General features: G+C 46.4%; 1 protein-coding gene across 1 annotated transcript; it reads right to left on the reverse strand.

Annotated features, from left to right (window-relative positions):
• Window positions 1-42956: 42956 nt before the first annotated feature.
• SCIN (scinderin) lies at window positions 42957-218880 on the reverse strand. Its single transcript, XM_040352263.1, has 16 exons — window positions 218577-218880; window positions 177889-178043; window positions 164833-164994; window positions 140362-140511; window positions 116479-116571; window positions 102496-102628; window positions 97777-97865; window positions 91411-91626; window positions 85597-85718; window positions 83006-83096; window positions 75370-75540; window positions 73459-73636; window positions 67921-68042; window positions 65200-65277; window positions 48891-48951; window positions 42957-43205 (listed from the first exon to the last, which is right to left on the reverse strand). Exons 1-16 carry the CDS (start codon window positions 218767-218769, stop codon window positions 43075-43077), a joined length of 2145 nt encoding a protein of 714 aa, XP_040208197.1. The 5' UTR covers window positions 218770-218880; the 3' UTR covers window positions 42957-43074.
• Between the last annotated feature and the right edge of the window lie 35828 nt (window positions 218881-254708).

The following is a 254708-nucleotide window of genomic DNA, read 5'->3' on the forward strand; positions in this document are numbered from 1 at the left end:
GCTGCATGTAGACATTCCTGCCTACTGATTGCAGGTGATAGGAAGGAAACAAGTGGTGTGGATGTGATTCACAGCTCATTATGTAATGATTTGGGGGAGGGGCAGAACAGAGGAGTTGTTAATTACACTGAAAGTCAACACATTTTCCATGTGAAAGGGCAGAGCAATGTGTAATGTGAAGGGAAAGGCTGGAAGCTCCATGTAACCGGTACAGTATGTCACTGCTGATGTACAGCCAGTCCACATTCCACGCTTCTAGAAGGTGTTGCATTGCACATTTCCGCCAATTATGGGAAAAACTATTTCCTTATTGTAAAAGAAAAACATAAACATATGATGCAACATGGTATCATTTCAAATAACATGAACTATAGCTTCTACTTACTACTATTAGCAATAGGAAGAAAGAAATGTAAATGAAGTACGGCTTGGAGAGATTAAAAAAGAATTAAGAAAAAATTAGGGAATAATTCTTCTTCCAATACTTAATAATAATAATAATAATAGTAATGGCCCAGATTCTCGTAGATGGGTGTAAAACTGCGGCGGCGTAACGTATGCCATTTACGTTACGTCGCCGCAAGTTTTGCAGGTAAGTGCTTTATTCACAAAGAACTTGCCTGTAAAGTAGCGACGGCGTAGCGTAAATCCCTTGGCGCAAGCCCGCCTAATTCAAATGAGCCGGGTAGGGGGCGTAGAGCATTTAAATTAGGCGCGTTCCCGCGCCGAACGTACTGTGCATGCGCCGTCCCTAAAATTTCCGACGTGCATTGCGCTAAATGACGTCGCAAGGACGTCATTGGTTTCGACGTGAACGTAAATGGCGTCCAGCCCCATTCACGGACGACTTACGCAAACGACGTATATTTTTAAATTCCGACGTGGGATGACGGCCATACTTAACATTGGTTGCCCCTCATATAGCAGGGGCAAATTTACACGTCGCAAATCTAACGTAAACGTCGTAACTTCACTGCGTCGACCGCGCGTACGTTCGGGAATTCGCGTATTTTGCTCATTTGCATACTCGACGGGGAAAACGACGGAGGCCACACCTAGCGGCAAAAAAAAAAGAAAATTGCATTTAAGATCCGACAGCGTAAGAGCCTTATGCCTGTCAGATCTAATGGATATCTATGCGTAACTGATTCTAATGCCGCGTACACACGGTCGTTTTATGTGATGAAAAAAAATGACGTTTTTAAAAACGTCACTTTAATTGACTGTGTGTGGGGGAAAACGTTGTTTTATGTCTTCTAAAAAACGACCCAAAAAAATTGAAGCATGCTTCAATTTTATGTGTCGTTTTTCAAAAGTGCACTTTTTACTTCACAGAAATTGACCGTGTGTAGCAAAAACGTCGTTTAAAACGACGTTTTTTCATCCGCGCATGCCCAGAAGCTACTTATGAAGCGAGCTTCAATGGAAAAAACGTGGTGAACGTAACCTCGCTTTGCTAGAACATTGTGAAAAAACGATGGTGTGTAGGCAACTTCGTCTTTGAAAATTGAAGTTTCAAAAACGTCGTTTTTTACTTCACAGAAAATGTCGTTTTTTTTTCATCACATAAAGTGATGGTGTGTATGCGGCATAAGAATCAGTCACATAGATACGACGGCCCAGATTAGGACTTACGACGGCGTACATTGCGTTTCACCGTTGTAAGCCCTTTGAGAATCTGGGCCAATATTTTTATAGGTGAGTGAACCCATTTGCACAAATCAAGATCCTACATATTTTTTTTTTTAGGGGGGGGGGGGGGGTCAAAATGATCTCTACAGCAAAATATAGCATGGAAACGCAGATGGATGGGAGAGTTGACTTTGAATAGTAAAAAATAGTAAAAAATGCAATTTAGCTCCCTTTTATGTTTTTCAGAATACACTGACCAACAGTCCCATTCAACAGAAGTCAACTGTTAGATCAACTTCTGCTGAATATCCATACATGGATGGAAATGTGGCCGATTCAGCAGGGACTGACCACATTTTTGGATCTATCTATGGCCAGCTTTAGGAAGCGTGAGTGTTAGGCCTCGTACACACGGTACGAATGTTAGCCAACCGAGTGTCTGATTTTTGTCAAAAGGGCGTGTGCCAGGATCTTGTCTTGCATACTAACGGTACACAATTGCCGTGCCACAAACAGAATTTCAGCTCTTGAGGGCCACCCTTTGGGCCCCTTCTGCTAATCTTGGGCCAGATTCACATAGAATTACGCCGGCGTATCAGCAGATACTCCGACGTAAGTCAGAATCTAAGGCCGTCGTATGTTTAAGTGTATTCTCAAACTGAGATACACTTAAACATGCCTAAGATACGACGGCCAGCGCCGTCGTATCTTAGGGTGCAATATCTACGCTGGCCGCTAGGTGGCGCTTCCATTGCGGCGTAGAATATGCAAATGACTAGTTACGCTGATTCACGAACGTACGATTGCCCGTCGTAGTGATTTTACGTCGTTTCCGTAAGAGATACGCGGCGTAAAGATAAACATGCCCCCTAGGTGGCGTACTCAATGTTAAGTATGGCCGTTCTTCCCGCATTGCAATTTGAAAATGTTACGTTGTTTGCGTAAGTCGTCCGTGAATGGCGTTGGACGCCATTTACGTTAACGTCAAAACCAATGACGTACTTGCGACGTAATTTCGCGCAATGCACGGCGGGAAAATTAGAAACGGAGCATGGGCAGTACGATCGGCGCGGGAACGCGCCTAATTTAAATGATCCACGCCCCCTACCTGGATCATTTGAATTAGGCGGGCTTGCACCGGTGGACTTTACGCTACGCCGCCGCAAGTTTACAGGCAAGTGCTTTGTGAATCAAGCATTAGCCCGTAAAACTTGCGGCGGTGTAACGTAAAGGAGATACGTTACGCCGCCGCCGTTCTACGAGAATCTGGCCCCTTGTGTTTGATGAGCAATGATTCTGAGCATGCGTGTTAGCAGTAGTGTATTTAGGTTTTGCGCTGCCCTAGGCCTGACTAAACTCGTGCACCCCCTAATTTAAGTATGACCCACCCTTTTCTGTCAAGGTGACACCCCTTGCTGTTTAAGACCCGCCCTGAAATATTCGAGTGAGGACACTAGTTCTGAGGGCCTGGGGGCATTGGATTCCCTTAATTTGCATAGATTTCCTCTCACTTCCTGTTTGGCTATGGGGCAGGAAGTGAAGGGAAATCTCTGCAATAGGACAGGGATGGTAAAAAAAATAAACTGACAGGGGCTATAAACCCTCCCTAACTCTATCCCAAATGGAGAAAAAAAATGTGTTGCCAATAGTTCTATTTTAAGCACAAATTTCTGATAATTTTAAAAATAAATAATCACGCCAATGGTGCAGCAGAAAACATATGGCACAGTGAGGAAGGTTTGTGGTCCAGGATGATAGGACAGTCTAGATTAGAAGCAACCCCCCCCCCCCCCCCCCACAATTGCGGAATGCCGGCCGCCCGAATACCGTAAGCAGTGTGGCTGCTTAATGGGGGCACTAGACTAATTTGCCTCTTAGCCCAGTCCGCCCCATAAGACTGGCGGTACACTAATGCCGCGTACACACGATCGGTTAAACTGATGAGAATGGTCTCATGGACCGTTTTCATCGGTCAAAACCGATCGTGTGTGGGCGCCATCGGTTAAAAAAGCCAACTTGTTTTAAATTTAACCTATGGATTCCTAACCGATAGAACACGCATGCTCAGAATCAAGTCGACGCTTTCTTGGAAGCATTGAACTTCATTTTTTTCAGTATGCCGTTGTGTTTTACGTCACTGCGTTCTTAAACGATCGTTTTTTTAACCGATGGTGTGTAGGAGCGACGGACCATCAGTCAGCTTCATCGGTTAACCGATGAAAACGGTCCATCGGTCCATTCTCATCGGATGGACTGATCGTGTGTACGCGGCATTACAGTGTAGTGCAAGCCAGCGGGGACTCTTTCCGTGCTGCCCTAGGCATGGGTCTTGTTGGCCCAGGCCAGGATACAGCGTTGCGTGTTAGTACTTTCGACTTTTGTGTGATGGATTTGTGTACTGACCATCAGAAAATCTGACGCCAAACCGTTGTTCCGCCGAAAACAGTTGTCAAAAGAAGCGTACTAACGGTAAGATTTTAGGACAACAGTCTGTCAACAGTCAATCCCCTTCCAACCATCGAACCGTGTGTGTACGAGACTTTATTGTTTGAAAAACTGTGTGCGGGGTGTAGACCAGACCAGTTTGATATGTTCCAAAGCGCTAACAAAAAAAGAAAATGACTTCAATTGGTCTTCGCTACCCCCTCCCAAATGCCCGAAGCATGCCAATTATCTATGCAAGCCTGAAGCCACGTTGAGCTCGTATTCCGCCCCTACTATGTTGATTCTAGAAGTAATACCCATCAGTAGGCAGACGGTATTCAACAAGAATACGCAAAAAGTGGGTCTCCTCAGGGCACCGGACTGAGACAATAGCATTTTTATCTTTGATTTTACCAGAGCAGGAAGCACAAGAATGGAGGGGATTCTATGCAACCGATCTGCCACCTGGGGGGGTGTGAGGAGTTTCTGCCCCCCTTGTATACGCAATAACACAATTCAGTATTTAAATAAAAAGGGAAGATTAACATGAGCCCACCACCTACACACAGCCTTACTATTGTATTAAAGTGGTTACTTCCATTTTCTTTTAATGTGTCTCAAACTGCTAACCCCTGTTGTTTAACCACTTCAGGACCAGGCCTATTTTTACACTTAGGGGCAGATCCACAAAGAAATTACGCCGGCGTATCTACACGGTTCTTTTGAAAAGAAGTGTCTGTACACTCGGGCGTTAAGAGATTCTTGCCAAGAATCTCATCAGGAAAAACAACGTTTTTTTTCCTGACGAGATTCTGGCCCGTGTGTATGAGGCTTTAGAAGCGCCTCTCTTCTCTTTTATACTCTGGAGCTCCTGCTGGATTTTGCTTCTAATCCCCTTGTAGAGGCTTCCATCTGTGATTGGACATTTTATGGTTACACAACCTATCACCAGGGGCGTTGCTAGGTGGCAAAAAGACCAGGGGCTTCAGCCGGAACCGGCTGGGCGGTGGGGTTGTGTGACTTACCAGTGCCCATCAATGCTGACCAGTGCCCATCAATGCTGACCTACCTGCACTCACCTACCTGCACTGACCTACCTACATTGACCTACCTGCACTGACCTATCTGACCTACATACACTGACCAGTGACCTGCATGACCTAACACACACTGACCTACTAACAATGGCATAGATACACACACACACTGACTTACCTGAGCTCAGCCGTGGTGTCAGTCACTCGTCACTGTCAGAGAGGAGAGGAGCTGCCATGCCGAGGAGCAGAGGAAGGAGCAGGTATATTGTTCGGTGGCTGCATTTTGAAATTCCCGCCTTCTGGAGACTCTGCAGGCTATGATGGATGCACCACGTCACACGGTCCTCCTGGATTGACGCTGCAGGCTCCAGAAGGCGGGACATATGGCACTCGGCCGAACTCGGCCCAAGCCGCACTCGGCCAAACTCGGCCGCACTCGGCCAAACTCGGCCGAACTCAGCCGCACTCGGCCAAACTCGGCCCCAGCCGCACTCGGCCAAACTCGGCCCCAGCCGCACTCGGCCGAACTCGGCCCCAGCCGTACTCGGCCAAACTCGGCCCCAGCCGTACTCGGCCAAACTCGGCCCCAGCCGCACTCGCCCGCACTCCGCCCCAGCCGCACTCGGCCGCACTCGGCCCCAGCCGCACTCGGCCATCAGATCGGTCCCGGGCCCCTGCCGCTCGGGGCCAACAATACAAATCATCAGTAAATAGATTCAGGGGCTTTTCGAGGGCCCATTCGGGGCTCCGGCCCCCCCAAGCCCGGGCCTAACTATGCCCCTGCCTATCACATTGCTATAATCTTTTTATATGGACTATAAACTGAAGGATTTATGAATAAATGGCTGTGGAACGAATCAGTTGAGTTTCCATTATTTCTTATGGGGAAATTCGCTTTGATATACAAGTGCTTTGGATTACAAGCATGTTTCCGGAACTAATTATGCTCGCAATCCAAGGTTTTCCTGTATATCGTATCTTTGTTTCCCTTCGGGTGTTTTTACGGCTTGTCAATAATACACAGATTGTGGAAGCGCAGACCAGACGTGGTTTTCGGATATATCCGCCTCTATAATCGGACAATTCTCACCTTTCTGTGTGCATTGGAAGCATTTACTGGATACTATTTAGTTGGGTTTCGTCTCAGGAAAATGCTCATTATCTTGGGATTTACAGGTTTAGTCGTAATTAAATATTTAAATGTGTGAGAACTTTGAAATTGCCTTTCTTTTCAGATCCCACAGTCATGTGATAATTGAGGTCCTTGTCACCACTATCTGGTGTAAATCACTGTCAACAAGAGACCTGGATAATCTATACCCCTGAGCTGGGAGGATTGTCATTCAATTATATCCGTCATTGTGTGTTTACCTTGATGGTGTTTATTTGGCATTTACTGCTATCCCCGGGGTTGTGTGGAGGTTCTCATAGACAGATGTCCATTGTCCTTCGCAATCTATAGACATGACACAGCCTGAAGAAATGGGAGACTTTAGAGCAAGGTTGCCAACCTCCCACAGCATATTTTACTGACAAAACATGGAAAATTTACTGACACAGCAAATTCTTTACTGACAAAACATGAGAACTTTACTGGCGGACCACGTTTTTTTGCTGGCAAAACATGGGAAATTTACTGACGGAGAAACCTGACAAATTAGAGAACTTGCAAGGGTTGTGTGGATGTTCTCATAGACAGATTTACTGGTAAAACATGGAGGGGCAGATCCACAAAGAAATTACGCCGGCGTATCTATTGATACGCCGCGTAATTTCAAAGTTCCCGCGTCGTAGCTTTGTTTTGTATCCACAAAACAAAGATACGACGGAATGAGGGATCGATCCGACAGGCGTACGTCTTAGTACGCCGTCGGATCGTAGGTGTATATTTACGCTGGCCGCTAGGTGGCGTTTCCGTTGAATTCTGCGTCGAGTATGCAAATTAGCTAGATACGGCGATTCCACGAACGTACGTCCGGCTGGCGCATTTTTTTTACGTCGTTTGCGTTCGGCTTTTTCTGTCGTATAGTTATAGCTGCTATATGGTGGCGTACTCAATGTTAAGTATGGCCGTCGTTCCCGCGTCGAAATTTTAATTTTTTACATTGTTTGCGTAAGTCGTTCGTGAATAGGGATTTGCGTAGAATGACGTCACCGTCTTAAGCATTGGCTTGTTCCGGTTTAATTTCGAGCACGCGCACTGGGATACCCCCACGGACGGCGCATGCGCCATTAAAAAAAAACGTTCTTTACGTCGGGTCACAACGTATTTACATAAAACACGCCCCCATCACATCCATTTGAATTGCGCGCCCTTACGCAGCCAAAGATACACTACGCCGCCGTAACTTACGGCGCGCATTCTTTGAGGATTCGAAAATAAAAAAGTAAGTTACGGCGGCGTAGTGTATCTGAGGCCTTGTACACACGACCGGATCTGTCCGCTGATATTTGTCCGCGGACCAGTTTCAGCAGACAAGTTTGGTCGTGTGTACAGCCTATCGGACCGTTTTCCGGCGGACACTTGTCCAGCCGACCGTTTTCCAACAGACAAAAATTTCTTAGCATGCTAAGAAACCTGTCCGCTGGAAACCTGTCCGTCTGACATGTTTGGTCGTCTGTACAGACTCACCGGACATGTCCGATCGACCACCATCCCTTGCATGCGTCGAAGTGATTCGACGCATGCGTGGAAGTATTTACCTTCCAGGGCCGTGCACGTCGCCGCGTAATCGTCGCGGCGACAGCGCGGCCACGTCACCACATATCCTGTCTGCGGGGATTTTGGTTTGATGGTGTGTACAACCATCAGACCAAAATCCGGCAGCGGACATGTCCGATGAAAACGGTCCGACCCTGCAGAATTTCTAGCATGCACTGCCCCCTTTGCAAAGCTGAGACCTGCCAGTGTCATGGATTGTTCTCAATCATCGTCTGGGAAGACCAGGTGATGTCAATCTCAAAGGTTTTAAATGCCCAGACTCATCTGACCTTGCCCCAACAATCAGCACCATGGGTTCTTCTAAGCAGTTGTCTAGAAAACTGAAAGTGAAAATAGTTGACGCTCACAAAGCTGGAGAAGGCAATAAGAAGATAGCAAAGCGTTTTCAGATGTCAATATCCTCTGTTCGGAATGTAATTAAGAAATGGCAGTCATCAGGAACAGTGGAAGTTAAAGCAAGATCTGGAAGACCAAGAAAAATATCAGACAGAACAGCTCACTGGATTGTGAGAAAAGCAATTCAAAACCCACGTTTGACTGCACAATCCCTCCAGACAGATCTGGCAGACACTGGAGTTGTGGTACACTATTCCACTATAAAGAGATACTTGTACAAATATGGTCTTCATGGAAGAGTCTTTAGAAGAAAACCTCTTCTACGTCCTCACCACAAAAATCAGCGTTTGAACTTTGAAAATGAACATATAGACAAGCCTGATGCATTTTGGAAACAAGTTCAGTGGACCGATGAGATTAAAATATAACTTTTTGGCCGGAATGAGCAAAGGTACGTTTGGAGAAGAAAGGGCACAGAATTTAATGAAAAGAACCTCTGTCCAACTGTGAAGCATGGGGGTGGATCAATCATGCTTTGGAGTTGTATTGCAGCCAGTGGCAGAGGGAACATTTCACGAGTAGAAGGAAAATGGATTCAATACAATTTCAGCAAATTTTGGATGGTAACTTGATGCCATCTGTGAAAAATCTGAAGTTAAAGAGAGGATGGCTTCTACAAATGGATAATGATCCTAAACACACCTCAAAATCCACGGGGATTACATCAAGGGGCGTAAACTGGAGGTTTTGCCATGGCCTTCACAATCTACTGACCTCAACATAATTGAAAATCTATGGATAGACCTTAAAAGAGCAGTGCGTGACAGACAGCCCAGAAATCTCAAAGAACTGGAAGACTTTTGTAAGGAAGAATGGGCAAAGATACCTCAAACAAGAATTGAAAGACTCTTGGCTGGCTACAAAAAGCGTTTACAAGCTGTGATACTTGCCAAAGGGGGCAGTACAAGATATTAACTCTGCAGGGTGCCCAAACTTTTGCAGACACCATTTTTTTGTTTTCTGTCATTTTGAAAGTGTAAATGATGGAAATAAAATCAAACTTTTTTTTGACATATTATAAGAATGTCTAATCTGTAATTTGATGCCTTTTGGAGATCTTTCCATCTTTCCTTGGCTTCGTTATGCACATTAATACAAATTTTTACCTGGGGTGCACAAACATTCGATCCCCATTGTATGAACAGTATACACATGATATGGAAACACTGACAATACCTCTTAAAAGGTAATCTGCTTGATTTACACTTAAAAAGTCAACAGCGTGAAATTATCAGCCTCTGATATTTACTGGCAGTTGTAAAAAAATTCACAGATTTTTACAAACTGTCAGTAAATTTACTGGCAGTTGGCAACACTACTTTAGGCTGCATTCACACCTCCGCGACAAGATACGTCGCGTACGCGGCGTATTTTGCCGCGAGTGTGTAACTTTTTTTTTTTTTTTTTCACAAAGCCTTCCCATTGCTTTGTATGGCCGAACGCCAATGCCGCCTGAAAAAAAGGGTCCGGGACTTTTTTTCAGGCGACAGGCGTACGGCGTCTCTGAGATGTAAACCATCTCCATAGACAGCAATGGGAATTCTCCCCTCTAGCGGCACAAGCGTCCGGCGTCGGGCGTTTTGTCGCCTAGATGTGAATGGGCTCTTGAGTTAAAAGTGTACATCCAGCCTTTGGATAATGTGGGGAAGGATTAGAACCCCTGCCAAGTTCTTATTTCTATTTGGAGCTCCGTGGAGCTCTGTGTTAGACAATGGTTTCACCCAAATCTGCCAATAGGGGGGGTTACAGCAAGCTCTACGTCGTTTGCGTACGCCGATTCTCAAACCCGCTCGTCGCAAGTTACGCTCACGCCGAAACCACTGACGTCCTAGCGACGTCATTGGGAGCAATGCACGCCGGGAAAATTCGCGGACGGCGCATGCGCATTTAAATCGGCGCGGGGACGCGCCTGATTTAAATAGCACACTCCCCCTAGCCGCGGAATTTGAATTCCGCTGGGAGATTTACGATCCGCCGCCGCAAGTTTGGAGGTAAGTGGTTTGTGAATTAACCACTTGCCTCTGAAACTTGCGGCAGCGGATCTTAAATCACGTAGATCGAGCGGATCTAAAGATCCGCTGATCTACGTGAATCTGGCCCATTGTGTTTTTTTCAAAATTGTCACTCTTCTTTTGTTTATAGCCCAAAAAATAAAAACCGCAGAGGTGATTAAATACCACCAAAAAGCTCAATTTGTAGGAAAAAAAGGACGCCAATTTTGTTTGGGTACAACGTCGCACGACCGCGTCAATTAAAAGCGACGCAGTGCCGAATGGCAAAAAATGGCCCGGTCATTGAGCAGCCAAATCTTCCGGGGCTGAAGTGGTTAAATGGGTGGAACTCCGCTTTAAGGTGAATAAAGGAATCCTCCCAGCTGTGCCAATGTATTCTGACAGTGGGAACTCCTTTGCTGTATAAATACAATGCACGGATTGGCTGCATCCAGGGATCGAATGAAAGTTTTCCAACAGCCCCATTACATTAGAGCCTCGTACAATTGCCTTCTGTTTGGCGGGAACAGCGGCTTAAGTGGCTTATATTGGACAACCTTGAGATGGGACAATAGGATGGAAACAATTAGTGGTGTTAGAATGCAATTATACGCATTGCCACCCACTGACTGGAGACTTCCCAAAAGCTCCTCACTAGATCCTTTCCAATACATTACAGGTGGGAAGCCCCCCCCCCCCCCCCCAGTGCTCACTATTGGATTTGGACTTTGATGTCCAGTCCTGGATTTATCATTCACACAGTGGTGCGGTTTCATGTTTGCTGAACACAGGTACATGATACTCGGTGAATGATTGAGAAGAGACGTCTAATGTGAAAGTATCCCGTGCAATCTATTAGTTCTACACCTAGCTTTGAGGCATGGAGGACTGCATGGAGGACTGCAGACAACAATGGCTTGTGATTGTTGGGACAGTTACAACATTTAGTTGGAACATCCTATGTGGAATAACAATTGTTTTCACATGGTCTGCAATTGTGAATATATTACCCAACCACAGCACTACCTGCCTGGAATTTGCATGTACAGTGGAACCTTGGATTACGAGCATAATCCGTTCCAGGAGAATGCTCGTAATCCAAAGCATTCACATATCAAAGCGAGTTTCCCCATTGAAATCAATAGAAACGAAAATAATTTGTTCCGCATTGACTTCAATGGCATGCAATACTACATGCGGCCAGAGATTGGGGAGGGGGGGGGGTGGCGTTGAGCTTCGTTAAACGGCCATAAAGACCAGAGGTGCTTAGGCGCCCCAAACTGTCACATAGTGGTGGGGAGAGAGCCCTTAGCCATGGTTTCCCTTACTGGAAACGTATCATATTAAAGTAAGAGCATTCTTATTTCCATGCGTTGGTTGGTAACTGTATGCGGCCACTGTTGAGATATTGGCCACAGGGTTTTCTTTAACCACTTAAGCTTCGGACCAATATGCTGCTAAATGCCCAAAGGCGTTTCTACAATTCGGCACTGCGTCGCTTTAACAGACAATTGCATGGTCGTACAACGTGGCTCCCAAACAAAATTGGTGTCCTTTTTTCCCCACAATAAGAGCTTTCTTTTGGTGGTATTTGATCACCTCTGCGGTTTTTATTTTTTGCGCTATAAACAAAAATAGAGCGACAATTTTGAAAAAAATTCAATATTTTTTACTTGTTGCTATAATAAATATCCCCAAAAACATATATAAAACATTTTTTTTCCTCAGTTTAGGCCGATACGTATTCTTCTACCTATTTTTGGTAAAAAAAATCGCAATAAGCGTTTATCGATTGGTTTGCGCACAATTTATAGCGTTTACAAAATAGGGGGTAGTTTTATTGCATTTTTATTAATTTTTTTTTTTTTACTACTAATGGCGGCGATCAGCGATTTTTTTCGTGACTGCGACATTATGGCGGACACTTCGGACAATTTTGACACATTTTTGGGACCCCTGTCATTTTCACAGCAAAAAATGCATTTAAATTGCATTGTTTATTGTGAAAATGACAGTTGCAGTTTGGGAGTTAACCACGGGGGGCGCTGAAGGAGTTTCGTTTCACTTAGTGTGTGTTTACAACTGTAGGGGGGTGTGGCTGTAGGTCTAACGTCATCGATCGTGTCTCCCTATAAAAGGGATCACACGATCGATGCAGCCGCCACAGTGAAGAACGGGGAAACCGTGTTTACACACGGCTCTCCCCGTTCTTCAGCTCCAGGGACCGATCGCCGCACTCCAGCGGCGATCGGGTCCGCGGGACCCGCGGTCCCGTTGACGGAGCTTCGGACCGGGTCACGGCTGGGTACTAGTACAGGACGTACCTGTACGTGTATGTGCCCAGCCGTGCCATTCTGCCGACGTATATGTGCAGGAGGCGGTCCGGAAGTGGTTAACGCCCCGCCAGTGCAACGCCTCAGTGTGAAAAGGTAAGGCGTTTTTACAGCGCTTTCAATTCATTTCAATGGAGAGGGGCGTTTTTGGAGCGTTTTTTTCAGCGCTCAAAAGCTGCTCCAAAGATGCTGCTTGCAGGACTCAGTGTGAAAGGGTCCATTGAGATGCATGGAGAGCATTTTAAGAGCGCTATTTTTAACGCTAAAACGCTGTAAAAAACGCTTCTATGTGAAAGAGGTCTAAGAACAATCATAGCAGCTCTTCAGCTGCTTGATTGTTTTTACAGGTGGCAGGAGGGGACTTGGAGCCAGGGCCTTAAGTAGGCTCTACCTGACCCAAGATGGCTGCGCAAGTCACATGGGGCATCAACATCCAACCGGATGCTTCCCCAGTGAACCATAGAGGAGCTGTGTTCCCCTTGACTTCCTCTCCAGCTGCAGTGCCGCTGTGGAAGGGTGCCACCTACAGTGCAAAAAGTAGACTGCATCCACCTACACACCCATGACTTGAGTTTTTAGAGGATCCAACAGGAATCAGTCAAAATAGAAAAGCTGCTGACTTACTGGAACTACTCAAATGTCAGTTATATAAGGCTTTCAAATACCATATAGATAGCCATTGTCTCAGCACTGGCTTTTCCGCACCCCTCCATGCTTCCTGATTATGGGCATGACAAAGAAGTTGCACAATGACCACTAATAGCATCTAACTAGAACAATTCTTTCCCATACATATGTAAGCAAACCAAGTCGAAAAGGACCTCTCTTAGCCAATAGTTGACCTATATTTGTGCCATATGAATAGCCATATATCCAAAAATAAAACTTTGAAAAAAGGACATAATATTGCTGTAAATACTGTTGCCCGCTACCATTCCTTGGTGGTCATTTGGTCATTGTCCATTGTTTCTTTGTCTTTCTGTTTCATTGGATTGGTTTGGTTCTTTATCTCTCTCTATCCTTGTCTTGGTCTCCACAAAGACAATGAATAGAGCTGTATACAGCTGTGTGATTGTTTTAGGGCTTTATGGTTGGAGGAATGTACTCCTCTCAAACTTTTCAATGCCCATGACCAGTCTAAGCCAGACTTCTTTGACATCCTGCTCCATTATGTGGCCTTCCGGGTCATAATCGGATGTTCCTGTCATGGATAATTCCAAATTATGGTCTTTGTCCTTTTATAATGTCTGTACACCTCATCAGTTCTATTCAGTGACCTAACATGACCTGACAGGTCAAGGCTCCTGTGTTGTTTCAAAAGGTCGTTGATATAAAGCAAACCTGTCACTGGGATAAGGTTATCATCAATGGTGCCTACAGACCTTGGGAAACATTTGTGTCTCTACTCTTCATGACCTTCCATGCTTCTCTCTGGCTGAGTCTGCTCAGTGTAAAGTTCATCAGCTGGGCTGAATGTTTCCAGGCATTCACTATCCTTTCCTCAGGGACAGTCAAAGCCGCCACAGCGCCCTTCACCATCCAATGGAAGCCTTCATGTTGGTAGAAACAACTTTCCTCTCTAAGAAAGTGCAAGATGTATGGACATCTGGACCCTATCTACTGCCTTTAGGTAGCTTAAAGGGGAGGTTCAGCGCGTCACGACTTCCCGAATGAAGCTTGGGTTTATTCGGCGCCTGCGCACTGGCACCGAATGGAGCCGAGCCGACCCGAGCTTCTTTCGGGAAGTTGTGACGCACTGTGTGCGCCGTCGTTTAGCATGTCAATCAATTGGCATGTCAATAGGAACGCCCACTCCCGCGGGATTCCCTACCCGGAAGCCACGGTGAATTCTAAGGCTAAACGCTATCTACGGAAAAAAAAAAAAGGTCAGTGTAATTTTATTTGCAGAACTGGCCTGGATGTAGTGTTAGAAATTTTTTATAGGATGAACCTCCACTTTAAAGTGAACCTGTGCCTTGACTGTGCCATGCAAAGTAACAAGTTTACTTTAACTTAAAGGGGTTGTAAAGGTAAAAAAAAATCCCCCTAAATATCTTCCTTTACCTTAGTGCAGTCCTCCTTCACTTACCTCATCCTTCCATTTTGCTTTTAAATGTCCTTATTTCTTCTGAGAAATCCTCACTTCCTGTTCTTCTGTCTGTAACTCCACACAGTAATGCAAGGCTTTCTCCCTGGTGTGGAGTGTTGTGCTCGCCCCCTCCCTTGGACTACCGGAGAGTCAGGACGCTCTCTACGTTGCAGATAGAGAAAGGTGCTGTGTGTTTAGTGGGCGTCCTGACTCTCCTGTAGTCCAAGGGAGGGGACGACGTTTTTTTCAACCCGATCATTAAAACGGCCTTGTCTTCACACGATCGTGAAAAAAAAATTCTCTAGCAAAGCGTGGTGACGTACAACACGTACGACAAAATATTTAAGCACACCATGATCTTCCAGGGATACCTTATACATGTGACAGTCCCCCCCCCCTGTAGGTCCCTGCACCGTGCTCTAGTACTCATACCGTCCTCTTGCTCCTCTTGCCCCTCCAGAAATACTCCTTCCAAGCTTCTCCTGTTGTCAGGATCTTCCCACGAGAGCACCTGAGCCCTAGGCCGAGGCAGAGCTCCCCCACCCCAAACTAGAGGGTTTGTCTTAAGGGCCACGACAGTCTCCTCAGCACTGCTTCTCCATCTTCCATCTGACTCCCCTGCTGGTATGGTTCATCCATATTTAAGAGCTTACTTAGTCCCCTGCCAGGCCCATAGCCTGGGGATTGGGTAAGGTTCCCTAAATATGCAGGGGTGAACTGTGTGATTTGGGGGCTCTTTGATAGGTGAACTGTGTGATTGAGGGGCTCTATGATGGGGGACTGTGCGATTGCAGAGGGCTCTGTGATGGAGGATTGTGTGATTGGGGGGGGGGGGTTTCTATGATGAGGGAACTGCGTGATTGGGGGGCTCTTTGATGTGTGAACTGTGTGACTGGAGAGGGCTCTGTGATGGGGGAACTGTGTGATTGGGGTGTTCTGTGATGGGGGAACTGTTTGATTGTGGGACTATTATAGGGGAACTATGTGATAGGGGGCTCTATGATGAGGGACTGTGAGATTGGGGGGCTCTGTAATGGGGGACTGTATGACAGGAGGACTTATTGATGGAGGGGGGCTTGTGTGATTGGGGGGCCTCTGTGTTGGGTGGACTGTGTGATTTTGTAGCTCAGTGTTGGGGGGACTGTGTGATTAGGGGGCTCTGTTTTTGGGGGACTGTGTGATTGGGGGACTCTGTGATGGGGGAACGGTGAGATTGGGGGGCTCTTTGATGGGGAATTGTGAGATTGTGGGTCTTTTTGATGGGGGAACTGTTTGATTGGGGGACTCTGTAATAGGGGGACGATTTGGGGACTCTGTAATAGGGGGACTGTATGATTGGGGGCTCTGTAATGGGGGACTGTATGATAGGAGGGCTTTTTGATGGGGGAACTGTTTGATTGTGTTACTCTGTGATGAGGGAATTGTGTGATTGAGGGGGGGCTCTATGATGGGGGCTCGGTAATGGGGGATTGTATTATAGGAGTTTTTTTTAAGGGGGGCCTGTGTGATTGGGGGGGGGCTCTATGATGGAGAAACTGTGTGATTTGGGGGGCTATGTGATAGGTGATTGTGTGATTTAGGGGCCCTGATATGGGGGACTGTATTATAGGAGGGCTTTATGATGGGGGGGCAGTTTTATTGGGGGACCTCTGATATGATAAAAGAACTCTAGCATGGGGGGACCCTGTCATGGGGGGGAAATCTGCTGTGATTGGGGAGTCTTCTGACATGATGGGGGGGGGGGGTTCCCATTGATCAGGAACATTTTTTTTTTATATTTTAGACTGGGGTGCCCCGGGATACTTTGTAGCAACTTCTCTAGATAAAGTCCAAAAATAAAACCAGTAACCGAAAAACAGGAACCCGGAGTACGGAAACAGCATTGACAGATGGGGATCCCAGTAATTGCAATTACTATTTTCAAACAAATGTTTTAAACTTCAACAAAATAGCAGAAGAGCCGAGAACTGTCACTTCTTCAATTCTACAAGTTCTGACGTCAGGAGAAAACCAGAAGCCAGCAAAAGTACTTTGCTCAGGGGAAAAATAACCGCAAACCCTCCGCCGTCCTCTGATTGCATTATACTAGGAAATATCTAATCAGCTTCCTTTGCAGCTATTTTCGGGTCTAATAAGAGAATAAACAGACTTGCGACAAGGTGACCTTTCAATTACTGCTGTCAGGATAAAATAATATTTTGCTTTCTGATCAGATGTCTCGGAAATAAGATTAGTTCTCCTTTTCTATTTGTTTGTTTTAGAAATAAGTGGCGTTGCCCAGCAATTCCACAAACGCTTTAAGATGGTAACAAAAAATAAATAAACAATGTCGTCGCAATGAAGAGGAGGGTTCATTGAATTAAATAAAGAACCAAAGTCATAATATATATATATATACATACATACACAGGGCTAGATTCACGTAGAACCGCGTAACTTTGTGCGGGCGTAACGTATCCTATTTATGTTACTTTTACAGGCAAGTGCCGTGGCGTAGCGTAAATAGGCCGGCGTTAGCCCGCCTAATTCAAATTGTGAAGAGGTGGGCGTGTGTTATGTAAAACAGGCTTGACCCGACGTGATTGACGTTTTTCCCAAACGGCGCATTCGCTGTCCGTGGAATTTCCCAGTGTGCATTGCTCCAAAGTATGCCGCAAGGACGTCATTGGTTTCGACGTGAACGTAAATGACGTCCAGCCCCATTCACAGACGACTTACGCAAACGACGTAAAATTTTTAAATTTCGACGCGGGAACGACGGCCATACTTAACATTGGTACGCCGCACTTACGCCACCATATAGCAGGGGTAACTATGTGCCGGGAAAAGTAAACGGCGTAACTGTACTGCGTACGTTCGTGAATTCGCGTATCTAGCTAATTTACATATTTTGATGCGTAAATCAGCGTACACGCCCCTAGCGGCCAGCGTAAATATGCAGTTACGATCCGACGGCGTAAGAGACTTACGCCTGTCGGATCTAATAGATATCTATGCGTAACTGATTCTAAGAATCAGGCGCATAGATACGACCGGCCGGACGCAGAGATACGACGGCGTATCTGGAGATACGCCGTCATATCTCCTCTAAGAATCTGGCCCACAGTGTATATATATTTTATATATATATAAATATGTATGTATATGTATATATATATATATATATATATATATATATATATATATATATATATATATATATATATATATATATATAGTTCTGCTCATAAGTTTACATACCCTGGCAGAATTTATGATTTCTTGGCCATTTTTCAGAGAATATGAATGATCACACAAAAACTTTTCTGTCACTCATGGTTAGTGTTTGGCTGAAGCCATTTATTATCAATCAACGTTGTTTACTCTTTTTAAATCATAATGACAACAGAAACTACCCAAATGACCCTGATCAAAAGTTTACATACCCTGGTGATTTTGACCTGATAACATGCACACAAGTTGACACAAAGGGGTTTGAATGGCTATTAAAGGTAACCATCCTCACCTGTGATCGGTTTGCTTGTAATTAGTGTGTGTGTATAAAAGGTCAATGAGTTTCTGAACTCCTGACAGACCCTTGCATCTTTCATCCAGTGCTGCACTGAGGTTTCTGGATTCTGAGTCATGGGGAAAGCAAAAGAATTGTCAAAGGATCTGCGGGAAAAGGTAGTTGAACTGTATAAAACAGGAAAGGGATATAAAAAGATATCCAAGGAATTGTGAATGTCAATCAGCAGTGTTCAAACTCTAATCAAGAAGTGGAAAATGAGGGCTTCTGTATAAACCAAACCACGGTCAGGTAGACCAACTAAATTTTCAACCACAACTGCCAGGAAAATTGTTTGGGATGCAAAGAAAACCCCACAAATAACTTCAGGTGAAATACAGGACTCTCTGAAAACATGTGGTGTGGCTGTACAAGATGCACAATAAGGAGGCACTTGAAGAAAGATGGGCTGCATGGTGGAGTCTCCAGAAGAAAGTCATTACTACGCAAATTCCACAAAGTATCCCGCTTACAATACGCCAAACAGCACAGAGACAAGACTCAGACCTTCTGGCACAAAGTCATTTGGAGAGATGAGACCAAAATTGAGCTTTTTGGCACTACATTTGGAGAGGAGACAACAAGGCCTATGATGAAAGGTACACCATCCTTACTGTGAAACACGGTGGTGGATCGCTGATGTTTTGGAGATGTGTGAGCTACAAAGGCACAGGAAATTTGGTCACAATTGATGGCAAGATGAATGCAGAATGTTATCAAGAAATACTGGAGGAACATTTGCATTCATTAGCCAGGATGGCTTGGACATTCCAACATGACAATGATCCAAAACACAAGGCCAAGTCCACCTGTCATTGGCTACAGCAGAATAAAGTGAAGGTTCTGGAGTGGCCATCTCAGTCTCCTGATCTCAATATCAGACATTGAGCCACTCTGGAGAGATCTCAAACGTGCCGTTCATCCAAGACAGCCCAAGAATTTACAGGAACTGGAGGATTTTTGCCAAAAGGAATGGGCAGCTTTACCATCTGAGAAGATAAAGAGCCTCGTCCACAAATACCACAAAAGACTTTAAGCCGTAATTGATGTTAAAGGGGGCAATACACAGTATTAAGAACTGGGGTGTGTAAACTTTTGATCAGGGTAATTTGGGTAGTTTGTGTTGTCATTCAGCCAAACTAACCATGAGTGAAAGAAAAGTTTTTGTGTTATCATTCACATTCTCTGAAAATGCCCAAGTACCGTAATCATAGATTCTGCCAGGGTATGTAAACTTATGAGGTATATGTATATATATATATATATATATATATATATATATATATATATATATATATATATATATATATATATATATATATTTATATAATACACATATTATTCCCTGTACTAAATATACAGTATATACACTGTATTGTATAAGTATTGCCTTTACACGCACATGAACTTTAATGGCATCCCAGTCTGATGCCGCGTACACACGACCGTTTTTCGGGTTATAAAAAATGGTCGTGTGTGGGCTTTAACGACGTGAAAAATCCGCGCATGCTCAGAAGCAAGTTATGAGACGGAGCGCTCGTTCTTGTAAAACTACCGTTCGTAATGGAGTAAGCACATTCATCACGCTGTAGCAGCCAGAAAAGCGCAAATTGTCTTTTACTAACACAAAATCAGCAAAAGCAGCCCAATGGGTGGCGTCATCCGAATGGAACTTCCCCTTTATAGTGCCGTCGTACGTGTTGTACGTCACAGCGCTTTGCTAGAGCATTTTTTTTTTCATGATCGTGTGTAGGCAAGACCGTTTTAATGATCGGGTTGAAAAAAACGTTGTTTTTCTAGAGCCTGAAAAACGTCATGTTTTACAACCCACGGTTGTGTGTACGCGGCATTAGTCTGTAGGGTTCAATATTGAGTTGGCCCCGCCCTTTGCAGCTATAACAGCTCCAACTCTTCTGGGAAGGCCGTCCACAAGGTTTAGGAGTGTCTATGGGAAGGTTTGACCATTCTTCCAGAAGCGCATTTGTGAGGTCCAGCAGGGGTGGCCCAACCATTAGGAACGCCACCCCCCATACCTGCATCCAGCCCCCTATTCTACATGCAGGGCGTCGGAGGCATGGATTCAAATGCGGTAGGGGGGGGGGGGTTTGAAGGGCGCATACTGCAGCTACTGACTTTTAAAATAAGGACACTTACCTGTCCTGGGCATCTGCAATGTTGGGTCCCGAAGCCGATCTGTCCCTCGGCTCTCGGATGCTGCCACCGCCATCTTTGGTAAGGGAATCAGGAAGTAGAGCCTTGCGGCTTCACTTCCTGGTTCCCTAATGCGCATGCGAGAGTCGCGCTGCACGATCCCACTGGTCCCTGCTGTCTTCTGGGACCTGCGTGTCTCCCAGAACACAGCGGGGGGGGGGGGGGGGTAGAGTTGGCGCCGGACGTGGTGTAGGTCACCGCGGTGATGTATGCCTGGAAGTGGGAGCAAATACCTGTATAAAAAAGGTATATGCTCCCCCTTCAAAGGTGCCAAATGTGACACCGGAGGGGGGGAGAATTCCAGAAAGTGGAAGTTCCATTTTAGGTTTGGAACTCTGCTTTAACATGCAAAGTAACGCACATTACCACACTGCAATGGATCCTTAAAGTGTGAATCAGTCCTAAAGTTGGCCATGCACCTGTAGAATTTAGTAAATTTTTTGGGGGACATTTTTGGCTTGAGAGGCCATTGACTTGAATGGGCTGCTTGTCGTGCAAAAAACGCGCCAAAGAAGCTCAAATAGAGGATGCAATAACAAATACCACACCAGAAGTAATGCTTCCCTCCACCCCTGAATGGGAGAAGGTGGCAGGGGAGATCTTCAAAATAGAAGTTGTACACAGTGGGGTGGATTCAGGTACGAATTGCGCCCTCTTACGGAGGCGCAGCGTACCGTTTTAACACTGCGCCTCCGTAAATTACCTGCGCTACGCTTCATTCATGAAGCAGTAGCTACGTAATTTGCGCAGGCGCTCGTTAAATCTGCCCGGCGTAAGGGCGCGTAATTTAAATGATCCCGTAGGGGGCGTGGATCATTTAAATTAGGCGCGTTCCCGCGCCGAGCGTAGTGCGCATGCTCCGTCAGGAAACTTTTCCGACGTGCATTGCGGTAAATGACGTCGCATGGACGTCATTTGCTTCAAAGTGAACGTGAATGGCGTCCAGCGCCATTCACGATTCACTTACGCAAGCGACGTATTTTTCAAATTTCGCGACGCGGGAACGACGGGTATACTTAGGTTGGCTGCGCCTGCTAATAGCAGGAGCAGCCTTACGCGGAACCCGACGAACGCAAACGACGTAAAATGCGTACGTAGGGCGCGCGTACGGTTGTGAATTGGCGTTAGTATGCAATTTGCATACTCTACGCTGACCACTACGGGAACGCCACCTAGCGGCCATCGTAAGAATGCAGCCTAAGATACTACGGCATAAGAGCCTTATGCCAGTCATATCTTAGGCTGCAGTCGGCGTAACGAGCTTTCTGAATACAGAAAAGTCGTTACGCCGGCGCAACTAAGCAATTGCGATGCGTAACTATGGTTACGCAGATGCAATTGCTTACTGAATCTACCCCAGTGGGGTCTCTTTTTGGGAAATACACTTCAATAGCATTAGCCATTTATTGTGCGAGTTCTGGATGTGCCTTGAAAAATTATTCATACCCCTTGATATTTTTCACATTTTGTCAAAGTAAATGTATTTTATTGGGATTTTATGTGAGACACACAAAGTGGCACATAATTGTCAAGTGGAAGGACAATTATAAATGTTTTTCAAAATTGTTTACAAATAAATATGTGAAAAGTGTGGGGGGTACTACATTAGTATGGCGCCCCCCGGAGTCAATACTTTGTAGAACCTCCTTCCTCTGCAATTACAGCTACAAGTCTTTTTGGGGATGTCTCTACCAGCTTTGTACATCTAGAGAGGGACAACATGATGCTGCCACCACCATGTTTCACAGTGGGGATGGTGTGTTCAGGGTGATGTGCAGTGTTAGTTTTCCGCCACACATATAGCCCGATTCACGTAGAGGCGCGTATCTTTATGCCGGCGTAGCGCATCCCATTCAAAATAGGCAGGTAGGGGGCGTGTTGTATGGTAATGAATCGTGACCCCATGTAAATGAAGCGTACGGCGCATGCGCGCGCATGCTCAGAATCACATCGCAAATACTCATGGCTTTCGGCGTGAACGTAACCTACGCCCAGCCCCATTCCCGTACGCTTACGCAAACGACGTAAAATACGACGGCTGTTCCGACGTCCATACCTTGCATGGGCTGCGCCATCTTTTTGGTGGTTTATCTTTACGCTGGAAAAACGCCTTACGTAAACAGCGTATCGGGCGCAAGTACGTTCGTGAATAGGCGTATCTTGCTCATTTACATATTCTAGGCGTAAATCAACGTACACGCCCCTAGCGGCCAGCGTAAATATGCACATAAGATACGACGGCGTAGGAGACTTACGCCGGTTGTATCTTAGCCAAATTTATGCGTATCTGATTTCCAGAATACGCTTAAATATATACGACGGCGCGCATTCGGACTTACGACGGCGTATCTACTGATACGCCGCTGTAAGTCTTTTTGAATCCGGCTAATAGAGTTTTGCTTTTACGCCAAAAAGTTACATTTGACCAGAGCACCTTCTTCCACATGTTTGCTGTGTCCCCTCCCCCACATGGCTTCTCACAAACTGCAAAGGGACTTCTTATGGCTTTCTTTCAACAATGACTTTCTTCTTGCCACTCTTCCATAAAGACCAGATTTGTGGAGAGCACGACTAATAGTTGTCCTGTAGACCAGTGGTCATCAACCCTGTCCTCAGGGTCCACTAACAGGCCAGGTTTTATGTATTACCTTGGGTGATGCAGACTAGAATAGTGCAATCAATGAGCAGAAAATGATATCTCTTGTGATGTATTTCAGTTATCTTGCAGATCTGGCCTGTTAGTGGGCCCCGAGGAACAGCTGTGTATAATCATAGTGGAAGCGGCCACACCGGCGGCCAGTGTCAGATCACGTACTAGCTATGTGATCTGGCACAGCAGTGCCACCTTGTCACCGTATACGTAAGTTATACGGTCGGCAAGTGGTGAAGGCCCCATTCACTCTTCGCGTAGTGGGAACTTGCGTTCCCGCTTGCAACTTTGTGTGGGCAACTATTCCACGTGCCAGTTCACTTCAATCGGCTGCCCTCTGCACTTTTGTCGCCCATAAAGACCACTTCTGGCTAGATGGTTGTACCTGGGTGCTGGACATCTTCTGATGTGGAAGGGAAGTAAGTATGATGTGTCTTTCATCTGCAGCATTAAGTTTCCTTGGCCAACCGCTTCATCTCACGGTCCTCAGCGTTGCCTGTTTCTTTGTGCTTCTTAAGAAGAGCTTTGGAATCTTTGCCTGGGAAAGCCATTTCTGATGCAGTATAACTATCTTATTGCTGTGCTCAGTCTTGCCATGATGTATGGCCTGTGACATGAAACTGTCTTCCACAACCTCACCATAGTAGCAGAGTTTGGCTGTTCCTCACCCAGTTTTAAGGCTCCTACACAGCTTTTTGTATTTCAGTTGATGACTGTGCTTCAACCTACATATGAAATTGATGATCATTAGCACCTGCTTGGCATAATTGGTTAATCATACACCTGAATTTAATCCTACAAAATCGCTGACTTTGTTCAAGTGTAAGAATTAATACTGGTTTAAAGCCAAATGCCACGTACACACGATCGGTTCATCTGATGAAAACGGACTGATGGATTTTTTCATCAGATATCCGATGAAGCTGACTTTCATCAGTCTTGCCTACACACCATTGGTTAAAAATCCGCTCGTGTCAGAACGCGGTGACGTAAAACACAACGACGTGCAGAGAAAAATTAAGTTCAATGCTTCCGAGTATGCGTCGACTTTTTGACCGATCAATTTCCCCACAGACGATCGTTTTTTCTATCGTTTTTTTAACCATCAGAAAATTTTAAAACAGGTTCTATTTTTTTTCACCGATGGGAAAAAAAACGATGGTGCCCACGCACGATTGATTCATCCGATGAAAACGGTCCATCGGATGTGTACAGGGCAAAAGAGTAGTCTCTCCGAATATTTATTTGATTTAGGTTTTTCTTCTGTTTGCTCACTTTGCATTTTGTAAATTGATAAAAAGAAACAATTACAATTTTTTATATTTGAAAGCATTCTTACTTCACAGCATTACTTACTGTACTTTTATTTTATAAAGCTTTTTGAAGTGTATTTTAAAGCGGAGCTCCACCCTAAAGTGGAACTCACGCTGATCGGAACCCCCTCCGGTGTCACATTTGACACCTTTCAGGGGGGTGCAGATACCTGTCTAAAGATACCTGTGCAGATACCTGTCTAAAGACAGGTATTTGCACCCACTTCCGGCCACACAGTCTCAGGCAGACTGCGGGCATGACGCCACCTCCCGTCCTCCCCCGTTGTGCTCTGGGAACACTCGGCCCCAATCAGCGGCGCAGCGCAACTCGCGCATGCGCCGTAGGGAACTGGGTAGTGAAGCCGGAGCGCTTCACTTCCTGGTTCCCTCACCGAGGATGGCGGGGGGGGGGGGGAGCAGCAGAGTGACGAGTGACTGCTGCGGACGGCGCTGGACTCCAGGACAGGTAAGTGTCCTAATATTAAAAGTCAGCAGCTGCAGTATTTGTAGCTGCTGGCTTTTAAGGCGCACGAGAAGCAAATGCAAACACATGTAAACTCAAGTTTTCAAAGGCAAAAACCGGCGTTTAAAACACCAGTTTTTCCCGCGTTTAGCAGCGTTTTACCACGTTTGCGGCTATCAGCGTTCATAACAAAGACATTGTAGACCCTCCCAAAGCTTTGAAATGCAAAAACGTTTGCGTCTGAACCCAAAATTTTGCGTCTGAAAAAACGAGCCTAAACCCAACTGCTTTAAAACGCAAAAAAACGTGAATGTGTGCATGGACACATAGGATAACAGTAAATGTGTTCATGGGCAGTTGAAAAAAATGCCCAAATGCCTCTGAACTCGAGTTTACCAGCATCTCGTGTGCATGGGGCCTTATATTTTTTTTTTCATGGTACATCCGCTTTAATATGATCTCTTACTATTGTTATTATTCTCATCAAACAACTTACAGAAAAGTGTTCAAAACTTTTTCACGCCAGATCTTGTCTGTGATTCAGCAGTTTTCGAACATTCCATAAATCAAGTTTTGTGGTTAAACTGTCCAGTAAAAGAAAAACACATTTTTATGAATCTGTCAACTGTAGGACATTTTTTCATTTTGCCTCGAGGAGTCTGACGGTGTGTAGAAGTTAACAACAACAAAGGTAGACAGTTTGTTATTTTAAAGTGGTCTTTCAGGAAAACTGTATGACTCAAGTTTGTTTTGTTCCCGGTGGAGCGTGCTGTTTGGTGTTAAATAATGAAGCGTTGGGGGTAGAAAGGATCGGGCCGGGTTCACATTCAGGATAAGATGATTTTGAATCAGACTACCAAGAACAGACATTTCACTAGTAAATAGATGGTACAGGCTGTAGCTTCTTCTGTTTCTTGGGAACCCTGGTGATGAAAGGTTTTCATTTGAGTTTCTGTGGGTGGTACTCAGACTGCCTCACACATGGCCACCGCAAGCAGCTGGGCTACCTCCCAAATGCACAGGTTCTCCTCCCAACCTGTACTGTCCCGTGCATGTATGGTGGCCAAAGGCCTTTTCTTGCCATCATCCTGACTGTGCATGAATAACCACCTCTGACACAGTCAGGGGTCAGGCTCAAGAAACCAGTAGGTATTGCAGTAGAGAGACTCTCACTGATGAGCAGGATAGGTGTAGCGCCCCCTTACTTTCAGTATGGGCGCTACGCTAAAATTAGTGTGGAACGGGAGGATTAGTTTACTCCTATTCAGAATTTGTCCTGTAGGTCAGTCTGCGCTCCAGGGGTGCGTTATCACCCCCGGGCGGCGGGTGGAGCTAGAGGGGTTCTGACAGACCCACCTTCTCCAGCAGCCAATCAGAGGAGTTCTGCCCTCATTGGGCATGCTGGGGGGGATATATCTGTGGCAACCGCCATTGGTTTCTGAGCTGTGCAGGGCCCGAGTTCCAGGTGCGGTATCCACCTTCAGGGTACGCGCATGCATTGGCCCCGCCACCGTGGCCTGCTTCACTGAGGTTATGCACCATGCGGAGCCTCATCCTAACATTGAGAGGGGCCCCAGCGACTTGCTAGGTCCCAACCTTCTTCTGAGGAGATCCTAAGCTGAGAGCTGTGCGATGGGGGATTGGCTCGGAGAGAACCTAGAACTAGAGGTTGTCCAGGAGGCCTAGACGAACCATTGGGGATCCAGTCACCACACTGCATGACAGGTATGCTTAAGCTGTCAGTTGGTGACACTATCTGAATTGACTGGGAGGATTCACTCAATCCGATCTCATATATCTCAAATTGACAAGTCTGTGGCAGAGGCCCTGAGTCAGGCCTGTGACAGAGGTCTGTTCCTCCCAGTGATCTTTGAGTGGCGCCCCGGCTGCCAGGCGAGTGATAGCGCCTGTCCGGGGGCACTTTACCCACCCTGATTGGGGTGGCGACGAACTGAGTTACACTATTGCTGAGAGCAGGCTTGCTCTTTTCATATCCAAGGCCTGATACTAAAAGTTTCTCTACGCTCATCAACCTTTCTCTATTGTGTGCTATGTTGATGTTGGCCATGTTGGGCCTTGGAATAAAGCATTGAAAACTCATTTGGTGTCTGAACACTTGCTCTTTGTCTACACTCACGGATGTCACCCCTAGACCAAGCCAAGAAGGTAACTCAATAGGCCAATCCCAAACTAATCAGCGGCTCCTTCGGGGGTAGCGCTACATAGGTATACAAGCAGGTCACCCTGGCAGATGATGTGGGCTCACTGGAGGTGCAGTGTCTAAGTACTAACTGGTATTCACCAGAATTCCTGATGGTGGAGATGCGTGTTAGTACCAGGTCGCGTCCCTTAGGATCACCCCAACAGGAGTTGAGCAAGCCAGGGTCCAGTAGCAGTTATAGCAGGTTGGGATCAAGCAGAAGCGTAGTCAGTAAATAGGCCTAAGGTTGGTAATAAGTGATTGCTGGTTGGAAACAAGTCAAGGGTTGGTAACGAGTGGTAGCGAAAATACAGAAGGTGGTAGGAGTGACAAGAGCAAGATATTGGCTGGAGAGAGAACAATAATCTGGCAAACAGGAAGTGTAGAGAAATGGCTTAAATAGGAAGTTCATGGGAGGAGCAAAGAGTTTAAGATTCACGAGGAAGCAAGATTATCCAAGGGGTTTCCAGGGAGCTGTCCAGCATCCCAGGTGACTCAGCAAGAAGAGACATCACCAGACATAGCAGAGGTCGCAGGTTCAGACTCAAGTCCTGAAAACCTCACTATTAGGAGTACTTACCCATATGTCCAAGCACAAGCTTTCAGGACTCTGCAGACAGGTCCACACCAACAATCACTTCTCTAATTTCCCCATCCAGGCATTGGCTTCACTCTCTTAAATATTCACAAGAAGGTCAGATATTGAAGTACTTTCTTTTATTTGATGACTCCAGCCATAAGAACATACAGTCCACGTGAAGGCACATACACATAGTCCAGAAAAGTGCAGAAACAGTTATGCCCTGTACACACGATCGGTTTGTCTGATGAAAACGAACCGATGGATTTTTTCATCAGATATCCGATGAAGCTGAGGCCCCATACACACGAGAGAATTTATCCGCGGATACGGTCCAGTGGACCGTTTCCACGGATAAATCCTCTCAAAGATTTCCGCAGATTTCGATGCGATGGAGTGTACACACCATCGCATTGAAATCCGCGCGGAAATCCTCTGGCGATGACGTGTTGCGCCGTCGCCGCGATTATGACGCGGCGACGGGCGCGACGCTGTCATATAAGGAATTCCACGCATGCGTCAAATCATTACGACGCGTGCAGGGAATCCCTTTGGACGAATGGATCCGGTAAGTCTGTACAGACGAGCGGATCCATCCGTTGGAATGGATTCCAGCAGATGGATTTGTTGTGCATCACAGCAAATATCCGATCTGCTGGAATCCATCCCAGAGGAGATTTCTCCGCGGAAACAGATCCGCTGGCGTGTACACACCATAGGATCTATCCGCAGAAACCCATTTGCTGGGATTTATCTGCGGATGGATTCTATTGTGTGTACGGGGCCTGACTTTCATCAGTCTTGCCTACACACCATCGGTTAAAAATCTGATTGTGTCCAACGTGGTGACGTAAAACCCAACATCTTGCAGAGAAAAATTAAGTTCAATGCTTCCGAGCATGCGTCAACTTGATTCTGAGCATGCGTGGATTTTTAAACTGATGGATTTCCCCACAGACGATCGTTTTTTTCTATCGGTTTTTTAACCATATGAAAATTTTAAAACAGATTCAATTTTTTTTCACCGATGGGAAAAAAACTGATGGGGCCCACACATCAGACAAACCGATCATGTGTACAGGGCATAACAGTTTCAAATAAGGGATTAGATAAATTGAATACGTTCAGCCGAGGAAAGCATTGGTGTAAGGTAGGTTACGTCTCCTTGTCTGCCACTAGCATGTCCTTAGCCTATAGATACTTTTCCTTGGAGGGAAGGACAAATAGAAACACCAACCTCAGGTTAAGCTCTTAAGAGAATCCTATTCCTTCTGCCATGCAGGCCCACTCTTTATCCAGACCTTGGATATGGGGTCCCCTCTGCAGCCTCTCCTCTGAAAGGGGGGGGGAGCAAGAAGCACCTCCAGCAGAACCTCCTTGTTTTAGGAATCTCTGGTCAGCAAGACCTGGAGCCTTAGCCCCACACACTATATAAAGGAATCCCAGAAGGCCTCCTCAAAAGGAGGAGCCAAGCTTTAGGGAGCCTGAACTAAGCTCTACTTGCCAATTCTCAGCTCCACCCACCTGTCTCAGCCATTAGATGATACAACAAGAACTATTGCTGGTTGTGACAATTTTGGTAAAATTTGCTGGGTTTGAGACTTTCGGTGGCTTCTTTTATTTTAACCGGCCTTTGTATGGTTCTTTAATAAACATAATATTTAAATGATATATTGTATACTCTCTGGGGTCCACCTGCTCATTCTTTGTTTAAAAAAAAAAAAACAAGTGTCCTGCACAGAGCCCTGACCTCAACTCTACTGAACACTTACTGAGTTGGAATGCTGATTATGAGTCATATTTTCTCAACCAACATCAGTACCTGACCTCACAAATAATCTTTTAGCTGAATGCACACAAGTTCCCACAGGCCTATTGCACGGTCTCTTGGAAAGCCTTTCCAGAAGAGTCGAGGCTGTTATAGCCACAAGGGTAAAATCCAACTCTGTTTTAATGCCCATAGTTTTGGAATGGGATGTCCAACATGCTAATGTAGCTGTGACGGTCCGGTATCCACAAATGTTTGACCATATAGAGTACAAGAAATAGGGGTGAGCCAAACACCCCCCGGTTTGGTTCGCACCAGAACATGCAAACAAGCAAAAAATTTGTGCAAACATGCAAACACCGTTAAAGTCTATGGGACACCAACATGAAAAATCAAAAGTGCTATATTTAAAGGCTTATATGCAAGTTATTGCCATAAAAAGTGTATGGGGACCTGGATCCTACCCTAGGGATCAATACGAAAAAAAGTTTGAAAAACAATTGTTTATTTAGGACCCTTGTCAGAATCTGGAAGCCCCCTTTAATAAGGGGGCCCCCAGATCCTGTCTTCCCCCCCATGTGAATGAATTGTACATTGTACCCCTACACATTCACCCAAAAAAGTTTCAAAAAGTAAAATACACAAAAGACAGTTTTTGACAATTCCTTTATTGAAAAAAAAGTGTCCCGCGATGTCCATCCTTCTTCAATCTGCCTCAACGGGAGGCGTCTCGTGTGACAGCTGTTATATAGGCAAGGGCGGCCTACCTGGTGGTGTAACCGAGTGAATCGGTCCCTTCTGACTTCATGTGCCATCAAAAGGGGCATGACACTTTTTTATGGTGAATGGGTAGGGGTACAATGTACCCCATACCCATTCACATAGGGGGGCTGGGATCTGGGGCTTCCAGAGTGAAAAGCCCTCCGCCCGCAGATCCCAACAACCACCGGGTAAGGGTTGTGGGGACAAGGTGCTTTGGGGGGGACTTGTCCCCCCTATCCTGGCCTGCCAGGCTGCTTTCTCAGATAAGGGCCTAGTATGGATTTTGGGGGGACCCCACGCCAATTTTTTTTAAAGATTTTGACGTGGAGTTCCCCTTAAAATCTATGCCAGGTTCCCTTTAACCACTTCAATACACTGTAATATATACTGTACACTGACTGCACTGTAGATATATATATATATATATATATATATATATATATATATATAAAATGTTTGGGGGTTTTAAGTAATTTTCTTGTAAAAAAAAAAGTTTTAGAATAGGCCTGGTCTTCAAGTGGATACATTTTTTTATTGAAAACTGCCTGACCCAATTATGGCCACTTTGTAAGGCCATCATTGTGTTATTCTGCACCATTTCAAGGCAGCAATGCAAACAACAATATATCTCTTTCAATGTGATGCTGAATCTACATTCTAGACTTAAAATCAGCTGTAAAACCTAAATCCCTTCACCTTTAATAACTGTTACAAGGTAGCTTGTCAATCAAGGATATCGGAATTCGCGCATCCACAGGGAGGAGTTAAAAGGTCAACCGCTTCAAGGTGAGGACTGATCGTTCATAATTACATTGTATTTATGAAAGACTCAAATATCAATTGTAAATGTTAACATTTTGCTTCAAATGTTGTTTCGGTTGAGAAGGAATTAGCAAGCTTCAGTTACTCCTGAAAGCTAAACAATCTTTGCTTTTCTTTTCTTTCATTTAACAGATTTTAAAGAGAAAAGAGATTAACTTAAATTTTACATTCATTATATTTTATGATTTACAAAAAAAAACATTTAATACAGAAGTGCAGACACTGGATTCACAGAGCATTACGGGCTATCTAAATAGAGAGCACAGCAGAAGCTGTTTCCTTTTTGACTATTTCTCTCTAATTGAAAGTTCTTACAGCTACTTTTGAAGAGAGAGAAGTGTCACTACTTTGACTTCTTTAGTGGTGTGTAGAGATTTCCTCTTGAGCTGTTAAGTATTGTACACATGCCTTATTTCAGCAAGGCATCTAAAAATAGACAGGTAAACCCATGACAAGGAAAACAGAACTCCACCTGATCATTGAAAATTTACATAGAAAGTATTAATTTGCAATATTGTATTTTACTCTTAAATACAAATCCACTATCTATTCCCTCCTTGTATTGAATTGTATTGTTGCTGTATTGTCTCCCTTTATATTGCAAAGCGCTGCACAAACTAATGGCACTATTTCTTCCTCTGACACCAACCATGAGGCACTGTTCCTTCCTCTGACGCCAACCATGGGGCACTATTCCTCCCACTGACACAAATGATGGGGCACGATTCCTCCCACTGACACCAATGATGAGGCGTGATTTTGCCTCCTACTGACCCCATGTGCTATGTAATCTTTTCACTCCCAATAATACTGGGGCATTTTCTTCTCTCACTGGCCACAGCCCAGCCCCATAAGTTTGAAGTACTTGCCCTTTATTTAGAAAGTTTGGTGACTCCCTACTCTGGGGCCAGGACACATGGCGTCATTCAGTGTTATGGTGTTGATCTCCAGAATGCTCTAGGGCGGTGGGCTGCCCCCAGCATTCAGGAGGGAACATAAGTCTGTCTCCTCTGGACCTGCTCCACCTCCTGCCCTATGCCATGCTGCTGCAGACAAATAGTAGAGCTCTGATGTGAGGAGGGAACTGTGTAATGGGGGGACTGTGTGATGGGGGGACTGTGTGATGAGGGGACTGTGTGATGAGGGGACTGTGTGATGAGGGGACTGTGTGATGGGGGGACTGTGTGATGGGGGGGCTGTGTGATGGGGGCCTCTGATTTGATGTGTAGACTCTAGGATGGGGGGATTCTGATGTGATGGGGGCTTTCGTGTATTAGGGAATTGTCTGATTGGGGGGCTCTTTAATGGTGTGACTATGTGATTGATGGGCTTTGTGACTGCTGGGGCTCTTTGGTGGGGTGAATATGTGATTGGGTGACTATGTGATTGGGGGGTATGTGAGGGGGTGACTCTGTGCTGGGGGGCTCTTTGATGGAGTGACTCTGATTGGTGGACTCTGTGACTGTGGCGGCTCTTTGGTAGGGTGACTATGTGATTGGGGGGCTTTTTGATAGCAGTGACTGTGTAATTGGGGAGGGGTGGGTTGTGATGGGTAACTCTGTGCTTGGGGGCTCTTGATAGGGTTACTATGTGATTGGTGGGCTCTGTGGCTGAAAGTGCTCTTTGGTGGGGTGATTATGTAATTGGAGGGGACTGTGTGATTGGGGGTGGGTTTGTGATGGGTGACTCTGTACTTAGGGTCTCTTTGATGGAGTGACTGTGATTGGTGGACTCTGTGACTGCGGCAGCTCTTTGGTGGGGTGACTATGTGATTGGGGGGCTTTGCGATAGCAGGGACTGTGTAATTGGGGGGGGGTCGTGATGGGGTGACTGTTCTTGGGAGCTCCTTGATAGGGTGACTATGTGATTGGTGGGCTCTGTGACTGCGGGGGCTCTTTGGTGGGGTGACTATGTGATTGGGTGGTTTCTTTCATCCAGTGCTGCACTGACGTTTCTAGATTCTGAGTCATGGGGAAAGCAAAAGAATTGTCAAAGGATCTGCGGGAAAATGTAGTTGAACTGTATAAAACAGGAAAGGGATATAAAAAGATATCCAAGGGATTGAGAATGCCAATCGGCAGTGTTCAAACTCTAATCAAGAAGTGGAAAATGAGGGGTTCTGGTGATACCAAACCACGGCCAGGTAGACCAACTAAAATTTCAGCCACAACTGCCAGGAAAATGTTTAGGATGCAAAGAAAAACACACAAATTACTTCAGGTGAAATACAGGACTCTCTGAAAACATGTGGTGTGGCTGTACAAGATGCACAATAAGGAGGCACTTGAAGAAAAACGGGCTGCATGGTCGAGTCTCCAGAAGAAAGCCATTACTACGCAAATTCCACAAAGTATCCCGCTTGCAATACGCCAAACAGCACAGAGACAAGCCTCAAACCTTCTGCCACAAAGTCATTTGGACAGATGAGATGAAAATTTAGTTTTTTGGTCACAACTAGAGTTGAGCGAACCTGAACCCGAACCCGGTACGGACTTTGGGTTTTTCCCGAACCCGGACCCGAACCCGAATAATTGGAAAAAGTTTGGGTCCGGGTTCGGAGTTCGGGAAAAAAAAATGCGCGGAGGTCCCCGCAAATTCAATAACCAGACCCTTTAGGTTTGGTATGGATATTAAGGGGAACCCCGTCATCAATTAAAAAAAAAAAATGACGTGCGGTTCCCCCTAAATATCCATAACCAGATCCTTCAGGTCTGGTATGGATATTAAGAGGAACTCCGCCGTCAATTTAAAAAAAAAAATGACGTGCGGTTCCCCCTAAATATCCATAACCAGACCCGTTATCCGAGCACGTTGACCTGGCCTGCCGCAGAAAAGAGGGGGGGGGACAGAGTGCGGCCCCCCCTCTCCTGAACCGCACCAGGCCACATGCCCTCAACATTGGGAGGGTGCTTTGGGGTGCCCCCCAAAGCACCTTGTCCCCATGGTGATGGGGACAAGGGTCTCATCCCCACAACCCTTGCCCGGTGGTTGTGGGGGTATGCGGGCGGGAGGTTTATCAGAATCTGGAAGACCCCCCCCCCTGTGTGAAATGGTAATGGGGTACACTGTACCCCTACCATTTCACGAAGGAAGTGTAAATTCTTGTAAAAAATAAAAACACACACCGTAGAATAAAGTCCTTTATTAATAAAAAATAAAATAAAAAAACTCCAGCTGTGATAATCCACTTGTTCCCGGCTTCCTGCTCCAACGTTGTCCTGATCCAGCGACGGGTGCGGTAGATCTCCAGCGATGAGAAGATCCATCCATCCAGAGCGCAGCATCGCCGACCTCCTCTCACCGCTGGACACAGCCCAGCGAATGACGCGCTGAAGCTGTGACATTACTTATATAGGGGAGGCAGGGCCACCCGTCACATGACCCCGCACCCTCTGACGCACCCTCTGCTACGTCACTGGGGAAGCCCAGGAAGAGGGAAGACTGGGCTTACCCAGTGACGTAGCAGAGGGTGCGTCAGAGGGTGCGCTCTGGATGGATGGATCTTCTCATCGCTGGAGATCACCCGCACCCGTAGCTGGATTACCCGCACCCGTCGCTGGATCTTCTCATCGCTGGAGAACACCCGCACCCGTCGCTGGATCTTCTCATCGCTGGAGATCACCCGCACCCGTCACAGGATCAGGACAACGTTGGAGCAGGAAGCCGGGAACGAGTGGATTATCACCGCTGGAGTTTTTTTTCTTTTTTTTTTTATTAATAAAGGACTTTATTCTACGGTGTGTGTTTTTTTTCTACAAGAATTTACACTTCCTTCGTGAAATGGTAGGGGTACAGTGTACCCCATTACCATTTTACACAGGGGGGGTCAGGATCTGGGGGTCCCCTTTGTTAAAGGAGTCTTCCAGATTCTGATAAGCCTCCCGCCCCCATACCCCCACAACCACCGGGCAAGGGTTGTGGGGATGAGACCCTTGTCCCCATAAACATGGGGACAAGGTGCTTTGGGGGGCACCCCAAAGCACCCTCCCAATGTTGAGGGCATGTGGCCTGGTGCGGTTCAGGAGGGGGGGGGCCGCACTCTGTCCCCCCCTCTTTTCTGTGGCCGGCCAGGTCAACGTGCTCGGATAACGGGTCTGGTTATGGATATTTAGGGGGAACCGCACGTCATTTTTTTTTTTTTTAATTGACAGCGGGGTTCCCCTTAATATCCATACCAGACCTAAAGGGTCTGGTTATTGAATTTGCGGGGACCTCCGCGCATTTTTTTTTCTAAAATTCCACGTCCCATTGACTACAATGGGGTTCGGAGTTCGGGTTTTATTCGTACTTTTTCCGTTAAAGTTCGGGTTCGGACCCGAACCCGAACATCCAGGTGTCCGCTCAACTCTAGTCACAACCATAAACACTACATTTGGAGAGGAGTCAACAAGGCCTATGATGAAAGGTACACCATTCCTACTGTGAAACACGGAGGTGGATCACTGATGTTTTGGGGATGTGTGAGCTACAAAGGCACAGGAAATTTGGTCAAAATTGATGGCAAGATTAATGCAGTATGTTAACAAGAAATACTGGAGGAACATTTGCATTCATCAGCCAGGATGGCTTGGACATTCCAACATGACAATGATCCAAAACACAAGGCCAAGTCCACCTGTCATTGGCTACAGCAGAATAAATTTAAGGCTCTGGAGTGGCCATCTCAATCTCCTGACCTCAATATCATTGAACAACTCTGGGGAGTAGGGATGAGCTGAACACCCCCCCATTCGGTTCGCACCAGAACCTTCAAACGGACCGACCGTTTGTGCGAACATTTAGAACCCCATTGACGTCTATGGGACTCGAACGTTCGAATTCAAAAGTGCTCATTTTAAAGCCTAGTATGCAAGTTATTGTCGTAAAACGTCTTTGAGAACCCGGTTCTTGCACCAGGGAACGGTCGTTTTTTCTGGAGCAGTGATTTTAATGATGCTTAAATTAAAAAGAAAAAGAAAAATTCCTTTAAATATTGTACCTGCTGGGTGTCTATAGTACAGTATGCCTGTTAAAACGTCTTTGAGAACCCTGGTCTTGCCCCAGGGAACATGTATCAATGGAAAAAAAAAGTTTTAAAAACGGTCATTTTTTCTGGAGCAGCGATTTTAATGATGCTTAAATAAACAAAATAAAAAAAATAAAAATTCCTTTAAATATGGTACCTGCTGGGTGTCTATAGTATGCCTGTGAAGTGGCACGTGTTTAGAACTGTCCCTGCACAAAATGAGATTACTATAAGAAAAAAGTAATTTAAAACTGCTTGCGGCTTTAATGTAATGTCTGGTCCCTGCAATATGGATGAAAATCATTGAGAAAAATAGCACAGACACAGACAGTACATACACCACGTAGCTTTAGGTGCAAACTACAGAGGACACGGGCAGTACACACCACGTAGCTTTAGGTGCAAACTACAGAGGACAAAGGCAGTACACACCACATAGCTTTAGGTGCAAACTGCAGAGGACACAGGCAATACACCACGTGAGAATACTGCAGCTAGCACAATCACCTGCCTTCCAGTAAATTTGGAAGAGCTGATCTAGCTAAACTATACAGTGTATAAATATCAATACAACACCTGGGATGCATACATATCCTCTACACACTGTTGGCTAGATTCACGTAGAGGCGCGTATCTTTATGCCGGCATAGCGCATCCCATTTGCACTACGTAACATAGTGAGGCAAGTACTGTATTCACAAAGCACTTGCCTCCTAAGTTACGTTGGCATAGCGTAAATGGCCCGGCGTAACCCAGCCTAATTCAAATTAGGCAGGTAGTGGGCGTGCTACATGTAAAGTAGCCGTGACCCCATGTAAATGAGGGCCGTTTTGTACGGCGCATGCGTGCGCATGCTCAGAATCACGTCGGAAATACTCAATGCTTTCAACGTGAACGTCACCTACGCCCAGCCCTATTCACGTACGCTTACGCAAACGACGTAAAATACGACGGCTGTTCCGTCGTCCATACCTTGCATGGGCTGCGCCATCTTTTTCGTGGTGTATCTTTACGCTGGAAAAACGCCTTACGTAAACAGCGTATCAGGCGCAAGTACGTTCGTGAATCGGCGCATTTTGCTAATTTACATATTCTAGGCGTAAATCCACGTACACGCCCCTAGCGGCCAGCGTAAATATGCAGCTAAGATACGACGGCGTAGGAGACTTACGCCGGTCGTATCTTAGCAACAGAGAAGCGTATATCAGTTTGAGAATACGCTTATAGATACGACAGCGCCACATTCGGACTTACGAAGGCGTATCTACTGATACGCCGTCGTAAGTGTTTATGAATCTGGCTATGTAACTTTAACTGACTAGCCTGCCTGCCTGCTCTATCTACCTACTAAAAATGACACTCTATCTCTCTCTCTGTCTTCTCTCTTTTAACTACCACAACACACTACACAAGGCCGACCTGCAGGCGGCCTTTTATAGTGTGGGGCGTGTACTAAACCCCCTGAGCCATAATTGGCCAAAGTCACCCTGGCTTTGGCCAATTATGGCTCTCCGTTTATTGCAAGCTGTGATTGGCCAAGCATGCGGGACATAGTGCATGCTTGGTCAATCATCAGCCAGCGATGCCACAGTGAATTATGGGCTGTGAAACGTAACTCGAATTTGACGCGAACGGCCCAAAACGTTCGTAATTCGACGAACGATCTAACATACAATGTTCGAGTCGAACATGAGTTCGACTCGAATACAAAGCTCATCCCTACTGGGGAGATATCAAACGTGCCGTTCATGAATGTCAGAATACATATTGACCTAAATTGAAGAAGAATTTAGAGTTTTCCATTTTTTAATGGATGTGTTTTATAGCAGAAAGTAAAAAATATTGGGCCAGATTCACAAAAGGGATACGACGGCGTTTCTCCTGATACGCCGTCGTATCCCTGTTTCTATCTATGCGGCTGATTCATAGAATCAGTTACGCATAGATATCCCTAAGATCCGACAGGTGTAATAGTTTTACACTGTCGGATCTTAGGATGCAGTACCGCGGCCGCCGCTGGGGGGAGTTTGCGTCGTAAACCAGCGTCGGGTATGCAAATTAGGAGTTACAGCCGATCCACAACGGTTTTTCGCGTTCGCTACGTCGTCCGTAGTCAAGTTTCCCGTCGCAAAGTTAGTCGTTTTTTTTGGTGCCCTAAATTTAGTCAGCAAGTGTATTGCTGTCTAAAGTATGGCCGTTGTTCCCACGTCGAAATTCTAAATTTAACGTCGTTTTTGTATTTGTTTTTGTATTTTTTTGTTTATAGCTGGAAAAAAACACAGAGGTGATCAGATACCACCAAAAGAAAGCTCTATTTGTTATAAAAATTGCATAAATTATTTGGGCACAGTGTTGCATGACTGCGGAACTGTCAGTTAACCACTTAACGACCGCCGTATGTACATCCACAGAATGGCCTGTACAGGCAGATGGGCGTACCCATACGTCCCTGCCTAGACGTGGGTCGGGATTCCAATCGGGACCCCCCCCCCCCTGGTACATGCGGCGGTCGGAAATCAACTGGGAGCGATCCGGGATGAGGGGGCGGCTATTGGTTTCCAGCCACCCCCTCGCGATCGCTATGTAAACACGGCTTCCCCGTGCTTCACTGTGGCGGCTGCATCGATCGTGTCATCCCTTTTATAGGGAGACACAATCTATGACGTCAGACCTACAGCCACACCCCCCTACAGTTGTAAACACACAATAGGTGAAACATAACCCCTTCAGCGCCCCCTGTGGTTAACTCCCAAACTGCAATTGCCATTTTCACAATAAACAATGCAATTTAAATGCATTTTTTGCTGTGAAAAGGACAATGGTCCCAAAAATGTGTCAAAATTGTCCGAAGTGTCCGCCATAATGTCGCAGTCACGAAAAAAATTGCTGATCGCCGCCGCCATTAGTAGTAGTAAAAAAATTTTTTTTTTATAAAAATGCAATAAAACTATCCCCTATTTTGTAAACGCTATAAATTTTGTGCAAACCAACCGATAAACGCTTATTGTGAGTTTTTTTTACCAAAAATATGTAGAAGAATACGTATCGGCCTAAACTGAGGGAAAAAAAAATGTTATATATTTTTGGGGGATATTTATCATAGAAAAAAGTAAAAAATATAGCATTTTTTTTAAAACTGTCGCTCTATTTTTGTTTATAGCGCAAAAAATAAAAACCGCAGAGGTGATCAAATACCACCAAAAGAAAGCTCTATTTGTGGGAAAAAAAGGACGTCAATTTTGTTTGGGAGCCACGTCGCACGACCGCGCAATTGTCTGTTAAAACGACGCAGTGCCGAATCGCAAAACCTGGCCTGGGCCTTTAGCTGCCTAAAGGTCCGGGGCTTAAGTGGTTAAAGAAACGCAGTGCAAAAAAAAAGCAAAAAAATGGCCTGGTCATGAAGGGGGGTAAACCTCATGGAGGGCAAGTGATTAAAGGCGATGCGACTAGCAAACCAAATATCGTCCATTTAAAGATTAGATCTACTTTATCCACCCCCCTGAAATGTACCCGGTACTGAGCACAGTCCCCCGACTGGCACCTCTGATGTCCTCCTGAAAATGCGATGTTCCTGGTGGTTTCAATAGACATCATCCAATGACAGAGCGGCCATAGAGAACACACACACGCCACTTGTTTCTCATATTACTTTCTGAGAATTTTATTTTTTTGTACAATGCAAACATCAGCAAAAGTCTGTACTCCCCCCAGACAACCCAAAACCTAAAAAAGATACAAAAGACAAAGATGTGTAAAAATGAAATGTCTTCAATGCCGCTACAAGTTGTGCAATTTTCAGTGCCGCATCAAAGAGCACCAGATTTGGCAGAACTTGGAAATCAAAAATAGGACGTATGAAAAAATAAAAAAAAGAACACTGGTGAACCTTGGCACCTTGGAACTACATTTCCCATGATGCTCAACTACACTGCAGAGTGCCTGAGCATCATGGGAAATGTAGTTCCAAAACATCTGGGGTGCCAAGGTTCTCCATTACTACCATATATAGATACACAAGCCGATTTGTGTTCATAAAATGACTTTTCCATTTCAATCTACAGCCAGCAACTCAAAGCTACACAGGGTTATAAATGTTCCCTACCCTAAGCTACCCTAAAACCAAAAATAAAAATAAAAACATAGGGCCAGATCCACAGACGAAGTACGCCGGCGTATCTACTGATACGCCGGCGTACTTTTAAATTTCCCGCGTCGTATCGTTGTTTTGAATCCTCAAAACAACATACGACGGCTTCTGGGTTAGATCCGACAGGTGTACGTCTTCGTACGCCTTCGGATCTAAGATGCAATACTTCGGCGTCCGCTGGGTGGCGTTCACGTCGTTTTCCGCGCCGGGTATGCAAATTAGCGATTTACGACGACCCACGAACGTACGCGCGCCCGTTGCATTTTCTAACGTCGTCTGTAGTCGGCTTTTTCCGGCGTATAGTTAAAGCTGGTATTTTGCGGCGTATAGATAGACTTGCCATGTTAAGTATGGCTGTCGTTCCCGCGTCGAATTTAAATTTTTTTTTTTTTTTTGCGTAAGTCGTCCGTGAATAGGGATGGACATTTAAATGAAACCCAACCCGCCCAATTTCAAATCCGCCACTAGAAATACACTACGCCGCCGTAACTTACGGCGCAAACTCGCTGAGGATTCGAATATACGCTGCGCCGATCCAAATGTATGTGGATCTGGCCCACAGAGTTTTTTTTTTTTTTCGGGTAATTTATTATGATCGCAATTCGTAAAATTTGTAAATTTTAAAAAATGCAAAAATAAGAAAGAAAATCCGAAAATTCGAAAGAATAACTAACTAATAATAACTAACTAATAAATTATAGGTATTGGAATTTCCTTTCAAATTTGACTGTTGTTGAACGTAACGAATACGAATTTATCTGAAGTTACAAATTATCCAAAATAACGAATGCCGCATCTAAACAAATGGAATGGAACGAATGAATAATTAATAATAATAATAATAACAAGTTTTTATTAATGTTATTGTTATTTATTATTATTAATTTGTTACCTTCCATTTGTTTATATATGTGGCATTCGTTATTTCGGATAATTCTTAACTTTTTCGATAAATTCGTATCCGTTGCATTCACTAACAGCCAAATTTAAAAGGAAATTCCAATACCTATAATTTAATAGTTAGTAATAATTAAGTTATTATTAGTTAGTTAATATTTCAGATTTTCGAATTTTCAGGTTTTTCGATTTTCGAAGTTCCGAATTTATAAATTTTCGAATTTATGATTTTTCGGATTTACGAAGTTTTCGAATTTATGAATATTCAGAAAGAATGCGTTAAACAAGTTTTCATCCATTCGGATAATTCCGAATGAATGAATTTGTCAAAATTCGTTAAAAAACTGATTTGGAACTAAACGAATTGCACATGTGAAACTGTATTTACATCTGTTCTGTGTGAATGGGGCAAATCGAATGTCTATTTTCTCTGTAGGTTGAAGATTTTTTTTTATCCATACAGAATAGAGTGACTCGGGAAAATACCGGCCACTAGATGGCGATGATAAAGTAAAAGCTTATTTACTATGATCATCAGCTCCATCTAGTGGCCGTGATGTAGTATTATCTCAAACCTCTATTTTCTTTTTTTTTTTATGAATGTATAACTTTGAATCTGGAGAGAAACTAGCCCAAAAACATTCAATATTGCCCCTATTTGCACGGTAGGAATGTGAATGCAGATTAACAAGAGAAATGGCTTTGCACATTTATTAAATAAATATGGGCCGGATTCACAAAAGGGATACGACGACGTTTCACCTGATACGCCGTCGTATCTCTGTTTCTATCTATGCGACTGATTCATAGAATCAGTTATGCATAGATATCCCTAAGATCCGACCGGTGTAATTGTTTTACACTGTCGGATCTTAAGATGCAGTACCGCGGCCGCCGCTGGGGGGAGTTTGCGTCGTAAACCAGCGTCGGGTATGCAAATTAGGAGTTACGGCCGATCCACGACGTTTTTTTTGCGTTCGCTACGTCGCCGCTAGTATAGTTTCCCATCGCTAAGTTACACTTTTTTGTTTGGTGCCTTAACTTTAGTCATTGCTGTCTAAAGTATGGCCGTCTTTCCCGCGTCGAAATTTAAAAATCAACGTCGTTTGTGTAAGCCGTCCGGGAATACGGAAGTACGCTACGCCCGTCGCCGTTCAAAGCACGGCGGGAGTTAGGAAACGGAGCATGCGCAGCAGGTCCGGCGCGGGAGCGCGCCTAATTTAAATGGCACACGCCCATTTGAATTGGCCCGCCTTGCGCCGGAGGCCGCGGGCGTAGGTTTTCATCGCAAGTGCTTGGTGAATCAGGCACTTGCGATGAAAAATTGCGGCGGTGTAACTTATCTAGGATAAGTTACGCCGCCGCGATTCTACGTGAATCTGGCCCTATATCCCTGTCTCCTTACTGATTTTCCCACTTTTCACCCAAGCTTGTGCGCCCTTCACATATCCGGTTGGGTTCAGATGCAATTATTTTTCATTAAATTCTTGTAAACCAGATCAGGTAATTACAAGGCATAGAGAGTAATAAGACAGTTTTGTTTTTTCTTCTAAAAAAAGGAAACATAAAAGGCAATATACCAAGTATACATGTTTAACTATTTCAATATTCTGGAAAAGTCCTAAACACTGAACCTCAGACAAACCCTTTAATACTATGAGTTGAAGCAGCCTCAGCTAAGCCTCGTCCAAGCCATGCCCCCTCCAACGCGTTTCACCCTATCCATGGCTAAGCCAAGTGGGTGGGGTGAAATTGCGTCAGAGAGCGTCTTTAATGGGGTTTGGACAGGGCTTGGCTGAGGCCGCTTCAACTTGTAGCACTACTGGGTTTGTCTGGAATGCATCGCAAGCCAGCACCTGCAGTGGTGTCTGCCGGACTTGGATACAAGAGTGTTAATCTTTCTATTTCTATAGTCTGCCATAAAAAAAAATGTAGGAGGATTTTAATTATACTTTAGATGTAACCCCTCATATTCCACTTGAAATGTCTTTATTTGAATTGCGTTAGTGCTTAAAAGCAAACATTTTAAAAAAAAGTATAAAAAAGAAGGCTCCCCATGCTTGCAGAGTTCCGAGCAAGTCCTCATTACTGCCACTTGTTGGAGTCCCAGGCCAGGAACCAGCCGGTGAAGGTCGGGGGTTCGTGTCCTTGTTTCACTGTGATTATCGGGATTCCCTTGTCTCTTCCGGATGGATCCGTCTCAATATACTGCTTGGCTGAAAGTAGACAATAAAAATACTTTTAAAACTTTTTTGGTCCAGTTTGTGATATGATAGGTGACACTGCTCTACTGACACCGTCCACTGTCCTACTGACACCGTCCACTGTCCTACTGACACCGTCCACTGCCCTACTGACACCGTCCACTGCTCTACTGACACCATCCACTGCTCTACTGACACCATCCACTGTTCTACTGACACCATCCACTGCTCTACTGTTCTACTGACACCATCCACTGCTCTACTGGAACCATCCACTGCTCTACTGACAACATCCACTGCTCTACTGATACTGTCCACTGTCCTACCGATACTGTCCACTGCTCTACTGACACCGTCCACTGCTCTACTGACACCGTCCACTGTCCTACTGATACTGTCCACTGTCCTACTAATACTGTCCACTGTCCTACTGATACTGTCCACTGTCCTACTGACACCGTCCACTGCTCTACTGACACCGTCCACTGTCCTACTGACACCGTCCTCTGTCCTACTGACACCGTCCACTGCTCTACTGACACCGTCCACTGCTCTACTGACACCATCCACTGCTCTACTGACACCATCCACTGTTCTACTGACACCATCCACTGCTCTACTGGAACCATCCACTGCTCTACTGACAACATCCACTGCTCTACTGATACTGTCCACTGTCCTACCGATACTGTCCACTGCTCTACTGACACCGTCCACTGCTCTACTGACACCGTCCACTGTCCTACTAATACTGTCCACTGTCCTACTGATACTGGTCACTTTCCTACTGACACCATCCACTGCTCTACTGACACCGTCCACTGCTCTGATACTGTCCACTGTCCTACCGATACTGTCCACTGTCCTACTGACACCGTCCACTGTCCTACTGACACCGTCCACTGTCCTACTGACACCATCCACTGCTTTACTGACACCATCCACTGCTCTACTGATACTGTCCACTGTCCTACCGATACTGTCAACTGCTCTACTGACACTGTCCTACTGATACTGTCCACTGCCCTACTGAAACCATCCACTGCTCTACTGACACCATCCACTGCTCTACTGACACCATCCACTGCTCTACTGACACTGTCCACTGCTCTACTGACACTGTCCACTGCTCTACTGACACTGTCCACTGCCCGACTGACACTGTCCACTGTCCTACGTATGTGTTTCAGTTTTGGGGTGCACACCCTAATGTAATGGGCTGTGCACACCTATGGAAGAAACTGCAAATTGCTATAACAATCAACAGCCAATCAGAATGATTTATTCCAAAATCTGACTTCAGTAAACTGATCGGATTGCTTGCTATGGGTTACTGTGTGCAGAACATCATTGCATCCTTATAATAGCAAATAGAAACATTTTCCCTCCAAAGCGATGTGCTCTCCAGTAAGCGATTGCAACAGTAACAGTGTCACCTACAGGCCAAACTGAGGTAGTGCTGATCATCAAAATATTTTAGCAAAGTGATTTAAATTAATAAAAAAAAACAAAAAAACTGCACAATAACTGTCTGTATTAAAGACTTCCAAGGGGAGGAATACATGTTATACCATATATATATATATATATATATATATATATATATATATATAATGTATTCCTAAAAAAAAATTAGAACAACACTTTCTGGCACCTGGAAAAAAAAACACCCGCCTGTGCACTTTATAAGCCACCTGACATGGCAACCATGCTGTAGTCAGTGGGAAAGGGAACCAGTAGAGGGGCAGCCAGTGGGAAAATACGCTGTTTACCCCTTTTCAATGTCAGTCAGCAGAGGAGTGTCAATAAAGAAAAGAGATGCAATGACAGTAAGGCCCCTTTCAGACTGAGGCAGGAGCTGCGGTGGCGGTATAACGCCGCTAAAAATAGCGGCGCTATACCGCCGGGATTGCCGTGGGATTCGGCCGCTAGCGGTGCGGTATTAACCCCCGCTAGCGGCCGATAAAGGGTTAATACCGCCCGCAATGCGCCTCTATAGAGGCGCATTGCGGGCGGTATTGCCGCGGTTTCCCATTGTTTTCAATGGGAAGGAGCGGTGAAGGAGCGGTATACATGCCGCTCCTCTCACCGCTCGAAAGATGCTGCTGACAGGAGATTTTTTTGTCTCCCGCCAGCGCATCGCCTCAGTGTGAAAGCCCTCGGGCTTTCACATTGAGTCTGCAGTGAAGGAGTTTTTCAGGCGGGATAGCAGCGCTATTTTTAGCGCTGTACCGCCTGAAAAACTCCTCAATGTGAAAGGGGCCTTAGTGGAGGAGTGCATGGGCATGGTGGCAGTCAGTGGAGGAATTCACTGATGCAGTGGAAGTCAGTAGAGGAGTGCGCAAGTACAGTGGTGGTCAATGGGGCATGTGCAGGTGCAGTAATAGTCAGTGGAGAGGAGTGCACAGATGCAGTGGCAGTCAGTAGGGGACTTCCCAGGTGCAGTGGCAGTCAGTAGGGGACTTCCCAGGTGCAGTGGCAGTCAGTAGGGGACTTCCCAGGTACAGTGGCAGTCAGTAGGGGACTTCCCAGGTGCAGTGGCAGTCAGTAGGGGACTTCCCAGGTGCAGTGGCAGTCAGTAGGGGACTTCCCAGGTGCAGTGGCAGTCAGTAGGGGACTTCTCAGGTACAGTGGCAGTCAGTGGAGGACTTCCCAGGTGCAGTGGCAGTCAGTGGAGGACTTCCCAGGTACAGTGGCAGTCAGTGGGGGACTTCCTAGGTACAGTGGCAGTCAGTGGAGGACTTCTCAGGTACAGTGGCAGTCAGTGGGGGACTTCCCAGGTACAGTGGCAGTCAGTGGGGGACTTCCCAGGTACAGTGGCAGTCAGGATGCCTGAGGGGATTGTGGACATCGCTGGAAAGACATGGGGCTCAGGTAGGTAATTAGGGGGTTGCAGGGGAGGCTGCTACAAATAAAAGTTTTTTTATCTTAATGCATAGAATGCATTAAGATATAAACACTTTCTGCCTTTACAACTCCTTTAATTCAAAATATTTACTGTATGGTTACTTATGTAAAATTATGTCTAAATGACAAAAAAGATAATTGTAATGACATTTTATATAATACAACTATTGTAAATATTCATAAGTGTTTGTCTTTTTCACATATAGCATCATCTTTATGCAGCACTCTTAATTCTCCTGAGGAAGCTCTTCTGGGCAAAACATGTAGAGTAGAAAAGGCTGCATTGTTGTATGAATTGCATGTCAATGTAATCATTTTTAAGATTTTTTTTTTAGACACGATACTGAATAAAATATGAATATTTTTGACTCTATGTGATAAAGTTGTAAACTTATTTTGGCAATTTTAAAGTCCCGATCTTTGTGTCCCTATATTTATTGGAAAATTGTGTTGTTGCAGTGGCGGTCATTGGACACAATTGTGTCCTTGGCAAAATGAATGACAATAAAAGTCAACCACACATGATGTCCTGCTGGATACTTGGGGACTCTTGACTGCTGAACCAGAACAATTGTGCATATCAGGAGCTCTGACATCACTTGGACCTTCTAATAGCATTGCTTATTCTGGGCCGGGGACTCGGGGTATGTTGTGATTAGGCATGGGCTTAAGGCAAAGTTCCACCCAGAAATGGAACTTCCGCTGTCCGGATTCCTCCTCCCCCCCCCCCCGGTGTCACATTCGGCACCTTTGGGGGAGGGAGTTACCTGTTTAATCAAGGTATTTGCTCCCACTCCCGGTGAAAGATCGCCGCAGTATCCACGGCGATCTATGCCATGTCCGGCCCCTCCTCTGTCCCCCCTGCTGTCTTCTGGGAGGCACACAGGTCCCAGAAGAACGCAGGGACCACTCAGGATGCGCAGCGCGACTCGTACATGGGCAGTAGGGAAACAGGCTGTGAAGCCGCAAGGCTTCACTTCCTGATCCCCTTAAGAGGCCGACACGCCTCCACCTGGAGCCAAGGGACAGGTCGGCTTTGGGTGGGGACATTGCCCTGGACAGGTAAGTGTCCTTATATTATAAGTCAGCAGCTGCAGTATTTGTAGCTGCTGACTTTCAATTATTATTATTTTTTTCAGGTGGGACTCCGATTTAAGGTTTGGTTTGGGAATACTGCACAGCAATTGTAAAGACAAGGGGCTAGATTCAGAGAGAGTTACGCCGGCGTATCTCTGAATCTACGCTGTTGTAAATTTAAGCGTATTCTGGAAACCAGATACGCTTAAATTAGGCTAAAATACGAGCGGCGTAAGTCTCCTACGCCGTCGTATCTTAGGGTGCATATTTACGCTGGCCGCTAGGTGGCTCTTCCGTTGATTTCGGCGTAGAATATGCAAATGAGCTAGATACGCCGATTCAGAAACGTACGTGCGCCCTGCGGATTTTTTTACGTTGTTTACGTAAGGCTTTTTCCGGCGTAAGGTTACTCCTGCTATATGAGGAGTAACCAATGTTAAGTATGGACGTCGGGACAGCGTCCAATTTTACGTCGTTTGCGTAAGTCGTTCGCGAACAGGGCTTTGCGTAAATTACGTTCACGTCGAAAGCATTGACTATTTGCGACGTGATTAGGAGCATGCGCACTGGGATACGTTCACGGACGGCGCATGCCATTTACGTGGGGTCATGTTTTTTTTACATAAAACACGCCCACCTCTTCTCAATTTGAATTTGGCGCGCTTACGCCGGCAGATTTACTCTACGCCGCCGTTACTTAGGGCGCAGGTTCTTTGTGAATCCAGCCCCAGCCTCACTAAGTTACGGCGGCGTAGCGTATCTGAGATACGCTACGCCCGCACAAACTTACGGCGGGCTATCTGAATCTAGCCCAAGGATTAGAATGATTGCCAGACAAACAGCGTAAACTTCTGGAATTCTCATCCTGTATAGACTACTATACTGGCAATCTGCGATTATTCCAATCCTTTTATACAATCATTGTCCAGTATACCCCAATCATTGCCAGCACTCAAGCACTGATGAAGGGGGAGTTGTGAGCCCTCAAAAAGCGTTGGATTTATCTTCTGACCTAATGTCAAGATCATTTAACTTTTACTAGATTTGGGGGTCTAGTTATAAAACATTTGTTGGACAAATCTCACAATTCTTCACCAAGCCTGGCACAAAATTTCTCTAGTACGCGTATTTCCTATGATCGTTAGCTCCATCTAGTGGCCAAAATGCGGTATTTGTTTTCTGAAATAGCTCAATCAGAAAAAAATACCCCATGTTGTCCACTAGATGGAACTGAAGATCAAAGGAAATAATTATATTAGCGAAAACTATGGGAAAATGTATGCAGGCTTGGCAAATGCTTGTGACATTCGTCCAATCAATGTCTAATAATAGACCACCTAATTATAAACTTGTGGCACTTACATCCTTTATCTATTGTTTTGGCAAATTTCTGCAGACAGGCTATAAAAATGTGTGGAAATCTTTCCCAGAAGTGAAGGAGGTTATATCTAAATTTAGATAGTTGTTGGAAAATCAAAAAGAAGGTTGTAAAGAGAGTGAGAAGGATAGGTAAGCAGTGAGATCCACTAGAAATGTCACTTCCCACTACTAGAAGTATTTTATATGTAAAAACTCAGTGCCGGTGCCCCCTGTTCATTGTTCCTTTGTGATCTTTCTTCTCATTGTTCCTCATTTAGCCCAAATCCAAGCAGATGTATTGTTCAGTGGTGACAGCAGCAGGACACCCGCCGCAGTACAGCAGAAAATCCTTACCTGATTTCAGGGACTCTTTCCTCTCCACTTCATTAGCATCTTTTCCGATCCACAGAAATAGCTGAATAGAGAAAAAAATAAAATAAATGCCATTGAACATCTCTGGGATTTCACATCAGCAGAGACTGACCTTGGAGAAGACTGTTATCAAGGCCGTGCCTTACAATCCATTCTCCTCCTGCGATAATTTCTACTTTCAGGAATGAAAAGGCAGCTGAAAAGCAATGTACAGCCTGGTATCCGCACGTTGCAGAAAGTGGCCCGGATTCAGGTAGACTTGCCCCTTAGTTACGGAGGCGCAGGGCAGAGTTTTTGCCCTGCGCCCCCGCAAATTTCCTGCGCTACCCGCGATTTACGGAGCAGTAGCTCCGTAAATTGCGTGTGCGCTGTGTAAACTTGCCCTGCGTAAGGGCGCCTAATGTAAATGATCCCGTAGGGGGCGGGAATCATTTATATTAGGCGCGCTCCCGCGCCGAGCGTAGAGCGCATGCTCTGTCGGGAAATTTTCCCGACGTGCATTGCGGCAAATGACGTCAAAGTGAACGTGAATGGCGTCCAGCGCCATTCACGAATCACTTACGCAAATTACGTAAAATTCGAAACGTTGCGCGTACTTTAGCATTGGCTGCCCCTGCTATTAGAAGGGGCAGCCTTACGCTAAACACGCCGTACGGAAACTACGTAAATTGCGTACGCAGGGCTCGCGCAACATTGTGAATCGGTGTTAGTATGCAATTTGCATACTATACACTGGCCCGGATTCAAGAAGCAATTGCGCCTGTGTAACCATAGGTTACACAGCGCAATTGCTTACTTGCCCCGGCGTTACGAATGCTCCTGATTCAGGAACATCGTAACGCCGACTGCAGCCTAAAATCTGCGTGGCATAAGGCTCTTATGCCACGCATATCTTAGGCTGCATTCTTGCGATGCCCGCTAGGGGGCGCTCCCATTGTGCTCAGTGTATAGTATGCAAATTGCATACTAACACCGATTCACAATGTTGCGCGAGCCCTGCGTATGCAATTTACGTAGTTTCCGTACGGCGTGTTTAGCGTAAGGCTGCCCCTTCTAATAGCAGTTATACCCGTCGTTCCCGCGTCGCGACGTTTGAATTTTACGTAATTTGCGTAAGTGATTCGTGAATGGCGCTGGACGCCATTCACGTTCACTTTGAAGCAAATGACGTCCTTGCGACGTCATTTGCCGCAATGCACGTCGGGAAAGTTTCCCGACGGAGCATGCGCTCTACGCTCGGCGCGGGAGCGTGCCTAATTTAAATGATTCCCGCCCCCTACGGGATCATTAACATTAGGCGCCCTTACGCAGGGCAAGTTTACACAGCGCACACGCAATTTACGGAGCTACTGCTCCATGAATCGCGGGTAGCGCAGTAAATTTGCGGGGGCGCAGGGCAAAAACGCTGCCCTGCGCCTCCGTAACTAAGGGGCAAATCTACCTGAATCCGGGCCACTGAGCACAATGGGAGCGCCCCCTAGCGGCCATCGCAAGAATGCAGCCTAAGATCTGCGTGGCATAAGAGCCTTATGCCACGCAGATTTTAGGCTGCAGTCGGCGTTACGATGTTCCTGAATCAGGAGCATTCGTAACGCCGGGGCAAGTAAGCAATTGCGCTGTGTAACCTATGGTTACACAGGCGCCAGGCCCGGACTGGCCATCGGGGAAACTGGGCATACGCCCGGTGGGCCGCGGCCACCGAGAGGCCGCCAGGCTGCAAGCCGCGAGGCACAAGCCGCGCCGCTCATCTAGCCTCTCCGCGGCCGCCCGGGTGGAAGTAAACACCGAGGGGGAGGAGCTAGATGAGAAGCCTTCGGCCTCTCCACGGCCGGGGGGTGTGACTGCGAGGGGGAGGAGCCAGAGCCGACACCTGCTGGCTGCTGCTACAACACCGGACCGGATTCAAGAAAACGTGAGTGCAGCCCCCCCCCCCCGCTCCTGTAACCTGGATAGGAGGAGCAGTGGGGGCGGCTGCATATAAAAAATATTTTTCTCAATCTCCCTTCTTCTGTATTGGAATGCCTGAGGCTGCGAGAGGTACAGTAAAAGCAGCAGGCATTCCAATACTGCAGAAGGGAGACGATAGAGAAAAAGATTTTTATATGCAGCCGCCCCCACTGCTCCTCCTCCACCTTCCATACACTTTGCCTCCTCGTGATCTCCACCTCCCCCCAGTGCTCTCTGCCACCCCCCCCCAGGGCTCTCCAAGACCCCCCCAGGGCTCTCCACCTCCCCCCAGGACTCTCTGCCACCCCCAGTGCTCTCACCCTCCCCCCAGGGCTCTCTGCCACCCCCAGTGCTCTCTGCCACCCCCAGGGCTCTCACCCTCCCCCCAGGGCTCTCTGCCACCCCCAGTGCTCTCTGCCACCCCCCAGGGCTCTCTGCCACCCCCCAGGGTTCTCCACCACCCCCAGTGCTCTCTACCACCCTCCCCCAGGGCTCTCCACCTCCCCCCAGGACTCTCTGCCACCCCCCAGTGCTCTCACCCTCCCCCCAGGGCTCTCTGCCACCCCCAGTGCTCTCTGCCACCCCCCAGTGCTCTCCACCTCCCTCCATGCTCTCTGCCACCCAAAGTGCTCTCCACCACCCCCCCAGAGCTCTCTGCCACCCTCCAGGGCTCTCTGCCACCCCCCCAGTGCTCTACACCTCCCTCCATGCTCTCTGCTATCACCCCAGTGCTCTCCACCACCCCCCAGTGCTCTCTGCCACCCTCCGCAGTGCTCTCTGCCACCCCCCGCAGTGCTCTCTGCCACCCCCCACAGTGCTCTCTGCCACCCCCCATTGCTCTCTGCTACCACCCAGTGCTCTCCGCCACCCCCCAGTGCTCTCCGCCACCCCCCAGTGCTCTCTGCTACCCCCTGCAGTGCTCTCTGCCACCCTCCAGTGCTCTCAACCTCCCCTCCAGTGCTCTCAACTCCCCCCTCCAGTGCTCTCAACTCCCCCCTCCAGTGCTCTCAACTCCCCCCCCAGTGCTCTCTGCTACCCCCCAGTGCTCTCTGCTACCCCCAGTTCTCTTTGCCACCCCCAGTGCTCTCTGCCACCCCCAGTGCTCTCTGCCACCCCCAGGGCTCTCAACCTCCCCCAGGGCTCTTTTACGCCACCCCCAGTGCTCTCTGCCACCCCCCCAGTGCTCTCTGCCACCCCCAGTGCTCTCTGCCACCCCCAGTGCTCTCAACCTCCCCCCAGGGCTCTTTGCCACCCCCTAGGGCTCTTTTCCGCCACCCCCAGTGCTCTCTGCCACCCCCTAGTGCTCTTTGCCACCCCCTCCAGTGTCATCCACCACCCCCATGCCACCCCCCCAGTGCTCTCCAACTCCCTCCATGCTCTCTGCCACCCCCAAGTGCTCTCCACCTCCCCCCAGTGCTCTCTGCCACCCCCCCAGTGCTCTCTGCCACCCCCCAGTGCTCTACACCTCCCTCCATGCTCTCCGCTACCACCCCAGTGCTCTCCGCCACCCCCCCAGTGCTCTCTGCCACCCCCCCAGTGCTCTCTGCCACCCCCCAGGGCTCTCTGCCACCCCCCAGTGCTCTACACCTCCCTCCATGCTCTCCGCTACCACCCCAGTGCTCTCCGCCACCCCCCAGTGCTCTCTGCCACCCCCCTCAGTGCTCTCTGCCACCCCCAGGGCTCTCTGCCATCCTCCAGTGCGCTCAACCTCCCCTCCAGTGCTCTCAACTCCCCCCCCCAGTGCTCTCTGCTACCCTCCAGTTCTCTTTGCCACCCCCCAGTGCTCTCTTCCACCCCCCAGGGCTCTCAACCTCCCCCAGGGCTCTCCGCCACCCCCTAGGGCTCTCCGCCACCCCCCAGGGCTCTCCGCCACTCCCCATTGCTCTCTGCCACCCCCCCAGTGTTCTCAACCTCCCCCCCCAGGGCTCTTTGCCACCCCCTAGGGCTCTTTCCCGCCACCCCCCAGTGCTCTCTGCCACCCCCCAGTGCTCTCTGCCACCCCCTAGTGCTCTTTGCCACCCCCTCCAGTGTTATCCACCACCCCCATGCCACCCCCAGTGCTCTCTAACTCCCTCCATGCTATCTGCCACCCCCCAGTGCTCTCTGCCACCCCCAGTGCTCTCTGCCACCCCCCCAGTGCTCTCTGCCACCCCCCCAGTGCTCTACACCTCCCTCCATGCTCTCCGCTACCACCCCAGTGCTCTCCGCCACCCCCCAGTGCTCTCTGCCACCCCCCGCAGTGCTCTCAACTTCCCCCCCAGTGCTCTCTTCTACCCCCCCAGTGCTCTCTTCTACCCCCCACAGTGCTCTCTGCTACCCTCCAGTTCTCTTTGCCACCCCCCAGTGCTCTCTTCCACCCCCCAGGGCTCTCAACCTCCCCCCAGGGCTCTCCGCCACCCCCCATTGCTCTCTGCCACCCCCCCAGGGCTCTCTGCCACCCCCCAGGGCTCTCAACCTCCCCCCAGGGCTCTCCGCCACCCCTAGGGCTCTTTTCCACCACCCCCAGTGCTCTCTGTCACCCCCCCAGTGCTCTCTGCCACCCCCAGTGCTCTCCGCCTCCCCCAGTGCTCTTTGCCACCCCCCTCCAGTGCTCTCAACCTCCCCTCCAGTGCTCTCAACCTTCCCCCCAGTGATCTCCGCCTCCCCCAGTGCTCTCTGCCACGCCACCCCCCAGTGCTCTCTGCCACCCCCAGGGCTCTCTGCCACACCCCCAGTGCTTTCAACCTCCCCACCAGTGCTCTCTGCCACCCCCCCCCAGTGCTCTCTGCCACCCCCCAGGGCTCTGTCACCCCTAGTGCTCTCCACCTCCCCCATGCTCTCTGCCACCCCCCTAGTGCTCTTTGCCACCCCCCTCCAGTGTTCTCCACCACCCCCATGCTCTCTGCCACCCCCCCCCAGTGCTCTCCAACTCCCTCCATGCTCTCTGCCACCCCCCAGTGCTCTCAACCACCCACCAGTGCTCTCCACCTCCCCGCATGTTCTCAGCTGGAGGTGCCGGTTAGCATGTCATGGGCTGCTCAATCAAAAATGCCCGGGCCTATTTTTTGTCCCAGTCCGGGCCTGACAGGCGCAATTGCTTCTTGAATCCGGGCCAGTGTTATCATATCTTTTATGGAATCACGGTAAGGAGCTGCCTGATAGCGTTCAATAATACATCTTAGGATGGAGTGGAGAACAGTCGCTATGGCCAAAGGGGAACTTATACTGTATTCAGATTTTTCAAGGAGAGCCGCACTTTAAATGCAGAGAAAAATGAAATATAGGGCCAGATCCTCAAAGAAGTTATGCTGACGTATCTATTGATACGCCGCGTAACTTCTAGTTTGCTCTGGCGTATCTTTGTTTTGTATCCACAAAACAAGATACGCCTGAAGCTGGGCTAGATCCGACTGGCGTACGTCTTAGTACGCCGTCGGATCTAAGGTGCATATTTACGCTGGCCGCTAGGTGACGTTTCCGTCGATTTCCGTGTCGAGTATGCAAATTAGCTACCTACGGCGATCCACGAACGTACGTCCGAGGCATTTTTTTACGTAGTTTCCGTAAGGCTTTTTTCGGTGTATAGTTACCTCTGCTATGAGGCGTACTCAATGTTAAGTATGGCCGTCGTTCCAGCATCGAATTTTGAATTTTTTACGACATTTGCGTAATTCGTTCACGAATAGGGCTTTGCGTAGAATGACGTTCACGTCGTAAGCATTGGCTTGTTGCGGGTTAATTTCGAGCATGCGCACTGGGATACCCCCACGGACGGCGCATGCGGCGTTAAAAAAAAAAAACGTCATTTACGTCGGGTCAAGACGTATTAACATAAAACACGCCCCCATCACATCCATTTGAATTGCGCGCCCTTACGCCGCCAAAGTTACACTACGCCGCCAAATTCTTTACGGATAAGGAAAATACGCTGTAAGTTACGGCGGCGTAGTGTATCAGAGATACGCTACGCCGGCCGCAACAGTGCGCCACGCTACGTGGATCTGCCCCATAGTGTTTTTTTTTTCATATTTATTCTTTTATTTTCCTTTTTTCTTTTATAACAAGGTCACAGGAGATTATCATACAATTGATTACAGCCATACATTACATTATTCTAAACATAGTGTCTCTTCAGAAAACAAACAAACCCAAACCCAAAGGCATAATTATAGCCAATTCATTTTCCTCCCTATTCTTAAATACATTCATTGTCAATTTACCCTACTTTGTCTGCTCCCCTAGTTCAAAATGTATGTACGTCAAGCTCCTCCTCCCATCTGTTTCCTTGTTATCGGTATCACCTTACTTGTCTAACCCCTTATGTGGGGATCCCCCAAAATACACAACTCCAACACAACCCCGAACACAAAAACATAAGCAACGACACAAAGAAGAAAATAAAAAAAAAAAAAAATAAAAAAAAAAAAAAATAAATAAAATAATAAAAAAATACAGGACCCAGATTCCAGATTCCTCTCTCTTTCCCCACCACCCACCGCACATATCCTCACCAGCATCCAATCTTCCTTACCCTCAACTAACTTCTAATCACTTGGGCTCCCTCGCCTCTCATCCCTCTTCTAATAGTCTCTTCCCCTCTTCTGTATGCATAAACTTATTCCAACTTGCCCATGTTTCTACGTACTGTTCCCTTCTATTCCTAGATGAAAGCATTAAGTCCTCCATAGCTCCAATTTCCCTGACCCTATTGAGCCATCTCGCTACGGAGGGAGGTCTACTGTCTCTCCACTGGAGACTTATTCCCATTTTTGCTGTATTTATCAGGTGTCGTAACACCGACTTTTGGTATTCCCCTACTGGAATCTGTGAGCTATGGAGGAGAAAGAAGGCTGGGTCATCTGGAATCTGAAATTTCGTAAATTTTTGTCCTATTCTACGCACCTCCTTCCAGTAATCCTTCACCTTTACGCAGTCCCAAAATAGATGACGCAAAGTCCCCTGTTCCAGCCCACATCTCCAGCAATTCTCTGAGTTCTCATTAGAAAGTTTATGCAACTTTACTGGAGTGTAGTACCACTGCGACAGTAATTTATAGTTACATTCCTGTATCCGTGTTGATACAGATGAATATAAAGCCAGAGATACTATTTGTTTCCGTTGGGGCTGTGAGAAGGTTATCCCCAGGTCTCTTTCCCATTTAGTGATTCCTGGAAGGACAAAATCTTCCCGGGGAGCATTTAATATTTTATACATTTTAGATCCCACTCGCTGTATTGGTTCTTCCTCATCGCAATATTTTTCAAATTTTGTCAGTTGCCGCTGGAAATTAGAAGGGTGTCCCAAAGTGCTTAGGAAATGTCTAGTTTGGAGCGCTTGCCAGAAACTTAACTCATACTCTCCCCCTACCCTCATCAGATCGGCGATTGATGGCCACCTATCTGTTTTCAAGAAATGTGATACCTGAATTTTACCCCTCCCTTTCAAGTTATTGTATATTGCCCCGGTCATCCCCGGTGTAAATCTTGGGTTCCCCAGTACCGGGTATAGGGGTGAGTATTTAGATGAAACTTTAGAGTTTTTGCATATTTTAGCAGTGACGGACAGGGTCGCTCCTATTAAGGGGTGTTTCTTTAACTTACTTGGTAGTGATTTATAACACCAGGGTGCCCTACCTAGTGCCACTGGGGAGTTCTGTTGTTCTACCTCAACCCACCTTTTATATTGTCTATTTCTACACCAATCTATCAACCTCGTCAGGTGGGCTGCTTGATAATATTTGGCTATATCCGGTATTGCCATCCCTCCCCAGCTCTTTGGAAGTTTCAACACCTCTTTTTTTATCCTTGGCCTTTTCCCGTTCCAGACAAAACTCATTAAAGTCGTGTCCAGTTGCCGGAGAAAGGTCAAGGGTATTTTAATCGGTAGAGTCTGAAACAAATACGTTATTTTTGGTAGTATACTCATTTTCACTATATTGTTTCTGCCAAACCATGAGAATATTCCATACTTCCATTTCTCCATAAGCTTTCTAACTGAGTTAAGGAGGGGTGGGAAATTTATTTTAAACGTTTCTTTTATGTTTGCTGGAATTAGAGTACCTAAAAATTTTAGCGCCGTTTTCCATTTGAATCTGAAGTTTTGTTGTATTGTATTCCGCATCTGTGTTGGTACTGCTACAGTTAATGCTTCAGATTTAGTCTGATTTACTTTTAAATTAGATAGTTCTCCGAATCTTACAATCTCTCTAACCAAAATGGGTAGAGAAACATGTGGATTTGCAATGGAAAACAGCAGGTCATCCGCAAACGCTATTACCTTATGACTCCCCTCCCCTATCTGAATGCCCTGAATGTCTGGATTTTGCCGGATTCTGTTTAAGAGAGGTTCCAAGGACAGGACAAAGAGTAATGGTGACAGGGGGCATCCCTGCCGTGTTCCATTCGAAGTTGTAAATATTTTAGAGTATATCCCATTTACTCTCACCGAAGCACGTGGGTCAGTGTACTCACTTCTAATCCATCCCAACATATTTTCTCCTAGGCCCACGTGGCGCAGCACCGAGAACAGAAACCTCCAACTAACTCTGTCAAAAGCCTTCTCGGCATCAGTATTTAGGAACACGGCAGGGATGCCCCCCTCAGATGCCCCCTGAACCAGATTCAGAGCCCTTATTGTACCATCTCTTGCCTCTCTCGTAGGGATAAATCCTACCTGGTCCCTATCTATCAACTCCGGAAGCCACACTTTCAACCTACTAGCTAATATCTTTGTGAACAATTTCAGGTCAGAGTTTAATAACGAGATCGGCCTGTAACTGCCGCACTCCGCCGGGTCCTTCCCCTCCTTAGGGATCACTGTAATATGGGCTAATAAAGCCTCCGGCGGAAATGCGGCAGAATGGCCCATATCATTGAAAACTCTTGTCATTTGCTTACTCAGATATGGTAAAAACTCCTTGTAATATCTAATCGTATACCCATCCGGCCCCGGAGCTTTCCCATCTTTCATAGTTTTTAGTGTTGACTCTAGTTCCTCTACTGAGATGGGGATATCTAGGCTGGCCTGGGCGATAGGGGGCAGTCTAACTAAATCCGCTGTTAAAAGATACTCGTCTATCTCTGTTTGGGACACCGATGTCTGAGCCAGATTGTACAAGTTGGAATAGTATCTACCAAATTCCTCTGCTATCTCCTTAGGTTTCCGCTTTAATTGCCCCTCCTGTCCCTTAATTTGTGGGATATACGTTGCTTGGCTCTTTTCTTTCAACTTCCCCGCTAACAGTTTGCTACACTTGTCCCCGAATTCATAGTTTGTTTTTTTGCCCCTTTGTATAATTGCCTTTGCCTTGTATCGTAGTAATTCTGTGATCTGCCTCTGCAAATGGCTCAATTCTCTACCTATTTCAGGGGTCATTGTCTTTTTATGTTGGAGTTCTAGTGTTTGAATTTCTGCTAATAAATTCTTTACCTGTTGGTCACGTTTCTTTTTTATTTTTGCTCCAAGTCTCATCAGTGTCCCTCTGATTACTGCCTTGTGGGCTTGCCAGACCATCCCAGGGTTGCTCCCAGGGATATCATTCAGTTGGAAGTAATCTGTAATATCCCGGGCAACTTCCTCTCTCACTTCTTCATTCTGTAGGAGGCTCTCGTTGAGACGCCACCTTCTTTCCTGGGCCAACTCCGTCCCTGCCAACGAGATACATAAACTCACCGGTGCGTGGTCGGACCACGTTATATTTCCTATGGCGACCTCTGTTACAGATGGAATCAGATACTGGGGTACCATGAACAGGTCAATCCTAGAGTACAACTGATGTGGGTTGGAGTAAAAAGTGTAATCCTTCTCCTCTCCATGTAACGTTCTCCATACATCTACTAGTTGAGCCTCATAGAATCCACCCAGCACACCCCGTCTGATTCCATCTGCAACAGATGAAGTCCCCCGGGAGCAATCGATCTTTGGATTTAGTGGGATATTAAAATCGCCCCCCAGTATTAATTTACCTTCCGAGACTGCCATCAGGGCCCTCAGGGTTTTCCTCAGGAATACATCCTGTTGTACGTTTGGTAGATACACTGTAGCTAAAGTCACCTTAATCCCTCTTATTGACCCCTTTAGAAAAAGATATCTCCCTTTTGGATCTTGATATTTTTTTTCTAGTATCCATGGGATCCTATTTGATATCAGGATGGATACCCCTTTAGATTTTGCTTCTTGGTTTTCCGCATGATACACATATGGGTAATACTTATTTTGTAGCATAGGGAGCCCACCTGCTCTAAAGTGCGTCTCCTGTATATAACCGATGTCTGTTCCTATAGACCTCATGTCCCGCACTAACATCCTACGTTTCTCAGGGGTGTTAAGTCCCCTGACATTTAAAGATGTAATTTTTATTCCCTCCATCTGGGTACCCAGTGGACAAAAAAATTCAATGCGCTAGTGGCGCGGGGTAGGTAAAGGTCAGAGAGAGAAATGGTCACAAAGAAAAAAAAAAAAAAAAAAAAAAAAAAAAAAAAAAAACCTTGTATTCTAGGCTGGATCCCACACCTACTCACCCCCCTCTACTTCCCCCTTCCCCTTCCCTCCCACCTCCCCCCCTTATGTCTCACCTAGAGAAAGCACCCACTTATGACCCCCAACCCCAATTGGTCAGTGGATATTTCCTATTCCGGGGATTGGACCAATTAGGCAGAGTACTGTATCTATTTATCTAATTGTTCCCACTTAACAGTAGTGTAGATATAAAAAGAAAAAAAAAGAGATCAAATCCCAAAAATAATATATACAGACGTGTGAAACTTTATACTCCCAGCTACTCCGTCCCCGCCCCTCCATTTTACTGATACCCTATAGAAACGTCCCGATTTCCTTCCTGCCCCATTACCCTCCCTCCTTTCCCGGGCCCCCAGAGCCCCCAGAGCCCCCATCCTAAACCTTCCCGTCCCCCCCGCCCCCCCTCCCCTCCCCAGGTCGACTCTCCTCTCCTCCTTGAGCTCCCAATATTCCGCTTCTCGCCACCTCTTCCCCCCCCCCCCCCCCCCCCCCCCCCCCCCCCCCAGATCCACCGGGGGAGAAGGGGGTATGGGGAAGGGGGGGGGTACACCCCCCTCGGTAGCGGTGAGGACCTCCCACATCTTGCCCACTTACCCACCCCCCTCTCATCTACAGATCATTGTTCAGAGCACTATACTGTGTTCCCAAACTATTTCAGGAGGTTCCCGTCCCTCCTCTCCTCCTTCTCAGTGTTTACACACCCACTTCGTGATTAACTTAAATATTACTTATGTTATACGTGTTTGACCTCTAGGGTCTACTGTGTTGTATTCTCGTCTCCTCGTTCGAGGGGACCAGAATAATTATAGTGCAAATATAATACAATTATAATAAATAAAACAAAAAAAAAGAAAACAGAGTATCACATAAACTCTGGTAGTAACACACTTGTGATATTCCTTCCATATCACTCTTAATATTGTATATCCTCTAGGGACATCATCACCTTATTTAAACAAAAACCACCCATCTTTAAGGTCTCCCTAAGAAAAAATACCTTGGGGGAGACTTATTAATAAATGAAGACTCAGCTCCTAGTATGGCCTGAGCTCCCCAATAAGCACATCTAAAATAAAGAAAAAAAAAAAAAAGTGAAGCCTTATAACATAGCGTTAATCCGCCAAAGCTAATAAAAAAAAAAAAAAAAAAAAAAAAAAAAAAAAAAAAAAAAAAAAAAAAAAAAAAAAAACAGTGTTTCCTATGTGATAGTGTCACTAATTCCCCCTCCGAGGGAGGCACGGGGGGGGGGGGGAGCTACCCGCTGTGGCCTAGAGCCAGCCCCGGAGCCCATCGGTCTCACCCATGGGCCCCTTCAAGCTGTCCCCGTCCACAGACGTCCACAGACCAGTGGAACTACTGGGGGCCATGTGGGGGGGCCCCGCAGAGGCCCAAACCCCCACAAACCCCCAAGAAGGAGGCTAACCTACGGGAAAACAAAAAACACCTAAAAAAGAAAAAAAAAGAAAGAAAAAAGGGAGGGGGGAACACGCGGGGGGCCAGTGGTCCAATGGGAGTGGAAAAAAAAAAAACCCACCCCTCCCTCTATGGCTCTATGGCTCAGGTGCCACCAGGATACCGTGAGGAAGACCTTGAACTTATGACCTATCAGCTTAGACAAAAAAAAAGGGTTAAACCCCAAAAGGCAAAGGGATAACATGACAAAGTTTTAGCCCATCATTCCTCTGACTTTAGTCCATCAAAATAAAACCGTAATAGTCCATCTTTCCTCTAGTGGTCACAAGTCCATCGCATTATATAGTGTAGGGACTTTATGTCCTATGAATATCCTATGTAAGCACGGCTCTTCCCTGGTCCCTTTCCATTCTCTCTGAACTCTTAGGCCCAGTGAAGTTTGTTTTATTATAGGCTCGGTTTGGCAGATGTTGTAGCCAATTTGGGACCTCCATCTCCTCCATCTCCATAAACCTAAACAACTCAGGTAACTCCATAGGCTGTTGTAAATGAAATGATTGTGCGTTCTTCTTAATAATGACTGCTATGGGGTACCCCCAACGATAAGTTCCACCTGCTTGTTTAACCTTATCTAAAACCAAACGCAGCATGGCTCTCCTTTGTAAAGTAGCACGGGAGAGGTCTGGCAGTATTTGTATCCTAGTCCCTTCATACACCACCCCTCCTGCGTCCCAAGCTTTCCGGCTCACAAGTTCTTTATGTGAAAAGTTCAAGAAGCAACCAATCACGTCTCTTGGCTTATTGGGGTTCAGTGAGGGGGGGCCCAGTGCTCTATGTAGCCGTTCAAATTCCAGGGGTTGAGAGAGGCCCTGGCCCACCAATTGTTGACATATTGCTACTATGCACTGCTGCAACGACTCAGACCCCACTGTCTCGGGGACCCCCCTGAACCTCAAATTTTTGCGTCTGCTTCTGTCCTCCATCTCTTCTATCTTTAACTGGAGTAGATCGACTTGAAGGGAATGTGTATTCTGTATTTGTTCTAATTTAGCTACTCGCTTTTCCAACATTCCCCCCTCAGTAACAACATGTGTTAACTTATCTGTCAGATGTTGTATCTCCCCGTGGACCGTCTCCATCTCTCTCCGGTGGGACTCCTCCATTCGTGTTACCAACGCTTCCATCTCTGCGCGTGTGGGGAGCGCTAGTATATCAGCTCGCGTTGGTAAGGTCTGTAGCACCTCTTTCAGAGACCTCAGTTCTCCCTCTTGCAGACCCTGCTGTGCCTCCATCTCAGGCTGTCTCCTCTCTCCCAAACACACGCCTCTGGAGTCTCTCCCTTTTGCTCTTTCTGCTCCGTTGTCCGTAACACCACCGGCCGGGGGGGACTCACTTTGGTCTGCTGTCTCTCTGCGGGTGGGCGAGGACGCTGGCGGCGCGCACGCTTCCTTACTCCCACGTGACTCAGCTGAACGAATCCGATTCACCGCCGCCCGTGTCTGGGGGAAGAACTGCTGGATGTCAGCCTGCACGCGCACTCTGGAGGGTCTGGAGGATCTCTCCTCCTGCTTCATCCCCGGTCCACCTCTTAGGCTAAGACCCCTGGAGCCACCACGCCACTACACCCTCCAACCAAGCGGGTAAGGTACACCTTTTCCGGCCATAGGGAATCACTCAAATGTTCACTGAAATCCGGAGGTAAGCGGGGACTTAGAGGAGCTCTGGAGTCAACTTGCTTCTACTCCGCCATCTCCGCCATCATTAGGCCACTCCCCCCCCCATAGTGTTTTTTTTTAACGTAATCTCTCCATCATATACATCAGTGTTTCCCAAACTTTCAGTAATGGCATCCTTTATATGAGAGCCCTCATCACATCATAGTACCCCCATGACAGAGGCCACCCATCCTAGAGTCCCCTCATCACAATTGAGCCCCCCAAATCACACAGTACCTCCATCATAGAGTCCCCAATCACACAGTCCCCCCATCATAGAGTCCCCAATCACACAGTCCCCCATCATAGAGGCCCCAATCACACAGTCCCTCCATCATAGAGTCCCCAATCACACAGTCCCCCCATCATAGAGTCCCCAATCACACAGTCCCCCATCATAGAGGCCCCAATCACACAGTCCCCCTATCATAGAGTCCCCAATCACACAGTCCCCCATCATAGAGGCCCCAATCACACAGTCCCCCTATCATAGAGTCCCCAATCACACAGTCCCCCATCATAGAGGCCCCAATCACACAGTCCCCCTATCATAGAGTCCCCAATCACACAGTCCCCCATCATAGAGGCCCCAATCACACAGTCCCCCTATCATAGAGTCCCCAATCACACAGTCCCCCCATCATAGAGTCCCCAATCACACAGTCGCCCATCAAAGAGCCATCCAATCACACAGTTTCACCATCACAAAGCCCACCAATCACATAGTCAGCCCATCAAATAGGCCTCCAATCACACAGTTCCCATCACAAAGCCCACCAATCACATAGTCAGCCCATCAAATAGGCCTCCAATCACACAGTTCCCCATCACAAAGCCCACCAATCGCATAGTCAGCCCATCAAACAGCCATCAAATCACAGTTTCCCCATCACAAAGCCCACCAATCACATAGTCAACCCATCAAAGAGCCATCCAATCACACAGTTTCCCCATCACAAAGCCCACCAATCACATAGTCAGCCCATCAAAGAGCCATCCAATCACACAGTTTCACCATCACAAAGCCCACCAATCACATAGTCAACCCATCAAAGAGGCCTCCAATCACACAGTTCCCCATCACAAAGCCCACCAATCACATAGTCAGCCCATCAAAGAGGCCTCCAATCACACAGTTCCCACCATCACAGACCCCCCCCCCCCCAATCACATAGTCCCCCCATTGCAGAGCCAACAAATCATACTGCCTCCTCATTACACTTGGACCCTATCTTTTGGCAGAGGGCAAGAGGTGGAACAGGTCTAGAGATGGTGGACTTCTGTCCTCTCCTGAATGCTGGGGGCAGGCCTGCATACCTCTTGCCCTGGATCAGCGTAATGCATTGCCATGTTGCAGGCAGCCAGCTGCCAAAACACTTGCAATGAATGGTGTTGGCCATTGGTCATTGGCTGTTATGGTGCTGGAGGCCAACCTGCCCACACCATGGCAACTCAAGACACTAATCCAAGACAAAAAGGGTCCTGCGTACATAGTGCCCCTGGCGAAGCCCAAAAAATAAATAAACAGGGTGCTGCCACCAACCCCCGTCCCTCCCCCTAGGATGCTGATCCCCACTGAATTGAAAAACACTGACCTACATGATTCACAATATTTAACAATGGAAACCCTGATAAAGCGGACACTTCCAGTCACCGAAACATGTTGGCTACCTTTGCGGGTTTCTCTTGTAAATAAACATCTTTAGACTTTTATCCTCGAGTGTAGTGTGACCTCCTTCTGAAAATGCTAGTAATTGATCGTCTTTGGCCCTAGCTCTGCTTGCCATGGGTGGACATACTGTGTCGGGGATTCTTGTATTTGTAAATCTGACCACCGCTCCCTTCTATCTAGGGACATGGGCAATAGGACTATTACGGTACAGGTAAGTAATTAGAATCACACGTGAAAACACATATATAAAGAAAATTAAACAAAGCTTTTATTAATACAAAACCAATAAACAGGGGCGGACTGACAGCTCATGGGGCCCTCATTCAGCACAGACCCCCCCATTCCGCACAGACCCCTCCATTCAGCACAGACCCCCTTCAGCACAGATGGACCCCCTTTAAGCACAGACCCCCCCTTCAGCACAGATGAACCTCCCCTTCAGGACATACTCCCCCTTCAGTACAGACCCCCCTTCAGCACAGATGGACTCCCCATTCAGCACAGACGGACCTCCCCTCCCCATCCCATTCAGTACCTCAGATCAGCCATCAGCGCTGCACAGGCACAGCAGGTTCCCTCTGCTCGCTGTGCCTGTGTGACATCCGGCCTGGGACCGCTCAGACAGCCCGCGGCCGCAAAACTCTTCAACACCTTCTCGATTTTCCAGGGGGGGGTCAATTTCCCCCCCTTGCCCTATGGAGCGGACGCCCATGCCTGGGGGCCCCATAATCTTCTATTGCCCGGGGCCCCCCATAATATCCTATTGCCCGTGGGCCCCATGAGTTGTCAGTCCGCCCCTGGTCGTATAGGAGCCTGACATTGTCCACCAATGCTGGTTTGGTGGGTCAAGTGGTTGGCATTTTACAGGTTGGTCCATAGTTGGTCATCTACAGGAGCTCGTCTTCTGCAGTTTTAGCAGCTTGGTGGGATATTCTTACAGCTCCAGATTATTAAACTCCCTTACTGTAATCAAAGGGCTTATGTATGCCAATGACTGCATGTAAAATGCAAATCTGTTTTTGTTCACAAATGTACTTTGTTTTCCTACCTGTTCCCATGAGTCCAGCAACATCACATCATCTTCTGCTAAATCCTCCTGCGTGAATTCTCCAGGTACTTCCTCAATCTAGGAATGGAACGGCACAACTTAGACGAGGACATTCATTTTCACAGTTTTTGTCTTTAATTTCTAAGCTTAGAACAAGAGCACAGCTTGTGAGCATAGATAGCTAGATTCAGAAAGACCGCCTTAACTTTGCGGTGGCGTAGTGTATCGTGTTTACACTACGCCGCCGTAAGTTAGCGAGGCAAGTACATGATTCACAAAGTACTTGCCTGCTAAGTTACGGCGGCGTAGCGTAAATCGGGCCGGCATAAGCGCACCTAATTCAAATTCGGATGAGGGGGCGTGTTTTATGTTAATGTGGGTGACCTGACGTGATTGACGTATTTTATGAACGGCGCATGCGCCGTCCGTGTACATATCCCAGTGTGCATGGCGGCAAAGTACGCCGCACGGTCCTATTGGTTTCGACGTGAACGTAAATTACGTCCAGCCCTATTCACGGACGACTTACGCAAACGACGTAAAATTTTCAAATTTCGACGCGGGAACGAAGGCCATACCTAACATTACTATTCCAGCTATTTGATGGAATAACTTTAGGCCTGAAAATGCGTTACGTAAACGGCGTATCTTTACTGCGTCGGACAAGCGTACGTTTGTGAATGCGCCGGCCGGACGTACGTTTGTGGATCGCCGTAACTAGCTAATTTGCATACTCGACGCGGGCTTCGACGGAAACGCCATCTAGCGGCCGGCGGAAAAAATGCACCTAAGATCCGACGGCGTACTAAGACGTACGCCTGTCGGATCGACCCGAGATTCCGTCGTATCTTGTTTTGTGGATACAAAACAAAGATACGACGTGGGAATTTTAAAATTACGTAATCCTTTTGTGGATCTGCCCCAAGGTTTTCACACCGTCGAGCATGTGATTCTTTCTTTTGGGTATTTACTAGACATGTGCACTGCCGAAAAATTGTGTTTGTTTGTTTGTTTGATTTTTTTTTTCAAAGATTCGTAAATTCGAAAATTCGGAATTTGGAAATTCGTAAATTTTTAAATTTGGAAATTCAAAAATTCAGAAATTCGAAAATTTGGAATGCGGAAATCCAAAAAATTAGATAGTCCAAAAATAAGAAAGGAAAATCTGAAAATTAGAAAAATCCAAAAATTTGAAATAATAACTAACTATTAAATTATAGGTATTGGAATTTCCTTTCAAATTTGTTAATGAACATAACGAATACAAATTTATCTGATGTTACCCAATTATCCAAAATTAAGAATGCTGCATCTAAACAAATGGAACGGAACAAAATAATAAGTAATAATAATACGTTTTTATTATTGTTGTTATTTATTATCATTAATTTGTTACGTTGAATTTGTTTAGATACGGCATTTGTTATTTCAAATTATTTGTAACTTTGGATAAATTCGTATTCGATACATTCACTAACAGCCAAATTTGAAAGGAAATTCCAATATAATTTATATAATTTAATAGTTAGTAATAGTTAAGTTATTATTAGTTAGTTATTATTTCAGAATTTAGAATTTTGGGGTTTTTGAATTTTCGGATTTCCGTTCCAATTTTTGGATTTCAGAATTTCTGATTTCAGAATTTTGATTTTCAGAAACTTTGAATTTCGGAAATTTTCGAATTTCCGAATATTTAGAAATATTCGGAAATTAGGATATTTCCAACATTTATCTTGCTTGTTGCTCTTAACAATTCTGTCTTTTGTTCCACAAGCCCGGTGACCGCTTTTTGTTTTTTGAGTGTTATATTTTTTGATATAGGACATTTTCAATGTCTTTTTTGGAATTCGAAATATGCTTAAAGCGGTGGTTCCCCCTTAAAAACAACTTTTTTTTATTCCACTGCCCCCCCACATTCCATCACGATTAAGGCTCTTATTATTTTTTTCCTGCTGTACATACCTTAGTACAGCATATTCACCCGTGCATCCGGGTTGCGAGTCCCGCGGGAGTGGGCGTTCCTCACATGCTGTTGATTGACGTTTTGCCCAAAAACGAGCTCTCCCCCCGTCGCGTAAGCCGCGTCACGATTGGCGAAAGGAGCCGAACGGCGATGCGAATGCGCAGTATAGCGCCGACTCGCCGTTCGGCTCCTTTCGCCAACCGTGACGGCAATTTATGTGGCTGAGTTTGATGGCACAGTGGCAGCAATTTATGGGTACAGTGGCTGAGTTTGATGGCACAGTGGCAGCAATTTATGGGTACAGTGGCTGAGTTTGATGGCACAGTGGCAGCAATTTATGGGTACAGTGGCTGAGTTTGATGGCACAGTGGCAGCAATTTATGGGTACAGTGGCTGAGTTTGATGGCACAGTGGCAGCAATTTATAGGTACAGTGGCTGCGTTTGATGGCACAGTGGCGGCAATTTATGGGTACAGTGGCTGCGTTTGATGGCACAGTGGCGGCAATTTATGGGTACAGTGGCTGAGTTTGATGGGCACAGTGGCTGCAATTGATGTTTGTTTGCGCCCACCCAAAAATTTTGAACACCAGCCGCCACTGGCTCCCCCCATTTCTTGTACGGGTTTCTCAAGTAATGCAACATCTCCTCAATGTATACATTTTAACTCTTTCCCATTGGTTCAAAAAAAAACAAAAAACATAAAGAATTCATTAATGTGAGCTATTAGCAAATATTTATTTTAAGACTCTGAACTTACCACAAATCTGCCAGTCTTATTGGAGCAGCCAAACAACCGAGGTGGGTGATCTTCCAGCTGGGAGACCAACAGAGGTGATGTCTGGTATTGCTTTTTACCTCCCAAGGCACTCCAGAACTCATCTGCCAAAAGCAAAGTAGAAAGATACTCTTAGCTGGATTCAGGTAGGCGGGCACATCGTTGCGGCGGCGTAGCGTATCGTATTTACACTACGCCGCCGTAAGTTAGCAAGGCAAGTACTGTATTCACGAAGTACTTGCCTGCTAAGTTACCGCGGCATAGCGTAAATGGGGCCGGCGTAAGCACGCCTAATTCAAATGAGGATGTGGGGGGCGTGTTTTATGTAAATTAACTGTCACCTGACGTGATTGACGTTTTTGACGATCGGCGCATGCGCCGTCCGTGTATATATCCCAGTGTGCATTGCGGCAAAGTATCTGGTTACCAGAATACGCTTAAATTTGCGTCGGAGCAGATTCAGACTTTAAGTCTTTCTGAATCCACCTAAATATGTTGTGTTCTACCTTAAAGCGAACCTTCAGTCATTTTTTTCACCTTTTCATCTAGTAAATCTTCTGCCCTTGTTGTTGTTTTAACTTTGGATAGTAAAACAGTAAATCCCTTATACAGCCCACTTCCTGTTTCTTGTCTGGTCATTAGCCTAGGCTTATGATATCATGCACAGCTCTCTCTCTCACTCTCGTGAGAGTTTGCCAGGAAGGGAGGTGGGGGGTCAATCATAAGAGGGCCAATGAGAGCTGCAGAGCTGGAGGTGTGCCTCTGTGTGTCTTTGTAAATCCAGGAAGTAAACAGGCAGCAACTTCAGCTGCCCACAGTTAAAATGGATGCAGCCAGACTCCGTGTAAGGAGATTTCTGCAGCATATTTGGCAAGTACAGAATCACAGTATATATAAAATAATATGCAAAGTGGTTGGAGGGAAGCTTCAGAATGGCAAAGATGTTTTTATTACAAATTATGTGAGAAGACTGCAGTTCCTCTTTAACCACTTAACCCCCGGACCATATTGCTGTTCAAAGACCAGAGCACTTTTTGCGATTCGGCACTGCGTCAGTTTAACTGACAATTGCGCGGTCGTGCGACGTGGCTCCCAAACAAAATTGGTGTCCTTTTTCCCCACAAATAGAGCTTTCTTTTGGTGGTATTTTATCACCTCTGCGGTTTTTAGTTTTTGCGCTATAAACAAAAATAGAGCGACAATTTTAAAAACAAATTATATTTTGTACTTTTTGCTATAATAAATATCTCCAAAGAATATATAAAAAAACATTTTTTTTCCTCAGTTTAGGCCGATACGTATTCTTCTACATATTTTTCGTTAAAAAAAATCGCAATAAGCGTTTATTGATTGGTTTGCGCAAAAGTTATAGCGTTTATAAAATAGGGGGTATTTTTATGGCATTTTTATTAATATTTTTTTTTACTAGTAATGGCGGTGATCAGCGATTTTTTTTCAGTACTGCGACATTATGGCGGACACTTCGGACACATTTTTGGGACCATTGCCATTTTTATAGCGATCAGTGCTATAAAAATGCATTGGATTACTATAAAAATGCCACTGGCAGTGAAGGGGTTAACACTAGGGGGCGGGGAAGGGGTTAAGTATGTCCCTGGGTGTGTTCTAACTGTAGGGGGGGTGGCCTCACTAGGGGAAATGACTGATCGCTGTTCATACATTGTATGAACTGATGATTAGCATTTCTCTCCCTGACAGGACTGGGAGCTGTGTGTTTACACACACAGCTCCCGGTCTCCGCTCTGTAACGAGCGATCGCGTGTGCCCGGCGGCGATCGTGCCCGCCGGGCACACGCACGGGAGTCGGGGGCGAGCGGGGGGGCCAGCGCGAGAGCCGACGTAGAGCTACGGGCTCTCGCGCAGGGGAGCCAACCTGCTGCTGTAAAACGACGGCGGCAGGTCGGCAAGTAGTTAAAGTAGAACTCGAGATGAAATTTTTGGATAGCGAGAAATGGTTAGAATTGTTAATGCTGTCTGTTCCTCTGTTGTGAAGACTTCCCCTTACTTTTTGTGTGTCACCAGTTCAGAAAGGAAAGGGCAATTCCAAAAAAATTCAATATATGCCCGCAGGAAGTACGATACTTCATTAACTGTTGACCTTGTATGGATGTGTTCCCTAGAAGTTTAAATCTATACTTGTTTTGCAACCTTCTATTTAACTGTGCAGTAGAGTTTTCCCTTGTATACTATCAGCCAGCCAGAATGTAACATGTGCTGACTTGGGTTGGGTCAGATTGCAGTGTAAAAGCCCATCTTTGGGCAAACTAAACCCCCCTTCCACCCATACAACCCCTTTTACGCACTTAAGTCATGTGTCCCTAGTAGTTGCCTCTCCCCGGTATAGAGACCATTGATCTATTGCTTCAGTCTGTGTCCCTGCTGTCCCCTCATTGTAATGCCATCATGTTTCTGCATTTTTGGAGCCCAAGAGGCCCCCCCCCACTCTTGGAAAACCAATGGCAAATGTCTATGTCACTCAGACAATGATGTAAACACCTAAAGAAAGACCCTCCCACCAGTGGCGTCGCTAGGGGGTGGCTATTGGGGCTATAGCCCTAAATCTAGGGCCCATAGCCCAGAGTCTCTTGCCGCAGTCTCCCTGCCTAACCAGCGGGCCACGAGAGTGGTGGGCAGGCGTGCTACATGAGAGAGGCGGATGAGAGGAGAGAAACGAGCAGGCGGACGGGCAGAGATGACATAATCTCTCTCCAAGCATCATGGTGCCATGATGATTGAAGTGCCAACACCAGCCATTGCCCATTGCTTACCACGGCGTGCTCCTCCCTGGGCCTGCAAAAAAGGTTGGGCGTTCCTATTCTTCCGTTGGATGATTGATGGCTTGTGAAACAGGTGACCTGTCGCACAACATGCGTCACCAGATGTCGGGAAATAGCCGAGCTGCAAGTCGGCACTATACAGCGCCTGCATAGTCAGCTCTACACGGCGGGCGCAGGCGGCGTATAGTGCCGACTCGCAGCTCGGCTATTTCCGGAAATCTGGTGAAGCGCGTTGTGCGACAGGTTACCTGTTTCACAAGCCGTCAATCATCGAACCGAAGGATAGGAACGCCCAGTCCCTCAGTCATCGGAACCCTGAGGCAGGGATAGGAACGCCCAGTCCCGGAGTCATCAGAAGGTGGAAGCCCTGGACCAAATCAGAATATAAAGGTAAGTACAGAGAAAAAAAAAAACTGCCAAAAGTAAATGCCCTTACTATGCTGGCTCTAATGTTAAAAAATCGTTTTTAGGGTGAACCTCCACTTTAACATGGATTTAGGTGAGTATTTTGGGCTTTGGGCTGGAGGGAGGGGGACTCCTCCAGCAGCCCCCCTGCTGATAAGACTGTTTACTGATGAGAAGTTTGAACACACCAGACCTGTTTGTCTATTGTCATTGGACAGTTAAACCCGCCCTGAATCCAAGGGTGGTGGGAAGTGTCTTGGAGTGGAATATCTGTTGTAACGTGTGCTGGGATAGAGGCAGTTGTGTGGTTTGCCATCCCGGCTCCTGCTTTCTTCATTGCCAGTCCTGCAGCCTCCATCCTGTGAGTGGATTATCCCTGGCTGTGTGCCATCCTGTGAGTGGATTATCCCTGGCTGTGTGCCATCCTGGGAGTGGATTATCCCTGGCTGTGTGTGCCATCCTGGGAGTGGATTATCCCTGGCTGTGTGCCATCCTGGGAGTGGATTATCCCTGGCTGTGTGTCATCCTGGGAGTGGATTAACCCTGTGATCGCAAGCGCTGTGAGTAGAGCGAACTCTGTTCTTGTGTGTCCAAAACTGGGCACAGACTACCCCTATCTGCAAGAACTCCGCTATTTATCTTGTTTGGCCTGGCGCGGATTACCCTTTACCAGCACAGACTCTGCTACCCCGCTGTGCATTTATACTGTGTTACTGAGTCTTGTTTTGCCCGGCTGTGATAACTGCTACCTGGCTTTGTGTTAACCCCCTCTACCATTAAATAAAAAGCTTTGCGGGTGCTCCTACTCTCCGTGTGTGTGTCTGTTTCACCTACATCTCAGTCACAACTACCAATATAGCCTTTAAAAGACTACCAAGGACTGCACTACCTTTGCCAAGGATCTGAGTGGATGAATAAGGGTATGCCAATTGGGGGTTATACTTACTAATACTGTACAAGGCCCAACTGAGTGGAGCCACTGCCAGAGAATTTATAAAGTTTAATTTTCCTACCCTAATGGTGACTCAGGGCCAGATCCACAAACGAATTACGCCGGCGTATCTATGGATACGCCGCGTAATTTTTAAAATGCCCCGTCATATCTTTGTTTTGTATCCACAAAACAAGATACGACTGAATCTGGGCTCGATCCGACTGGCGTACGTCTTAGTACGCCGTCGGATCGTAGGTGCATATTTACGCTGGCCGCTAGGTGGCGTTTCCGTCGAATTCCGAGTTGAGTATGCAAATTAGCTAGATATGGTGATCCATGAACGTACGTCCGGCCGGCGCATTTTTTTTAAGTCGTTTCCGTAAGGCTTTATAGTTACCCCTGCTATATGAGGCGTATCCTATGTTAACTATGGCCGTCGTTTCCGCGTCAAATCTTGAAAATGTTACGTCCTTTGCATAAATCGTTCACGAATAGGGCTTTGCGTAAAATGATGTCAACGTCGTAAGCATTGGCTTGTTGCGGGTTAATTTTGAGCATGCGCACTGGGATACCCCCACGGACGGTGCATGCGCCGTTAAAAAAAACGTCATTTACGCCGGGTCAAGACGTATTAACATAAAACACGCCCCCATCACATACATTTGAATTGCGCGCCCTTACGCCGGGAAATTTACGCTACGCCGCCGTAACTTACGGCGCAAATTCTTTCAGGATACCAAAGATACACTGTAAGTTACGGCGGCGTAGTGTATCAGAGATACGCTACGCCGGACGGAAGAATGCACCGCGCTACGTGGATCTGGCACTCAGTCTTCTAATTTACACAGATGCAAAGAGTATATTATGTAGCCTTAAAGAGAGAATGTTAAGTGAAGAAAAGATCTACACCCTAATAAAATAGTTCAGTTCCCCTTTATTGGGCATATTGCATCACAGAGAGTTGGGTTCTCTATACGATGGTCAACTACAACTTCACAATGTAACTCACGATCACACGATCTTGCATAGTAGAGGTCAGTTGGTTATGGAGGAAGAGTGGAGCAGTAAGGGTTCCATAGCTGGTCCACAGAGCAATGTAAGTCCCCAAAAAATGTGGTGCTCTTACAAAGCAAAGGTTGGTGGGTTATAGAAGGAGAGTGGCCATTAAGGGTTCCCAAAGACCCATCTATAGTCCACAAAGCACATTTTTGGTGAATGGACTGTGCTGATTATAGATTGTAATTTACATCGGCTGTCTTGGTTCATTGAGAATCCAGGTTCGGGCAGAGTACTATGCTCATCCCTACACAGTGATATGAAGAGTGGATATGTTCCCTTTATATAGGAGGAAGCTGTTACAAATATATGCAGAGACATACAAACCTGGTTCCTGTCTTTCCGTAATTTTTGTAGTTTTGCATTTCAAGACTCCGGCTATGTAGTCTGCCCCTTTCTCTTCTTCTCCGCTGGCTCCCTTTCCCACCCACTGATACCCGGAATTGTTCTTCAGTTTTAAAACAAACACATCATTGGAATTCAGCAAAGATGCATCTGGTTCCACCTACAAACAGAATGTCACAGGAACATATTCAGAGTCGTGTCTGAAAACCGGAGCACAGAGATCCTTCCAGGAGGATATGTGAGCACAAGATAAATACATACAATAGATAGATAGATAGATAGATAGATAGATAGATAGATAGATAGATAGATAGATAGATAGATAGATAGATAGATAGATAGATAGATAGATAGATAGATAGATTTCTCACTTGCTTGATTGATTGATCAGATATACAGTAGATAGATAGATGGATAGATAGATAGACCGATTGATTGATAGATTGATTTCTTGCTTACTTGATTGATTGACTGATTATATATAAATAGATATAGGTTAGATATAGATAAATAGATTGCCTGATTGTTTAGATATACAGTAGATAGATAGACAGATAGATAGATGTCTTCCCTGCTTGATTAATTGATTAGATATAGATAGATATAGATTAGATATGGATACATGGATTGCCTGATTGATTGATTAGCTATACAGTAGATAGATAAATAGACCGACAGACAGATAAGATAGATTTCTCGCTTGCTTAATTGATTAGATACAGATTAGATATGTATACATAGATTGCCTGATTTATTGATTGATTGATTGGCTATACAGTAGATAAATAGCTAGGCAGACCGTTTGATAGACCAATAGATAGAAAGCCAGATTAATATCTTGCTTACTTGATTGATTAGATATAAATAGATATTGATTAGATATGGATACATAGATTGCCCGATTGATTAGATATACAGTAGATAGATAGATAGATAGATAGATAGATAGATAGATAGATAGATAGATAGATAGATAGATAGATACAGTAGATGTCCTGCCTGCTTGATTAATTGATTAGATATAAATAGATATAGATTAGGAATGGAAACATAGATTGCCTGATTTATTGATTAGATCTACAGTAGATTGACAGATAGATAGATAGATAGATAGATAGATAGATAGATAGATAGATAGATAGATAGATAGATAGGAAGACAGGCAGACAGATAGACAGATAAACAGACAGATAGATAGATATCCTGCCTGCTTGATTAATTGATTAGATATAAATAGATATAGATTTGGAATAGATACATAGATTGCCTGATTTATTAGATATACAGTACAGACAGATAGTATATATATATATATATATATATATATATATATATATATATATATATATATATAGATAGATAGATAGATAGATAGATAGATAGATAGATAGATAGATAATGGCATAGAAAAGGAGGTATAGATAGAACAATAGATCAGTAAATAGACAGATAGATAGCAGACAGGGGCAGATAATGGAATAGATCCAAGGAAAGATGACAGAGAAATAATGGCAGATATTGATAATAAATTGATTTTAATAACAATACTACGTTTATAATTGGCAATCACTCATGTCTCATTATATGCAATTGTCATAACAGATGAATCCACCCAAAGCGGTAAAGTCATAGAATAGTTTTGTACATCTCTGGTGACATCTCTTTGAATCCCCACATCTGCTGACTTCTGCATGCTGTCCCAATGGGGTCCTACCCATCAGAAGGCAGAGAAGGGGTCATCAGTGGAAAGATCTCACAGCTGAAGTCCTCAAGAGATATAAGAGTTGATCAGGAGAGAGAGAACCTACCACACCCCTTCCATGAATGGAATGCTACCCTTGGCTGGTCATACTCTCCAGCACTGACTTTATATATCACGTAGTGCCCGGTTACCTCCACAATCCGAGTGATGAAGGACAAATTCCTGCGGATCTGGAAGAGTCGTACGGCGTTGGGAGGTGCCTGTCCGCCCTTGCGGGAGGTGCCTTCTTTGTATATAATAAGCGGTTTGTCTTTAAACAAGCTGAGCAAATGTGCCGGCTCCTTCCCCTGAGTCACTCTGACCTGTAAGAGGAAACATGGAGACCGTCATCCTTCTCCAAGTCTGATAACAGGACACTATAGGCCTGGGATATTATTATATAAACATACATTCCTTATTAATCAATGTTGAACATGCGTCAATACATTAACAATCTGAGAATTCCCAACAAAGCTATGCCAATGGCCTCCAAAATTCAAAGGGGCGGATTTAGCGCTATTAGTCCTGTGAGACGGCATGTACTGAGGCAACATCGAATGTTATGCTATTTTCTCTCCAGGTTAGATCTTCTTCATTCATATAGAATACAGTGAATCAGGAGAATACCACATTATGACCACTAGATGGAGCTGACGATTAATGCTGGTTCCTCCTGGCCCTTTAAGGGGTTTCTAATGCCGGGATACGGGGGCCGGGTTTACCATCATGTGACCACCGTGATTGGTTGTCACAGCAGTCACATGATCGAAAGGCTCCTGATCGCTACAAGCTTTCCGTAGCCCGTTAGGTGCAAGGAACGTGATCTTGGCACAGGTTTGTTTATATTTTGGCATGCAAATATGCTGCTTATCAGCGTCAAGGTGCCCACCGGCCGGGAGGCCGCATATTTGCATACCGATGGCGTGAAGAGGTTAAAGCAGCACTAAACTGTATCAGAATACCACAAACTGAAAAGACTGTTTAATTCATTTTTATTATTCAAAGCAAACTCCCCCATCCATCTATCCACGTCTCCATGCTTTATTTTGTTGAAAAATCACTTCAAAATCCATCCCCCCCAACAAGCATTTCTAGCAGTCGCCATCTTGAGTAAGGGCAGATGATTCATGTAGCATATACTTTCTGAAATCCATCTGCCCTCAGCCTAGACATGCATGCAGGAGGGTGTTCTTAGCTTAGAAAGCCCCTCCTCCCCTCCCGAAGACTCCTGGCTGGGATATATGACATCATTTGGGCCTCGGCCAGAAACCAGGAATCAACTGAAGAAATGAAAAGGTAAAAAACATGCAAATATTATATATTGTATATACTCGAGTATAAGCCGAGGCACCTAATTTTACCACAAAAAATGGGAAAACGTATTGACTCGAGTATAAGCCTAGGATGTCCATCTGCATGCCTCACTGTGTCCATGCCTCACTGTGCCCATGCCTCACTGTGCCCATGCCTCACTGTGCCCACGACTCACTGTGCCCATGCCTCACTGTGTCTATGACTAGACTGACGTTTAACATTGGAGTCTATGGAAGGGGTGCCCGGCTTTGAAAAATCAGAGTTCCCCAGCCGTAGGTCCCCCAGACAACAAACTTTGCACACTTGTAGAAATGGGGCTACATGTGTGCCAAGTTCCGGGTCAAAAGGGACATACTACCGGCCGGTACCGGGTCCCCAAAATCACTGGAGAAATGACCGTTTAACATGGGAATCTATGGAAGGGGTGCCCAGCTTTGAAAAATCAGTGCTCCCCAGCCGTAGGTCCCCCGGACAACAACCATTGCACACTTGTAGAGGGAGACTGGGGCTACATGTGTGGCAAGTTTCGGGTCCAGGGAACCTACGACCGACCGGTACCGGGTCCCCAAAATCACTGGAGAAATTACTGTTTAACATTGGAGTCTATGGAAGGGGTGCCCAGCTTTGAAAAATCGGTGCTCCCCGGCCGTAGGTCCCCCGGACAACAACCATTGCACACTTGTAGAGGGAGACTGGGGCTACATGTGTGGCAAGTTTCGGGTCCAGGGAACCTACGACCGACCGGTACCGGGTCCCCAAAATCACTGGAGAAATTACTGTTTAACATTGGAGTCTATGGAAGGGGTGCCCAGCTTTGAAAAATCGGTGCTCCCCGGCCGTAGGTCCCCCGGACAACAACCATTGCACACTTGTAGAGGGAGACTGGGGCTACATGTGTGGCAAGTTTCGGGTCCAGGGAACCTACGACCGACCGGTACCGGGTCCCCAAAATCACTGGAGAAATTACTGTTTAACATTGGAGTCTATGGAAGGGGTGCCCAGCTTTGAAAAATCAGTGCTCCCCGGCCGTAGGTCCCCCGGACAACAAACTTTGCACACGTGTAGAGTAGAAGTTTGGGGTCCAGGAGACATACGGCCGGCCGATACCGGGTCCCCAAAAATCCAGGAGATCAGGTGCAAAAAGGTGACTCGAGTATAAGCCGAGGGGGGCATTTTCAGAACAAAAATAAATGTGCTGAAAAACTCGGCATATACTCGAGTATATACGTTACCTTCCTATCTATTTAACCACTTCAGACCTGCGCTATTGACAAAAGACGTCAACAGCGTGGCTCTCAAGTGGCGGGTGGACGTCTTTGGACGTCTTTTTAAAAGCATTACCCACGCGCGCCACTGGGTGGCGCGCAGCGGGTAAACACTGTCCCGGCGCATCGCTGAAGAGCCTATGCGTGTACCTGGCGGCCGCGATGTCCACCGGGTACACGCGATCGGCGGTGACACGGCAGGGACGTGGAGCTCCACGTGCTGTCAGAGGAGAGGAGACCGATCTGTGTCCCTTGTACATAGGGACACAGCATCGGTCACCTCCCCCAGTCAGCCCCCTCCCCCCACACAGTTAGAACACACCCAGGGAATACATTTAACCCCTTCCTCACCCCCTAGTGTTAACCCCTTCCCTGCCAGTCACATTTATACAGTAATTAGTGCATTTTTATAGCACTGATTGCTGTATAAATGTGAATGGTCCCAAATTTGTGTCAAAAGTGTCCGATACGTCCGCCGCAATATCGCAGTCCCAATAAAAATCGCAGATCGCCGCCATTACTAGTAAAAAAAAAATAATAAAAAAAAAACATAATTCTGTCCCCTATTTTGTAGGTGCTATAACTTTTGCGCAAACCATTTTTTTTTTACAAAAATACGTAGAAAAATACGTATCGGCCTTAACTGAAAAAAAAATATAAGAAAAAAAAAAAATGGGATATTTATTATAGCAACAAGTAAAAAAATATATATGTATTTTTTAAACTGTCGCTCTTTTTTTGTTTATATCGCAAAAAATAAAAACCGCAGAGGTGATCAAATACCACCAAAAGAAAGCTCTATTTGTGGGGAAAAAAGGACGCCAATTTTGTTTGGGAGCCACGTCGCACGACCGCGCAAATTTCAGTTAAAGCGCTGCAGTGCCGGAAGCTGAAATTTCGCCTGGGCACGAAGGGGGTTTATGTGCCCAGTAAGCAAGTGGTTAATAAGGCTAGCAGCATAAGGATTAAAAATAGTTCAGAGCGTTTAGTTGTGCATTAAATAAGTAGTTATTTCCTATAATCATCAGCTCCATCTAGTGGCCATAACGCAGTATTTTCTGATTCACTCTATTCTGTATAAATGATAAACTTTTGGCCTGGAGAGAAAATAGCCTGGTAACATTAGATTTCACCCACCATTAGCACAGAACAAATGGGGAAAATAATGATTTGATCCCCTGTAGATGTAGACCCTTCATTTCTTTGTAAGTGGGAAAACTTACAAAATCTGCAGGGGATCAAATAATTATTTTCTCCACTGCAGACGCCGTTTCAAAGGGTAAATTGCTCTGTGAATTTTCTATAAATACTCCCCTTTATTTAGAAAAAAAAATAATAATTTGTGGACACTCCACATCACAAATCCACGTATTACTTGAAATGATAAATCCGGCTTTACACTGGAGAAAGAGACTTGGGGCCAGATCCACGAAACGCGGCGCTTCTCTCCGTCCGGCGTAGCGTATCTCAGATACACTACGCCGCCGTAACTTACTTTTTTTTTGTATCCTCAAAGATTTCCCACCGTAAGTTAACTTACGGCGGCGTAGTGTAACTTAGGCGGCGTAAGGGCGCGCAATTCAAATGTATGTGATGGGGGCGTGTTTTATGATAATACGTCGTGACCCGACGTAAATGACGTCCGTGGGGGTATCCCAGTGCGCATGCTCGAAAAATAAACCGGAACAAGCCAATGCTTACGACGGTGACGTCATTCTACGCAAAACCCTATTCGCGAACGACTTACGCAAACGACGTAACATTTTCAAAATTCGAAGCGGGAACGACGTCCATACTCAACATAGGATACGCCTCATATAGCAGGGGTAACTATACGCCGGAAAAAGCCGAACGCAAACGACGTAAAAAAAATGCGCCGGCCGGACGTACGTTCGTGGATCGCCGCATCTAGCTAATTTGCATACTCGACGTGGAATTCGACAGAAGCGCAACCTAGCGGCCAGCGTAAATATGCACCTACGATCCGACGGCGTACTTAGGCTGCATTCACACCTGAGCGTCGGTCGTTCGGTCGTTTTTTTCCGGCGTTTTGTCGCGCGTATTCATGCTTATTTGCGCGTTTGCATACAGCGTTGTCCGACGTTTTTGTACTTCGACGTTTTTTATTTTAGCCAATAGGAAAAATGATCATCTTTTCATCACTTGTTGCTATGTTGGTAGATTTTTTTAATCTTCTGCATGGGCGACAAGTTCTATTGATTAAAGCGACGAAACGCCCGTAGCAAACGCCCGTTGTCGCGCAAGTCGCTTGAATCGAGCGTTTCCATTACTTTCTATGGGAAATGGAAACGCTCAAATACGCCCAAACCGCCCGATACGCGCGACAAAAAAGGGTCCGGGACTTGTTTGAGCTTCAGGCGATCGTCGTTTCAGCGTTCGGCGTTGAGATGTGAACAGTCTCCATAGAGACTAATGTAATTTCGACCCTCCGGCGTATTGTAGCGTCGCGCTTCAGGCGTTAAAACGCCTAGGTGTGAATGGAGCCTAAGACGTACGCCAGTCGGATCGAGCCCAGATACAGTCGTATCTTGTTTTGTGGATACAAAACAGAGCTACGACGGGGGAACTTTGAAATTACGCGGCGTATCAATAGATACGCCGGCGTAATTCGTTTGAGGATCTGGCCCAACATTTCCTGAGTCTTTGGCTCACTGTTAGTGTAGTCGTGGCCCCGCCTACTGAACTCAGGTTTTTCCGCCTAATATGAAATTTCATCTGGTGTGGAAAGGATATGTGATATTAAAGTAAAGGTGGAAATTATAGTTTAAAGAAAAGACTTGTCAATGTAGTGAATAGATTTACGCACATTTTTTTTCCCCCTGGAAATCTCATTGGATTGCTGAAAAAGTATATAAATATATTGGAGCGCTGGGACCGCCGCGTCCCGCAGCTTCCCCTCCCCCCTGCTCCCGGGAACCGTGGAAAAATACAATGTAACCTCCCAGCTGTTATCTGACCTTGGCGCTTTTCAGAACAATTTTCTGCTACAGCGAGGAAACAGGAGGAAGGTAACCTGTAATTGTATAACTATTCTGTATCTTCAACACTGAATACTGATCGGGGGAGGGTCAGAGGGCTGATAATCCCGCACATTGGAAAGAGAGATACACCCGTGACTGCACTTCGCAGATTAAATCCTCAACAGCTTCCTCCTCCAACCCCGACAGCTTCCTCCTCCATCCCCGACAGCTTCCTCCTCCAACCCCGACAGCTTCTTCCTCCAACCCCGACAGCTTCCTTCTCCAACCCCGACAGCTTCATCCTCCAACCCCGACAGCTTCCTCCAACCCCGACAGCTTCCTCCTCCAACCCCGACAGCTTCCTCCAACCCCGACAGCTTCCTCCTCCATCCCCGACATCTTCCTCCTCCATCCCCAACAGCTTCCTCCTCCAACCCCGACAGATTTCCTCCAACCCCAACAGCTTCCTCCAACCCCAACAGCTTCCTCCTCCAACCCCGACAGCTTCCTCCTCCAACCCCGACAGCTTCCTCCTCCAACCCGACAGCTTCCTCCTCCAACCCGACAGCTTCCTCCTCCAACCCCGGCAGCTTCATCCTCCAACCCCAACAACTTCCACCTCCAACCCCGACAGCTTCCTCCTCCAACCCCGACAGCTTCCTCCTCCATCCCCGACAGCTTCCTCCTCCATCCCCGACATCTTCCTCCTCCAACCCCGACAGCTTCATCCTCCAACCCCGACAGCTTCCTCCTCCAACCCCGACAGCTTCCTCCTCCATCCCCGACAGCTTCCTCCTCCAACCCCGACAGCTTCCTCCTCCAACCCCGACAGCTTCCTCCTCCATCCCCGACAGCTTCCTCCTCCATCCCCGACAGCTTCCTCCTCCATCCCCGACAGCTTCCTCCTCCAACCCCGACAGCTTCCTCCTCCATCCCCGACATCTTCCTCCTCCAACCCCAACAGCTTCCTCCTCCAACTCCGACAGCTTCCTCCTCCAACCCGACAGCTTCCTCCTCCAACCCCGACAGCTTTCTCCTCCAACCCCGACAGCTTCCTCCTCCAACCCCGACAGCTTCCTCCTCCAACTCCGACAGCTTCCTCCTCCATCCCCGACATCTTCCTCCTCCAACCCCAACAGCTTCCTCCTCCAACTCCGACAGCTTCCTCCTCCAACCCGACAGCTTCCTCCTCCAACTCCGACAGCTTCCTCCTCCATCCCCGACATCTTCCTCCTCCAACCCCAACAGCTTCCTCCTCCAACTCTGACAGCTTCCTCCTCCAACCCCGACAGCTTCCTCCTCCAACTCCGACAGCTTCCTCCTCCAACCCCGACAGCTTCCTCCTCCATCCCCGACAGCTTGCTCCTCCAACCCTGACATGTTCCTCCTCCAATCCCGACAGCTTCCTCCTCCATCCCTGACAGCTTCCTCCTCCAACCCCGACAGCTTCCTCCTCCATCCCCGGCAGCTTCCTCCTCCGACCCCGACAGCTTCCTCCTCCAACCCCGACAGCTTCATCCTCCATCCCTGACAGCTTCCTCCTCCAACCCCGACAGCTTCCTTCTCCAACCCCGACAGCTTCCTCCTCCATCCCCGACAGCTTTCTCCTCCAACCCCGACAACTTCCTCCTCCAACCCCCGACAGCTTCCTCCTCCATCCCCGGCAGCTTCCTCCTCCATCCCCGACAGCTTCCCCCTCCATCCCCGGCAGCTTCTTCCTCCATCCCCGACAGCTTCCCCCTCCATCCACGGTAGCTTCTTCCTCCATCCCCGTCAGCTTTTTCCTCCAGTAGAGACTGCGAGCCAGGCCTTCTCATCCACATCAGAGCCTGACGTCACAAATGCACTTCTGGAAGAATGGTCAAACATTCCCATAGACACTCCTAAACCTTGTGGACAGCCTTCCCAGAAGAGTTGAAGCTGTTATAGCTGCAGAGAGTGGGCCAACTCAATATTGAACCCTACAGACTAAGACGCCATTAAAATTCATTTGTGTGTAAAGGCAGGTGTCCCAATACTTTTGGTGATATCGTTTATTTGGGATTTTGGATTTGATACCGCTTTAAAAAGAAGTGTTTGCTGACCACATGGGGAAACTGCAGGCATCTGTCAAACATTTGCATGTGAAAACAAAGCAACGTGTGCATGCGTGTGACCTCACATCACCCTCCCACATAGACCTGTACTATAGCTGCAAGCTCTGGAGTACAGCCGAGATCCAAACCCACCTGGACAGCTTGGCCCCCCAGAGAGCGATCCAGCTGCACGGTAAGAAAAGCTGATGTGGTTAATTCATCCCGAGTGGACTGAGCTCCTTGCCTGAACAAAATAAACACAAGGGCGGTTAATGCAGCGCAAACATTTGTTAAAGAAACAGATTATTGTATCCAAAGGGAATAAGCAGAAAAAAGGAACATCGGAATGTGAATACGCTACACGGGTACAGGGGGTATAGAAAGGAATCACCCCCCGTTTATCCACTTCCCATCCGGGCCAATTCTGACACTTACATGTAAAAAAAAAAATTGTGCTTTAAAAATGACTTAGAACCCCCAAACAATAAATACATATATATATATATATATATATATATATATATATATATATATATATATATATATATATATATTGTATATATTTTTAGCAGAGGCCCCATAGAATAAAATTACGGATGTTGCAGTTTTTTTATGTATTTGCGCAAAGTTTTTTCAAACGCAATTTCTTTGGGAAAAAAACACTTTTATAAAAAAAACAAAAAACATAACACTAAAGTTAGCCCAGGTTTTTTGTATAACATGAAAGATGATGTAATGCCGAGGTAATAGATACCCTACACAGGGCCGATCCTAGGGTCACAGACGCCTGGGTGCAGAACTATTTCTGGCGCCCCCCACATGGGCGTGGTCATCTTACTAACTCCTCCCCTTTACACATGTTTCTATGGCTACGACTCAAACACAGAGATGCTCCCCTAAGAAGTCTTCATTAGTGTCCCCCTATCAGAGTCCCCCCCAGCAGGTGTCCCCCCATCAGAGCCTCCCAGCAGATTTCCCCCCATGAGAGCCCCCCAGCAGTTGCCCCCATAAGAGCCCCCCACAGCAGTTGCCCCCCCACAGCAAGTGTCCCCATCAGAGCCCCCCCCCACATCAGGTGTCCCCATAGATCAGTACTTGTCCAATAGATCCCTGTAGCTCGGGCACACTGGGAGCAGAAGCACATTACAGGGGGCGGGGCATACGTGGCATCTTTGGTTACTTAGAGGGTGGCACTCGGAGAGCATTTCTGGGAGTGCATGGGATGATTGGCAGCAGCTCCGGCCAACCCAGAAGCCTCTCATCACACCGCCTATGGGAGAAGAACCGACACACGCAGAGGGGGCGGGGCAGACAGGAGACTGCTTCATGCACACCGGACAGAATTAATTAGTGGAGCCTAGTGCCCCGAATGTGTTCCGGTAATTCCGGGGACAGCGGGAGGTATGCACTCTTGTCAGTTGCCAGCGGAGAGAGCAAGCTGGATGGGGAAACGCAGCACCCGCTACATGCGCTCTGCCTCTGGACAGAGACAAGGAGGAGGAAGGGGAGTACTTTGGAGCTTCAGCGCCCACACTTCTGCGGAGCACCCAGTGCACCCTGCCTAGGATCGGCCCTGACCCTACATGTCACCCTTTAAAATTGCGTCTGCATGTGGAATGGAGGCAAACTACAGTGCTTAACCACTTCCATACCGCGCCTATTCTGGCACTTCTCTTCTTCATGTAAAAATCGTAATTTGATTGCTAGAAAATTACTCAGAACCCCGAAACATTATATATATATTTTTAGCAGACACCATAGAGAATAAAATGGCGGTCATTGCAACTTTTTATCTTTTATCTTACACGGTATTTGCTCAATAGTTTTTCAAACGCCTTTTTTTTGGGGAAAAAAAAAACAGTTTCATGAATTAAAAAATAACAAAACAGTAAAGTTAGCCCAATTTTTTTGTATAATGTGAAAGATGAAGTTACGCCGAGTAAATAGATACCTAACTTGTCACGCTTTAAAATTGTGCACACTCATGGAATGGCTCCAAATTTGGGTACTTAAAAATCTCCATAGGCAGCACTTAATTCTTTTTTTTACATGTTACAAGAGTATAAATTCTGAATTTTGAAATTCGGAAGTGCAAAATTGCAAAATTCGAAAATCTAAACTTCGAAATTATAAACTTCGAAAATCAAAAATTTTTAATCGGAAATTTGGAAAGTTGAATTTCCAATTTTCCGAATTTTTTGAATTTCCGAAATTCGAAATTCGGAAATTCAAAAATTCGGAATTCGGAAATTTGAAATTCTGAAATTAGAAAATTCAGAAATTCAGAAATTAAAAAATTTGGAATTCGGAAATTCCGAATTTTCGAATTTCCCAAAAAAAAAAAAAGAACGAATGAAACAAAAAAAAAAAAAAAAAGAATTTTTCGGCAGTGCACATGTCTAGTAAATAACCCCCATGGTCTTTGGAATAATAATTCAACAAGATAATTAAAATAATCAAATTAAAATAAATAATACAAATTTAAAAATATTGATTATTGATTCTTAGAGCCGTGCTTTTGGTGAATATAAACATCTTATCATTTCCCTTGTCATTAATAATCTGATCTGTACTACAGTGGAGTTGCGGTGTGTATATTGGGTGTATATTGGGTGTATATTGGTTGTATATTGGGTGTATATTGGTTGTATATTGGGTGTATATTGGGTGTATATTGGTTGTATATTGGGTGTATATTGGGTGTATATTGGGTGTATATTGGGTGTATCAGATATGGAACTCACCAGGTATAAATGATCTGGCCTTTTGGATATGTGTAGAGAATGATGTAACAGTCCCCTCCATAGAACTGTCCGTATGTGCTCGGGTCTACTGGGATCCGTCCATTGCTCTCCACACGCCAGACCTTAAGGAAAAGAAGACAACAAGACATAAGCAATTAGGCACCTTGTATGGAAAGGGGGGGGGGGGGGGGGGGGCAAGCACTGCAATAGGGAATGTCTGAGATCACCTCCAGTTAGTCCTATTTATTGAAACCCCTAATAAATATAAGAAGTCTGGGAACCAACTAGATCCCTACCTTTTGTTACTATGAAAAAAATAGCTGTTTGTTTGTCTGTGCCCGTGTGCATAGTGAATGTGAATGCAAGTGACTTTTTAATTATCAATCACCTGTTACACTTGCAGGACTCTAATGAGGAAAGTGGCAGGGGTTGCATCCCTTTAGATGTGATCTCCCTTTGGGAGTATCTCACTTAAAAATGCAATTTTTGCTGCAGGGGATGCCCAAAATCTGACTTGTATCTTAGTGCAAACATCTGGGAAAATCAGTGAGCCAATCACACAAGCAGGAAATTACATTTTTAGGGGGCTTTCTGTATACCATCTGTGTACAGAACGCCTCCAGGTGGCCATATTGCCTTTTACAGAAAATTACAGCGGCTGCAGATTGAAAAGGAAAAGTAATTTTTAATAACATTCAATTACAATTTGACTTGTGCCGAAAATGTGTATACTATATAAAAAACATATTTTTTTTTCTCACAAAAGTGGTGTTACACTTTAACCACTTAACCCCCGGACCATATTGCTGGTCAAAGACCAGAGCACTTTTTGCGATTCGGCTCTGCGTCGTTTTTACTGACAATTGTGCGGTCGTGCGACGTGGCTCCCAAACAAAATTGGCGTCTTTTTTTCCCCACAAATAGAGCTTTCTTTCGGTGGTATTTGATCACCTCTGCGGTTTTTAGTTTTTGCTCTATAAACAGGCCAGGTAAGGCCACAGAGGGCCCGTGCAGTCCGGGTTTTGAATCATGTGTCCAGGTTTCAGGAGGACTGAAACCCAGACACATTATTCAGACCAGGCCGTGGCTTCCAAAATAACCAAGATAGTTACACACAAATCTTTTGCCTCCCCGGAGCTGTGGGCAGGTTCGGAATCACTGGGGGGGGCAGGGCGAGGAGGTGAGCAAGAGTGATTTGGCCACATCCACTGTTCACTGCGGCACGCTATGTGCGCGGCGTTACTACTCTCCTTGGGGCACCCAAAGGTGTCCCAGATCGCTAAAGTGTTTGGATTAGGCTTGAAGAAAAGGTGGCAACCCTATGCGCCGCAGCACAGCCTCATGTGAGGCGCGATCCAGGAGGTCGTCATATGATGTCCACCCGGATCAACGAAAGGCCCATCCGGCCATAATTTTGTTACAGGCTGGACGGGAACTGGGAAAAATATCCCTTTAAGGATTACACACAATCTTATCCGTTTACCCCCTTTAGGGTATTAACCCTATGATCATTTAAGATACAAGTCAGCATCTGGGGGGGGGGGGGGCTTTACAGCCTAAAGGTTAAAATTCTGATTTGACCAGGGAGAGAATACAACTGAATACAAATATGAGCAGGGAGAGAAAACAACTGACTACAAATATGAGCAGGGAGAGAATACAACTGACTACAAATATGAGCAGGGAGAGAATACAACTGACTACAAATATGAGCAGGGAGAGAATACAACTGACTACAAATATGAGCAGGGAGAGAAAACAACTGACTACAAATATGAGCAGGGAGAGAATACAACTGACTACAAATATGTGCAGGGAGAGAAAACAACTGACTACAAATATGAGCAGGGAGAGAATACAACTGACTACAAATATGAGCAGGGAGAGAATACAACTGACTACAAATATGAGCAGGGAGAGAAAACAACTGACTACAAATATGAGCAGGGAGAGAAAACAACTGACTACAAATATGAGCAGGGAGAGAATACAACTGACTACAAATATGAGCAGGGAGAGAATACAACTGACTACAAATATGAGCAGGGAGAGAAAACAACGGACTACAAATATGAGCAGGGAGAGAAAACAACTGACTACAAATATGAGCAGGGAGAGAAAACAACTGACTACAAATATGAGCAGGGAGAGAATACAACTGACTACAAATATGAGCAGGGAGAGAAAACAACTGACTACAAATATGAGCAGGGAGAGAAAACAACGGACTACAAATATGAGCAGGGAGAGAAAACAACTGACTACAAATATGAGCAGGGAGAGAATACAACTGATTACAAATATGAGCAGGGAGAGAATACAACTGACTACAAATATGAGCAGGGAGAGAAAACAACTGACTACAAATATGAGCAGGGAGAGAATACAACTGACTACAAATATGAGCAGGGAGAGAAAACAACTGACTACAAATATGAGCAGGGAGAGAATACAACTGACTACAAATATGAGCAGGGAGAGAATACAACTGAATACAAATATGAGCAGGGAGAGAATACAACTGACTACAAATATGAGCAGGGAGAGAATACAACTGACTACAACTACAAATATGAGCAGGGAGAGAATACAACTGAATACAAATATGAGCAGGGAGAGAAAACAACTGACTACAAATATGAGCAGGGAGAGAATACAACTGACTACAAATATGAGCAGGGAGAGAAAACAACTGACTACAAATATGAGCAGGGAGAGAAAACAACTGACTACAAATATGAGCAGGGAGAGAATACAACTGACTACAAATATGAGCAGGGAGAGAAAACAACTGACTACAAATATGAGCAGGGAGAGAAAACAACTGACTACAAATATGAGCAGGGAGAGAATACAACTGACTACAAATATGAGCAGGGAGAGAAAACAACTGACTACAAATATGAGCAGGGAGAGAATACAACTGACTACAAATATGAGCAGGGAGAGAATACAACTGAATACAAATATGAGCAGGGAGAGAATACAACTGACTACAAATATGAGCAGGGAGAGAATACAACTGACTACAACTACAAATATGAGCAGGGAGAGAATACAACTGACTACAAATATGAGCAGGGAGAGAAAACAACGGACTACAAATATGAGCAGGGAGAGAATACAACTGACTACAAATATGAGCAGGGAGAGAATACAACTGAATACAAATATGAGCAGGGAGAGAAAACAACTGACTACAAATATGAGCAGGGAGAGAATACAACTGACTACAAATATGAGCAGGGAGAGAAAACAACTGACTACAAATATGAGCAGGGAGAGAATACAACTGACTACAAATATGAGCAGGGAGAGAAAACAACTGACTACAAATATGAGCAGGGAGAGAATACAACTGACTACAAATATGAGCAGAGAGAGAATACAACTGACTACAAATATGAGCAGGGAGAGAAAACAACTGACTACAAATATGAGCAGGGAGAGAAAACAACGGACTACAAATATGAGCAGGGAGAGAATACAACTGACTTCAAATATGAGCAGGGAGAGAATACAACTGACTACAAATATGAGCAGGGAGAGAAAACAACTGAATACAAATATGAGCAGGGAGAGAAAACAACTGAATACAAATATGAGCAGGGAGAGAAAACAACTGACTACAAATATGAGCAGGGAGAGAAAACAACTGACTACAAATATGAGCAGGGAGAGAAAACAACTGACTACAAATATGAGCAGGGAGAGAATACAACTGACTACAAATATGAGCAGGGAGAGAATACAACTGACTACAAATATGAGCAGGGAGAGAATACAACTGACTACAAATATGAGCAGGGAGAGAATACAACTGACTACAAATATGAGCAGGGAGAGAAAACAACTGACTACAAATATGAGCAGGGAGAGAATGAGAGAATACAACTGACTACAAATATGAGCAGGGAGAGAAAACAACGGACTACAAATATGAGCAGGGAGAGAATACACCTGAATACAAATATGAGCAGGGAGAGAAAACAACTGAATACAAATATGAGCAGGGAGAGAATACAACTGACTACAAATATGAGCAGGGAGAGAATACAACTGACTACAAATATGAGCAGGGAGAGAATACAACTGAATACAAATATGAGCAGGGAGAGAATACAACTGAATACAAATATGAGCAGGGAGAGAATACAACTGACTACAAATATGAGCAGGGAGAGAATACAACTGACTACAAATATGAGCAGGGAGAGAAAACAACGGACTACAAATATGAGCAGGGAGAGAATACAACTGACTACAAATATGAGCAGGGAGAGAATACAACTGAATACAAATATGAGCAGGGAGAGAAAACAACTGACTACAAATATGAGCAGGGAGAGAATACAACTGACTACAAATATGAGCAGGGAGAGAAAACAACTGACTACAAATATGAGCAGGGAGAGAATACAACTGACTACAAATATGAGCAGGGAGAGAAAACAACTGACTACAAATATGAGCAGGGAGAGAATACAACTGACTACAAATATGAGCAGAGAGAGAATACAACTGACTACAAATATGAGCAGGGAGAGAAAACAACTGACTACAAATATGAGCAGGGAGAGAATACAACTGACTACAAATATGAGCAGGGAGAGAATACAACTGACTACAAATATGAGCAGGGAGAGAAAACTACTGACTACAAATATGAGCAGGGAGAGAAAACAACGGACTACAAATATGAGCAGGGAGAGAATACAACTGACTTCAAATATGAGCAGGGAGAGAATACAAATGACTACAAATATGAGCAGGGAGAGAAAACAACTGAATACAAATATGAGCAGGGAGAGAAAACAACTGACTACAAATATGAGCAGGGAGAGAAAACAACTGACTACAAATATGAGCAGGGAGAGAAAACAACTGACTACAAATATGAGCAGGGAGAGAATACAACTGACTACAAATATGAGCAGGGAGAGAATACAACTGACTACAAATATGAGCAGGGAGAGAAAACAACGGACTACAAATATGAGCAGGGAGAGAATACACCTGAATACAAATATGAGCAGGGAGAGAAAAAAACTGAATACAAATATGAGCAGGGAGAGAATACAACTGACTACAAATATGAGCAGGGAGAGAATACAACTGACTACAAATATGAGCAGGGAGAGAATACAACTGACTACAAATATGAGCAGGGAGAGAATACAACTGAATACAAATATGAGCAGGGAGAGAATACAACTGACTACAAATATGAGCAGGGAGAGAATACAACTGACTACAAATATGAGCAGGGAGAGAATACAACTGACTACAAATATGACCAGGGAGAGAAAACAACTGACTACAAATATGAGCAGGGAGAGAAAACAACGGACTACAAATATGAGCAGGGAGAGAATACAACTGACTACAAATATGAGCAGGGAGAGAATACAACTGACTACAAATATGAGCAGGGAGAGAAAACAACGGACTACAAATATGAGCAGGGAGAGAATACAACTGAATACAAATATGAGCAGGGAGAGAAAACAACTGACTACAAATATGAGCAGGGAGAGAATACAACTGACTACAAATATGAGCAGGGAGAGAAAACAACTGACTACAAATATGAGCAGGGAGAGAAAACAACTGACTACAAATATGAGCAGGGAGAGAATACAACGGACTACAAATATGAGCAGGGAGAGAATACAACTGACTACAAATATGAGGAACAGGGAGAGAATACAAGTGTATAACAGCACACACAGCCAGCCCTGAAAATTCTGCATTATCCTGAATGGTTAAAACAATGTAATCTTTTTTCTGCATATCTCACTGAAATGCGTTTACCTCGACCTTCCCGGATCCGTCATCCACCATGTTGTGCTGAGCCGCCATTTCAGGAGAATCGTGCAGCTTAGACGCATCAAAATCCACTTGCTGAATACGCGCGATCCTCTCGGTGACGTAAACCTTTCCGAAGCCGTCACTTTCATCCTTGTCTCTCCAGTCTTTGAAGAACTGCTTGAAGATCGGCGTTTCCCCTCCCTCTGGAATAACTTGAATCTGGAAGAAATGTATACAATGGGGAAAGCTTGAAGTGTATTTAAAGCCCAACAGTAAACGTCTCTTATTTACTCCCTTTTCACCTGTTTTCATAGACCATTGGAAGTGTTTTGTTATATCTGCTCAATAAGTGCATAAAATACCCGCTGATCCTGCCAGAAAACTTGTGAGCTGATAACTTCCTGTGCTCTTTGCCTGTGCAGAAGGAGGGGTTATGGAGATGAGAATGAGAGGGGAGGGGGTGAGGAGGGATTATTGAGATGAGGAGGAGGAGGGGGGAGGGTATAAGGAGGAGTTATGTAGATGAAGAGTAGGGGGGATGAGGAGGGATTATTGAGATGAGGAGGAGGGGATAAGGAGGAGTTATGTAGATGAAGAGTAGGGGGGATGAGGAGGGATTATTGAGATGAGGAGGAGGAGGGGGGAGGGTATAAGGAGGAGTTATGTAGATGAAGAGTAGGGGGGATGAGGAGGGATTATTGAGATGAGGAGGAGGGGATAAGGAGGAGTTATGTAGATGAAGAGTAGGGGGGATGAGGAGGGATTATTGAGATGAGGAGGAGGGGGGAGGAGATAAGGAGGAGTTATGTAGATGAAGAGTAGGGGGGATGAGGAGAGATTATTGAGATGAGGGGGAGGGGGAGGGGATAAGGAGGAGTTATTTAGATGAAGAGTAGGGGGGATGAGGAGGGATTATTGAGATGAGGAGGAGGGGGAGGGGATAAGGAAGAGTTATGTAGATGAAGAGTAGGGGGGATGAGGAGGGATTATTGAGATGAGGAGGAGGGGGGAGGAGATAAGGAGGAGTTATTTAGATGAAGAGTAGGGGGGATGAGGAGGGATTATTGAGATGAGGAGGAGGGGGAGGGGAGGAGGAGGAGTTATGTAGATGAAGAGTAGGGGGATGAGGAGGGATTATTGAGATGAGGAGGAGGGGGGAGGGGAGGAGGAGGAGTTATGTAGATGAAGAGTAGGGGGGATGAGGAGGGATTATTGAGATGAGGAGGAGGGGGAGGGTATAAGGAGGAGTTATTTAGATGAAGAGTAGGGGGGGATGAGGAGGGAGTATTGAGATGAGGGGGGGAGGGGATAAGGAGGAGTTATGTAGATGAAGAGTAGGGGGATGAGGAGGGATTATTGAGATGAGGAGGAGGGGGAGGGGATAAGGAGGAGTTATGTAGATGAAGAGTAGGGGGGATGAGGAGAGATTATTGAGATGAGGGGGAGGGGGAGGGGATAAGGAGGAGTTATGTAGATGAAGAGTAGGGGGGATGAGGAGGGATTATTGAGATGAGGAGGAGGGGGAGGGGATAAGGAGGAGTTATGTAGATGAAGAGTAGGGGGGATGAGGAGGGATTATTGAGATGAGGAGGAGGGGGGAGGGGAGGAGGAGGAGTTATGTAGATGAAGAGTAGGGGGATGAGGAGGGATTATTGAGATGAGGAGGAGGGGGAGGGGATAAGGAGAAGTTATTTAGATGAAGAGTAGGGGGATGAGGAGGGATTATTAAAATGAGGGGGAGGGGGGAGGGGATAAGGAGGAGTTATGTAGATGAAGAGTAGGGGGGATGAGGAGGGATTATTGAGATGAGGAGGAGGGGGGAGTCTTTCTAGATCCATTTGGTATATTTACAGCAAAGTTTTTCAACAGGAGTGTCACGGCAACAGCCCAGTCTGAGCACAATCCTTGTGTAAACTCCTGTGCGCAGAGAGGAGAGAAAGCACAGCCCGCACCTCCTCCATGCTTTCTCCTCCTCCCTGCTCTCTCCCCCTCCCTGCTGCTATCTGTATTATTGTCTGCATAACGGAAAGCTGCGAGGGCCGTCCGACATGCCCTTAGCAACCAAAGCTCTTTCTTCTCTTTGTGAACAGGAGGTAACACAGGATTGGCCTGTGATCAGACTGTACAGAGGTTGCTTCCCCCCCCTCACTATCTTCTCCCCACACCGCTCCTGTCCAGGCAGCAGAAATTGAGGGTGGGGGGGGCCGTAATCAAACCTTGTACAGCCGGATCTCCAAGCAATCCAGTGTTAACTCCTGTATACAGACAGGAGGGAGAAGAGGGGGGCAGCCTACACCTCCTCCCAACTCTCTCTTCCTGTCATAACTCCTGTAGTGATGAGAATTTGTGCTTGGGGGAAGTTGTGTTAGAAAGGGGGGGGGGGGGTTGTGCTAGGAGGAGGGGTTTGGGGTTGTTTATGCTGGGAGGGGGGATTTGGGGGGGTTGAGTTAGAAGGGGGGGTGCTAGGACGGGGGAATGGGGGAAAGTTGTGTTAGAAAGGGGAGGTTGTGCTAGGAGGGGTGGTTTGGAGGGTGTTTGGGGGGGGGGGGGTGTGTTAGAATGGGGGGGTGTTAGGACGGGGGGATTTGGGGGAAGTTGTGTTAGAAAGGGGGGGGGGGGGTGTGCTAAGAGGGGGGGGTTGGGCTAAGAGGGGGGGTTTAGAGGGTGTTTATGGTGGGAGGGGGGATTTGTGTTAGAAGGGGGGTGCTAGGATGGGAGGAATTGTGTTAGAAGGGGGGTTGTGCTAGGACGGGGGGAGTTGTGTTAGAAAGGGGGGGTTGTGCTAGGAAGGGGGGAGTTGTGTTAGAACGGGGGGTTGTGCTAAGAGGGGGGGTTTGGAGGGTGTTCATGTCAGGAGGGGAGATTTGGGGGGGGGGGGGGTGTGTTAGAAGGGGGGGTTGTGCTAGGATGGGGGGAGTTGTGTTAGAAGGGGGGTTGTGCTAGGATGGGGGGAGTTGTGTTAGAAGGGGGGGGTTGTGCTAGGACGGGGGGAGTTGCGTTAGAAGGGGGGGTTGTGCTAGGATGGTGGGAGTTGTGTTAGAAGGTGGGGTTGTGCTAGGAGGGGGGATTTGTGTTAGAAGGGGGGGTTGTGCTAGGATGGGGGGAGTTGTGTTAGAAAAGGGGGGTTGTGCTAGGAGGGGGGATTTGTGTTAGAAAGGGGGGGTTGTGCTAGGATGGGGGGGAGTTGTGTTAGAAGGGGGGGGTTGTGCTAGGACGGGGGGATTTGTGTTAGAAGGGGGGGTTGTGCTAAGAGGGGGGGTTTGGAGGGTGTTCATGTCGGGAGGGGAGATTTGGGGGGGGGGGTTGTGTTAGAAGGGGGGGTTGTGCTAGGATGGGGGAGTTGTGTTAGAAGGGGGGGTTGTGCTAGGATGGGGGAGTTGTGTTAGAAGGGGGGGTTGTGCTAGGATGGGGGGAGTTGTGTTAGAAAGGGGGGGTTGTGCTAGGAGGGGGGATTTGTGTTAGAAGGGGGGGTTGTGCTAGGATGGGGGGAGTTGTGTTAGAAAAGGGGGGTTGTGCTAGGAGGGGGGATTTGTGTTAGAAAGGGGGGGTTGTGCTAGGATGGGGGGGAGTTGTGTTAGAAGGGGGGGGGTTGTGCTAGGACGGGGGGATTTGTGTTAGAAGGGGGGGTTGTGCTAAGAGGGGGGGTTTGGAGGGTGTTCATGTCGGGAGGGGAGATTTGGGGGGGGGGGTTGTGTTAGAAGGGGGGGTTGTGCTAGGATGGGGGGAGTTGTGTTAGAAGGGGGGTTGTGCTAGGAGGGGGGAGTTGTGTTAGAAGGGGAGGTTGTGCTAAGAGGGGGGGTTTGGAGGGTGTTCATGTCGGGAGGGGAGATTTGGGGGGGGGGGTTGTGTTAGAAGGGGGGGTTGTGCTAGGATGGGGGGGAGTTGTGTTAGAAGGGGGGGGGGTGTGCTAGGACGGGGGGATTTGTGTTAGAAGGGGGGGTTGTGCTAAGAGGGGGGGTTTGGAGGGTGTTCATGTCGGGAGGGGAGATTTGGGGGGGGGGGGTGTGTTAGAAGGGGGGGTTGTGCTAGGATGGGGGAGTTGTGTTAGAAGGGGGGGTTGTGCTAGGATGGGGGGAGTTGTGCTAGGAGAGGGGATTTGGGGGGAGTTGTGTTAGAGGGGGGGGTGCTAGGAGGGGGGATTTGGGGGGAGTTGTGTTAGAAGGGGGGGTGCTAGGAGGGGGGATTTGGGGGTGAGTTGTGTTAGAATGGGGGGGGGGGGGGTGCTAGAAAGGGGGAATTTGGGGGGGAGAAGATTTACAACCTATCAGATCACTGAACTCTGCCTCAGACTACATTTTCTGGCTTGTTCACATGAGGTTCAGCGCAGACACACGTGCAAAACTGCGCATATTTCTGTAACGCAAAAATATGTGCTGCCTTTTGCAGACACGCGTGAGTGACATTAATTCCTAATGACTGCCCCCACTCATCTAGGAAATGCATGCGCGCTCGTGTTTGCTAAAACTGATTTTAAAATCATGCTGGCACCTTTTTGCGGGGTTCAAACTCATAGAGCAGCCATTAAAAAATGTGACCGGCGGGAACGTGCAAAAAAGCGCGCAAGCTTGGACGCACCTCCTGGTGTTAACGAGCCCTCAATCTGGCGTGTCCTGGGATTGTGCACAAATCTAAAGGCTGCCTTGACTGAAAAAAAGGTTGAAAAACACTGCTTTACAGTAGGAACTCAGTAAGAGCTGTTAGGGTTCCTCACCACTAGGTGGCACTGCAGACAAGCAGATATTTTGACAGGATCTATTTTCTGATTTATTTTTTATTTAAATTATTTATTTATTTTTATTTTTTGAAAAGAAAGCTGTATAGCTAAATATAAACTAATTAGCAAATGCAATTTTTTTTTCGATTTTATTACAATTAAAAAAATACGAAACACTTTTGTTTTGATAGATTACATGAGAATAGCCATAGTATGTAGAGAAATCCTGCTGACTCCATTTTTATTCCCTTGTCACCTCTCCTGCTGCCCCCTTTCTTTGATGTTCCCTTCCTCATGCCCGGGGCACTCTCCAACTCTTTGACCCGGATTCAGATAGCAGTTACGACGGCGTATTTCCAGATACACCATCGTTAGTCTGAGTCGCGGGGTCGTATCTATGCGCCTGATTCATAGAATCAGTTACGCATAGATTTCCCTAAGATCCGTCCGGCGTAAGTGTCTTACACCGTCGGATCTTAGGCTGCATATTTACGCTGGCCGCTAGGTGGCGCTTCCATATTTTTACGCCAGGAATATGCAAATGATGTAGATACGGCAATTCACAAACGTACGTACGCCCAGCGCATTTTTTTTTACAACGTTTACGTTAGGCTTTTTCCAGCGTAAAGTTACCACTGCTATATGAGGGGTATCCTATGTTAAGTATAGACGTCGTTCCCGTGTCGAATTTTGAAAATTTTACGCTGTTTGCGTAAGTCGTCTAAAGCATTGATGATTTGCGGCGGAATTGAGAGCATGCGCACTGGGATTCTTTCACGAACGGTGCATGCGCCGTTCGTAAAAAACGTCAAATACGTGGGGTCACCATTAATTTAACCTCTCTCACAGATATACCCTCTCCCAGCATGCCCTGCGAGTGAAAACATCCTCTAATTGGCTGCTGGGAGAAGATCTGTTCTGCCAGAACCCCTCTAGCGCCAGCTGCCGGCCAGGGGTGGCACTGCACTCCCTGACCACAGTCTGACCCGGTGGAACTTCCAGAATGTCAGAGATCATCAAATTTAGACAAACATTGAATGGGAGCAAGGTAACTCTCCCGTTCCCCTCTAAATGTAAGCGTAGTGCCCATGCTGAAAGCAAGGGGGCGCTACACATACATTTACTAAGTTCTACCAGGTAGATGTGAAGGGTATGAGGATGCCGCCTTCGGGCGTATTGTGCTGCAGGCAGCAGTATAGATCCTCTGGCCCGATGGAGGTCTTATTTCTAATCTGTGTCTCCCTCCCCTCAATTTTAGCATTGCTATGGGACATCCCATTAAGTAATTAAGGCTCTGTGTCCCGTGATGTATGATCAAGAAAATAGGATTTTTTAATACAGCTTACCTGTAAAACCCTTTCCTTGGGAATACATCACGGGACACAGAGCTGCCACCCCTCTTCGGAGTTAACGTGGAACACTTATTGCTTTGCTACACAACTGAGGCAACTTGGGAGGGGTTATATAGGGTAGGAACTCAATTCTAATTGGGTTAACCAGTGTCCAATCACCTGTGGTGACTACATAACCCATTAAGTAATTAAGGCTCTGTGTCCCGTGATGTATTCCCAAGAAAAGGGTTTTACAGGTAAGCTGTATTAAAAAATCCTATTATTACATCACTATGTGACATTCCTTTTTCCATGACCCAGTACCTGTGTGTTTTTAGGGTAATTCATTTGCTGGATAAAATCTTCCGCTGTTTTCATTGCAGCTTTCCTCTCACTTCCATTTGCATTTTTACCTGCAAAAAAAAAAACACAATTATTATCACCCATTTACATTTTAGGCTATAAAGTTGATATTTCTGTAAAAAAAAAAATCTAAATATGATCTGAAGATGGTGTCATTTCAAACAACTTCTAATCTGGCCAGGACTGTCTAGTCCAGCAAATTCAGCCCAAGAAGTTACTATTTGATGCTAAAAGAAGTTTCCAAGAACCACATGTGGTTGGGGGTCAACATGCATATAGCTACAAAAAGAGATCGCACCATTTCAACTTTTGAGGGGAAAAGGGTATTTTCTGTCCAAAAAGAACATTAGAGCAAGTTTGCCATTGATCATATAGGCAAAGATCAGACCTTCATAAACAATGTACTAAAGACGTGTCTTAAAAAAATATAGCTGTTGGTCACAGTAACAGTAGACACTGTGACAGGAAGTCAGGTAAATCTGTGGGTGTTGTCACAGATGGGACATACATTTCTGCCTTGTTTAGACAATACACCAATTGTTATTAGGCGTCGGCTGCAAATGTAGCCAGAAAAGGTCTAAGGGCGTTGGAAAACGTCAGCTGTTCAGAATGAGGCAATTAAGGCCTCTATAAGTAATCCAGAGGATTACCACTGATTTCCTGCATCCTGAGGCTTTGTGAGGAAGGAGAGCAGTGTACTGAAAGTCTTCTGAGGAGGTGAGGAGGAGATTGATTTTTCTGTGTGATAAAAATCAAAAGACTATTGTTTTTCTGCTGTATGACCAGCAGTGTCTGCCCAGCACTAGGCTGTGCCAGACTCCATAGATAGGTTCCTGTGTGGTGAAGACAGACGCCCCAAGTGGCCAGGGTTTATTTTAGGTTTGATTTTGTTTATGCTGTTTGGATGCTTGCACTTGTTTCCAGCAAGATGGAAGAATAAACCAAAATCTTTGTTTTCAACCGTCTTCGACTGCCTGTCTGTATAAATTCAGTGTGTGGTGAACCCATCCAAGGGGGTCACACACCCCGCTACCGAGCTAACCCCTTACAACACGTTTGCTGTAAACTGCAGACAGTATTTTAGAAGAAGTGCCACATACCCACTGTGAAGCATGGTGGTGGAAATGTTATGGTTTGGAGTTACTTTGACGTTTCAGGAACCAGGCAGCTCACAGTCATCGAGTCAAGTATACATTCTGCATCAAATCAACGTGTCCATGATGTGAGGCCATGTGTTCAAAAGTTGTAGCCGAACCACAAAAAAGTCTTCCAACCTGATAATGGTCTGAAGCAAATCCACCAAGGAATCGCCCAAAAAACAAACTGAGGCCAATGATATGGCACAGCCAAAGCTCTAATTGATTCCCATTGAGTTTTTTTAGAGAAATTTTGAAAAGAACAGTTCATTCAAGGAAACCCATTGAGAAATAGTCAAACATTCATCGATTCAATGATAGAACCTGGTGGTTATACAAATCGTCTACAAGTCATTTATTTTAAAAGGGACAATACCAGCTTCTGAGGCCAAGGGGAGTTCTTAAGTTTTCCACAATACACCATTATATCGAAATATATATACTGAATATATATACACATACACAGGGCTTTTTTCAGTGGTAAAGTGGGGCACTTTATATATGTAATGCCTGGGGGTGTGCTGGAGGGTCTATTAATGATGGCTGCTGGGGAATCTATTGTTTTCGAAGGGATCTATTGTTTCAGGGATTTCAGTTCTTGATGGGAGAGATCTACAGTTGAGGGAGAGGTCTATTGATGCTGGCTGCTGGGAGATCTATTGTTGCTGGGGGGGGGGGGTGTTCTGTCATGGAGGGATTTTTGTTAATCAGGGAACTATTGTTGCTGGGGGGGGCTGTTGTTGCTGGGGGGGTCTATTGTTGCTGGAAGGGATCTATTGTTGCTGGGAGGGGGAGTCAATAGTTGGTGAAAAAGTCTACTATTGCTAAGGGGTTCTGCTGTTGCTGGGTGGAATCAATTGTTGCTAATGTCTCTTTTGTTGTTGGCTGCAGGGGACCTATTGTACTGCTTTTTACTAGTAAATTCCATGTAGATTATTACTTGGCACCCACAAGTTATACTTGGTTCTGTATTCTCTAAAAGGGGCAGGTAGGGGGCGGAACCAAGGGACATTGCTCGACTTGGAAGGGAAGACTACCTGCACCTACCGTCAGGTGCATAAATATTGGCACATCGACACAATTCTAATCTTTTTGGCTCTATACACCACCACAATGGATTTGAAATGAAACGAACAAGATGTACTTTAACTGCAGACTTTCAGCTTTAATTTGAGGGAATTTACATCCAAATCAGGTGAACGGTTTAGGAATTACAACAGTTTGTATATGTGCCTCCCTCTTTTTAAGGGACCAAAAGTAATGGGACAATTGGCTGCTCTGCTGTTCCATGGCCAGGTGTGTGTTATTCCCTCATTATCCCATTTACAAGGAGCAGATACAAGGTCCAGGGTTACTTTCAAGTGTGCTATTTGCATTTGGAATCTGTTGCTGTTAACTCTCAACGTGAGATCCAAAGAGCTGTCACTATCAGTGAAGCAAGCCATCAATTAGGCTGAAAAAAAAACCCATCAGAGAGATAGCAAAAACATTAGGTGTGGCCAAATCAACTGTTTGGAACATCCTTAAAAAGAAAGAAAGCACCGGTGAGCTCAGCAACACCAAAAGACCCAGAAGACCACGGAAAACAACTGCGGTGGATGACCGAATGATTATTTCCCTGGTGAAGAAAACACCCTTCACAACAGTTGGCCAGATGAAGAACACTGTCCAGGAGGTAGGTGTATGTGTGTCAAAGTCAACAATCAAGAGAAGACTTCACTAGAGTGAATACAGAGGGTTCACCACAAGATGTAAACCATTGGTGAGCCTCAAAAACAGGAAGGCCAGATTAGAGTTTGCCAAACAACATCTAAAAAAGCCTTCACAGTTCTGGAACAACATCCTATGGACAGATGAGACCGAGATCAACTTGTACCAGAGTGATGGGAAGAGAAGAGTATGGAGAAGGAAAGGAACTGCTCATGATCCAAAGCATACCACCTCATCAGTGAAGCATGGTGGTGGTAGTGTCATGGCGTGGGCATGTATGGCTGCCAATGGAACTGGTTCTCTTGTATTTATTGATGATGTGACTGCCGACAAAAGCAGCGGGATGAATTCTGAAGTGTTTCGGGCAATATTATTATCGGCTCATATATTCAGCCAAATGCTTCAGAACTCATTGGACGGCGCTTCACAGTGCAGATGGACAATGACCCCGCAGCATACTGCGAAAGCAACCAAAGAGTTTAAGGGAACGAAGTGGAATGTTATGTTATGGCCAAGTCAATCACCTGACCTGAATCCGATTGAGCATGCATTTCACTTGCTGAAGACAAAACTGAAGGGAAAATGCCCCAAGAACAATCAGGAACTGAAGACAGTGGCAGTAGAGGCCTGGCAGAGCAGAGTTTTCTTTATTTTCATGACTATGAAAATTGTAGATTCACACTGAAGGCATCAAAACTATGAATGTGTGAAACAACTGAAAATATATTTCATATTCTAGGTTCTTCAAAGTAGCCACCTTTTGCTTTGATTACTGCTTGGAACACTCTTGGCATTCTCTTGATGAGCTTCAAGAGGTAGTCACCTGGCACAGCACCCCATCACTCTCCTTCTTGGTCAAATAGCCCTTACACAGCCTGGAGGTGTGTTTGGGGTCATTGTCCTGTTGAAAAATAAATGATGGTCCAACTAAACGCAAACCGGATGGAATAGCATGCCGCTGCAAGATGCTGTGGTAGCCATGCTGGTTCGGTATGCCTTCAATTTTGAATAAATCCCCAACAGTGTCACCAGCAAAGCACCCCCACACCATCACACCTCCTCCTCCATGCTTCACAGTGGGAACCAGGCATGTAGAGTCCATCCGTTCACCTTTTCTGCGTCGCACAAAGACACGGGGGTTGGAACCAAAGATCTCAAGTTTGGACTCATCAGACCAAAGCACAGATTTCCACTGGTCTAATGTCCATCCCTTGTGTTCTTTATCCCAAACAAGTCTCTTCTGCTTGTTGCCTTTCTTTAGCAGTGGTTTCCTAGCAGATATTCTACCATGAAGGCCTGATTCACACAGTCTCCTCTTACCAGTTCTAGAGATGTGTCTGCTGCAAAAGGTGGAAGAACCTAGAATATGAAATATATTTTCAGTTGTTTCACACTTTTTTGTTATGTATAATTCCACATGTGTTACTTCATAGTTTTGATGCCTTCAGTGTGAATCTACAATTTTCATAGTCATGAAAATAAAGAAAACTCTTTGATTGAGAAGGTGTGTCCAAACTTTTGGTCTGTACTGGTATATTCTACGGCTTTACTATCAAAAACAGAAATATCAGTTGGACTGAACCTTTAAACAAAAGTTAATGTAGCATCACTGAATAGTATAAAAATCATTTTGGGATTAGTATGACCGGCACAACTTGGAATATTCTTGGTGACGTCACAATAGTATAAATTGTCTTGTGGAATATTTTCTTCTCTCTGGATCGGTGTTGGCGCTCAGCGCTCAGCGCTGAGCTCAGTGTAACAATACAATGGAAAACTTGATGATTTGATTGTCACGTATGACGCTGGATATTAATTAAACAGGAAACCTGACCTTTCCATACAAAGATCTTTTTGTCGGCGGAGTGATCCAAGATGAAGCATTCTTCAGAAATCAGCATGGCTTTGGAGAACGGGTTTTCTTCTGCCACAACAGACACTTTCATGGCACCGCTGGCATCCGACACCTACAAAGACACGAAACGTTAATCAGTGATGAAACAGTCCTGGGTAAGGTGGAGGGGCAGGGAAAAGCGATACACATTTTGCCCTTTCAATGATGAGATTTTAGTGTATTTTTGAGGTAGAGGGGAAACCTAATATACAGTGGAACCTCCGATTACGAGCATACTCGGTTCCAGGAGAATGCTCGTAATCAGAGGCGGCTCTGGGCATGGTGAGGCCTTAGGAAAAATTTGGACATGAGGCCCCACTCATGCCTATAATGGGAAAAAGTATTACATTTTTAGTGCAGAGTGCTTGCATTAGGAGATTGGTACCCGCACATCCGCAGACAGTGCCATCATTCTTCCTGATGCTTCTAATGCATATGTATGCAGTGAAATCAGAGTAAGCTATTTCAGTCCAGGAGAGGAGCCGGTGTTCTGTCGAGAAGTGCCCCCCCCCCCCCCCCTCGAATAGTGCCCAGAACGAACGGCGCATGCACCGTACGTCATAGCACAACTGCTGATTTACGTAACCATGGCACATGCGCACGTCGTAGGAGGTATTCCTCTATGGGAGGTACCATTTCACAGCCACAATTTAAACCTGGACAAACAGCAGGGAAACCGGACCATCAGCACACTGTAAAGCCGCCCGCAACAGCGAGACACAATGTGAGAACTATGGTCCCCCCCCCCCGCTGTTTGTATGTATAGGTTTCAATTGTGGCCGTGAAATGGTATCTCCCATCAAGAGATACCTCCTACGATGTGCGCTTGCGCCCTGGTCACGTCACTTCAGCTGATCGGCAACTCGGCTGGAGTGCGGCCCCATCCTGCCCATGCGCGGGCACTATTTGATGGGGGGCACTTCTCGACAGAACACCGGTACAACTGTGCAAGACTAAAGGGAAAGCCGGAGGTCAGATAAAAAAAAAAAAAATCTATGTCTACTACCCATTCTATGTTGTTTTTGTACTGGAATACTGTAACTATATACAGTAAAGCCTTGGATTGCGAGCATAATTTGTTCCAGAAACATGCTTGTAATCCAAAGGACTTGTATATCAAAGTGAATTTCCCCATAAGAAATAATGGAAACTCAAATGATTCGTTCCACAATCATTTATTCATAAGTCCTTCAGTTTATATTCCATATAAAAAGATTATAGCGATGTGATAGGTTGTGTAACCATAAAGGGCCAGATCCACGTACCCTGGCGCATTCCTCCGTCCGGCATTTTTTTTAAAACTGCGAATGCACCGTCCGTGGGGGTATCCCAGTGCGTATGCTCGAAATTAACCCGCAACAAGTGAATGCGCAAACGATACCGATACCGATACCAAGCATTTCTCCGAGTACTTGAACTCGGGGGAAATGCTCCGATGCCTCAGCCGATACCTGGGCAGGCAGGGGAGTTGCAAGTCTTCTCCCCCCGTGCTGTCTTTCCCCCGTGCTGTGCTGTCTTTCCCCCGTGTTCCGTGCTGTGCTCTTTCCCCCCTGTGTTCCGTGCTGTCCTCTCTTTCCCCCCTTTGTTCCGTGCTGTCCTCTCTTTCCCCCCTTTGTTCCGTGCTATGCTCTCTTTCCCCGTGTTCCGTGCTGTCCTCTCTTTCCCCCTGTGCTGTGCTCTCTTTCCCCCCGTGTTCCGCGCTGTCCTCTCTTTCCCCCCGTGTTCCGTGCTGTGCTCTCTTTCCCCCCGTGTTCCGCGCTGTCCTCTCTTTCCCCCCGTGTTCCGTGCTGTGCTCTCTTTCCCCCCGTGTTCCGCACTGTCCTCTCTTTCCCCCCGTGTTCCGTGCTGTCCTCTCTTTCCCCCTGTGCTGTGCTCTCTTTCCCCCCGTGTTCCGCGCTGTCCTCTCTTTCCCCCCGTGTTCCGTGCTGTCCTCTCTTTCCCCCCGTGTTCCGTGCTGTCCTCTCTCCCCCCTCAATCTGTCAGGATGGAGAGTGGAGGTAGGAGCCGCTAAATCCGGCTCCTACCTTTTCAGAATGAACAGAGTCAGTGATCACTGACTCTGTCCATTCATATAACTGAGCATCGTAACCTGTGTTTACGATGCTTCCGTTTATTAATTGATTGATTGATTTATTGTATTTGTAATGCGCCAAATACTGACCCGTCAGGGAAGCGTCTAAGCGCAGAAGACATACCTGTAAATAGATAAATCAAGTCAGGGAAAGAAAATAGAAGGAAAAGAAAAAAGGAGAGCACAAAAAAGCAAACTACCAAGGAACAACAGGGAAAACTAACGTGACTCAGCCTGCTTTTCCCTCAAAAAACCAAGTTTTTATCCTTTTACGAAAGGCCATAATGGAGGGGAGAGACCGGATAGAAACAGGGAGACTATTCCATAGGGCCGTTGCTCTCACAGAAAAGCGTCTACCCCCGAAGGTAAGCAGGCGAGCAGATGGACAAGTGACGAGACCAGCTGTAAGTGATCTAAGTCCTCGTGCAGGGGTGTATCGCGTTATCAAGGAATTCAGGTATTGTGGGCCCGTCCCATGATAAGCGCGATAGGCGAGACAGAGAGCCTTAAACTCAATGCGATCTACCACAGTGAGCCAGTGCAGTGATCGCAGGGTAGGGGTAATATGCTCCCGCCTATTTAAGCCGGAGATTAGTCTAGCGGCCTGGTTCTGGACGAGCTGGATTTTCCTCAGCCACTTTAGAGGCATACCCAAATACACAATATTGTTGAAGTCAATCCGGGAGTTGACGAGAGATTGAACCAAGACTTTCCGGTGGTACTGAGAAAACAAATTTTTGACCTTTCTCAAACACCTGATGTAATACAGAGAGGAGCTTCTCTCCATTCATTTCAGCTGAGCCTGCAGAGAAAGGGACTGGGGAATCTGTGTCCTTAGTCCCTTTCTCTGTCTTAAAGGGGAGATGTCAGAGGTCTGTTAAGACCCCTGATATCTCTCCAAAGACCCCCAACAGGGCTGATTAAAAAAAAAATTGCAATAAATATTTTTTTAAAAAAATAAATAAAAATAAAATGTAAATAAAAAAACACACCCCCTAAAAAACACACACAAAAAAAAAAATCACTTTAAAAAAAAATGTAAAAGAAAAATTGTAAAAAAAATAAAAAATAAAATACTGTCACATGACATAAAAAAAAAAGTATCGGTAATTGGTATAGGCGAGTACTTGAAAAAAAATGTATCGGTACTTGTACTCCGTCTCAAAAAAGTGGTATCGGGACAACCCTAATTCTAACCATTGGGAAGAATCATCCTGGAAACTGCATTCATCTCCACTATCCCTCTACCTCCTATGGTAGCGATAATCACTTATGCTCGGCGATTAAGGGATGGAAAGAAGGCCGCAGTACCATAACCACTGCAGGTCTTAACAGTATATATATGGCTACACTTAGATGCACTTCTCTTCACTTTTATACTCAGTTGTGACATGACGCTACTTGTATATCAAGTCAAAATCAATTTTGCTTGTCTTGCAAAACGCTCTCAAACCAAGTTACTCTCAAATCAAAGTTTTACTGTAGTTGTAATTCTACAAGCAATGCAGCCATTGCAGGAAGGTCTACAAGTGTTCCTGGATTTGGCTCCGGAATCAGGAGACCAGAATACATCGGAGAATTCAATATTTGCATTCACATACTGAAACATGCAAAAGATTTCCTATAGGACGGAGTACAACAAATAGACATTAGAAGAAAAACTGGATCCAATCCCAAACACATCACCGGTCAGTTGGGAAATCACATTATATTCTGACCTCAGCCCCATAGACTTCTATTTTATCTCACAGAAGTCACATCAGCATAGATAAGAAGCAAATTAATGCGACTTTGATTTTTTTTTTAACCCTCACCTCTCCTCCCTGGTCAACCTTGCTGAATAAGGCACACTGAAGCGGCCTTTGATCTTTCCTTTAATCCAGTGGTCTCCAAACTGCGGCCCGGGGGCCGGATGCGGCCCTTTGCTTGCTTTTATCCGGCCCTTGGGGCACTATTTCATTCACTGACACCAACAATGGTACACAGTTACTCATAATGATACCAACAATTGGGCCCAATGACACCAACAATGGGGCCCAATGACGGGGCATAATTCCTCCCAATGACATCATCAATGGGGCCCAATGATGGGGCACAATTCCTACCAAAGACACTAAACATAGGGATCAATTCCTCCCAATAACATCAACACTGAGGCCCAATGATGGGGCACAATTCCCACCAAAGACACCAGAGATGGGGCACACTTCCTCCCAATGACATCAACAATGGGGCCCAATGATGGGACACAATTTTTACCAAAGACTCTAAAGATGAGGCACAATTCCTCCCAATGACTTCATCAATGGGGCCCAATGATGCAGCACAATTCCTACCAAAGACTCTAAATATGGGGCACAATTCCTCCCAATGACATCATCAATGAGGCCCAATGATGGGGCACAATTCCTACCAAAGTCACCAATGATTGGGGCATAATTCCTTCCAATGACACCAACAATGGGGCCCAATTCCTACCAAAGACACCAACGATTGGGGCATAATTCCTCCCAATGACACAAGTGATGGGGCACAATTTCTCTCACCGATACCAAAGGTGGGGCATGGTTTACTCCAACTGATGGCGGGACCTTTTTCTACTCCCGATGGCCACAGTCTGGCCCCCCTAAAGCCTGATGAACAGTAAGGTGGCCCTTTGCTTAGAAAGTTTGGAGACCCCTGATTTAATCCATCGTTCGATCCTTCCTTCGGCCGATCCTTCCTTAAATTGTTCGCTTGACCCTTCATTTGATTGAGCGGTAGACCCTTCCTTCAATTTATCGTCCCTTCCTGAGATCGATCAGCTCTTTCCTCCATTGATCAATCCTTTCTTCAAATGATCAATCATCAGTTGAAGGAAAGATCAAAATGATCTAAGTAAGGATTGATCGAAGTAAGGATCAATTGAAGTAAGGAAGGGTCGATCGACCAAGAAAGGTTAGATTAAGGAAGGTTAGATTGTTCAAAGAAAAGGTGGATCAATCGAAGGAAGGGTCAATCAAATCGATGGAATGGTTGATCGACCGAAGAAGGGGTTAATCAATCAAACTAGGGGTTGATCGATCATAGGAAGCAGCTGTATCAAAATTAATAGATGAAGGATGACCAGGGAGGAAAGGTTAGGGTTAAAAAAAACACAGAGTCCATCAAAATCGCATAGGAATTCTTATCTATGCTGATGCGACTTCTGTAAGATAACATAGAGGTCTATGGGGCTAATTGCACTGAAGTCCATCAGAAACATTTTCCAACGTTGAGTTGATTAGAAGGCCACCATTGGTGCTCTCTTCTGGAGCACATATATTCGTGACGCATTCCATATAAAAAAAATAAAGAAGGGCACCATTGACTATGTAACGGAATGGCCCGTAATACCCAGAGACTTTTGAAGGATCTGGGGTACTCCTGTGTCAGCTTCACCAATGACTCTTATGTCTAGGGTCATCCTATGTCCAATAGGGGCATAGGATGACTGAGAAATGATATCTCGGATTACATGAGATGGGACAGTAATGATAATTCATGTATTGCAGGATATCTTGAAATATTACAGGTGGTTTATTCTGAACCCAACAGGTCAATAGGAAAGTATTCATTCGTTTGGAACCAGAGAACAGAGCTTGTGTCTCATTATTCTGGGGAATGGAATTGGTCCTGTCTGCTGGATTATGGAGTGTCGGATAAGCTGCCGTGGGTTGGTGGAATGGAATATCGTAAACGGTGTTAACCCCTGACCGTTACAGACTATGATGTGAATTCCCTTGTCATGCGATTCTGTGAACCTGGGCTTGAGAACTTCCCACAGGTGCGTTGCATTTTTCATGCGTTTTCCAAGAGGAGGAATGCATTTTTGGTGCGTTTTTTTTTTACTGGACTTAACCTGCACCAAAAATGTGGCAAGCAGGATTTTTTTAACCGCAACTGAAGCTCAAGACACCAGTGTGAAAAGCTACATAGGATTTAAGGGGATACAGTTTTCTTTTCCGTTTTTTTTAACTGCTTACCGACTCCCGACGCCGATATACGTTGGCAGAATGGCACGGCTGCGCAGAGGGACATACCTGTATGTCCCTTTTAAATCGCAGCATAGTGGGCGTGCAAGCACCACGGGCTCTGTGACCGTGCCCACGGGTGCCGCAGACTCGATGTCCGCTGGGTGCCCGCGATCGTGTCACGGAGCGATAGAACGGGGAGATGCCTTTATAAACAAGGCATTTCCCTGTTCTGCCTAGTGACATGACAGAGATCTACTGCTCCTTGTCATCGGGAGCAGTGATCTCTGTCATGTTGCAGTGAGCCCATCCCCCACAGTTAGAATCACTCCCTAGGACACACTTAACCCCTTGATCTCCCCCTAGTGTTTAACCCCTTCCCTGCCAGTGTAATTTACACAGTAATCAGTGCATTTTTATAGCACTGATCGCTGTATAAATGTGAATGGTCCCAAAATAGTGTCAAAAGTGTCTGATGTGTCCGCCGCAATGTCGCAGTCACGATAAAAATCGCCGCCATTACTAGTAAAAAAAAAAAATTATAAAAATGCCATAACTCGATCACCTATTTTGTAGATGCTTTGGGCCAGATTCAGATAGGTCAGCGGATCTTTAGATCCGCGTAACCTATCTGATTTACGTTATGGCGCCGCAAGTTTTTGAGGCAAGTGCTTTATTCAGAAAGCACTTGCCTCTAAAGTTGCGGTGTCGTATCGTAAATCCCCCAGCGGAGTTCAAATTCCGCAGCTAGGGGGCGTCCCAGCACCGATCGAACAGCGCATGCGCCGTCCGCAAATTTTCCCAGCGTGCATTGCTCCAAATGACGTCGCAAGGACGTCATTGGTTTCGACGTTAACGTAATTACGTCCAGCCGTATTCGCGAACGACTTACGCAAACAACGTAAAAAATTCAAAACTCGGCGCGGGAACGACGGCCATACTTAACATAGGATACGCCACACTTACCCCTCCTATAGCAGGGGTAACTTTCCGCCGGAAAAAGCCGAACGCAAACGACGTAAAAAAAAGCGCCAGGCGGTCGTTCGTCTCTGAATCGGCGTAAATGCTCATTTGCATATTCGACGCGTAAAAGATACGGAAAAGCCACCTAGCGGCCGGCCTGGAATTGCAGCCTAAGATCCGACGATCTGACGATCCGATCTTAGGCATATCTATGCGTAACCTGATTCTATGAATCAGGCGCATAGATACGACGGCCGGACTCAGAGATACAACGGCGTATCAGGAGATACGCCGTCATATCTTCTTTCTGAATCCGGGCCTTTAACTTTTGTGCAAACCAATCGATAAACGCTTATTGCGATTTTTTTTTTCCAACCAAAAATAGGTAGAAGAATACGTATCGGCCTAAACTGAGGAAAAAACTAAAAATTGTATACTCACCTTTCCGTAATTTTCCTTTCCTGATGCATCTTCATGGCAGCACACACTGGGTTGTGACTCCGCCCCAGTGTGTGCTGCCATGAATGCGTCAGGAAAAATTACTTTTTTTATATATTTTTTGGGGATATTTATTATAGCAAAAAGTAAACAATTTAGCTTTTTTTTTTCAAAATTTTCGCTCTTTTTTTGTAACGCAAAAAATAAAAACCACAGAGGTGAACAAATACCACCAAAAGAAAGCTCTATTTGTGGGTAAAAAAGGACGTCAGTTTTGTTTGAGTGCAACATCGCACGACGGCGTAATTGTCAGTTAAATCGACGCAGTGCCGAAATGCAAAAAATGCTCTGGTCAGGAAGGGGGTAAATTCTTCCAGGGCTGGTTAATTGAACAAAATCGGGTCAGTGAGTGAATGGGCTATCCTATGCGGGACGCGCTTTTCCAAATCGCACTATAAAAATTGTGAGCGGGGGTGCGAGTTCCTGCTGTGCATAGTGTGAATGGGGACTTATTAAGAAAAGCAAAAAAAAAAAGTATTAATTCTTGACCTTGTCATTCTTTATAAAGTTTATTGTTAGAATTTTTGTTTCCTGCTCGTCACTTCTTCTACAGAGAAAGAACGTTCTATATAAGTCTTGTGTTTACACATCTCCTTCCTTCACAATCACACACATAGCAGAACTAAAGTCTAAAATGGAAAAAAAAACGTGAGCAGGCGTGTTCTTGCACTCTTCTGCAATAAAGATTGCAATAGAATGTACACCGAGCTGCGCATGCGTTGGGGAACTCAGTGTACGAGTGTAACATTAGGTAATGAGGACTGGAAGGGGAGAATTGTACAACTAAGATATGACAACAGAATCTTTTAATATATTTAACCGCTTCACAACCAGCCGCCATCATTATACTATGGCAGGTTGGCACGGCTGCGTGAATCGCCGTAGGTGCGTGCCCGCGGTGCGACGCCAGAGCCGAGGCGCGTAGCCAGTGGCCGCCATGTCCATCACTGTGTCCTAATTTTTTATATTTTTTTTATGAAAACATTCAATTGATGGTGTTCTCATACTAATACCACAGGCAGTGACTGATCAGCAAGTATTCTCACTTGGTGTACTGTGTCCTCTGCACAGTGTGCACCTAAAGCTACATGAATACATTTGCTGTTGTTGTCATTTTAATACCACAGGCAGTGGCTGTTCAGCAAGTATTTTCACGGTTGGCACGGCTGCGTGAATCGCCGTAGGTGTACATTGGCCACGTTAAGAGCAATAGCAGGCGCGTGCCCGCCGTGCGACGCCAGAGCCGATGCGCGTAGCCAGTGGCCGCCATGTCCATCACCGCGTCCTAATTTTTTATATTTTTTTTAATGAAAACATTCAATTGCTGGTGTTCTCATACTAATACCACAGGCAGGGATCTGCAAGTATTGTCAGTTAGTGTACTGTGTCCTCTGCACAGTGTGCACCTAAAGATACATGAATACATTTGCTGGTGTTCTCATACTAATACCACAGGCAGGGATCTGCAAGTATTGTCAGTTAGTGTACTGTGTCTTCTGCACAGTGTGCACCTAAAGCTACATGAATACATTTGCTGGTGTTCTCATATTAATACCACAGGCAGTGATTCATCGGCAAGTATTCTTACTTTGTGTACTGTGTCCTCTGCACAGTGTGCACCTAAAGCCACGTGAATACAATTGCTGTTGTTGTCATATTAATACCAAAGGCAGTGGCTGCTCAGCAAGTATTTTCACAGTTGGCACAGCTGCGTGATTTGCCGTAGGTGTACATTAGCCACTTTAAGAGCAATAGCAGGCGCGTTCCCGCGGTGCGACGCCAGAGCCAATGCGTGTAGCCAGTGGCCGCCATGTCCATCACTGTTTCCTAATTTTTTATATTTTTTTAATGAAAACATTCAATTGCTGGTATTCTCATACTAATACCACAGGCAGGGATCTGCAAGTATTGTCAGTTAGTGTACTGTGTCCTCTGTACAGTGTGCACCTAAAGTCACGTGAATACATTTGCTGGTGTTCTCATATTAATACCACAGGCAGTGATTGATCAGCAAGTATTCTCACTTGGTGTACTGTGTCCTCTGCACAGTGTGCACCTAAAGTCACATGAATACATTTGCAGTTGTTCTCATAATAATACCACAGGCAGTGACTGATCAGCAAGTATTCTCACTTGGTGTACTGTGTCCTCTGCACAGTGTGCACCTAAAGCTATGTGAATACATTTGCTGTTGTTCTCATATTAATACCACAGGCAGTGGTATTTTCACGGTTGGCACGGCTGCGTGAATCGCCGTAGGTGTACATTGGCCACTTTAAGAGCAATAGCAGGCGCGTTCCCGCGGTGCGACGCCAGAGCCAATGCGTGTAGCCAGTGGCCGCCATGTCCATCACTGTTTCCTAATTTTTTATATTTTTTTAATGAAAACATTCAATTGCTGGTATTCTCATACTAATACCACAGGCAGGGATCTGCAAGTATTGTCAGTTAGTGTACTGTGTCCTCTGCACAGTGTTCACCTAAAGCTACATGAATACATTTGCTGGTGTTCTCATATTAATACCACAGGCAGTGACTGATCAGCAAGTATTCTCACTTGGTGTACTGTGTCCTCTGCACAGTGTGCACCTAAAGCTACATGAATACATTTGCTGGTGTTCTCATATTAATACCACAGGCAGTGACTGATCAGCAAGTATTTTCACTTGGTGTACTGTGTCCTCGTCACAGTGTGCACCTAAAGCTACATAAATACATTTGCTGGTGTTCTCATATTAATACCACAGGCAGTGACTGATCAGCAAGTATTTTCACTTGGTGTACTGTGTCCTCTGCACAGTGTGCACCTAAAGCTACATGAATACATTTGCTGGTGTTCTCATATTAATACCACAGGCAGTGACTGATCAGCAAGTATTTTCACTTGGTGTACTGTGTCCTCTGCACAGTGTGCACCTAAAGCTACCTGAATACAATCGATGGTGTTCTCATACTAATACCACAGGCAGTGATCTGTAAGTATTTTCACTTGGTGTACTGTATCCTCTGCACACAATCGCCCAGTAACATTGTTATTTTGCCCCCATTTGCACAGGAAAAATGCACATACAGTTTCAGAGGACGAATAACTCCGCAATGTTTTTTTTTATAAATACACCCCAGTGCTTTTTTTTTTATATTCTAGGGAGAAAAAAATAGAAGTTTCCTCTCTGATCTCAAAAGGTTTTCTCGCAGGTTTTCTGCTTTATAAAACAATAACACATGTTGTGAGTCACGGCAGACGATGAGGCTCTCTGTCCTGTTCCAGGTTTGTGCTCTGGAGGAATCACGTGTTCTGAAATAAACACAGAACTCCGGCCAACACGTGGATTTGTTTAGTTATGTCGGGTTACAATTGGCTTTTTCCAGCCTTAAAACCATTTCTGCTTTTAAAAATAATTAAGGCAGCCCGTGATCCGGTTACACGCCGTTCTTTCAGTGCCTCTTAAAGCTTTTACAGACTTAACCCCTTGTCTACTGGGGCAATTTTTTTAATTTTTGGGGATTTTTAAAAAAAATTCTATACATGCTTAACCACTTCAATACCAGGCACTTTCACCCCCTTCCTGCCCAGACCAATTTTTAGCTTTCAGCGATGTCGCATTTTGAATGACAATTGCGCGGTTATGCAACACTGTACCCAAACTAAATTTTTATAATTTTCTTCCCACAAATAGAGCTTTCTTTTGGTGGTATTTGATCACCTCTGGGGTTTTTATTTTTTGCTAAACAAACTAAAAAAGACCAACATTTTTGAAAAAAATAATTATTTGTTTCTGTTATAAAATGTTGTTTTATCCTTCACTGACGGGCACTAATGAGGCGGCACTGACGGGCACTAATGAGGCAGCACTGATCGGCACTAATGAGGCGGCACTGATAAGGCGGCACTGATATGCAGCACTGATGGGCACTGATAGGCGTCACAGGTGAGCACCAATAGGCGTCACTGATTGGCAGTGACAGGTGGCATTGATGGACACTAATAGATGGCACTGTTGGGCAGCACTGATGATGAGGTACTGACAGGTTTTATTGATGGGCAATGATTGTCACTTTGATAGGCACTGTGGTGGGCACTGATTGGCACTGTTGCGGGCACTGACAGGCGTTTCTGATGGGGCACCGACTGGCAGTTGATGGGCACTGATTGGCATTGTTTATGGCACATCTGATGGGGCTATGCTGATAATCAATGTACCGATTATCAGCACAGACCCCCCCCCCCTCTGACAGGAAGAGCTTGCCGATCGTCTCTCCCCGGCAGTGTAAACCGAGGATTGCCGTTTACCGGGACTTCCTGGTTCACGCTGCGATCAGCTGTGATTGGTCACAGCTGATCACGTGGTAAGGAGCCTCCGTCAAGGTCTCCTTACGCATCAGAGGCGGCACTGATGAGTTGGCACTGATAAGGTGGAATTCATGGGCAGTGTTGAGGAGGCACTGGTATGTAGAATTGATGGGCACTGACAGGTGGCACTGATATGCAGCATAGAATTGATTGGCACTGACAGGTGGCACTGATGGACACGTGGTAAGGAGCCTCAGTCAGAGTCTCCATACTACGACTGGAGATGCAGCAACACCTCCGATCGCCGCGCTGCTCACCCCCAGGGGCGCGTGTCGGCATGTTATCCTGATGGATGTCATGTGATGCCCAGTCAGGATAACAGACTCAAAAAATATATATTTTCTGAAAGCAGAGAACCTGGAGAATAAAATGGCAGTAGTTGCATTTTTTATTTGCGCAGTTATTTATCAAATGCATATTTTCAGGGGGAAAAAAAAACACACTATCAAATTTTTGTTGAGTAAATAGATACCAAACATGTCAAGCCTTAAAATTGCTTATGCCACTGATTTTGGAAAAAACGACGGTACCCAAAATTCTCTATAGGTGAGGATTTAAAAGCATTTACAGGTTATCATTTCAGAATTAACAATGAATTATGTCTCTTTCTCCAACGATTGTGACAATACCCGTGTGGCGCAATTTATGATTAGATAAATAAGATCACCCTTCACCACTGGTTCTCAACCCCAGTTCTCAAGTACCCCCAACAGGCCATGTTTGCAGCTTTTCCTTTATCTTGCACATGTGCTTTAAATCAGAGTCAATTGGCCAGATTCAGGTACGGCGGCGCATCTTTCCGGCGGCATAGCGTATCGTATTTACGATACGCCGCCGTAAGTAAGTGAGGCAAGTGCTGTATTCACAAAGCACTTGCCTCCTAACTTACGGCGGTGTATCGTAAATGGGGCCGGCGTAAGCGTGCCTAATTCAAATGAGGATGAGGGGGGCGTGTTTTATGTAAATGAGTGGTGACCCGACGTGATTGACGTTTTTTACGAACGGCACATGCGCCGTCCGTGTACATATCCCAGTGTACATTGCTCCAAAGTACGCCGCAAGGACGTATTGGTTTCGAAGTGAACGTAAATTACATCCAGCCCCATTCACGGACGACTTACGCAAACGACGTAAAAATTTTCAATTTTGACACAGGAACGACGCCCATACTTAACATTGACTAGGCCACCTAGGGGGCAGCTTTATCTTTACGCCGGCGTACCTCTTACGGAAACGGTGTATCTTTACTGCGACGGGCACACGTACGTTCGTAAATCGGCGTATCTAGTCATTTACATATTCTACGCCGAACTCAACAGAAGCGACACCTAGCGGCCAGCGGAAAAATTGCACCCTAAGATACGGCGGCGTAGGAGACTTACGCTGCTCGTATCTTAGCCTAATTTAAGCGTATCTGGTTTACAGAATACACTTAAATTTATGACGGCGTAGATTCAGAGTTACGACGGCGTATCTACTGATTATTGACTATTTTACCCAAGAGAAATTCCCAAAGCATGGCCTGTTGGGGGTACTTGAGGACTGAGGTTGAGAACCACTGCCCTCCACCATACGTTTGAATTGGGGTGTGTATGGGGTTGCTTTAAATATACACGCATTGGCCACTTTATTAGGTACACCTGTTCAATGGCTTGGTAACACAATTTGCTAATCAGCCAAACACATGGCAGCAACTCAATGCATTTAGGCATCTAGACGTGGTGAAGGCGACTTGCTGACGCGTTTCGCACACAGTTAGTGCTTAGTCATGGCTCATGACTAAGCACTAACGGTGTGCGAAACGCGTCGTTGTCCCCTTATGTGACTGTATCTTTGGATGTACATGTCTTACTTTTATCAATAAAGACAACTTTCTCAAGTTTATCCGGAGTGCGGCTGTCCATCGATTTCCATGTTTTCCAGCAGTGCGCCCTAGGCGGCTGCCTAGTTTGCCTAGTGGTAGCACCGGCCCTGTCTCTGCTCCTGGTCAGCGCTCATATCGGAGTGATTTGTAAACCTGAACGTTCGGGACATTGCCACATTCTTACCATGTAGAGTTTTGCCATCTTCCTGTTTGACAGATCTGCTACTACATCATCGCTATCGTCTCCTTCACGAAGCTTCGGTTTGTTCCCCAATACCTAGAAAAATAGAACATAAACATGTAAAAAAGTTAAATAATACAACAACAGCATCATTAAAAAGTAAAAGCAATGGTATCCCATCCACCATTATTATATATATATAATTTTTATTAAAGGTATAACTATCCTTTACTCTAACTCTTTACATACAGTGGGCTAGATTCAGCATTGATTTACGCCGGCGTATCTTCTTTCTGTATTCAGAAAGCAAGATACGCCGAAATTAGCCTAAGATCCGACTGGCGTAAGTCTCTTACGCCGTCGTATCTTAAGGTGCATATTTACGCTGGCCGCTAGGTGGCGCTTCTGTCGTTTTCGGCGTAGAATATGCAAATGACCTAGATACGCCGATTCACAAAACGTACGTGCGCCCGGCGGAATTTTTTACGTCGTTTGCGTAAGGCTTTTCCGGCGTAACGTTGCTCCTGCTTCTATGAGGCGTACGCAATGTTAAGTATGGACGTCGTTCCCACGTCAAATTTTGAATTTTTAACGTCGTTTGCGTAAGTCGTTCGCGAATAGGGCTGGACGTAATTTACGTTCACGTCGAAAGCAATGACGATTTGCGGCGGAATTTTGAGCATGCGCACTGGGATTCTTTCACGAACGGCGCATGCGCCGTTTGTAAAATGCGCGGGATCAACAATAATTTAAAAAAAACACGCCCACATCATCCCCATTTAAATTAGGCGGGCTTACGCCGGCCCAGATACGTTACGCCGCCGTAACTTAGGGCGCAAGTTCTTTCAGAATACGGAACTTGTGCCCTAATTTACGGCGGCGTAACGTATCGGAGATACGTCACGCCCGCACAAAAGTACGCTGGGCTACCTGAATCTAGCCCAGTAGCTCCAGTAAAAAAATAAAATAAAAAGGATACCTTTTTTTTTATACCCTTTTTTTTTTTTACCTGCCTTGCAGGGAGAAGAAACAAAGATATCATTCATTATTATATCATTATAATGAAGCTTAGCTGTAAGTACAAGGAATATCTCCTAAATGTGCACCATTCATGAGAGTCACTATTACTCCAGCCGGTGATGGCACACGTGCTCTGAATGGACAGCATACTCGGTGCCATGATCGTGGCTCCCATGCGCATGCGCGGGAGTGATGTCATCATGGCTTAGTCCATTCAAATGACCCCTGCGTACTCGGAAGGAAGACCAGGTGAAGATGGATGGCTTTGTTTATGGGTAAGTCTCTCATAATGTGCTAGTTTTATTGCATTTTTATATATTTTTTTTTTTTTTACTACTATTGGCGGCGATCAGCGATTTTTTTTCTTGACTGCGACATTATGGCGGACACTTAAGACAATTTTGACACATTTTTGGGACCATTGTCATTTTCACAGCAAAAAATGTATTTAAATTGCATTGTTTATTGTGAAAATGACAGTTGCAGTTTGGGAGTTAACCACAGGGGGCGCTGTAGGAGTTAAAGTTCACCTAGTGTGTGCTTACAACTGTAGGGGGGTGTGGCTGTAGGACTGACGTCATCGATCGAGTCTCCCTTATAAAAAGGATCACTCGATCGATGCAGCCGCCACAGTGAAGCACGGGGAAGCCGTGTTTACATACGGCTCTCCCCGTTCTTCAGCTCCGGGGAGCGATCGCGACGGAGCGGCTATAAACGAATAGCCACGCCGTCATCCCGGATTGCTCCCTGAGGGAATCCGCCCCTCGCACGCAGCGGAGGGGGCCCCGATCGGACCCCCCACCCGCTAGAAGGCAAGGACGTATAAATACGCCCTTCTGCATGTACGTGCCATTCTGTGGATGTATATAGTCGTGCGGCGGGCGTTAAGGGGATAAAGGGCCCAGAGGTCCCGGATGGCAACCCCCCTTTTTTGTAATTTATTTTTATATATATATATATATATATATATACATGTATATGATTATTATTATTATTATTTTTAAAGGGCCCAGAGGTCCCCAGGGCCCCAGATGGCAACCCCCCTTCAAAAAAGAAAAATAAACATATATTTTTTTTATATATTTTTTATTTCTTTTTATTAAAGGGCCCAGAGGTCCCCAGGGCCCCGGATGGCTACCCCCCTTTTTAAATATACATTTTTCTTTATTTCTTTTTTTTGTAAAGGGCCCCCCGCTTCTCAATTCGTGGCAGCCCCCCCCCCCACTTCTCAATTTCAGGCGGCAGGGGGGCCATGTCTGAAGCTGTGTAAGGGGCCCCATAATTCCTGATGGCGGCCCTGGGCACGGTACTGGAGGATCAAGAAGGCTGGGGAGTCAGGGGGACACAGTGCTGGGAGTCAGAAGAGCATGGTGCTGGGGGTCAGGAGGGCACAGTACTGGAGGGTCAGGAGGGCACCGTCATGGAGGGTCAGGAGGGCTGGGGTGTCAGAAGGACATGATGCTGGGTGCCATGAGAGTAGGGTTTGCCACCTGTCCAGGATTCACCCGGACAGTTCGGGTTTGGGATCTTGTGTCCGGCTTTCAGTCTGCCTGAAACCCGGACACATTATTTAGACTGGGCTGTGGCTCCCCAAGTAACTGAGGTAGTCACACAAAAATCTGTTGCCATTCGGGAGATGCGGGCCGCTGTCTGGGGGCAGGTTTGGCATCACTGAGGGGGAGCCACGATGTCAGCAAGAGCAGTTTGGCCACACCCACTGTTTGCCGCAGCGCGCTGCAATACCACTGTCCTTGAGGCACCCAAAGGTGCCCCAGGTCTTTAATTATCCGATTGTGTATACTACGGGAAAAAACGTGCCCTGTGCCACTAAAGTGTTGGGGTTTGGCTTGAAGAAAAGGTGGCAAACCTACATGAGAGCATGGTGCTGGGTGTCAGAAGGACATGATGCTGGGTGCCATGAGAGCATGGTGCTGGGTGTCAGGAGGGAATGATGCTGGGGGTCTGCAGTAATTGCTGTGCATCCCCTCCCTCCTTCTCCTAGGCATCCAATAGGATCACCTGTCTTTTCAGCCAATCACGTGACGGGTCTCAGGACCCGTTTCCTGATTGGACGGGAGGAGGATCAGTGCGAGAATAGCGAATATTCATTCACTATTGTCACACAACAAACCCCCCACGATCGGAATCCATGCTGTCCGGCGCCCTGCATGTAGATTAGGGGGCCCAACGCATTGATGGGGGGGCTCTCCTGTGGGCCAGCCACTGGCAAGCTTAAAAAAACAGCAAACATTGTAATAGCTGATGTCCACTGCAGTGTGTGTTTTTGTACTTGGAGGGTTTATTAACATTTAAAGACGTGGCTGCCTCAATGCTTCCCAGTAATTTCGAAGATTAAAATCAATGTTTGCGCACTGCAGTTATTTCCATCATTGCTTATCCTTCATAAGGTTTAAGAACCAGTAAAGTAATCATTTGCAGGGCGGACTCTGAGCAATATGAACACTCCTAGTAGGCAAATACTTCATTTATTTGAGTAGATCCGTAAGGCTGGAGCCACAACGAGGAAAGGACATCTGGGAGCCATCAGAGACTTCCATATAATGTCTCCAAACTGGGGGAAAAAATAATTTTATATATATATTTTTGGGGGATATTTATTATAGCAAAAAGTAAAAAATATTGCTTTTTTTTTTTAGTTGGGGAAAATGGGGGAACATGGAACATCCAGACCTCCGGTGTATTTCCTCGAGAAAAAGCCTTGAGAATGACATTGTTCAGCGCTGCCGCAACATTGTAGAATCTCAGCTCCTCCGTCCCATACAATGTAACGTTCTTGAACGGATTAGATCAGGTCTGCGGAGAATTGTGGTTTTGCAATTGAATTCCTCAGCAGTGAGGTGTGATTGGATTTCTGTGTCCTCGGGTACTCTATGGTTCCCGTAGAAAAACAGTATTACTGTAAAAAGAGTAAACACAGTTGATTTTCTTTTATGTGAATTGCTATTTGTATTGCATGCCATGAAGCAGCAGATTTAGTGTAAGTCATGTGACTACCTATTTACTTTGATACAATGTAACAATGAATTATGTACTGTAATATTTTATGTTTCTGTTCATATCTGACATAGCGGTTGCCTCATTTAAAGTCCCACAGCTCTCCTTTTCTACAGTTGATTTTTTTAACCACTTCCAGACCTGCGCACGACGATGTACGTCCATTTTTTAAAGATTGATATCTCGGTAACGGCAGCAGCTGCTGCCACAACCGAGGTATCAATCTTTAGTGTGCGCGGTCTGGTAAACGATAACGGCGGTCTCCGCGGCGGATTCGCCGCGAGATTGCCGTTATCGGTGGCGGGAGAGGGGCCCCCCTCCCGCCGCTCTCCCGCGCCCTCCGCCGCTTACCGGAGCCGTCGGTAGCGGCGGAGGCGATCGGGACCATTCGGCAGCTGAGTGGGGACGAGACTGAAGGAAAAATCTCCTTCGCCCGTCCCCATAGCTCTGCTGGGCGGAAGTGACGTCAAAACGTCAGTCCCGCCCAGCCTCTTAAAGAGACAATTTTTTATTTTTTGTCATTTGAAAAAATGACAGTTTCAAATTTTTTTTTTTTTGCATTTAAGCCCAAATATGAGATCTGAGGTCTTTTTGACCCCAGATCTCATATTTAAGAGGACCTGTCATGCTTTTTTCAGTATAAAAAGTAATAAAATAAATAAAAATAAATAAGAAAACAAAAACATTTTTTTTTTTAAGCGCCCCGTCCCGACGAGCTCACGCGCAGAAGCGAACGCATACGCGAGTAGCGCCCGCATATGAAAACGGTGTTTAAATCACACAAGTGAGGTATCGCCGCGATCGTTAGAGCGAGAGCAATAATTCTAGCCCTAGAGCTACTCTGTAGCTCAAAAAATGCAACCTCTAGAATTTTTTAAACATCGCCTATCAAGATTTTTAAGGGTAAAAGTTTGACGCCATGCCACGAGCGGGCGCAATTTTTAAGCGTGACATGTTGGGTATCATTTTACTCGGCGTAACATTATCTTTCACAATATATAAAAAAATTGGGCCAAATTTATTTTTGTCTTATTTTTGAATTAAAAAAAGTGAATTTTTTCCAAAAAAAGTGCGCTTGTAAGACCGCTGCGCAAATACGGTGTGACAAAAAGTATTGCAATGACCACTATTTTATTCTCTAGGGTGTTAGAAAAAATATATATATATATATAATGTTTGGGGGTTTTAAGTAATTTTCTAGCAGAAAAAACTGTTTTAGTCTTGCAAACACCAAATCTGAAAAACACCTAAGGTCTGGAAGTGGTTAATAAATGGCTTCAGCCAAACACTAAGACCCCTTTCACACTGAGGAGTAAAAATAGCGCTGCTATAGCGCCTGAAAAACTCCTTCACTGCCTACTCAATGAGGCGATGCGCTGGCGGGAGAGAAAAAAAATCTCCTGTCAGCAGCATCTTTGGAGCGGTGAGAGTAGCGGCGTGTATACCGCTCCTTCACCGCTCCTTCCCATTTAAAACAATGGGATTCCGCGCCAATACCGCCCGCAATGCGCCTCTGCATAGGCGCATTGCGGGCGGTATTAACCCTTTATCGGCCGCTAGCGGGGGTTAATACCGCACCGCTAGCGGCCGATTCCCGCGGCAATCCCGAGCGGTATAGCGCTGCTATTTTTAGCGCCGCTATACCGCCAACCGCAGCTCCCGCTCCAATGTGAAAGGGGCCTAACCATGAGTGAAAGAAACGTTTTTGTGTTACCATTCATATTCTCTGAAAAATGGCCAAGAAATCATAAATTCTGCCAGGGTATGTAAACTTATGAATAAATATATATATATATATATATATATATATAATGTTAAATTCAGAGACTCCCATGTGGAAGCTTGTTCCCATTGATGTTCTATGGTTCACGCACCTCATCATTCCCTCTTCTGTACATCCATTCTTTACATTGCAGACCATTCATTCTGCACTGACATAAGATGGGTGTTATCAGGCAAGGCACAAAGTCTGTGTTGGGTCTTGGTGTGGCGGAGATAAGGGATCACTCATTACCAAACCTGGTTTATTTGCCATAATGACAGGTGGTATCCTCTCGTTATAGTACAACTTTATGACTTTATAAGCCAACAAAGAAGTATACATAACACCCAAGTCCTTCACACCGGGGTTATGGATTTATAGCTGGAGTGATTACACTGACAACTATAAAAAAGAAAAAAGAAATTCCAGCTAACAGTCTAATGCGATCTATAACCAGGTGCCAATGTGCAAAAGATCTGAACCACCGTAATCGCTGCTTTCTTACAATGCAAGTCTACTTTGGGACTAGGGTTGCCACCTTTTCTTTAAGCCGAACCCCGAACACTTTAGCGGCACAGGGCACTTTCTTTTCGTAGTTTACACTATAGCAGCCCTCAAAATTTCCACTCGCCTACTAGCATTTGGCGAGTGGATTTAAGCTGGGGGCGAGTGATGACAGTGCTGCATGACCAATCTCCCTCCAATCTGTGCCTACAGTCCCGATGAGATTGGTGGCCGAAGAGGAAAGGTGCGTGCCCAGGAAAAGTAGTCTGGTGAGCCACGCACAGGCAGAGCAGTACACAGGTGCTCTACTTACAATTCTCATTAAGCCATGGGACCCAACATTATGACCTCTCTGAGCCTGCCCCCCCGACCAATGTAGCTGGAGAGCAGAAAGTAATGAGTGAGGTGGAGGATTGCGAAAATTACCACTCCGGTGCAGCGCTCACTGAAAGTTGCCCTGACATGAGAGCGGCAGCCTTCTAGTTTGTGCAGTTTTCTTCTCCTTTTGCTCTATGTAAGTGTCCAACAGTTTAGCCTGAGCACTGTGAACAGACTGGTCTCAATGTGCGCTGTGCGCTGTCAGTGTGCGCTGTGCTATGGTGTCAATGGCTGTGCAGTTGTGTGGATCTCGGCGCTGGATTGTACTCCCTCCCGCTGTGCTGCAGCTCCTCTCCTCTCTGCCAGCCTGAATAAAAGGGGGAAGTGGGGACATGCAAGTGTGGAGCCGCACACACAGGCTCCTGATGAATGGGAGAGAGAGAGAGGATGGATGGGAGTTGCAGAGGAGACAGCAAGAGAATGGGGAAGAGACCCAGTTCTAGTGCCCTGTCCCTCTGGTCTGCCCCCAGTGCCCTGTCCCTCTGGTCTTCCCCCAGTGCCCTGTCCCTCTGGTCTTCCCCCAGTGCCCTGTCCCTCTGGTCTGCCCCAGTGCCCTGTCCCTCTGGTCTGCTCCCAGTGCCCTGTCCCTCTGGTCTGTCCCCAGTGCCCTGTCCCTCTGATCTGCCCCCAGTGCCCTGTCCCTCTGGTCTGCTCCCAGTGCCCTGTCCCTCTGGTCTGTCCCCAGTGCCCTGTCCCTCTGATCTGCCCCCAGTGCCCTGTCCCATTTTGTTAAAGTTGTTGTTGGTAATATTTAATTTTGTAACTTGATTCTGCATAAAACATTGTCATTCTATGAGATAATCTACGAAGGCGTGTTTACGGGCGCAGGGCAGTGTATGAATTAGGTGGGGCAACTAGTGGCGAGTAACTCTTGAGGCCTGGCTAGTAGCTCAGGACTTGAAATTTTGAGCCCTGCACTATAGGATTATACACTTTGGATGCCCCAAGGAGAGTAGTAATGGGGCGCAAAGTGGCCATAATGAGTGTGGCTGACATCATTGCCCCGCCCCCTCCCTGAGGAAACCGAACCTGCCCCTAGACAGCCCACTGGCAGTTCCCAGACGGCAACAGATTTGTGTGTGACTATCTCGATTACTTGGGGAGTCACAGCCTTGTCTGAATAATGTGTCCAGGTTTCAGGCAGACTGAACTCCGGACACGTGATTCGAAACCCAGACTGTCCGGGTAAATCCTGGACAGGTGGCAACCCTATTTGGGACCCCAATCAGTTCAGAAATCAAAGGCACCAACAGGATTGTTCTTAAAGCGAAGGTCCACCGTTTTTTTTTTTTTATTTACAAATACAGCAGCTGCTGACTTTTTTAAAAGAAGGACGCTTACCTGTCCAGCGCGCCCGCGATGTCGGCACCCAAAGCCGATCTGTCGCTCGGCTCTCGGGTGCTGCCACCCCCATCTTCGGTAAGGAAATCAGTAAGCCTTGCCCTAATGCGCTACACTCGTGCTGTGTGTTCCCACTAGTCCCTGCTGTCTTCTGGGACCCGTGTGTCTTCCAGAAGACAGCGGGGGGGGGGGGGGGGGGAAGGCACCAGAAGGGGCATAATACCTGCGGGTGGCTCAGGTATCTGGTCCTGGAAGTGGGAGCAGAATACCTGTATTAGACAGGTATCTGCTCCCCCCCCCCCCCCCGAGAGGTGCCAAATGTGACATCGGAGGGGGGGGGGGGGGGGGAGCCGGAAAAGTGGAAGTTCCATTTCTGGGTGGAACGCCGCTTTAATATATACGGATGGTGCGGCTCAGAGCCTGTTTGTTTAGAACTTCAAAAATAAATAAATAAACAAACAAACACAAAAATAAATAAATAATATAAAAATAAATGAAACAAAATATAAAAAAAAAGATATAAAATAATATTAAATTAAATTAAAATATTAAAATAACATAAAATAAAATGTAACCTATTAAAAAAAAACAGCTTGTTCTATAATATTTAAACAGAAACGTAAATCCTCTCTTGAGTGGCTCCACCCCCCTCATCCAGTGCTGCCATTATGGCACGTGTGCAAATGTGCCAAAGGGACATTAAGGCCTGACGCCTGAAACGCGTTGGCTCTTCTTGGCTATTTTTCACCAGTATTTAATTTAATTTATAAATGAATTTAACATTCTAACATATTCTTAGCCTATTTTTGTTACACTCGCCTTTTCAAAATCAAAATCGAAATCTGCTGCCAAAATGAACACTGCTGGTAAGCAAGTAGAAGCGGGGGCGTGGTCTAATAAAATAAATGTTATTCATTTATGCAGAAATAAACAATAAAGTTGCCCCAGGCCCCCCTGTTTAGCTGATGAGGTTTGGGCCCACTACAACAGGACCAGTTGTAGTGCCTTATCAGTGGCTCTGGGCAATAGCACCACTTTGTGGCCACTAAATGAAACTTAAAAGCATAAGAAATATCTATGTTTTTGCTACAGAAGATAATGTAACCATTGCATTGTATTCCCGTGCAATTCATATGCAATTTAGTGCGCTGGGATTTTGAGCAGTGGCGGCTCAATATTGTGCGTATGTGTGTGGGGATGGGAGAGGAGGGTGGCACTCGCATTACCCCCCCCCCCCGGCTCTCGATCCACTCGCTCCACCACTAATGTCACGTACGCAAGATCGGAAATTCCGCCAAGAAAACCGTGGATACACGCGGTCACACAACATTCCGACCGTCAAGAACGCGGTGACGTACAACACTACGACGAGCCGAGAAAAATCAAGTTCAATGCTTTCGAGCATGCGTCGACCTGATTGCGAGCATGCTAGCTTTTTTGTGCGTCGGAATTGCATACAGACGATCAGAACTTTTTCTTGTCTGAAAAATTAAGAAACCAGCTCTCTAATTTTTCTTGTCGGAAATTCCGACAGGAAAAATCCGATGGAGCCTACACACGGTCGGAATTTCCGACCAAAAGCTCACATCAAACTTTTCTTGTCGGAAATTCAGACCATGTGTACGTGGCATAAGACTCCCTGACCAATCGCTTCCTGATTGGCCAGGAGGAGAAGCGGGAAGACAATATCGAATATTAATTTTCTAATTTTCTAATGTTTCTAAGTAGATGATTAGAGCCTGAAGCTCTAATTGGCTTAAAAAAAGGTGGGCTCGGGGCGCAGAGCACTGCGCCCCGAGCCCACCCTTTTTTAAGCCAATTAGAGCCTCAGGCTCTAATCATCTGCTTAAAAAAAAATAAAACTCCATTAAAATCCATGCGTCTGGTGTCCTACATGGAGTTTAGGGGGGCAGCACCCCTGCATCCCTAATGAGCGGGCCACCACTGGATTTGTGCCAATTCATTTTTGAAGTAATTGGGTAGATTTCTGGAAAGGCAGATCAATACAGTTTTGCTGCGTACACACGATCATTTTTCGGGTTGTAAAAAACGAAGTTTTTCAGGCTCTAGAAAAAACTACGTTTTTTTCAACTTGATTATTAAAACGGCCTTGCCTACACACGATCGTGGAAAAAAAAATGCTCTAGCAAAGCGCGGTGACGTACAACACGTACGACGGCACTATAAAGGGGAAGTTCCATGCGGATGGCGCCACCCTTGGGGCTGCTTTCGCTGATTCCGTGTTAGTAAAAGACGATTTGCGCTTTTCTGTCTGTTACAGCGTGATGATGAATGTGCTTACTCCATTATGAACGGTAGTTTTACCAGAACGAGCGTTCCCGTCTCATAACTTGCTTCTGAGCATGCGCGGATTTTTCACGTCGTTAAAGCCCACACACGATCATTTTTTACAACCCGAAAAACGACAACGTTAAAAACGTCGTTAAAAATTAGAGCATGTTCGAAAAAAAAAAAAATGCCGTTTTTCAGAACCCGAAAAATGCTCTGAAGCCCACACACAATGGTTTTTAATGACATTAACCACTTCCATACCAGGCACTTACGCAGCTTCCCGCCCAAGCCAATTTTCAGCTTTCAGCACTGTCGCACTTTGAATGGCAATTGCGCGGTCATGCTACACTGTACCCAAACAAACGTGGCGTCCTTTTTTCCCCACAAATAGAGCTTTCTTTTGGTGGTATTTGATCACCTCTGTGATTTTTTTTTGCGCAACAACTAAAAAAAGGCTGAAAATTTTGAAAAAAATTACGTTTTTATTTTTTTCTGTTAATTTTTTTGTAAATACGTTTTCTCTTTCAATTACGGGCACTGATATGGCGGCACTAATGGGCACCGATGAGATGGCACTGATGGACATCGATGAGGTAGTACTGACGGGCACAGATGAGGTGGCACTGATTGGCGGCGCTGGTATGCGACACTGATGGGCACACATAGGCGGCACTGATGGGCACACATAGGCGGCACTGATGGGCACACATAGGCGGCACTGATGGGCACACATAGGCGGCACTGATGGGCGGCACTGGGCACTCATAGGCGGCACAGATGGGCACTCATGGGCAGCACTGATGGATACTTATGGGTGGCACAGATGGGCACTGATAGGTGGGCACTGGGCATGGATGGGCACTGTGGGGTGGCACTGATGGACACTGGGGTGGCACTGATGGACACTGGGGTGGCGCTGATGGACACTGGGGTGGCGCTGATGGACACTGGGGTGGCAGCACTGATTTTTGCCAGGTTGCCAGTCAGTGCCCATTTGTGGGCACTGACTGGCATCTTTTTTCTTTTTTTTAATGCTTTTTTTTTTATTTATTTTTTAGACTTTTTTTTTTTTTTTTTTGCGGGCTTTTTTTTTTTTTTGCCCACCCTGGTGCTCCAGGGTGGGCATCCCTGGTGGTCCAGTGTGGCGATCCGAGGGGGGGCTGCGCTGATAAACAATCAGCGCGAACCCCCCCTGTCAGGAGAGCCGCCGATCGGCTCTCCTCTACTTGCGTCTGTCAGACGCGAGTGAGGAAGAGCCATCAACGGCTCTTCCTGTTTACATCGTGATCAGCCGTGATTGGACACGGCTGATCACGTGGTAAAGAGTCTCCACCGGAGGCTCTTTACCGAGATCGGAGATGCAGGGTGTCAGACTGACACCCCGCATCACCGATCGCCGCGATGCGCGCCCCCACGGGCCCGCGCGGCATGAAATCCTGCAGGACATTCTAGAACAGTGGTCTCAAAGTACCGGCCCGCGGGCCATTTGCGGCCCGCGGACCAGTTATAAATGGCCCGCAGGCAGGGTGGAAGTGGGGGGAGCAAAGAGTAAAAAAAAAAAAAAAAAAAAAAAACATTTTTTTTTTTTTTTTTTGTGAGCTGGTGCTATCTGGTGGTGAGCCGTTGGTATTACAAGTTATTACCACCAGATGTGAGCTGGCGCCATCTGGTGGTGGCCGTTGGTATTACAAGTTAAGCATTACAAGTTAAACAGCAATTCTAATGTCATTTTACACTATTTTCACTGCCATCTTCTTCCCTCTAATTAGAACCCCCAAACATTATATATATTTTTTATCCTAACACCCTAGAGAATAAAATGGCAATCGTTGCAATACTTTCTGTTACGCCGTATTTGCGCAGCGGTCTTACAAGCGCACTTTTTTGGGAAAAAATTACACTTTTTTTTTATTAAAAAATAAGACAACAGTAAAGTTATCCCCATTTTTTTTAATATTATGAAAGATAATGTTACGCCAAGTAAATTCATACCCAACATGTCACGCTTCAAAATTGCGTCCGCTTGTGGAATGCCGACAAACTTTTTTACCCTTTAAAATCTCCATAGGTGACGTTTAAAAAAATCTACATGTTGCATGTTTTAAGTTACAGAGGAGGTCTAGTGCTAGAATTATTACTCTTGCTTTACCAATCGCAGCGATACCTCACATGTGTGGTTTGAACACTGTTTACATATGCGGGCGCTGCTCACGTATGTGTTCGCTTCTGCGTGCAAGCCCGTCGGGACGGGGTGCGTTTGCTGGCTCCTAGATTCCAAGCAAATTTGTCAAACCCTGCCTTACACCAGTGCTGGTGGTAATAATGCGCTCGCTGACACCAGTGCTGGTGGTAATAATGCGCTCGCTGACACCAGTGCTGGTGGTAATAATGCGCTCGCTGACACCAGTACTGTTGTTTTTGAAGTTTGAAAGTTTGCATGCGGCCCCCCATGGCATATGAAAACTTGTCTTGTGGCCCTCAGGTAATTTGAGTTTGAGACCCCTGTTCTAGAACGTCCTGTCAGGATTTCATAACCACTTCCCGGACGTAAATCGGCTATAGGCCGGGCGGGAAGTGGTTAAAAAAAAACCGCCATTTTTTACAACACGAAAAATAATGGTGTGTACGCGGCATTTGACTCTCTATAAACGCTGACAGATCCAGGAATTGGCTGTAAAGATACGGAGGAAGTCAGTCACTGAATGGGATTGTCCCAGAACTCTCAGTGGTCAGAGATCACATGCTGAGTCTTATGTATCTTCCTCGGTTTGCTCAGCCGGGGCTCCTCCATTAAATGGCAATCAATATTTATTGTGGGAGAACTCCGTACAATGAAGAAGATTACTGGCCAGCTGTAGAACAAACACTGCAACAAAAGCACTTCGACATCCACCTTGAAGGCAAACAGAGCTTTATGTAGGAGCAGTTCCCATGAATGAGGAGCAGGCAGATGCTAAATGAACCGCGTCTACAGCTACAGCCAGGGCTTATGACCGCTAAATGCCAGGATTGCCCAACATCATGCTAAGAGATAGGCAGAGTGTTCCCTGTGCAAAGTGCATGTTCTCTTCTGCTGCTTCCTTATTATTTCACATCTAGAAATTCAGCTACACTTGGCATTGAGCAAAATATATATTCAGCATACAGGGCCGCCATCAGGAATTATGGGGCCCCTTAAACAGCTTCAGACATGGCCCCCCTGCCACGAATTGAGAAATTCCCAGCACTGTGTCCCCCTGACTCCCCAGCCTTCTTGATCCTCCAGTACCGTGCCCAGGGCCGCCATCAGGAATTATGGGGCCCCTTACACAGCTTCAGACATGGCCCCCCTGCCGCCTGAAATTGAGAAGCGGGGGGGGGGGGGGCTGCCACGAATTGAGAAGCGGGGGGCCCCTTTACAAAAAAAAAAGAAATAAAGAAAAATGTATATTAAAAAAGGGGGTGGGCCCTTTAATAAAAATAAAAAAAAATTCAAAATATATTAAAAAAAATATATGTTTATTTTTCTTTTTTCAAGGGGGGGTTACCATCTGGGGCCCTGGGGACCTCTGGGCCCTTTAATAATAATAATAATGTACATATATATATATATATATATATATATATATATATATATATATATATATATATATATATATAAATAAATTACAAAAAAGGGGGGTTGCCATCCGGGACCTTAATAAAAATAAAAATAAAAAAATAAACATTCATAAAAAAAAGGGGGGGGGTTGCCATCCAGGGCCCTGGGGACCTCTGGGCCCTTTAATAAAAAATATATATAAACAAAAATAAACATTTATAAAAAAAATAAAAAATAAATGGGGCCCTGGGAAAATATATATATATATATATATATATATATATATATATATATATATATATATATAAATAATATAATTTTTTTTCTAAAAAAAGGGGGGTTGCTATCCAGGGCCCTGGGGACCTCTGGGCCCTTTATTAATAATAATAATAATAATAATAATAATATTATATATATATATATATATATATATATATATATATATATATATATATATATATATATAAATAAAATAAATAAAAAAATATATACATTTTTTTTTTTTATAAAAAAAGGGGGGGTTGTCGTCCGGGGGCCATGGGGATCTCTGGGCCCCAGGGGACCTCTGGACCCCTAAAAAAAAAATTGTCCCTTTAGTAAAAAAATAAAATGAAAATATATCAAGAAATATATATATATTTTTTATAAAAAATAAAATAAAAAAGGGGGGTTACCACCCGGGGCCCTGGGGGCCTCCGAGCCCCTGGGGACCTCCAGACCTCTAAAAAAAAATTGGTCCTTTAATAAAAAATAAAATAAAGATATATTATAAAAATATATTTTTTTTATAAAAAATAAATAAAAGGGGGGGTTTCCATCTGGGGCCTTAGGGGCCTCCGGGCCACTGGGGACCTCCGGACACCTAAAAAAAAAAAGCGGGTTGCCATCCGGGCCCCTGGGGACCAACGGGCCCCTTACAGGTGTACTGCCTGTACCTCCATGTACCACCCCTGACAGTGCCCTTCTGACCCTCCATGACCGTGCCCTCCTGACCCTCCAGTACCGTGCTCTCCTGACCCTCCAGTACGAGGCTTTTTTACGGTAAAAAAAATTGGATATTTATTATAGCAAAAAGTAAAAAATATTGGGGTAGATTCATAAAGAAGTTACGCTGGCGTATCTATTGATACGCCGCGTAAATTCAAAGCTGCGCCGGCGTATCTTCTTTCTGTATTCAGAAAACAAGATACGCCGAAATTAGGCTAAGATCCGACTGGCGTAAGTCTCTTACGCCGTCGTATCGTAGTTGCATATTTACGCTGGCCGCTAGGTGGCGCTTCTGTCAATTTACGCGAGGAATATGCAAATTAGGTAGATACGCCGATTCAGAAACGTACGTCCACCCGGCGCATTTTTTTTTACATCGTTTACATTAGGCTTTTTCCGGTGTAAAGTTACCCCTGCTATATGAGGCGTATCCTATGTTAAGTATGGACGTCGTTCCCGCGTTGAATTTTGAAAATTTTACGTCGTTTGCGTAAGTCGTCCGTGAATGGGGCTGTGCGTAATTTACGTTCACGTCAAAAGCATTGTTTTTTTGCGGGTTAATTTGGAGCATGCGCACTGTGTTACTTTCACGGACGGCGCATGCGCCGTTAGTCAAAAACGTCATTTACGTGGGGTCATGTTTTATTTGCATAAAACACGCCCACCTCTTCACAATTTGAATTAGGCGCGCTTACGCCGGCAGATTTACGCTACGCCGCCGTAACTTAGGGCGCAGGTTCTTGGTGAATACAGAACCTGCCTCACTAAGTTACGGCGGCGTAGCGTATCTGAGATACGATACGCCCGCAGAAATTTACACCATTCTACCTGAATCTACCCCATTGTGTTTTTTTTCAAAATTGACGCTCTTTTTTTGTTTATAGCACAAAAAATAGGCGATCAAATACCACCAAAAGAAAGCTCTATTTGTGGGAAAAAAAGGACGTCAATTTTGTTTTGGGAGCTACGTCGCACGACCGCGCAATTGTCAGTTAAAGGGACGCAGTGCCGGAAGCTGAAATTTCGCCTGGGCAGGAAGGGGGTATATGTGCCCAGTAAGCAAGTGGTTAAAGTCGCAGTGACTGGAATAGGTTCCATTACTACTTTGATGGGACTTTGATGCGACTTTGAGTGGCAGAGAGTGTAAAAGTCACACTCGAAATTGCGTGACTTTGGAGTGTGAATGGAGATTTATTCCCCAGCTCCAAGCAGTTCATGACACAGCACAGTCCAATACTTCCCCGCGGCACAAACGTTTTTTCTTATCACAAGCATTTTAGGAAATATAGCGTAATAATAGTTGTCGTGCTCAGAGTTGTCACACGATGTGAGTTGATATTTAACAAGTTATTGGAGGGATTCCTTAGCAATGTCACAATAGCTCCATGCAATATTCAGCTATAAATACCTTTTTATTGGAGAGTCCCGATTTATGGTCATAGTTATATAGTTATAAAGTTATATATATATAGTTATATATCTTGTACACATGCAACCCATCTAGAAATATGTTACAGAATGTGGGTGGATTGTAAAAATTGCCATAGATACTGTACTGTTTACAGATGAGTACCTTGCCATACTAGACTATGTATGTGTGACTCTATAGAATGCTGCAAGAGAAGGGAGCCACTCTGAAACAGAAAACCTGGGTCCTACCAGTGGCGGCTGGTGGTTTTTGTTTTTGGGGGGGGGGGGGGTTGGCAAACAACCAAACCCCCCCACCCCCGTGGCAACTCAAATCCCCCACCACCACCCCCCTGCTGTCCGCTGTCAACTGGTCGGTCCACCAGGCATCCATGCAGCGATGGCGGGGACAAGCATCCATGCGGCGGCTGCGGGGACTGGGCAACCATGCAGCGACGGCAGGGACTGGGCATCAATGCAGCGGTGGCGGGGTCCGGGCATCCAGGCAGCGGTGGCGGGGATCATGCAACCATGATCCCCGCGACTCTTCTCCTCCTCGCTTACACTGTGCGTCTCCTCCCCTCCTCCTAGGCATCCAATAGTATCGCATGTCCTTTCAGCCAATCGGTCTCGGGAGGATCAGCGTTGCAACAGCGAATATTCATTCGCTGTTGCAACACACCTGGGTGGGACTCTATAGAATGCTGCAAGAGAAAGGAGCCACTCTGAAACAGAAAACTTGGGTCCTACCAGTGGCGGCTGGTGGTTTTTGTTTGGGGGGAGGGGGGGTCGGTAAACCACCAAACCCCCCACCCCTGTGGCAACTCAAATCCACCACCCCCCTGCTGTCCGCTGTCAACTGGTCGGTCCACCAGGCATCCATGCAGCGATGGCGGGGACAAGCATCCATGCGGCGGCTGCGGGGACTGGGCAACCATGCAGCGGCGGCAGGGACTAGTTGGGGGGGGGGACTACCCAGTGTCACTATTTTCCCTGAAATGGAGGTTTTGAAATTTGAAAGAATTCTCTATTCCTGCCTAAATTCTGTTGTCATCTGGAATGACGTCTGGCCGTCTAGCCACGCCTGTCTATTTTCAGTAGCGAATCAGTGGCCACTTCCCCAGAGTCTCCGCCCATTTCAGGAAGCCCCGCTGTGCTGCACACACACCCTGGGTAGGGTGACCACGTGTCCCGCTGGGTCCCTCTCAAACTAAGGTACATGATGCATGACCTCGGCAAGGCAGGACGCGGTGGTGGGGACCATGGATGCGCATCCCCCAAAGGTGGGTACTGCACCTGAAACTCGGGCCCCGCAAGAACGAACCCGCCAAAAACGGCCGCCACAGATATATCCCCCCCCCCCCTCCCAGCATGCCCAACAAAGGAAAAACTCCTCTGATTGGCTGCTGAAAGGAGGTGGATCCCCCAGAACCCCTCTAGCGCCAACTGCCGCCCAGGAGTGACAACGCACCCCTGGGCGCGCAGACTGACCCACAGGACAGATTCTGGAATTGGCAGCAGCCTAAATTTCCATAATTCGTGAATGGGAGTGATTAAGCCTCCCATTCCCCACTAGTTTTAGTGTAGCGCCCGTACTGAAAGTAGGGGGGCGCTACATGAAGATTTGTATTGAAGTGAATAGTCTGCTGACGGTTTCGGATGACATCGATTTCCTAAATGATGGGTCTTCAAACTACAGCCCTCCAGTTGTTCAGGAACTACAATTCCCATCATGCCTAGTCATGTCTGTGAATGTCAGTGTGTTACAATGCCTTATGGGATGTGTAGTTCTACAACAGCTGGAGGGCCGTACTTTGAGGATCCCTGAACTAGAACACTTACCGGCCAACTTTTGATTTTGTTTTTTGTTCTCATTTATTGTATATCAGTTACGGACGTTTCCTGAACGCAACTGAGAAAAGAGTAAAACTCGGAGTTATCTGCTGACTGTTAGCCGCAAAAGAGAAGATCACACGCCTTTGCGCAGACAGAGGAAGTGGTCATGTGGTGATAACATTCGATGTACAAACACATCCTCATTTCAGCAACCCTCGCATGCAATCCACGAATGAAACAAGATGACTATGTACAATGCTATTATTTGTAGACCGCCGTGGCTACACCGGCCTTTTGGAAACTCCAGATGCCCGGCGCTTATATTCATCCAATGACTATCTTTCTTCTATTTCCATCTGGTGATCTGGCCAGCAAGTCTGTTGTTTTTCAAAAGCACAAGCTCTCCAGCAGAATGTATCAGTTTACAAAGATGAGACAATTCACTTAACTACTACAGATACGCGCTATCGTCAAAAGACGTCTGCAGCGCGGACCTGAAGTGCTGAGTGGACGTCTTTACATGTCCTATTGTGCCGCTGGGGGGCGCGCAGCGGGTAAACACTGTCCCGGCGCATCGCTGGGAAGCCGATGCGTGTACCTGGTGGCCGCGATGTCCGCCGGGTACACGCAATCATCTGTAACACAGCAGGGACTGTTTACACACAGAGCTCCACGTGCTCTCAGAGGAGAGGAGACCGATCTGTGTCCCTTGTACATAGGGACACAGCATCGGTCACCTCCCCCAGTCACCCCCCTCCCCTCACACAGTTAGAACACACCCAGGGAATACATTTAACCCCTTCCTCACCCCCTAGTGTTAACCCCTTCCCTGCCAGTCACATTTATACAGTAATTAGTGCATTTTTATAGCACCTATCGCTGTATAAATGTGAATGGTCCCGAAATTGGGTCAAAAGTGTCCGATATGTCCGCCACAATATCGCAGGCCTGACAAAAAAAAACGCAGATCGCCGCCATTACTAGTAAAAAATAAATCATAAATCTATCCTCTACTTTGTAGGCGCTATAACTTTTGCGCAAACCAATCAATAAACGCTTATTGCGATTTTTTTTAACAAAAATATGTAGAAGAATACGTATCGGCCTAAACCGCGGAAAAAAATATTTAAATAAAAAAAAAAATGGGATATTATTATAACAAAAAGTAAAAAATATTGTGTTTTTTTTCAAAATTTTCTGTATTTTTCTGTTTATAGCGCAAAAAATAAAAATCGCAGAGATGATCAAATACCACCAAAAGAAAGCTCTATGTGTGGGAAAAAAATGATAAAAATATAATTTGGGTACAGTGTTGTATAATCGCGCAATTGTCATTCAAAATGCGTCAGCGCTGAAAGCTGAAAATTGACACGAAGGGGCTTTAAGTGCCCAGTAATGAAGTGGTTAAAGAGGGGTTTCAGTCTTAAAAAAAAAAAGAAAAAATTAAAGGTCAGCAGCTACAAACACTGTAGCTGCTGACTTTTAATATTAGGACACTTACTGGTCCAGTGATCCTGCGATGTCGGCGACCCTAGCTGATTCGTCAATTAGCTTTGGGTGCAGGCGCTGGCATCTGTAGTAAGGGGAACAGGAAGAAAAGCCTTGTGGCTTCACAGTTTCCTACTGCGCATGCGCGAGTCGCACTACACTTTCTGAAAGGTCCCGCCATCTTCTGGGACCTGTGTGTGTCCCAGAAGGCAGCGGGGGAGGGATGAGGGGCTGGAAATTTCATGCTGCCTTTCAGTGCCACCTATCATTGCTCCTTAGTGCTGCATATCAGTTCCTCCTCGTCAGTGCCCTTCATTGGAGCCCATCAGTGCCCATCAGCGCCACCTATCAGTGCTCATCAGTGCTGCATATAAGTGCCCTTCAGTGGAGCCCATCAGTGACCTTCAGTGCCGCCTATCAGTGCTCAACAGTGCTGCATATCAGTGCCTCCCAGGGGCGGACTGACAACTCATGGGGCCCCCGGGCAATAGAAGATTATGGGGCCCCCGGGCTTACAGATGGCCACCACGCCAGGAGGCAGTGCAGAGGCGGGGCAGCTAAAATCTACATTTTTATAGTAATCAATGCATTTTTATAGCACTGATCGCTACAAAAATGCAAATGGTCCCAAAAATGTGTCAAAAGTGTCCGAAGTGTCCGCCATAATGTCGCAATACCGAAAAAAAAAATCGCTGATCGCCGCCATTACTAGTAAAAAAAAAAAATATTAATAAAAATGCCATAAAACTATCCCCTATTTTGTAGACACTATGGGCCAGATCCACAAAGAACTTACGGCGGCGTATCTATTGATACGCCGCGTAAGTTCTACGATGCGTCGTCGTATCTTTGTTTTGTATCCACAAAACAAAATACGCCTGAATGTGGGCTCGATCCGACTGATGTACGCCTTAGTACGCCGTCGGATCTTAGGTGCATATTTACGCTGGCCGCTAGGTGGCGCTTCCGTTGATTTCCGCGTAGAGTATGCAAATTAGCTAGATACGCTGATTCTCAAACGTACGTCCGCCTGGCGCATTTTTTTACGTCGTTTACGTAAGGCTTTTTTCGGCGTAACGTTACCCCTGCCTCTATGAGGCGAACGCAATGTTAGGTATGGACGTCGGGACAGCATCGAATTTTTTGTCGTTTGCGTAAATCGTTTGCGAATAGGGCTTTGCGTAAGTTACGTTCACGTCGAAAGCATCGACTATTTGCGACGTGAATTCGCGCATGCGCACTGGGATACGTCCACGGATGGCGCATGTGCCGTTCGTAAAAAGCGTCAATTACGTGGGGTCATACCAGATTACCATACAACACGCCCACTCCAAGCCTGCTTTGAATTACGCGGGCTTAAGCCGGCAGATTTACGTTACGCCGGCCCGCATATGGGAGCAAGTTCTTTGTGGATACTCTAGGGGCCACTCTGATTTACGGCGGCATAGGGCATATGAGATGTGCTACGCCCGCCTAAATATACGCCTGTTTTTGTGGAACTTTTGTGCAAACCAATCAATAAACGCTTATTGCGATTTTTTTTTTTTTTTAAGAAAAATAGGTAGAAGAATACGTATCGGCCTAAACTGAGGAAAAAAAATGTTTTTTATATATTTTTGGGGGATATTAAAGGAGTTCTCTAAGCTAAAACTTTAAACCCCGCTGTGCCCGGGCTGTAAAACTATACAAAATAAACTTTCACTTACCTGCCTACGATCCCCCGTTGTTCCGATATCGCCGTCCCGTTCTCCGGTCCCGGTCTGTTCCACTTCCTGTGGGTCGGTGACTCATAGTGCGCTCAGCCTATCAGCGGCCGCAGCAATGTCCCGTCGCGGCCGCTGATAGGCTGAGCGCACTGTGAGTCACCGACCCGCAGGAAGAGACCGGGACCGGAGAACGGGACGGCGATATCGGAACAACGGGGGATCGTAGGCAGGTAAGTGAAAGTTTATTTTGTATAGTTTTACAGCCCGGGCACAGCGGGGGTTAAAAGTTTTAGCTTAGAGAACTCCTTTAATTATAGCAAAAAGTAAAAAATATTCATTTTTTTTTCAAAATTGTCGCTCTATTTTTGTTTATAGCGCAAAAGAAAAAAACCGCAGAGACGATCGAATACCACCAAAAAAAAGCTCTATTTGTGGGGAAAAAAATGACGTCAATTTTGTTTGGGAGTCACGTCGCACGACCGCGCAATTGTCTGTTAAAGCGACGCAGTGCCGAATCGCAAAAAAGGGCCTGGTCATTGACCAGCAATATGGTCCGGGGCTGAAGTGGTTAAGCACTTCACATGCATAAAAATGTATCAGAGAACAGAACTTCCCAATACAAAAGCGGAGAGACAGAGGCGGCATGTAGACAAAACCTCAAACTGGTGACTCACCCGGCTGCTGCCTACTACATCCGATGCACACAGCACGGGGTGATCTGTGCCCCCCTTCTATCCAGAAATCACTGCCGCCCGCTCACTACGAAACTTCCCCAGTGTATGAAACTCATGAACAGAACAAGAATTTACACTCCGTCCACTTTATTAGGTACACCTGTTCAATGGCTTGGTAACACAAATTGCTAATCAGCCAATCACAGGGCAGCAACTCAATGCATTTAGGCATCTAGACGTGGTGAAGACGATTTGCTGCAGTTAAAACCGAGCATCAGAAGGGAGAAGAAAGGGGATTTAGGTGACTTTGAACGTGGCATGGTTGTTGGTGCCAGACGGGCCAGTCTGAGGATTTAAAAAACTGCTGAGGCTAGATTCAGAAAGAATTTACGCCGGCGTATCCATAGATACGCCGCGTAAATTCAAATCTGCGCCGGCGTATCTTCTTTCTGTATTCAGAAAGCAAGATACGCCGAAATTTAGCTAAGATCCGACTGGCGTAAGTCTCTTACGCCGTCGTATCTGAGTTGCATATTTACGCTGGCCGCTAGGTGGCGCTTCCGTCGATTTACGCAAGGAATATGCTAATTAGGTAGATACGCCGATTCACAAACGTACGTACGCCCGGCGCATTTTTTTTACGCCGTTTACGTTAGGCTTTTTCCGGCGTAAGGTTACTCCTGCTATATGAGGCGTACGCAATGTTAAGTATGGACGTCGTTCCCGCATCGAATTTTAAATTTTTTTACGTCGTTTGCGTAAGTCGTTCGCGAATAGGGCTCTACGTAAGTTACGTTCACGTCTAAAGCAATGGACGATTTGCGGCGTAATTTCGAGCATGCGCACTGGCATTCTTTCACGAACGACGCATGCGCCGTTCGTATAAAACGTCAAATATGCGGGGTCACAGTAAATTTAGATAAAACACGCCCACAACATCCAAATTTGAATTAGGCGGGCTTACGCCGGACCACATACGTTACGCCGCCGTAACTTAGGGCGTAAGTTCTTTCTGAATACGGAACTTGCTCCCTAATTTACGTCGGCGTACAACATTACGCAGGGCTATCTGAATCTAGCCCCTGATCTACTGGGATTTTCACACACAGCCATCTCTCGGGTTTACAGAGAATGGTCCGAAAAAGAGAAAATATCCAGTGAGCGGACGTTGTATGGAGGAAAATGCCTTGTTGAGGTCAGAGGAGAAAACGCAGACAGGTTCCAGAGGATGAAAGGCAACAGTAAGGCCCCTTGCTCAGCGGGGATCGGGTCGGATGTCAGCGCCATAGAGGAGCACGGAGCGCCCTGTTCAGGTCCGCCTAAAAAACTGTCAGGAGGACCTGTGCAGTTAGTTTTGCACAGGGTGGCCCCGATCCTCCTCTTCTGGGGTCCCACGGCACCCCTCGCGGCTTCTCCCTGCAATACATAACCCCTCTGGGAAGCTCTCTCCCAAGGGGGTTACCTCCCGTGTCATACATTTGGCGTCCATAGCCGCCGCGTTTATAACTCAGCCACGCCCCCCCCAGCAGCCGCGTCATTGGATTTGATTGACAGCAGCGGGAGCCAATGGCTGCGCTGCTATCAATCTATCTAATGAAGAGCCGAGAAGCCGTGGAGAGAGCGACGTGGGACAGCGCAAAAAATTAAAACCGCAGAGGTCATCAGATACCACCAAAAGAAATCTCTATTTGTGGGAAAAAAAAGGATGTCAATTTTGTTTGGGAGTCACGTCGCACGACCGCGCAATTGTCAGTTAAAGCGACGCAGTGCCGAATCGCAAAAAGTGGCCGGGTCATTTGGCAGCCAAATCCTCCGGGGCTGAAGTGGTTAAGCCCGGCCATCCACCTGCCAAACACATGTATTGTATATAACATTCGGCACAACAGTAGCCTTTACCTTGGTGAGGTGGCCCGGTTCGCTTCCTTCCTCCACAACGATCAGCTGGGCTCTCCCGTTTCTCTCATTATCGCGGATTCCGTTGGCCACTTGCGCGGCCTTAAAACGTTCGTATTTGTTGGCTGTTGATCCGCACCACTGGAAAATCTCCTGCAATACACAAGCAGAAAATGGAACACGTTAAAATTCAACTGCGGCGGCAAAGAAAAAAACGTTCATTGAAATATATTCCTTAGTAGCCACCAAGGATATGCTTTTGTAAAACCCAGATATCACCTTGTAAAAGAAGAGAGCAGAGCTATGGGAGGGACCCAGCAGGCCCCACCCACTATAGGCTGCCTGTAGAAAACTACAGGAGGGGGTGGAGACAAGACCAGTCACCCTGCACAAGGAGAGAGAGCAGCAGTAAGTGGTGGGAGGGACTCAGCAGGCCCCACCCACTACAGGCTGCCTGTAGAAAACTACAGGAAGGGGGTGGAGACAAGACCAGTGCCCCTGCACAAGGAGAGAGAGCAGCAGTGAGTGGTGGGAGGGACCCAGCAGGCCCCACCCACTACAGGCTGCCTGTAGAAAACTACAGGAAGGGGGTGGAGACAAGACCAGTGCCCCTGCACAAGGAGAGAGAGCAGCAGTGAGTGGTGGGAGGGACCCAGCAGGCCCCACCCACTACAGGCTGCCTATAGAAAACTACAGGAGGGGGTGGAGACAAGACCAGTCCCCCTGCAAAAGGAGAGAGAGCAGCAGTGAGTGGTGGGAGGGACCCAGCAGGCCCCACCCACTACAGGCTGCCTGTAGAAAACTACAGGAGGGGGTGGAGACAAGACCAGTCACCCTGCAAAAGGAGAGAGAGCAGCAGTGAGTGGTGGGAGGGACCCAGCAGGCCCCACCCACTACAGGCTGCCTGTAGAAAACTACAGGAAGGGGTGGAGACAAGACCAGTCCCCCTGCACAAGGAGAGAGAGCAGCAGTGAGCGGTCTTTATTGCACAGAGGGAAAGTCTCACACTGGATTACTGCACAGATCTGGAAGAAGTAAACAAAGCACACTGAGATTCAAGGAAGAATACACACGATGAATGGACCATATTTCTTTATCCTGGTTTATCTTTATTGTGTTTGATTAAATCAGTATTGTTTTGAAGGCAGCATCCCAAGTGGTAATGGGTAGACTGTGTCATGGGGGTACTCTGATGTGTTGGGGAAACTCTCATGTATAGGGGGGACTCTAATGTATAAGGGAGACTCTGATGTGAAAGGGGCCTCTGACGTGAAGGAGGGCCTCTGATGTGATGGGGGGGGGGGCTATGACATGAAGGGCTTACTCTGATAGGAGGGGGGCCTCTGACATAAAGGGCTTACTCTGATAGGACGGGGGGCCTCTGACATGAAGGAGGAACTCTGACCTAAAGAGGGGGCCTCTGACATGCCATGGGGCCTCTGATGTGATGGGGGGCTCTCACTTGATTCTCCTGATGACCTTCATATTAATGCTGTCTCTGGTAATGGTGTGTGGAAGTCATCAGGGCTTTCCTTCCTCAGAACCTCCAGCAAGGAGAACAGAGAGCAGCACAGTAGTGACATCACCAAGAACACCATAAGTAAGCTCCGGTGGGCAGAGTGAAACGCGTTGAGGGCTTGGCCTGGTCGGGGTCCAGGCTGAGCCGGTGACTTGTCCTTAAGGTTCCCCTAACGGCAAAGTTCCTTCAAGGACTGCGCAGGCGCAAATTTGCCGACGGAAATCTCCGAACCTCGCCGGGCATCCAGGCTCATTCTTTAACATCCCCGTGGATTGGAGGATGTTAAAAAAAGAGCCAGGAGGCCGAGCGAGCAGAGCGAGCGAAGCAAGGACGTGAGGCCGACTGGCCACTTTCCTCAAAATCCACGTCGCACTGGATGCCGGCCGAGGTTCAGAGATTTCCGTCGGCAAGTTTGCGCCTGCGCAGTCCTTAAAGGAATTTCTCGTTAGCCGTAACCATATCGGCAGATCAGATTGCGCCTGCGCAGGAACTTTCACGATAGCTGGAACCATATCGACAGATCACCGGCCATTCACTATTACACAGCAGGCTTTGACTTGATGTGTGGCTCCTGGGACACCTATGACTCTCTACCAGTGAAATCTCACTCCAAATCCTAAGGCTAGCAGCCACCTAGGGCGCAGCAGTGCCTTAGATCTCACACTGAAGATACATATCTATGGGGCCACAGAACAGGAGTGCCTAGGGCACTAGAGAATGTGTTTTTATTTTTAGGAGGAATTGCAGACAGAAGGGGCATTTTCTGGGTACGATAAAGCTTTTTAGGAAGCTACGGTGGGGTTCAGTATTCCTCTCCATGGACATTAAACTGAATTACATCAGAGAGAGAACATAGAACAAAACATGTTCTTTATTTTTTCTGGCTGGGCTCTCTTTCGTAAAACACAAATCTTATCTAACAATCTGCCTGTGAAATGTAACCCCATTCCCCAATCAGCACTGCTTACGTAAGTGAAAATTTCATGAACATTTTTTCTGTTGAGATTTCAATCTAAGATTTATCTCTGATGCAGCGTACACACGATAATTTTTTTTTCAGGCTCTAGAAAAAGCTAAGGGCCAGATTGAGGTAGGAGATACGACGGCGTATCTCTGAGTGTGAGGCGTCGTATCTTGGCGCCTGATTCAAAGAATCAGATACGCCAGAATTTGTCTAAGATACGACCAGCGTAAGTCTCCTACGCCGTCGTATCTTAACTGCATATTTACGCTGGCCGCTAGGGGCGTGTACGCCGATTTACGCCTAGAATATGTAAATCAGCTAGATACGCCTATTCATGAACGTACGCCCGGCCGTCGCAGTACAGATACGCCGTTTACGTAAGGCTTTTTCCTGTGTAAAGTTACCCCTGCTATAGGAGGCGCAGCCAATGTTAAGTATGGACGTCGGGCTAGCGACAAATTTTCCGTCGATTACGTTGTTTGCATAAGTCGTTTGCGAATAGGGCTGGGCGTAATTTACGTTCACGTCGAAAGCATTGGCTTTTTGCGGGTTAATTTGGAGCATGCGCACTGGGATACTTTCACGGACGGCGCATGCGCCGTTCGTAAAAAGCGTCATTTACGTGGGGTCACGATGATTTTGCATAAAACACGCCCACATCTTACAGATTTGTAAGCGTGGTGACGTACAACACGTACGACGGCACTATAAAGGGGAAGTTCCATGCGGATGGCGCCACCCTTTGGGCTGCTTTAGCTGATTTTGTGTTAGTAAAAGATGATTCGCACTTTTCTGTCTGTTACATCGTGATGAATGTGCTTACTCCATTACGAACGCTAGTTTTACCTGAACGAGCGCTCCCGTCTCATAACTTGCTTCTGAGCATGCACGGATTTTTCACGTCGTTAAAGCCCACACACGACCATTTTTTACAACCCCGAAAAAGGTCAACATTAAAAACGTTGTGAACGATACCCCGGAGTGCGATCCCGGAATTATCTGGGAAGCACATAAGGTGGTCATTAGAGGGGTTCTAATTAAACATGGGTCTAGAATAAAAAGGGAACGTACGGAAAAACTGAAAAAGTTACTGGAGGAATTGGCCATGTTGGAGAGTAGACATAAGCAGGCAGGATTTACAACAGGAGAGGAAGAGGTGGTGAGGAAAAGAAGGGAAATTACAGATCTTTTGTACTATAAAGCTCAAGCAGCAATACAGAGGTGTAAAAAGTATGCATACGAATCAGGAGATAAGTGTGGGAAGGGATTGGCTAGATTATTACGTGAACAGAAGACGAGTAACTATATCCCATGTATCAAACCATTAAAGAAACAGAAAGTTTTTAAACCAAAGGATATAGCGAAAGAGTTTCAAGAATATTATAGCTCTCTCTATAATATAAAAAGTAAACCCCCGATCAAAGGAAAGATCGACCAGTATCTTATGGAATCAGCAATACCAAAACTAATGGAAGCAGATAAAGAGAAGCTAGATGCCCCTATAGTTGAAGAAGAAATCAAAGTAGCAGTTAATTCAATGAAACAGGGGAAAGCGCCTGGGCCCGACGGGTATACGGGTCAATACTATAAAACTCTTTTCCCATCGCTATTGAAATATATGACGAAATTCTTTAACGCACTAGGGACATCAGCTAGCTTTACGAAAGAAACTTTACTGGCCTATATTTCGGTGATACCGAAAGAGGGGAAAGACTTGAGTTTGTGTGAAAGTTATAGGCCGATTTCGTTACTAAATTTAGACGTGAAAATCTTCGCTAAGATCCTGGCAAATAGAATACAACAATATATCCCAGAACTGATACATTTGGACCAGGTGGGATTTGTCCCCACACGGGAAGCACGCGACAACACGATAAAAGCCATTAACTTAGTACAGATTGTAAACAAAACACAGACACAATGTGTACTATTAAATACAGACGCAGAAAAGGCCTTTGACAGGGTGAATTGGAGCTATATGAGGGCAGTTTTACAACATGGAGGTTTTGGAGATAAAATTATAAAATGGATACTGTCTATGTACTCTGGCCTGACGGCCCAAGTTCGGGCCAACGGAATAGTATCAGAACCCTTCCAGATATGGAATGGTACAAGACAGGGGTGCCCCCTGTCCCCGCTCCTCTTCGCCCTGTCGCTAGAACCCTTCCTGTGTACCGTACGCTTAAATAAAAATATATCAGGAATACACATAGGAAAAAACCATTGCAAAATATCTGCATACGCAGATGACATGCTGTTCACACTCACGAAACCACTGATCTCTATCCCGAACCTAATGAGGGAATTCGAGAAATATGGCTCTCTCTCGAACTTAAGTATTAACTTCAGTAAATCAGAAGCAATGGGAATTAACGTCCCACAAACATTAATAAATCACTTAAAACAAAAATGTAAGTTTAAATGGACAGAAAAAGCATTAACATACCTGGGTATACAACTTTCAGGGAGAGTAGATAAGATTTTTGAATTAAATTTTCCACCATTGCTTCAGAAGGTGAAGATACTACTGGATAAGTGGAACCAGGGGTTCCACACCTGGTTAGGCCAATGTAATGTCATTAAGATGAGTATGCTTCCAAAAATCCTTTACTTATTGCAAACATTACCAATCCATATCCCAGCGCAGTTTTTCAAACAATGCCAGAGAGTCATCTTCAAGTTTATTTGGGCACACAAAAATCCCAGAATACAAAGAAAACAACTAATGTATACCAAACAACAGGGAGGTCTGGGAGTGCCAGATATACGGAAGTACTACTATGCTGCCCACTTGAACAGATTAATAGACTGGAATAGGCACGCAGACACTAAACTCTGGGTACAAATTGAACAATCCCAATCTAAAACGCCATTAGAAAGGGCACCATGGTGGTATGCTTCATTTCCAAAAGAACTTAACAAAAACCCGATACTGGGAAATACAGTGAAGATATGTGTAACAGCTTTTTCCATGATGGGCATGGACCCTAGGACCTCTCCACTATACCCAGTACTGGGAAACCCCCTTTTTCCCCCGGGAGATGAGGATGGAGTTTTCCGAGACTTAAGGGAGGGGGGGTGTAGACAGGTAGTGAGTTATATACGAAGGGGAAGATGGCTCACAATAGCTGAACTGATGGAACAAGGGGGGGGATTCCATCTAAAGTTTTGGAATGCACTCCAGATGGTTCACTTTTTGAATACATTACCAAACCCAGGGGTTTTCAAAAGACCAATTACGAGAATTGAAAAAATGTGTAGCGAGAGGGGAAGATTACAACATACACTATCATTATGTTATGATATATTGACACAGTCAGGGAATCATCCTCTGAAATGTGTCCAGGATTGGGAACAGGAACTAAAAAAGGTATTTAGCACGGAACAGCGACAATGCATATATAAACGAATACATAAAACATCAATATGCGCAAGGACACAGGAGACAAATTATAAGATATTCGCGAGGTGGTACAGGACACCGGAAAGATTAAACAAAATCTTCCCGGAGGTGTCAGATAAATGTTGGAGGTGCCTGGGGAATAAAGGGACGTTGTTACACATATTCTGGGACTGCCCTTTGATAAGGAGCTTTTGGCTGGAGATTAAAAGGATACTTCAGATATGCTCAGAATATGAGATACCGGAAGATCCAGAATTCTACCTCTTACATGTGAACTAAATACAAGAGAAAGCATATAGGGAGACAAGTCTAGGTCATCTATTAGATGCTGCAAAAATGTGCATAACAAAAAAATGGAAGTCCTCAACATCACCCACAATAGAGATGTGGATAAATAAAGTAAAAGAAATCAGTAAATTAGAAGAATTAATACAAACAGCACAACACCAAAAGGAAAGATATTTAAGAATTTGGACACCCTGGAAATCTTTTATAGACTCCAGGGCTTGAGGGGGGGGAATGGGGGTGTGGGATAATGGAGAGAGTATGGGCGAATTTTTTTTTTTTTTTCCTCCTTTTCTTTATGGTTTTGTTCTCTTTTCTGGTTTATATATCTTTTTTTCTCTTTCTTTTCTTCTCTTTGCTCCTCTAACAGATGGGTAGGAGTGTTTAGGATCACATCCATAGGTTAGAGGGGATACGCTACAGAACGCAGTGGCAAGGTCAACCTATGTGAATTGTATATATATATAATGAAGATGTGTACAACAACAGTATCTTAAAAGTAATAAGCACTGCTATAATTGTATAATGTATAATGTTTTATTAATGTGTATCTAAATAAAACAAAATAATCAGAAAAAACGTTGTGAAAAAATAGAGCATGTCTGAAAAGAAATGTGGCCGTTTTTCAGAACCTGAAAAATGCGCTGAAGCCCACGCACGATCGATCGTTCTTCACAACATTAAAAAAAAAACATAATTTTTTAGAAACCGAAAAACAGTCGTGTGTACGCGGCATGAGAAGCAGTGGCCCTCTGATTCCTCTTGTATAGAATTGTATGGTAACGGTACTGTTTGCACTATCATTGTAAAGCGTGGTGCAAATTGTTGGCCCTATATAAATCCTGTATAATAATAATAATAAATATCCTTATGCTATTTCAGTAAAGTGGGGTACCCACCAGTGGCGGCTGGTGTTTTTTGAGGGGGCAAACAACCACTAATCCCCCCGAGCAGCACAGCCCCCCCGCGCTGTTTGCCGGTGGGTCCGGCACTTACACCATCGCGGCGTGTGGCAGGCACCGTGGTGCAGCAGCTAGGCTCCGAGTCCTCTCCTGCATGGTGGCTTCCAGTTCCTCCCCTTCTCCTCCTAGGCGTCCAATAGGCTCGCCTGTCCTTTCAGCCAATCTGGTGACCGGTGTCAAAACCCGCTTCCTGGCCGGGAGGAGGATCAGTGTTACAACAGTGAAAATTGATTCGCTGTTGTAACACACCTGGGTGGGATCAGAGGGCATTCTCTGCGACCCGAGCCCACCCTATATTGAAGTTGTGGCTCTAATTGATGCTTTAAAAAAAAAAAAAAAACGTCCTTTCACATTGGAATCCATGAGCCAGTGTCCAGAAAGGGGCCAGGCGCATGGATAGGCAGAGTCGGTGCTACCACTACGCAAACTAGGCAGCCACCTAGGGTGCACTGCTGCCTAGGGCTCCCGGCCACTGGTGTTCCTACTCTGTTCTCTCTGCAGCAAGCAACTAAGTCTCAGCATCAGCAGGCAGCCGCACATAGTTTCATAGGCACAATGGCGGCGGAGGACTGTGTCTGTGTCCTGAATCCCGGATGAATGGAAGTAAGCAAACATTCATTGATGGGCACTGGTAGGATGCATTGATGGGCGCTGGTGAGGCTGCATTTGATGGGTGCTAGTAGGCTGCATTTGATGGGTGCTGGATGAGGGTGCATCTAGTGGGCACTGGTAGGCTGCATTGATGGGTGCTGGTAGGCTAGATTGATGGGCACTGGTAGGCTGCATTTGATGGGCACTGGTAAGGCTGCATTGATGGGCGGTGGTGAGGCTGCATTGATGGGCGCTGGTGAGGCTGCATTTGATGGGCGCTGGTGAGGCTGCATTTGATGGGCGCTGGTGAGGCTGCATTTGATGGGCACTTCATTAAAAAGGTGGGGTATACATGGACAGGGCAAAGATGTGGAGTCAGGGGTGGAGCCAAGGGGGGAGGCGGCAAAATTAGATTTTGCCTAGGGTGTCAAAAATCCTTGCACCAGCCCTGTGGATAGGGGAGGCGGTAATGGACAGGGGGGGGCGCCCCTGGTACCCACTAGAAAAAAATTGGGCGAACGATAGTCCGATTTTCCTCGTTGTTTCACAGCCAATCAGTACCATTGAAAGAAAATGTGTTCGAAATTTCTCGTACGACAAATGTTTTTTTTTTTGTTGTTGCTTATTGTTTCTGATCATGCACAGTCTTTCGTTTCTGATTTATCTTGTACGAAAATCGTACGAAAAACATTGGCTCCTCCCAGCAGAATAATGTCACCATGTCACAAAGCTCCAATCATCTCACCACTGGACAATGAGGTCCCTGCACTCCAATGGCCTCCACACCTCACCACATCTCATCCAATAGAGGAGCTTTGGGATGTGGCGGAAGGAGATTCGGGAGATTGGCATCATGGATGTGCAGCCGACAAATCTGCAGCAACTGCGTGATGCCATCATGTCACTATGGGGCAAAATCTCTGAGGAATGTTCCCAACACCTTGTAGAATCTATGCCATGAAGAATGAAGGCAAAATGGGGTCCAACCCGGGACTAGCAAGGGGGACCTAATAAAGTGTCCGGTATTTGTATACAGGGCCGCCATCAGGTGGGTACAGGCAGTACACCTGTAAGGGGCCCGGAGGTCCCCAGGGGCCCGGACGGCAACCCCCTTTAAAAAAAAAAAAAAAGGATGGAAACCCCCCTTTTTTTTTTTTTTTTTTTTTAGAAAAAAAAATGTATATATTTTTATTTTATTTTTTATTAAAGGCCCATTTTTTTTTTTTTTAGGGGGTTGCCGTCCGGGCACAATATATTTGTATTTTCTTTTTTATTAAAGGGACATTTTTTTTTTTTTTAGGGGTCAGGAGGTCCCCAGGGGCCCGGAGATCTCCAGGGCCCCGGATGACAACCCCCCTTTTTTTTTTATAAAAAAAAAAACTTTTTTTTATATATATTTATATATATATATATATTATTAAAGGGCCCAGGATGGAATCTCCCCTTTTTTTTTATTATAAATGTCTATTTTTTTTATATATATACTTGTTTTTATTGATTTTTTATTAAAGGGCCCAGAGGTTTATTTATTTATTTTTTTTATTAAAGGGCCCAGAGGTCCCGGATGGCATTTAATTTCTTTTTATAAAAAATAATAATAATTAGTATGTGTATATATATATATATATATATATATATATATATATATATATATATATATATATGGCTCAGAGGTCCCCAGGGCCCCATATGGCAACCCCCCTTTTTAAAATATATATATACATATATATTTATTATTTCTTTTCATTAAAGGGCCCAGATGTCCCCCTTTTTTTTATATATATTTTTCTTCTTTTTTAAATTCGTGGCACCGCCCCCCCCCCCGGTTCTCAATTTCAGAACCCCCCCCCCCCCCCGGTTCTCTGCTCCAGGGGGCCCATGCCTTAAGCTGTGTAAGGGGCCCCATCATTTCTGATTGTATATACTGTATATATATAAATAACATGACTAGAGGCCAATGTCTATGGACACACCTACAGTAATTACTGTGCTGCTTCTATTATTGGAAGAACATGTCAGACCGGCCACAGAAAATTCCTGTTTATTCTGGAGCCCCGACTTACCTAACCATCCGGGTGCCACCCTAATAACTGCTTACCCAGAAGGCAAACAATATTTAACCAGACTTCATAGATTGAATCCCAATCACTAAAATCTCATAGAATCTTTAAAGAGGAACTGCAGTCTGTTCACATAATTTGTAATAAAAACACCTTTGCCATTCTGAAGCTTCCCTCCGACCACTTTGCATATTATTTTATATATACTGGCCCAGATTCAAGAAGCAATTGCGCCTGTGTAACCATAGGTTACACGGCGCAATTGCTTACTTGCTCCGGTGTAACGAGTGCTCCTGATTCAGGAACCTCGTTACACCGACTGCAGCCTAAGATCTGCGCGGCATAAGGCTCTTATGCCACGCAGATTTTAGGCTGCATTCTTGCGTGGGCCGCTAGGGGGCGCTCCCATTGTGATCAGCGTGTAGTATGCAAATTGCATACTACCACTGATTCACAAACTTGCGCGGGCCCTGCGCAAGCCAGGTACAGAGTTTCCGTACGGCAACTTTAGCGCAAGGCTGCCCCTTCTAATAGTAGGGGCAGCCAATGCTAAAGTATAGCCGCCGCTCCCGCGACGTGAAATTTGAATTTCACGTCGTTTGCGTAAGTGATTCGTGAATGGCGCTGGACGCCATTCACGTTCACTTTGAAGCAAATGACGTCCTTGCGACGTCATTTGCCGCAATGCGCGTCGGGAAAGTTTCCCGACGGAGCATGCGATGTACGCTCGGTGCGGGAGCGCGCCTAATTTAAATGATTCCTGCCCCCGGCGGGATCATTTACATTGCGCGCGCTTACGCCGGGCAATTTTGCCGGCGCGCCCTCGCAATTTACGGAGCTACTGCTCCGTGAATTGAGGGCAGCACAAAATATTTGCGGGGGCACAGGGCAAAATCGTTGCCCTGCTCCCCCGCAAATATCGCGCAAATGTACCTGAATCTGGGCCACTGTGATTATGTACTTGCCAAACATGTTGCAGAAATCTCCCTCCACTGGGCCGGATTCAGATAGCCTTTAAGCCGGCGTATCTATTGATACGCCGCGTAAGTGCTATGAAGCGCCGGCGTATCTTCTTTCTGTATTCAGAAAGCTAGATACGCCAGAATTTCCCTGAGATCCGACCGGCGTAAGTGTCTTACACCGTCGTATCTTAGGCTGCATATTTACGCCGGCCGCTAGGTGGCACTTCCGTATATTTCCGCGAGTAATATGCAAATTAGGTAGTTACGCCGATTCAGAAACGTACGTCCGCCCAGCGCATTTTTTTACGTCGTTTACGTTAGGCTTTTTTCCGGCGTATAGTTACCCCTGCTATATGAGGCGTATCCTATGTTAAGTATGGACGTCGGGCCAGCGTCGAATTTTGAAAATTTTACGTCGTTTGCGTAAGTCGTTCGTGAATAGGGCTGTAGGTAAGTTACGTTCACGTCTAAAGCATTGACGATTTGCGGCGTAATTTCGAGCATGTGCACTGGGATTCTTTCACGTAAAAAACGTCAAATACGTGGGGTCACATGTAATTTAAATAAAACATGCCCACAACATCCACATTTGAATTAGGCGGGCTTACACCGGACCACATACGTTACGCCGCCGTAACTTAAGGCGCAAGTTCTTTCTGAATACGGAACTTGCGCCCTAATTTACAGCGGCGTAACGTATCTGAGATACGTTACGCCCGCAGAAAATTAGGCCGGGCTATCTGAATCTAGCCCCCCGTTTTTTCGGCCACCTGCCAGAAAACCACTTTTGAAAATTCCCAGCTGCCGTACTGCAGATGCCAAGCGATGACCTGTTTTCAGAGACGACTTCGCTGAGTGGATGAGGTCGTTACTGGTCTGCGCTTACTTTGTGGTTTTGGAAGAAGAAGAATAAAGATGACCTGCAGCTTCACATGTCAGCAGCACATCGCGCACAGACAACGCCTACGACGCCTACGCATCACAACACAGCGGGGATTGTTTGCTGCAATGTTTACCTGCGAGGATCTTAGAGGCATTACCATGAACAGAGAATGATTGTGTCACAACCAACCAACCAACGCACAACAGGCTGATTAAAGGAAGATGAAAGATGCGACCTCATTCATTCGTCAGAGAAGAATTCATCCTTTATTTTGGTTGGCGGTATTAACCACTTAAGCCCCAGACCAATATGCTGCTAAATGCCCAAAGGCGTTTTTACAATTCGGCACTGTGTTGCTTTAACAGACAATTGCGCGGTCGTGCGACGTGGCTCCCAAACAAAATTGACGTCCTTTTTCCCCACAAATAGAGCTTTCTTTTGGTGGTATTTGATCATCTGCGGTTTTTATTTTTTGCGCTATAAATAATTGCGACAATTTTGAAAAAAATTCAATATTTTTTACTTTTTGCTATAATAAATATCCCCCAAAAACCTATATAATTTTTTTTTTCCTCAGTTTAGGCCAATACGTATTCTTCTACCTATTTTTGGTAAAAAAATCGCAATAAGCCTTTATGGATTGGTTTGCGCAAAATTTATAGGGCCAGATTCACGTAGCTCAGCGGATCTATAGATCCGCTCGTTCTACGTGAATTAAGATCCGCTCCTGCAAGTTTAGGAGGCAAGTGGCTAATTCACAAACCACTTACCTCCAAACTTGCGACGGCGGATCCTAAATCCCCCGGTGGAATTCCAATTCCGCGGCTAGGGGAGTGTACTATTTAAATCAGGCGCGTTCCCGCGCCGATTTAAATGCGCATGCGCCGTCCGCGAAATTTCCCGGCGTGCATTGCTCCCACTGACGTCGCTAGGACGTCAGTGGTTTCGACGCTTACGTAAACGACGTCCGTCCGTATTCGAGAACGACTTACGCAAACAACGTTAAAAAATTAAAATTCGACGCGGGAACGCCGGCTATACTTAACATTGGCTGCGCCTGATAAAAGAAGGGGTAAGTATACGACGGGTACGCCGCTACGGAAACGTCGTAAGAAGACTGCGTCGGGTCCGCGTACGTTCGTGAATTTGCGTATCTCGCTGATTTACATATTATTTATCGTAAATCAGCGGGAACGCCCCCGGCGCCATTTTTAAATTGAAAAAAAGATCCGACAGTGTAACACAGTGTAACACTGTCGGATCTTAGCCCTATCTATGCGTATCTGATTCTATGAATCAGGCGCATAGATAGGACCAGTGTAAGTCAGAGATACGATGGTGTATCTGTAGATACACCGTTGTATCTCTTTGTGAATCTGGCCCATAGTGTTTACAAAATAGGGGATAGTTTTATTATTTTTTTTTTTTTACTACTAATGGCGGCGATCAGCGATTTTTTTCGTGACTGCGACATTATGGCGGACACTTCGGACAATTTTGACACATTTTTGGGACCATTGTCATTTTCACAGCAAAAAATGCATTTAAATTGCATTGTTTATTGTGAAAATGACAGTTGCAGTTTGGGAGTTAACCACAGGTGGCGCTGTAGGAGTTAGGGTTCACCTAGTGTGTGTTTACAACTGTAGGGGGGTGTGGCTGTAGGTGTGACGTCATCGATTGTGTCTCCCTATAAAAGGGATCACTCGATCGATGCAGCCGCCACAGTGAAGCACGGGGAAGCCGTGTTTACATACGGCTCTCCCCGTTCTTCAGCTCCAGGGAGCGATCGCGAGGGGGCGGCTAGAAACGAATAGCCGCGCCCTCGTCCCGGATCGCTCCCCGCGGGTTTCCGACCGCCGCATGTAGCGGGGGGGGGGGGGCCCCGATCCGCGGAAAGGCAGGGACGTACATGTACGCCCATATGCCTGTACGTGCCATTCTGTGGACGTACATATACATGCGACGGTCGGCAAGCGGTTAAAGACGAAACAAAAGCAACACTAATAATATAAGCCGAATGCACCTGTACCCCCGTCTCCCACCAAGTCTGTGCATGCTCCCCTCCCCCTTACTCAATGCAACCCCCCCCCATGTCTACTGGAAGTGCACCCCACTCCCCTTTACACCCAATGCCACTGAACCTAAACAGCCTACAGCACCCCTCCTCCCCTTTAATGTCTTTCTGGTAAGCTCGAACACATGCTGTGTCAGTAGGGCAGTCCAAACTGATGAAAACGGACTGAGGTTCAGTTTCATCAGTCCAAACCTACCGTGGGTACGGCCCATCGGACTTTTGTCCTTCAGTCCAAAGTTTTAGAACTTGCTTTAAAATCGGACTGATGGACGCCTGACCGATAGGTCAAAACCGATGGTTAGTACGCAAAAGCATCGGTTCAAAACCCGCGCATGCTCAGAATCAAGTCGACGCATGCTTGGAAGGATTGAACTTTGTTTTTTTCAGCACGTCATTGTGTTTTACGTCACCGCGTTGGACTCGATCGGATTTTGAACTGATGGTGTGTAGGCACATTAGACCATCAGACCATCAAACCATCAGACCATCAGTCCATTTTCATCAGTTTGGACTGATCGTGTGTACAGGGCCTAAGGGAAACCGTCAATGAACCCTTGTAGCTTCACAGCCGGTTTCCCTACTGTGCTTTGTGAATGGCCCGGCAACAGAGGAAAGATGAGGGGGGGCGGTGGGGGGGCTTGCCACATCTTGCCCCAGCCAGCTCTCTCCAAAGTAGGGAAGGGTACCTGTAAAACCAGGTACCCGTTCTGCCCTCCCCCCAAAAGAGGGGGGAGGAAGCAGATAAGTGGAGCTTCCACTTTTGGGTGGAGCCATAGGTTTGCGCACCCTAATGACCCTGTACTAGGCAAATCCACTTGGCTGCAGAGAAAAGGACTGGGGAATCTCTTTCCTCAGTCCCTTTCTCTATCTGAAAAGTGAGACATCAGGGGTCTGTTTCGACCCCTGATATAGCCCACCAATGGGGCACCTAAAAAAATTGTAAAAATGTATAATAAAAAAAATGTATTGAAAAATAAATATTGTAAAAAATGATAAAGTAATATAAAAAATATATAAAAAATAAACTACTGACACCAATCTCTGCCCTTCTGATATCATTCGCTGCTCTACTGACACTGTCCATTGCCCTACTGCCCTATATGTATATACACACACATGTGTGTACGCATGTGTGTTTAAGCTTTGGGGGCGCATTCCCTAATGCTATAGGCTGTGCACACCTATGGGTGGAGCTCTACTTTAAGTAGGCTACCTACCAACATGCAGGAAAACAAAAAAAAAATAGAAGAGTAACTGAGTTTACAGTTTGTGGTTTCCTAAAAACCTGCATCCTGCGCAACCTGTACCCAGGGGCTCCATCAGGGGGGTACAGGCAGTACACCTGTAAGGGGCCCGGAGATCCCCAAGGCCCCCGGATGACAACCCCCCTTTTTTTTATAAAAAAATTATATTTTTTTTATATTATTTTATTTCTTTTTTTCTTTTTCATATATATATATATATATATATATATATATATATATATATATATTTTATTATTATTAAAGGGCTCAGAGGTCCCCAGGGCCCCATGTGGCAAACCCCCTTTTTTTATTTGTTATAAATGTTTATTTTTTTATTTTTGTTTATATATATTTATTTTTTATGTTTTTATTAAAGGGCCCAGGGCCCTGGATGGCAACCCCCCCCCTTTTTTTTTTTTTATAAATGTTTTTTTTTTTTTTTTATATATATATTTTTTTAATTAAAGGGCCCAGAGGTTTCTTTTTTTATTATTATTATTATTATTATTATTATTATTATTATTATTATTAAAGGGTCCAGAGGTTCCGGATGGGAACCCTCCTTTTTTTGTATTTTTTTTTAATAAAAAAATAATAATAATTCGTATATATATATATATATATATATATATATATATATATATTTATTTTTTATTAAAGGACCCAGAGGTCCCCAGGGCCCCGGATGGCTACCCCCCTTCTTTATATATATATATATTTTTTTTCTTTATTTCTCCTATTTTTTGTAAAGGGCTCCCCCCCCCACCATCCATCTTGCAGAGATAACATCATTGAAGTCTTCTTGTCCTTATTTAAAGTAACATTAAACCTTCTTTTTCTTTTTTTTATCTAAAATAAACATGCTATACTTACCTGCTCTGTGCAGTGGTTTTGCTCCAGGCCCCTCCTCTTCAGGAAGTGCCCCCATGTAAAGCTGCTTTCCATGGGGGCACCCATGCGGGCTCGCTCCCGAGCCACCCTGTCTGTGTCTATTGTCTATCCTCCTTCCCTTGTCAAAGCACGATGGAGATAAACAAATCAGTTTTAGCGTTTGTTTTGCGCAGTGCAAAGAGTTACATTTTTAACAGGCGAGGAAACACATTAAACTTTAAATTTATCGTTCCTTCAGCAGAATTTTTTCAACCTGTTCCTTCAGTTTTTTGGCTCTGAAAAGTGAAAAAAAAATTATTAAGACCCCTTTCACACTGGGGCGCTTTGCAGGCGCTATAACGCTAAAAATAGTGCCTGCAAAGCGCCCAGAAACAGCCGCTGCTGTTTCTCCAGTGTGAAAGCCCCGGGTGGTGGTGACAGGAGGAGCTGGTGATATCAGGAGGTGGCAGAAGGAGCTGGTGGTGGTGGCAGGAGGAGCTGGTGATGGGGGCAGGAGGAGCTGGTGATGGTGGCAGGAGGAGCTGGTGGTATCAGGAGGTGGCAGGAGGAGCTGGTGGTGGTGGTGATGGCAGGAGAAGCTGGTGGTGGTAGAAGGTGATGGTGGCAATAGCTGGTGGTGACAGGAGGAGCTGGTGGTGGTGGTGGTGGCAGGAGGAGCTGGTGGTGGTGGCAGGAGGAGCTGGTGGTGGTGGCAGGAGGAGCTGGTGGTATCAGGAGGTGGCAGGAGGAGCTGGTGGTGGTGGTGGCAGGAGGTGGTGATGGCAGGAGAAGCTGGTGGTGGTAGGAGGTGATGGTGGCAATAGCTGGTGGTGACAGGAGGAGCTGGTGGTGGTGGTGGCAGGAGGAGCTGGTGGTATCAGGAGGTGGCAGAAGGAGCTGGTGGTGGTTTTTACTAATGCCATGTGGGTTAATTTTTTCTTATGCCATGTGGGTTAATTTTTACTTATGCCATGTGGGTTGATTTTTACTAATGCCATGTGGGTTCATTTTTACTTATGCCATGTGGGTTCATTTTTAATGCCATGTGGGTTAATTTTTACTTATGCCATGTGGGTTGATTTTTACTAATGCCATGTGGGTTCATATTTACTTATGCCATGTGGGTTCATTTTTAATGCCATGTGGGTTAATTTTTACTTATGCTATGTGGGTTGATTTTTACTAATGCCATGTGGGTTCATATTTACTTATGCCATGTGGGTTCATTTTTAATGCCATGTGGGTTAATTTTTACTTATGCCAGGTGGGTTGATTTTTACTAATGCCTTGTGGCCCACAAGGCATTAGTAAAAATCAACCCACATGGCATAAGTAAAAATTAACCCACATGGCATGTGGGAGTCCGAGTTTACTAAATAAGAATTTACCTGGCGAGTAAAAATGCTGTCCCCCCCAGATTTGTAAGGGTTCCTACACCCATGGTTCCATTCTTGGTAAATAAAGAAGAGAGCGCTCCTATGGCCACATTTTATATCAAATACTGTCCAATGTGCCTCTAAAGTCTCACCCATGGGCCATTTCTGCCCACTTTTCTCGTTAGTTACATTCCTGGCATTGCGGGAATGTAACTGTTTTTTGAAACCGTTAGATCGGTGAGTTTAGTTCCGCTTCAATTTCATATAATGAAGAATGTAACAGGAGGAGCTTGGATACACAACAGCGGATGGTGACACCTAAAAACTCCCAGGTGTCCAGGAATAAAACATCATAAACATGATTTACCATGGGGAGATGTTACTGTTATATCTGAGCCAAGGGCTGACTCAACCTACTGGGCTCCACCTATCACTTTTGGGTAAATTAACCCTTAACAGGCCATTCTGCCTGCAAGTCTAATTTCAACTTCCAGCGGTAACTCAAAGACAGATGTCATGTCATATAACTGGCTGATCTAAAAAGGGTCATTTTAAAATATTGTCCCAGATCTATTCAAACGATTTTTCTTAAATTCATAAAATCATACGTGTGCGCACCTCGTGCGGCGCAGATTCCTCCTGCTGCCCAGGCCCTCCCTGTGTCTTCACCACCCCCGTGCTCCGGCTCTCAATCGTCTCCTCTCCTGCCAGCTGCTGCAGGGGATGTTTCAGGTTGGGGGATTCCTGAATTAATGCAGTGAGTGATCGGTACCTGTGTCTCTTTCTTGATCTACCTGACCTTGGCTTGGTATCAAAAAAGCCCCTAATTTTCCACTTCTTAATAAGTGATTAAACAGTACTGACTGGCATATTTAAGGCTTTGGATATCTTTTTATATCCTTTTCCATCTTTGTAAAGTTTCATTACCTTGTTACGCAGGTCTTTTTTTTTTTTTTTTTTAAAGTGTATTTTGTGCGTGTGCTCGAGAGAGGAGCTGGACTGCAGGAGTTGGGAGTAGGCAGGCCTCCCCCAGAGGCAATCTGCCACCTTTCTCCATGCCCCGGGTGGCAATGGCGGGTGTGTGAGGGGGTCCTCCCACACAGCCCGCCCTACCTGCTCCGCTTTGAAGCCCAACGGGGCAGAGGGACTCCCTATAAGGGAGTGAGAGGATTAGCCCGCTCAACCAGCCCCATTAGTCCTTCGCCTCTCTTTAGAGACCGCGTGGTCAATGTGCGTGTGTTAACCCAATTTAGAGTGTGTGTGTAAGTGTGGTGGTTTTTGTGGGAGGGGGGTGGGCGTACTAAGCACAGGCTTACCTTGCATAGCACACCCACCGGGAGCCGGGCTGAGACCACCAAACTCAATTCACATGAAGCCGAGACCGGGATCCGAACCCCTAGCTGCAGAGGTGAATGGCTTGTCAGCACAGTGCCAATCGCGTTGAGCCACCGCAGCTCCCCGTTACGCAGGTCTTTTGACTGTTCTTTTCTACCTCCTCATGGCTTAGTATCTAGACTGCTTAGTGTATCCATGTGAGAGCTAACAAACTCATTGACTATTTATACATAGACACTAATTGTGATTTAGCAATAGACGAAAGACGTCCACAGCGCGGCTCTCAACTGCCGGGTGGACGTCCCTGGACGTCCTTTTATGTGCATTCCCTGCGCGCGCCGCTGGGGGCGTGCAGCGGGGAAACACTGTGCCCGGCGCATCACTGAGATGCCGATGCGCATGCCTGGCGGTCGCGATGCCCGCCAGGTACCCGCGATCGGCAGTGACAGCAGGGACATGGAGCTCTGTGTGTAAACAGCATGCAGAGTAGCGCAGGAAGCGTGTGTAATAATTCTCTCTCATGTCACGCTGTGGCTGCTCCCCTCTGGCCCCTCCTCTCTTCTCGTCCATCCCCATTTGCTTGTGACATCTGGGATGGACGAGAAGAGAGGAGGGGCCGCCGGGGGGTGGGGAGCAGCCGCAACGTGACATGAGAGAGAACTTATTACACACGCTTCCTGCGCTACTCAGCATGCTGGCTGGTTAACAAAGTGCCCTGATGTGCCATGTGCCCTGATGTGCTGTGCCCCGTACGTGTTGTGCCCCGTACCCCGATGTGCTGGGCTGCTGGGCTCCGTACCAGGGTTGCCAACCGTCAGTAAATTTACAAACAGTTTGTAAAATCCGTAATTTTTGCATCTGTCCATAAATGTCCATTACGGACATATAGACTACACGTTCATAATGGACATTTATGGACAGATGTAAAAATTACGGATTTTACAAACTGTTTGTAAATTTACTGAAAGTTGGCAACCCTGCTCCGTACCCCGATGTGCTGGGCCCTGTACCCCGATGTGCTGTGCCCTATACCCCGATGTGCTGGGCCCTGTACCATGCCCTGATGTGCCATGTGCCCCGATGTGCTGTGCCCCATACCCCGATGTGCTGGGCTCCGTACCCCGATGTGCTGGGCCCTGTACCCCAATGTGCTGGGCCTTGTACCATGCCCTGATGTGCCATGTGCCCTGATGTGCCCTGATGTGCTGTGCCCTGATGTGCTGTGCCCCGTACCCAGATGTGCTGTGCCCCATACCCTGATGTGCTGGGCTCCGTACCCCGATGTGCTGGGCCCTGTACCCCGATGTGCTGTGCCCTGATGTGTTGTGCCCTGGGCCGGTCTGGATGAAGCCCAGGGCCACATTTTTGTCCCAGCCCAGCCCTGTGTGCGTGTAAAGGTAGGTGTCTCAATACTTTTGGTAGTATAGTGTATATACAAACACATATGTGTGTTTGAGCTTTTGGGTGCACACTCTAATCCAATAGGCTGCACACAACTATGCATAGGATTCTACTCTGAGCCTCTTTAATAGCCTAAAGCCCATACAGACAGAACATCATGTAATGTGATATCCAATCATGTTGATAAAGGGATTATGAAATGTTTTTGGGATCTCATCAGTATACGGTATGTATATTACCACCACCGGAAGAAAAAAATAACTTGGATATTCTAGACTCTCCACACCTGGAACCCAAACAGTGGAAGACTACACCAATCCCATTTTATTGTTTCACAGTTTACATAGAGGCTCAGACTGCACTATTCATTTCTAGTCATTGTTTATTGTGTTTAATTCCTATTCAAATATTATATTGCAATCACATTCAAGTAGAATGTCAGGGCTATCCAAGGTCAAGCTTGTTGATACCGAGTCCGACCCAAAGAGGCCAGAAAAGCTGAATATTGAGGTGGATAGTCTACTAAGATAAGGTCTCATTTACACGGTATTGGGTCTGGAACGGCCTCCAGCACTTTCAGGACATTTGACCACATTCTGGTCAACCTTTTAATGTTCCACTAGAAGATATACAGTAGATTCATTTTCACAATAGTTCCTGCTGTGGTGCTTGACATGAATCCTAACATCTAAAGCAGCCTTTCTCTAACAGGGTCCCATGGAACACTGGGGTTCCTCCAGAAGTTGCAAGGGGTTCCTTGAGCTGTGGTTGACTAACCTCCCTTTTGATGGTCCCTTCGTGATACCAATGATCTTTTTAGTTGTCTATGAGGGGTGACATTCTGATTGCCATGTAAGGGGGGCATTCTACCCACTGACCACCATTGTAAAGGGGACAGTCTACTCACTGACCACCATTGTAAGGGGGACATTCTACCCACTGACCCCCATTGTAAGGGGGACATTCTCCCCACTGATCACCATTGTAAAGGGGACAGTCTACTCACTCACCACCATTGTAAGGGGGACAGTCTACTCACTGACCACCATTGTAAGGGGGACATTCTACCCCCTGACCACCATTGTAAAGGGGACAGTCTACTCACTGACCACCATTGTAAGGGGGACATTCTACTCACTGACCACCAATGTAAGGTATGTTTTCCCACTAACCCCCAATTAAGTGTTTTTATCAGGGGTTCCCTAAACCTGATATTTTTAGCTGTCTGTAAGGGTGGCATTCTAACCATCACTGTAGGGAGACATTATTTCCTCTAACAGCCAAAGTAAAGGGGACATTCTTCCCACTGGTCTCCAATGTAAGGGGCATTCTTCTCACTGATCACCAATGTAAGGAACATTCTTCCCACTGATCACCAATGTAAGGAACATTCTTCCCACTGATCACCAATGTAAGGGACATTCTTCTCACTGATCACCAATGTAAGGGACATTCTTCCCACTGATCACCAATGTAAGGGACATTCTTCTCACTGATCACCAATGTAAGGGACATTCTTCCCACTAATCACCAATGTAAGGAACATTCTTCTCACTGATCACCAATGTAAGGAACATTCTTCCCACTGATCACCAATGTAAGGAACATTCTTCCCACTGATCACCAATGTAAGGAACATTCTTCCCACTGATCACCAATGTAAGGAACATTCTTCTCACTGATCACCAATGTAAGGAACATTCTTCCCACTGATCACCAATGTAAGGAACATTCTTCTCACTGATCACCAATGTAAGGAACATTCTTCCCACTGATCACCAATGTAAGGAACATTCTTCCCACTGATCACCAATGTAAGGAACATTCTTCTCACTGATCACCAATGTAAGGAACATTCTTCTCACTGATCACCAATGTAAGGAACATTCTTCTCACTGATCACCAATGTAAGGAACATTCTTCCCACTGATCACCAATGTAAGGAACATTCTTCCCACTGATCACCAATGTAAGGGACATTCTTCCCACTGATCACCAATGTAAGGGACATTCTTCTCACTGATCACCAATGTAAGGAGCATTCTTCTCACTGATCACCAATGTAAGGAGCATTATTCTCACTGATCACCAATGTAAGGAACATTCTTCTCACTGATCACCAATGTAAGGGGCATTCTTCTCACTGATCACCAATGTAAGGAACATTCTTCTCACTGATCACCAATGTAAGGAACATTCTTCTCACTGATCACCAATGTAACGAACATTCTTCTCACTGATCACCAATGTAAGGGACATTCTTCTCACTGATCACCAATGTAAGGAACATTCTTCTCACTGATCACCAATGTAAGGAACATTCTTCTCACTGATCACCAATGTAAGGGACATTCTTCTCACTGATGACCAATGTAAGGAACATTCTTCTCACTGATCACCAATGTAAGGAACATTCTTCCCACTGATCACCAATGTAAGGGACATTCTTCCCACTCATCACCAATGTGAGGGACATTCTTCCCACTGATCACCAATGTGATTGGAGAAATCATAAATCCCACCTCTTGTGTCCAATGATTGTGCTGTGATTTGTTACAGCACAAGCTGATTTTTGGGAAAGGGGGAGGTGTCCCTGAATGGTAGTTTGGAAATGTGGTCACCCTACTGGGGACACCTGATGTAAGAGGCACTCCGCTGGGGACACCTGATGTAAGAGGTACTCCGCTGGGGACACTGATTTAAGAGGCACTCTGCTGGGGACACCTGATGTAAGGAGGCACTCCGCTGGGGACACCTGATGTAAGAGGCACTCTGCTGGGGACACCTGATGTAAGGAGGCACTCTGCTGGGGACACCTGATGTAAGAGGTACTCTGCTGGGGACACCTGATGTAAGAGGTACTCTGCTGGGGACACCTGATGTAAGAGGTACTCCGCTGGGGACACCTGATGTAAGAGGCACTTCGCTGGGGACAGTGACCTCTGGGGACACCTGATATAAGAGGCACTCCGCTGGGGACAGTGACCACTGGGGACACCTGATATAAGAGGCATTCCGCTGGGGATACTGATTTAAGAGGCACTCTGCTGGGGACACCTGATGTAAGGAGGCACTCTTCTGGGGACACCTGATGTAAGAGGTACTCCGCTGGGGACACCTAATGTAAGAGGTACTCCGCTGGGGACACCTGATGTAAGAGGTACTCCGCTGGGGACACCTGATGTAAGAGGTACTCCGCTGGGGACACCTGATGTAAGAGGTACTCCGCTGGAGACACTGACCGCTGGGGATACCTGATGTAAGAGGCACTTCACTGGGGACAGTGACCACTGGGGACAACTGATATAAGAGGCATTCCGCTGGGGATACTGATTTAAGAGGCACTCTGCTGTGGAAACCTGATGTAAGAGGTACTCCGCTGGGGACACCTGATGTAAGGAGGCACTCTGCTGGGGACACCTCATGTAAGGAGGCACTCTGCTGGGGACACCTGATGTAAGGAGGCACTCCGCTGGGGACACCTGATGTAAGAGGTACTCCGCTGGGGACACCTGATGTAAGGAGGCACTCTGCTGGGGACACCTGATGTAAGGAAGCACTCTGCTGGGGACACCTGATGTAAGGAGGCACTCTGCTGGGGACACCTGATGTAAGGAGGCACTCTGCTGGGGACACCTGATGTAAGGAGGCACTCTGCTGGGGACACCTGATGTAAGGAGGCACTCCGCTGGGGACACCTGATGTAAGGAGGGACTTTGCTGGGAATGCCTGATGGAGGAGGCACTCCGCTGGGGACACCTGATGTAAGGAGGCACTCCGCTGGGGACACCTGATGTAAGGAGGCACTCCGCTGGGAATGCCTGATGGAGGAGGCACTCCGCTGGGGACACCTGATGGCATCTGGTGGCAGGCGACGTGGCAAGTGACACGCTCAGGGCTTCCACTGATTCAGCATTATGGTGAGTTGAATGATGTCATTTTATATTACAATGTAATAATAGAAATAATGATGGTTAAACTTTCTGGAATACATATATTTCTATTGTGGTGTAGGATCTGGGCCTGCTGTCCCTCCATCCCTCTTCCCTTGTTTCTCCCCTCCATCCCTCGTTCATCTCTAAGGCCCCGTACACACGTCCGAGGAACTCGACGTGCCAAACACATCGAGTTTCTCGTCGAGTTCAGTGTTGACTTTCCTCATTGAACAACGAGGAAATAGAGAACATGTTCCTCGTCGGTTTCCTCGCTGAAAAGTGTACACACGACCGAGTTTCTCGGTAGAATCTGAATTCTGCCGAGAAACTCGGTCGTGTGTACGGGGCCTGACTCTAACCACACCACCTTTGAGCCATGCCCCTTTAAACCACGCCCAATATTTAGCTTAAACCATGCCACGCTTCGTGCGCCGCATTTTTTTTCTTACTATGTCACACCTCCAAATGGATGCCCCGCCCCCTAATTATAATATTTTTTTTACAATGTTGGCAACTATGATTTTCCTGTAGCCATATTTTTAGGACGAGGGTGCTACATTAGTAATAGTAAATCCCACATGGAATAGCTGTCATTATCTTGACTTACAGATCCGAGATCGATGATGAAACAGTCGCCACTGTTGAAGCTGGACCATTCGAGGGGAACCTCCGTAGCCCGGACCACCCTCCGGCCTTTGATGTGTAGAAGTCTTTTTGCAGAGAGATCGTTAGTGACCACATGCTGGAAACCAGAAGCCACACCACCAGCCTGAGAAATAAAGGATATATGTTAGGTTTCCAAGTATCTCATATACTTTTATATACTTTTTTTTACTTTTTTTTTACATGTCACGTTCGGGAGGCTTTATCAGAACACCTACCCCCTATTGGAAGATTTCCCATAACAGTGACCACTATGAAATGTTAGATTGACCTTTAGGCCCCTTTCAGACTGGGGCGGGAGCCGCGGTGGCGGTATAACGCCGCTAAAAATAGTGGCGCTATACCAATAAAAAGCAATAAAAACCTGGCAGAGGATCAAACCCTTCCCTACTCTACAACTTTAAAAGAAAAAAAATAATTAAGTTATACTTTTAAAGTATAACCAAAGACAAAAACTTTTTTTTTTTTTTTGGATAGAGTGGTGGGATTGAGGGATTATTGCCACCTATGCTGCTGTTAATGAGATCCACCCTATGGCCCAGATTCTCAAAGAAGCGCCTATCTTTAGGCGGGCGTAGCGTATCTCAGATACGCTACGCCGCCGTAACTTAGAGCGGCAGGTCCCGTATTCAGAAAGGACTTGCACTCTAAGTTACGGCGGCGTAGCGTAAATTGGCCGGCGTAAGCCTGTGTAATTCAAACTAGGCTGGTAGGGGGGCGTGTTGTATGTAAATGATTGGTGACCCCACGTAAATGACGCGCTTAAACGCTTAATAGCCAAACGGCCTAAACTGAGGAAAAAAAATGTTTTTTTATATATTTTTGGTGGATATTTATTACAGCAAAAAGTAAAAAATATTGCATTTCTTTCAAAATTGACGCTCTATTTTTGTTTAATAGCGCAAAAAATAAAAACCGCAGAGGTGATCAAATACCACCAAAAGAAATCTCTATTTGTGGGGAAAAAAAGGACGCCAATTTTGTTTGGGAGCCACGTCGCACGACCGCGCAATTGTCAGTTAAAGCGACGCAGTGCCGAATCGCAAAAAGGGGCCGGGTCCTTTAGCTGCATTTTGGTTCGGTTCTTAAGTGGTTAAATAACCTTTTTTTTGTGGTTAATTCACCTTTAAGTGGGTGTGGCAGGGAAGGGGGGCGTGTCCTATGCCTACATACATTTGCTAGTAGGTGTCCCTCATTCCCATCTCACAATGTTGGGAGTTATGGTTTACAACCACTTTAAAGGTAATAAAAATTCTGTATCTGCACTCATTAGATATTATCACTCTGAGAGGAACACAATTGTTTAGATAGATGGTCTAAAGTTCTAAACATATCTAGTCATAAATTATAATTGGTTCCTCTTTAGCAAAGCCTAATTTTCAGTTCCTTTTTCCCCCATGCTTACTTTGTTATTACAAGAAATACAGATGACAGATGGAATGAAGACAAATGTGGTGTTATGATTGGTTTTTCAAATTCATCAAAGTATTAAAATGCAAAAAAAAAAAAAAAAATTTTTTTTAAAATGCAGAGAAATTTAAATACATTTAAAAAAAAGATTTCTAAGAGTAAACAGGCAACATTTAGATACCACAAGGCACTGCACACATTTCCTGTAGAGATATGTGAAAATGTAAAGATAGGGTAACGGAAGCACGACCACAGTACAAAATTCTATTTTGGGGGGGGGCTTTGCTTTTTTACATGAGAAAAATTCTGAATCCAAATGTTTTCATTAACCACTTAACCCCCGGACCATATTGCTGGTCAAAGACCAGAGCACTTTTTGCGATTCGGCACTGCGTCGCTTTAACTGACATTTGCGCGGTCGTGCGACGTGGCTCCCAAACAAAATTGACGTCCTTTTCCCCCCACAAATAGAGCTTTCTTTTGGTGGTATTTGATCACCTCTGCGGTTTTTAGTTTTTGCGCTATAAACAAAAATAGAGAGACAATTTGGAAAAAAATTAATATTTTTTACTTTTTGCTATAATAAATATCCCCAAAAATATATAAAAAAAACAATTTCTTTCCTCAGTTTAGGCCGATACGTATTCTTCTACATATTTTTCGTTAAAAAAAAATCGCAATAAACGTTTATTGATTGGTTTGCGCAAAAGTTATAGCGTTTACAAAATAGGGGATAGTTTTATGGCATTTTTATTAATATTTTTTTTTTACTAGTAATGGCGGCGATTAGCGTTTTTTTTTCGGTACTGCGACATTATGGCGGACACTTTTGACAAATTTTTAGGACCATTGGCATTTTTATAGCAATCAGTGCTATAAAAATGCATTGGATTACTATAAAAATGCCACTGCCAGGGAAGGGGTTAACACTAGGGGGCAGGGAAGGGGTTAAGTATGTTCCCTGGGTGTGTTCTAACTGTAGGGGGGGTGGACTGACATGGGGAAATGACTGATCGCTGTTCATACATTGTATGAACAGACGATAAGGCATTTCTCCCCCTGACAGGACCGGGAGCTGTGTGTTTACACACACAGCTCCCGGTCCTCGTTCTGTAACGAGCAATCGCGGGTGTGGGTGATCGCATGCGTGTCGGAATCCGGGACGAGCGGGCGGTGCACATGCGCCCCTAGTGGCCGCTTTGCGAGGTGACGTAGAGCTACGGGCTCTCGCGCAGGGGAGCCGACCTGCTGCCGTATAACTGCGGCGGCTGGTCGGCAAGTAGTTAAAAAAAATCTCAAATAACAATACAATAAAAAAAAAAAACTAAAGCAAGAAAAGGGACAAAAATTTTAAAATGTTTTTACCTGTTTTTTTTTGCCCTGTACACACGATCGGTTCGTCTGATGAAAACAGGCCGTTTCCATTGGACAAACCGATCGTGTGTGGGCCCCATCAGTTTTTTTCCCATCGGTGAAAAAAAATAGAACCCGTTTAAAAATTTTCGTATGGTTAAAAAAACGATCGTCTGTGGGCTTTTCCATCGGTTTAAAATCCACGCATGCTCAGAATCAAGTCGACGCATGCTCGGAAGCATTGAACTTCATTTTTCTCAGCACGTCGTTGTGTTTTACGTCACCGCGTTGGACACGATCGGATTTTTATTTGATGGTGTGTATTCAAGACTGATGAAAGTCAGCTTCATCGGATATCTGATGAAAAAATCCATTGGTTCGTTTTCATCAGACAAACCGATCGTGTGTACAGGGCATTAGAGTTTTTTTTTTTTTTTTTTATACAATCTCTTAAATTGTAAGCTCGAATGAGCTGGGCCCTCTGATTCCTCTTGTACTAAATTGTAATGTAACTGTACTGTCTGCCTTCATTTTGTTAAGCGTGAGCAAACTGTTGCTGCTATATAAATCCTGTATAATAATATAATGTGTAATCTTGATAATGTATGCTACAATGAAAAAAAAATAAAAAATACACTAAACATCTGTAACAAAAATGTTTAGCAGTTTTTTTTTTCTCCTTGTGTTTTTCTCTATTTTGGTTTGAATTTTGTTGTTTTTAAAAAAAAAAAAAAAAAAATGTACACAAACAGGAAAAAAAAAAAGCAGGTATCAGCTGGAAAAGGGCAAAAGGGTCAAAATATTTTTTCATATCATGTGTCATCATGATCATGTATGCTAAAAAAGGAAAATAAATACCCTAAAAATTTGTAACAAAAATGTCCAAGAGGGTTTTTTCCTTTGTCTTTCACTTCTGTGTTGTAATTTTGTTATTTAATTATTATATATATATATATATATATATATATATATATATATATATATATATATATATATATATATATATATATATATATATATATATATATATATATATATATATATATATATATATATTATTTTATTTTTTTTTTTTTTTTAGCACAAGTGTGCTGGTAGCAACTTCAAAAATCTAAAGAGACATAAAAAAAAAATTGTGCTTTATTTTTTGTCATCTTTTATTATTATTGTCTTTCAAAACATTGGGTAAAATGCAACTTGCTTTAATTATTTCGCAGAAACCTACCAATTAACTGCTGACGCAAGCACCATAAAGTAAAAACACACCCTAAAAATGATATATAGAAAAGTGTGCCGAGCTTATCAAGTCAATTCAATATAATATAATAAACTGGTGAGCTTAAAAAGCTTTGTATCCTGTGTCAATAATAACTAAACACGACCTTAACACAACACACATTATATATATATATATGTGTATTTAAGATTGTATTGTACTGGTAGGCATGGCACATTTTTTTATATAAGTGTATGCATAAGACTTGCTGATCATAGAGCGTGTCGCCTGCGCCTTGCAGGCCGCACGCAGGATGCTCGAGCACGGGAGGACGTCTATTGATGCCCTCCTGGCACAGTAGATCCGTGCTGTAGCCGTCATTCGGCTATAGCGCGGATCTGAAGCGGTTAAATTTGGAGTAAGCGAGGGTTGTAACCCCTGTCAGATTTTTTTTTTCGCCATCTGTCTCCCATTGCAGAGATTTCACTTTACTTCCTGTCCCATAGCCAAACAGGAAGTAAGAGGAAATCCTAGAAAATTTAGGGATTTCCTTGGGGCCCACCAGGTTTCCAAAACTGGTGTCCCCATTGGAAGATTTCCAATCTATTACTTTTTTGGGGACAACACAAAATATGGGATTTTCTTTTACTTGCATATTTATCATACCTCCCAACTTTTTGAGATGGGAAATGAGGGACACCTATAAGCAAAAGTATGCAGGCATAGGACACACCCCTTGGCCACGCCCCTTAACAAAAATTTGTACAAAAAAAACACAAGATCGGTTAAACCAACAAGTGCTTTTTTTTTTTACCACTACTATTCCTTTATATTGGCTTTTGGAATTTACAAATGCAGCAATTTAGAAATTGGATGAAAGGTTTAGTGCTGGGAAACAGTTTCTGATAGATAAACAGTGCATTTTATATACATCTAGGGTTGTCCCGATACCACTTTTTTAGGACTGAGTACGAGTACCGATACTTTTTTTCAAGTACTCGCCGATACCGAATACCGATACTTTTTTTTAAATGTGTCCCCAAATGCAGCTATGTCCCCCCCATATGAAGCCATGTCCCCCCACATATATGCAGCCATGTCCCCCCACATATGCAGCCATGTCCCCCACATATGCAGCCATGCCCCCCACATATGCAGCCATGTCCCCAAACATATTGCAGCCATGTCCCCCCACATATGCAGCCATGTCCCCCCACATATGCAGCAATGTCCCCCATATATCCAGCCATGTCCCCCCACATATGCAGCAATGTCCCCCCATATATCCAGCCATGTCCCCCCTATATGCAGCCATGTCCCCCCTATATCCAGCCATGTCCCCCCTATATCCAGCCATGTCCCCCCTATATCCAGCCATGTCCCCCATAAATCCAGCCATGTCCCCCCACATATGCAGCCATGTCCCCCCTATATGCAGCCATGTCCCCCCTATATGCAGCCATGTCCCCCCTATATGCAGCCATGTCCCCCCTATATCCAGCCATGTCCCCCCATACCTAGATGCCGCCGCATGGTTAAACAGCGTGCGGGGAACATCACGCTGTTTAACCATGCGGCGGCGGCGCTGTTGCGGTATGCGACGGGGTCGGCGGCGGCGGCATTCGTTGCGGCAGCGGGGGGGCTGGGTGGGTATGTGTGGGGGTCAAGTATTCTATTTAGGCATCGGGGGTATTTGCGGGAGTACAAGTATCGGGACAACCCTATATACATCTATATGGATCAGACCAAAATGAGGTACAAATGAGGAGGACAGAGGGACATTGCTTCAAATCAGGGACAGTCCCTCCAAATCAGGGACAGTTGGGAGCCATGCTTTTATTGATAATGGTAAACAGGACAAACAACGGGGGCCACAGACAGCAATAAAAAAGGACAGGTGTTCTAATCCCTCTCCACTCCATTCAAAAATAAAAAGTTTTACTTTAGTTTTAATTTAAAATGCAGCTATCCTCCTTACTCTCACCAGTCCTCACCAGCTGTCTTGAGTTTTTTTCCAGTAGGACCAGCTTGAGCTGCCGTAGATCTCTGATCATTATTTATAGTAAAACATATGCTAATTGGAAAGCTTGTTTAGTATGCTGAGCCTTTTATGTGAGAAGAGGAAGAGCTGCTGGTATGAGTTATTACTCGACAGTTCCAAGATGCTTTAACTGCTTGCCGACCAGCCGCCACAGTTTTACGGTCGGCTCTGCTGGGCGAGATCACGCAGATCTACGTCATCTCTCCCAGCAGCCAATAGGGGCACGCGCGCCCCCCGCTCGCTCCTGACTCCCGTGCGCTTCGCGATCACCGCCGGTCACCCGCGATCGCTCGTTACAGAGCGAGAACCAGGAGCTGTGTGTGTAAACACACAGCTCCCGGTCCTGTCGGGGGAGAAATGCCTGACCGTCTATTCATACAATGTATGAACAGCGATCTGTCATTTCCCCCTAGTGAGTCCACCCCCCCTACAGTTAGAACACACCCAGGGACATACTTAACCCCTTCCCCGCCCCCTAGTGTTAACCCCTTCCCTGCCAGTGGCATTTTTATAGTAATCCAATGCATTTTTATAGCACTGATCGCTATAAAAATGCCAATGGTCCCAAAAATGTGTCAAAAGTGTCCGAAGTGTCCGCCATAATGTCGCAGTACCGAAAAAAAAAATCGCTGATCGCTGCCATTACTAGTAAAAAAAAATATAATAAAAATGCCATAAAACTACCCCCTATTTTGTAAGCGCTATAACTTTTGCGCAAACCAATCAATAAACGCTTATTGCGATTTTTTTTTTACGAAAAATATGTAGAAGAATACGTATCGGCCTAAACTGAGGAAAAAAAATGTTTTTTTTATATATTTTTGGAGAATATTTATTATGGTAAAAAGTAAAAAATGTTAATTTTTTTCAAAATTGTTGCTCTATTTTTGTTTATAGCGCAAAAACTAAAAACCGCAGAGGTGATCAAATACCACCAAAAGAAAGCTCTATTTGTGGGGAAAAAAGTACGCCAATTTTGTTTGGGAGCCACGTCGCATCGACCGCGCAATTGTCAGTAAAAGCGACGTAGTGACGAATCGCAAAAAGTGCTCTGGTCTTTGACCAGCAATATGGTCCGGGGCTTAAGTGGTTAATGACTGACAGAAAAGCTATTTGTGTGATGCAACAATAAACCCTCTTCACCTGGGGATTACCGGGCTTTAATGTTCTAGTCACTCTCACCTAGAGACCAGTATGCCTCCAGGTAAGAGAGCATAGATCCGGCTGTGCTGGAACATAAAGGCATAGGCCCAGATTCTCGTAGATGGGCGTAAAACTGCGGCGGCGTGACGTATGTCATTTACGTTACGCCACCGCAAGTTTTACAGGCAAGTGCTTTATTCACAAAGCACTTGCCTGTAAAGTTGCGGCGGCGGCGTAGCGTAAATCACCCGGCGCAAGAATCAGTCGCATAGATACGACGGCCCAGATTAGGACTTGCGACAGCGTACATTGCGTTGCGCCGTCGTAAGCCCTTTGAGAATCTGGGCCATTGTCCATAAAAAAAAGGTTTTCATTGTAGGTGGTCCCTTGTGGGCTCAGTGAGCCCCTGGCTTCTTATATGCCTTGTATACCCCAAGAGCGAGATCTCCTGCCATAGCTTCCAACTTTGTTCCTGTCCAATTGGAAGTTTTACCTTTTCCTGTTACACTTTCCAGAATATAATACAGTAAGAGCCGGTTCAAACTGGGGCGACTCGTCAGGCGACAAGTCGCGTCCCATTCTATTCAACAGAACCGTTCTAATAGGAGCGACGCAAGTCGCTCCGACTTAGAAAAAGGTTCTTGTACGACTTCGGGGGCGACTCGGGGTGACTTGCATTGACTTCTATACAGAAGTCATTTTGCCGAGTCGCCCCCGAAGTCGCGCCGCCCCAGTGTGAACCGGCTCTAAAACCTTGGTTTGAGAACGTTTTGCAAGACAAGCTACATTTTTTAATACATGATTTGACTTGATATACAAGCGATGACTTGATATAAGAGTAGCGTCATGTCACAACTGAGTATAAAAGAGAAGAGAGGCGCCTCTAAGTGTAGCAATATGGTTACATTTAATGAAGGTCCAACATTTACCAACTCACATGGTTGATGAACATACACATCTAAGTATGCAGGGATCCGGGGTAAAGATGTCCACATAGACCAGTGGTTCTCAACCTTCTAGTGCTGTGACCCCTTGATAACATTTCCCAAGTTGTGGGGACCCCTAACAGTAAAATTATTTTCGTAGCATGGGTTGTCGGCACCCAAGGTAATTTGTGCCCCTAACCCACAGACATTTAGCACTACCTGAGTCCTTTTAATGGCTACTCTAATCACAGGTAGTGTTGCTCACTGTGTCTCTGGCTTCACTGTGTCTCTGAATTTGTGGCGTATCATAGCAGTGACACCTATGCCGAAATCAGGAGATAGGGTCTCCTTCAGCCCCTCCCACTTCACATTCCTCACCTGTCAGCTGACCTTTAGTCTCTGCCCCCCAGCCATGCCGTGAACTGAATGGGTGCCTGTGAAGAGGCTGAGTGGGCGGCCACAGGCTCTAGTGATAGCCCTGCCTTGTGGCCCCAAAAAGGCTGGGAGAGTGGTGTGGGCTTCAGGAACAGCCCAGGATTCGGTGACCCCTGGCAAATCATCATTTGACCCCCGAGGGGGTCCCGACCCCTAGGTTGAGAACCACTGTCATAGACTGTCCTCCGCACTGCCATCTACGTCATCCCTTCCATGCTGCGCTCCACAAGTGCCTCAAACCTAGTTTTTTAGGGTAGTCTTCCCGGTCACGATTGCAGACTGACAGCAGTGAGAGCCGGCGGTGCGGAGGACGGTCTACGTGGACAGCTTTACCCTGGATCCCTGCATACTTAGATGTGCCTCTTTTAATCATCAACCATGTGAGTTACAAAATGTTGCACCTTCATAGTTGCCAACATTTAAAAAAAAATTCCAGGGACACTTTGCAGCACAGCTATTAATTACCACACTCACTTCCCCGAAGCTCCACCCACTCCGCATAATCTTCGCCTACTTATCAGATTATAGCAGGGGTCTCAAACTCAAATTACCTGAGGGCCAAAAGACAAGTTTTCATATGCCATGGGGGGCCACATGCAAACTTTCAAACTTCAAAAACAACAGTACTGGTGTCAGCGAACGCATTATTAACCCCCAGCACTGGTGTCAGCGAGCGCATTATTACCACCAGCACTGCTGTAAGTGGACGCATTTTTACCCCCCCACTGGTGTCAGCGAGCGCATTATTACCACCAGCACTGCTGTAAGTGGACGCATTTTTACCCCCAGCACTGGTGTCAGTGGATGCATTATTAACCCTGACCACTACACTGCACACCGACCACTGCACACTGACCATTCACCATCAGGGCACAGCACATTAGGTCACAGAGCCCAGCACATTAGGGTACAGGGCACAGCGCACATCAGGGCACAGAGCCCAGCACATCAGGGTACAGAGCCCGGCACATCAGGGTACATCAGAGCACAATCAGGGCACATTAGGGTACATGGGGCGCATCGGAGCACATGGGGCGCATCGGAGCACATCAGGGTACATGAAGCAGATTCAGGGTACAAACACGGTACATGAGGGCACGTACATGGGGCACATCGGGGCACAATCGGGGTACAATCAGGGTACATGGGGCACATTAAGGTACATGGGGAACATGAGGTCACAATCGGGGTACATGGGGAACAAACAGAGCACATGGGGCACAATCAGTGTACATGTCAGCGTTTACTTGTTTTTCTTTTTTCTTCACATGCAGAGTAGCGCAGGAAGCATCTCTGTCATATGTTCGATTCTCTGTCTCGCGCTGTGGCTGCTCCCCGCCCCCCGGCGGCCCCCCCCTCTCTTCTCGTCCATCCCAGGTGATATCACAAGCAAATAGGGATGGACGAGAAGAGAGAGGGGGGGCGCCGGGGGCGGAGAGCAGCTGCAGCGTGAGACAGAGAAGTGAACTTATGACAGAGACGCTTCCTGCGCTACTCTGCATGTGAAGGAAATCTACTCCCCCCACTTCTGCCCTGCCTGCGGGCCATTTATAAGTGGTCCGCAGGACGGTACTTTGAGACCACTGGATTATAGGGTCTACTCAATAAAGAGAGAATTACAGGAAATTGATACAACCTCTGTGATTGTGTAAGAGGGGAGAGGAAGTCCTTAGGGTAAGGGAAGGTCCAATATAAAGGACTACAGGTATCAGCACGCCTCCTGCCTTGTACACCTATGACTCACTGCCTGTGATTAGCGCAGTGCTGACTTCCTGGTGGGCTCTGCACATGGGCTGTGTGAAAACGCTGGAACTCATCCTTAGTCAGAGACTGCAGACATGGTATAGGAGATGGTCAGAGACCGCAGACATACTACAGGAGACGGTCAGAGACTGCAGACATGGTACAGGAGATGGTCAGAGACCGCAGACATACTACAGGAGACGGTCAGAGACTGCAGACATGGTACAGGAGATGGTCAGAGAGTGTGCGGACATAATTGGGCTGAAATTGCACAGAATGCACAGCGTGTTCCTGTGTTTTTCAGTGTGAACCTGGACCTGTGACCTGGAACCCACACTTTGCTAACTTGCCTGGAAAGGGGGCATTAGTATGGGCACCTGGAGCAATTTGCCACATCTCTTCTGGGATGCTAAGGGGGTGGATTTCATATTCAAGCCCCCTTGCAGCATACATCATAAAGTGCCCCCTAGAACATATCCTTTCCCCCAAAATGACTCACAGTAAACTGTAACCTGTAGGCATGACCCCCTCCCTCCCCCTCTGGAAGGCTCACTTACTTTGCATTAGGACATGTGTCATCTTGTCAGACGAGCAGCTTTTCTCGGCAGCAGCGTGGTGAGCCTCCTTCTCCTCCCCTCCTCCTCTGTGTACACAGGAAACATCACACAGCAGGAGAAGGAGGGGGGCGGGCTCAGCTCACTCCGTCTCACTCTGCAATGTGTGTGTCAGGAGTCAGGACCAGGCAGCCGGGGACTGCAGGGAGAGATATAAACATACTGCCGCACCTGCCTTCCCCACTAGCCGGGACAAGTCCCGGCAGGCTAAATTAGCCGGGACTAGGTCCTATTTCACGGGACTGTCCCTTTAAAAACGGGACAGTTGGCAAGTATGCACCTTCATTAAATGTAACGATATTGCTACACTTAGAGGTAGGGTTGCGACCTCATCCCTTTAAAACAGAACACATATGAATTACACAGGTTCTGTGGCTGATTGAGGTGGTAATTGAACTCAAGTGGAGCCTTATCTAAATTAAATTAACCTTAGAACCTGTGGAATTCATATGTGTTTTGTTTTAAAGGGATGAGGTGGCAACCCTACTTAGAGGCGCCTCTCTTCTCTTTTATACTCTGTGGCTCCTGCTGGATTTTGCTTCTAATCCCCTTGTGGATGGACATGTTATGGTTACACAACCCGTCACATTGCTATAATCTTTTTATATGGACTATAGACTGAAGGATTTATCAATAAATGGCTGTGGAACGAATCATCTGAGTTTCCATTATTTCTTATGGGGAAATTTGCTTTGATATAAGAGTGCTTTGGATTACAAGCATGTTCCTGGAACAAATTAAGCTCGCAATCCAGGGTTTTACTGTATAGTTGCACATCTTTTGGGGATGGTGCCTCTGTAGGTGTATTTGTGGTTCCATGTTTAACAAAATCTGGAATTTGCTTCTAATCCCCTTGTGGAGGCTTCCATGTGTGGATGGACATTTTATTTTTTTTAATATTCAAAAGAGCTTTATTGAAAAAAACATAAGGTACAGACAAGCATAGCAATAAAAGTCTGTGAAAAATTACAAATGTATTGTGACCCGAACATCTTGTCACAGAGAATTTACTTGCACATTAAGAATGCATCATGAAACATTGTAAAAGGCACACAGGGTCCCCAATTCAACTCATAGCATAGATGTAGCTTTCATTTGAGCCAAACCAAGTCAATCATCTATGATATCTATTATAACTCCATCAATAGGAGTGATCTCTATTTCACATAGTATATTAAAGGATGGACATTTTATGGTTACACAACCAATCACATTGATATAATATTTTTATATGGACTATGAAGGACCTATGAATAAATGGTTGTGGAAGGAATCATTTGAGTTTCCATTATTTCTTATTGGGAAATTTACTTTGATATACAAGTGCTTTGGATTACAAGCATGTTTCCGAAACGAATTATGCTCGCAGTCCAAGGTTTCCTGTAAATAAAAAAAATTCAACAGAGCAAGAGCAAGTCTCCAAACCGAAGAACTAGGAGATCTCACCAGAAAAGTAAAAAAAAACTGTCAGATGACTTCTGTAGCACTTATCCCCCAGGCCCACCCAACTTCATTCAATGTTACATTTAGGCTCCATTCACACCTAGGCGTTTTCACGCCCGACGCTATTGCAGCCTGCAACAACATAACATTGTCGGCTATGGAGATGGTTCACATGCCGTACGCCTGAAGCTCAAAACAAGTCCCGGACCTTTTTTTTCAGGCGGCGTTCGGCATAGCCGACAATGTTGATCAGCCCTCTGGTGTATGTTAGGCTTAAAAAACGCCGCGGTAACATACGCCGCGTTCAGGTGTGAATGCAGCCTAAGTTTCAATCAGAGCTAGAAATTATGTTTTTTTTTTTCTTGTGTGTTTCCCTATTGGAGAGATTTTCCCTCACTTCCTGTCAGGACAGGAAGTGGTGGGAAGTCTCTCCAAAAGACAGACAAAAAAGCTATTTTCTAGTAGAGTGGGGAAGGGTTAAACATTTTGGGCAATGTGTATCTGTGGAATCGCCCCCCCCCCCCCTCATTTCTTGCCTTGGTATCACAGGGACAGGAAATAAGAGAAAACCATAGACAAAAATGGAAACATACGTTTGGTTGGGGTTAGGTTTTAAAGTTTTGGTCGTAATTAGCAGACACAGAAGATGTTGTTTTAAAGTGATCCTGTAGTTTACCTTGTATTTCATTCCACCCTTGAAATAGCCAACAAAGGCGCCGGATTCATAGCCCTGAAGCTCTCTATACTGAATTGGCTTTCCTCCCAGATAATCGTCCATCTGTATGGTGAAAATGGCGGCGGCGGTGCTTTCATCCTGACTGCATTCCTTTCCTAGGGGGAAAACAGGAGATATGAATATACCGTATGCAATCAAATCAATTAGTTTTAAGCACCCAAGAAAATTAATTTGCGCCTCTAACCCACAGACATTTAGCGCTCCCCGAGTCCTTTTATTGGCAACTATAATCACAGGTAGTATCACTCACTGTGTCTCTGATTTTGCAGTGTCTCGTAGCAGTGACACCTATGCCGAAATCAGGAGATGGGGTCTCCTCCAGCCCCTCCCACTTCACATTCCTCACCAGTCAGCTGACCTTTAGTCTTTTCCCCCCCAACCATGGCGTGAACTGAATGGGCTCCTGCGAAGAGGCTGAGTGGGCGGCTGCGGGCTCCAGGGACAGCCCTGCTGGGTGGCCGCAAAAACACTGGGAGAGCGGTGCGGGCTTCAGGAACAGCCCAGGATTCGGTGACCCCTGGCAAATCATCATTCGACCCCCAGGTTGAGAACCACTGGTCTATGGGAATGTTTGACCATTGTTCCAGAAGAGCATTTGTGAGGTCAGGCACTGATGTGGACAAGAAGGCCTGGCTCGTAGTCTCTACGCTAATTGATCCCAAAGGTGTTCTATTGGGTTGAGGCAGCCCAGTCAAGTTTCTCCACCCACACCTTGCTCATCCATGTCTTTATGGACCCCATTTGTGCACTAGTGTGCAATCATGTTGGAACAGGAAGGGGCCATCCCCAAACTGTTCCCACAAAGTTGGAAGCCTCTGTTGGCATCATCAGGGGAGCAGCCATGCGATTGGATGCGTCTGCACTGGTTGACCTCGGCGGCCATCTTTAGTGAGGGCAGTGCTAATAAATAGTGCAGTTGTTGTGCATTTGCAAAGCGCCTAGGTCAAGGACAGGAACACGTTGGTGAGGGACATTGGGGCAGATTCAGATAGAGATACGACGGCGTATCTCCTGATACGCCGTTGTATCTCTGAGATCCGTTGGTAGGATCTATGCGGCTGATTCATAGAATCAGGTACGCATAGATCTCCCTAAGATCCGACAGGTGTAAGTGACTTACACCGTCGGATCTTAGGCTGCATTCTCCCGCTGGCACGAATATGCAAATGTGGAGATCCGCCGATTCAGAAACGAACGCCCGCCCGTCACTTTTTTTTTTACGTCGTTTGCGTTCGGCTTTTTCCGGCGGATAGTTACCCCTGCTATATGCGGCGTATCCAATGTTAAGTATGGCCGTTCCCGGGTCGAATTTTGAATTTTTTACGTCATTTGCGTAAGTCGGTCGCGAATACGGATGGACATGTCGAAACCAATGACCTCCTAGCGACGTCATTTGGAGCAATGCACGCTGGGAAATTTAGCCGGCGGCGCATGCGCAGTACGATCGGCGCGGGGACGTGCCTGATTTAAATAGTAAACTCCCCCTAGCCGCGGAATTTGAATTCCGCCGGGGGATTTACGATTCGCCGGCTCAACTTTAGAGGCAAGTGCTTTCTGAATACAGCACTTGCCTCAAAAACTTGCACTGGCGGATCGTAAATAAGATAGATTACGCGGATCTAAAGATCCGCTAACCTATCTGAATCTAGCCCATTGTGTCTAGCACAGGGAAATGTTCCGGTGGAGGAGGGACAGTGTAGGGACCTTACACCTGAAATGCTACCCTATGGACCTTGCTTTGTGCACTGGTGAGCAGTCATGTTGGAACAGGAAGTCGCCATCCCCAAACTGTTCCCACAAAGTTGGGACCATGAAATTGTCCAAAATGTCTTGGTATGCTGAAGCCCTAAGAGTTCCCTTCACTGGAACTAAGAGGACAAACCCAACCCCTGAAAAACATCCCCACACCATAATTCCCCCTCCACCACAATGATTTGGACCAGTGTACAAAGCAAGGTCCATAAAGACATGGATGAGCGAGTTTGGGGTGGGGGTACTTGGCTGGTCTGCACAGAGTCCTGACCTCAACCCGATAGAACACCTTTGGGATGAATTAGAGCTAAGACTGCGAGACAGGCCTTCTCGTCCAACATCAGTGCCTGACCTCACAAATGTGCTTCTGGAAGATTGTGGCCGGTGAGTGTATTTTAGTCGCAATGTCACTTCTGTTTCTGGAGGATTTGCTTACAGTTGCATGTATTATGAAGTATCACAGGAACATTGTGATTTAAAGTAAAAGCTATCTGCCTGTCCTCTGACTTCCATTAGTGTCATCGGATTATAAACAGACGACATATACGCTGAATGTATAAAGCTCTGGTCACATGACTCGTAAGAATTCCTGGAGACTGAGTCACTTGGCAAGCACACAGCACTGTAGTATGAATTTACAAAGCTAACACACCCAGATGATAATCTTTATTTTAGCCATGTGGTTGTATTTTTTTAAATCTCATTGGATATAAATAAAAATATCTGAAAAATAAAATACCTGGCCCGTAATAAAAAAACAAAAACAAAAAAAAACAATGATCCTTATGCTGGTGTTCTAGCTTTGTAAACTGAGCCTATTGTTATCTGTTCAGCCTTAGCCTTGTTCAATAAAGATTGCTAATTCATAGGGGTGGTAATCCACAACAACCAATCAGAATTCAGTCTACACTAAAGTCATAGGCCCGGATTCACAAAGCACTTGCGCCGACGTATCTCCAGATACGTCGCGTAAGTGCAATGATGCGCCGTCGTATCTGTGCGCCGGACCCACAAACTAAGATACGCCTAAAAACAGGCTTCATCCCAACTACGTAACTTGCCTACGCCGGCGTAGGGTGGGAACACATTTACGCTGGGCGCATATTTAGGCTCACATTGATCAGCCATTAAAATATGCAAATGAGGAAAATATGCCGATTCACGAACTTACGTGCGCCTGACGCAGTGCGTGTAAGTTATACGTCCGGCGTAAAGTTATGCCCCATAAAGGAGGTGTAACTCAGCAGCATCCATGCAAAGGGCTGCACCAGGGAACACAAGCCAGCGTAATTTACAGTGAGGGGCAAGTGAGGGGCAAGTGATGGCACAGTGAGGGGCAAGTGATGGCACAGTGGGGGCAAGTGATGGCACAGTGAGGGGCAAGTGATGGCACAGTGGGGGGCAAGTGATGGCACAGTGAGGGGCAAGTGATGGTACAGGGAGGGGCAAGTGATGGCACAGTGAGGGGCAAGTGATGGCACAGTGAGGGGCAAGTGATGGCACAGTGAGGGGCAAGTGATGGCACAGTGAGGGGCAAGTGATGGCACAGTGAGGGGCAAGTGATGGAACAGTGGGGGCAAGTGATGGCACAGTGAGGGGCAAGTGATGGCACAGTGAGGGGCAAGTGGGGGCAAGTGATGGCACAGTGGGGGTAAGTGATGGCACAGTGGGGGCATGTGATGGCACAGTGGGGGCAAGTGATGGCACAGTGGGGGCAAGTGATGGCACAGTGGGGACATGTAATGTAATGGCACAGTGAGGAATGTAATGTAATGGCACAGTGAGATTTGAAAAAGCCTGTTTCTGTCAGCGGTTCTGGCTCCCCCTCAGCTTCCAGAAAGACGGAAAATACGATAACTTTGATAAAAAAGTGCAGAAATCTTTGAAAAACCCTCGTACTTTGTGCAGAAACTTTTTGAAGAACCCTCGTACTTTGTGCAGAAAACTTTTTGAAGAACCCTCGTACTTTGTGCAGAAACTTTTTGAAGAACCCTCGTACTTTGTGCAGAAACTTTTTGAAGAACCCTCGTACTTTGTGCAGAAACTTTTTGAAGAACCCTCGTACTTTGTGCAGAAACTTTTTGAAGAACCCTCGTACTTTGTGCAGAAACTTTTTGAAGAACCCTCGTACTTTGTGCAGAAACTTTTTGAAGAACCCTCGTACTTTGTGCAGAAACTTTTTGAAGAACCCTCGTACTTTATGCAGAAACTTTTTGAAGAACCCTCGTACTTTGTGCAGAAACTTTTTGAAGAACCCTCGTACTTTGTGCAGAAACTTTTTGAAGAACCCTCATACTTTGTGCAGAAACTTTTTGAAGAACCCTCGTACTTTGTGCAGAAACTTTTTGAAGTACCCTCGTACTTTGTGCAGAAACTTTTTGAAGTACCCTCGTACTTTGAGCACCAAACTGTAAAGAATTCCACGTATGGATATTTTCTTACATTGGTCAAAGCTGGACCAATGTAACTATGTATATATGCAATGGAAAATACCGCGCTACCCTATCAAGTACATAAAAAAAAAAAAAACAGCAGCCGTTCAAAAACGTGAGATATGCGCATCTAGAAATAGCAATTAATAACAGGAAACTGTGCTAAATAAAAATAAAAACCAGTGATCGTGGTGAGTAGGAAAATATGAATAAACCACTCAACCTGTGAAATAACAAATTAACCACCTAAGCCCCGGACCATTTTGTTGCTAAAGGACCAGGCCCCTTTTTGCGATCCGGCACTGCGTCGCTTTAACTGACAATTGCGCGGTCGTGCGACGTGGCTCCCAAACAAAATCGGCGTCCTTTTTTCTCCACAAATAGAGGCTTCTTTTGGTGGTATTTGATCACCTCTGCGGTTTTTCTTTTTTGCGTATAAACAAAAATAGAGCGACAATTAAAAAAAAAAATGCCTTGCGGCTTCACTGTCCGATTCCCTACTGCGCATGCGCGAGGATCACGGCGCGGCGTGACTGGTCCCTGCTCTCTTCTGAGAACAGTGTTTCCCAGAAGACAGCGGGGGGGGGGGTGACGTCACAAGGAGGGAGTCAGAACCCGGAAGTGGTGCAAATACCTGTCTCAGACAGGTATCTGCACCCCCGTCCCCCTGAAAGGTGCCAAATTGACACCGGAGGGGGGGGGGGGGATCCAAAAAGCGGAAGTTCACTTTTTGTGTGAACCTCCGCTTTAACTCTCTTCAGGGCTTCTGTCCCCATCTCTCCCAATTTAATCATCTCTACTGGTATTGCTATACACATTTCAAAAGAAGAACAAGGGCAGATGAAGGACAAAGGAAGAAGAAGAAGAAGAAGAAGAAGGACAAATGGAGAAGAAAGGCAGAAGCACAGAAGGACAAAAAAAATAAGGACAGAAGAAGAAAAAGGAGAGGAAAAGGAGAGAAGGAGAAGAATCAGAAGAAGGATAAGGAATGAAAGTCTATCATGCAGACCTTTTTCACACTCTGGGCCAGATCCACAAAGACTTACAACGGGCGTATCAGTAGATACGCCGTCGTGAGTCCGAATCCCCGCCGTCGCAACTTTAAGCGTATGCTCAAACTGAGATACGCTTACATTTTGTTAAGATACGGCCGGCGTAAGTCTCCTACGCCGTCGTATCTTAACTGCATATTTACGCTGGCCGCTAGGGGCGTGTACGCTGATTTACGCCTAGAATATGTAAATCAGCTATTCACGAACGTACGCCCGGCCATCGCAGTAAAGATACGCCGTTTACGTAAGGGGTTTTCAGGCGCAAAGATAAACCACCAAAAACATGGCGCAGCCAATGTTAAGTATGGACGTCGGAACCGCGTTGAATTTTTCAAATTTTTCGCCGTTTGCGTAACTCGTCCGTGAATGGGGCTGGCCGTAATTTACGTTCACGTCGAAAGCATGAAGATTTGCCGACGTCATTTGGAGCATGCGCACTGGGATACCTCCACGGACGGCGCATGCGCCATTCGATCGAAACGTCATTTACGTGGGGTCACAGTTAATATACATAGAACACGCCCACATCTTTGTCATTTGAATTCCGCGCCCTTACGCCGACACATTTATGATACGCCGCCGTAACTTTAGACGCAAGTGCTTTGTGAGTACAGCACTTGCCTCTCAAAGTAGCGGCGGCATAGCGTTACTACGATACGCTACACCTGCCTAGAAATACGCCGCGCTCCGTGGATCTGGCCCTCTGTGTTACTAATTGTACATAAGTCGACCAGGGTGACCACTGATCATCAAAATTCTATCTTTCTGTCATTCAGGATACTTGAAAGCTTTCCGTTGAACATAATTTATTATACAATTGTAGCACTACCCCCGCAGGAGCTTCTGGTGTATATTTTGGGCGACGCGTTACCTCTGTTCTCGCTGAAAGGAGAGTCTGAAGAACTTCAATGTCCACACACAATGTACCTCTTTTCTCTTGGGGGTTTATTTGGGAGAACTTTAGTAGAAAAGAGGAGTGAGGGGTGGAAGGGTAGGAAGGTTCAGGTGCAAAGTAAGGAAACACTCCTGTTTCCAGCAAACAGTTCTCGTCGCCACTCTAGCCAGAGTGGGTATTGCCCACCCTGGTAGGTCCCTCTCACTGGCCTAGCAGCCGGGATGGCGCACGGAATAAAGTACAGTCTCTGCCACAGACCTTCCTTTCTCGATGAGATGTTTTGGTCCGGAATCCTCTACCACAGGATTCAGCACCCGGATCTCTTTAGCTTTTTCTCACTAGAACCTTTAGACCCGACAGGCGACACTGTCAGGCCTCTCGGTGTACGGTGCATCCTTGGATGAAGCTTCCAGGCCTTCTCCTAAGGTACCAGCCTCTTGCATGGTCCTTACCAGGATAGGTCCTCCCCTGGTCTCCTTCATCAAGTGGCTTCATCCCGCAGGACGGACAGCACAAAATTATCTCTGTAGTACGGGCCCCAGTCAGACAACTGGGCCCACCAGACGAAGCCGCAGTCCCGGGCCAACGTGGTCCCGGAGCTAGGATTCAGAACACGCACCTCCGACCAGGCGGGCCACGAGGCGTAAATGGACCCCGCACCAATGGCGTCTGTCCCTTAAGTACCCCTCCCCAGCATGCACAGCGGGGCAACCACTCCCACTAATTCGTTGCTGAGGGGGACATTCAATATACCATGACCTGACTGCTGCCACCCTTGGCCTAGGGTGGTAATAACACCCCCAGGCTATCAATGGTGGATCATTCCCAGTGCAGCCATGGCTAGAACAGAGGCTAAATTTGCCCTTAATGGGGTTGTAAAGGTAAAAGTTTTTTCACCTTAATGCATCCTATGGATTAAGGTGAAAAAACATCCAATGTTAACGCCCCCCCCGGACCCCCGTTTTACTTACCTGACCCCTCGAAAGTCCCGCGCGCGCCACGTGATCCTCTTCGGTTCCCAGCCTGGCCGTTGATTGGCTAGGCTGGACGGATTGATAGCAGCGCAGCCATTGGCTGGCACTGCTGTCAATCACAGCGGATGACGCGCCGCGCCGGGGGGCGGGGCCGAGTGTTACAGTATCACCGCTGTATCACGGGAGCGCGCTCGCAAAAGCTTTCCACCATGCAAGTTCCCTCGCATGAAGGTGGAAAGCTTTTGCGAGGAGGAGCCGAGACAGCCGCCGAGGGACCCCAGAAGACAGGGTTAGGGGACACTCTGTGCAAAACGAGCTGCACATTGGAGGTAAGTATAACATGTTTGTTATTTAAAAAAAAAAGTTTTAGGTAGATTCAAGTAGCTGTGCCTAAACTTGCGGCGACGTAGCTTAGCGTGTTTAGGCTACGCCGCCGTAAGTTAGCTAGGCAAGTACATGATTCACAATGTACTTGCCTGCTAAGTTACGGCGGTGTAGCCTAAAGCGGGCGGGCGTAAGGGCGCCGAAGTCAAATGTGTGTAAGGGGGGCGTGTTTTATGTTAATAAGGCTTGACCTTAAGTTTTTGACGCTTTTTTATTACTGCGCATGCGCCGGGCACCTACATTTCCCAGTGTGCATTGCGGCTAAGTACGCTGTTTGGGCCTATTGATTTCGACGTAAACGACGTAAATCGATATTCGTGGACGACTTACGCAAACGACGTAAACATTTCGAATCTCGAAGCGGGAACGGTGGCCATACTTTAACATTGCTATTCCATCTAATAGATGGAATAACTTTAGGCCTGATAATCACTTACGGAAACGGCGTAAATGTACTGCGGTGGCCGGGCGTACGTTCGTGAATCGGCGTATCTACTCATTTACATATTCTACGCCGGCCGCAATGGAAGCGCCACCTAGCGGCCATCCGAAATATTGCAATCTAAGATAGGACGGCGCAAACTGTCCTATCTTAGATATGTTTAAGCGTATCTCTGTTTGAGCATACGCTTAAACATAAGTCGGTTTAGATTCTGAGTTAGGCCAGCTTATCAGTAGATAAGCCGACCTAACTCTTACTGAATCTACCTATTTGCCTTTAGTGTTCCTTTAATCACTCTGGTCTGAGCCAAATAACAGCCCAGACTCCCATTAAATTTGAGGCAGCGCCTGTTCATCAGGAGCAGGGCGCTACACAATAATCAGTTTACTTTCGTCATTTTCCAGGATCTTTCAGTTGGCTGTGAGAAGTATGAAGGAAATTAGCGTTTTCTTTACTCTTGTGGTTCCAGGAATTGTTTGATGAAGCCACTGAGGACCAATTTGGGGTACTGGATTGGGTCCGAGACTAAATAAAAGTAAACAAACTTAGCAAAAAAGTCATCACCTCTGGCGGGTTGGGCAGTCATGGAAAATATTTTCTTCCAAATCACATTAGGAATAGGAAATGGTATTATACTTGCTGTTCTTGATGCTAATGGCGTCCTTAGCTTAAATCTCAGTCAAGACACTATCTGCATGGAGTTTGCCTGTTTTCACTATGTTCATTGGGGGTCCAAAGACATGCAGGTAGATTAATTGGCTCCTAACTAAACTCTCCCATGTATGTGTGTACAAAATGTTATCATGTTCTGCATTTCAGTCCAAAATCCAAGCCATTGGAGTGGGTTAAGGAAGACCTACAGACCTACTTTGGATAAAAAATATGCTGAGAAGCACCTGTGGAGAAGGATTTTAAGTATATCAGGGATATAGGTAGATTCAGGTACCTATGCCTAACTTTGCGGCGGCGTAGCTTAAGGCATTTAAGCTACGCCGCCGTAAGTTAGCGAGGCAAGTACATGATTCACAATGTACTTACCTGCTAAGTTACGGCGGCGTAGCCTAAATCGGCAGGCGTAAGGGCGCCTAATTCAAATGTGTTTGAGGGGGGCGTGTTGTATGCTAATGGGGCTTGACCTTACGTTTTTTACATTTTTTGTGAACTGCGCATGCGCCGGGTGCCTACACTTCCCAGTGTGCATTGCGGCTAAGTACGCCGCACGGGCCTATTGAGTTTGACGTGGACGTAAACGACGTAAATCCCGATTCACGGACGACTTACGCAAACGGCGTAAAAAATTTGAATTTCGACGCGGGAACAACGGCCATACTTGACATTACTATTCCAATAGGGCCTAGCTCTAACTTTACGCGGCCTATCTCTTACGTAAACGGCGTAAAAGTACTGCGTCGGCCGGGCGTACGTTCGTGAATCGGCGTATCTACTCATTTACATATTCTACGCCGACCGCAATGGAAGCGCCACCTAGCGGCCATCCAAAATATTGCAATCTAAGATAGGACAGCGCAAGCCGTCGTATCTTAGATATGTTTAAGCGTATCTCTGTTTGAGCATACGCTTAAACATAAGTCGGCGTAGATTCTGAGTTAGGTCGGCTTATCTACTGATAAGCCGGCCTAACTCTTACTGAATCTACCTATTAGTGACTAGAGAGCTGGCCCATAGAATTACTGAGAGTCAAATACAAACATACACCATAATGGAACCCATAGGAATGAGCGAGGACCAGTGGTAGGCACCCAGCAGGGAAGACATGACACGCGCATGATCTGAGGTTTCAAGGAAGTATATTGTCAAGAATGTTCCAGCCACACTCTACGGGGCTTCAAACTGGCAGAAACACTCACAGTTAATTATGCAGTACTTGCTAAGATACCGACAGCACCTGACCCAGGATGCGGCTGGTAGGCAGTATGCAAAAAAGGCACTAGCGGTGGAAGTTTCCAAACAGCACCACTATTGGACAGTCTCCATACTGTCCCTCCTCCTCCGGATACTCTCCCTTGCTCTAGTCACATTCTCCCTATCTATCAGGTTCCTGTCCCTGACCCAACCACATGTACTAACGCGCACCAACCGCAGTGAGCCAGTGCTATTTGAAAGGACTGCCCTCATCAAATATGGCAGCCGGAAGTCATCCAGGGAAGCAGCATCCAATTGGTTAGCTGTCCACGCAATGACACAAGTGATGGCCTAAGAGGAATGTGAGTTCTCCACTCTCCCTGCATGGTGGTCGCTGACGGAGGTCAACCTACACCTACCTAAGACCCTACACCAGGGGTGCACCAGGGGTGCCCAACCAGTGGCCCGGGGGCCACATGTGGCCCGCGGTGCCCTCTGATGTGGCCCGCGACCTCCTGCTCTGGGATGGAATAAAATAGAATAGAATACTCTTAATAAAGGTAAGTTTATTACTAAAATCACAGTGTATATATGGACATATATGGGCATATCTGTTCTGCAGTGGTTACTGGGCTGCTTTCAAACTGATCCACAGGTGCAGAGAAGTGCACCTGCGGGTTACCTGGACTGAACCATAGTGTTCTATTACCTGCGAGTTATGTGTGCTTTCTAAAATTACACCACACCTACCCGTGTGGCGGGTAAACAACAGTGCATCAGTGTGAAAGCAACCTTAGGCCCCTTTTACACGGTCAGTCCGACCAAATCTGACCCTCTATTCAGATATAAGGAATGGAAGATGTAAATGTACTTGTGTTCATTTACAAACGCCTACCTCCAATCCAATCCACAAAAAAAAGGAGAGAGAGTAGAGTGGTCTCTATAGAGCCGAGTGGGCTGTCATCCACCCGCTCTGCTCATTGTGGCCCGCGACTGGTTGCCAAGTCGCTTAAGTGGCCCTTGCTCTTCAAAAGGTTGGGCACAGCTGCCCTACACCAATAAAGAGCAGTGCACCCAAAAGTGATCATTTAAAAGTAGATGGGTCCTGGTGGATGATATAATCACTTGTACTGTTACATGTCTTGGATAATCAAACAACAAGATATTCTCAAATTTTATATGTTCTACTGTAGCTCTAACAAAATATAAAAGACAGACCCAGCAGGGATGGTGGAAGCTGCATATTTGGCCACATATACTATATTACCAAAAGTATTGGGATTGTCTTTGAAGGCCAGTCAAGTTCCTCCACCACAAACTTGCTCATTCATGTCTTTATGGACCTTGCTTTGTGCACTGGTCCAAATCAATTGGTGGAGGGGGAAATAATTGTTTTTTGGGGGTTGGGCTTGGCCCCTTAGTTCCAGTGAAGGGAACTCTTAAGGTTGTCAGCATACCAAGACATTTTGGACAATTTCATGCTCCCAACTTTGTGGGAACAGTTTGGGTATGGCCCCTTCCTGTTCCAACATGACACTGCACAAAGCAAGGTCCATAAAGACATAGATACGCAAGATTGGGGTGAAGGAACTTGACTGGCCTGCACCTCAACCAGATAGAACAATTTTGGGATGAATAAGGCCTCGTACACACGACCGAGTTTTTTCTGCAAAAACCAGCAAGAAACTTGCTAGGAGATATTTTTTTGTCGAGGAAACCGGTCGTGTGTACATTTTCGTCGAGGAAACTCGACGAGCCAAAAAGAGAGCAGGTTCTCTATTTCCTTGATGGGAATGGAGAAACATGGCTTGTCGAGTTTTGACGGCTTCACAAGGAACTCGACGAGCAAATTGATGTGTTTCGCCCGTCGAGTTCCTCGGTTGTGTGTACGAGGCTTTAGAGCAGAGACTGAGTAAGGCCTTTTCGGATCTCACAAATGCGCTTCTGGAAGAATGGTCAAACATTCCCTTAGACACACTCCTAAACCTTGTGGACGGCCTTCCCAGAAGAGTTGAAGCTGTTATAGCTGCAAAGGGTGGGCCAACTCAATACTAAACCCTACGGACTAAGACTGAAATGCCATTAAAGTTCATGTGCGTGTAAAGGCAGGCATCCCAATACTTTTGGTAATATAGTGTACTAATAAATTACAGTCTGTGGCTGTTTAAAAGGTGCTAAATACCGTATTTATCGGCGTATATCGCGCACTTTTTTGCCCTGAAAATCAGGGCAAAATCGTGGGTGCGCGATATACGCCGATACTCGCTTCCCGCGCCGAGTTTTGAATACTGCGCCGGCATATACCGAGCGCAGTACACTCGGGCAGGCTCGGCCAGTCTCGGCTTCTTCCGCGGTCACGTCCTGGACGTACAGGACGTGAGCGCGACAGTTCCCGAGCCTGCCCGAGTGTACTGCGCTTGGCATATGCTGGCGCAGTATTCAAAACTCAGCGCGGGAAACGAGCGGGGAGGACGCGAGGACGCCGGACCCGCCGAAGAGGACACCGGACCCGCCGAAGAGGACACCGGACCCGCCGCAGAAGGACACCCGACGCCGCAGAAGGACACCCGACGACGCAGAAGGACGCCGGACCCGCCGAAGAGGACACCCGAAGCCGCAGAAGGACGCCGGACCCGACGAGGCCGCCGATGGACGCCACGCAAGACACCAAAACTGTAAGTACAAAAATAACTTTTTTTTCACAGGTTTGGGGGTCACTTTGGGGGTGCGCGGTATACGCGGGAGCGCGTTATACCACGATAAATACGGTAAGTCTCTGGATGAAAGCAAGACTCTTCTATTATTAATGGACATGTATCTAATCATGACAATATTGTACACTCAATTCCTCCCTCATATTACATACAAACACAAGAGATTGCTGAACTCCGGAGTTTATTACTTCATACTCAGCTGTTACTAAACCATTAAGAAACCATTATGAAATCTCAGTTAAATATTACTGTTTTCAAAGAAAAGTTTTAAAGTCAAGATAAGCTATACTTTGCATATCGGAGGAAGAATGAGGAAGAAGGAGCTTTGTGTTCCCAGCAAGTTCTGTGAAATATTTTTCTGTAATGGCCAAAGTATGGGAATCAAAGTAATTACATATTCTTTACAATCAGTAAAATCTGATTGAAAATAAAACAAGCCCTCACCGACCTCTGGAGCTGCTTTCTCAAGAAATGAATTCTGGAGGAAAATCACAACAAAGACTTTAACGTTGAAACACCTGTTGTGTACTCAGTGCTGGGACAAGGTCATCCAGCGCCCAATGCAACGATGCCAAACTGAGCCCCCCGTCCCCTGAGGTTAGGGTCAGGACGCTCCAATTAAACATTGCACCCAGGTCAGCTTCCCCTCCTGCCCACCCCTTGTCATGGCCCTGTGTGTACTGTATATTAGTTATAGGTGGAGGGTGACAGGCTGATGCCGCGTACACACCATCACTTTATGTGATGAAAAAAAATGACGTTTTTAAAAACGTCACTTTAATTGACTGTGTGTGGGGGAAAACGTTGTTTTATGTCTTGTAAAAAACGACCAAAAAAAATTGAAGCATGCTTCAATTTTATGTGTCGTTTTTCAAAAGTGCACTTTTTACTTCACAGAAATTGACCGTGTGTAGCAAAAAACGTCGTTTTCTAAGACGTTTTTTCATCCACGCATGCCCAGAAGCTACTTATGAAGCAAGCTTCAATGGTAAAACGTGGTGGAACGTAACCTCGCTTTGCAAGATCATTGTGAGAAAACGATGGTGTGTAGGCAACTTCGTCTTTGAAAATTGAAGTTTCAAAAACTTCATTTTTTACTTCACAGAAAGTGTCGTTTTTTTTCATCACATAAAGTGATGGTGTGTATGCGGCATGAGTCTTCCCCTGGCTTTCTCAATGTCTTGGATACCCCAACAGCAAGATCCCATTGACAAAATTATCAACTCTGTTCCTGTCCACATGGCAGCTATGGGTGTCGCCACCTGTCATTTTTTTTCACTGTAGTGTTTTTTTAACCACTTAACCCCCCGGACCATATTGCTGGTCAAAGACCAGAGCACTTTTTGCGATTCGGCACTGCGTCGCTTTAACTGACAATTGCGCGGTCGTGCGACGTGGCTCCCAAACAAAATTGGCGTCCTTATTTCCCCACAAATAGAGCTTTCTTTTGGTGGTATTTGATCACCTCTGCGGTTTTTAGTTTTTGTGCTATAAACAAAAATAGAGCGAGAATTTTGAAAAAAATGAATATTTTTTACTTTTTTCTATAATAAATATTCCCCAAAAATATATTAAAAAAATAATTTGTTTCCTCGGTTTAGGCCGATACGTATTCTTCTACCTATTTTTCGTAAAAAAGAATCATAATAAGCGTTTATTGATTGGTTTGCGCAACAGTTATAGGGGGTATAGGGGGTATTTTTATGGCATTTTTATTAATATTTTTTTTTTACTAGTAATAGCGGCGATCAGCGATTTTTTTCGGTACTGCGACATTAAGGCGTACACTTCGCACACTTTTGAGACCATTGGCGCGATCAGTGCTATAAAAATGCATTGGATTACTATAAAAATGCCACTGGCCGTGAAGGGGTTAACACTAGGGGGCGGGGAAGGGGTTAAGTATGTTCCCTGGGTGTGTTCTAACTGTAGGGGGGATGGGACTCACTAGGGGAAATGACAGATCGCTGTTCATACATTGTATGAACAGAAGATCAGTATTTCTCTCCCTGACAGGACCGGGAGCTGTGTGTTTACACACACAGCTCCAGGTCCCCGCTCTGTAACGAGCGATCGCGTGTGCCCGGCGGCGATCGTGCCCGCCGGGCACGCGCACGGGAGTCGGGGGTGAGCGGGGGTAACGCGCCCCTAGTGGCCTGCGCAAGAGCCGACGTATAGCTACGGGCTCTCGCGCAGGGGAGCCGACCTGCCGCCGTAAAATGACGGCGGCTGGTCGGCAAGTAGTTAAGCACGCCATTTTATACACTATATTGTGAAAAGTATTGGGACGCCTGCCTTTACACACACGTGAATTTTAATGGCATCCCAGTCTTAGTCCGTAGGGTTCAATATTGAGTTGGCCCCGCCCTTTGCAGCTATAACCGCTTCAACTCTTCTGGGAAGGCCGTCCACAAGGTTTAGGAGTGTGTCTATGGGATTGTCGGGTTGAGGTCAGGACTCTGTGCATGCAGTCAAGTTCCTCCACCCCAAAACTCGCTCCTCTATGTCTTTATGGACCTTGCTTTGTGCACCGGTCCAAATCATTTGGTGGAGGGGGAAATATGGTGTGGGATGTTTTTCAGGGGTTGGGCTTGGCCCCCTAGTTCCAGTGAAGGGATCTCTTAAGGCGTCAGCATACCAAGACATTTTGGACAATTTCATCCTCCCAACTTTATGGAAACATTTTGGGGATGGCCCCAGTGAAGTGAAAGCCTTAAGAGTTCCCCTCACTGGAACTAAGGGGCCAAGCCCAACCACAGAAAAACAACCCCACACCATAATGTCTCACAGCGGGTGATTGCAGGACTCAAAGTCAAAGGGACCTGGGGGAGGGGGGGTTGTGGGGGTCCAGTGTATGTTCACCTTACACATGCTGTGCTATACAAATGTCTGTAATAAATACATTTTTGTTTGTGTTGTCAATCTTCTGAAAAAGAACCCTCGACTGAGAGTTGCATCACTGCCGGTTTTTCAGGAAGTTGAAGATGCAAGAGGTCTTACTTCTTCTGTGCAACTGCAAAGGGAAACGGTTATTTGATCATATTGCAGAACCCACAGAACCTTGTGAAAGCAGCACCACAATATGCCATTAAATAGCACTGTCTTCTCCAAAGTTCCTTCCTATTGGTGTTTGGAGAACCCCTGAACCTAGGGGGCGCATAACGTGCAAATCTTACCACATCGTCAAATGGGGCCACTCGCCGGCGCTCCACAGGCACCTCCGTGATGTTATGAGGAGCACCCAGGGTATATTGGTAATGCAATTATTTCCATTCAACTCTTTTCAGCCTTTTAACCCTTTCATTTCAGTTAAACCTTGAAGCAGATGTGTTACAGCAGCAGAAGATCACACCTGTCAGCTAAGAACATAAAACTGAGGCTTCAATTCGCACAGGATCACCAAAATTGGACAATAGAACATTGGAAACACGTTGCCTGGTCTGATGAGTCTCAATTTCAGTTGCAACATTCAGATGGTGGGGTCAGAATTTGGCGTAAACAACATGAAAGCATGGATCCATCCTGCCTTGTATCACCGGTTCAGGCTGGTGGTGGGGGTGTAATGGTGTGGGGGATATTTTGGGTCCCTTAGTACCAATTGAGTATCGTTAAAACCCCACGGCCTACCTGAGTATTGTTGCTGACCATGTGCATCCCAGGGGCGTTGCTAGGTGGCAAGAAGACCAGGGGCTTCAGCCCGAGGCTGGCACGGGGGGGGGGGGGGGGCGGCGGGGCGGTTTTGGATCCGGGATGGTCAGGTGGGGGGTAAGCTCACTTGCTGGTTGCTGCCTGGCTTACCATTGCCCATCAATTTTAAACACTAAACTCACCTACGTGACACACTGACCATTACACTGACTACCTGACATAGATACACCTACCTGACATACACACACCTACCTGACATACACACACCTACCTGACTTTGCATTTTGCATTCACATTTACTTTGCTGCCTGTTGGACCTAGTTGCCTTTTTACCTTGCTATCACCCGATCGCCCGATCGCTTCTCTGCTGGCCTGATCTCTCCCGATCTATCCGAGAGCCGCTCGCCCGAGCTCCGAGTGGGGATCATCTCAGTGATGTGGCGCGGCGGCGGTATTGTAATTCCCGCCTTCTGGAGCTTGCAGCGCCTATGATGGACATCACACGTCCCGCGGTCCCGGCAATGGATCAGTGGGACGTCCATCATAGGCGTTGCAAGCTTCAGAAGGCGGGACCTGCTATCGCACTCGGCAGGCCACAATCGGAGCAGCGGCACTCGGTCATGTGGTGACCGGGGAGGGTGAGTCCCACGGCCACACACATGCGCTTGATGGTTAGCTACTTGGTTCTTGGGGCTAGGAGCCCAGGGTCAGGTGGTATTAACCCTTAGTGAGGGCCAGATGGTATTAACCCTCTCTGTCACGTGACGCCACTGTAGTCTTGGTATACCCCGGGAAACTACAGCTCCGGGGGCCTCCGTATCCCCGCTAGTTAGGATGGTAATAACACAGTCCACAACAGGGGGTTAAAACAACAAAGGCTTTACTGGCATGAAGGCAGGTGTCAAAATCTTCACAGCTTTAAACAGAGTGTCAAAATGTTCTGCAGGCAGTCTCTGGATCACACAGCTGATAATGCTTGAGCTTAGTTGATCATATACTGTATATACTCGGCTGCAAAAGCCGGATAGTAATTCAGGGCCTATGCTTAACTAGGCTGAAAAATAGATACACTTACTGAAGTGTCTGTAGACTTGAGGCTTTTTGCCGGAATAACGGATTGATCTGATAAATGAGCTGAAGTACTGGTTCTGTAATGTTTAGGGATACTCCACTCTTTGCTGTATTTTCTCCTGGAGGCTTCGGGCCTGCACTGCCTCTCCTCTGACTGTGTTGGCTCTGCTAGGAACTGTGTGAAGCATTAGACTGGCTTAAACAGGAAGTACAATCCCTTATAAGGGCCTGTTTAGACTGAAGCCTATTGGTTGAGAGCTGTGGATCATAGAGACTGACCTGTAGTATAACACAACACAATAAGGTATTGTATAGCATTCAGTCCTCCCGACTCTAATACACTTGAACATGAGATGGTAATACACTCTGACTGAACATGAGATGGCTGGCTAAACCCCTTAAAGCTATACACACCTAATAACCGTATTATCAACCATAACAGTATAAATCACATCATAACTAGCTGAGTCCCTGCATGGGAGACCCCACAAGCCGAGGGCCTCAATCTGACAGGGCCTACAGCAAATACCTGTACTGGGACACCACAAACCCCACCACTAAACAGAAGTCGTCCTCGACAATTAAGGCACTGACGGATTGAGGAATGAGGTGACCTTGGGGCCACTAGAAGTCCTGAGGCATTTGTACACCAATGTCCGTTCAAGGTTCTTTGGGAAAAATAAACATATAAGAACAGGATCATATGATAAGTCCCGAGGCATTATACACATAAATGTCCCTTGCAGGCTTATTAGATAAAGTGAGATCATTATTTTGTGCAGGGTAAGTGGTTATCTGGGTCCCAGACAGAATACATATCTGTTAAACGTTATCACTCAGTTTTGAATAGTATATTATTGTTAGATCACACTTTTAAGACTGAGCAGGTTTTGGATTGGGCTGCCGGAGGCTTTCTACCCAATGCCTTGGCTACTGGGGCCCTTAGGCTATTAGCTCTTCTCCCCAGAACACACTTTAATATTTGCTAGACATTTTTATTCTATGCCTGAAGTACACAATTAGACATTTCTTAGAGGATACCCCTTTTCTTTTTGTAGTGCTTAAGTGAGGGATAGGAGACTTACTGGCCAGGTATGTTCCTATACACTAAATAAGGTAAGTAGGTAACTAGTGACATATTAGTTAGTAATGATGTATACTTGAGATGTATACTAACTGAGGTGTATGTAGTCTATCTACATATATTGTAGGTATAATTAATGGATTAATCCCTATATCTTGCTGGGGGATATCCGAAATTAGGTCTGGCGGATCTACGCAACACCATTTCTGAGTTTTCTGGAGCACTGTTTTCTCCTTGAACACTTGCTTCTTCTGGACTGACAGTTGCACCTTCATTTAGGACAATGGGGGCCTGTGTTGGCTCTTGACTTATGCAGCTTTCTCCCACATTAGAAGGTTCTGATGGGACTGCAGCAGGTGAGCGGATGGCTGGAGTAAACTCTGGAGCTTCTGGTGCCAAGACTGAGGTGGATGGAATGGAACTGATTGGCACATAACCAAAGAAGACGTTTTGATCAGAAGGGAAGAGAGGATCATCTTCGAACATCAGGAGTGGCCTCTCAGGCTCAACTGGCTTGGTGGGCTGCACTTGTGCTGGCTGAACTGGAGGTGGAAGACTTGGTGGTGCAGAAGGAGGCACCAACACAGGCAGGTTCCCTTTGTGACACAGCTTGATCCGGTTTCGGTGGACAACTTGAGGTTCATATCCGGCTTTTTGAACTGAGTAGACATCCGAGTCCGGATAAGGGATAGAAATCACTGTGTACGGTTCAGTTTCCCAGAGGGAGTCCAACTTATGGGTTCTAGGATGCTTCTTCAGCCAGACTTTATCACCAACTTGCAACGGCTGGGCAGAGGCATGGCGGTTGTAGTCCTGTTGCTGCCTATAGTGTGCCTCGCCCATCTTTTTGTTGACTATCTCTCTCGCTTCCTGAATCCTTTTCTGATGTTCCGAGACCCACTACGAAGAGGCTTGGGGGGAGTGGTTGAAAGGTGCTTGAAGTCCAAAGACCCTGTCTTTAGGCAGTTGACCGTGTCGGCCCATCATGAGGTAAAATGGAGTGTAACCAGTGGAACAGTGGATGGTATTGTTGTAGATTTCCAACAATTCGGGCATTAGTTGAGGCCACTCTTCAGGTCGGGATACAGAAGCCGCTCTCAGCATGTGGATAAACACCTGGTTGATCCTCTCACAGAGTCCATTCCCTTGCGGATGATAGGCAGTGGTCCTGAGTTTCTTACAAGCATGGAACTGGCACAATTCTTGAAACAGTTGGGCCTCAAAGGCCGGACCTCGGTCGGACAAGGCAGTTTCAGGACATCCAAGTATCTGTACCCAATGGGTGTAGAACATCTGGGCTGTTGTCTTGGCTGTTAAGTCTTTGACTGGCACAACCACTACCCACTTGGAATAGTGATCCACCATGGTGAGAGCATATGAATACCCGGACCGGGTAGGTGACAGCTTGACATGATCCAAGGCGACCAATTGGTTGGGCCTCTCGCTCTGAATGGAATGGAGAGGTGCTTGCGCATTCTTGCGACCATTCTTGGTGATATTGCAGACTGCACACTCACTGCACCACTTTTCAACGTCGCTCCTCATTCCAATCCAGTAGAACCGGCGTCGGATGGTGGCTTCTGTTTTATGGACCCCAAAGTGTCCTGACTGGTCGTGGTAGGCATTCAATACCATGGCGGCATCTCTCCGAGGGATCAGAATTTGGTGTAGCCTTTCACCCGACACTGGGTCCAAGAAGTTCCTGTACACCATTCCTTTGTGCACAAATAGTCTTTTCCTCTGACGCCACAATCGCTTCAATTCGTAGTCATTCTGGCCCCGTCGTAACCGGGGAGGTACCCTCCTGGTCAATAAATACTCCTGCAGATCTCCCATAGTCTGACTTTCTTCCTGTAGGGTCCTCCAGGTATACAGGTCTTCCTGGATTGCTTTAGACCCAGATTCACTCCCCTCGCGGGTGACGACCACATCCTGATTCACGAATCTTTGATAGAAGGGAGGCATCTCCACATCTTCCCACTTGTCCTCCACTGGGGGATCTTCGCCAGGAGCCATGCGTGATAGCACATCCGCATTAATATTAGACTTGCCACTTCGGTACTTGATAGAGAAGTCATAGTTGGCCAGTCTGGAGGCCCATCTTTGCTCAAGGGCACCTAGTTTAGCGGTGTTCAGGTGAGCCAGGGGGTTGTTATCGGTGTAGACCGTGAATGAGGTGGCTGACAAATAGTCCTTAAATTTTTCGGTGACTGCCCACACGAGGGCCAGGAGCTCTAACTTGAAGGAACTGTAGTTAGAATCATTCTTCTCAGCCCCTCGCAGATTCCGGCTGGCGTAAGCTATCACCCTCTCTTGTTTTCCCTGCATCTGGGACAACACTGCCCCGAGTCCTTCAAAGCTGGCATCTGTATACAGTCGGAAAGGCTGAGTATAATCCGGATAGGCCAGGATGGGAGGCTCTGTCAATAGATGTTTTAGAGCCTGGAAGGCCACCTCTTGCTCTTTGGCCCATTCCACAGGCAGCTTGCCATTATAGTTCCCCTTCGCCGTGCCTCGCAGGAGAGAGGTCAATGGCTCGGCAATTTGTGCAAAATGAGGAATAAAGCGGCGGTAATATCCTGCAAATCCTAAGAAGCTCCGAATATCCTTAACGGTGCGTGGGATAGGCAAATTCTTGACAACTTCAACTTTAGCTGGATCAGGTTGGACCCCTTCGGCGCTGACGACGTGGCCCAGGTAATGTACTTGTGGCTTGAGTAGGTGGCACTTGGAGGGTTTGACTTTCAGACCATGCTGGATCAGTACTTGGAAGACGTCGGACAGGTGAGTCAAATGTTCCTGATAGGATTTGGAATACACAATCACGTCATCCAGGTAGAGTAGGACACTCTGGAAGTTAAGGTGTCCCAGACATCTCTCCATCAGCCGTTGAAAGGTAGCTGGGGCATTGCACAGCCCAAAGGGCATACTTTTAAATTCGAAAAGACCCATGGGGGTGACAAAGGCTGTTTTCTCCCTGTCTTCGACGACCATGGGCACCTGCCAGTATCCGCTGGTCAGATCCAATGTAGAGAAGTAGGCCGCGGAACCCAGCGCGGTGAGTGACTCCTCAATCCGGGGGAGAGGGTATGCGTCTTTATGGGTGATGTCGTTCAATTTCCTGTAATCAACACAGAAACGGATGGTCCCATCCTTCTTCTTAACTAACACCACGGGTGCTGCCCAGGGACTCTGGCTCTCTTGTATTACATCTGCCTCCTTCATGTCGGTTAACAGTTTCTTGACGGTTTGGTACATGCCTGGTGCCACAGGCCGATGCCTTTCCTTGATGGGGGGTTTATCGCCGGTCAGGATTCGATGCTTAATCATGGAGGTTTTTCCAAAATCAGTTGGGTGTTTGCTGAAGGCACTCTGGCACTCCTTCACCACCTCGATGACCCCTTCGACTTGTTCTGGTGGGGTGAGAGATCCTCCTATTTGCAGTTGGCGCCACCAAGGTTCTGGAGAATTTTCGGTAGCCCCTGACACGGTTTGGGCACTCAGCTGTTGGGCCGCCTTCCGTGAAGAGAGTATGTCACTGGAGTCCAAGAAAACAAGTTGGGCCACTGGAGTGTACTTTGGTAGGGTGGTGGCTACGCCGGACAAATTAACTAGGCGGACTGGGACCCGTCCATTCACCACCGTCACTAGGCTCCTTGCAGCTCGGACCAAAGGAAAATCTTCAGATTGTATGGGCTCCAGTAAGGCCTGATAGTCCTGATTCCTTACACCAGGGCGCGCCTGACACCACAAAATTGTCTCTGTGTTCGGCTGCAGGGTCACGGGCCTCATGTCTTGGATCCGAACTTTACCGATTTCTCCTCTCCGGTTCGCGAACTTCTGTTCTGCTTTCAGAATTTTGAGATGGTGTTGCGCAGTCCTCTGACCTGAGGAAGACATGTGGGGGAGAGAGGCATGCAAGGCATCCAAAATATCACTGAAGCAATGTCTCATTATATTCATCCCCAATATAAACTCTGTGGCCCCTGGTACCGTGACATTAGTGACAATTATACCTTGACCTCTAAGTGTGTGACCTCTCAGCTGAATAGTGGGCTCCCAGTACCCATGTCTGGGAATTGGTTTCCCATCCCCTGCCAGGACACTAAAATCCATATCATCTGGTTCACACAATGAATCGACATTCCAGTACCTATAGAATAGGCCCTTAGAGATGGTAGACACCTGCGAGCCTGTATCAATCAGGGCCTGCAGTTGGACACCATCTATGGTAACATTTACATAGGGGCAGGATGCAATGTATAAGGACTGTCCTGAGTATATTGGCTCTTCTGCTGGACCTGTGATTCGTTTTCCTGAGGTCCGGTCCTCGACCTCAGGGGACGCCCGTTTAAAGCCCAGCATTGCATCTTCCAATGACCGGGTTTGTCACAGAAATCACAGTAAGGCCTACTAGAGGGTCCCGAGCGAGGCCCGCTAGAGCGGGGAGGAGGGGCAGGAGTAGGTCTCCTAGTCTCTGGAGGCTCTCTAAGTACCCGAGTGGTGTGATTAGCCAACTCCTTTACCACTTGGGTAAGCTGGGCAATATCTTGTCTAACCTCTTGAATCTTAGTAATTGTAGTGGAGGCCAGGGTGACAGCCACGGGTGCGGGGGCTGGTGGTAACAGTGGTGCAGGGCACGCCGCCGCACCCATGGGTTCCGTTTTAGGGTCAGGATGCTCCTCGGGGCTTGCCCCCTGCTCTATAACTTGAAGGGCTAGGCGCTTAAAGGCAGAAAAAGACATATTGGGGTTCTGTACAGCTAACATCTTTAATTGCGCCTTGTCCCATTTATTTTGGACCCCTTCTATGAATCTATCCATCAATAGTTTGTTACCCTGGTCAGGGGTGATATTGTCCAGTTTCTGGACTACCTCCAGGGCATTCTGCAAGGCTACTGCATATGCCCTTAGTGTTTCCCCCGGCTTTTGTCGCCTCTCGTACAGCCTGAGGCGGACCTCTGAGGGTGAGTGGGACTCAAATACCTGATGTAATCTCTCGAAGATCTAATCTACTGTGGTCTTCTCAGAAGTGGGCCAGGTACGGACTTCCTCACGTGCAGGTCCCTGCAACTGTCCCAAGAGCAACAGCACCTGTTGGTTAGGGGGGAGAGAGTAGAGAGAGAAAATGCTTTGGAAGCTCTCCTGGAAATCCTTGAGGGAAAAGGGATCCCCTCTGTAGTTAGGCAACACAGGCTTCCCCAGGTAGAATGGGGGGGCCCCACTGTCATGACGTCGTACTGGAGGTGATCCCGGAGGGGTAGCTTGTGCAGGAGCCGCAAGAGGATCTGGTACATCACCTGCATCTGGTGATCTTGGGGCTGACATGTTGTAGCCTTGTTTGAGTGCGCTGTCACTTTAAGAAACTTTGAGAGCGCGGTCTTTGAGTGCGCTGTCACTTTAAGAAACTTTGAGAGCGCTGTCTTTGAGTGCGCTGTCACTTTAAGAAACTTTGAGTGCGCTGTCTTTGAGTGCGATGTCGTTGAGTGCGCTGTCTTTGAGTGCGACGTCTTTTATTGCCGGACACGTTGCTATGGCTGCGCCCGGCAACTTCTTTTTTTTTTGGTCCGGTCAGCAATTGTTTCCTCCGTGCAACACAGAGTGGATTCTCTAGTTCCGGCTTGCACACTGAAGAGGCGTCACCGCCGGGGCTTGACTGGGCGGAGCTGCGACCGCTCCCGCGCGCGGGAAATGCTGGAAACAATTTAACCCCTTCAGGTACAGACTTTCTCCACTTAACAATGGCAGCTAACAGTCTTTCCTTCACCTCCCCCACCACTTGTATATGCGCCTCGCTGAGTAAATTACTTTCAATGACACAGTTCAGATTCTGGGGGGGGGGAGGACTTGCTTTAGTGGCTGAATGGTTAAGGCGTACACCCGTATCCTGTTCGTGACGCCAGAAAACGATGTGGTGACCGGGGAGGGTGAGTCCCACGGCCACACACATGCGCTTGATGGTTAGCTACTTGGTTCTTGGGGCTAGGAGCCCAGGGTCAGGTGGTATTAACCCTTAGTGAGGGCCAGATGGTATTAACCCTCTCTGTCACGTGACGCCACTGTAGTCTTGGTATACCCCGGGAAACTACAGCTCCGGGGGCCTCCGTATCCCCGCTAGTTAGGATGGTAATAACACAGTCCACAACAGGGGGTTAAAACAACAAAGGCTTTACTGGCATGAAGGCAGGTGTCAAAATCTTCACAGCTTTAAACAGAGTGTCAAAATGTTCTGCAGGCAGTCTCTGGATCACACAGCTGATAATGCTTGAGCTTAGTTGATCATATACTGTATATACTCGGCTGCAAAAGCCGGATAGTAATTCAGGGCCTATGCTTAACTAGGCTGAAAAATAGATACACTTACTGAAGTGTCTGTAGACTTGAGGCTTTTTGCCGGAATAACGGATTGATCTGATAAATGAGCTGAAGTACTGGTTCTGTAATGTTTAGGGATACTCCACTCTTTGCTGTATTTTCTCCTGGAGGCTTCGGGCCTGCACTGCCTCTCCTCTGAATGTGTTGGCTCTGCTAGGAACTGTGTGAAGCATTAGACTGGCTTAAACAGGAAGTACAATCCCTTATAAGGGCCTGTTTAGACTGAAGCCTATTGGTTGAGAGCTGTGGATCATAGAGACTGACCTGTAGTATAACACAACACAATAAGGTATTGTCTAGCATTCAGTCCTCCCGACTCTAATACACTTGAACATGAGATGGTAATACACTCTGACTGAACATGAGATGGCTGGCTAAACCCCTTAACCTCCCTGGCGGTCTTCCCGAGACTGACACGGGGTTAGATTTTCTTGCTACTATCGGTAACCCCGTGTCAGTCACGGGCTTGCCTCGCTAGATCCACAGGCACTTTTTACTTACCTTGTCCCTGGATCCAGCGATGCCACCGCGCTGTGTGAGCGAGCGGGACCTCGCTCGATTCACATAGTGCCTCCGTGTGACGCCGATCTCCGTTCCCTGCGACGTTACGACGCACGGGGACGGAGAACGGCGCCAAATTCAAAAACGTAAACAAACACTATACACACAGTATACTGTAATCTTATAGATTACAGTACTGTATGTAAAAAAAACACACCCCCCCTGTCCCTAGTGGTCTGCCCAGTGTCCTGCATGTCATTTTATATAATAAAAACCTTTTTTTCTCCCTGCAAACTGTAGATTGTCCATAGCAACCAAAAGTGTCCCTTTATGTCAAAAATAGTTTTAGATCAGCTAAAAAACAGCGATAATAAATTATAATCACTTGCAGAAATGTGCGATAGCGATTTGTGGGGAAATTCGTCATAAAAAAATAAAAGTAATGACAGCGACAATTCTGCAACTGAGCAAATTTCAGTGATTTTGATTTGATTACATTATTGAATAATTTTTATTATAATTATATTATTATTTGTTATAATTATTTATAATTATTTATTATATTATAATTTATAATTTTGTTTTTAAAAAAATGTAATACACGGGATGCCTATTAGAATCTTGTTTGGTCAGATTTAAGTGAGTTATTTCTAAAAATTACAGACCTACAATATAAAACGCCAAATTTCCTTGCAAATAATGGTACCGCTTTTAGCATGTTTTTTCTGAAAGAATCATACCGCCAGGGAGGTTAAAGCTATACACACCTAATAACCGTATTATCAACCATAACAGTATAAATCACATCATAACTAGCTGAGTCCCTGCAGGGGAGACCCCACAAGCCGAGGGCCTCAATCTGACAGGGCCTACAGCAAATACCTGTACTGGGACACCACAGTCACATTCGGCAGGACTCGGGACACTCGGCGTGGCGGCACTCGGGATGAGAACGGTCCCGGTGCTCGCTGCTCGAGGCTAACAATGGACAGCTAAATGCCCGTGATTCGGGGCTTTACTGGGACCCATTCGGCTAACGACGCCCCTGAGTGTCCCCATCTTCTGATGGCTCCTTCCAGCAGGATAATTTCACCATGTCACAAAGATCCAATCATCTCACCACTGGACAATGAGGTCCCTGTACTCCAATGGCCTCCACACTCACCACATCTCATCCAATAGAGAACCTTTGGGATGTGCAGCCGAAAAATCTGCAGCAACTGTGTGATGTCATCATGTCAATATGGACCAAAATCTCAGAGGAATGTTTCCAACACCTTGTTGTATCTATGCCACCAAGAATGAAGGCAAAAGGGGGTCCAACCCGGTGCTATCAATGTGTAAAGTATCCGGTGAATGTACGTATTAAGGGCCAATCATTTTTTTTTCAGAAGAAGCCTAACCCATATAACTGCGAAATGCATTGGCTTGTTTCTCTTGAATATATTATGTTGAAATAAAATATTTGGACTCTCAACCATTGGTGTGGCAATCCTTTCTACCAAATACCTTCTATTTATTTTTGCAGCCTTTTTCATAATAAAGCTGCTTGCTAGGCTTTTGATGATCACACTGGAAATAAAAAATGCATGGACCAGATCAGCTCCACTGACCAAACTGGTACAGATCTCACTAATGATGGCCATTTGCTTTGTATATCTTGGGCGAATCCTGATAAACCGGCTAAAATTCATTATGTGGATGTCCCTGTCGGCGCTTAAACCACTTGCCGACCTGCCGCCGTTGTTTTACGGCGGCAGGTCGGCTCCCCTGCGCTAGAGCACGTAATATAACGTCGGCTCTCGCGCAGGCCACTAGGGGCGCGTGCGCGTCCCCGGAGGCGCGGCACGCCCCCCGTTCGCCCCCGCCGGGCACACGCGATTGCTCGTCACAGAGTGGGGACCGGGAGCTGTGTGTGTAAACACACAGTTCCCGGTCCTGTCAGGGAGAGAAATGCTGATCTTCTGTTCATACAATGTATGAACAGAAGATCAGTCATTTCCCCTAGTGAGGCCACCCCCCCTAAAGTTAGAACACACCCAGGGAACATACTTAACCCCTTCCCCGCCCCCTAGTGTTAACCCCTTCACTGCCAGTGGCATTTTTATAGTAATCCAATGCATTTTTATAGCACTGATCGCTATAAAAATGCCAATGGTCTCAAAAATGTGTCAAAAGTGTCCGAAGTGTCCGCCATTATGTCGCAGTACCGAAAAAAAATCACTGATCGCCGCCATTACTAGTAAAAAAAAAAATATTAATAAAAATGCCATAAAAATACCCCCTATTTTGTAAACGCTATAACTTTTGCGCAAACCAATCAATAAACGCTTATTGCGATTTTCTTTTACGAAAAATATGTAGAAGACTACGTATCGGCCTAAACTGAGGAAAAAAAACGTTTTTTTTATATATTATTGGGGGATATTTATTATAGCAAAAAGTAAAAAATATAAAAAAAAAATCAAAATTGTCGCTCTATTTTTGTTTATAGCGCATAAACTAAAAACCGCAGAGGTGATCAAATACCACCAAAAGAAAGCTCTATTTGTGGGAAAAAAACTACGCCGATTTTGTTTGGGAGCCACGTCGCACGACTGCGCAATTGTCAGTTAAAGCTTGCACCCTAAGTTCCGACGGCGCAAGCCGTCGTATCTTAGATAGGTTTAAGTGTATCTCAGTTTGAGAATACACTTAAACTTAGGACGGCGCAGATTCCGAGTTAGGTCGGCGTATCTACTGATACGCCGGCCTAACTCTTTCTGAATCTAGCTATTAGTTAGCATCTCAACAGTCATTGAAGGTCTCTTATTGACCGGTTGTGGGTCAGCATGAAAATCACCTGTAATATGTCCAGATCACCTGCAATACATGAATTATCAGTTATCAGTCACCCTTGATTCAATGGGATGAAGTAGGATCAAAGTCGGACCAAAGAAGTACAGGGAGCATTTTTAAAGTCGGACCGACTTGTGTCGGACCAGTTAAGACAGCTCTCATAGGGAAACATTGATTGACACATGTCATGCGACATGAGCTCCCAATGTTGAAGCGTTTTTCGTACCAGTGTGAACCCGGCCATAGTGTCTTTAAAAAAAAAAAAAGCTTTTTTTTGTTGCATCCCCCAACGGACCATCAATCCCCCTCCATAATGGCTCATCATCTATTGATCAAGCTGTTGCACAAAGTGCTTACTATGCACGTCCCTCTAATGTAATGCCATCTGATGATAGCTGACGAGGAAGAACTGACAAATTATATTTCTTCCCAAAAAAATAATTGTCCTGGCCAAATTCCCGGGGCGGATCTCGCAACCTGCGTAATAGTTGGCAAGAACGCTTCGGCCGAGAGATATTTATAAAATCCATGCCTATAATAAAAATATTTACTATAAAAATAAGATATAATTTATACCAAAGCTCATCTGCAGTTCTCAGACAGATCGCATGCTGCCACTCGGAGGGAGGGGGATGGTTGTTTGCTGACCCCCGCCCCCCCCAACAAAAAAAAACACACCAGCCACCACTGCTTTTCAAGCTGCTGTCATCTTATGTAAGGGCAGATGCTTCATGTAGCATTTACTGCCCTTAGCTCAGGCATGCAGACAAGAGGGTGTGCTTAGCTGAGAAAGCCCCCCCCCCCACTAAAAATTAAATGAAGACTCCTGGGATGTATGACATCATTTTGGCCTAGGCCAGAAACAAGGGAGCAACTGAAGAAATGTAAAAAAAAAAAGTTTAAAACAAGTACAGTGGAACCTCGGATTGCGAGTAACGCGGTTAACGAGCGCTTCGCAATACGAGCACTGTATGTGAAAAAATCCTAACTCGGTTTGCAAGTGTTGTCTCGCAAAACAAGCAGGATTCAGGCCAAAGTGGTGTGCAGTACCGCGTTTGGCCTGAGGTGGGGGGGGGGGGCGCCGGAGCCGAATGGCGCCGTTCGGAGATGCTGGGAAAAACACGGAAATATTCAGTTTCCGAGCCTTTCCGAGCTTTTCCAGAAGTCAGCCGGTGTCCTCGGGCCTTTACGGACGTTTTTGAGGCTCTCTGGCGCCCCCCCACCTCTGGCCGCATGCTGTATTACATACCATTGAAGTCAATGCGGGAAAACATTATTTTAGTTTCCATTGACTTCTATTGGGGAAACTCACTTTGGATTACGAGAATTCTCCTGGAACGGATTATGCTCGTAATCCAACGTTTCACTGTAAATATAATATACATTCCTATCTATTTACTAATGCTAGCAGCATAAGGATTACAAATAGTAAAAGTATAACTAAAGGCAAAACCTTTTTTTTTGTATAGAGTGGAGAGGGAATAGAACACCTGTCGGTTTTTATTGCTGTCTGTGCCCCTTTTAAGGAGATTCACCCTCTCTATTTATCATTTAAAGTAAAAGCAAAGAAAATCTCAAATTTTGAGTTGTCCCCAGAAAAGTAATAGAGAGGAATTCTTCCAATGGGGACACTAGTTCTGGTGACCTAGGGTTCCTCAATGAATTTCTTTAAAGCGGAAGTAAACTCATCGATTTAACAGTTTCAAAAAGCAGTTACATTTTCGGCATGCCGGGATTGCTAACTGTCACATTGGTTGTGCTCTCAACCAAACTGTCAAACCATCCAATGGCTGGTGTCATAACTGATCACATGTGCAGCACCATGGCAGTTGAAGATTAAACATAGGCCAAGATGGCAGCTTCCTTGGATGAAAATGATAGGTGGGTTTACTTACACTTTAATTTAATTGTATTTTATTTCCTGTTTGGCTATGGGACAGGAAGTGAAGGGAAATTTCCCCAATGGAACACAGATGGCAAAAAAAATGTTTAGACAGGGGTTATAACCCTCCCTTGCTCTATCCAAAATGGGGAAAAAGTTTTGCCTATAGTTCTACTTTAATGTTGTTTAACCTCCCTGGCGGTAGGGGTGCAACGGATCAAAAAACTCACGGATCGGATCGATCCTCGGATCAGGAGTCACGGATCGGATCATTTTCGGATCAGCAAAAAAAAAAAAAAGGGTCCGTTTTTTCATTGGTCCAAAAAAAAAAATTATATATATATATATATATTTTTTTTTTTTTTTTTTTTTTTGGACCAATGAAAAAACGGAACCTTTTTTTTTTTTTTTTTTGCTGATCCGAAAAAAGAGCACAATAGCAATTCACAGGGGTGGATTAAAGAGGAAGCAGGTGAGGCTGTTTGGGACTTAAAGTACAATCTTGATGTTTTTACAGCAAAAATATATATATATATATATATATATATTTTTTTTTTTTTGCTGTAAAAACATCAAGATTGTACTTTAAGTCCCAAACAGCCTCACCTGCTTCCTCTTTAATCCACCCCTGTGAATTGCTATCGTGCTCTTCTTTCCCCTCCCCCCCCCCTCCTCTCACACCAGTGCTTCACTGCTAACATTCCCATTCAGCTTGCTAGAGCCCAGTGCACAGCGTGACACGCCTCCCCGGGGAGGCGTGTCACGCTGGGCTCTGGCAAGCAGACTGGCCGCCGCTCCGGAGCTAGGCCGAAACCGGGGACTTTCCTAGGCCTAGGCTCCGGAGCGCTCCGCGGATCGCGGGGTGTGCCGATCCGAACGGGGTGGCCCGTTCGGATCACGGATCGGTGACGATCCGTTACACCCCTACCTGGCGGTATGATTCTTTCAGAAAAAAGGTGCTGAAAGCGGTACCATTATTTGCAAGGAAATTTGGCGTTTTATATTGTAGGTCTGTAATTTTTAGAAATAACTCACTTAAATCTGACCAAACAAGATTCTAATAGGCATCCCGGGTATGACATTTTTTTAAAAACAAAATTATAAATTATAATATAATAAATAATTATAAATAATTATAACAAGTAATAATATAATTATAATAAAAATTATTCAATAATGTAATCAAATCAAAATCACTGAAATTTTCTCAGTTGCAGAATTGTTGCTGTCATTATTTATTTTTTTTATGACGAATTTCCCCACAAATCGCTATCGCACAATTCTGCAAGTGATTATAATTTATTATCGCTGTTTTTTAGCTGATCTAAAACTATTTTTGACATAAAGGGACACTTTTGGTTGCTATGGACAATCTACAGTTTGCAGGGAGAAAGAACAGTTTTTATTATATAAAAGAACATGTAGGACACTGGGCAGACCACTAGGGACAAGGGGGGGGGGTGTATTTTTTACATACAGTACTGTAATCTATAAGATTACAGTATACTGTATGTAAGGTGTTTGTTTAAGTTTTTGAATTTGGCGCCGTTCTCCGTCCCCGTGCGTCGTAACGTCGCAGGGAACGGAGATCGGCGTCACACAGAGGCACTGTGTGAATCGAGCGAGGTCCCGCTCGCTCACACAGCGCGGTGGCATCGCTGGATCCAGGGACAAGGTAAGTAAACCATGCCCATGCCTGTGGATCTAGCGAGGCGAGCCCGAGTCTGACTCAGGGTTACCGCTCGCAGCAGGAAAATCTAACCCCGAGTCAGACTCGGGAATACCGCCAGGCAGGTTAGGAGAGTTTATTTCTACTTTAACATGCATTGCGTTAAAGCTGAAATCTAAAGTTGGGCACCCGGTCCAGCATGAACCGGTCCGTGATGTCATAAGGGGGGGAGGTGCCACCAGGAGTTGTCACCAGGTGGCCCCGCCCTTACCTATATAAGAACTGTCATGAGCCGGAGGAGGCATTCGGCGGTCAGCCGTCAATGAGTCCGGAGCCCTCTTTTTTTTTTTTTTTTTTGGATTCAGGCAATGTGGCGACCGTCGTGATTGACGATGGATCTACATTGGGGGAGACTTTTTTTTTAATAAAGGAATTGTCAAAAACTGTCTCTGTGTTTTTATTACTTTTTTACATTTTTTGGGTGAATGGGTAGGGGTAATGTGTACCCCATACTCATTTACATGGGGGGGATAGGATCTGCAGGCCCCCTTGTTGAAAGGGGCTTTTTAGATTCTTATAAGCCCTCTGCCTGCAGACCCACAAAACCACAGCTGGGGTAGATACCCTTGTCCCTATCAACATGGGGACAAGGTGCTTTGCGGACGGTGCACCCCATGTTGAGGGCATGTGGCCTGGCATGGTTCAGGAGGGGTGCTCGCTCTCCCCCTTTCCTGACTTGCCAGTCTGTGTGCTTGGATAGGTGTCTGGTATGGATTTTGGGGGGGGGGCATGCCGTTTCTTTTTTTTTTTTTTTTGGCGTAGGGTTCCCATTAAAATCCATACCAGACCTGAAGGGTGCCAGGTACCGGCAATTGCAAAAATATAATTTTTGCTGCAGCAGGTTCTATACATGCTGCATATGCGCCACTTTACAGGCAGACTAAGGGGACCCCCCCAGGCACTATGTTTAAAGGAATTCTCCATTTTTATTGTTGCACTTTAATGCCCCGTACCCACGATCGGAATTTCCGACAACAAATATTCGATGGAAGCTTGTTGTTGGAAATTCCGACCCTGTGTAGGCTTCATCGGACATTCGCTGGAAGTTCCGATCGTGTGTGTACACAATTCCGACTGGCTATTGAACTTAATTTTTCTCGGCTCGTCGTACGTGTTGTACGTCGCCGCGTTCTTGACGTTCGGAAATTTCCGACAACATTTATGTGACCGTGTGTATGCAACACAAGTTTGAGCGCACATCGGTCGGAAAAAAAATCCACGGTTTTGTTGTCGGAATGTTCGATCGTGTGCATAAGTGTAATTAAAATTACTGCTCCTTTAAAAACTATTGTTTTACTTGCGTATAAGCCAGCAAAATGGGCAGAACTTTTCCCTTGTTCGGGAGTTCTGCACCAATCACATTTTACCTATGCCCTGGCTGCTGTTTACTTTAAAAATTCTCCCCTCAATGTAGCTGAATTCTACTCACATCGCTATACGGGGGCGAAGGGCAGCAGCTGCAACAATGACGGGATTGCGCCGTTTGCCCTCACTTTCCTCTCCCACTCGTGCAAAAATGATTGTCCTTCCAAAGAAAAGGAACAATCAGATGTGCTGCATTTGTACTGATGTTTCCATGTTATTGTCTGACTCAACTTTTAATTCCCCCCCTGATGGTTTTAGGAAGTCCTCCATTGTCCAACTGGCCACATTTAAGAAGTCTTGAAGTGATATTTCCCATTTCTTCTGAATTTCACAGGAACTATCAATTCTCATAGGTCTGCCTGTTCAAACACTTAACAATTGCTTGACCCATTTTAATTTTTCGATTGCCAGTGGCATACACTATATTACCAAAAGTATTGGGACGCAAATTAACTTTAATGGCATCCCAGTAGGGTTCAATATTGAGTTGGCCCTTTACAGCTATAACAGCTTCAACTCTTCTGGGAAGGCCGTCCACAAGGTTTAGGAGGGTGTCTATGGGGATGTTTGACCATTCTTCCAGAAGAGCATTTGTGAGGTCAGGCCCTGATGTGTTGGACGGGAAGGCCTGGCTTGGTGTCCTAATGTTAAAGGGGTTGTATAGGTACAAGTGTCCTGCTCGCCCCCTCTCTTGGACTACATGAGAGTCAGGACACCCACTAACACACAGCTCCTTTCTCTATCTGCAACGTAGAGAGCGTCTTGACTCTCCTGTAGTCCAAGGGATCAACCTTTCGATCAGCAGCACCCCCTTTAGAGACCCCACACCAAGTCTGCGCATTTTTGGAGGCAACGCCATTCCTGCCTAGGTGAGGATTTAGAAAGGAAAATTAAAAACCACGGACGAAGTAGTAGCAGATTTACTAAAGATAGAGGGACTGTTTGCCTTGCAAAGTAAATATTCACTTAGCTTATTGGATGAGGTTGAGCTCTGTGCACTGTAATAATGTAGTACAATACAAGCAAAAATATTGTTTTTTTCTTCTAAATTCCTATTCACATGATTAAAGGGGTTGTAAAGGTACAATTTTATTTCCCTAAATAGCTTCCTTTACCTTAGTGCAGTCCTCCTCCACTTACCTCATCCTTCCATTTTGCTTTTAAATGTCCTTATTTCTTCTGAGAAATCCTCACTTCCTGTTCTTCTGTCTGTAACTACACACAGTAATGTCTGGTGTGTAGAAAGCCTCTTGAGGGGGGAGGGGGCGAGCAGGAGGGTCAGGATGCTCTCTACTTTGCATATAGAGAAAGGAGCTGTGTGTTAGTGGGCGTCCTGACACTCCTGCTCGCCCCCTCAAGAGGCTTTCTCCACACCAGGGAGAAAGCCTTGCATTACTGTGTGGAGTTACAGACAGAAGAACAGGAAGTGAGGATTTCTCAGAAGAAATAAGGACATTTAAAAGCAAAATGGAAGGATGAGGTAAGTGAGGGAGGACTGCACTAAGGGAAAGGAAGCTATTTAGGGGGGGGAACAAATTACCTTTACAACCCCTTTAAGTATTCAAAGTGAGCACAGCCTCAACCTCTGAACAATGTCTCTTCTAGGGCCCCGTCACACTTCGGTGTTGTGGCATTGCACCTGCTCTATGTGCTGTGTGGTGCATTGCCATTCTTAGTAAATGGTATCCAAAAGCATTGAACAGTAGAACTTAATACACTTCAGAGCATTACAACATACACAATATTACCAAAAGTTTTGGGACGCCTGCCTTTACACGCACATGAAATTTAATGGCATCCCAGTCTTAGTCCGTAGGGTTCAATATTGAGTTGGCCCTCCCTTTGCAGCTATAACAGCTTCAACTCTTCTGGGAAGGCCGTCCACAAGGTTTAGGAGTGTGTCTATGGGAATGTTTGACCAATCTTCCAGAAGTGCATTTGTGAGGTCAGGCACTGATGTTGGACAAGAAGGTCTGGCTCGCAGTCTCCGTTCTAATACATCCCAAAGGTGTTCAATCGGGTTGAGGTCGGCACTCTGTGCAGGCCAATCAGGTTCCTCCACCCTAAACTCGCTCATCCATGTCTTTATGGACCTTTTTTTGTGCACTGGTCCAAATCATTTGGTGGAGGGGGGATTATGTGTGGGGTTGTTTTTCAGGGGTTGGGCTTGGCCCCTTAGGGCCAGATTCACGTAGAATCGCGGCGGCGTAACGTATCCTAGATACGTTACACCGCCGCAATTTTTCATCGCAAGTGCCTGATTCACCAAGCACTTGCGATGAAAACTACGCCGGCGGCCTCCGGCGCAAGGCGGGCCAACTTAAATGGGCGTGTGCCATTTAAATTAGGCGCGCTCCCGCGCCGGACCTACTGTGCATGCTCCGTTTCTTAACTCCCGCCGTGCTTTGCGCGCTGTGACGTCATTTTTTTGAACTGCGACGCGCGTAGCGTACTTCCGTATTCCCGGACGGCTTACGCAAACGACGTTAAATTTTGAATTTCGACGCGGGAACGACGGCCATACTTTAGACAGCACATACGCTTGCTGACTAAAGTTAGGGCACTAAAAAAAAACGACTAACTTTGCGACGGGAAACTAGACTAGCGGCGACGTAGCGAACGCGAAAATCCGTTGTGGATCCGCCGTAACTCCTAATTTGCATACCCGACGCTGGTTTACGACGCAAACTCCCCCCAGCGGCGGCCGCGGTACTGCATCCTAAGATCCGACAGTGTAAAACAATTACACCAGTCGGTTCTTAGGGCTAACTATGCGTAACTGATTCTATGAACCAGTCGCATAGATAGAAACAGAGATACGACGGCGTATCAGGAGAAACGCCGTCGTATCTCATTTGTGAATCTGGCCCTGAGTTCCAGTGAAGGGAACTCTTAAGGCGTCAGCATACCAAGACATTTTGAACAATTTCATACTCCTACCTTTGTGGAAACAGTTTGGGGATGGCCCCTTCCTGTTCCAACATGACTGTGCACCAGTACACAAAGCAAGGTCCATAGAGACATGGATGAGTGAGTTTGGGGTGGAGGAACTTGACGGACCTGCACAGAGTCCTGACCTCAACTCACGCTCCTATACTTTGTTGACAACCTTCCCAGAAGAGTTGAAGCTGTTATAGCTGCAAAGGGCGGGGCCAACTCAATATTGATACCTACAGACTAAGACTTGGATGCCATTAAAGTTCATGTGCGTGTAAAGGCAGGTGTCCCAATACTTTTGGTGATATAGTGTATATATGAAGCGTTGTGGTGTGCTGCATTGTTGAGGGTCATGCACATCTTTTCATCCATTGTGGTGCATTGGAATCTCATTCATATTTGTTGTTCAAATTGATACATCCAAGTGGCGCTGGGTCTTTCAAATCTTAGTAAAAGGTAAAAAGACACTGGAGGAGCTCACTGGAGCAACACAAGGAGAACCAGACCAAATTCATAAAGGGGCCCAAGAGAGCTTAAATGCTTTGCAAATCACAAAAGCTGTTTTGGACTCCTATATGAATTTAGTCTGGCGCTTCTGTTTATTTACACCAGCTTTTCTCAACCTCATCCCCCAAGAGGAACCCCTAAAATAGTTTTGGGCCTTGAGGAACCTTCTGCTTAACCCGATCCATCAATGTTCAGTGGGAGGAATGCTCATTACATTGGTGGTCAGTGAAAAGAATGCTCCTTACATTGGTGGTCAGTGAGAATAATTCCCCTTACATTGGGGGCAGTGAGAAGAATTCTCCTTACATTGGTGGGCAGTGAGAAGAATTCCCCCTACATTGGGGTGGGGGCAGTGAGAAGAATGCTCCTTACATTGGTGGGCAGTGAGGAGAATTCCCCTTACATTGGGGGGCAGTGAGAAGAATTCCCCTTACATTGAAGGGGGGGGGGGGGCAGTGAGAAGAATGCTCCTTACATTGGTGGGCAGTGAGAAGAATTCCCCCTACATTGGGGGGGGGGCAGTGAGAAGAATGCTCCTTACATTGGGGGGCAGTGAGAAGAATTCCCCTTACATTTTGGGGCAGTGAGAAGAATGATCCTTACATTGGGGGGCAATGAGAAGAATGCTCCTTACATTGGGGGGCAGTCAGGAGAATTCCCCTTACATTGGGGGGCAGTGAGAAGAATTCCCCTTACATTGGGGGGCAGCGAGAAAAATTCCCCTTACATTGAGGGGGGGGGCAGTGAGAAGAATTCTCCTTACATTGGGGGGCAGTGAGAAGAATTCTCCTTACATTGAGGGGGGGGGGCAGTAAGAAGAATTCCACTTACATTCGGGGGCAGTGAGAAGAATGCTCCGTACATTGGGGGGCAGTGGGAAGAATTTTACTTACATTGGGGGACAGTGAGAAGAATTCCCCTTACATTTTGGGGCAGTGAGAAGAATGCTCCTTACATTGGGGGTCAGTGGGAAAAATGTCCCTTACTTTGGGGGTCAGTGGGGAGAATGCTCCTTACATTGGGGGGCAGTGAGAAGAATGCTCCTTATTTGAGGGGGCAGTGAGAAGAATTATCTTTACATTGGGGGGCAGTGGGAAGAATTCTCCTTACACTGGGGGGCAGTGAGAAGAATTCCCATTACATTTGGGGCAGTGAGAAGAATTCCCCCTACATTGGGGGGCAGTGAGAAGAATTCCCCTTACATTGAAGGGGGCAGTGAGAAGAATTTCCCTTACATTGGGGGGCAGTGAGAAGAATTCCCCTTACATTGAGGGGGGCAGTGAGAAGAATTCTCCTTACATTGGGGGGCAGTGAGAAGAATTCCCCTTACATTGGGGGACAGTGAGAAGAATTCCCCTTACATTGAGGGGGGCAGTGAGAAGAATTCCCCTTACATTGGGGGGCAGTGAGAAGAATGCTCCTTACATTGGGGGGCAGTGAGAAGAATGCTCCTTACATTGGGGGGCAGTGAGAAGAATGCTCCTTACATTGGGGGGCAGTGAGAAGAATGCTCCTTACATTGAGGGGGACAGTGAGAAGAATTTTCCTTACATTGGGGGGCAGTGAGAAGAATTCCCCTTACATTGAGGGGGGCAGTGAGAAGAATTTTCCTTACATTGGGGGGCAGGAAGAAGAATTCCACTTACATTGGGGGGCAGTGAGAAGAATGCTCCTTACATTGAGGGGGGCAGTGAGAAGAATTCCCCCTACATTGGGGGGCAGTGAGAAGAATTCCCCTTACATTGAAGGGGGCAGTGAGAAGAATTTCCCTTACATTGGGGGGCAGTGAGAAGAATTCCCCTTACATTGAGGGGGGCAGTGAGAAGAATTCTCCTTACATTGGGGGGCAGTGAGAAGAATTCCCCTTACATTGGGGGACAGTGAGAAGAATTCCCCTTACATTGAGGGGGGCAGTGAGAAGACTTCCCCTTACATTGGGGGGCAGTGAGAAGAATGCTCCTTACATTGGGGGGCAGTGAGAAGAATGCTCCTTACATTGGGGGGCAGTGAGAAGAATGCTCCTTACATTGGGGGGCAGTGAGAAGAATGCTCCTTACATTGAGGGGGACAGTGAGAAGAATTTTCCTTACATTGGGGGGCAGTGAGAAGAATTCCCCTTACATTGAGGGGGGCAGTGAGAAGAATTTTCCTTACATTGGGGGGCAGGAAGAAGAATTCCACTTACATTGGGGGGCAGTGAGAAGAATGCTCCTTACATTGAGGGGGGCAGTGAGAAGAATTCTCCTTACATTGGGGGGCAGTGGGAAGAATTCTCCTTACATTGGGGGGCAGTGAAAAGAATTCCCCTTACATTGAGGGGGGCAGTGAGAAGAATTACCCTTACATTGAGGGGGGCAGTGAGAAGAATTCTCCTTACATTGGGGGGCAGTGAGAAGAATTCCCCTTACATTTGGGGGGTAGTGAGAAGAATTCTCCTTACATTGAGTGGGGCAGTGAGAAGAATGCTCCTTACATTGAGTGGGGCAGTGAGAAGAATGCTCCTTACATTGGGGAGCAATGAGAAAAATTCTCCCTACATTGGGGGGCAGCAGTGAGAAGAATGCTCCTTACATTGGGGGGCAGTGAGAAGAATTCTCCTTACATTGGAGGGCAGTGAGAAGAATTTTCCTTACATTGGGGGGCAGTGAGAAGAATTCCCCTTACATTGGGGGGCAGTGAGAAGAATTCCCCTTACATTGGGGGGCAGTGAGAAGAATTCTCCTTACATTGGGGGGCAGTGAGAAGAATTCCCCTTACATTGGGGGGCAGTGAGAAGAATTCCCCTTACATTGAGGGGGGCAGTGAGAAGAATTCCCCTTACATTGGGGGGCAGTGAGAAGAATTCCCCTTACATTGGGGGGCAGTGAGAAGAATTCCCCTTACATTGGGGGGCAGTGAGAAGACTGCCCTTTACAATGGTGGTCAATTGGAAGAATGCCACCCTTACAGTGTTGGTCAGAATACCACCTTTCAGACAAGGCAAAAACATAGTGTGATGTTGCTGGCTCTGCCAACTGGTGTTGGCCCTGGAACCAAGCAGACGCCATCAGATTGGAGGTCCATCCGGCCACATCTCAAGGAACCCCTAACAACCTCTGGCGGAACCCTAGTTGAGAACGTCTGGTTTAAGCTGTGAGTGGCCTTCATAATGAATGGGCTGCCACAACACAATGGCCCAGATTCAGAGAGCAATTGCGCCTGCGTAACCATAGTTACGCAGCGCAATTGCTGACTTGCTCCGGCGTTACGAATGCTCCTGATTCAGGAACATCGTAACGCCGACTACAGCCTAAAATCTGCGTGGCATAAGGCTCTTATGCCACGCAGATTTTAGGCTGCATTCTTGCGATGGCCGCTAGGGGGCGCTCCCATTGTGGTCAGTGTATAGTATGCAAATTGCATACTAACACCGATTCACAATGTTGCGCGGGCCCTGCGTACGCAAGTTACGGAGTTTCCGTACGGCGTCTTTAGCGTAAGGCTGCCCCTTCTAATAGTAGGGGCAGCCAATGCTAAAGTATACCCGCCGTTCCCGCGTCGTGAAATTTGAATTTCACGTCGTTTGCGTAAGTGATTCGTGAATGGCGCTGGACGCCATTCAAGTTCACTTGGAAGCAAATGACGTCCTTGCGACGTCATTTGCCGCAATGCACGTCGGGAAAGTTTCCAGACGGAGCATGCGCTCTACGCTCGGCGTGGGAGCGCGCCTAATTTAAATGATTCCCGCCCCCTACAGGATCATTTACATTAGGCGCCCTTACGCAGGGCAATTTTAAAGAGCGCACACGCAATTTACGGAGCTCCTGCTCCGTGAATCGCGCGCGGCGCAGTAAATTTGCGGGGGCGCAGGGCAAAAACGCTGCCCTGTGCCTCCGTACAAAAGGGGCAAATTCTACCTGAATCTGGGCCATGCTATATAAGTGCCCATTAGGGCACCACAATGTATGAATAGGTAATTACTAAACCAACCCCAAGGTTTCTGCACAGTAGTAGAACGTTTGGTCGTAATAAGTCATGTTACTCTGTATACAGCCAGTACTGACACGCCAACAAGCATATTAACACGCCACACCTCCATAGTGACAGGTGACAGGTGAAGAATGCATGGTGTGCAGTAGGGTAAAGCTTTATGACAATACACATGAAGAAAACGCTGCGAGCTAAAATGCTGCAACGCAACCTACCCAGCCAGTAGTGCAGGTCGTAGAATTTGCTGGTGTTCTTTTGGATGGTATGCAGAATAATATAAGCATCTCCCACGTAGAAGTTGCCGAAGAGATTCGCCGGTACCGGAGCCAGGTCCATTTTTTCTATCCTCCAAATCTGCAGACCGGATTTGGCGCCGGCGTGCTCAAACTCTTTGTGATAGAGAACCATGGCTCGATCCAGGAGAGCGCAGAAGAAGAAGTTTAATACGGAGCAATTGGCTTACGTCCCTTTGCGAGCGCTCAGTCAGCAAGCGTGCAGGATTAATGTACAATGCTGGAGTTATATAGTCAGGGCAGGAAAAGGGAGGGCCGGGGAGGTGTGTACAGTAATCAGTCTCAGCTTTGCTGGAGAAAGAACAGCGACAGAGACTTCATTCATGACGGCGAGGAAGAAGTTATTTTCATTTTATGTGTTTATATTACATATAGGAACGTAAAAATAGACAAAGAGGTCCGTCAAGTCAGCTCTTTGGTGGGAAGTTGTTTTTGGTCTTATATTATTTATGTTTCTTATTTTATTTTTTACATTTTTGTCTAAGAATATACTTTTTTTTTTTCTATTATTTTTTTTTTTTTTTTAGGGTTGTTTATTTGGGTGGGGGAATATGTGGGAAATGTTATGTGAGTTGGTGTGTTTTTCTTTGTTGAATATTATGAAAAAACAATAAAAAACTATTTGATAAAAAAAAAATAGACCTAAGGGCGTACGGACAAACGGTCCGTTTATTACAAGTCAGTTTACGGACTTGTAATGTATCCCTATGGGATTGCAGACGTTAGCGGATGATGCATCCGCTAACGTCCGCAACCATCCGCGTCCGCAAAGATCCGCTTTTGCGGACGGAAGAAAACACTATTTTTCTTCCGTCCGGCGGAACGGATCGGATGAATACGGACACACGGTCCGTATTCATCCGATTCCCCATAGGGGAGAGCCGAGGAGAGACAGGGCGGTCTCTGCACTGTGTGCGGGGACCGCCCTGTCCGCCGACAGCTCAGCGGGGATTAACGGAGGAATCTCCGCTGAGCCAAACGGGCTAACGGAGCGGATCAATACAGATCCGCTCCGTGTGAAAGAGCCCTAAGTCTGTTCAAAATTCACTTTGGACCAGATTCAGGTAGGGCGGCTTAATTTTGACCCTGCGTAGCGTATCGTATTTACGCTACGCCGCCGTAAGTCAGAGAGGCAAGTGCTGTATTCACAAAGCACTTGCCTCCTAAGTTACGGCGGCGTAGCGTAAATGGGCCGGCCTAAGCGCGCCTAATTCAAATAAGGAACAGGGGGGCGTGTTTTATGTAAATGATTCGTGACCTGACGTGATTGACGTTTTTAACGAACGGCGCATGCGCCGTCCGTGGACGTATCCCAGTGCGCATGCGTCGGATAGAATGCCTAAGATACGTCGAACACTGTCTAGGAAGTGAACGTAACTTACGCACAGCCCTATTCGCGTACGACTTACGCAAACAACGTAAAAAGGTAGGCTTGTTCCGACGTCCATACCTTGCATGGGCTGCGCCACCTAGGGAGCAGCTTTATCTTTACGCCGGCGTATCTCTTACGTAAACGGCGTAACTAATTGCGACGGGCGCACGTACGTTCGTGAATCGGCGTATCTTGCTCATTTGCATATTCGACGCGGAAAACAACGGAAGCGCCACCTAGCGGCCAGCGTAAATATGCACCCAAAGATACGACGGCGTAGGAGACTTACGCCGCTCGTATCTTAGCCTAATTTAAGCGTATCTGGTTTCCAGAATACGCTTAAATTTACGACGGTGTAGATTCAGAGTTACGACGGCGTATCTACTGATACGCCGGCGTAACTCTTTGTGAATCTAGCTAATTGTCTAGGTTCACATCTGTGCATGTACAGTTTTTTGTTTATGTGTTTTTCACACGTTTGCTCATTTTTATTTTTATTGTGTATCATGCTTCATGTGGGTTTTTTAGGTGTAGGAGACTGGTACAGAGACTGGTACAGTCTTCTACGCCAATAAAAATCAGCAAACACATGAAAAACACATTAAAAAAAAGGATCAACTGTACATGCACACATGTGAACCTAGACAAAGTGAATTTGAACAGACTTATGCCTCGTACACACGATCGGATTTTCCGATGAAAAAAGTCCGACTTTTTTCATCGGAAATTCCGATCGTGTGTGGGCCCCATCAGACATTTTTCCGTCGGTGTTTACAAATTGAACAACTTTTATTTTTTTCCGATGGCAAAAAAAAAACACTAGGAAATTCCTATCGTCTGTGTGCAACTCCGACGGACAAAAAACCTACACATGCTCAGAATCAAGTCGACGCACACTCCGAAGCATTGAACTTCATTTTTCTTGGCTCGTCGTAGTGTTTTACGTCAGCGCGTTTTGGACAGTCGGAATTTTGTCAGACAGTGTGTATTAGGGTTGTCCCGATACCGATACTAGTATCGGTATCGGGACCGATACCGAGCATTTGCGCGAAAATGCTGCCGATGCCTAATCCGATACCTGTAAGGGGGGAAAGAGAGGCGGCAAGTAGCAGGAAGTCTGTGGGCGGAGTCCGCCGGCAGAATCCGCGGGCAGAGCGAGCAAGCTAGCAGGTAAGCTGGCGGGGGGGGGGGGGGGGAAAGGGGCAGCCACAGCCATCATCCACTGGTGACCGGAGCCTTCACATTCGGCAACTGAAGTGACGCTCCGTGTTGCCGCTGTACAGTCAGAGTCCCGACGTCCATCTTGGTACACCCTGCACTTGGCCACATTAAGCCAGCTGCGGACATCTTGTTACACCCATCCAATATAGTGCGGGCCGGGTGTAACAAGATGTCCGCTGCTGCTTTCATGTGGCCAAGTGCAGGGTGTAGCAAGATGGGCGTCGCAGGCAGCATAGAAACAAAGTTTAAGTTCCTTTCATGTAATTTAGTTCAGTGCCTGCCCATAAGTGCCAGCCATCTGTCAGTGCCCATCCATCAGAACCAGCTATCCGCCACTATAGTGACGGCCCGGTACAATGATCTGTCTTCCGCTGTGTCCAGTGGATACAGAGGGTGACAGATCGTGCCTCCCGATAGTGGTTAGTGGCTAGTGATTAAACACAAACCCCACTAAGACTGACTAAATGTACAGTATACTGTCTGAAAGAAAAAAATGAAAGAAATGGTAGAAGGGTTCAAAAAGGGAATCGCAGGGTGGTTTGTCTAAGGGGGCAGTCCTTTATGTTGTTCTTCTGCCAGCTATCATTGGGGCCCTTTAAGAAAAGGTGGTGCATTTAAAGCAGAGTTCTGCCGTAAAAAAAAAAATATTAAAAGTCAATAGCTACAAATACTGCAGCTGCTGACTTTTAATACATGGACACTTACCTGTCCAGGGCGCTCGCGATGTCGGGTCCCGAAGCCTATTTGTCCCTCAGCTCTCAGGTGCTGCCGCCACCATCTTCCGTAAGGGAATGAGGAAGTGAAGCCTTGCGGCTTCACGTCCTGGTTCCCTACTGCGCATGCGCGAGTCACGTTGCGCAATCCCACTGGTCCCTGCTGTCTTCTGGGACCTGTGTATCTCCCAGAAGACAGCGGGGGGGACGAAGTAGGTGTCGGACGTGGTGTAGGTCACTGTGGTCACCGCAGTGATCTATGCCCGGAAGTGGGAGCAAATGCCTGTATTACACAGGTATCTGCTCCCTCCTCCCCTCCTGAAAGGTGTCAAATGTGACACAGAAGGGGGGGGGATTCCAAAAAGCGGAAGTTCCATTTTTGGGTGGAACTCCACTTTAACAAAAGTTATAGTAAACCAGCATGCAGTAAAGGTGCGGCAGTGATGCAGTTAAGGTGCGGCATAGGTGTGGTACAGGTGCAGTGTAGTCAGGGCCGGCCTTATGATGGGACCGGGTGGTACCATGGGTACCAGGCAGCACTTTTAGAGGGGCAGCATACTGATGCCCGCCAGCCCGTTCCCTGAGCTCCGCTACCCAAATAAAATTGATGTCCTTTTTTTCCCACAAATAGAGCTTTCTTTTGGTGATATTTGATCACCTCTGCGGTTTTTATTTTTTGTGCTATAAATATATATATTTTTTTTACTTTTTGCTATAATAAATATCCCCAAAATTTAGAAAAATAAACTATTTTCTTCAGTTTAGGCCAATATGTATTCTTCTACATATTTTTGGTACCAAAAAAAAACACAATTCGCGTACATTGATTAGTTTGCGCAAAAGACATTGTGGCCGCCGGCAATTCACAGATCCCTTTATACTCCTGGATACTTGTATAGAGCCATGGCAGGTCCTTTTATACGCCTATATGCATGTACAGAGCCATGACAGGCCCTCTTTATACATCTATAGAGCCATGACAGGCCCTCGTTATACTCCTTTATACATGTATAGAGCCATGACAGGTCCTCTTTATACTCCTATATACATTTATAGAGCCATGGCAGGTCCTCTTTATATCCCTTTACATGTAAAGAGTCTCGACAGGTCCTCTATATACATGTATAGAGCCATGACAGGCCCTTGTTATACTCCTATATACATGTATAGAGCCATGACAGGTCCTCTTTATACTTCTTTATACATGTATAGAGCCATGACAGGTTCTCTTTATACATCTATAGAGCCATGACAGGCCCTCGTTATACTCCTTTAGAGGGGCAGCATACTGATGCCCGCCAGCCCGTTCCCTGAGCTCCGCTACCCAAATAAAATTGATGTCCTTTTTTTCCCCACAAATAGAGCTTTCTTTTGGTGATATTTGATCACCTCTGCGGTTTTTATTCTTTGTGCTATAAATATATATACTTTTTTTACTTTTTGCTATAATAAATATCCCCAAAATTTAGAAAAATAAACTATTTTCTTCAGTTTAGGCCAATATGTATTCTTCTACATATTTTTGGTACCAAAAAAAACACAATTAGCGTACACTGATTAGTTTGTGCAAAAGACATTGTGGCCGCCGGCAATTCACAGATCCCTTTATACTCCTGGATACATGTATAGAGCCATGGCAGGTCCTTTTATACGCCTATATGCATGTATAGAGCCATGACAGGCCCTCTTTATACATCTATAGAGCCATGACAGGCCCTTGTTATACTCCTTTATACATGTATAGAGCCATGACAGGTCCTCTTTATACTCCTATATACATTTATAGAGCCATGGCAGGTCCTCTTTATATCCCTTTACATGTAAAGAGTCTCGACAGGTCCTCTATATACATGTATAGAGCCATGACAGGTCCTCGTTATACTCCTTTATACATGTATAGAGCCATGACAGGTCCTCTTTATACTTCTTTATACATGTATAGAGCCATGACAGGTTCTCTTTATACATCTATAGAGCCATGACAGGCCCTCGTTATACTCCTTTATACATGTATAGAGCCATGACAGGTACTCTTTATAGTCCTATATACATTTATAGAGCCATGACAGGTCCTCTTTATACTTCTTTATACATGTATAGAGCCATGACAGGCCCTCGTTATTCTCCTTTATACATGTATAGAGCCATGACAGGCCCACGTTATACTCTTTATACATGTATAGAGCCATGTCAAGTACTCTATACTCCTATATACATTTATAGAGCCATGACAGGTCCTCTTGATATTCCTTTACATGTAAAGAGTAATGACAGGTCCTCTATATACATGTATAGAGCCATGACAGGTCCTCTTTATACTCCTTTATACATATATAGAGTAATGACAGGTCCTCTTTATACTCCTATACATATATAGAGCCATGACAGGTCCTCTTTATACTCCTATACATGTATAGAGTAATGACAGGTCCTCTTTATACTCCTATACATGTATAGAGCAATGACAGGTCCTCTTTATACTCCTTTATACATGTATAGAGCCATGACGGGTCCCCTTTAGTTATCATGATATAAAATAATGAATGTGGGGGCCTTTTGGTTGGCGTGATTTTTTTTCTGGGGGGGGGGGGGGGGGGCAACATTTCATTCTTGGTCCCAGGCAGCACAATGTCTTGGGCCGGCACTGAGTGTAGTCATCGGTCATATACCGTGACAGTTTGGTAAACTGCAGTTTGGGGTTGGTAAGGGTGCAGTCTAAGAAATGCAGTAAAGGGCTGCTATAGATGAAGTATGGGTTGGGTGCACTTGGTGTCCTGCTCTCAGTAGCTCAGCCTCTGTTAGCAATGTCAGTAATGGGCGGATGGCCCTCTCACCAGTTCCCAGAATGCTGCTGCGGATGATCACTGTGGAAGTGGGGGCCCCCTCAGTTTCTCTGTGGCAGTGGTGCAGGTTCTGTGATGTGGGCAGTGTCGCACTGCCCCCAAGGTGTTCTCACTCCCAGTCTTGGGTTCGCATCCCTGCAGGCAGGTGAATACTCAGACAGAGATACTTTCACTCTCTCTCTCCTCTGTGCCAAGAGGAAGAATTTTCACCAGGCAGTTTAAAAAAAAATCCTCTCTCCACTTTTCCTACTGCACAGTGTCCACTGGGATCTGTAGTCCAAAGAGTCTATGGGTCTCATAAAATGACGGCCATCCCAAACTACAACTCCCAGGATTCTCAGCGCTCTGCTTAGCAATCTATAGGTTTGCTTGGCTTTAGCTCTCCCCCTGCTGGACAGAGGAGAATAGTGCAGCATAACATCAGTATCTCAGAAAGCGAAAGTAAACTAATTATATAGGAGGAAATGTCTCCTTCTCCATGTTCTTTGTAGTCCATCACCTGGCTACATATATTGGAACTTTGCTCCTGTTGGTTGAGATCATGACCTGTGTTCTTGATTCCATATTCATATTGAAAAATTCTCCCTCCTCACATTAGCCACTTGACCTCCGGAAGGTTTACCCCCCTTCATGACCAGGCCATTTTTTTGTGATGCGGTACTGTGTTACTTTAACTGACAATTGCGTGGTCACGCTGTACCCAAATAAAATGGATGCCCCCCCACAAATAGAGCTTTCTTTTGGTGGCATTTGATCATTTTACTTCATTCCGGGACACTGTATTGTCCTGGAATAAAGGCGCCCAGGACAGACCTGAAAAATGCGGGACTGTCCCTGGGCAATCCGGGACATGTGGTCACCCTATCCCTAATCTCCTACCAAGTTACTCTGCAGCAGCCCATCTATTAAGGGCGCCCGGGCGCCGCCCCCTCTCTCCAGGCCACCCCCTATATGTTTAAAGGGTCACTAAAGGAATTTTTTTTTTTTGCTGAAATGACTGTTTACAGGGCATAGAGACATAATAGTTAACTGATTCCTTTTAAAAATGATTAAAAATAGATAAAAAAACAATCATATAATGTGCCTGCAGTGTAGTTTCGTTTTTGCTGTTGTTTCCTGGTTCTCTGATGTACAGAGAGCCACTAGAGGGCAGTCAGCCAATAGAGAGCAGTGATACTTTGTCTAAAACTCCTCAGCACCAATCCAGTTTCGTTTTACACACAGTAATCACACCTCCTTGCTTAGTGACCACCGTGAGAAATCTCCCAGTACTGTGGTCATCAGGAAACAGGCAACCAGGAAGTGTCCAGAACAGAGAGGATTTACAGCAACATCAAAGCAAAAACGAACAATGAGGACATGAAACCAGGACTGCAGCAAGGTAAAGGAAGCTATTTAGCTAAAAAAAAAAATTCCTTTAGTGACCCTTTAATGGATTGATTTGTGCATAGCAGGAATCTATCCATGGCCGCCGCGGCCTCCCCCTATTCAGGCATCCGGCCCATTTCAGGACGCCGGGCGCCTGAATTCCAGTGGCAGGGGTGTTTTTTTGAAGCACCTGATTAGAGCAATAGGCTCTAATAGGCTTCAAAATAGGGTGGGCCCGGAGCGCAGAGCATTGTGTGTTAGAAAAGCAAATATGCATTTGCTTTTCTAACACTGAACCGCCTCTCTGCCAATCAGGAAGCGCGGGTCTGATACCCGTCACCTGATTGACTGAAAGGACAGGCACTCAGGGCCATCTTTTCCATTGGGCACGCTGGGCAGTTGCCCGGGGGCCCCGCTTGCCTGGGGGGCCCCACCGGCTGCCCAGCAACCCCAGTAAAAAATTATGGAGAGTGATGGGTTAGAACTGCCCATGCCCAGTTCGCGGAAATCACAGAGAAGATCCGGTCCTCCACGAGTGCGGGGGGTTGCTGATGTAAGGGGGGAGTGAATGCAAAAATGTAAGGGGTCACTGATATAAAGGTTCCCCCTCCTATATTAGTGACCCCCTTACCTTTGTGTATTTAATCTAAGGAAGGTGGTCTCTGGTCACCAGAGTACCCCCCACATCAGAGTCTGCAGGATCCCCCCTTACAATGCAAGGTGCAAGGGGGAACTCAGTCTGCGGACCCTGATGTAAGTGGGAAAGAGAAAGCAGTGGACTCTGATATAAGGTTGTCTCTGGTCACCATAGCCCCCCTCCACATCGGAGTTCCCCCCTTTGATCATGATCTGCAGCGTTCCCCTTTACATAAGAGTTCCCTTTCACTGTAAGGGGGAATCCTGCAGACTCTGATGTAAGAGGAAACTCTGTGCTGGCTGGGTTATAGTAACCTGACCTTCATGTCAATGAAGAGATTTTTTTTTTTTTTACTTTTGTTGAACTTAAACACATTGCTAATAGCACTAGCTATATGTTTATAGTTTAAATACTGACATTTGCATTGTTGGGCACTGAAAACTGTAATTGTAGGTACTTTTTTTGCAGTGGCAGTAAAAAATGTGGTTCTGCCAGTAAATGTTATGATTTTTGTCAGTAATTCTCGTGCGTAATTGTGTAGACAGGACCCCAGTGCACTGTATTGCCCGGGGGCCTATAATGCTCTTAAGATGACACTGCAGGCACTCCTAATTTGGATGTCTAGCAGGAGGAAAAGCATAGAGGAAGCATGAAGGACACAGGAGCCACTGCCTGACCCGCTGCTTGTCCCACAGCTCGCCGCCGTCATCCGCTGCCTGACCCGCCACCAAGATGGTGTAAGTGTCAGACAGTGAGCAGGCGGGGGGGGGGGGTGCTGTGGCTGCATTTGATGGCACAGTGGCTGCATTTGATGGGCACAGTGAGGCTGCAATTGATGGGCACAGTGAGGCTGCATTTGATGGGCACAGTGAGTCTGCATTTGATGGGCACAGTGAGGCTGCATTTAATGGGCACAGTGAGGCTGCATTTGATGGGCACAGTGGGGCTGCATTTGATGGGCACAGTGAGTCTGCATTTAATGGGCACGGTGAGGCTGCATTTAATGGGCACAGTGAGGCTGCAATTGATGTTTTTTTCTCTATTTATCAGAATTTTTCAGTTTGTTTTTTTGAACCTCCCCCCTTCTTCCCGCTTCTCCCGCTCTGTTTTTGAACGCCGCCGCCGACATATACCGAGTGCAGTACACTCGGCTGGGCTCGGCCACGCTCGGCTCCTCTCGCAAAACGAGCGTGGCCGAGCCCAGCCGAGTGTACCCGCGTGTACTGCACTCGGTATATGTCGGCGGCGGCGCTCAGAAAGCCCACATATACCGAGTGCAGTACACTCGGGTACACTCGGCTGGGCTCGGCCACGCTCGGCTCGTCGTTCTTAGAATCAGTTACGCATAGATTTCCCGTAGATCCGACTGGCGTAACTGTGTTACACCGTCGGATCGTAACTGCATATTTACTCTGGCCGCTAGGTGCCGCTTCCACCGAGTTCCGCGTCGAGTATGCAAATTAGCTAGATACGCAAATTCCCAAACGTACGCCCGGCCGACGCAGTAAAGTTACGCCGTTTACGTTAGGCTTTTCCCGGCGTATAGTTGCCCCTGCTATGTGGTGGCATAAGTGCGGCGTAACAATGTTAAGTATGGCCGTCTTTCCCGCGTCGAAATTTGAAAAAGATACGTCATTTGCGTAAGTCGTCCGTGAATGGGGCTGGATGTCATTTACGTTCACGTCTAAACCAATGACGTCTTTGCGGCGTACTTTGGAGCAATGCGCACTGGGAAATTCTACGGACGGTGCATGCGCCGTTCGGGAAAAACGTCAATCACGTCGGGTCACGGTATATTTACATAAAACACGCCCCCCTGATCCAAATTTGAATTAGGCGGGCTTACGCCGGCCGATTTATGCTACGCCGCCGCAAATTACGGAGCAAGTGCTTTGAGAATACAGCACTTGCCCGTCTAAGTTGCCACGGCGTAAGGTAAATCGGATACGTTACGCCGCCGCAGAGACACGCCGCGGGACGAGTATCTGGGCCTTAGACTGGCTCTCTGTCTTTCATTCAAGTTCAATTCCAGAACCCTCCAGAATGCAGAGGGAAATAATAGCAGCCTTTAAAGCCCAGATCAGGCCAAAATAATCAAACACCACTATGCTGGCTACAGGAGAGCCAAACTACATTTTCCTAGCATCCTATACCTAATCTAGGAGGGTGCTACAGAAGGGAGTGGGCGTTCCTATGCACAGGCTAATTGATTGACGTATGACATAAGCTTCCCCGCAGCGCATACGGCCACGTCACGAGTTGCCAAAGAAGCCAAATGTCGGTGCGCAGGCGCCGTATAGAGCCAACTCGCAGTCTGGCTTCTTTCGGCAACTCGTGACGCGGCCGTATGCGCCGCGGGGAAGCTTATGTCATACGTCAATCAATTAGACTGTGCATAGGAATGCCCACTCCCGCGGGATTCATACCCGGAAGCCGGGGGGGGGGGGGAAATAAAGATATAACGGTATGCACGGCAAAAAAAAAAAAGATCAGCGTACAGTCAATGTCGGAATGGAGCTTAATGTAATGTTAGAATTTTTTTTTTGGGTGAACCCCCGCTTTAAGTGTAGCAATAAGTTGCTAAATGTTGTAACTTTATTAAATGTAACCATATTATTACACTTATGCCGCGTACACACGATCGGTCCATCCGATGAGAACGGACAGATGGAAAAACCGATGAAGCTGACTGATGGTCTGATGTGCCTACACACCATCAGTTAAAAAACGATCGTGTCCGAACGCGGTGATGTAAAACACAACGACGTGCTGAAAAAACGAAGTTCAATGCTTCCAAGCATGCGTCGACTTGATTCTGAGCATGCGCGGATTTTTAACCGATGGTTGTGCCTACTAACGATCGTTTTTTTCCCATCGGTTAGGAATCCATCGGTTAAATTTAAAACAAGATTTCTTTTTTTTAACCGATGGTTAAATAACCGATGGGGCCCACACACGATCGGTTTGGTCCGATGAAAACGGTCCATCAGACTGTTCTCATCGGTTTAACCGATCGTGTGTACGCGGCATAAGAGGCTCCTCTCTTCTTTTTTATACTCAGTTGTGACATGACGCTACTCTTATATCAAGACATCGCTTGTATATCAAGACAAAATGTATTACAACATTTTGCTTGTCTTGCAAAACGCTCTCAAACCAAGTTAATTTGCTGTATATACAGTATACGGTCCGCAAGCGGTTAAGCTGATCTTTTTGACATTTATGTCCTTTAAAAAAATAAAATAAAAAATCAAGACTGCTGTTCTCCTTTATGTTTATCTCTACCTGCTTTGCTGTGCTTTGCGGGAAAACAAAGGAGCAAAGTTCAGGAAAAGGAAAATCATTAAATGCAAGAAAATATAAGAGGCGCCATCAGATTTTTTTTTTCTTTTCTTTGGAAGTTAAACATAACATTACATAATTCATTCTTAGATTCCCTTGATACTTTTCTGAAGAAGTTTCTCAAGAAGTTTTCTCAAGCAGAACTTCCTATTCTATTATTCTGTATAATAACAAACCTCCGCAATGTGTCGGCATATAGAGATTGTGCTTTAGGCAAAGGGCGGGGCTTTGTAGCTCTGTGATTGACAGTTTCTACCGACACATCATGCCTACAGAATAGTGGAGTGCAACTACTGCAGCACGCAACCCTCCCAACACTCCCTATTTAAAAATGAGATTCACCTTATCCAATTGCAGACCGGGCATTTTCTGGCACATTTTGAATACATATGAAAATAATATTTTTTTTGCTTGAAAATTACTTAGAACCCCTAAACATTATGGGCCAGATTCACAGAGATCGGCGTATCTCTGTGCCGGCGTAGCGCATCTCATACTGTATGCGCTACGCCGACGTAACAAAGAGAGGAAAGGCCAGTATTCACAAAGCACTTGCGCCGTAAGTTACGGCGGCGTTGCGGAAATGTGCCGGCGTAACCCCGCCTAATTCAAAGTTGACTGGTAGTGGGCGTGTTGTATTGAAATGAATCGTGACCCCATGTAAATGAAGGGCCGTTCGTACGGCGCATGCGCGCGCATGCTCAGAATCACGTCGCAAATACTCCCTACGATACGACGGCTCAATGCGTACGATGTGAACCTAACTTACGCCCAGCCCCATTCACGTACGACTTACGTAAACTACGTAAAATCCGACGGCACTTCCGACGTCCATACCTTTGCATGGGCTGCGCCATTTTTTTGGTGGTTTATCTTTACGCCGAAAAAACGCCTTATGTAAACGGCGTAGCTTACTGCGACGGGCGTATGTACGTTCGTGAATCGGCGTATCTTGCTCATTTACATATTCGACGCGTACGCCCTTAGCGGCCAGCGTAAATATGCACCCAAGATACGACAACGTAGGAGACTTACGTCGGTCGTATCTTGTCAAAATTCAGGCGTATCTGATTTCAAGAATACGCGTATAGATACGACGGCGCACATTTGGACTTACGATGGCGTATCTGGAGATACGTCGTCGTAAGTCCTTTCTGAATCCGGCCCTATATATATATATATCTCTCTCGTATATACTCGAGTATAAGCCGACCCAAGTATAAGCCGAGGCCCTAATTTTACCACAAAAAAATGGGAAAACTTATTGACTCAAGTATAAGCCTAGGGTGAGAATGCAGCAGTATAAGCCTAGGTTGGAAAAGAGGGTCAACAATGCCCATTTGCAGCTTCACTGTGCCCATTTGCACGCCTCACTGTGCCCATTAGCAACCTTCCTGTGCCCATTCTCACTGTGCCCATTGTAGCCTTACTGTGCCCATTGCAGCCTTTCTGTGCCCATTCTCACTGTGCCCATTGTAGCCATTGTAGCCTTACTGTGCCCATTCTCACTGTGCCCATTGTAGCCTTACTGTGCCCATTGCAGCCTTACTGTGCCTATTCTCACTGTGCCCATTGTAGCCTTACTGTGCCCATTCTCACTGTGCCCATTGTAGCCTTACTGTGCCCATTCTCACTGTGCCCATTGTAGCCTTACTGTGCCCATTGCAGCCTTACTGTGCCCATTGTAGCCTTACTGTGCCCATTGCAGCCTTACTGTGCCCATTGTAACCTTACTGTGCCCATTGCAGCCTTACTGTGCCTATTCTCACTGTGCCATTGTAGCCTTACTGTGTCCATTGCAGCCTTACTGTGCCTATTCTTACTGTGCCCATTGTAGCCTTACTGTGCCCTTTCTCACTGTGCCCATTGTATCCTTACTGTGCCCACTGTAGCCTTACTGTGCCCATTCTCACTGTGCCCATTGCAGCCTCAGTGTACCTGTATTCTTGACAGGCTGTGGGCATCCATTTTTTTAAAAGTCGTTGCTTCCTCCTGGTCCCATTCGTTCCATGATACCTGTCGGGACGCGGGCGTCCATTTTTCAAAAGTCGCGGCTTCCTCCGGGTCCGTGATAGGCGTTTGACACTGTGTTCTGCTACCGCCTATTACGGAGGTCCTCTCATCCTCGGACTCAGTTTCCCAGCAGACACTGTGTTCAGTGTTCTGCCAATCACGGACCTTCTTTCATCCTCGGACAAGAGAACGTCCATTATAGGCGGAACACTGAACACAGTGGGCCAGATTCATGAAGCACTTACACCGTTTTTTTGGTTGATGCACGGCGTAAGTGCAGATTTGCGCCAGCGGATCGCTGCGCCTTACCCAGACAACCAGATTACGCCTCCAAATAGACTTCATCACCTCGGTGTAACCTTTCCACGCCGGCGCGGCGTTGGCGCAGATTTACGCTGGTCGGATCTGGCGCGGCCATGGTTTTTGTGTTTTAAATATGCAAATGAGGTTTTTGGGCCGATTCATCAACTTAATCTTGACCGGCGCAGGCTACTCCCGGTGAGCGGAGCTGAAATTTCCGGTGCAAAGTTACACCTCATAAAAGCAGGGGTAACTTTGCACCAAACTTGCAGAGGTCAGCTGGAGAGCAGCTAAAGCAGCAGCGTTACAAACGACCTGAGCAACAACACTTGCTGGACAACACATAGAGGCGGTCCCCATGTTGGGAGAGGCCCTCAATAATTACAGCCCTCTCCTCTGGGCTGAAATTGGTCATCCGCCCACCTGAGGATTCCTCATCAGCCATAACTGCCCCACCACAATGCAAACGACCTAGCTTAGAAAAAAAAAAGCTTCAGTACATTTGCACCTGCAGGGCGGAAGTCTGGGCTGATTCATGGACTGGGCGTTGGTAGTGGGCCGGCGTAGCTCAGGGGTCACGCCAGGGCGCAGTTCTGAGCATGTGCAGATTGGGGCATTTACCCCTGGATGTCACTGAGCATGTGCGGTCTAAGATGCGCCCCGGCGTGACCCCTGCACCACGGTCGGCACTTCATTAGCATAGGGTGACTCCCAGTTGGCCTTACCCCGCCTTACGCCGTCTAAAATCCGCCCCGCTGGGGCATCGTAGACAAAAAAAGTTTCTTGAATCACCTAACTGCCTCTCCGCGCTGGACCGGTGTAGTCTAAAAATGATGCACCACGCCGGTGCAAATCTGCACCATTGTTCATGAATCTGGCCCAGTGTCTGCTGGGAAAGTCAGAGGATGAGAGGACCTCCGTGATAGGCGATAGCAGAACACAGTGTCAAACGCCTATCACGGACCAGGGGGAAGATGCGACTTTTGAAAAATGTACCCGTCCGGTACACTGACTCGAGTATAAGCCGAGGGGGCTATTTCAGCCCTAAAAAAAGGGCTGAAAATCTGGGCTTATACTTGAGTATATACGGTATATATTTTTTTTAAAACGTAGGCCCTATAGAATAAATTGGTGGGTGTTGCAATTTTTTATGTCACAATTTTTTATGTCACACAGTATTTGCGCAGCGGTTTTTAAAAGGCAATTTTTAAAATTTAATGCAAAAAAAAACCACACACAATACATAACCCAATCTTTTGTGTAACATAAAAGATGATGTCCTGCCGAGTTATTAGATACCAAACATGACACACTCTATTGTTGCGCTTGCCTACGCAATGGCGACAAACAATGTACATTTTACAATCCATAGGCTATGTTTTAAAAGCCTTTACAGGTTACCACTTTATATCTACAAAGGAGGTCTAGTGCAAGAATTACTGCCCATGAACTGACGCTCGCGGTGATATCTCACATGTGTTGGACGATCGCTGTTTGCGTGCGTGATCCGATACACGCATTGGCTTTTGCGCGCTAGCACGGGGGGGATGGGGACACTTTAAAAAAATAAGTATTATTAATTAACCACTTGCCGCCCGCCATAAGCAAAAAGGCGGTGGCAAAGTGGTTTCGATATCCTGACTGCATATCCTGACGGCAGGATTTTCTGTCTTTTTTTATTTGTCTAGCAAAAAATAAAAACCACAGAGGTGATCAAATACCACTAAAATAAATCTCTATTTGTGGGAAAAAATTATAACATTTTTGTTTGGGTACAGTGTTGTATGAACGCGCAATTTTCGTTTAAACATCGACAGCGCTGAAAGCTGAAAATTGGTCTGGACAGGAAGGTGTTTAAGTGCCCTGTATGGCAGGGATTGACAAATTTGCTTGGAATCTAGGAGCCAGCTAAAAAAGTTGTCAGAAAAGAGTCAGAAAACGCGCCCGTCCCGACGAGCTTGCACGCAGAACTGAACGCATACGTGAGCAGCGCCCGCATATGTAAACGGTGTTCAAACCACACACGTGAGGTGTCGCCGCGATCGTTAGAGTGAGAGCAATAATTCTAGCCCTAGACCTCCTCTGTAACTCAAAACATGCAACCTGTAGAATTTTTTAAATGTCACCTATGGAGATTTTAATTGTTTCTTTTTTTTATTACATTTTATTTCTTCAGCATTTGTGCGTTGTTAATTATTTTCTTTACTCGAAAACTATTTTTTAAACTGTTTGTTTAAAAACATTAATCATGGCTTCCTCCTGGTCCGTGATAGGCGTTTGACACAGATGCAATCATGCAAAAAAAATGTTTGCTGTATTCTAGTGCTGTAAACTACTGAAGTCTGTGAGCCAATACTATATAATGCAATCCAAGTATCCAGCTATTCTGTAAATGCATTGCACACCCAAAGTGTCATCCAATACAAGGAGTCTTTTTTGTGATGCCAACGTCCACCACCAGATGGCGCCAGGTCACAGAAGCAACCTTGGGCCTTCACAAGGATGCAAAGCCGCGGCCTAAATTACCGGCTGTCGCGGGCCCACGGCGGGGGCACACGGAGACACGGGATCCTGTGCCTTTGTGCGCCCCCACCTCCCCGCGGCGGCCGGGGAGGTGGGGGCGTCCTGTGGTTACTTTTCTGATCATAGCAGAATTTAGTGTAAGAAATACACAGGAGAAAATGCATGCTGACAAGAGGAGTGTAGCGGAGGGTGGGGAGTCTAATGACATCACAACTCCACCCACCGAACTCCAGACAACAGACCCACCCACAGAATCTGCAGTTTTTCTGGTCTGATAACAGACAGAGGGGAGATATTTGACAGGTAAGGAAGGACACATGCAGGACATCTATATCCTTATAGATCAGCGCTATGGCAGTAGTTTAGAAAGGATGAGAGTGGGTTTACATCCACTTTAGATTTATTGTTGCTTTAATTGCATGAATCTATCGATGGTCGCCGCTGCCACCCCCTATTTAGGTGCCCGGCCCCTTTTCGGGCGCCGGGAGACTGAATTTCAGCGACGGGGTATTTTTTGAAAGCACCTGATTAGAGTCAAGGGCTTCTAATAGGCATCCATAAAGGTGAACAGCGGGCTCAATGCTGGGCACTCGCAGTTCACTCAGCGTTGTGTTAGGAAAGCGAATGAATGAACTTTTCCCGTCGGAAATCCCACACGTGTGTACGGGGCATCTAAAATGATTGATACGTTTTGTCTTAGTTCTACTTTAACCCACCCTGTCAGTTTTAAAAAAAGATAGAAGCTTATGTAGCGCCCTGCTCCCATTGAGTGGGCGCTATGTGTTAAATTATAGCTGCCTGAGCAGTAGTTTAGCTCAGATAATTATTCTAAATTGTTGGTTCTCTACAGTTCAGCTGGGTTGCACAAGTTTCCCCCTGCCGGTGGGTGTCGCTGTGACCACAGGTCACAGTTGGAAAGGCAACAGGCTGGATGTATTGGGTATCCCTCTCTCAGAAGAGGCTCAGGGGGCGTGGTCAACCCGCTGTGCATTCTGGGGAGGGGTACTTAAGGGACAGACGCCGTTTAGCGGGTTTCGTCTTCCGATCCCGACCTGAGGGCCCTCCTGGCCTCAGGGATGTTGAGCTGTTTTGTAGCCTCAGGGCCGGCTGGCCCGAGGCCCAGCAACTGAGAGTAGGCCCAGGAGTTTCTGGGCCCTGCTAATCCAGGGATGGTCCTTCGCTACCTTATCTAGGGAAGGAAGCTGAACCAGTGGGATTCAATTGATGGACGTACCCTGGTGGATTTGCCTCACTGTGCTGCCGGTCCGGCTGAAAGATATTTGGCACCGTGAGTTGTGTACTTTATTGGAACTATACAAAGTGTGCAGTTGGTTACACGATCTTGTGGCAGAAGATCGTGGGACGGCCTGACGACACTTGTCAAGTCTGTGGCAGAGACTTTGACGAGCTTCGCACCAGCTGCTAGGCCGGTGAGAGTAGGACTATCTGGTGGTTGCTACAATCCAGTGTGGAGCTGAGTTAATCCTCTGGATCTAAGTGATACCCGTGATCCGCAAAGCAAAAGTGCCGGAGTCTTTCCCTGTCCCTCTACCCCTCTTTTGGAGAACTTTGTTAATAAAACACTTGAAAGAGACTTTGCGTTTGGTGCAGACATTCTTATGGACAACTCTTCAAGGAGAACCCCTGAAACGAGCGTATGGAACAGTAAGGTAATGGCAGGCCCAAATGTAAACCAGCAGCTCCTTCGGGGGTAGTGCTACACTTAGATATTCATATTTTTGGTGGCACATATCTCTTTCCTTCCCATCATTCCATTGCTGAAGCCTTTATAACACACTCCAGCATTCCACACTTCTGGTAGTGTTGGATGCCTGTGTCCCCCACCGCTCACCTTGGTTTTTTTCCTCTGACCCCTACAACACTGCAGGACTCAGCAGTGACTTAGGGGTCAGAGGATGGAACATGCCATGTGGCAGGGGAACATAGGCATCTGATATTCCCAAAAGTGTAGAATGCTAAAGAGTCTTATAGAGCCCACACTCATAGAATGGAGGGAAGGTAGGAGTCAGGGACCACCAGGGCAGGACTTAGGGTGGTGGGGGCCCCTGGGCTTGAGTGTTGAAGGGGCCCCCTTGAGCCGAGAATTGGGGGGGTCGAAAATGTTGAGTGAGGGGAGATCAAGCAGACATCCACACATCGCTCCGGTTCCTCCTGGGGGGGGGGGGTTTGCAGTTGTTAAGCAGGGGGGGGGGAGTGCCTCTCACCTGTGCCGTCAGCCGGGGCCACAGACTGTCATTAGCCCGGCTGTTGGCTTTCTGCCCTTCAGCAGCCACAGTCCTTCACACACCGCTCCGGTTCCTCCTGCTTCCGTGCTGCCTCCTCTTGCAGTGCGGGAAAATAAACCCTTTTGCGTGACTGCAGGAAAAAGCTGTCTGTGCGGGAAAGTCCCACAGAATCCGTGCGTGTTGGGAGGTATGCGCTGGGCTGCCATCAGGAATTTTGGGGCCCCTTACTAGGGTTGCCACCTGTCCAGGAATCACCCGGACAGTTCGGGTTTGGGATCTTTTGTCCGGGTTTCAGTCTGCCTGAAACCCGGACACATTATTTAGACTGGGCTGTGGCTCCTCAAGTAACTGAGGTAGTCACACAAAAATCTGTTGCCATTCGGGAGATGCGGGCCGCTGTCTGGGGGCAGGTTTGGCATCACTGAGGGGGAGCCATGATGTCAGCAAGAGCAGTTTGGCCACACCCACTGTTTGCCGCAGCGCACTGCATTACCACTCTCCTTGAGGCACCCAAAGGTGCCCCAGGTCTTTTATAATCCTATTGTGTATACTACGAAAAAAATGTGCCCTGTGCCGCTAAAGTGTTCGGGTTTGGCTTGAAGAAAAGGTGGCAACTCTACCCCTTACACAGCTTAAGTCTCCTCTTACCAGTTCTAGAGATGTGTCTGCTGCAAAAGGTGGCTACTTTGAAGAACCTAGAATATGAAATATATTTTCAGTTGTTTCACACTTTTTTGTTATGTATAATTCCACACGTGTTCATTCATAGTTTTGATGCCTTCAGTGTGAATCTACAATTTTCATAGTCATGAAAATAAAGAAAACTCTTTAAATGAGAAGGGGTGTCCAAACTTTTGGTCTGTACTGTATATATAAAAAAAGGGGGTAGCCATCTGGGGCCCTGGGTACCTCTGGGCCCTTTAATAAAAAGAAAAAATAAACATCTGGGCCCTTTAAAAAAAAAAAACATGTATAAAAAATACATAAAAAAAGAGAAGTTGCAATCTGGGGCCCTGGGGCCTCTGGGCCTTTTAATAAAAAATAAAAAAATATAAACAAAAATAAAAATTTATAAAAATAAATAAAAAAAGGGGGGTTGCCACATGGGGCCCTGGGGACCTCTGTAAAAAAAAATATATATTAAAAAAAAAGGGGGTTGCCATCTGGGGGCCCTGGAGACCTCTGAGCCCTTTAATAAAAAGAAAAAAGAAACCTCTGGGCCCTTTAATAAAAAATAAATAAAAAATAAATAAACATTTATAAAAAAATACATAAAAAAGGCATGTTGCCATCTGGGGCCCTGGGGCCTCTGGGCCCCTTTGGGCCTTCTAATAAAAAATAAAAAAATATAAACAAAAATAAAAAAATAAACATTTATAAAAATAAATAAAACAGGGGGGGGGGTTGCCACATGGGGCCCTGGGGACCTATGAGCCCTTTAAAGTGGAGTTTCCATCCCAAATTTTTTTTTTTTATTATTGTGCTCATTAGACCTAAAAAAACTAAAAAAAAAAAAAAAATGTTTTTACTCATCTGGAAATGCCTGTTGTTATGCGGTCCCACGAAATCTGCCTTTGAAATCACCTATGATTCTGACATCATCTCCCTCCTGGGAAATGTGTGTCATCATTTCCCAGGATGCAGTGCGCTGTCCAATTATCACTCCCCATCCAAGACTTCCAGGAAGTAAATGCTTGTAGGCTTCACAATGCCCACAAGCAAAATGACAACGGTGTGGACATAGTTTTATAAACTATCTTTTTTGAATATCTATGCGGATTGTAAAATAGTAAGTGACCGGATTTATATTATAAAAACGCAGGATGAAAGGACATACATTTAAAAAATGCTAATTGTGGTTGGAACCCCGCTTTAATAAAAAATAAATATATATATATATAAATAAAAAAAAGGGGGGTTGCCATCCGGGGGCCCTGGAGACCTCTGGGCCCTTTAATAATAATAATAATAATAAAATTATATATATATATATATATATATATATATATATATATATATATATATATATATATATATATATATAAACATTTTTTTTTAACTAAAAAATAAATAAAAAAAGGGGGGTTGCCGTCCGGGTCCCGGGGGGCCTCCGGGCCCCTGGGGACCTCCGGACCCCTAAAAAAAAAAAAATATTTTTTTTTTTTTTTTTTTTTAAAGGGGGTCCCCTATTGGGCGGGGCCCATGGGCTTGAGCCCAGTCAAGCCCAATGGTAAGTCCGGCCCTGGGGACCACTATAGAGGTAATAGTATAACCAGTCTTCTATTCTTGGGACCTTTTATGGTCAGTTCAGGAATTCTTAAAAAGGGTCAAAGCTCATTGCAGGGAACTGAAAGCACAACCGTAGAACTGTAAAGCCGCATTGCTAACCAGTGAGCACAGTGCCAAACCAAATCATGACTTGAATCCCTGCCAGCTACATTTGTCACATGTCCCTGAGATACAGCTCAAAGTTTATTATGTATGTGATGTACTGTATTTGTTTCATTTCATTATTTGTATCATTCCATTTCCTTCCCTTCCTCATATTTTCATTATCATTACCCAACATCAGGGCTATCCTCCCACACACTGCATGACAGTTGTAGGATCTCAGCTACATATTCTTCTTCTCGTGTTCTTGGATGACGTGTAGAGCCTACTGCCTGACCTTCATATTTGTTCTATGCAGTGAAAGGTTGTGTTAGATGCTGAAGCTCTATTAGGTAGATTCAGGTAGATTGGAATATCTTTAGGGCGGCGTAGCCTAGCCTGTTTAGGCTACACCGCCGTAAATTAACTAGGCTAGTAGTGATTTTCAATCTACTTACCTGCTAATCTACGGCGGCGTAGCCTCAAACGAGCGGGCATAAGGGCGCCTAATTCAAATGACTTGGAGGGGGGCGTGTATCATGGTAATGAGGCTTGACCTCACGTTTTTGACGTTTTTTTACACTGCGCATGCGCCGGGCGACTACATTTCCCAGTGCGCATTGTGGCTAAGTACGCCGTACGGGCCTATTGATTTCGACGTGGACGTAAACGACGTAAATCCCGATTCGCGGACGACTTACGCAAACAACGTAAAAATTTCTAGGTAGATTCAGGTAGATTGGATTAAATTTAGGGCGGCTTAGCCTAGTGTTTTTAGGCTACGCCGCCGTAAATTAGCTAGGCTAGTAGTGATTTTCAATCAACTTACCTGCTAATCTACGGCGGCGTAGCCTAAAACGAGCGGGCGTAAGGGCGCCTAATTCAAATGACTTGGAGGGGGGCGTGTTGTATGGAAATGAGGCTTGACCTCAAGTTTTTTGACGTTTTTGCTACTGCGCATGCGCCGGGCGACTACATTTCCCAGTGCGCATTGCGGCTAAGTACGCCGTACGGGCCTATTGATTTCGACGTGGACGTAAACTACGTAACTCCCGATTCGCGGACGACTTACGCAAACTACGTAAAAAATTCGAACCTCGCGGCAGGAACGGCGGCCATACTTTAACATTGTTATTCCACTTCATAGGTGGAATAACTTTAGGCCACCTAAGGCCTTACGGAAACTACGTAATTCGACTGCGGCGGGCTCACGTACGTTCGGGAATCGGCGTAAAAGCTCATTTACATAATCTACGCTGGCCACAATGGAAGCGCCATCTAGCGGCCAGCAGAAAAATTGCAAGCTAAAATAGAACGGCGCAAGCCGGCCTATCTTAGCTTTGTTTAAGCGTATCTCTGTTTGAGCATACGCTTAAACAAACGCCGGCGTAGATTCAGAGTTAGGTCGGCTTATCTACTGATAAGCCGGCCTAACTCTTTGTGAATCTACCTATTCGGGTAGCATTTTCCTGTATTGCTGATGGGCCACTTACCAGATTTGCAGGGCTCAGCCATGTAAGAAATAGAAAGCCATTAGGCTTCTTAGCCTTGGGGTTTTATGTGATAGACCAACACAACGTGGCACATAATTGTGAAGTGGAAGGAAAATGATAAATAGTTTTCAATTTTTTATTTTTATAAATAAATATGTGAAAAGTGTGATGTACATTTGTATTCAGCCCCCCTGAGTTAATACTTTGTAGAACCACCAGTCCCAGCGAGAAAGCCAACCTCAAGTTGGTAACCTTGGCAGCTCTGCACCCGGGTGACTCTGGTCACAGCACACAGGTTATCGTCGGCACTCCGGTTCACTGTCTCAGGCCACAGAGTTATAGTAGGCAGGTGTGCTTACAAGAACAGTGGCACACGTTCTCCGATCTCCACACAGCAAGAGGAAGTGCTCCATCTACCACCTGGGAAAACAGCTCCTTTCTACTCCTTCCTAAGGCCCCTTTCACACTGGGGCGGAAGGTGCGGTGGTAGTAAAGCGCTGCTAAAACCGTCTGAATTGCGGCGGTATTTGGCCGCTAGCGGTGCGATTCTATACCCCGCTAGCGGACAAAAAAGGGTTAAAAACCACCGCAAATAGGCCTCTGCAGAGGCGCTTTGCCGGCGTTATAACCATGCTGTCCCATTGATTTTAATGAGCAGGAGCGGTGGAGGAGTGGTAAACACACCGCTCCTTCACCGCTCCAAAGATGTGGCTAGCAGGACTTTTGGAGCGGTCCTGCTAGCGCACCGCTCCAGTGTGAAAGCCCGAGGGCTTTCACACTGGAGAAACAGAAGCTGCTGTTTCAGGTCAGTTTGCAGGCACTATTTTTAGCGCAAAAGCGCCTGCAAACCACCCCAGTGTGAAAGGGGTCTTGCAGTGTTTTCCTGGGATTTGTAGTCCATTGTCTATTGACTTTCACATCAGGATTTCTCCTCTGAACTATATCTCCCACAGTGTGGCCTACAATTAAGTCTCTTGTGCGCCTTCTGCTTGCAGTCTTCCTCCCTGCTGGCCGGAGGTGGACAGTGTTAGTTAATTCAGTATGATAGTCTGACTTATTCCAATGACTAAGATGTGGGCGTGTTTTATGTTAATTCATCTTGACCCCACGTAAATGACGTTTTTTTTTAACGGCGCATGCGCCGTCCGTGGGGGTATCCCAGTGCGCATGCTCGAAATCACGTCGCAAATAGTCAATGCTTTCGATGTGAACATAATTTACGCAAAGCCCTATTCGCAAACGTTTTACGCAAACAACGTAAACGACGGAAAATTCAACGCTGTCCCGACGTCCATACTTAACATTGCGTACGCCTCATAGAGCCAGGGGTAACTTTACGCCGGAAAAAGCCTTACGTAAACGACGTAAAAAAATGCGCCGGGCGGACGTACGTTTGAGGATCGGCGTATCTAGCTAATTTGCATACTCGACGCGGAAATCAACGGAAGCGCCACCTTGCGGCCAGCGTAAATATGCACCTAAGATCCGACGGCGTACCAAGACGTACGTCAGTTGGATCTAGCCCACATTCAGGCGTATCTTGTTTTGTGGATACGACGGCGCATCGATGGAACTTACGTGGCGTATCAATAGATACGCCGACGTAACTCTTTATGGATCTGGCCCAAAAACGTTTGCGCAAACCAATCAATATACGCCAATTGCGTTTTTTTTTTTTTACCAAAAATATGTAAAATAATACATATAAACCTAAACTGAGAAAAAAATAAATATTTTTCTTTAGGAGTGACAATTTAAAAAAATATTTTTTTTTTACTTTTTGCTATAATACATATTTATTATAGCAAAAAGTTAAAAATATTGCTTTTTTTTCTAAATTGTCGCAGAGGTGATCAAATACCACCAGAAGAAAGCGGAAAAAAAAGGACATCAAATTTGTTTGGGAGCCACGTCGCACGACCGCGCAATTGTCAGTTAGTGCAATGCAGTGCCGAATTGCAAAAAGTGCTCTGGTCTTTGGCCAGCCAAATGGCCCGGGGCTTAAGTGGTTAATAAAGATTCACCTCAATCCCAATTAGCAGACTGGGGAATTGTAACTTTAGCAACTGTAGTCCAAATTGCAGTAACATTTTGCGACTTGCGGCTCTTAATTGAACCCCCCTAATCAGATGGCCACAATAAAGCGTGATGTTTGCAGGAAAAGCAATAAAATGTTACTGTAACAAAAACAACAAACTTTATTAAGTACAAAGTCCACAAAAGATGTTGAAGCGTCCTCGTTCTGTTTCCATGGTGGGAACACTCCGACCTTGAATCCATCTAAACAACTCAAAAACCTCAGATATTCATGACCAACAATGGATATATTGAGAAAAGCTGTTATTGCACTATGGCCTTCAGTACTTTATTCAACCTGGGCTACGGAAAAAAAATATCTATTTTAACTATTTAAATCCCAATATACTTCTATTGAAGCTGCTATGAGCGGCATTGCACAGGATTAGAGTTATAATTAGATTAAGATAATCGCAAAACATCAGTAACATAAAAAACAAATATAACAGGAAATGCAGAAAATGAACTAAATGGCTAATATTGTGGGCACCTGGGCCAAAACAAGGTATGGGGGGGCGGGCGGTGTCCCGTGCTCCGCATAGAGAGGGGCGCCACCACTGACAGAAGCAATGACGGCAGCATCACTACTTAAAGCGGGGGTTCACCCTTAGAGGGCACTTTTCCCCCTTAGATTCCTGCTCGTTATTACTAGGGGAATCGGCTATTTATTTTAAAATATGTGCAGTACTTACCCGTTTACGAGACGCATCCTCTCCGTCGCTTCCGGGTATGGGCTTCGGGAATGGGCGTTCCTTCTTGATTGACAGGTTTCCGAGAGGCTTCCGACGGTCGCATCCATCGCGTCACGATTTTCCGAAAGAAGCCGAACGTCGGTGCGCAGGCGCAGTATAGAGCCGCACCGACGTTCGGCTTCTTTCGGCTACGAGTGACGCGACGGATGCGACCGTCGGAAGCCTCTCGGAAGGCTGTCACTCAAGAAGGAACGCCCGCTCCTGAAGACCATACCCGGAAGCGACGGAAGAAGATGCAGCTCGAAAACGGGTAAGTACGGCTCATATTTTAATATAAATAGCCGATTCCCCTAGACCGAACGAGCAGGAAGCTAAGGGGAGATTTTTATTTTTTTTTTTAAATGGGTGAACTCCCGCTTTAAGGTGACCAGATTTTTCAAATGAAATCCGGGGACATATTATTATTCTTTTACTAGTAATGGCAACAATCAGCGACTCTCTGCATGTTGCCGCCGCCGCCCACCTCACAGCCTGTTCAAGTCTTACTCTCCGGACCCTGGCTACTACTGGGTGAGGAGCGGAGGAAGATCACTCCGCCAGGGAAGGCAAGAAGACAAGCAGGCAGGCGACTGGTCGGGACTTGAGCCAAGGCAGAAGAACATGCGAGCGAAGCTCAATGGGCATGCACCCGAAGCTGAAGAAATATTCCCTCCGATCCGACCAGCACATGATCATCAGAAAGGGGCACAGATAATGGGAAAAAAATATATATATCTTTTTTTTTAATTCTGCACTGACTGACTGTCTTTGAAAATGCCCCAGCCCCTGTTCAAATCCAATCCGGGGACAAAACCGGGTACAGACTTGGTCCGTGGACAGTGTCCTCAATCCAGGGACTGTCCCCGAAACCGGGGATGTCTGGTTACCCTATCACTACTCCTGTCAGCCCAGCATCAGGAGCAAGGTGGAGAGAGACGGGGGGAAATTGCTGTGCATAGCAGTCAACAGTCCCACTTGTTAGCTGTCTATCCTTGGATGTTTTCATCCCGAGCTCCATCCTGGGAACAGAGCGATCCTTTCAATGTGCAACTCTATTCTCCTTCCCCCCTCTGTGTGACCATCACACCTACATACATGGACTTAGACATCCCGTTACAAAACCATGAACATTAAAGACTAGCTTTAAATAAGCTTTTTAAATAAGCACCATGGAATTTGTTTACAATCAATGAAAAATGGCCCTTCTGCTGCTGGCTGAGGCTTAGTTAAAATCTTCCACCTACCCCTGCAGTCTCTGGGCCAGATTCACGTCCGATCGCGTATCTTTGCGCGGGCGTAGCGTATCTGATTCACGTTACGCCTCTGCAATTTAGCAGGGCAAGTGCTGTATTCTCAAAGCACTTGCTCCGTAAGTTGCGGCGGCGTAGCGTAAATCGGCTGGCGTAAGCCCGCCCAATTAAAATTTGGAACAGGGGGGCGTGTTTTATGTAAATGTTGTGTGACCCGACGTGATTGAAGTTTTTCCCGAACGGCGCATGCGCCGTCTGTGGAATTTCCCAGTGTGCATTGCTCCAAAGTACGCCGCAAGGACGTCATTGGTTTCGACGTGAACGTAAATGACGTCCAGCCCCATTCACGGACGACTTACGCAAATCTGGAGATACGCCGTCATATCTTATTTGAGAATCTGGGCCATAATCTTCTGCTGCCATGGGGGTTAATATGAGCCTCAGGACCTGCCATATGTACTCATCAAGAGTGCTGACCATGCCGTCCTTTGCACCCAACTCCTCCATCCATAGAATTGGGGAGGTGGACCTTCCATTCATCCACCCATCCTCCATTCATAGTACAACTTCTATGAATGGAAAACAGGAGAGGGGGGCGAAAAGGGAAAAAGGTAGTCAGCACTGTTGAAGAGTGTCAATGACAGGTTCCTTGACTCGTATTAGGACCCGTGGTACTGAAAGTTTACCGCTGGAGAGGTAGGAGAAGGGGGGAATAAGAGGACTGAAGGTGCCAACTAACACCTCAGCATTTTGCATTTGACCTTTTTCTAAATTTTGACTAAACTTGTCCCTTCTCTGCAGCTATAACAGCCTCCATCCTTCTGCTACATGGAACAAGAGGCATTCATCAGGAGTTGAGCTTATCAGAGTTAAAGGAACACTAAAGGCAAAAATTTTTTTTTTTTTTAAATAACAAACATGTTATACTTACCTCCACTGTGCAGCTCGTTTTGCACAGAGTGTCCCCGAACCAGGTCTTCTGGGGTCCCTCGGCGGCTGTCTCGGCTCCTCCTCGCAAGAGCTATCCACCTTCATGCGAGCGAGCGAGCATGGTGGAAAGCTTTTGCGAGCGCGCTCCCGTGATACAGCTGGGGGCATAGCCCCCTCGGCCCCTCCCCCCGGCGCGCCGGGTCATCGGATGTGATTCACAGCAGCGCCAGCCAATGGCTGCGCTGCTATCAATCCGTCCAGCCTAGCCAATCAACGGCCAGGCTGGGAACCGAAGAGGATCACGGGGACACGTGCGGGACTTTCGAGGGGTGAGGTAAGTAAAACGGGAGTTCGGGGGGGGGGGGGGGTCGGTACCGTCGAATAGGATGTATTATGGTGAAAAAACATTTACCTTTACAACCCCTTTAAGCCACACTGTTCCTGTGTATGTGAATTCCTCTTCTGTTCGTCAAGATGATGTAATGTTCTGTAGTTGAGATGTTATTAGTTCCTCCACAGAAAGTGAAGTATGTGTCTATTATATCCAATGGTTCTGCAGGTGGGATAATACAAGTTGAGTCAATAGCAAGATGGACAGCAGCCGTACACAAGAGGCTACCACGAGAGAGAGTACAGTACACTTGTCTCATCAGGTGCCCATTGTGAAGAGTCAGACGGGAGTGAACGATGATGTATGAGGCTTTCTGAGATGAGTAGTGAGACCAAAATCTGAAGGCCAGAGAATACGCCAGCTGATTGTGAAGCCCAGAAGCTATTGGTGGTATGGTAATGGTCTGGGCCCAGAAGATGTGAGCATTAAAGTAACCCCCCACCATTCCGTTTATGCATGGAAGTCAACATGGAGGGCTTCAGAAATGGTACCTTATGCTCTTATCTTCTCCGAATCAAATCTACCACAAAATGTCTACTGAACTTACCCAAAACATTTTACCTGTTTAGAGTTATAAGAGGTGAACCTCTTCCTCTCCTTGACTATGGTAAGCCAGATAAACTGCATATTGCCACTTAACCCCATCTAAACCTTAACCTAAGAAATAAAACAGGCGACATCCATTTTCGAGTAAAATTTGGCCGCATCTGCCTGTCAGAACCTGTACTCACCGAGACCGAGATGCTGAGGGCGGCTCACCTTTGCGACCCTGTGCAGACCACTCCCTGGAGTTGGGACAGAGGAGGGACGGCACAAGGAGGCACCGGGAGCTGGCAGGAAGACTTGGTGCAGCTGACAGAAGCAGGGCAGGTGCAGAAGACTGGAGACAAGCGTTGGTCAGGCAGGAACTGGTAGGTGAGTCTGGTAGGGTCCACAGGAGATGAGGGCAAATCCGAGTCACAAGCCGAGGGTCAAGGGCAGGAGAGTTCAGGGGGAGTCCATGAGAGCAAGCCAAGGTCAAGGGGCAGGAGACAACAGCAATCCAGGTAACGTTAGCCAAAGGGTAGAGGTTCCAGGTGAGAGGAGAGTCGTCAGGAATTCCGGGTCAAAACAGGCAGGTACGGCAACAGGTAAACACATAGGAGCTGAAGACAAACCAGCAACCTGTTCAGGGAAGGCTGCTGGTTTAAATAGGAATGTCCGGCCTCTGATTGGCCCCAGGGTTGCCGCATACGTGCACGTGCGCGCTTCCACGCACACGGCGCGCTGCCGTACCGCGCATGCGTGCGCGCAAACCACGCACAGGCATGCGCCGAAATGTCATTCTACTGGGCATGTGCGGGAATCTGTCAGAGATGGAGCTAGTACCCTGACAGTGCCCCCCCCCCCCAAGGGGCGGACTCCGGACGCCCAAACTGGTCATTAACTCCGGGTGTTCCAGGTGAAAGGCCCGAATCAGGCGAGGGGCATGGAGATTCCGGGAAGGCTCCCAAGAGTTATCTTCAGGGGGATATCCCTTCCACTTTATAAGGTATTGCAACTGCCTTCCTCTTTTCCTGCAGCTCAAGATAGCCTCCACCTCAAATTCTTTTTCACCCTCAATCTCCACTGGTGGAGGTGGCAGTTCTTCTCTACCGTTGAAGGGGTCAGACACAACGGGCTTAAGCAGAGAGGCGTGAAACACAGGGTGGATCTTGTAGGACCTGGGTAAAGCCAACTCAAAAGCTACTGGGTTGATTTCTCGCCTGATCTCAAATGGCCCGATGAACCTTGGACCCAGCTTCCGAGAGGGAATAGGTAACTTGAGGTTGATGGCGGATAGCCAGACCTTCTCACCCACTTTGAAGACAGGGCAATCCTTCCTCCCCTTGTCATGGAACCTCTTATAGTCCTGCTGAGCTTGCTGCATGCTTTCCTGTAACTTCTGAAAGTTTTGCTGGATGCAGGTCACACGTTCCTGGACTGCTGGCACAGATGTTTCCGGGATGGAGTCCGGCAAAAAGGAAGGGTGGAAACCGAAGTTAGCCCAGAACGGGGTTTGGTTTGTGGAAGAATGTATGGAATTATTGTAAGCGAACTCGGCTGTAGATAACAAGGAGGACCAATCGTCTTGGGAGACTGAGCAAAAGCATCGTAGATACTGTTCTAGCGTTTGATTAGTGCGCTCTGTCTGGCCATTACTTTGAGGGTGATAGGCCGAGGACAGACAGATCTTCACTTCCAAAGCTCTGCAAAGTTCCTTCCAAAATTTGGATGTGAATTGAGTACCTCTGTCAGATACTATGCTTTTGGGCACTCCATGGAGCTTGATAATCTCTTTAAAAAAGATTTTGGCTGTGTCTGCCGCGGAGGGCGTACCCACCATGGGCAAAAAATGCGCCATCTTGGACAGACGGTCCACCACGACTAGGATCGTGGTAAACCCGGCTGAAGGAGGCAAATCGACAATAAAGTCCATGGAGATGTCAATCCAGGGCCGTTCTGGGATAGGGAGGGGTTTCAGCAGCCCCCAGGTCTTCGTGTTTGGCCCCTTACTCCGCTGGCAGCGAATGCAGGAAGAGACATAATCCTTGCAGTCGGACCTCCATTTAGGCCACCAGAAGGAGCGAGAGATCAGTTCGGAAGTTTTACGGGTACCAAAATGGCCAGTCAATTTACGATCATGGAAGGTGCTGAGGATTAACTGTCTTGCCTCTGTTGGAACAAAAATCTTCCCACGAGACCACAGCAGGTCGTCCTTTTTCTCCAAGGAGGAAACCTCATGATCAGGGCACCGTTGGCATGCGGTCTTTAGAGCAGTCAACAAATCTGTTTGAGGGAGAAGCAAAAAATTTTGAGGTGACAGGATCGTGCTGGGCTCGGAAGTATCGGGCGTCTCTGGAAACATCCTGGAGAGGGCATCAGCTTTTCCATTTTTTGCGCCAGGACGATAGGTAATATGGAAATTGAAGCGAGCAAAAAAAAGAGCCCAACGGGCTTGTCTGGGCCTAAGGCGTTTTGCAGACCGTAAGTATTCCAGGTTCCTGTGGTCAGTGAAAATGATAATGGGATGCGCTGCCCCCTCCAGCAGGTACCTCCACTCCTCCAGTGCAAATTTTATGGCCAGTAGTTCTCTATCGCCTACGTCGTAATTGCGCTCAGGAGGACTTAGTTTCCGAGAGGCGTAGGCTACTGGGTGAAGAAGCGACTTCGGTCCCTGTCTCTGGGAAAGAATAGCGCCTGTAGCAGATTCCGAGGCGTCCACTTCTAGAACAAAAGGTAACGTAGAATCCGGATGACAAAGTACAGGTGCCGAGGTAAAGGCCGTTTTGAGTTTGATAAAGGCCTCCTGAGCCTCTTGTGGCCACTGGAAGCGGTGCCCCTGGCGGGTCAACTTGGTGATGGGAGAAACAATTGATGAAAAACCGATGATGAATCGTCTATAAAAATTGGCGAAGCCAATGAAGCGCTGAACGCCCTTTTTGTCTGTTGGAGGTGCCCACTCCTGAATAGCACTGATTTTCTGGGGATCCATGGCTACCCCATGCACAGAAATGATAAATCCTAAAAATTGCACTGATGTCTTTTCGAACTCGCATTTTTCTGATTTGAGATAAAGCCGGTGTTGTCTCAAGATGGTGAGAACCTGCCTGACATGTTGCCGATGTAATTCTTTTGTGGCTGAAAAGATGAGAATATCGTCCAAGTAGACTACGAGGAAGTCATCTAAAAATTGTCGAAAAATGTCATTGACTAGATGCTGGAAGGTGGCGGGCGCATTACAGAGCCCAAAGGGCATGACCAGATACTCGAAGTGCCCGAATCTGGACCTGAACGCAGTCTTCCACTCATCTCCTGCCCTTATTCGGACCAAATTGTAGGCGCCCCGGAGGTCCAATTTAGAAAAAACCTGAGCTGATCGGAACCTTTGAAAGAGCTCAGGGATTAGAGGCAGCGGGTACCGGTTCTTGATGGTAATTTTGTTTAACTCCCTATAATCAATGCAGGGTCTAAGCGATCCATCTTTTTTCTCGACAAAGAAGATCCCCGCCCCCGCTGGCGAGGAGGAGGGACGGATGAACTTCTTACTTAAATTTTCTTCAATATAGACCTTGAGGGTCTTCAACTCAGTCTCTGACAAGGGGAATATGCGCCCAAAGGGAATTTCAGATCCGGGCAAGAGGTCAATGGGGCAGTCATATGACCGATGTGGTGGGAGACAATCGGCTTGTTTTTTGTCAAAGACATCCTTGAAGTCTAGGTAGACTGGAGGAACATGCTGTAGGTCTTCAGGTGGAGTAGCTAGCGTGGAGCAGGTGACTGGAGCGGGTGCGAGACAGTGCTGGGAACAGTAGGTGGAAGGGAAGCTGACTTCTTTCTTGAGCCAATCAATGCAGGGCAGATGAACTTGTAGCCAAGGGAGACCCAGAATGATAGGGAACATGGGGGACGGGATCAAGTCCAAACAGAGGAACTCCCGGTGCCCAGAATCTGAGATGGCACAAAGAGGAAGGGTTTCCTGGGTAATCAATCCGGAACGGGGAAGAGAGCCATCAGCCAGATGAACTTGCAGCTGAAAATCCTTGGTACGGCAGGGGATACGCAGCTTTTGGGCCAAGGATGAGTCCAAGAAGCAGCTGCAGGCCCCGGAATCAATTATCGCCGGCAGACGTGTTGCCCCTTCCGGGAGCTGTAGGGAAAGAAAGAGGATAACATAAGTCTGAGGCAAACTGGTAACAGGGAAATTGATAGCAGATGGAGGTTTCGACTTACAAGGCCTTACTGGGCAAGTGCGCAAAAAGTGTCCGGCGGCTCCGCAGTACAGACAGAGGTTAGATTGACGCCTCCGGAGTCTTTCTTCTGGAGTCAGAGGGGCCCGTACTATACCAAGCTGCATCGGCTCTGGGTCAGGTAATGAGGTGTTTGGTGGAGCTGGGTGAGGCGGAGGTACTGGAGCATATCTTTGTGGAACCCAGTTAGGCCGGTTGGACTGGAACCTCTCCGAACGACGTTCTCGAAGGCGCCTATCCAGCTGAGTGGCGGTTTGGATTAAATCCTCCAGAGAGGCAGGGGGTGCCGACCTTGCAAGCTCATCCTTTAGGTTCTCAGAGAGGCCCTGGCGGTATTGGTACCTGAGGGCCAACTCATTCCAGCCTGTGTCAGCAGACCACTTTCTAAATTCGGCGGTGTAGTCTTCCACCGGCCGTCTCCCTTGATTTAAGCTGTGCAGAGTACCCTCTGCGGTGGCTGCACGTAGGGGGTCGTCGTATAATTTCCCCATGTGGGTGAAGAAGGTGTCCATAGAGTCAAGTATTGGACTGCGTTGTTCCATTAAGGAGTGTGCCCATGCTTGAGGCTCCTCAGAAAGGAGAGAGATTACGAATCCAACCTTAACAGCTTCGGTCGCAAAAGTTCTAGGTTGCAAGGCCAGGTAAAGGGAACAGGCATTCTTGAAAGCCCGATATTTCCGGCGGTCGCCTGAGAATCGATCGGGCATGGAGACCCGGGGTTCGGGATTACTCCCCATCATGGCAGGGCTTGCAGGAGCTTGGGCAGCAGAAGGTCCGGGTGAAGAGGCTAGGGCCGCAGTGGATGGACCTGGGGAACCGGCCAGTTGTTGGAGGCGGCCATCAATCTGGAGGTAGCCTTCCTGAAGCTTCTGGACTGCCTCTGTTAAGGCGGAGACCTGTTGGCACAGCGTCTCAAAGGGTGAGCGCGCCCTGTCGGTCTCAGACATCTGGCTGGTTTGTACTGTCAGAACCTGTACTCACCGAGACCGAGATGCTGAGGGCGGCTCACCTTTGCGACCCTGTGCAGACCACTCCCTGGAGTTGGGACAGAGGAGGGACGGCACAAGGAGGCACCGGGAGCTGGCAGGAAGACTTGGTGCAGCTGACAGAAGCAGGGCAGGTGCAGAAGACTGGAGACAAGCGTTGGTCAGGCAGGAACTGGTAGGTGAGTCTGGTAGGGTCCACAGGAGATGAGGGCAAATCCGAGTCACAAGCCGAGGGTCAAGGGCAGGAGAGTTCAGAGGGAGTCCATGAGAGCAAGCCAAGGTCAAGGGGCAGGAGACAACAGCAATCCAGGTAACGTTAGCCAAAGGGTCAGAGGTTCCAGGTGAGAGGAGAGTCGTCAGGAATTCCGGGTCAAAACAGGCAGGTACGGCAACAGGTAAACACATAGGAGCTGAAGACAAACCAGCAACCTGTTCAGGGAAGGCTGCTGGTTTAAATAGGAATGTCCGGCCTCTGATTGGCCCCAGGGTTGCCGCATACGTGCACGTGCGCGCTTCCACGCACACGGCGCGCTGCCGTACCGCGCATGCGTGCGCGCAAACCACGCACAGGCATGCGCCGAAATGTCATTCTACTGGGCATGTGCGGGAATCTGTCAGAGATGGAGCTAGTACCCTGACACTGCCATTTTATTAACAAATTAACCAATAACATATTAACCAAAACATCTTTATTTACACTCAACAATCCTTTACAGTTACCATTGTCCCCTGTTAAGGATCATTGAAGGCGTTGACCAAATTTCCTCCATATCAGCGTGGCTATCCCAGATCCCAGTCGCAGTGCGCCTACTCAAGGACCATAACATTCTAAACCTTCCCCATGCTGATACCCATCAACCGATGCCAGCTAAACCACGGTTAACTGGCATCAACCGAGGATCCCATACCATGATGGGTCCCCCACTTATGCCAAATTGGTCAAAATTGTCTACTGCCTCCAAAGATCCCCAACCGCCAAACCAAACCCAACCTGCATCATAATAAATCACAAAACAATAGGGCGGGAGGGTGGGAGCTTCCTATTCCTAAGCTGTAGGCACACTGACTGCAGACCTCCCCCAGTGCCTCCTACCCCGGGAAAACATTAAACTCATTTCCACCCCCTAGCCTGCCAAGTTCACTCCCCCTAAATGTAAACCTATAGTGCAGAGACTGGCTGCCAGTCATGCCAGCCCTCTGCTTAATTTTCCATATTTTGCTACGGGCTTTTCTTGACTATGGTAAGCCAGATAAACCCGCATATTGACACTTAACCCCAACTAAAGGGTCATACCCTTCCGCCACTGCACGAAATTGGAACACCGATAATGCCAACCCATTCCGATGAACTAAAAAGGATCCCCCCCCCACAGACGTGCGAACCGACAAAAACTCCTTAACTGCCACTACCGGACAAACCAAGGTCGAAGGGACCTCATATACACGCACATACTTACCCTTCCCCAACTGGTCCGTCTTAGACCGTCGCAGGAGTATCGACACCGCAGCCTCCGTACACAGAACGTCACCCTCAAGAATACCTCCCCCCGCTCTCTTGGATAGGCTGACCAATTCGCCTAACCTAAAGACCCTAAAGCTTGAACGCCGCCCTAAAAAGGCTGACTTCATAGCTAGAGGAACACACCCTACTCACCTGAACCAGCAACTGGTGCAGCATTTGAAATGTGACAGGACGCCTCCTGTCCCTGGACTTCCTACCCTTACTGTAACCTTTCAAAGCCTGTCGAACCCCGAAGGCCTTTGTGGGATCGCCATCCACTGTTAATTTAAACCTGAACGCTAAACCAGACATCTTTCGATCCATTGCTGAAGCGGACACCCCCCCGCTCAAAATTCAAACCAATAAAGTACAACAGTACGGACACCACCCCGTCCTCCGACACCCGACCCACTCTTGTTACCAGCTCGCCCCACTCCCGCCAGACCTTCTCATATGCAGCCCACGTGCCACCACTCACAGAATTTCGGATCAACCCTGCAATAACTCCAACGCCAGGTGCCAAAGATGCTGGGGACAAGGAATCCCGTGTTGCTCCGCTCCCGGTGCCAACTCCCGAAACCTGCCCCACTGAAACCGAGACAAAGCATCCGCCACAGCATTAGTAGTCCCTGGAATATGGACGGCGTACAGAAAAATATTCAATTGCAAACAACGCAACACCAAGTAACGCAACAAGCGCACCACTGGCACAGAAGAGGCCGTCACTTTGTTAATAACCTGTACAACCCCCAAATTGTCGCAGTGGAGACGAATTTTCCGATCCTGAAAAACGTCCCCCCAAATCTCCACAGCCACAATTACTGGAAAAAGTTCCAGCAAGACGAGGTTCCGAAGGAACCCAGCCCCCTGCCATTCCTCCGGCCACTTCTCCGCACACCACCTCCTGCCAACATAGGCCCCAAAACCTGACGACCCGGCCGCATCAGTGAAAAAATTCAAATCAAAATTGCTAACCGGG

This window comes from Rana temporaria, chromosome 5 (genome assembly GCF_905171775.1).
Source record: "Rana temporaria chromosome 5, aRanTem1.1, whole genome shotgun sequence".
In the NCBI taxonomy this organism is placed as follows: Eukaryota; Metazoa; Chordata; class Amphibia; order Anura; family Ranidae; genus Rana; species Rana temporaria.

What these genes read in the sequence shown, in the direction of transcription:
- SCIN (XM_040352263.1), bottom strand. Translation starts at nt 218,769, where the DNA reads ATGGTTCTCTATCACAAAGAGTTTGAGCACGCCGGCGCCAAATCCGGT. An exon ending in AGGGTGGAATGAAATACAAG is followed by an intron (nt 164,995 to 177,888) that starts GTAAACTACAGG and finishes TTTATTTCTCAG; the next exon opens with GCTGGTGGTGTGGCTTCTGG. An exon ending in AGATGGCAAAACTCTACATG is followed by an intron (nt 102,629 to 116,478) that starts GTAAGAATGTGG and finishes GTGTCTTTGTAG; the next exon opens with GTGTCGGATGCCAGCGGTGC.